General features: G+C 43.0%; 3 protein-coding genes and 1 pseudogene across 4 annotated transcripts; 2 read left to right on the top strand and 2 right to left on the bottom strand.

Annotated features, from left to right (window-relative positions):
* Positions 1-27435: 27435 nt before the first annotated feature.
* LOC129078399 (40S ribosomal protein S7-like) lies at positions 27436-28002 on the top strand (annotated as a pseudogene).
* A 21318-nt stretch (positions 28003-49320) lies between these two features.
* On the top strand, positions 49321-227378 carry DAPK1 (death associated protein kinase 1). Of its 2 annotated transcripts, none has more exons than XM_054582936.1 (26): positions 49321-49410; positions 50709-50878; positions 145765-145986; positions 172849-172987; positions 174733-174862; positions 175032-175080; positions 175168-175194; positions 175682-175834; positions 176196-176241; positions 178495-178584; positions 179075-179167; positions 180654-180773; positions 181229-181327; positions 182173-182271; positions 183575-183673; positions 184646-184843; positions 186104-186301; positions 190386-190484; positions 197974-198051; positions 208604-208826; positions 213199-213387; positions 214791-214988; positions 216066-216204; positions 217558-217678; positions 219973-220161; positions 225817-227378. In XM_054582936.1, exons 2-26 carry the CDS (start codon positions 50817-50819, stop codon positions 227047-227049), a joined length of 4293 nt encoding a protein of 1430 aa, XP_054438911.1. In that variant the 5' UTR covers positions 49321-49410; positions 50709-50816; the 3' UTR covers positions 227050-227378. The 2 variants fall into 2 exon arrangements, with proteins under 2 accessions (XP_054438911.1, XP_054438909.1); XM_054582934.1 differs by lacking the exon at positions 49321-49410 and adding an exon at positions 49567-49865.
* Positions 227379-232161: 4783 nt separating this feature from the next.
* On the bottom strand, positions 232162-234735 carry CTSL (cathepsin L). The gene is given in 10 exon segments (XM_054583301.1): positions 232162-232262; positions 232265-232309; positions 232947-233039; positions 233042-233108; positions 233545-233569; positions 233571-233627; positions 233629-233756; positions 233944-234090; positions 234185-234330; positions 234630-234735. Coding segments are annotated over 10 exon segments (915 nt in total).
* A 6063-nt stretch (positions 234736-240798) lies between these two features.
* Positions 240799-283207, bottom strand: RIGI (RNA sensor RIG-I). The gene is made up of 18 exons (XM_054582933.1): positions 283084-283207; positions 277647-277781; positions 274254-274435; positions 271808-271955; positions 270879-270998; positions 269320-269421; positions 267649-267802; positions 266866-267124; positions 265049-265211; positions 263373-263492; positions 258346-258503; positions 257332-257467; positions 256422-256570; positions 253931-254021; positions 251730-251900; positions 250436-250587; positions 244183-244326; positions 240799-241540 (listed from the first exon to the last, which is right to left on the bottom strand). Exons 1-18 carry the CDS (start codon positions 283187-283189, stop codon positions 241202-241204), a joined length of 2829 nt encoding a protein of 942 aa, XP_054438908.1. The 5' UTR covers positions 283190-283207; the 3' UTR covers positions 240799-241201.
* Between the last annotated feature and the right edge of the window lie 5151 nt (positions 283208-288358).

Here is a 288358-nt window from a genome sequence, read left to right as displayed (position 1 = left end):
CTTACATCACACAGACCACAGCTTTTTCCTCTCACCCCAGGAGTATTTTAAGTCAAAATCTTTGACGCTGTATCTCTTTTCTTAGATCAAAGTTGGCCACAAGATAAATCTACTTTGCTTAGGGGTTTTTCTCTGCAGTACATTTGTCATTAGCATCCACTTGGGCTGCTTTTGCTTAAATTTGCTGATACTGGCCTTCTCCTGGATCCAGGAACAGCCTCCGTCACTGAAATCACAAGTGTAACACCCTCTGACCTTGTGGTGAAATCTTGCCAGAGGCAAGAGTCCTCTTCCTGATGGGCCCTCTCTGCAGGGTTGGCTTCTTGGGAAACTGGAAGTTCAAGTACCTGTTGCCAAGAAAGAAATCCAAATCATGGAGCTCTCAAATGTGAGACAATAGAGGACCAACCACTCAGCAACTGAAATTTGGAAGGCCAAAAATACACTGAGCTGTCCGGGCTTCTTCCGTGAAGTCAGATTCAGCAACTGGGTGTTTTCCTGTACCTTCCCCAGTCTTATGATTCCCCTGCACTGGGAGAAAAGAGTCGAGTGGATTGGCCTAGAGGAGAAAGAGAGATGAATTAGAAACTATGTTATTTTCCACAAGCACTTACTTCGGGAACAGTCAATCAAGGCATATCAAACATTAATAAACATCACGTTAAGCATCCTTTGGCTCGAAGACATCAGCTTTCTAAAATGAGGGCTATTAAGGCAAGTGGCTGCGTAGAGCTCATAAATTATGAATTTACAAGTCATAGATGAATACAGATAACCCTGCAATCAGGAAACAGCTGATAATTAGAAGCAACTCTTCTTTTGATTCAATGAACCACCTGAAAAAAATGGGGTTTTGACTTGGATTTGTGTTTGAACACGATGGCCCTCCTTGAAACAAAGAAAAAGAATATTACATAGTATATGTTGACAGTGGAGGCACTTTCGTGACTATGGTTAAACATCAATGCATTAAGAAAAAAATTACCCACCATGTATTATTGTTGTGAATAGTTGCCATTGATCAGGTCAGTTGAGAGGGTGGGACAAAATATCTTCCATTTCTGAAATCTGATCATCCCCACAGTTGAAGTCAGCCTCCTGCACTAACCGGTTTGACGAAATGGGAAACTATAAGGTCAGAGGCTTCCTAGTGATTGCCTGGAGAGTAGGCTGCAGGCCCAGGGTTTGAAACGCCGAGCTCCTCATTTTCCAGTCTATTGCTTGCTGCCTACGGCACATGACCCTTGCAGAGAAGGAAATATATGCACACTTCTGTAGTAGAACCTGTGGTCTCCTGTGCTTCCTACCCTATAAGTGTGTTAGACAGAAACAGAATGTTTTTCTTAACCTTCAGCCTCTCAAGTCAGGTGCTTTAATAAACTCTAAAAAATGTGTTCAGCTTACTGCTTTCAGATTCATCAATGATTATTTTATAAGTAATTCATCTTTTTTCATTGAGTAATATTGTCTTTGGATATACTGCTATTTGTTTATTCATTCCTTTGTTTATGGACATGAGTTATTTCTACCTGTGTTTCTCTTAACTTTAGAGAACACTGTCTGAGTTACAGAGTAGGTCTATATTTAAATTTTGAAAAAACTTAAAAATTATTATCTAAACTGACTGTACCTTTTTCCTTCTTACCAGCAGTGTAGGAGGGTTCCATTACCTTCACATTGTAGCAAATTCTTGATTTGTTTTTAATTTTAGCTCTTCTAATAAGTTTGTCCTGCTATCTCTCTGTTGTTTTAGTTGCATTTCCCTAAGGATTCATGACAGACACTTTTGCAGATGTGTATTTCTACTGATAAGTTTTTACTAAAAGGTGTGCTTATTGAAAAAAAATGTGGTCAGCATCTCAGAAGAGAGGTGTTGGCTGGCAGTAGTGACCTTTAAAGAAAGGTCAAATAGATTTTTCCTAAAGGTTTTTCAGGATATTTGCAGCCAAGTTTCCTGATGATTTATCTAAATATAGGACTGAGAATTTACCACCTGCATTATTAGAAAGAGCCTTTCAATATTCAGGCTCCACAAATAACTATAAATAATGGGCATCATTCACTCGGTGCATTGTTTCACTAAGTATGGTACAGTACCTGTTCGGATACCACATATGCAAAGTGATTTTAAGTCCTATCGGATGAATATTTGATATTTTAAAGATTATGTATTTGTTTAAGTGAATATTTGAAAACATAATCAGCTCACTAACTTAATGCTTTAATGACTATGGTTGCTTGGGATGAAGCTAAATTTTAAAAATGACTTAAATGAAGCCAATTAAAATATTTAAGTAAATAATTGTACAGTTAGTACTCAAATATGGCTGACATTTTGCAAGTAACAATTTCATCTTTACTATATTTCAGACATTTTGCTAAAAGATTGTGATTTCTCCTCCATCCCATGTTTCATGTTCAAGTTAGTCATATCTGTGAGTTCGTGGAACTGAATCTATTTGGGTTCTGTTCTGTTTTATGAACACTTTACCCTTTGAACTATATCCTCTTGGGGTTTGGATTTTGCAGGATTATTGGCAGATGCCTGAAATTCTCCTGCTTTAATCAGTAGCTTTGGAAGTCTTTCAGGATGCAATTGAGTGGCTCATACCAGCTCACGTGAACTGTCGATGTGCATCCCTTCCCAACTCTGCATTCAGGAACAGTACCCTGGGATCCTCAATTGCCCGTAGTGAGAGTATGTACACTGCAGATACTGGTAACGGCTATAAATTAGAGTTTGGACTTGGCTTTTGCTGGGAAACCATACAGAGTGCAGCATGGAATGCAGGTGGGAGTTTCAGATATTTTCTTTTATTAAACTTTCTTTCCACAAAAAAATAATAAATTTACCAAAAAAAACCCTTTTCCAATAAATGCAAGTTTGATTATATTTTTAAAAAAGCTCCTCTTCCAATCAAAACATCTATTTCTGTTAAACAGACAAAAGTGGGTCGATTAACTTTTTAAAGCATTACCTGAATTCATATTTTCCAAATGACACTAGTAAATCAACCAGCTTTCTGCCCTTTTATGCTGCACACCATTCCTAAAATATTGTATCTAGGTGATACCTACTTCGTAACAAACTAATATCAAAAGAGGAAAAATTGAGAATGCCACAAGAAGGCAATAAGCAAGATGGTGTGAAAGGAGAGGAAAATAATGTTGCTAGATGACTATCTCAATAGTAAATTTATATATATATATATATATATATATATACACACACACACATATATATCTCATATATATATATATATATATATATATATATATGACCCTCAAGTTTTTCTCAGCCTCACTTGATCCTCCTCTTTCTATCTAACCTCCTTTGATGTTCCTGCAGCCTGGCAGAAAGTCAAGGCCCTCAAAGCTCCGAGTTCAGGACCCCATTGCCCACCTGATTGGCTATCTCCTACGGAGATTAAAACTTCAGAACAGATGTAAGCATTCTGCTCCCCTCTTCGGTTTATATTTGCTGCTTCCCACTTGACAAACACTACAATCTCATGAGTATAACGCTCATTAGAGCAGGGCTGACCAATTCCCAGGTGGGCATTTCATCACTGATTTCAAGTACATACCGTTGGCTCTGGACTACACCTTGATTGAGGGGGAGCGGATCAGATATCATTGACCTCAAGCCAAGAAAGTCATCATTCCTGCTAGACTCTGCCGCTGAAGGAAGCCAGCCACAGAAGGCCCTCTACATGGCACTCCACTTTATGTCGTCATCTGTATGACGGTGACTCTTGGAACTGTACATCGCACACAAATTTTCAAACCTTTCACAGATGAAGAGAGCAAGGCCCTTAGAGAAGATGACTTCTCCTGGTTGTTTTGCTAATAGCAGAACCGGGATTACATCCCAGGTCTCTGGATCATAATCTTCCCGAAGCACTAAACTGCCTCCCATACTTTACTAATAATAACAACAGAAAATTATGATACTATCTTTCTATATTGAACATTTACTTTGTGCCAGGCTCTGTATATTGAATGATTAACATACATTTTCTCATTCATAAACATGATGAATGGAATAAGTTATGGGTCCTGAGAGGGTCTGGATCTATAACATGTTGGCCAAGTCGTAAGGAAGGATTTTTGGAGTTTTATAAAGCTCAGTGTGAATGCAGCAGGACTCAATGCTTCTCCCTGCTTCAAAGCACAAACAGGCTTCTCTCACCCATTCTGCCCCTGAGGAGTTACGGCGACTTCACTGATCACTAATACTGGGCATATTTACTTCAGCCTACTATGTCTTCATGCTTTTTTTTTTTTTTAAGATTTCATTTATTTATTTTTAAAGAGAAGAGAAGGGAGGAAGAGAGGGAGAAAAACATCAATATGTGATTGCCTCTCACACACCCCTCCACTGGGGACCTGGCCCACTAAGCCAGGCATGTGTCCTGACTGGGAATTAAACCGGAGACCCTTTGGTTCACACTAGCCAGGTTGCTTCTCCATGCTTTAAATCTTACTTGGACAAGATTATCATGTAGGCAGAGCCCAGAATGTAGAGGAACATAGATAAACCTGACTTGGGGTTCCTTGCTGCTAAAAGGCCCTGATACCATTTAATCATTTGTTGTACTGATTGCATAAAAATAAGCGCATACCTTCCCAAGCAATTACAAATGGTACCCCTTCCTCTATGCCCCAATATCACTTTCTCATCTTGTCCCATGTGCAACAATGAAGGAAAACTGGTTTAACATTTGGAGACTAGGTTCCAGGCCTTTAAGACCCTCTCCACGTGTCTATCTTCACCCACAGAGATTGTTCAGATAAAGTTGCATTCAGCTTCACGGACCAGAAACCCAGCTATTGTGCCTTTAACAAGTATGTTGTTGTTGTTGCTTTTTATAAAACAAAAAGTTCAGATGTGGGATGTCCAGAGCTGATGCAGTGGATTGGAAATCCTCAAAGAGCTAGGATCCCCCTAACTTTCTTCTCCTTTCATTTTTTGCATGAAATATGCATTCTGTGGTTTCACAGTGGCGTCATGATTATGTGCAGGCAGGAAAAAGGGGGACAGCCAATGGACAAAACGTGCGTGAGTCTTTCTTTTTATCAGGAAAATAACAGCTTTCTGACAAGCCTTACCAGTGCACTTTCAGATTCACGTCGCGTGGCATGACTACCGCTAGGGAGCCCGAGAAATCAAGTGATTCAAGGCAGGGGCATATGTCATCCTGAACAAAAGCGGGGTTATGCCACGAAGAGAGAAGAAAATGGATACTGGATGGTGTCAGTCCTAAAACTGGAATCACTCCCTGAAACTCGGACCTTCAGGCCTGACCGTCACTGAGTCCCTCTACAGCTGGAATCCTAGTTATTAAATAACCCCTTCTCTGATTCTCGTATTTGATTTGGGACGCCTTCAGACAAATAAACCCACCGTGTCTTACCTTTCTCTTAAACAGCCCTGGTCAAAACCCAGGATGTATGTCCCTTGCTAAGCCTAGAGTCCCTCATACTGTATTGTGCTCTACCAGTGAAAACTATTGCTCTTTTTCTTCCTCACAAAACTTCAGCAGCTCCTTATATTCATAACATCGCACTGAGTATTTCCTCTACCTCCATGCCCTTCCCCGGAGATTAGGGCTTTCCATGGCCTTCCCAAGTGAAGGTGCTCTTTATCCTCTATGCAGGGAAGCTGAGGGCACTTCCAGACAAGTTCTCTCCCCCTATTCACATGACACAAGGATTCTCACACCTCTGGCCCACTCTGAGAGGGCCAAGACTTCTTGTCTACGTCTTGTAATCTTGCTCTGTCCAAAGCCTTGATCATATGGCCAGAAACATCATCCAGAAATTGTAATAGATCCTTATCACTTAGATAATCTCCCCTTTCAGGAAAGTGGATAAAGAGATATACCATTCAAAATCCTGCCCACCGGGGAGAGGCTCCTTCCTCATTACCCTCATTTTAAAATGCTCTAGTTGCCCACTTCTGGTGAAGGCTGACAATTCTAAAATGAGTATCTGTGAACAGGATCAAGTTAGGATTTTTTTTTAACTCTCCAGTCATAGGGAGCTCTCCCCATGGTCACAAGTGTGAACCATGTGGCCATGTAACCTATTTGTGTTTTCAGAGCCTACCCTGGCCTATTTCTGCAAGTGCTTCTTATGCTTGAGGGCTGAAGGCCTGACTTTGTGGTGGGGCGGAGGATCAGATAGTATCCAATTCACGACCATGCATTTAGACGAAGTCCAGCAGCAAGTCAGAAGCTGTTTCTCAAAGAACAATCGGTACTTGCTTGAGTGAGCATGATACTGGTCCATAATCCTTGGGATCTTTGTTATGATTCTTTTGTCAGGACGTGCCACAAGCTTTACATATATTCTGATTGCCACAGATTTTCCAGGAACCATAGAATATTCTGAGTCAAAAGAGAAAAATAAATAGAAGCACGTCCATTGGAAAGTCTATCTTATTCTGGGCTCCATACAAAGCTAAAAGCTTTGGGGACCATCTAGTAAATTAGTCCAAAGAGAACACCTGATATCCAAAGACGTTTGTTATGTACAATACTTCTTTCTAAGTGGTAGGAGACATAATATTAAGCAACATGTACTTCCTCTTGAAAAAGATAATAACGTAATATTCCTCAGACCACTGGATCTCCAGAAACTTTACAGCAGCTATTTTGCAATATGTTTGATACACATATCTTACCATGCTAACTAGAGAAACTGCTACTTCCTATTCTCCAGGGTCTGTCAATATAATGTTATAAGTGTAAGCATTAGTGGTATATACCATGGAATGATGATTTGGTTAGAATCTTTATGGACTATATTATGTCACAGAATCAGAGAGTTGATAAATCCCTGAGGCAAGTTGGCAACGGTATATCGCTGACGTTGTCAGGTGAAAGCAAAGTATTTCTGGTGTTCTCATTTATGGAAACAGATAAAAACACACCAACTGAATAGCTACCCATCAAGTACAAGAGCTTTATAAATTTGCTCCAGTAATAAAACTTTATATGGATGGGCATCCATAATAAAAATGCCACCCAATTAAATTTATAATTCACCAGTGCTATACAGATGAGTAGGGTTTGGAGTTTGTTTGTTTTTGCATTTGCCAAACTGGGAAACATATTAGAATGCAATAGACAGCCACTACACATCCACATTCAAATAATTTTTAATTGTAAAATAATGTCTGAAATTCCCCAGAAAGAGAATTTTGCTTTCCATTTACTATTCAGTGAATTTGGCCAATTACTCTAATAAACAAATTCTAATGACATTCTATATCACCAAGAATTCATTTAATCTTGGTATATAATATTTTCCCTAATAAAATAGCCACAGTTATTTGAGGGGAGACCAGAAGGAATTTATTAAACGTAAATAGTAACACAGCACAGACGCCATTCCACAGAGGTAATCAGCTTCACATTCATTTAAAAGGCTCTAGATTTTTCAGCTGACTCATATTATGGAATTAAGTAATAGGTCTTATTTCCTAATGTGATAGCTTGAGCCATATATCTTTCCTTCCATCCACAGGAGGCCTGTTGGTTTCATTCCTGAGAACCCTATAATTTAAAAACCACAGCCAGAGTTTATGCATGTTGGGTAATCGCTCAGATTATGCACCCCGTGCTTGCCTGCTGCATGATGAAATGACCATGGCCACTTGGTTTCCACTGTCCTCTGGGCTCAGGCACGCTGGGCTTCTTTCAGCCACCCCGAGATCAGGGAGAGAATTTCAACGGCAGCATTTTTTCATCAGCATTTTTGGCCTCTCAAGAATAGATTGTAAGTTCTTTTAAAATATCGTTATGCTTCTCTTATCAATGTAGCATTCACAGCAAGGGAAAAGGGAGTCTCCTTGGCCCTCTCTGGAGATATAATAGGGGCAGGCCAGGCGAACAAGACAGCGCCAGTTCAGCACTGCTACACCAGTTCTCGAAGTTACTACTCCTGCATTATGACAAGACCCTCATTAGTCTTTCTGTGTTGTGTAGTGTGAGCCAGCGTTTAATCCAAAATTATGGAAGTTAACCCAGGAAACTGGTAGAACCTCAGCTTCTTAGCTCAACTTAGCCTACTTTATGCTGAATCTCTAATAAGTACATGCATATAAACAGTTAGATTCCCATCCCTGTTGAAACATCCTCAAAACCCACTTTAAAAAAATATGTCTAGTCTTTTAATGATATAAATTTACTAATCCTTTCAGGTTGTCCTGGACATGGCATCTGAATTTTGCCCTTCATCCTCTTGATTGCATTGTGTTTAAATCATGGTTATCTTCAGAGCAGCGGTAAGAGATGGAGCACGCAGAAAATTATTATCATTTTTCTACATAGGAGATGCAGCTTCCTCAAAGAAAATGCTGCAGACAACATTTAGAAAGTTAGCCCTTGAAAAAAGCCCTTGAAATTTTGCCATATATCCTATCCCAGTGAATGGGGTCCCTGGTCAAAGCCCTAATTCTTAGCGAGAGACTTAGTCAGATTGTGAATTAAACAGAAACATAAATTAGCAACCTGCAGAGTCAATATGTAAATTTTGTTTTTAGCTATTTTAGTCCCACATCTACAAGCCAAAAACAAGCTATAAGTATTCAGTGTTTTTCAAGCATTTTTTGCCATAATCTGCATTATAAAATAAATTTCATATCACAAATAAGTTCACATATACATACAATTGAATCACAAATTACATGAAACATTTCTTATCCCTACTACATATGATGTGCTTTGATATTTTCTCGACTATTATATATTATTTTTAAACTCATGGCCATGACTATGTAATAATGGATTTCAACTACAATCTCATAAAGATTCTGAGTTTTATTTCATGTCTTGAGTCAAGAATTTCAGAGTTTGATATAGGCATTTAAATATGCAATGATTTTATAACAAACCGTCCTGCCCTTTTGCTCTCAGCATTTCTCATTCTCTTAACTTGATTCGTAACCACAGCTACTTAGTTCTTAAGAGCTTCCCCTTCAGTGATACATTGTGTACTACCTGACCTCAGGTGACAATTAGGTTAGTAGTTTTGTGGGGCCATAATCTACCTCTACATATTTCGGTACATAAATGGTCATTTTATCATATTTTCCCGATTTATGTTTAATAACTAATTCTAATAGACCACATTTCCTTGAGGATCAATAGTCTGCAACCCATTTACTCTCAACAATTTTTATAGGATTTAGGGTTCTTTAAATGTAAATAACAAAAACTAATTCTGACTAACTCAAGGGAAAAAGAAGGAGTTATTGGGAGCATACTTTATAACATAAAATCAAAAATATAAAAAACTTCCTAATAACCAAACTTTGGAAAAAGGAGAAACCAGATTAGTTTCAGGAATGTGTAGAAGGTTCTCTCCAATCACATTTATTAACAATTCAAATGTGTGAAAAAGAGAGTCTGATTGACCCAGCCTGATGCAGTGCTTTGACACCTGGCAGGCATGGTAACAGTCTTCCAATGGGCAGTCCTATCAGAACCACGTGGATCAGGATGAGAAATAGGCCCCAAAGGAAGAGATGTCTCCAGACACACATAGCAGATGTTCACTATAGTAAATTGTAAACTCAAGATATTCACCTAATTTAGGGTTCAAGAAAAACTCCAGCCCTGGCAGGTGTGGCTTGGTTGGAGTGTTGTCTTGTAACCAAAGAGTTGCAGGTTCGATTCCCGGTCAGGGCACATACCTAGGTTGTGGTCGTCCCTGATCCAGATGCTTACTATGCCCTAGTCAGGATGCATGCAATCCCACCTGGGAGAGTGCAATCCCCCATCCAGGCGCATACAGGAGGCAGCCAATCAATGCTTCTCTCTCTCCCTCTCCCTTCTTCTGTCCCTTCCCTGTCCCTTCCCCTCTCACTAGAAAGCAATGAAAAAATGTCCTTGGGTGAGGATAAAAAAAAATGAAAAATAAAAAATACAAGAAAAAGTCTACTTCGGCAAAATAAAGAATCCTTCTCCAGTGATTCAGACTGTTGTCCCCATTCTCAGAGCAGGTGACAGAGCTCTGCAATTCAGGCACTGATGGAAATTTTTAGGTTCCGCAGGCTCTGTTTCCCTGGTGGGGCTAATGGGAGTTGGGGTGGGCAGCCTTGTCAATGCTAAGTCCGCCTTGGCTATTTTTGAGATGAGGCTGAAGCATTTCAAAAAATTCCCACGTTAGCAAGAAATGTCTAAAAAAACAGTAGTTCTCAACAGTAAATGCCCACCAGTATGAACTGGGATGCTTTATCAAAATACACGTGGTCATAATACAACCTCAGAGATTGTGATGGAGCCCCAATGCATATATTTTGAACAGAAGTATTTTGATTCTCAGGTACCAATAAGGTTACAACACACGGACTTGGGAATTCAGAGCAGCCTAAAACCTGGAAGGAACAAGGCATTGTGGGATCCAGCTCTGAAAATCACAGAAAGTGAGAAGGGAGGCAAGCGAGTCCTGAGACGTGGGGAGGCGGTGACATCAGTGCGGTTTTCTATGTGCCACGTATATTTGACTAATATTTTCTCTTTTCCTTCTCTCTTATCTTCGGATTGCCACAATTACCTGAAATTCTTCCATTAACAGTTATCCCTGAAATAACCCTTTCAGATTAAGCCCTCCCAGCCACTAATGTTAGAGGGGGAAAAAACGTCTAGGAAAAGAGCTGGGAATCAGAGACAGGCCGGGAAAGTTTTTATTATGAAGAGAGGCATGAATGAAAGACTCTAACGGGAGTGGGTGGTGTGTGGCCGGGACCACCAGCTGCGCCTGCAACGTCCATTTTCCCCTCTGTCTCACTGATAGAGCTGAATTGTAGCCTCGTTAGAAGACTACATTTCCCAGCCTTCATTGCCACAGGGGGGACCAATGAGATGTAAACAGAAGGTGTCAAATGCTACTTTCATGCTCCTTCATAAAGGGGGCTGACTCCACGGAGAGGTATACCCCTCCATTCTTCCCCTTTCCCTCCTCAATTCCACTCTGAAACTCAGACTCAGCAGCCGAAGCTCCAGGTGCCATCTTAAATTCCAAGGCCATCTAAGTATGGAAAGATGTTTGCTGAAATGGGGCAAAGAAATGAGAGCATGCTCCCTGATGACACGGACTCCAACTACCTGACCTCGGCCTTATTTGCCTACCTCCAGAACCTTCTTCCGTTAGGGAGAAACAAACCGCTAGTTTGTTACATTGCATACTGGGTGTTCAGTTATATGCAGCCCAACTGAATTCGAGAGGAAAACCGTAGTATAACCCTATACCCAAGGAGGACATTTTCAGGAGAGGCTCACAAAAGGAAGGCTCTGAAATGCATTCATCTATAACAATTTTTTTTTAACTCGCCCATCGCCTCTATTTTGTGACATATCCAACCTGCAGCCTAGGACAGGCACCCATACTTCATGTCCATTCATAGCCAATCCTGCAAGCTTCACCTCAGCAGGCCTCCCCCGCCTTGCCACTGTGACTAGGCCTCTCCGCCCTTTTCCTGCCCCTCAGACCTGAAGCTACTGTGGTCTTCCAGGATGTTCTTCTCCACCCCAGCTCCTCTGCTAATGCTGCTTTGTGTGAATGCCTCACTGAGAGAGGTGCCGGCCACCTGTGCATTGCGCAGAACTGGGACAATACCAGACAAGGAGAAGAGAGTGTTATAATGGATGGAGAGCCACAGATCAGAGCTGACTTATTCTTTTAAAAGGCTCGGAGCTGGAATTAATTAAACTCTATAAATGAAGATCTTGAAGTAAACATCTGAGTATATTGGAGGTTGTGTTTAGTTGTTTTATATGTTTTATCTTTCCTAAGATCATATCGTATAAGGGAAGTTGGAAAAATGCCTGAGATCGTTAAGGCTCGGGTACGATATAGTTGAAAGTTCCTGATGACCGCCCTGGCTGGTGTGGCTCAGTTGTTTGGGTGCTGTCCTGCAAAACGAAAGGTCACCAGTTCAATTTCCGGTCAGGGCACATGCCTAGGTTGCAGGTTCCCTCCCCAGTCGCGGCACATGCAAGAAGCAACCAGTTAATGTTTCTCTCTCACATCAGTGTTTCTCTCCCTCTCTCTCTCCCTCCCTTCCCCTTTCTTAAAAATAAAAAGTTATTGATGACTGATAAATTGAGTTACTAATAGCTGTAAGTCCCAGTCTTTTCACAAGTACGCATAGGGAGCGCCCAGCTCCCTGCAGCCTGTCCTGATGTTCCCCTGACCTAGTAGCCAGAGGGGCCCAGAAATAGTTCTTTCCAGGTCATCGGGGCTACACCAGGAACAAATGCTCCTGCCAAGGGGCTGGTGGCAGCTGGTGGCAGCCACGGCCATGTGGTGTCTCAGACGGCTAAGAGTGCGTGCTTTTCATCTTCCCCCTGTCCCCGTCTCTGGCACCCTGAAGAGCCTCTTTCTGATGTGTCTGAGAATCCTCTCTTCATGGCCGGCCCTATTTACACTCTTCGTTGTCCCTGAGATATAGTCACACGGGGCTCTCTGCGTGTCCAAATTGTTCCATTGTCTTCTCTTTATGCCTCAGCAGCCACAATCCCTAATTGGCGTCACACACAAACTCACTTCCACCACCAGACACAAATGCATACCTCTCTGCTCTGTCTCTCAAAGCCTGTCTGAATCTAGCTTTATTTTTCTGCATCCCCATTTCATAGCTCTACCTCTGCTCACACATACACCACATCTGACACATTTTGATCACATCGACCAGTATTGACTTGGACATTGTTAACTAGAGGACCTTGGATGAATCCCTCAGTCCCTCACATCTCAGTTTCTTCATCAGAGAATAATGGGTTGAATGGTGAACTTAAGGATCCTTTGAATTCTGAAAGGTTGTCATATTTTGTGTATAGATTCTATCCCGTCCATGCCAAAATCTTTCCTGATTGGTAATATAGAGAATAATGGTGATAGCTGACACTTACAGAGCACCTACTATGTGCCAGGCATCGTGCAAGTGGCTTGACATGCATTATGTTATTGGACCCTCCCAAATAATCTATAAAAGGTGAATACAATTACTCTCCTTTTCCATCAAAGAAAACCCAGAGTGTTAGAACAATATGTCCAAGGTACTAAAGATTACAGTCAGTGCCCTGGCTGGTGTGGCTCAGTGGATAGAGCACCGGCCTGCAAACCAAAGGGTCACCTGTTCAATTCCCAGTGCGGGGCACATGCCTGGGTTGCAGGCTAGGTCCCCAGTAGGTGGCGCATGAGATGCAACCACACATTGATATTTCTCTCTCTCTCTTTCTCCCTTCCTTCCCTTCCCTAAAAATAAATAAACAAAATCTTTTTTAAAAATTATGTTTAACATTTGAGGAAATAAAACAATAATTAAAAAAAAAGATTACAGCCAGGACTGGACATTGAGACTGAACCCAGAGCAGATGCTCATGACCCCTGTGCTATTCTAAGGTAGTGTCATGAGCCTGATGGATACATAGAGTCCTAGATTCAAATTCTGATACCTCCACTCCCAAGTAAAGTTTTGCAAACAGTGTCAGCATTTAGTTAATGACCAATTATTATCAGCCATTACTCTTGTCACTCCCTAAGTTTTTCCATTACTGTTTCCTCTTAGGAGCAACAGATTCCTCTTGGCTGCAATATGCACACATTACCTCTTGGAAACAATCAAATTAATGAAACCACAGAAAAGAGAATTCCAAGAGAAAAATAAATTAAACCCTTGGGAAAGAATTTATTTTTTCAAACATTGACATAATTCAACCTCCATAAAGTATGGTTGTTTCAGAGGATTTTTTTTTTCTTTTGGTCAATATATGGAATTCAAAGAACTGATTTAGCAAGAATTTGAGTTCCACTTAAAAACTCCACTGGTAATAGCATGTTCTGCAGATATGCTATTAGGTAAAGAAGCACCACTGTTCCTAGGCAACAGACCAGAGCAACAGAGGCAAACTAAGCAAACAACTGAAGCTCAAGGGCCATGAATTCCATGTCCCACTTTGCTTCTATGACCTTGAGCAAGTCAACTGTTCCATGCACATTTTGTGCCTTGTTCTGTTAAATGGGGATAACAAATTTAGCCCTGTATTTAAAAAGCGATTTCTAAAAGTGACCTGCCAATAAAGTGCATAATTAAAATGTGTAATAGAGCGTTATTTATCCATTAACATAATTGTCTATCCATTAATATACATGTGTGGTCTTGGTTTTCACACATTAATTATTAAGAATTCTTCAATCAGAGTCTTCCTGAATATAAACTAGGGCCAAATTTATGTTCTATATTAAGATTGGAAAATATGTTAATCTCAAGGGAGCCCAGGTCTTAGAGCTACAATTTATACAAGGACACAAATACCTTTGATATAATTGTTCCGCTGCCCATAGTTATTTCTGGCTAAATTAGCTTTAATTTAGAAAAATCCTGAAAGCTATTTAGCATCTCAGTAAAGACCCAAGATGCCTTAAGCTTCATCTATCACTCCTGTATACTAATTATTATCATCATCCTTATTATCAACCATAAAAGAATGAAGACTCAAGTAATTACTTAATAGAGCAGTTGAGTATCAGTAAACATTGGAAAACCCTTCCATTTTCCTTGAGTTATTATTTATTTCAGCAGTGAACATGAAGTTCAACCTCACAGTACATCCGCTTTCATTTTGGTGGAGATAAAAGAGAAATAATTCAGCCAAAATTAGAGATAAGACATGTGGACATCTTGCCCTTTTCTTCTGAGGGATAGCTGTTTGTAAAGCCTGCAGAGAGTCTGACCTGCTTATTTCTGTGTTTGAGAAATTGGAGAGAAGAGAGATACTGAAAATGACCAGAAATTATTTTATTACTGACTAGCTTATCTATTTTCCCTAGTCAGGGTAGTAACACAGAATTTCCCTCACATGTTTGTATTTTCCTTGATTCTTCCTTTTCAAAGGCATATGTAGCACTTATGAGCACCTTTGGAAAGACTCTCAGTCAGAATGTTCACCTCAAAAAAGACTGAATGGGATCATTTCCCAATAACGATTGAGAACAGTGTGCCAAGACTTCCTCATTTCTTGCATTGGGTCTTTTTTTGTTGTTGTTCATTTGTTTTACTTTTTTCTTTTTTTAAACTTTTTTTAAAAAACAAAATGAAACCATACTGATTTGGAAAGCATCCAATAAACAGCATCTTATTTGGAGATTTCCCTTTCCTCACTTTAAAGACATTTCCAGTGAACAGAGAACCCTGTTTCAACAAAGCAGGGAGGGAATTGTTTACTATTATTAATAGAATTCTCCCTTCAGTTATCCAAATATAATTTGTAATAGCTACTCGAAGCTGATGTCCTCCTGCTAAGAGTTAGTAATATTCATGCTGGAGGTACCAGGTTAAACAGAGAAGTCAATATTTGTCTTAGTTTACATATCAAACTAGAAAATCAAACAAACAACTCTTATTAAAACAAATGAATTGGTCACGGTAATTTTGTCATGCTATTTTGATAACAAGGTCAGCAGGGCCCCAAAAGCTATTTACCAAGGAAGTCATACACAGACAGAGGTTAACACTTCCGTAAGACCACAAAAGTTATGAATATGTGATACAAATCATCTACAATCCAAACATCCCATTCTTCAGGTGTTGACAGAAAAAGTCAACCAGTTTATCTAAGGCCTGAGGTCACTGCCTGTTTATTTTTTTATAACCTGTACACAGGTGGAAGCAGATGTTCCTTGGTAGCAACATCTGTCTGTGAGCGGGGGAGTTGAGTTACCTCACTGGAAGCCTCCACCTTGCTTCCCACCTTCCAAGTACATACCCACCTCACAAGATTACCAACTCTTCCATTAACATCTTTTCAGAGTAAAGGATCTTGAAAAAGTTCACTTTTCAAATAACCAACTTTTTTCCCTAACATAACAAATTTTTTAAATTCCAAAATTAGCTGAATAACAATAGGGTTGCTCAACATTGTGACTCAGGTGAAGCCATACTAGTGAGTTTACCCAGAGACACGCATGTGGGGTGATTTAGGAGCAGGTTCCACATTTGTGTAACCCTGAATGTTTTGCTTTCCCTAGATACGTTGGGCCAGAAGTGTAAAGCAATGTCTCCTAACACTCTTCCACCTCTAGTCCAGGTATTTTGTCCCTGTGCTTTTATTTAGTCTCCATTTTGCCCCCCAAAAAGGTTTTTCTGAGCTATAACCTTGTTTTCCTGTGTGGTTATAGTGCAAGATAATCATGGACCCCCAAAAGGCTGAGAAGCTGAGGAAGGAAATGACGCAGAAAGAAGAAGGTGTGTTCCAAAGAGAACTTCCTGGCACCTTTCCTCCATCAACCACCATGAGCCATCACTCTCTCCTCCTCCTTGGGGACCATAAACCTTTAGCACACCATGTACAAATTCTATTTACTAACCTTCGAATTATTCTTTAGAGCTTATATAAAACATTATTGTTTAATTGATGTGTTTTTCTTTCTGTGCACATTGTTTGAGCATGTTGGTACTGGTTGGGAACACATTCTAAATGTTTCCTGTTAAAATTAATGGAAATTTCTCTTCACTCAATGACTTTTCACTTAACATCAGGATTTGCAGGAATGAATACCACTTGCTAAGGGAAGGATAGGTGTCATCTATTTTGAATCTGACCTATACAAATGCATTCCTGCACGTCCTCAGTGGAATCTGTCCTCTCTCATCTCTAAATTTGTACTTTTACTGGGCCTTAGAAGTGGCTCTGTTTTCCTTGCCTCTTTCCTTTTGGTGGGTTTTTCCTGTTCCCTGGAATTCTCTCTCCTTGCAAATCACCCAATTCAAATCATGCACATGCTTTATTGTCCTACTTTAGTGCCTCTGCTGTCCACTCCTTTCTCCGGCATCCTGATTGTCTTAATCACTGCACCATTCATTTTTTTCATGTAAGCACATGTTGCTTGAACGTTAACTATAAAGCTAGTGCACAAAGCCAAGTTCTTCCCCCTGTTAAACTGCAAATTCTATTGTTTCCTCTACCCACCACCACCAATCCATCCTCATAGCACATAGCAGGAAGCTGGACAAGGTGTACATACTCAATAAATATTTATTGAATTGCAACTTGAGAGAATAATTGTTTTCTAGCCTCGCATGCAATGGAGGCCAAATCTATGCATACACAAATTCTAGAGGCATGCTCTTTTGTATTTTTTCTATTTCTTCCATTCTGAAACGGGCAAAAACATTTTGTCCTATAGACACTGACGGGGAATAATAATAATACAGGGCTTAAGTAATTGGCTTTGGAGGCAGCTCTGAGTGGGAAACCAGGCTCTCCTACTTACTGGCTGTGGGATGTTGAGCTAGTTTCTTAATCTGTCTAAGCCTCGGATTCTTAATTAGCAAAAGACACCTCCTTTCCTGTTATTGTAAGGCTTAAATGAAGGTTTTACCTTCTTCTGTCTCTTTTGATTTTAGGCATACTTGTTTTATAGTCATTTTCAGATTGCTCCATTATTTTCATTTCCTTAGGATTAAATTCCTCACTTAACTGCTGAGCTTATTCTTTGTCTTTATTAGCATCAGCTTTCTTCATGTGTTTGAACTGGGAGTCTGTGAGCATCTCATGAGTAGGAGTCAGGTTGTACCTCTGTTTCCTTCTCTGCAGTGTTGGCCTCTTGTGTTGGCCTCTCCTTCTGGGAGCTTTGCTGTTTCCTCTGCATGCATCCTCTGTGCTTCCAGAGAGAGCCAGATCATGCATGACAATCTCAGGGCTGCTACATTAGGATGAGATACATGATATCGCAGAGGCATTGCCCCCCAACAGTTGGACTCCTTAGACTGAGGCTGAATTTGCTCCCTCCTGACACAAGGACACATAACTTTATAAACACTGCCCTCCAGAATGTATTGGCACTTCTGTCAACCTCTCTTTGTAGGCCAGGGATTTAATGGGATTCCCCAGTGTTAAGCAGTGTGCCTGATTCACCTTTCATAGGGTATTTTGGTTCCAATTATCCCATAGAGGTTGAACTATTCTCTCACACTCAGGGACCAGCTGGCCTGTGGTTTCAGTCCTGATCACTGCTTTGCGTTTCTGTCTTGCGTTCAGGTCTAGAGAGATCTTTGTCTTGTTTGAGGGGAGAGGCATGCCTTTATTATTTATTTATGTATTTAATATTTTGATATTTTCATGTATTGCTTATGTGAGTCTGGAACTACAGATTGAAAGAAATGGGGTGGGGAGGGGAAGTGGCAGGTGTTTGAAATCACAGTGTCATCTTAACCTGCAAGGGGCACCAGGGAAAGCATACTGAGGGAGGCCCATTTTAACTGGACATAGACTGTGGATTGCAGGAGATAAAGGACTGGAGGCCAACCTTGCCGAGGGGCATGTGCTCCTATTTGGAGGAAGAAACATGTAAGCCATATGTCAGAGAGGGCAAAGAGATTGATTTCAGTTGACACACTCTGTGTGTGTGTGTGTGTGTGTGTGTGTGTGTGTGTGTTGGTAGTAGGAGTTTGGGCTGCAAAGGAGACTAGAGCAAAAATCAAAACCCAGCCCTGGCTGGTGTGGCTCAGTGGATTGAACACCAGCCTGCAAACCAAAGGGTCACCAGTTCGATTCCCAGTCAGGGCACATGCTTGGGTTGCAGGCCCGGTCCCTAGTAGGGGGCACTTGAGAGGTAACCACACATTGATGTTTCTCTCCCTCTTTCTTCCTCCCTTCCCCTCTCTAAAAATAAATAAATAAAATCTTTAAAAAAAAATCAAAACTCAAAGAGTTTAAATGACCTACCCAAGGTCTTTGGGCTCCGTCACCCTCAAGGCCCTCAATTGGAATAAAACCACAGCAAAACAATAGTAGAAAGCAGACAGCTATTCAAACAGAAAGGAGAAGGAAGAAAAGAGGGGGAAACAGAGGAGGAGGATGTGGAAGGCAAAAGCAGAATAAGAAGGAGAAATATAAGGAAGAGGAGGGAGAAAGAAAGGAGAACTGGGAAAAGAAAGAGGCAGTACTTTTTCCACAAGGGTTTACCCTTCAGTTCTGGATGGACAGCATTCATAAATGTCACAATATACAGATTTGATTCTCAAGATCTTCTACAAAGCAACATATGATAATAAGCAAGGATGAGATAAACCATGGAGGAAAATATACTGGAGAAATGAGATAGAAAAGAAGGATGACTGGATATCACCGAAGAGCATCTACTCCAGCCTCCTTATGTTACAGATGAGGAAATTCAGATCCAGAGAGACTCAGTGACTTGCTTGAGTCATGTGAATGCGGACGCAAGACTAGCAACCCAGGTTCTAACATTTGTGCCATTTTCTTCTCCTTTTGTTACCAGGGAGAAGAGAGGTTAATTAAGAAATACTCACTAGAGCAGATACATTTTGAGCCAAATAAAAGAAAGCGACATTTATAATTTTGGTTCTTGTAAATGCAAATTTTGTAGGATACTATGCTGGTGGGTCTGATGATTTGAAAATGTAATTGAAATGTCTTTTGAGCAAATAAAATGCACTTTGTAGGAATATGACATCATTGACAGAAGAAAGGAGAAGTCTTCATGGGATAGAAATGAGGTGGCAAGGAGCCATCCCTGGTCACAGGGAATGACTGTCGTAATGAGTGATGACAGAACAGTAAGGCCGTCTAAGGGGTTCCTCAACCACTGGACGCTGACATGCCCAGTCTGGCTATTAACCTCTGCTCAAACGGTTTTCCTGAAGAAGGGGATTAACTTCAAAACCTGATCACGTTTTTCTCTCAAACATAAACATCATGAGTAGATATGGCATCCTTTTTTTTCCTAATCAAAAGCTGACCTTCTCTACACAGTCTCTAGTATTGAATTTTGACATTTTATTATACTCTAGCTTGGTTTCTAAAGCAAAATTGAACAACTTAATAACTGGTCCAGGAGACACTAATAAAATAAAGGAATTTACTGTCCTTTCCTATCATGCTGTATTTCTAGATATAGCGTATGATCTTTTCACTGGAAACACTGTGATCTTCATCATTTTTAAAGTTCTTATTTTTAAAAAAAGTCTAGATATTTTAAGCTAGTCATTCCATTTCTAAGAAGCAGTTCTAAGGAAACAATCCTTAGGGGGAAGGCAGAGACAAATGTATTTGAAAAAAGAAAGAAAAAGAAAGAAAGAACGAACGAACGAACGAACGAAAGAAAGAATGAATGAAAGAAAGAAAGAAAGAAAGAAAGAAAGAAAAATAAAGAAAGAAAGAAAGAAAGGAAGGAAGAAAGAAAGAAATGGAATAAATGTAATAAAAAATTTTAAAAATTAAAAAAATAAAATATATATATATAGATAGATAGATAGATAGATCTGGATCACAATCATCTACCATCAAAAAATAAACATCAATTAAAAGTCAAGCAATACTTGAAGTCTATACAATCTTATTAAACAATGTCACCCCAATAAATTTAATTTTAAAAAAGGAAAAAAAGTCAAACAATAGTAGGATAATAAAATTATGATGTATGTATACATTGGAATATTAGGTACTACTGAATTCATATTTGAAAGAACATTTAAGGACATGAGAGAATATCTCCTATGGAATGTAAGCTCTGTGAGACTAGAGGCCAGATCTGAGTTTGCTTTACACGGTTTTCTCAATTTCTAGAACAATGGCTCCATAAATATTTGTTTGATTAATGAATGGGTGGATAAACTATTAAGTTAAAAAAGAAAGAATTCAAAATTATGTATATATTGTAAATTATACTATTTCTTCTCAAGTACAAGACTCCAAAGAGATACTGTTCCTATTATTACAAAGAAAAGCAGTATCACCAAAAGCATTTCTTTCTTGTGGCTTTATATCATGTAAGCATAATTAAAATGTGTTTGCTTTGGAAAGCAGAAATGTGTTTCTTGGGTGCTCATGTAGGTTTTGGTACATATAATAAACAAGTGAGAATAAAACAAAGGATAAACAGTTTCTATTCTAATCAATTTTTCTCCCCTAATTCTATTATATTGAACATTATTCTTCAAAATTTGTTCTTTGTTGCCATAGTGATCAGCTTCCAATGTGAAATTATATCACACTGGCTTTCTTTCAAGTTTCAATAATGTACCATCACCACCCACTTCTCTTTCAAAATGTTCAAATCCTCTAATCACTCAGCACCTTAATAGCCTCACTTTTGGGGAGCTGAAGTAGGAACTAGGGGGTTAGGAAAGGGTTATATGTAGAAAGTGGGAGTGAAATAAAAAGAGAAAAAGAGTAAAATTTGAAAATAAATTAATTTACTATGTAAAATAAGGTGTCACCTCCACATAGAAATCTATTCTTCCCAACATACCTTAAGTGATAAACAATATGCTAATGGGTGAATTGAACCTTAACTGAAAATGAGAGTAATTTGAGGATAAACATATGTGGTCTAGATTAGAATTTACAGATTATTCTTAATAAAGAAAGAGTCTTTACCAAGCAATAAGGAAGTTTTTAGCCCTGGCTGGTGTGGCTCAGTGGATTGAGTCCCAGCTTGCTAACCAAAGGATCGCCAGTTCAATTCCCATTCAGGCCACATGCCTGGGTTGTGGGCCAGGTCCCCAGTAGGGGGCATGTGAGAGGCAACCACACATTGATGTTTCTCTCCCTCTCTTTCTCCCTCCCTTCTCCTCTTTCTAAAAATAAATAAATAAAATATTTTTTAAAAATAAAGAAATTTTTTAAAATGGAAGGAAATTATATAGGCACTTTACAAAAGAAAATAATAAAATGGCCAATAAATAGAAAAAAGATGTTCGACCTTGCTAGTAGTTAAAGAAATAATAATAAAACAAAATATCACCTTTTTTCTGGTAAGTGGTAAAGATTTAAGATGACAATGCCAATATAATTAAAGTTTAGAGAAATGGACATTCTTATACACAGGGGTAAGAATGTAACTTGGTACAACCTCTCTGAACATCTTTTGAATTCAAATTCCACTTCTAGGAATTTATCCAAAGAGAATAAAATAGACAAATGGGGATATATATTCACAAAAATGAACATGCAATGATATTCATCTTAGCTTTAATTTCATACAATAAATGAAATGAAGCTCAATGTCCATCAATAAGGAATAGTTATATAAATTATGATTTAATCATGTAATAGAGTGCTCTGAAGTCATTGAAAATGATTATCTAAATCTACACTTTTTATAAGAAGAGTTCTTATACTGATATGGAAAGATATCCACATAGCATGTGGTAAAACACACCACACACACACACAAGGATTTGAAAGTCTTCTGAAAATATCCTAGAAAAAATAAACATGTATGAGTCTCCACAGAAACAGGTCTAGATCCTGCTGCACCAAAATATGGACTGTGATTATTGCTGAGAGAGATATTTTCAAGTGATTTTTTTTAGTTTATAAATGTTTCTATTATATGAATATTTATAATTGGCAAGTTGAAATAAGGATAAACAATACAGATATTTCCATTTTTGTTACACACTAAGTTCCTTACAGAATTTGAAATATAACTTCACAGACCCATAAAACCATTAGGACTGAAGTGGACCTTGGAAGTCCGATAGCCCTTCAAAGAGCGTTGCCTAAGGAAGTGCACGTATCTGTTACTCAGCAAGTAGCTATTGAATAAGAACCTGGATTTAGCCCCCTCAATTTACAGGGCAGGAAGCCCAGGCTCAGAGGATGAAGGTGATTGCTCAAGGTCACACCCGAATGAGGGAGGAATTAAGGTTTTTGACCCTGGATATCTGTCTTGGTTTTCCCACCAGAACACGCCATCGCCAATGTGCAAGCTGACTCCATCACTTGCAGGTGACTGACTGCCTATGTTGGGAAGTCAAGGCGTTTTTGTTGTTGTTTTTAATGGATGACAAATCTTGAGCAAGAAAGAAACAGAGCGAGGCTCAATGAGCTGAGTTTACATAGAAATTATAGGCTGTGCTGCTGTTTGGTAAGAGTGTGGAACTAATTACAAGGTATTCCCCAAACAACACCTCTTTGGGTGTGATGTGCATTTCTGAAGATTTCCTGCCAATGACTCCTGGCCAAAGGCATTTCCTCTGGGAAAATCCAAACACTACTTGTTTATTCTTGTGCTCCAGTGTAAGCTTTCTAGAAATCTTTCTAGGAACCAAAGACTTAAATGGATGTGTTTTCTCTTACCACTCTCCTGCCCACTTAGTGATCTATCCTGTTAATGCAGCATTTCTGTTGCAAATGTAAATCATGATTCCCAAGTCTAAGTGATCCCAGCCTTTCTAGTTAATAGTCAAATGTCTGCTGGCATATTACACAGGAGGGGAGTATAAATGGCAACATATTAATGAGAAAAGCATATATTCTCTGAGTCTTGACCTGACCTGTTCTAGAACACTGGAAAGTGTTGCAAGTGATGTGTGGGTGTCCCTGCCTAGTGTCTCATCGGGGATCCCAAACCTGGACCTCAGCTACATCCCTCAAGGAGTGCTGGGTGGACACCCTCACTTCCTCCTCTCTGCCTGGTCTCTTCTTTGATGCTCATTGCCCTAAGAGATGCTCACTGTGCCACCGGTACCCACCAGAGCAACATCAGAGTCCATTCTTTGGCTCTCTCTGGATGCTCCTGAGCGTGCCAAGCCTTAGTGATGTCTCTGAAAACTGGGGAGAAAACATCACTGACTTGAAGCCATATTTTGTCACCAGTTGCTGCAGGAAGCTGAGTCTCTCACCAAGGACTCCACCAGCACCAGAAAGGTGGGGGCTGGACAGGCACCAGAAACCCTCCTCACTCCCCTATGTCCCCCCAGGCATCCTCCTCACCTCTTCTGTAACAAAAAACAGGCTAAATATAGGTCAGCTCATGAAAATCACTTCTTAACCACCCACCCCTAGCTCTTTATCCAGGTCTGAATCTTGAAACGGGGCTCAAGCAAGGATCTTGGCCACACCCACTTTCCTTGTCATTTTATATTCCAGCGGAAAAGCCTGTTTTGAAAGAATGAAACCATTTTGCATGGTGCTAAAAGAAATTTAGCATCTGACTTCTCTAAAAAATGGCCTATCGATTCAGGTCAGATCACTGGGGAAAAAAATGCAAAGCAAAACCCCTAAACATGGATGTGAAAATCAAGGAAGATGCAAAAAGCAAACAATGAAAATGTTGCTTTTTCTTTGGCTTGAATTTGTCATTTCTGTCATATCAGATAAAAAAAATCATTATTTAGACAGCCTTTTAAAAATTAGCAACAGTTCAAGCTTAATTTTATTTCAACTTTCAAAGTGAACTTAAAAAATGCCTATGTGACTTCCATGAATAGACTGAAACACTAAACACATTATGCAGTGGCTGAAAGAGAAGATCAGGCTTCATCTCGATAATATATGGCTAGGTCTGCAGGGACGTGCTCAGATCCATCTCAAACATCAGAGATTACCTGCACAAACACACGAAATTTAGCACCACCGAATTTGACCACTCAGATGTAAATGCAACTGTTCTCAGAAAAGATCGATGTTTATAACCTTAAATTCATTCAATATTTAATTTAAATGCAAGCTGGTTTATGCCTGAAGCCAAGGCCTGACATTTCAGGATCTTTTTTTTTTCTTTGACAACCCAACCCAGCAAAAAGCATACAAATTCTCAGGTGCCAAGAAGGTTTCCAGGCTGTAACCACAAAGACCACTCAACCAAGGGTCCAGGAATAAGGTAGGAAGGCAGGCTCACATACCTGACCTGGTCCTGGGAAACCTGCTTGCTGGCAACATCAGCGTCCTAAGTGGTTTCTCTGCCTCTCCTTAAGCCTCTGTGGGTCTCTGTGGGACCGCTAGGGCCATCCTTCCAGGGGGCAAAGACAGGAAACACTCAACTCATGATCCCATTCAGGGCCAAAATAAACACTTAGGAAAACATTGTCAAAGAGCAGAGCAGATATAATGGGTTGAAAATTAGAAGCAGAACTCAAACAAAAACTCCAAATAACTCTAGATCCAACTCTTGTATTGTTTCTTTAATTGGGCTTTGATTTATTAGCCTGCATTTTAAATGTCACACACACTTAGCACAGAATATAGAGGGAAGCAAAAGGAACATCTTTCTATATAGACTTGCATCTCCTGGAATAGCATATTTCTACCTGTCCTTCAAGGCTCTTTTTCCTGGAGGGCACACATACATATAGATAATATTTTTACAAACCTGGACACCTGACGTTTGTGCTGTTTTGTTACCCACCATAGCTTAGGTCAGCTGTTCTCAAACCTGGTTGCATATTATAATCACTTGGGGAGATTATTAATACCTTGGTAGACAGGCCTCATTCCTTATGACTAAATTGGAATTTCTGGAATGAGAACAAGACATCAGTATTTTTTAAAACTTCCTAATGTATCCAAGTTAAAAACAAGTTTGAGGACAACAGTCTTATGAAAGGTGGCCAATTATGCCACTCCAAGATACACGTACACATCTTTGACATAAGGATTATTTTGAGAAAATGCAAACACAGAGGAAGCTCTGAAAACAGAGTAGCATTTACCAGTTAACTAAGGAACATTTGCATTTTTAAGGGAAATCTCCATTTGTAGGAGACTCTGGGCTGTCAACAGTGGGGGAAAATGCCTCTCCATACCAGAAAGAGTAGGGCAACTCCAAAGCTCCAAAAACTCTTATTGGTGGAGAAGGCACCATTTAAATCTGCATCAACTTTAACCTTGTTGGCTGTGCTTTGCCTGGTAACCTCCAATAATTGGCCTCCCCACCCCAATATTTTTCTTTTGACTTTTGCTAAAGATAGTATTTAAGTTGATGGCTTGAGCCTTTTCAGGGAGAATTACTTAAGTTTTCCTGGGTATTTCCCATGAACCCAGGATGTACATGTTACTTATGTTTACTTTTCTCCTCTTAATCTCTTTTGTTACAGGGGGACTCAGTGAAGAACCGAGAAAGGTGATGGGAAGATTATTTTATTCTCCCCTGCACTTCCCTAAAGAATTGAGAGTGAGAAGATTAGGTTTGGGGTGAGGGAGAATAGTGGCTGTCAAACTTGGCTGGGTATCAGGATCACCTGGGGAACTTGGTGAAGGCACACATACGTAGTCCCAGGTTCTCTCTCCTACTTCCATGGGCCCTGGATTCTGTGTTCTTTATTAGTTCTCTAGGCAATGCACATGCACATCAAGTTGGAGGACCACCAGTGCAAGTGACCAGCCTCCTATTGTGTGATTGCCTCAAAGGTGATCTGCTCCTTTCTCACGCCCGCTAGGCTAAGCTTCAGGGGCTGGGCTGTTCTGTAGCTACATGGAGCTATTGAGCACTTGAACTGTGGCTAGTTCAAACTGGGAGGTGCTGCAAATGTAAAATGAACATGAGATTTCAAAGATTTAGTGCACATTTAAACCATAGTATTTCAGCTATCTTGGGTCCCTTTCTTTTCGTTTTTGTTTTTTTTTCCCCCATTGTGGCTACTAGGAAATTTAAATTACACATTTGGCTCACTTTATATTTCTATGGGACAGACTGCTCTAGGGAACAGGACCTATGTTTGTACACTACTGTCTTTTCAGCACCTAGCTCAGAGATTTGGCATCAAAAGACACTCCATCAATATTTTTTTAAAAAATGAATCAATGAATTAATGAATGAACACAGATATGGCTCCCAGGCATTCACAGTATTATTCTACAGACAAAAGAGAGAGAGAGAGAGTGAGAGAGAGAGAGAGAAACGTTTGGAAAATAGATGGTATTCGGATTTGAATTCCCCCTAAGTTGTCCCTGAGACAAGGGTTCAAGTGCGAGCAATCTAGTAGGGAAGGGATCCCAAAAACACTAGTCAGAGAGTAGAGAAGTGAAGCTGGGAAGAGAAGGGGGCCAATAAAGGCTGTTTTCTCAAGCCAGCTACCACGATGGGCAACTGGAGCTTGATTCCGCTGAGGAATTTTAAGGGACAGGACAGAACTTGTGCCTGAGTTATCTTCTTCCACTGGGGTGAGGGAGCCAGGGTATTTACACGCCATTTCCCATGAGGGTTTCTGGGAGGGCTGCATGTGTTAATCCCAGGCTTTCTGTCCTGCTGGGCAGAGCACACAGAAAAAGCATGCAGGCAGAGCTATCCGTACAAGAAGACAGCATGTGTTAAAATGGCACGGGTGAGAGAACAGGAATATAGCCCGTGACAACTAACTGTAGTTTCTTTTTAAACAAGCCTATTAATCTTATTACCTAATAATTAAAACTGGAACCACCATTGCATAGCTCTACACATCTCCCAAGATGGTCAGTAAAGCCCCCTTGTGGTTCTTTGCCAGCTCCTTCCTTGTTGACCCAATTTCTTCCTCTTCCATCCTATCCTAGAGGGCCAAACAGATGTGGCAAAGAGGCTCCCGGTAATAAGCCCATGGTGCCTTGATTAAGAGTTGCTCAACTTGAGTGATTTGACAGGCTCTGGCAAGACCTAGGCCTCTTCCAAGGCCCAGTGCTCACCAAGGAGAAGGTCATGTTCAGTTCGAGCACCAATGGTGAGAAGCAGGACAAGTTCAAGTCCAGCATCTCCCAGCAGATGAACTCGGACCTCAAGGCACAGTTACGGGAGCTGAATATCACAGCAGCTAAGGAAATTGAAGTTGGTAGCAGTAGAAAAGCCATTATTATCTTTGTTCCTGTTCCCCAACTGAAGTCTTTCCAGAAAATCCAAGTCCAGCTAATATGTGAGTTGAGAAAAAGTTCAGCGGGAAGCACATTGCTTTTGTTGCTCAGAGGAGAACTCTTGCTAAGCCAACTCAAAGAAGCCATACAAAGAATAACAAAAGTATCTCAGGAGCCGCACTATGACAGCTGTGCACGATGTGGCCCTGGAGGATGTGGTTTTCTGGAGTGAATTTGTGGGCAAGAGAATCCCTGTGAAACTGGATGGCAGCGGCTCATAAAGATCCATTTGGACAAAAGGCAGCAAAACAACATGGAGCACAAGGTCAAAACCTTTCTAGTGTCTATTGATAAGAAGCTCAGGATTAATATCACAGGCAAGGATATTAATTTTGAATTCCCAGAGTTTCAGTTGTAAACAAAAATGACTAAATTAAATATTGTTCTTCAAAAAAAAAAAAAAGGTTGCCCAAGTCGTTTAAAGACAGTCCCAGCTCCTCTGTCACTGAGTCCTCAGCTCTACCCTCCCTCTCCTGTTAGCACACTCTCTACAGATGTTGGTAGGCAGTTTTCTTTGTTCTGTTCATGATGACGAGGACGACGATGATGACGCAAGCTCACGCTTGTCTTTAAATTGCCCATAATACATGCACATGGGTCTGAAATGGCAGCAGCTGAGCTTTTTTATACAGAGTCTCAAATTTCTGGTTTCAGAAAATATAACTTCACTCGGTATTAAATCATTTCACAGAAACCAGACTATAGTGGTTCTGTTTTGGGAGGTTATTTCAGTCTAGTTCTAATTTGAAATGAATCCAGAGAAGCTTCAGAATAATTTCCTTAAGCACAGTGGAGCAAGGCAAATAAGACAGAAGTTGAAAACAAATTGAAAATGAGAAATAGCTGTTTTAAAGGGAATTGAACTGAAAGTACTCCCAATTTTTTTTTTCGGTAACTTTAAATCTACTTGATACCAAAGATACCAAAAAATGTATCTGTTTTCCACGAACAGTTCATTTCAGTCAAGGGCTTGGTTTCATTCAGAAGACTTGGGCCAAACTTCTGTCGCAGCCTGCCATTGCTGGAAGGGTACACATAATGCCCTGTCCCCACTCTAACATTCTGGCATTCATTTTCTCCCTCCGGAATTCAGGTGGTATAAAAATTTAGGTTATTTAATTAAAATTGTGTTATAAATAATGATATTCTTTAAATAGACGATAACCTTATGAATCCTGCAAATAGTTGAGACTCCACAATTTTAAAAATTAAACTGGATATTCAAATAAAAATCATACAAATTTAAAGACACTACTGTCTTTTCAGCACCTAGCTCAGAGATTTGGCATCAAAAGGCACTCCATCAATATTTTTTTAAAAAATGAGTCAATGAATTAATGAATGAACACAGATATGGCTCCCAGGCATTCACAGTATTATTCTATAGACAAAAAAAAAAAGAGAGAGAGAGAGAGAGAGAGAGAGAGAGAAACCTTTGGAAACCTCCCCAATTCATTCCTCCTTCTTTACTTAACAAGCACATATGAAACATCAGGGGTTGGCGAACACAGATGTCTGCAGTCAGGCATATTGGGTAGCAGCCCTGTCTGGGCAAATGGCCCCCATGAAACTCTGCCCACTTGTTGTCATAAACGAATATGAGCTTTGTGTTTTCAAATCTGCTGATTTTACAAGAGAAGCCAAATCCCAAATTTTTATGAGAAATATTCTTTTTCTTTAACACTGGCAACTAATTTTTAAAGATTTTTTACAAATACTGTACAGACACAAATGGAAAGAGCTGAGCAGGGAGCAGGCAAGTTGTTGGGACTAGGATCTACCAGGGAGCAGATACGGTCCTGGGCACTAATGGGGCCGTTACAGAGATCCACACCACCCTTCCTGCCCCCCGGCAGCATGCTATCCAGGAATTCAGATGATACAGACAACTAAAGTTCCCGTACAAAGGGAAAAAAAAGGCAGGCTTGGGGTAGGATGTGTTTGTCAAGGTTCTCCAGAGAAACAGAACCAAAAGGTTCTCCTCTTATTGGTTCTGTATATACATGAGAGAGACAGAGAGATGTCTGATTTATTTTAAGTATGTGGCATGTGGCCTGACAAGTCTGTGAACAGGGCAGGCTGGCAGGTTGGAAACTCAAGCAGAAGTTGATGCTGTCGTCTTGTGGCAGAACTTTTTCTTTTCCAAAAAACCCCAATTTTTTTCTCGTAAGGCCTTCAACTGACTGGGTAAGGTCCACCCACATTCCCAAGGTAATACCCTTCACCTAAAGTCAACCGATCACAGATGTTAGCCACATCTACAAATACCTTCTACAACATGTAGATTTGTTTGACTGATTAACTGGCTACCGTAGCCCAGCCAAGTCGACACAGAAAATGAACTACGCCATGAGATAAGTGCTGTAAGAGAGGTACAAAACATTACTACATGAGCTCAGAAAAATGAAAAGTTAATAAGCATTAAAGGGTTAAAAAATAACCCTCCTGATAAAAGACTATTTTCTCAATAGAAAAAAACAAATAGAAATACTACTTATCAATAGTGTCCAAGCACATGTTAGTTGTTATTATGTAATATTTCATTTAATCTTCTCAACTCACCCTAATGGGATATCAACTATCATTATCCCCATAAAAATGTACATATACATTATATACATGGAACCACTTTAAAACTTGGACTGGGAGCTGCCATTCCAGAGGAGCTGCCTTGCATGTCTTATGCCTCAAATCTTTGGAATGTTAGAACAGAATAAAATAACCTTGGACTGGGCCTAAAGCAATATTATGTTCCAAAAACTGTTTGCAAAGACGGTAGAAAAACAGATATTATGACTATCAGACTGAAATTTTAAAACATTCCTTAGAATTAGTGTCACTGTGTTAGCTTCTCTGCACAACAGAAATGCCTTCCTTCTATTGATGTAAGTGTTCCCCTTCCCTGTCTCATAAATCGCCTTGCCTTTGTCTCCTAATTGGAATACCATTTGGGTTTCTGCCTGAGTCAGTGCTTCCCAAATAACTATTCTTTTTTGATCCCAAATAAATACCTAACTTTGGTCTCCCATTTTATAGATGAAACCTCCCAACCCCAGTGTCTTTAATATCATTTAAGTATGAAGTGATGGAGAGGGTACTCAGATTTGGGCAGCTAAAATCTTCAGAGCCTTACCCACTACTTATACCACTTCTCTGATGAACACATACCACATACGTGGCTTCATTAATTCTCACAATAGCCCCATGAGATAGGTATTATTATTATTATTCCTATTTGACGAAGGAAGAAACTGAGTCTTGGGGTACAAGGTGTTAGATCCTTATGTATCTGATTCTGAACATGTGCTCTGACCATCCCTCACACACACACATACTGCACACCTCCCACCTCAGCTCTAATTGTACAAGGGTGAATGTGTCAAGCGGTCTGGTTTCTATTCAAACATGACCGACAAGAGGAGTGGGGAAAGGTGTTGGTAGAACATTGGAAGTAACTTCATGACTGCCCATCACTAAATACACACCCCAATTGGAGAAAGAATCATTTCTCTTTGGAGATCCTGCTGTTTTCAACATTAATCTCCCTGACTACCAGAGATAAGGTTATAATCATTTAATGGAAATTTGTATTGAGACTCTGAATTTTGGTTATTGATTGGCAAGAATAACCACACAGCACTTGCCACCCACACAGAAATCAACAGCAAAGTTGGCTTCTCTTTCATGAAAATATTTCCTTGGCTTTCTCTTAGCTACATATTTTTTTAGCAAAAATTAGACATACACTGCAAACCATGTCTTCGTTTCTTGGGTACAGAATAGACTAATTTCAAGAGAACTTCAAAGGAGCAACCAGGAAACTTTTCTTTCCTAGGCCACTTTGAGACACTCCTACACTATTTTATCCTTTTCCCTCTCGGAGTTATTTTTTCCCTCCTCAGAATGTAGAGTATGTGAGAAATCTGTACTATTCTATTTTTGCTGAGGACCGAATTTTGAACTCATAAATTGTTATCTCTTCAGTTGTTATCCTTTCTCTAGACCTTTATATTAATCAATGCCAGGTCTTCCTTCCCCCTATGATTATAATACTAACATGAGATACAGGGTAATGATTAGCTCTTGTCTAAGACTAAATAATGCCCTTTAAGTCTAAGTATTATTTTCATTGTAATTATATCTCTGTAATAGTAATCATCCAGCCTCTCATAATTTTCTTTGACAGTCATATCACAGATCAAATAATAAAAATAAAATCTATATTCATTGATCCCTACTATGTGACAGGCATCAGGATATATGCACATTTCAAACTCATATCAGCCCTGTGAGGTAGATACTAATTGTTGTTCCCATTTTTCTTTTTTTCTTTTTAAAAAAAAATTCTTCTTATTTTTCAATTACAATTGACTTTCAATCACAATTGACATTCAATATATGTCCCCCTTTTTCTAAAGAGAAAACTGAGGTATAGAGTATATCAGTAACTGGCCTGTGTTTATACTGGGATGGAGCTGAGCTCTAAAATAAAGCATCTAACTGCAAAAACCATCTGTGGTTGTAACGTGAACAACTCCCACTAAAATATAGTGAGGTTTTATTTTCTTGTTTTACTCTTCCTTCTTGGGAGTTCAAAACAACATTCTATGGCAGACCAAATAAACACAAGCATTCCAAGGGGAAACGCTGTGAATAGCTGGTGGCCTGATCCATCATTCAGGGGAGGTGCTGGCAAAGAGGTGAGCCATGAATGTGCTCCTAAGAATAAGCTATCACTCGGAAGGTAAGGATTTGGGAAGGCTTGCAGCCAAACCACCTGACCTTAAGGACCCTAATAGGATTTCTCTGATGTTACAAACTTTATGAAAAATGATAGACATGGAGCCTGACACCTGTCTCAGTCTGTTCAGGCTTCTGTAACAAGATGCCATAGGCTGAGTGGCTTATAAACAACAGATATTTATTACTCACAGTTGTGGGGGCTGGAAGCCCAAGATCAGGCTGCCAGTAGGGTAGAGTTCTGATGGAAGCCATCCCATGTTGCAGAATGCAGCTTTTTACTGTGTCCTCACATCATGGAAGGAAAGGAAGCTCTCCCAGATCTCTCCTATCAGGACACTAATCTTGTTCATGAGGGTTCCAGCCTCATGACCTAATCACCTCCCAAAGGCCCCTCCCAGTATCATCGCATTCAACCCATAAATTGGTGGGAGGTGGGAAGGGTACAAATACTCAGTCCGTAGCAGAACTCAACCCAACTTTCTGTTTTTACCAAAGTGACAACAGAGGTCTAAAGTGGCAAGTGGCATATCCAGATCTACAAAGTTTTGGGTAAAACTAGAACATTTATTCAATTAACCAATTTCTCTGCACTTCGTGGTCCAAGTTAAACAAAGAGTCAAGAATATCAGCATAGCAGATCTTCCCTTTCTATGTGGCCTTGGAGAAGGTTTTAGTGACCTTCCAAATTCCTGTTAACTGGAACTTATATAAAAGATGCTCATAACTGTGGTCAGTGCAGTTTTGCTGTTACATAATCTACTTCATTCCATCTCTCCATATGGTATTTTATTTGATATCTCCTAACCTTGAGAATGCTTGTTAACCAGAGTAGCCAGGCTAAAGCAGGAGCAGTTAAAAGTCAACAGAAGTGAATCATCTTGTCCCCCCAGAATGGGTTCTAGTATAACTGGAAGAAAGCTGGCCCAAAATAACAACAGAGAAAATAGCTATAATGCAGCATCAAGGTCTCTCAGGCAGAGAAACATAATTTCTGGTTTCAGGCAGAGGGAAACCTTCCTTAAGCTTATATATAAAACCTTAATAAGTGTATCTTCTTCCCCATATTTAAAGGAGCAAAACTCAGTCTCATTTCAATAAATACTTGGAAAGAGGGTGCCAGAGCCCCTCAAGAGAATCCAGGTGACTCTGAACACATAAAACCAGAGAAGCAGAGGTTGTCCTCTCCGAAGCTCCGGAAGCCCAGGTTCAGATGTGTGGGGCAGGCTGGAGTCCCTGGGTCTCTGAGCTGAGGAGAGAGTCCAGCAGGAGGTCAGTTGGTTTTGAGATCAACACCCCAGGTAGGGCCAGGGGTCCCCCCGGGGCTGGCAGCTAAGGGCCGTCTGTCAGGAGCACTCCCAGCAGCTGGAATCATTGTCCGTCATTCCAAAACGGGGACGGGGAGACACATCACAGCAGCACTGCAGGGCCGTGAACATGCTCCCCTCCTGGGAACAGGGCCTTGCAAGACGAGGTGTCAGGGCTGCCATCCCAGGAGAGGGGCCAGGGCATGACTGAAAAGCAAGGGACAGGGGAGGTTCTGTGCTTCACAACAGAGAACCAACTAGATTAAAGGCCCGGCCGTTGACAGGCTCAACTCAGACAGAAGGTGCCAACATGGGGGCTATGCAAGGACTAGAGGTGCAACATGAGCCCCGTGCCCCGCTGCCCTGTCTCCTAGGTCTGCTTAGTAATAAGGAATCACATAGAAGCCCCTAGACACACACGGGACTGTCTGGGCCACAGACTCAGTTTGAGGGGTGCAGCTAAACGGAGAGTTGCTGGGAGAGTGAAAATAGATCACAGACACTGGCTGAGGAGAGGGGCGAGGCTGGCAGAGCTGGGGCTGTGAATGGGGAGGGGAGGGGGACTATCTCAGCCTCCCCAGCTTTAAGGAGATTAGGAAGGCAAGAGAAATATGGGTGGGGGTTAAGTAATTAATAATGCTTTAATTTACATATGCAAACTTTTATATTTTACTAAACTCTGTGTGTGTGTGTGTGTGTGTGTGTGTGTGTGTGTGTGAGAGAGAGAGAGAGAGAGAGAGTCCCCCTTTCACTAGTTTTGCCCCTAGAATATTTTTATAAAAAATGTTATCCGTGAATGCATGTGGTAAATCCTCGTAACACAGCTGATCAAAACCAGCCCCTCTTTCTTTCTCTCTCTCTCTTTCTCCCCGCCCCTCCAATCTCCCCCCAACCCCAGCCCCCTCGCAAGCTTCTTGAGTTATGAGCAGCACTCTGCACTGAGCGTCTGAGTGTGTGGTTTTCAGGCTGAGCCACTGCAGATTTCCTTGGCCAAGTGACCCTTCTTGTCCAGGAAGATGCCTCTAATAGCCCCTTCATCTCTTTACTCCTTCCTCGCTTTGGTCACAATGTTAAATGACATCACTATTTCTTTGGAGACTCACTTAAACTGTAAAGGTGGCAAGGTCACATCACTGCTTTGATAACGACATTGCTTTAATGTTTAACCAAACCAGCCACAGCATTGTCAGCAACAACCTCGGCTCCTAGGAAATCACTCCTCATGTCTGGTCCGTGGGATTGAAGTACACGTTTTGTGCAAGAAAACATGTAGTAACAAAGGATAAGATCTCAGCAGTCATAACTGCCAATCAAACATAAATCTGCAGGAGGTGATATTAGTAAAGAAACTGGATGTCTACCCACTAACCACGTCCTCTTGTTGTGGGATCCGAGCATGAACTAAAATAAAAGGTAACTCATAGGATTGCCTACTAAAGTGAAGGCTTGACCACATCTCCATCGCAACAGATTGGATTGAGTGCCTTGCAGAGAAGGCAGGACAGTGGAAATCACATACACACAACCTGAGGGGCTGATCAAAACTTCCATTGCCAGCTGCTCGCAAGTGGTTCTTTGAAGTCAAATCCTTGTAATCATAACAGGTGAAACATAGTCCTTCAATGTCAATTAACAAATGCTTTATTCAGGTACTTGCATGCTCCTAGGAGGAGGGATGTCCTTGCACAAGGCAGCATCTTGCTGTTGAGTTTCAGTACAGTGCCTAATTAATAGCCTTGCTCCAGGACAAACACATCATGTTTTCAATAAAATAATGAAAAGCTTTTGGGAAAAAAAATGTATCTTGCACATCACTACACTTGAAATTGTCCTTCAACACAAAATTGTGAGCAATTATTTTAAACAGAACTATGGCAGTAACACCTGATAAGAGCATTAATTCTGTAGTTTCTCTGACAACTATTTCAGCCATATGTCAGAATTTTTAAAGGAAATGCTTATACTATAAATTAAATGTAATATATAGTGGGTTCTGTCACATCAGAGCAGTACTCACCCTCAAGAATTTCAAAATCAGCCCTAGCTGGCGTGGCTCAGTGGATTGAGTACCGGCATGCAAACCAAAGTGTCGCTGGTTCAATTCCCAGTATAGGGCACATGCCTGGGTTGCAGGCCAGGTCTGCAGCAGGAGGTGTGTGAAATACAACCACACATTGATGTTTCTCTCCCTCTCTTTCTCCCTTCCTTCCCCTCTCTAAAAATAAATAAATAAAATATTTTTTAAAAAAGGAATTTCAAAAACACCATCTATTCCACTCTGGATAAAATTCTGCAATTCTTTTTTTTTAAAACAGCTTTTATGACATTTACTTTTAAAAATTTTTTCATTTATTTATTTTTAGAGAGGGAAAGGGAAGGAGAAAGAGAGGGAGAGAAACATCAATGTGAGAGACAAACATCAATTGGCTGCCTCTGGTATATGCCCCAACTGGGAACGGAACCCCCAACCCAGGCATGTGCCCTGACAGGGAATTGAACCAACTTTTAGCTTTGTGGGATCACATCCAACCCACAGAGCCACACTAGTCAGGGCAAGAAATTCATTTGCCTTAACTGTTCAGTTTAATGATGTTCACTACATTTTGCAATTTCTTTTAAAAGTGATTACCCCTGGTAAAAGCATGTATTGAGTTTTTCCCAATCATGTGCATCATTTCCAATTCAGGTACTTTAATTGTTCCTGTATCTAGGTAACTCATTTGTGCAGAACTCCCAGTTCTTGCTAGCTAGATAATTGAAAGCCCTGGGTTTCCCCCATGACAGATTTTAACAAATATTTGGTTGCCTCTGCATTGTAATCAGAATACTGAGAAATCCTCCTGGCTAATCCTATTTAACACCACAAAACCCTCCAAGGACAGGCTGTGATATGTTAAATATTTGCCTCGCTGTTTGTAAGTCTGTCTTGTTACAATCATATTTTTAAATGGTTTATTTCACTGTCAAAATACAATGCATTTAGTCATCATTAAATACACTTTGCTCTGCTTTTTGGCAGATGTACAACCTATGAGTCTTTGGAAAGGTTGCCACAAAGCATATTTAAAGGTGCTGTAAAGTTTTCACTTATGAACACCTGTGCAATAGCTCACAGTGCATATTAGAAGAAGCCAGCTGATCTAACTTAGCACTACTGTGATCCACATGGAAAATATATAGAACTGCTAAGTTTTCAATTAACGTATATTTAATCAAAAGGAAAGAAGGAAAAGTGGGAAGGAGAGAGGGGAAAAGAATGAAGGATGGGAGAGAGGGAGAGAAGGAGGGAGGGAGGGAGGGAGGGAGGCAGGCAGGCAGGCAGGCAGGCTAGGAAAAAAAATATTAATATTTGACAGTTTTAATTAAAAGTCCTGTGTAGGACACGCAAATACAAGGCACATTCCTAAAGAAGCAAACTCTGTATTGAAAGACGAGATCGTCAGACATGGAATAATAAAGACTATACAAGGTAACACATACATGGGAATAAACTGCATAGAAAGAGCTAAAGGGTCAAAGCAGTTTACAAGAGATCAATGTAGATCATAAATATTAGAAAAATTTTCACGGAGGAAATAGGACAACAGCTGGACTTAAGGAATGGTTAATATTCTTAACAGAAAGATTCCAAATTTGGGGATACTCTGGTTCATACAGGCATAATTTTGAAAGAGTGGTATAACCTATATTTATATCCACCTAAATTCACTTAGAAATAGCACATAAATAGAAATGTATCCATATGGTTATATGCAGAACAATGGAACTGAAAGATGCAAAAAGTAGTTTGCCTGTATCTAGTGTTCCTAGCTGTTCTCTTGTACCTGGGAAAACATGGAGGTCCAATAATCTGACTTGCCAAATTCCTGACTCAGAGCACCACCCCACACATTAGGATATTAAAGGCCTGAGAAATTGTGCTAAAGGGAAGCCATTTAGCTCCGCTTACTTTTCCATTCCCCAAGGCCATCTGACCATAGAACATTTTCCCACAGAATACATCTGTTACACACAATGCACATGTCAAGGAACCGAATTCATTGGAAAACAGACAGGAAAGTAGTAACCCACAACAATTTAAAAACAAGCAAACAACCAAACAAGCAATCAGATTTTTAAAAATGGACCACAGACCTTAACAGACACCTCACCATAGAAGGTATACAGATGACAAATAAGCATATAAAAAGATGTCTACATCATATGTCATCAGGGAAATGCAGATTGAAGCAACAATGAGGTAGAACTACACACCTATTTGAATGGCCAAAACACTGCCCACACCAAATGCTGACAGGATGTGGAGCGTCAGGAACTCATCTGTTGCTGCTGCAAATGCAAAATGGTAACGCCCTTTAGGAATACAGTTTGGAAGCTTCTTACAAAACTAAACAGGAGCTAGCAACCGTGACCCTTGGTATTTACACAAAGGAAGTAAAAATTTCTGTTCACACAACCACCTGCCCATGGATGTTTGTGGCAACTTTATTCATAATTGCCAAAATTTTGGAAGCATCCACAATGATCCTCCGTGGGCGAATAGATAAATACACTGTGGTACGTTCAGACAATAAAATATTATTCAGTGCTAAGTAGATACATGCTATCAAGCCATGAAAGGATATGGAGGAAAGTTAAAGACATATCACTAAGTGAGAGAAGCCGACCTGAAAAGTCTAGATACTGTATGATTCCAATTATCTGCCATTCTGGAAAAGGCAAAACTATAGAGACAATAAAAAATCAGTGGTTGCCAGGGGTTAGTGGGGAGGGAGGGATGACCAGGCAGAGAACAGAGAATTTTTGGGACAGTGAGACTACTCTGTATGATACTACAGTAGTGGGCACATGTCATTATGGATTTGCCCAAACCCCTAGAATGTACAACACCAAGAGTGAACCTTAATGTAAACTGTGGACTTTGGGTGATTAATGATGTGTCAACATAGGTTTATCACTTTAACAAATGTTCCGCTCTGGTTCAGAACAGTGATGGTGTTGATAGCAGGGGAGGCGGTCTGGGCGTGGGGCAGGGCTATACAGGAAATCCCTGTAACTTCCCCTCCATTTTGCTGTGAACCTTAAACTGCTGTAAAAAAAAAAAAAAAAAAAAGTTTGTTTTTTAAAAAAGTAATCCAGTCAGGTGGGCATTACACACAGTGGAAACACACATATTTTGTTTACTACTTTACCTACTTACATTACCTGTCTGGCACTAAGCTTCATTTTTTAAAAAAAGGAAAAAGAATTGGTATCTAGAGGTACAACACAGCTCTGTTAATGGCACAGTGAATAATAGGACCCAGGTCTTCTCAACTCTAGTCTTGTATTTGGTCTACAAAGCTCTACCTTACCTTCCTTACCTATACCCTGAAACCCTCAGAAAGACAGGGGAACAGATTGGAGCAATGTCACAACTGATCCAGAGAGGGGGAAAAAAGGAGCCTGAAGTATAGATTACTCCAATGTGGCCAAATGTAAATAAATTTTTTAAGTGATGAAAGAAAAATGAGTATGGTTTTAAAAATGTCCAAATTGTTCAAATGCACAGAGATGGTCCCATAAGAATTTGCAATCACTGGTCTTTTCCAAAAGGATTCCTGCTCTACTTTTTAACCACACCAACACATTATTTCTCCTTAAGAACAGAAACATTTCCACCCCATCCTTACCTTAAAATAAAAAGAATCCTGACTGAATGCAGTATATGGAGAAGAATCTCATTGAGTCAAACATGCGTAAGAACTACAGCTCCCACTTTTCCTCTTTTTGTGTTGAAGTCCCTGAATTCCATACCTCCTGACAGTCACCCCAAAACACTTTCCAATGTGTGTCCTTTAATAATTTTAACTTTGATTCCTTCTTTAGTGTCTTTAGTCATTTTAAACATTCTTATTTTATAGTCTCTGTCCAACTGCCCTGCTATCTGAAGTTCTCGGGAGAGATCTCCCTGCTCTTTATTAAGTCTGATGAGTCCTCATTATGCTGGATTGCTTTCTTGCAGGCTCTGTAATTTTGACTGCGAGCTCATTGTCAGGGGGTTGGGGGTCCTCCCTGGTGTGGAGCAAGGACAGATCATCCCAGAGGAGCTATGAGTACAGAACCACTGTCTTGGCCCAGGTGATCCTGGAGCAACATAAAACAGAAATTTTAGATTCAGTTCCTTGTGAGGAAGAGGGCTGAGGTTACAGATGCTCACCGAATTTAGAGCAGATCAGCTTTTTGTCATTGGCCTGTGCAAGTGGGCGGATTTTTATCCAGTCCACCTCTTGCTGTCCAGGAGACTCCCGGAGAAACTCTTGGAGAGTGTCTATTTTGTCCAAAACTGACAAAATGTCACCTCTTTTCACTTAGGTATTAAATAGCCAACACCTCATATTCCTGAGACTGACACCCTTCTGCACTGCTGTCAGAATCCACTTATATCTTCTTCTTCTTTTTTTTTTTTTGAAGGAGGGGAATATTAAATGAGCTCTTATTTTATATTTTATTTTTAAATTACAGCTTACATTTGATATTATTTTGTATTAGTTTCAGGTGTACAGCATAGCGGTCCAACCATGATATACTTTACAAAGTGTTCCCAGATATTTCCAGTTCCCACCTGACACCATCAAGTTTACTACTGTATTGTTGATTATATTCCCTATGCAGATGCTACGTCCCCAGGACTATTCTGTAACTACCAATTTGTACTTCTTAATCCCTTCACCTTTTTCACCCAGTCCCCCAACACCCTCCCCTCTGTACTTATATTTTCTTTATTTGTTCCTTTGGTTGTATGTTTCTTACTCCCTCTGGTTTCTTTAAATGATGATTTAAATGATGCTTGTTATGTGTTATTTGTGTGTCTCGTCTTATGACGACAGGTTTGGGGTTTCTTATTCACCATATTGCCAGATTCAAAATGCCCTCTAGCCTGTGCTGAGCAGCCTCTACTAGAGACAGAGGGGAAAGAAAACTCAGGTGGGTTGGATTTTGTTATGTACCTCACTCTGCAACTCTCTGAGAATACATTAAACTATTCTAAGCTCAAGGTTTTCCAGTGAACTGGAAATGGCTGTTGTGTTTTCTTTCTGGGAGCTTTTCTTATATTTCATAATAAGCAGCATCTGTAAGTAAATTGAAGAGTAGCAAACAGTGAAGGGGAGACACTTTCGGTCAAATGTGAGATCCTTAAAAAATACATCTCTGTGCAGCAACCGTTAATGCCAATAAGTTACACGCGCTGAGTACCCCATACAACCTTTGAAGCAGCACTGATGAATTGCAAAACCTCTTGCTGCTTTAAGGAACTTTTCTAAGGGAAAAAGAAGGATCATTTCATACCTTCTTGGACAGATATTAGAAATCTGGCCCAAACAATTATCCCGTAAAAGTCTTTCCAAACTCTAAGATGACAAGAACAATTATTATGGACTGTCTTAATTTTTTTCCTCAGCATTCTGTTTTAACTAGAATTTATGATACTATTATGATGTATTTTATGAGATGTTGTGTGTGTGTGTGTGTGTGTGTGTGTGTAACAGTAGAGTGCTGTGGTGGATGGGACAGTGCATTTATGCCCGATTTCTTAGGGTTGGAGCATAATTTTACTGTTTTGTATTTTCACAGAGTTATAGTTGCTGAGCCTTGGCTTTCATGACATAGTTTTGTTTACTGCCCCAATTTATGTCATGCCAAATCCTTGGTCAGGAGTACAACCTCCAGTTACCGCTGTCTGCCTGTGGAAATGCACTGTTTTGACAAAGGCTGCATGCACGACGCTCTAGTTTCCTGGAATGCATTTGGATTAAAAACGAAGACTGTATATCAGAACATTGCTGTAGCTAGTTAATTACACTAAAAGGTAATCCAGGAGAATGTATCCACTGTATACAACCATGTGCCTAGGACTGTGCTTTTTTAGTACCATTAGCTTTTTGAGATATTCTAAAAAATGTAAAACATAGACTTCTAACACTGAAGGAGCCTATAAGGATTGATATGTTAAAAATGCGTAATGTAGCTTATAATCAAATACCTAACTGAATAACTCCAAAAGCAAAAACAAAAGTTTAAAAACATATTTAAATCATTTAAGACATATTCAACTCAATTAAAATGCAATTTTAATATGTGAAAGAACCTGTTCAGTTAATATTTGAAAAAGTAAACACCTATGCCAAAAGTTAGACTAGGACCAGGGGATCTGTTCTGTTAAACCTGAAGATAGTGCGGTAGCCTGTGGGGTGGGGAGCAGAGTGGAGGTATGCAGGAGAGGTGAGCAACGCATTTTCAGTTATTACGCCTTTTTTCAGTAACCTTGATTAGGAGCCACTTTTATTGGTTGTGCTTGAATAGCTCCATTTGGGGGGACTTCTTCTGGGAAACTTAAACAGGAAATTTCAGAGAACCAAGTAGATCCTTTATTTAAAAGGAATTTAAAGAAATGCAAAACGTGGCTACTTCTAAATCATAAACTCCCTGGGTCTGTCTTATTCACCATGTGCTTATCACTCAATAAATAATTAAATGAATGGTGAACATTAACCCATCAGATGTAATTCTGGATTTCTAAGATGATATAAACCCCGTATAAGTGTTCCATTTTAAAATTTTATCTATTGGGGTAACATCGGTTAATAACAGTATGTTCTTCTTAGGTGTACAACACTATAATTTGACAACTATGTACTCAAACACCAATTTTATAGATGTATAAATTTATGAGAATACGGCATTGACAGAGTCAAAGGTTATTGCTCTATTTGCAAATCTTCAAACTGACAAAACCTTCTGGAAGAATTTATGACAAGTCTGTTTTTTTAAAAAGCAATGTTTCTATAAATCCTACCAAATACAAAACTGCTATGAATGAGGCTGTAAATCACTTCACTGGCTTGAGTAATTGGACTTGTATTTGCACAAAACCCTGCCAAGAAACTTAGAGGCTTTCACTGATATTGAATCTTCTATAAAGTTTAATACCTATCTGCCCCACAAAAGATGAATTTTGATATCAGCCAAAAATATTTTTACCATGATTTTTGCTCAAAGGAAAATTAATAGAAATCAATGGTATTAAGTATGATGGTTCTAAAAAGGTTCATTACCATCAGAGAAAAAAAAAGTTAGAAGCAACAGAAAATAAATACAACTTCATTCACTCAATCAATGTGGCTGTTAGTTCATATTTTATCTGTAATTATGATTTTTGCATCCAGTTCTAATGGATGAATAATGTTGAGTGCTTCTTCCTTGATGACTTTTTTCCATCTTGCTTTATACAGGGACCGACACAAGTAACATCCCTTTTTTATTACAAAATTATAAGCATGTAATTCTGTAACATAACAATAACACACTCAAGCACACCATATGATATTTTAGGTGAAATGTTCAAATTAAACTATAAATTATTACACCCATATTCTTACCTTATCAACCACACTCAAGCAGAGGTTGCTTGTGCTGGATTCTGTATTTTCATAGGGAAACATAAAATCTAGTGGCTAACTGCACTTAACAGCCGATAGTGAGGAACTCCTGTTGGGAAATAAGGGTACATACATGTTATATGAGTGCTACATTAACATTTATTGGGTTGGCCAAAAAGTTTGATTGTTTTTTTCCATAAGAAGGCTCTAGTAGCATTTAGTTGTTTTGAACTTCATTCGAAACTATTTTGTTAGATTGTACTGTGACAGCTGACATATCAGCGTGCATTTTTTAAAAAACTTATCAAAACTGGTGAATTTTTGTGTAGCCATTTTAATATTGAAGACAGAAGAAAATTAGCAGAATTTTCAGCATATTATGCTTTATTATTTCAAAAAAGGTAAAAACACAACTGAAACGCACAAAAAGATTTGTGTAGTGTATGGAGGTGTTGTGATTGATTGAATGTGTCAAAAGTGGTTTGTGAAATTTTGTGCTGGAGATTTCTTGCTGGATGATGCACGACGGTCGGGTAGGCCGATTGAAGTTGATAGCGATCAAATCGAGACATTAATTGAGAATAATCAAGGTTATAACACGTGGGAGATAGCTGACATACTCAAAATATCCAAATCAATAAAGTTATTGGTGAAAGTTGAAAATGCATCTTTTACTTTACAGGAAAAAAAAAACAACGGACTCTTTGGCCAACCCAACACTAATAAAATGAGTGAAGTCTATGTTGCTTATAGGCAGCTCTGTGTACCTTTAGTTTTAGTTACCCAGATAGCGTTATGGGCCATGAGTTTTGTAAGAGCTGTTAAGGGTTAGCAATCTTGTGCTTCAGGTAGTTTAAGAACCTAGAAGAAATTGAGTTGGGCATTAAAAGAAATCAGACTAAGGGCAAAAGTAAATCTGTAACTCCAGGGGTTTATATTCTCCTCTGGCCTTACAAATACTGGTCAGTAGTTTATATGTCTTTCTATATACCCTGCTTGTTTTTACAAAGGATTTAGTGAGGTTTAGAGATGCATTCAATATCATGAGGCACAATAAATGAAAACTGTAAAGAAACTGAGTCAGACAGAAAGTAGGGGTAGAGAAGTAATCAAGCTCCATGCCATGGTCTTAAACCTGAGGTCACACCTCCTAGTTCAGAGGGCCATGCAGTCAATGTGAAACACTAATATTTATACCGATGTGCTACAAAAAGGCTGTGTTTTTGGAGCATTAGCGGTAAAAGAGGTCAGGGAGGTGCTTCAAGTAACTAACTAGCAGCTCAAAAGAAGGTGGGTAATGTGCATTTGCTATTTTGTTTGTGAATATTAAATTCTGCTATAGGAAAAAAGAAAACGAATGGGATGGATGAAACTCACAAGATGTGTTAAGCATAGATAAGGAAGTTAATTATCTATTAATAACCTAATTAATAACCTTTTTAGCCAAAAAGACAACAATATTCATGATGTAATGTATACACAGGAGGCATATGAGGCACTCAACATTCATGAGGTTTTCACTCACCACCCATTAGTGGTGCCCATTCTGGCCCCAAGGAATGCAAGTAAAACCATAGTTGCTCATGAGACTAATTGGTAATCGAAGTGACTGGCCTGGCATACTTTCCCTTCTGTATTTTCTTGGGTTAATATGCTTCTTTTCCCAAGAGTTCTGCCCCTGGTGCTCTTCGTTTTAGTCCTGCCTCCTGTTCTTAGGTGACCTCATCTACTTCCATGCTCGAGGGTACCCTGGTGGACGCCAGGGTCACCCTCTCTATCCCATACATACCCATCTCCACTTAAACACCATCTAGATGTCCCACAGGCACCTCAAACCTCATGTCTCCAAGACATTTTCTCTCTCCCCAGACAGCTTGTCCACCTGTGTTTCAGCCTATGTGGCAGCAATATCTATACAATCACTCACCCAAAACTTTGGATGTTTCCCCACCTCTGTCCTTTTTCTTAAATAACAAGTTCTGTGATTTCTATCTCCTTAAAGTATCTTATTGTTTCTCTCCACCCATCATCTCCCAGAATGCGCCAAGTTAGCATTAATCAACCCTGGTTATCAAAGAGTCTTCAGAGTGAAGACCCGGGTGGGGAGCATAATGAACGAGACTGTCAAGCTCTACCTTGGTTTGCCTCTCCAGTCTTATCCAGGTCCTGGGTATGGTGGAGAAGACCCATCCTGTCTCTAGTCTCACCTGCCATTTCACTGTGTGAGCTCTTACTACTTACAGATGCTGAATGAGCCATTATCTTTCTCACGTCTGCTGTTTTAGCTTCACTGTCTTCCTCTACCTAGATGCCCTCATCTCCCAACCTTACCATCTCATCATCCACCATTTTTTTCCTGCTCTTACTCCTCTTTCACATTTTTAATTAGGATGTCAGCTCCTCTAGGGAACTGTCCTGAAACCCGAGACTCACCCCTATCATCATCCTCCATCCCTAACCTTTACCTGAGTTAAGTGCCCACCCCTCACGTTTCCATAGCAGTCCGAGCTTCCTCTCTCATTACACTACCAACCAGGTTCCCAGAGGAAAGAGATGGCACACCCAAGGGAGGATCATTCCAGGAGGTGCAGAGAAACCATAGGAGATGGGGCAAGAACCCCAGGTTAGGAACAGGGGAGCTGGCACCAATTCTAGGTCCAAAGAGACAAAGACAGAGCGTGGTTGCCAAAGCCTGGACAGAGAAAGTTACGTAGAAGAGGTTACCTGGGGAGCAGAAGTGCCTTTGGCTTGACGGTGATTGAGTCAACCTTGTAGAGAGAAAAGCAGGAGAATCATTATCCTGGCCTCAATCTCCTCCCTTCTACTTGACCTCATGCCAGAATCCCCTACTGGCTGAACTGATCAGGAGCCAGAGGACAAGGAAATGAGTTAAAATAATCGTATAGCTCAGCCTGCTGACTTGTCAGAGAGGAGAGGGGTGGTTAGTAATCTAGAGAAGCAAATGGATTATATCTGGCACAATCACCCTTTAATGGAACTGTCTCTTTGTTCATTGGTCTTCCTCATTAGACTTAGTTACTCGAGGACAGAGAATGTTCCTTTTTTCTCTGCACCCTTGGCACCTAATATATATTAGAAAATTGATTGATTTAGAGGACATGGTGAATTGGATGTTGCTTGAAGGACTATACTTTCTGAGCTTGGACTTTCTGGAATCCAGGGGGAAATGGAGAGCAGAGTGAGCTCTATAATTTTCATTGTTTGACAAAAAAAGAAACATCATTTGGTTAGGAGAGGCAAGTTCTCTTAGCACTCAGTGCTGGGAGGAATTGAAATCAGTCATGGGATTGCCTATACAGGAGCTACTCAGGCTCATAATGGGCATTATCTTGAACAGGAAAACCACAGGTGCAGAAACTTTCTCATGGAGCCATTTAAAAATATTAATCCTTAATAAAAGCCAAAGGTATGTTATTAAAAAGTAACCCAAAGGTGACCTGGGCTAATGTGGTTCACTTTGATTGCTCTTAGAACACCTCGTCTCCTGCAAATGTTTAAGCCTTAGACTTCTAACCTGACCTCTGGAGCAGCTTGGATTCTCTCTTCTCTCACCAGCCAATACATGAAAACGACCAACTGAGAAACTCAGATGTAATGAGGGTCCATGGATCCATTACAGGGCAAAACCAAGGTCCCTGAATACTATGGAGAGTGGAGCCCTCTCTCTATCCCCTGCAAACATCTGTGCTGAGAGCAAGAGATAATCCTTGAATGTGTCAAACTCCTGATATTGTTGGGTTTTACAGCAGTAGGTGTCTTACCCTGACTAATAACAGATATAAAATAATGTTCTAAAATCTATGTTTGAGTCTCTTTTAAATACTATCACCATGATAACCATAATATATCACCCGCATCTTCTGTTATTTTCATGGAAATCCTTTACAGCTTGAATCTCATGATTTCAGGGCTATTGCATTATTGTCTTCAATCTGAGAGTTGTCCCTTAGAGCCTTTCTTGCTTGGAACATGATGGAAAATGGAATCCCAACATTCTGTGTATTTTATAACGTACAAAGTCTTGTTTCATGCATTATCTCTTTAGATTCTTCCATCAACTCTGAGGAATATGCAAGGGTCTATTATTGTTGCCATTTTGCAGGTCATGTAACTGAGACTAAGAAGTTTAAGTAGAAAGTGGAAAAACAACTCATTTATAGAGTTATCTGATGATTAAGTGAGAGAAAAATTTAGTTGGCCTGGAGCCTGATACATGTTACAAGTTAGGTTTTCTTATTTTCTTATAAGTTATCTACTGGTGTGTAACAAACCACCCAAAAATAATGAAGTAAAACAATAACAATCATTTATTCTGCTCACAGAACTTGGGCTGTAATGGCATAAATAGCTGAGGTTGGGGGTAGGGCTGGAACAGCTGGCTTCTTTCTCTCTTCCTGTGATCTCTCCACTCAGGAGCTCCTGGGTAAACATGGCAGCTGAAGACTTCCAGGGTGAGCGGAGAGAGCAAGAAATTATATGTTCAAAAGCGAGAGAAAGAGACAGGCAGACAGGCAGACAGATAGAAACTCTAACACCTATGACCTAGCCTTGAAGGACATTATATTGTGTCGCTTCTACCACATTTTCTTAGAAGCAAGCCAGTAAGGCCAACTCTTATTCATGGGAAGGGGAAGTAGAATCTACTTCTTGACTGAGTTTTTGGGTATGTTTTTCAATTACCACATTTTCCTTGTCTAAAATGCTTTCCTAAATTAGCACAGACATGAAGCTCAGAAGTAAGTAAGGTGACAAAACCAAGGTCATTCAGCTGTGAAATGGTTCCACCAATATTAGATCCAATTTTGTGATTCCCAAGTCCAAGCTCTTTTTCACAAGCCCAGAAAATCTCCTATGATCAGCATGCCAAATAGGGTAGGGAAAACATGCTAGTGCCCAAACGGAGCCACTACTTTTCATTGCCTTGAAAAACACACACACACGTTTATTGTGCAGGAAAAAAATATCCATAAAGCAGCGATCCATAAGCACTTTCCAAGTTTCTCACAAGCATCTGTGTTTTCATTTCCCCCCAAACAGATGTATTCATTTACATTTCCCCCAGATGAATCACTTTTTTTGTTATTTTTGACTATTTCTCACCTTCCTATGTCCTTTTGTATTAATTCTTAAACCCAGCACTTAGATACATACAACCTCCCAATTTAGAACCTTCCCTAGATTCTGTCTCATGAACATGTGCTCTTCTTGTGAGCCATGAAATGAACAATTCTCTAAGAGAAGGGTGTGACAAAGTGTGGGGGGCTTTTTTTTATTCCCCCAAGAGATCAAAATCTCTAAGGTTGAACATTTCTGTTGAATCGAAGAGAGTTTAAATCATTCCATTTTAGAAAATCCGGGAATGTAAACAATGCTGTGAATCTGAAATCTCAGAGATCTCACAGGTCAGTTTTTGTTATTCTAGGCAGAATGGTAAATGTCCCTATGGGGGCTTTTCTCTGGGGATCCCTAGCAGTCCCTGTGGGGGAACCATCCTTTCTGCTTCCCCCATCCAAAGGCCTGGTGGAAACATGGGGTAAGAAGTCCAGAGAATGGATAAGGGGTCTCCACTAGATATGGGTTCTGTGTGTAGGCTAGCTCAGCTCAATGAAATATAACACCAGCCACACTGGTGCTTTTATATTTTCTAATAGCCATATTTAAAAAAAAATTTAATTAATTTTAACAATATCATTTATTTAACCCAATATATCTGAAATACTATCATTTGAACTTATAGTTAATATAAAAGTATTTATGAGATTTTTTTTTTATTCTTATTTCCATACTGTCATGGAATCCAGCGTGTACTTCACACTGCGCACCTTATTTGGGACTCACCACATTTCAACTCATCAATAGCCAATATTGCACACATACACCCTTGGTTTCTGTTGCTTCATTGGGCCTCAGACCTCGACCTATTTTTTTCTGGTTGCACACCTTCTTATAGTTGGTATCAGCTCAAAGCACCTATTCCGGAGAGGAGCTCCATCTAATGCAGCCCATTCCCCGCCATTCTCTATCCCATTATCATGTTGTATTGCCTTAATAGCAATGATATCTTGAAAACAGATCTTATTTATTTGCTTACATCTTCTCCACAAGAATGTAAATTTCACGGGGGCAGGATTTTTTAAATGTATTTTTTTGGTCTTGGTGATTTTCTCTTGGCGAGCACCGTTCTTGGCACACAGCCGGCGATCAAGCACTTTTGTGGGACGCAGGGATCTCGTTTCTCTGGAACCCAGCGGAAGGGGGCAGGGTAGCGACGTGTCACAGGTGGGGCGCCCACGTTGCGCGCGGCTGCGCTCAGTCCCCTCACGGCGTGGGTGTGGGGTGAGTGGGTGTGTGCAGGGTGTGCGCGGTAGAGCGCGCCAGCGAGTCCGAAGCACTGAGCAGAGAGGAGTCGGGAGCGCCGCTCACAAACCGCAGCGCTGGCCGGGCCAGAGAGCTTGGAGGTGGGTGGGCCGAGCCGCTAGCCCGCCCGCGGGGTCCCCATTGGTCGTTTGCGGGCCGCCCTCCGCCCGGAAGCCGGCGAGGAGCCGAAGGGCTGCTCCGGAGCCGGAGTGGGAGAGCCCGGTTGAGCAGACGCCGGGGCGGACGCACGAGATCCGCGCTCCCGACTCGCTCCCTCCCTGCGCTCCTGCCGCCGCCCGGCTCGTATCCGGCGCTGGCGCCTGCGGTCGGCCTCCAGCAGCGCTACGGAGGGACCCGGGCAGCTCCCGGGCGCCCGGGTAAGTGACCGCGCGCAGTCCCCCGGGTCTTCCAGGGCCCCGACGCCTGCTCTTGCTTTCGCGGCCGCAGCGCGGCGAGGTTTGCCGGGGCAGCGCCCCGGGCCACCGAGAAGGCCAAGGCGGGGAAACTTGGCTGCGGGGAGAAGTGGGATCGCAGCCAGGAGGAGCCCCCAGTCCCGCGGGCTGGGTGGGAACAGGTGGCGCGGGCCGGGCCGAGCGCTTTGTGTCAGGGCGCGGAGACCAGTAAGCGGGCGGCCGCGCCTCCCTCGGCCGCTCCCTTCCCTCCCCTGCTCCCCCGGGCGGCCGCACGCCGGGTCGGCGGGGTAACGCAGCGGGAATCGCCAGGAATGTGCCTCTAGGGACTGCCTGGCTGGAAGGAGGAAAGGGGGTAGCCGCGGAGGTGCGGGAGACGGGAGGTGGCGCGGGGGCAGCACCGCTGCTGCATGTTGGAGAGTGATGCTTCCAGCCAGGCGCGTTCAGCCCGGGCTAGGGCTTCATTCTTCTGCGGCGCCCCTGGAGGTGGTTGGGGAGCTGGGTGGGCGTGTGTGCAGAGAAAAGGGGAGGCCAGTCACTTCCGGAGCTGGTTCTTATTAGTGCAGAGCCCCCTGCTTTCGGGGACGCGGACCTTGGGGTGCGTTTGTGCCCAGCCCCAAGCGCGCTGGCGATGGGGGCATAGGGGTGTCCCTGGCCCTGTTTTAACAAAGGGTGCTCCTGCCTGCCTGGTGGGAGGGGCAGCTCCGGAGAAGTGGTCTTCAGCGGGCAGGTCTTAGACCAGGGTAGGTTTACTTCCTTTTTAGGCTGTCATTTTATTAGTCTTAATTGCCTCTCCCCCTCCCCCCAAAGGACTGGAAACTGATGCATGAGGAGCCCATGGAGGCGCAGGAGCGGTGGTGATGGTTTGGGAAGCGGAGCTGAAGTGCGCTGGGCTTTGGTGAGGCGTGACAGTTTATCATGACCGTGTTCAGGCAGGAAAACGTGGATGATTACTACGACACCGGCGAGGAACTTGGCAGGTACAGGGGGTTCTTAGAGGCGCTCGCTACTGGATTGTGGGAATGCATACTGTTGGGGGCAGTGGGCGGTGAACAAATTCAGTTTGAATCAGGCGTCTCCCTCATCCGTGCAGGAGATTTCGCAAATTGTAGAGAAACGAGTTACCCAGTGAGGGCTGGGGACCAGAAATAAACCACAAACTCCAAGGATCTGGGGGTGGAGAGGCAGTTCCAGCGTTAGATGATGATGCAAAGTATTGATCAAGACCCCTGGACAAGAACAGATTGAATTGTCTGCAGTACTCTATTCAGCTTTTGCCTTATGAAAGGAGGAGGCAAACGCTAAGATATAATTGCAACTGGAGTTAGCTCTTCTGCGTGATTTAAACAGAGAATACAAAGTTAGTAATAGGCTTTTTAAGTCTTCATTCTTTCCTTCTGAATTTTCAGAGTAACATGCCCAAGTATTATGCCGTATATTGGAGACTTGCCAGATGTTGATGTCAGGCTTAGATTTTGAAACTGACTCAAACCAGGAATTTAATTACGCAGTGGGTGTTAGTGGTGGCTTTGGTTTCATTCCTAATGTTAAATTTTTAACAAATCAATGAGTGAGAGTCTAATATGGCTCTCTGGCTTCAGAGCCTATCCTATTGCTATGAGAGTTGTGATTCTGAGCGTAAAGTCTTTCAGTTCCTAGGTGGACAAAGAATGATTTCTTTGGGGTCATCCAAAGCCTGGATTGTTTTCCCCTTGACTGAGTTTTTGACAGAATGTGTTGAGCCCTGTCTAACTTAAGCAGAAACCCCCTGTTTTGACACCTGAATTTAAATTCTACATAAGAAATTTGACTACAGTGTATTTGTATTATGAGTAAAGTAGGCAAAGGGATCTTTAAACAAACAAACAAAAAAAGTATGTATTAACTTAGATTTGTTATCAAAATATGTATTTTTCTACATACACCTGATGTCCTGATGCCTTGGTTCCCTTTCGTGAAAAGGAAATTTACTGACACCACACCCTAGATTACCGAATGAGAATTATGAAGTTAAGTTTAATTAAATTTTTATCGAGTTCAAAAAATAGTGCAGAATGCAAGCAACTTTTTAAAAGTTGTGGTAACAGCATCTCTCTGTTTATGTTTGGTATTGACTGAGGACATCACTGGCTTTGGAGTTGCATACTCTTGTATTGGAGATTTACTGAGTCGGGAAATCAGAAGGAAAGCTCTCAGAAATCATGTTTCATGGATATGTTTAAAGTTTACGAGTATGTGGTCAAAATACTTGGTTTCCCTAGAAATAAATTACTTTATCCCTGTGGTTTTCAGCAAGATGAATGACATATGGAGTTTTCCTTTGGATATAGAGGGACAGTGGGAAAATAGGTATATTAATTCTGTTTGTGCAGTGTGGCCTGATTATATAAATTCTCTTATAAAGAGAGGATTAAAATTCGGTGAGATGATGGCTTTATAGATTGCGTACATTGACCTTATTTTCATTAAGATCTTTTGGTAGAGTTATGTATAATGAGAACGAAGAAAAAAAAGAGGCCTCCCTGTGGCTGGCACGGGGAGTTTGTGATCTTTATCTTGGGGCTGTGATGACAAGCCCTTTGCACCTGCACTGGAGAATGGTGTGTGGATCTGTCACTAGCATTTCCCTTTGGTTTCAGCTCTGTTTACATTTCTGTGTATGCCTTTCTCCCCACTGTCCAAGAGTAATTGACAATTTTTTTCTTGAATCATTTAATTTCTGTGACCTGCGACTTTGAAAGAAGTGCTCTGAAAAACTGAGAGTTGGGTGGTGTTTTTTTAAGGAAAGTATACGTGCCCATGTAGCTGCTATTTCTTTTGATTTTGCCTAAAAATGGGTTAAATGGTTGGTTCTTTGAAGTTTTTTTCAAGTCCAATGGTTTTTATGTCTGCCTTGCAAATAGCCACTTACTGAAAATAAGTCCTGACGTATGGGAGCCAAGGAGGAAAGGTGCTGCCTCCTGTGTCTCTGAGAGAAGATTGGAAGTGGAGGCAGGAGTTTCGTGGCAGAAAATTGAAATGAGCAGATATTTAACACAAGAGCAAGATTGTCCTAAGCAGTGAATTACAGACAGACCAACATCTAGGATTTAAGACCGTACATACTATAATTCTCAGTCATCTAAATAATAGCTACTCACTTACCTTATAAATGTACTAAGAGAAGGTCCACAGCTAGAGGAGAAAAGATAGGTTTTTTAAAAAAAGTAGAATATTATTATTGTTATTTTACTTTTAGAGAAGCAGAGGGTATGTATGTAGGAGGATGAGTGTGTGGGTGTGTCTGTGTGTCAGTGTCTCTCTGTCTGTCTGTCTATGTATGTTAGTGTGTGTCTGCTTGTACTGCCCCAGACTGCTGTAAAAGCTTGCTTTGAACTCTAAAGAACTTTATAAAGTATGATTGTGGCTGTAGTGATACAGCAGACAGACCACTGGACAGATATCCTGCTCCAAAATCAGCTCTGCAGCTTGCTAGCTTTATAACCTTGAACAGGTCACCCTCTCTTGACCCTCAGCATCTTCATCTGAAAAATTTGAGGCCTAGTGATTATTTCATGGCTGTTATGAAAGTCAAGTCATCTAACACATGTAAAAGTATTTTATCAGCAGTAAAGAGTTAAACAAATATAGATATCGTCTGCAGGACTGGCCAAGACAGGTGGGCGTTCCAAGCAGGCTAATAACTTGGCCTGCAATTCAATATTCTTTTAGGATCTGCTGACCAATTTGGGGAACGGGGGCCCTGTGGGAAAAGAGGCATGGGGAGGCCCATCGCACCCAGCACCGGGCCTCTCCACTCTGATTCTCAGTAATGCACCTCTCTCTGGCCTCGCACTTGCACGCCTTCAGAGTAGAAACAAGTCCATTTTGTGAACGGACATCATCTTTAGAGGACTATTCAGGGACCATCTGTATTGACTCCAGCAGGCCCTTTGGGGTCTCCCCCTCTATCCCAGGAGGCGGAACAAAGAACTGCTTCCATCACATGTAGTGGTCAATGGGAGGAGGTTTTATAAAAGCAGATTTCTCCATCTGCTGTTATACTTGAGTTGTTTCACAGCCCCAGGTTGCCTTAGCGTCTCTTATCAGTTGGCACTTGGGGCAACTGCAGGCTGGCTTACCCCACCACTGGGCTCCGGTTACACACTTGGCTGTGGTTCAGCCTAACCTGTGAGCTTTCTGGGCACCTCTCTGAAGACTGCTTTCCTGAGGGCCTGGACTTCTTCCCTGTTGTGCTCCCTGACCTTACATGATCTTAAGACCTGGGTCCCACCTCCTGAATAAATGCCTCCGCGATGCTTTCTCCCTTTTAGGAGCCAAATGACACTGTCTGAAGTACTCCGCTGGTCCATGACCACAGACTTCCCTGGGTCATGCCCCACCCTTGCTTTGTGTCATTAGTGTCCTTGTAGCTAGCTTCAAAGTTCTTTCGGGTGGTCTTTTCTCCCCAGGGTGTGCAGTGTGCTGCATGATACCAGGCAAAATTTGATTGATGTCTGAATGAGTTAAGCAGATTGGCAGGTGCAATGTTGAGACCAGGATGAGGATTTAAGATGCAATGGTGACGCAGATGCTGACGCCAGTAGAGAGGCAGTGTGCATTATGGTTCAGCTACAGCACACTCATTTGGAAAGTGGGGAGACACCTACTTCTGCAGGATGTTGTTAGAATTAGAGACAGTGGCTACGAACATCTGACACAGAGTCACTGCCTACGATTATTTTTAATAACCTGTTTTTCCTATCACAGTATTTACCACATTGCATAATCATTGGTTATTTGATTATCTGCTTTCCCCACAGGTTGTCACAGAGTTGTGACCTTGGACTTGCATATCATTTTTATCTCTAATGCCTAATTAAATGTGTGACAGTAGGTGCTCAATAAATGCTTGCTGATTAAATGAATGGATTAATATGTGTAAAGCACACACATCTCAATAAATGATGACTCTGGTGGAGATGAACTTAGGCATGAAAGGCTGCAGCTCATAGAAATAAAAGCTTCTTTGCTTTTGCTTTCTCTGGGACTGGACACTACTGTGCACAGCAGCCAAAATTTCCAGACAGAAGATCAGTTTAAACAAACTAAGATGGAGCATTAAATATTTTACGTTGGTTTGGAGGGTTGCTAGAAGCTAGTAATTCAAATTTAAAACATTTTCATGTTGGCATAAAAATCCATAGGCATTGTAATTGAAGCCAAGAATGGCTAAGAAGCCCTGACAGTCCGAGTACACCTTTCCGCTGGGTTACTGTGAACTGCAGGAGTGAGCCCCAAGAACGCGGGCATCCCTGTGCGGATGGACAGAGAGACTTCCCCGTGTGGGAAACGCAGGCCCACGAGGCCGACCAGTGAGAGGATCCTGGGCAACTGGGCTGGATGTGATTTCTCTCTTTGCCTTTCTGCTCCCGTGGGCCGTCAGAACTTTCCTCTGATTAGAAAGGCTGCCAGGTTTTAGAAAGATAAAGTTCGAATATGTGTATTAGAGGTAACAGCGATTGTTAAATTCTCCGCATTTTAGGAAGGTCTAATAATGGTCGTCTAGGGTGTGAAGGGAGGGCATGGTAATGGCAGCGGGTGACACTTTGGCTGAATGCTTGCTTGCTAGCACTGTGGATGTGTCTCTGGACCACTCATGGGCAGAATATAGGTTCCATGAGGCTAGGACTCTAAGGGGTCAAGAGTCTCATTGACGGAGAAACCAAAGAACATTGAGGCTGACTTCTCAGTCTCTCCGTGTTCTTTATCTTAAGCTTGTCTCTTACTCAGCCCCTTAGCTACCTAAAGGCCTGATAACACCGTCACACCCCTGCAAAATTGTGAAAAACCCACAAGAAGCTTACGCAGATGGATGCTCAAATGAATTTCGGTAATTACATACAGGGATTGTGTCTGGAGAGGTGACATTGTCAGACTTGTCGTCTGGTCTCCAACAAAGTTGTAAGTCCTTAAAGGCAGAGACCCTTTCCTTCCCAGTGGGGTGAGGGGAAGGAAGCCACTTGGGGGGTGAGGCACAAATGTGTGGTGTTGGTTTCCTTGGGAGATGGTGTGGTCTAAGCCATTTGAGTCACAGGATCAAGATTACTTTGTCTGCCCTGGTTTCCTGCTGGGGTATGTGTTATGAACATTAGAAACGTTCACCCTTAATTCTAGTCAACTGCTATGTGTACCTGATCTAACCAGGCATGTTGATCTTACTGGTCAACTCGTGGGTCTGTGCTCCCCAATTTCAAAGAGAAAATACCAGGAAGTCTCTCCTTAGTAGAAATTTATTTCTCACCAAAAAAATAAAAAGCCTTCTACTAGTGGCGGGGGATGGGGAGGGGGTTTGGCACAAGGAGCTTCTGTTGGCGAAAGCCACCCAGAGACCCCTAGGCATCTAGGCCTAGAAGAAGCTGGTGTGATCAGCATATTTCCTTCTCCTTTCATCCAATGGACGCTTAGACAGGTCAGGTGTCTTTCTCAAGGCAGCTGCTTAGCGGGTACCAAGAAATGGACTCAGAACCAACCCTAGGCAGGCCATTTCATTTTGTTCTCTGCACTACTTATGATTTGGCAATTTTTCTTTTTGGAATCCAAATAAAGTTGCTCTTAAAGAGAGGCGATTTGGGCAGCCATTTTAACATCTGCATTGTAGAGGATGATTACAAATAACTCATACCATTTCACAGAAAGTTTTCATTTTTACCCCAGCTGAGGCTGACCCTTTGACCTCTGAACTCACACGGCCACTTTACTACACATGGGATCTTCTTTCTTTTTCCAAATGGCTTGTGTCCCAGTTATGAATGGTATTAGTGTGTGGCATAATTTTACCCAGGTCCCAGAGTTAATAGTTTAGCTTTTCAGAAAGTCCACAGGACACTTTTATTATTATTTAACCTTTAAGTGATGTAATGTGTAAGAGTCTTGGCCCCGCCTCGTAGGCCACCCCCTAAGGAACAGTTTCTCCTTCCATTAAGCGGCACTAGTTGTCTGGTGTAAGGCAGGTGTGTGATTCTTAGAGACTCTGTGAGAGGTTAATACTTAATTGTTTTGCTTTGGTTTGTTGTGGTAGATTATTAAAACAGAATGCATTGTCTCTCAGCCTTGAAGGAGATTACCTGGCACTATAATTATTTATAATTCAATTTATCACTTTGTCCACATTCTAAGTGAGTCCCTTTAAATATGCAGTGGGGTGGGGGAAAGATTAATATTTGGTTTTTCTACATCATCTAACGAGGAGGGGTTTAAAATAGCTTTGCCTAACTGGTAAATTTTCCTTAGGTAAAACAAGAAGTATGGTTGTACCCCAGTTCTAGGTTTAATGTGCTAGGAGGGTTTTTATAATGAAGAAGTCTAAAACATAACAGTTTGTGTCTTTTTCAGTCCCAGTCCAAAACAAAACGGTCATGTGCTAGTAACTAATCTCTGGTGATAGCTGACAAGCGTGATCTTTAGTGACTCTTGTTTATCACTTCTGTCTTTTTCTGGTGACGTTGAGAGCTAGTGTGCCTTACAGATTACACTGTGGTCATTTAAGTATAATGTTGCTGTCCTCTGAGAAATGACTGTGGGGTTTTCCCCTTATGTTCTACTTGTCCACATTTCTATTGTGAACTTGAGAAATTTTATTCAGTAACTTAAAGTATGTTCAGAGACTTCAGAATGGGGAGGGGAAAGGGAGAATGTTGTTGATTTTTTTTTTCTTTATGACACATTCAACTCTGGATGAAAAACATAACGTTTGAACAAATGAATGCTATCAACTTCTGATCGCTGGTGTTTAAAAAGTTTATATCGATAGTGCTTATAGTCATAAGCCTGGTGGTTTTTGGCTGGGAAATTGGGCTCTGAATATGGACTCTTTTGGGACACAGTGTTTTGTTTTTGTTTTGTTTTTGTTTTTTTGCTGTCATAACTGTCCGATTATTCTTATTAAGCTGTAATGTGATGAAGGGGCTGGTTTTTAAATATCTCAAGTACAGTTGATACAGTAAGTTTTCACCTTCAAGGAAGGAGCTGATTTCCATTTTTCCCCGTATTTGAATAGTTCTTTCTACAATCCATTGTTAGAAAATGGTACTTTTGAAACTATGTAAACTTTCCCTTTTTAACTTAAAAAGAATGGCAGGATTTTTAAGCCTTTACTTTAATCTTTCATGCTCTTGTTCCTGGCCCCCCAGGATAGAATTTTCTAGTTGGAAAAGCAATATAGGGAAATAATCAATGCCCTGCCCCCTGTTGGTCCCTTAATCAAAAGGATTAGATTTTCCTGAGTTTCCTATCTCTGTGTCTGCCTGGCAAATCATACGTCTGTTTGTGACCAGGCTGCATATGCAGGAAGGTAGCTGTGACTTAGGTGATGCAGGAAAAAGTGACAGAGGGGTATGCTGGGACAAAGAGGGTGGCTTGGGCGAGAAGAGGTCAGTACTTGGTGCTGATTTCAGTTCTGATGTTCCTGTTCTCCTCTGAGAAGTTCTTCTAAATCTGTGTAGAGCTCAGTATTTTTTTCTTTTTTCTTTTGCCATCTGTGGTTTATGGGTAAGCAGCGGAAATGTGTATCTCTGGGAAAGTGATGAAAGGCTGCAACCTTTGGAGTGTAATATTTAATAGGCTGGGAGTTACAAGCTGCTTTGCTTTACAAAAACAAAGCAAGGCACTGTGGATATATGGATGCTATAGAGAACAGACTTTTAACAGCTCACTGCTGAAGTTTGAGACATCAAATTGCACATGGTATGCAGGGGAGCTGTCCTTAGAAATTTGGCAAGCCAAAAAGCTCAAAGAGGTTGTTTGCTACCTTACAAATACTCTTTTATTGGTATATAAATCAGTATAATTGAAAGCAGAGCCTGCCAGGAATCTCAACTGTACACCTGGCACGTGAATATAGAAAGTTGTCTTTCTAAGTGTTATCTTTGCCACTCGAGGTTTCCAGGATCAGCATGTGAACCGCTGTTAGTGAAGCCGGAAACTTGCACCAAGTTGGTCCTCAGCACCTCCTCTGGCTTCAAATAATCAGGGGTTTGTTTCCTCCCCCCCCGCCCCCCCACAGTTTAGAGTAGCCCATTTCCTGGCTGGTTACTCTGCTCTGCAGACAAGTGCTGCTTCTACACCAGCGTGCGCAGGCCCAGGCCTGGCTGACTTAAGGTATTGCTGCTCTTTTTTTCTCCCTGATGTCACTTTTTCCACATTGTGCAATTGGAATGAAGTGGAATCCTCAGCTGTCATCCCACTTGGTGGTGAACCTATAAGATGACTAGTAGGGGCTATGATCTTGGTATTCCTTTGTACTGTAATTCAAACATGCTTCAGGATAGATGGGAGTTATTAACAGTCTTTCCATTGAAAGTTGGGAGGGGTTTGCTCCAAGCACCATCCTGTATTCCCCCTCACGTAGAGCTTCAGGCAGTGACTCAGTTTTTGGGAGAGGAAGTGAATTAGTACAAGTGGAATCTTTTCCAGGATAAAGTGTTATCAGTATGTGCTTTCCTCCCCAGCCCTCCTTTGGCACAGAGAGATAGGTATGCACGCAAACATAGCCATGGACAGGCGCGGTAAGCCCAGCAGTGGTGCGGAAGTCCCTCAGTTTTGCTAAATGTGATTCGGGCACTGAATGAATATATCCTGTTTTACGACTATTACTAACTAATGTGGACCAGCCTTTGCAGGCCTCATTTGCAGAAGCAACATTCTCTTTAATGCAGATAATTTTGAAAAATTATCTTCGTTAGAGAGAAATTTTAACGGGGAGAAATAAGCAAATACAATGACTCGGCCAATTTCAACAATTTCAACCCCCAGCCGCCTCCCGGGCATGTGCGTCAGAAAGGCTCTTCTCTTAGCTCCTTCTTTCCTTAACAATTTGGATTAAGTAACTGGCCACTTTGTATTCTTTTACAATTGGGTTTTGCCTGTGATTCTTGGCTCTCCCTAGGGATTGCAAGTTTTCTGCAAGTAAGAGAACATGGCTTTTTGTGTCTCTTACGTTTGGGTGGGAGTAATGGAAGCACACAGTACTAGGCCTTGTTTATTTGCCTTATGAAGATTACTATCCAGAGGTGAGAGTATGTTGAGAGTTTGAACTTAAACTCCTGACTCCACAATGCACCTTCTGTTACTTTGGCAAAGTCACTTGACTTCTGTGAGACTCACTTTTCTCATCTGCAAAATGGGGATAATGATTATACCCACCTCAAGGTTGAGAGGATGTGTGTAATGAAGCGCTTGGCCGGATACCAGGCACACAGTAAGTGTTCAGGGAGTGGTGGCTGTTAAACACAACAGACAGATGCCTGAGAGCAAGAGGTCGAGACTGTACAACAGGATTCTGTGTCACTGGGGTCCTGCCTCTTCTCCATTCACTCCTTATTTCTCTGCCCAAGTTCTGGCCCGGGAGCCCAGGGACGGCGTGAGGACTCACTTCTCCTCAGTTCCATCCTTTCTCTCTTTCTTCTCCCTCTCTCCCCATCTCGGGCTCCACCTGCAGGTTGGGCTCATTCTGCCAAATTTGACTTTGTTTACCCTATCTGCCCTTCAAGGAGTCCCTGCCCCATTCTGGCATAAACCCAGGACTCGGTTTGACTTATGTGCTGGGCTCCCTCAGCCGGCCCCCTGATAGTGTGGTAAATGATTCTTAGAGTTCCTGAGAAACAGATTAGCTAGGAATTTAGTTGTGCATTGAAAGCTGCTGGAGACAGGGTTTCAGGAAATGCCATTTTCAAAGCCCACCTGGATGCCACGGGAAGAGTGCAGGAGAAGCTTATGTTAAAGAGTTTCCATCAAGATGGAAAGAGATGCATTCAGGGAAGCCAGAGCAAGTCAAAGCTGCCCGGCAGACAGCCAGGAGTTCGCTGCTCAGTGAGAGAGCTGCTCATAAATGCTCTGAGAGTTGGTCTTCCTGGAGTTCTTAGGAGCCTGAGATATGTCAAAATGCAAATTTATGTTTTAATATGGTGTACTGTAAGTTTATGAAAAGTTGGTTTTGTTTTTCCAGCTCCTTTAAAATTATTTTTCTATTTATTGATTATGAAAGAGAGACATCAGTTTGTTGTTCCACTTATTGATGCATTCATCTGTTGTTCCCTGTATGTGCCTCGATTGGGGCTTGAACCTGCAACCTTGGCATATCAGGACGACAGTCTAACCAATTGAACTACCTGGCCAGGGCCTTTGTAACTGCTTTCTAAGTTAAAAAAACATCTTAGGCAGCCCAGTAAGGCCCTAGGGATTTGATCAGAGAGACAAATCACTGATTTTTGTAATGGACCTTTATGGAGAAAGGAGCTGAAAGGAGTGTGTGGACTCCTGAGGTCCTGACAAAGATGAGCCTGCTGCAGAATGCAAGACATACGGCGGGTCTGAGCCTCCATTCATTTCTGACACATGCTGATTTAAGATGTGAAAATGAGTGTTTGGCCAAGCCAGAATTGCCCGTGCCAAGAAAAGCCTATTAGGTTGGTGGCTGAAAGGCTGAATTGTTAGGATTTACTTAACGGCGAGGCTCTGCCAGCTGCTGTGAGTAAGTGCCCACTTACACGTTGAGTGCCCGTCCTTGTTCCCCTGGACTGGGGTCTCGTTTGTTCAACGAACATGGCTGCCACATGAGAGGCCACTTTGAAAAGGATGTTTCCTTATTCTTTGAGCCCAGTAAGTAGATATCTTTAGTTTATAAAAGTAACATGAGGTGTTCACAAATTTGAAAAGGAAGATGCCTGGAAATTGGGTCAGTAGGGTAAGTTCAGGTGAAATATCTGGGAGTGACAATGTTAAACTATAGTCAGCATAAATAGACTGTTAAACAAAACTGTCATGGGACCCATAATACTTGCCTGTCATTTAGTCATTCATCCAGCATTGGTTGGTCATCTGATGATGTTGGGCAGGATTCCCGCATCTCAACAAGTTTCTAATCCAGCAGGGGAGACAGACTTTACACACCCAGAGGTAATGGAAAGCCTAAGTAAGAAGTGAGAAAAACCAAACTGGGCAAGGAGAGGTCATTCTGACGTGGAAGGTCTGTTCGTGTGTTTACTCATTCATTCAGACTTTTGTAGTGTAGGAGCACGTATGTATGTGTCTCTACTCAGATATTTCCTGGAAGAGACTGGAAATCAGGCATGAAGAAGGAGACAAGGAAACTAATATTTACTAGGAGCCTCCTCCTAGACCAGGGGCTGGAGGTGGGTATTGTAATATACCTTTTACAGATGAGAAAACTGAGGTTCAGAAAGACATTGGCTTTAGATAATATTTTTAAAGCAGTGCAGTTAACCATTGGACACTCCAAAATGCTAAGCCGTGTCTGGAAACTGGGTGATAGGTTGTGCAGTTCACTTTGTGTCCTGTCGCTCTGCCATTGTCTCAGAAGGGAAGTTTAAAGAACCTTAAAACATATAGCACAGTCCTTGGCTCATACAATGTATTCACTACATGTTTCCTTCCTCCTGTAAGCCAGGGATTCTCAACCTCGGCCCTAGTGACAGTTTAGTCAGATGTGCTGTGCGTTGTAAGATGTTTCGAGGAATCTCTGGCCCATGCCCATTGGATGCCAGTAACGCCCCTCCCGGTTTTGACAGCCAAAATGTTTCCAGACATTGTGAAAAGTCTGTAGAGGGGCACCTCTGACCCATTGAGAAACACTGGGCTACAGAATCGAGACAGCTGGTAGTAGGCAAGCAAGAAGGATCCTGTACTCAGTGGGAAAGAAAATGCCCTTGAAAGAAGGTACAGTATTGATCTTGGGTGTCCAGAGCTGGGGAAGGAAGAGAGCGAGTATGAGTGAGAGGTCTGGGGCAGTGGCTGTGTTAGTCTAGATTTTATGTGCTGTCCCAGGAAGGGACAGGTCTGCTGTGTCCCAGAGGATCACATTGGGACAGAGGGTCACACACTGGGGTGGGGCTGACAATGAGTAAGACCTAGAGAGGTTTCCGGTCAGACTTCCAGATGTCACTCAGCCAGTGTGAGAGCCACCCATGACTAACGCCAGTTTCCACTGTGCCCCTCCTTGCTGAGCAGGCTGCTGTGAGTCATGGCTCAGAGCCATCACTGCTTCACCTCGGCCCACCTCCCTCCTTCCCGAGGCTGGCACGTTGCTGCCATCCTGACAACCCTGTTTTTAACCTGCTTTAATAGCTGTGCTTTTTTTTCATGCCGATTCCTAATTTTCAGTCAAAGCTAGATAACGCCTTACTTTTTATTCTCTTTTATTGTCTTAGGCCCGCAGTTCCTGCCTCTTCAGCAGGCTGGATGGTACAGCATGCTGTGTGACTGTGACAGTCTGCGTAGCTTCGTTATTGCTTTAAATGTCCCTCCTGGTAGCAGGGCTTTTGAAGGTAAAAGGTCAGGTCTAGGGACCCCTGGCAGGTGGTGGGAAGAATGCTTTCTGCTCTTTCTCCCAGCTCCCTGGGGGGGACACTTGTGTGCAAGCCAACTGGGGAAGCTTGTCAGTGGGGGGCGGGCATGAAAGGACAGGAGCTTATTTGGGGGGGCATGGAAAAGGAGATGTTGTCGGTCAGAGTGCCGGCTGGAAAGAGGCTACTCCTGATGGTCCAGGTGAAAGTTATGAGATGGCTAAGTGTGCACCGCCTGGGGATTCCATACTATGCCTAGGGCTGAGCTGAAGCCGCTGAGGAGGGCCACCTGCACCTGCCACTTCAGGGAAGAAACACCCACCTCTCTCTCCTCCTGCCCTCCAACTTCCTGCCAGTGCCTCCCATTAACCACCTGCAGGGAGCCAGGATGATGCAGTGTTCAAGGACAGCCTCCTGGCTGGGCCGAGAGGGGTGAAGAACAGATTGCTGGGGGGTGGAGGGGGGCAGTGGCTGTTGACCGACAGAGGAGGTGGAGAATAACCAGGGAAGGGACATCCAGTAGTGACAGTAGTGAAATGATTCTGGGTGTGCTATGTGACTGCTCCCCTCTTGGTGCACATGATCCAAATTTGCACTATCCATATACAGAAAACCTCCTCCCCACTCAGAATACTGGGATTATATTCCATTCTCCCCAGGAAGACATTCCTGACCATCCCCTTCAAAGCAATGCCCTCCTCTTGCAAATTCCTGGGGCATTAGGAATGACTCTGTGGCACAGTCATCTAGCGGTAGACTCCCCACATCTGTTGCTGGCTGTGTGTATCTTCCCTAGGTTGCCCCGTAAGGTGTTATAATTCTTTTTTTCCCAGCATCTTACAAAGAGAATATATTCCAGAAATATCTATTGTTTGATGATCAATTGCCTTAACTAGTCATAATCACAAAATCCTGAAATGAAAGAGTGTAGTAATCATTCCTATGTGTTTTAAAAGTGAACAGGTAACTCACTAAAAAGTTCCTTAAGATGCATAGTATGTTTTCATCCTCGGAATAGTCCTGAGAAGCCACAACCCCACAAAAGTACGAAGTGGGTCCCAGTATCAGTCTGCTGGCTGGACAGAAGGATATGGACAAGTAGGATATTGGCAAAATGGTTATGTTGTCCCCACTGTAGCATACTCATGGTTTCCCCAAAATCTGTTGGTACTTTTTACCATGTTACCTATTCTCAGTATCATATATATTTTTAAATTTTCAAGTATGGGAGGAAAGGTGAGTCTAGTGGGAATAAAATGTGGTTCACCCCATTTCATTTACTGGAGGGGAAATAGGTACCAGAAATAATGGGCACCAGGCACTGATCTGCCCCATGTCAGCCAGGGGGGTTCTTGGAGAAAGCAAGCATCCATCTCTGCCTAGGCTGTGAACACAACCTCTCTATAGCACAACAGTGTGCCCTGGCATACTGGCAATTTAAAAGTGAAAACTGAAGGGACTTGATGTTCAACCTTTTTGGAACTGGCAACCTCACTGCTGTCAGTCAGGGCCTCTCAAATTTGTTCTCTTTTTATAATGATTGGAAATTGAGGCTTCACCCTCTCAGAAACAGTTGGGTCAGCGGCCAGACTAAGACTGTCAGCAAGCAAGCAAGCAGAGGCAGGTGGAGGCAGGTCCTTCGGTGCCTTCAGATGTTTGCTGACCCACCCCTGGGCTCTGTGCTGATAAAAGCCAGCTTCGCATCACAGCAAGGTCCATCCAGGGTCCAGCCAGGCCCAGAGGAGACAGCCCCACAAACTGTGAATCACTTGTAGCTTCAAACAAGCTGCCAAGTGCTGGATGTGGACAGCATCTGACATCGGTTTACAGCAGCTTCAGACAATATCAGAGCCATATCCAAAGGGAGAGCCCAACAGGCAAGCACTAAACTCTGCTGAGACGAATTCCACTTTGTTCTTTTTCATTATTTTTGTAATTCTTCTTTTGCATAGCCTTTTAATTAGTTTTCTTTTTTTCAATTTTCTCTCTTTTTCCATTTCTTTCATATCTCTTATTTTACTCTTGCCTTTTCTTACTCCATTTTTTCTTCTTCAGTCCTTTTAATATGTTCTTAATCTTTCCCTTTCTTTGTTCTTTTTTTCCCCCTCATTTCCTCTTTCAGTTCCTTACTCTTGTTGTTTCTCTTCCTTCTCTCCTCTCAGTCATTTTTCTTTCCTTTGGTCTTCTCATATTATTTTTTATTTTATTTTGTTTTTTTTACTATTCTATTTCTCTTTCCACTTTTTTTATTCTTTGCTCTTTTGTTGTTGATTTTGCTGTTGGTGGGGGGCTTTTTGCTTATTTTAGTTCTGTTTTTTGTGTTGTGTTGTTTTGTTCTATCAGCACCTATACAACAATGTACAAGACATGGGGGATTGAGTCTTACAGTCAGCCAGCCAGTGGGAAGATCCCACCACTAAATGGGTGAACAACAATCAAGACCCAAATACAACAGGATAACCCACATAACCCACACAAGGCACATTCCTAGAGCATCCAGCTCAGGATCAAGGGGATTGCACCACTGGGTCCCGCAGGACTCCAACCCATATAAGACCACTCCATGAACACAGGGAGTCAAAGCAGATCTATCTAATACATGGAAACAAACAGGAAGAGTCAGTTAAAATGGGAAGACAAAGAAACAACCCTAAAATGAAAAAAAGGAGGAATCCCTAGTAAAAGAGCTACAGAAATTGAGGCAAGCAATCTATCAGACATAGAGTTCAAAGTAATGGTTATAAGGATGCTTAAGGAACTTAACAGTTATAAGGATGCTCAAGAACTTAGTGAGAACTACAAGGAGCTCGGAACTACATCAGCATGAAAAAGGATATAGAAACTATGAATAAGAAAGAATTGGAAATGAAGAATGCAATATCTGAAACTAAGAATACACTAGAAGGAAATAAAAGCAGGCTTAAGAAAGCAGAGGATTGAATCAGCAACTTGGAATTCAAAGCAGGAAAAAACACCAAACTGGAGCAACAAAAAGAAAAAAAGACTTAAAAAGAATGAGGGTGGTTTAAGGGAACTTTGAGACAACATGAAATATTCACATGATAGGGATACCAGAAGGAGAAGAAAGTGAGCAAGGGATAGAAAACCTGTTTGAAGAAATAATAACAGAAACCTTCCCAATCCTGGTGAAGGAAAAAGTCACACAAGTTCAGGCAGCACAGAGAATCCCAATCAAGTTGGACCCAAACAGCCCCATACCAAAACATATCATAAGTAAAGATACGTGAGAATCTTAAAGGCAGCGAGAGAGAAACAGTCAGTTCCTCTGCCCTAAAAGGCAGTTCCACTAAGACTGTCACCTGATTTCTCAGCAGAAATACTTCAGGCCAGAAGGAATTGGCATGAAGTTTTCAAAGTAATGAAAAGCAAGGACCTACAACCAAACTACTCTATCCAGCAAGGCTATCACTTAAAATTGAAGGTGGAATAAAGAGCAAATTTCCCAGACCAAAATGTATTTTTTAAAAAGGCTAAAGGAGTTCATAAACACCAAACCATCATTACAAGAGATGTGAAAATGACTGCTTTTAGAAGAAGAAGAGAGAGAGAGAAGAACATAGGTATAAAGGAATAAAATGGCAATGAATAATTACCTATCAATAATAACTTCAAATGTAAATGGATTAAATGCTCCAATCAAAAGACATGGGGTAGCTGAATGGATAAGAAAACATGAACCATAAATATGTTGTCTACAGTAAACCCACCTCAGAACAAAAGATTTACACAGACTGAAAGTGAAGGGATGGAAGAAAAAATATTTCATGCAAATGGAGATGAAAAGAAAACTTGGGTAGCAATACTTATATCTGACAAAATAGACTTCAAAACAAAGGCCATAGCAAGAGACAAAGAAAGTCATTACATAATACTAAAGGGATCAGTACAACAGGAGGATGTAACCCTTGTAATCATCTGTAGCTAATATAAGAACACCTAAATATATAAAGAAAATCTTGAAGGACTTTAAGGAAGAGATCAACAGGAATACAGTCATTATGGGGGATTTTAACACTCACTGTCACCAATGCATAGATCTTCCAGACCAAAAAATCAACAAGGAAACAGCAACCTTAAACAACACACTAGATTGAATGGATTTAATTGATATTTACAGAACACTTCATCCCAAAGCAGCAGAATACACATTCTTCTTAAGTGCAAATGGATCATTCTCAAAGCTAGACCACATGATAGGACACAAAATAAGTCTTAACAAATGAAGAAAATTGAAATCACATCAAACATTTTCTCTGACCAAAACAGCATGATACTAGAAATCAACCTCAACAGAAAAAAACTCAAAAACATTCAAATACATGGAGGCTAAATATCATGTTATGAAATAATGAATGGCTCACCAATGAGATCAAGGAAGAAATAAAATAGTACCTGGAAACAAGTGAAAATAAACATACAACAACCCAAAAACCTATGGGACACAGTGAAAGCAGCCCTGAGGGGGAAGATCATAACATTACAGGCCTCCCTCAAAAAGATAGACATACCTCAAATAAACAGTGTAACACTACCTACAAGACTAGAAAAATAACAACAAAGCCCAGAGTAAGTAGAAGAAAGGAAATAGTAAAGATCAGAGCAATAAGTGACACAGAGAATTTAAAAAAAAAAGTTCAAAAAATTAATGAATCCAGGAGCTTGTTCTTTGAAAAGATAAAGAAAATTGATGAATCTTTAACCAGACAAGAGAGGGTCCCCTCTCTTTTTTTTCCTTGATGAAAAAAAAAGAGAGGGGACCCAAATTAATAAAATCAGAAATGAAAAAGAAGTAACAACTGATACCACAGAAAGACAAAGGGATGTAAGAAAATACTACGAACAAGTATATGTCAAGAAATTGGACAACGCTGGCAAAATGGATAAATTTCTAGAAACATACTGTCTTTCAAAACTGAATCAGGAAGAAGCAGAAAACCTGAATAGACGGGTAACAACTAATGAAATTGAAGAAGTCATCGAAAAAACTCCCAGCAAACAAAACTCCTGGACCAGATGACTTCACAGGTGAATTTTACTAATCATTCAAAGAAGGACTAACACCTAAACTTCTCGAACTATTCCAACAAATTCAGAAGAGGGAAGATTTCCAAGCTCTTTTTATGAGGCCAGTAATATCCTAATTTAAAAATCAGGTAAAGATACAGCAAATAAAGAAAACTGTAGGCAAATATCCCTGATGAACATAGATGCTAAACTCTTCAACAAAATAATAGCAAACCAGATCCAGCTATACATCAAAAAGATCATATACCATGATCAAGTGGGATTTATCCCAGGGACACAAAGTTGGTACAATATTTGCAATCAAGAATGTGATATATCACACAAACAAAATAAAATATAAAAATCGTGATCATATCATAGATGAAGAAAAAGCATTTGGTAAAATCCAGTACCCATTTATGATTTAAAAACTCTCAACAAAGTGGGAATAGAGGGATTATTCCTCAACATAATAAAGGCCATATATGAAAAATCTACAACCAACATCATACTCAATGGGCAAAAACTACAAGTGGTTCCCTTAAAATCAGGAACAAGACAGGAATGTCCATTTTCACCTCTCTTACTCAACATAGTACTGGAAGTACTATGAACACAGTGAACAGACAAGAAGAAATAAAAAGCGTCCAAATTGGAAAGGAGGAAGCAAAACTGTCATTATTTGCAGACAACATGATATGTACATAGAAAACCCTACAGTCTCCACAAAAAACTACTAGACCTAATAAATGAATTTGGCAAAGTAACAGGATACAGAAATCAATGTGCAGAAGTCAGTGGCATTTTTATACACCAATAATGAACTATCAGAGAAGCTTATAAAAAATTCCATTTATTAATTCCAAAAATGAAAATAAGGTACTTAGGAATAAATTTTAACCAACAAGGTAAAATACCTGTACTCAGAAAACTAAAGGACACTGAAGAAAAAAAAATGAGGAAGATACAAATAAATTCAAGCATATATCATGTTTATGGATTTGAAGAATTAACATCATTAAAATGTCGAGACTACCCAAAGCAACCTATAGATTCAATGCAATTCCTATTAAAATACCAATGACATATTTCACAGATCTAGAACAAATATTCCAAAAATTTATATGGAACCAAAAAAGATCCAGAATAACCTTAGCAGTCTTGAGAAAGAAGAATGAAGTTGGAGGAATCACAATACCTGATATCAATCTATATTATAAAGCCACTGTAATCAGAACAGTCTGGTACTGGCATAAGAACAGACACATAGAACAATGAAACAGAATAGAGAGCCCAGAAATAAACCCATGTGTTTATGGTCAATTAATATTTGACAAAGGGGTACAAGCATACAATGGAGTAAAGACAGTCTCTTCAATAAATGATGTCGGGGGAACTGGACTGGAACATGCAAAAAAATGAAACTAGACCACCAACTTACAATGAACTCAAAAAGACTTAAATATAAGTCAGGATACCATAAAAATCCTAGTGGAAAACATAGGCAGTAAAATTTCAGATAATCTCATGTAGCAGTATTTTTGCCAATATATCTCCTAGGGCAAGAGAAATAAAGGAAAAAAATAAACAGATGGGACTACATCACAAAAAAAAAAAAGCTTCTACACAGCAAAAGAAACCATCAATAAAACGAAAAGGACACCAACTGTATGAGAAAACATACTTGCCAATGATACACCAGACAAGTATTTAATCTCCAAAATGTATAAAGAATTTACACAACACAACACCAGGGAGACAAACAGTCCAATTGAAAAATGGGCAGAGGGCCTGAATAGACATTTCACCAAGGACACACAGATGGCCCATAGACATGAAAAAATGCTCAACAGCACTAGCCATCAGAGAGATGCAAATAAAACCACAATGAGATATCACCTCACACCTGTCAGGATGGCTAGCATCAATAAATCAACAAACAGCAAGTGCTGGCAAGGATGTGGAGAAAGTGGAACCCTCATGCACTGTTGGTCAGAATGCAAATTGGTGCATCCACTGTAGAAAACAGTATGGAGTTTCCTTAAAAAATTAAAAATGGATCTGCGTTTTTTGACTTAGTGATTCCACTTCTGGGAATATATCCTAACAGTCCAATTCAAAGGAACACCAATTCAAAAGAATATATGCCCCACTATGTTCATAGTAGAGTTATGTACAATAGTTTGTACTATTTTCATATGAACATACATACACACCTAAGATTTGGAAACAGCCTAAGTGCCCATCAGTAGATGAGTATATAAAAAAAGCTCTGGTACATTTACATAACAATACTATATAGCAGTAGAAAAGAAGGAATGCTTACCTTTTGCGGCAGCATGGGTGGAACTGGAGACTATTATGCTAAGTGAGATAAGCCAGTCAGAGAAAGACAAATACCATATGATCTCACTTTTAAGTTGAATCTAAGGAACAAAATAAACTGGTGAGCAAAATAGGGTGAGTCACAGAAACAAGGAACAGACAGACAGTTGTAAGAGGGGAGAGAGGACGTGGGGACTGGTTGAAAGGTGAGGGGGTTAGTCAAAGAACATATATATGCATGGCCCACGGACAAGAACAATGGTGTGAAGATTGACTGTGGGCAGTGGGTGACTTGGGGGCGGGGGTGATGGGGGAAAAATGGGAACCACCGTAGTAGCATAAATGATAAAATACTGTTTTAAAAAAAAAGAAAATTGGTACTTTAAAAAGGAAAAAGGGAGTTTTAAGATAGAATTGACTTTTTCCCCAGTAAATTTTTTGAATTGATTCTAGGACCTGTAGAGAGGTGTATCACGTGTTCTAAAAAGATAGGATTTAATTAGGGTTTAAAATTAGTTCTATAGGAAGTGCTTGGAGTTGTATCTAGAGAACAGTGTTCCAGTGGAATTGTATAAACGGGCTGATGGGAAAAGAGGCTTCTAATGCTGAGAGTTTGGAAACATTGCCAGCCTTACAGCAAGGTGTCAATTAGCCACGCTGTTCTCAGGGAACAAGTGGAGGGACTGTCAGGTGTGAGGATATGAAAGGACCAGGGAGAGCTTACTTCTGAGCAGACAGGGGCAGCTGGACACAGCAGTTTTCAACACGGTATCGCTCTTGTTCCTTGGGTTGCACTTCTTCCTGTGACCAGAAAGAAGTTAAAGGCAAGAAGATAGTTGCCTGAGAGCCAAACAATGAGAGGAAGGTTGTTGGGAGCAGGCAGGTAAAAATGAGCCACTGTGAGGTGGGAAGAATGAGGATATTGGTGAACTAGAATTCTGCTTGAGAGCTCACAGTTTCTCATTGACCCTGGGAGGTAGGTGGAAAGTGAATTTTTATGCTTCCCTTACAGATTGGGAAACCAGAACTCAGAGAAGTTAAGGCTGAGGTGGCAGGGTTTAACTCCACGTGAATTGAAATGTGTGTATGTATGTTTGTACGGAAACAACACAAAATAAATAAAAATACAAGAATAAGTTGTGTTTTATGTTCTCACAACTGTGAACATATTTTGCCCCACTCTGTAAGAGTGTGTGTGTGTGTGTGTGTGTGTAATATATAGTTGACTGTTGAACAATGGAGGGATTAGAAATTCCCACCCCCATGCAGTCGAAAATCCACATATAACTTTTGATTCCCTAAAAACTTAACTACTTAACTCATAAAGCCTACTGTTAACAAGGAGCCTTACCAATAACATAGTCAATCAACATATGTTTTGCATGGTACATATATTTTATATACTGTATTGTTACAATAAAGTAAGCTAGAGGAAAGAAAATGTTACTAAGAAAATCATGAGAAAGAGAACATACATTTACAGTATTGTATGTATTTATTGAAAAACATCTGGGTACAAGGCCTGTCCGGAAGATATCCAGCCATGTAGTATAAAATATAGAGATATTTATTGACGAAGATACAAGATACAAGAAACGTTGTACATAGGACAATGATGCCTCAGTTCCCTTCAAAGTGAGCACCTTGGGACCTCACTCAGTTATCCCAATTGCAAACAGCTGCCCTGTTGTATTTTCCTGAAGCTCTTCGATAGTCTGGAATCTCTTCCCTTTGAAAGGTGATTTTAGTTTTGGGAAAAGCCAGAGGTTGCAGGGCACCAAATCTGGACTGTAGTGGGGCTGAGTCACCTGGGTGATTTGACGTTCCCCAAAAAACTCTGCACAAGGTATGATGCATGAGCAGCACACCATCGTCATGAAGCTGCCAGTCACCAGTTGCCCATAGCTGTGTCCTTCTGAATCATCCAAATAGTTTCCACAGAGGAATGTTCAAGCTTAATGCAAAATTTGATGCAGATTTGTTGCTCTACTTGCTCAGTCATTTTGAATGTGACAGCCACAAGGTACACATGTTCACTCAACTGATATCACCCCTACTGACTAGTACAGTGAAGTCATCATTGTTCATGCATGTGCATTCCAGTCCACTCTCCTTGGCTGCCAGGTTACATTGATGTTGCCCAAACTGTTCTTGTTGTATTAACAATGACTGGACTTTTTTCAGACAGACCTCACATAAGTGGACCCCCACAGTTCAAACCTGTGTTGTTCTAAGGTCAACTCCCACACATATACATTTATTATAAATTTTGCTGATATAAATGATGTATAATACAATTTATAAATAACAGCAAAATATGCATATTCTTTATTGGAAATTCCGTATAACCAATTAAGTCTCACAGAATGCTTTTGTTGATTTTTGCCATGGCCGACCTGTGGTTGATGATGTTTTGACAAATGGAGTTACATCTCTGGTCTGCTAATTCTTTACCCAATAAGTTTATTGCCATTAAATCTGACATGTGACCTACTTTTAGACTATTTCTCACACTTGTACAAATTATATTCATTAAACCGAACCTTCTTTCAACTTCAGCACTGCTGATTGCCATAGTGCTATCTTTTTAGATTTTGCTGTCATTGCAAGGGTTGGGACAGTGTTTGATTCTATATTAAACACAGTGACTGTGTTTAACAACCAGCTCACAAAATTGCGGCAAAGCGAACAGTGGGTTCTTGTGAGCCAGCGTGGGCATGCTGGAGCCCTTCCCCAGCTCCACTGTTAAGGTTAGAAAAGGCAGGTGCTCATCTGTCTTATACACTGTTGAGCCCCAGTCCAAAGAATGCTGCTGATTGTATGGCTGGAGACTCAGTAATATTGGCATGGATGGGTGAAGTTTCAAAGCTGAGACCAGGAGCCAGTTCATGGGACTCCATCTGTACCCCTTGAGGACAAGGTCCTTGGTTGGCAATGAGGAAACTTGGGAAAGAAGGGGCACCGGAGACCATCTGTGTCGTTGGAACCAGCTGACAGAGCCCGGCCTTGTGGTGGGGTGTTAGCCCTCAGGGCAGTGTGACACAAATAAGAGGAGAGAGGACAACACCCTCTTTGGTGGCCCTTCTAGCTTTATTTATTTGGACCTTTTCTTCTTCATCTTCTAAGTAAGGCAAGGCCTTCTTGTCTAGCAGTGTGGTGACTTCCGGTAATCATCATACCCAGTGGGGGAGCAGGTATGGGGAACAAGAGTTATATCCCATTATGCCTTCTGCAGTTAAACAGGTCATACATTTACGTGGCACAAAGTAAAGAGGATGTGCAGGAAAAGGTACAATTGTGATCCTCCTTCTGTCTCCCAATCATCTGCTGCTCAGCTTCTTGGGGATCCTACCAGATTCAGTCTATGCATAAAGTCAATAAACTTCTATTTCTATGTTTTTCTACACATTGTTCTGTACTTTTTTTCCCTCCTCATAACATACCTTGAAAATCATTTCATTACTCTATAAAAAGAAATGTCTCTTTATAAATTAGTCTTATCCTAATTTACTTAACTCTCCCTCTGTGAACTTTTAGAGTTCTTTTCTGTTTTTTTTTTTTTTTTTATTACAAATAATTCTTCAGTGGGTACCTTTCTATAAAATGTTGAAATTATCTGTAAGGTCAATTTCCTGAACTGGAATTGCTGGGTCAACGGGCATAAGCATGTGTCATTCTGGTAGGTATTTCTGAGATGCTCTTCATGTAAGATAAATCAGTTTGCAGCCCAACTACCCACAATTGAGAGAGCCAGTTTCCCTATCCTCTCCCACAACTACTTAGTTCTTGCCACTTTGATAAGTGTGGTTTCATTAATTTTTAAATGTGAATGAATATAAGCATCTTTTCATGTAGTTAAGAACTATTTGTCTTTGCTGTGAACTTTCAGTTCATACTATTTGCTCATTTTTCAACAGCTTTCTTCCTTAAGTCCTTGGTTATAAGGCTTCTCTCCAGCTAATGTTCAGTTGGTTATTCAGGATGATTTTTTTATAATTTAGTCGTAATTCCAGTTTGGTCCTGGGAGGAGGTTAGTGTAGCTTCCACCTACTCCACCGCCATCTTGGATCTCTCAATAGCTTTCTAGACCTCTATAACTTGTAGCAGCTCTTTATATGTGAAAAATATCTTTATGTCTATGGCATGATGTGCACATCTTTTTTTCTAGGTTATCATTTGTCTTTTTGCTTTGTTTTTGGCATCCCCATCCCCTCATGGATACTTTTTTATATTGTGATCAAATATACATAACATAAACTTACCATCTTAACCATTTTTAAGTGTACACTTCAGAGACATTAAGTACCTTCATGCTGGTTGTGCAGCCTTCCTGCTGTCCACCTCCAGAACTTTTTCATCATCTCAAACCGGTCAAATTTATCAATTTTTTTCATCTTCGTAGGTTTTACGTCACAGCTAAAAAAAGTCTTTTCCCACTTTGAGTTTATTACAAAATGTTTTCTATGGTATCTTCTGGTAACCATCTGGATTTCATTTCAGTGGAAAGTGTGAGGTGTGGCTCCAACTGTATTTTTCCCTGATAGTGAGCCTTTGCCATTTGGTCGTCAGGCGGGGTTTGAGCACTAGCTGGATTCATCTAGGGAAGTTTCTGGCACTCGTGGTAGCTATAGGGAAACGGCAAAGAAGCCATTTTGACCAACCCATGTGAGCTTCTGAAGTCCCCATGCGGTGTCAAGCACGGACTTGACACCTTTAACTTGCTTCTTTCTCAAAAGCCTGAAGGTGAAGCTGAGGTGGGTTCCCTGCCAGAACCACCTCCTTACAGGATTCCAGAGGGCACCAGTCACAGTCCACTCACATCCAAAACAGCATGAACCGTGCGCCCTGCAGTCTCAGGGGTCCTGTTTTCCCCTGTGGAAGCCTGTGGGTGGCCCTATGGAAGGAATGGGGGTGCAGGAATGTGCTTTCCTGCCTGTGGGAGTGAGTTCCAGGCCTTTCTACAACTCTCTTTTTCACTGTGCTTAGCTCAGAATGAATTGAATTAATGAATGATACAGTGTTAAGTTCCAAAAATAACCCAAGGTAGCCTCAGAGCAGCTATGGCTGTGTTGGGGACTTCTGGTCCCCCTCCTCCCTATGTTTCCATCTCTTCCCCCTGTGGGCTCCCCAAAGCCTGGCACTGTGGCTTCTCCCTGGTTGGCCAGCGCCTCTCACTATGCCTAGAATGCACTGGATGCTTCATGTTTGAGAAGCTTAATTACCTGTCCCTGTCGCGCTCTCACTATGGGGTAAGAAGTCAGTTGTTCTTAAGGACACAACCAGTCAATTGAACCACAGATGTACGTTTGTTTTTAAATATTAAAATGAAATTTACCTAGAAACTGTAAATATTTAAATTCCTTTTAGATTTTGCTCTTTTTCCCGATCACCACTAGCTTTTTTCAGGTATAATTTGCAAACAGTAACATCGCACTTTTTATTGTACAGTTCTGAGTTTTAACAAATTCATATTATCATGTAGCAACCACCGCAATCAAGATATACAGTAGTTCCATAATTCCCCCCAATTCCCTTGTGCCCCTTGCAGTCAGCACTCTCATCACCCCCAGCATCTGGCAACCCCTGATCAGTTTTCTGTTTTGTAGACTCTCCTATTTGAGAATGGCATAGAAATGGAATCTTAGCACGTACCTTTTAAGTCTGGCTAGCATAGTGCATTTGAGATTCATCTATGTTGTTGCTGTATCAGTTTTTCCCTTTTTATTGCTGAGTAGTGTTCTTCTTAAAAATTTTTTATTGATTGATTTTAAAGAGAGAGAAGAAGGGGGTGGAGGGAGAGAGAGAGAGAAAGAAAAAGAAACATTGATTTGTTGTTCCACTTATTTATGCATTCATTAGTTGCTTCTTGCATGTGCCCTGACCGGGGACTGAACGCACAACCTTGGCATATCAGGACAACGCTCTAACCAGCTGAGCTACCTGGCCAGAGCTGAGTAGTATTCTATTATATGAATATGCCACAGTTTATCTATTCAACAACTAAAGGATATTCAGGGTTTTCTAGTATATTTTTAGTATTTTGACTATTTCTATCCACCGGTGGGTAGGAAGATTTCTTGAGAATCATTGTGGTACTAACCAAGTATGCTTGGTGTCTGTTTTTAGGGCAAAGCTTTTTGGGCAGCGTCCTTCAAGACACTCTGTATAATTGTGCACCAAATGGCCCTTTAAGATGATGGCAGTAGTTGTGGAGTCACTTCCCAAAACTGGTTGACATCTCACCACTCAGCCATCCTTAATTATTCTCTGCTGCTCTCTCCTGTGAGTGATATGCCTTCTTTGATGTCGAGGCCAATTAGAAATGTTATAAAAGTATTTCTCTGAAAACTCAGAACCCAAACTAAACCATCTCCATATGCCGTTTTCTACTTCAAAGACAGTTGGAGGATAGTGCAGCACAATTTCTTCCCATTAGAACAGGGGGAGACTCTTAGTAGTGGGGCCAAGGAGGCGGGGCCAAAAGCACCAGCTGAACACACCAGTTTCAGGCAGGCTGTCAAAGTGGACACCTGGAGATCAGAGGGCCAAAGGCATTGTTAGTTGTTTGTAATTATTTAGCTGATGGAAACAGAGTTACATAAACGTTCCGTGAGAGCAAGCCTGGTATACACCTTCACACGCCAGTGAGAACTGTTGTCTGCATACTTCATTGACAGTTTGTGTCATTTTGGGCTACCCTCTGCCTCTTTAGGTGTTGGCTCCCAAAGGCTGAAAAAAATCCAAGAGTGGCATTGAGGAAACTCAGCTTTTGACTTTGACTTGTGTGCTCTCAAGCATTGTGTGTCTTTGGGGAGACCCTTGCCTTCCAGTTCCTCTCTGCTAAGATACAGGGTGTGGAGGGGATGGGCTTCTTGGGTCTCTGACCTGATCTTACCCTCTCAGAACCCTAGCATGTAATTGCTCTTTGTATCTGCTGGGTCTCTAAGTCCAGAAATGACAATTCAGTACCACAGATACTTCCACTGTCGTCATAGCCTACCTAGCTTCAGCGGTCACTATGCTCTGTTGTGGGACAAGCCTAGGCTGGCCAAGCCCACCTGCTAGCAGAGTGCAGACGGAGCCTACTCCTGCTGAGGTGAGCTTCTGGGAAAAATTGCCAATGCTTCTGAATCCAGGCCTGTAAGGGAAGTGATCTAGCAAAAGGTCCCCAAAGTTTTTCAAAGTCCCTTATATAAATGCGCATGCCATACTGTCTTCCAATTAGCCAAGACATCACACACAAATCTAATTTTGTCTTGGACAATTTCCAAAACTGAGCTTCTTTTTGAGCTGTGACTTGATGAATTATTGGGACTTCCTGTAGGTGGTTATTTCACATCCTCCTTTTCTTGTGAGTGACATTTGAAATTCTTCTCCTTTGAAGCACGCATGTGAAACCAGGAGAAAATTCTAAGACATGAAGGAATCTTTTGGCTAAGGGCTTATCTGCAGGTGATCATTTGCTGACTGGAACGTGGAAATCACTAAATGCCGTTTGCTGCTGTGTCCTAGTGACTTTGAAAGGGAAAGTTCAACTTGAGAGGCATCCCTACTGCACATATGCCTCTCACATTATTTCATACACCTGTAGACATAAGTAGTTTGAATTTCATGCATTGATATAGCACGCCACGCGTGTATAGAACATGCTGGTGATGCTAATATTAATTACAGTGTAAGTCTAATATCTATACTTTGAACACTCACCTACATTAATCAGACTTGCGAGAAGTTCAGTATGCCTTGAGTGTGTTGATGCTATGCCCATTTGGAAGTATATTGTCTATTTTCTCTTCTTGGTGTGCTCTTCCCCCAGGATGCTACACGTTAACCTTCACCTCCTTCAGCGTTTGCTCAAATGAAGCCAAACTTTAGTGCCCTATGAAAATCACCTCTCACCCTGCACTGTACCCCATTTTCTGCCCTACTTTTCTCCCAGTCCTTAGCACTTTCTAAAGGACTTCTAACATAACCTTACTACCTCATCTTTTTTCAAACAAAGGGAATTATTTATTGCGACTCTTTGGGCAGAGATCTTTGTTTCATCCCAGGCATCCAGAGCAGCGCCTGACACATAGTAGGTGCTCAAGAAAAAGTGATGGATGAATGCCTGCACGAGTGAGCGGATGCTTAGCATCGTCTTTTCTTTGTTTGTTTTTGGGGGTGTTTTGTTATTAGCTTGTTTTCATTTCTTGACTGCAAAGCTGGAGGGAAGGCCCAGGTTCCGCTGGAGGAGACCGAGCTTTAAGTGCACCTGGACTGCAGCCCACATTCCTTTTCCTGCGCAGTGGCTGATGGACTGAGGCTGCCTAGGGGAAAGAAGCCACCCGCCCCCGCGGCTTGTCCCCTCAGGCTGGCCCAGGGAGCCCAGGAAGGAGTCCTGGTCACCTGCCCCTTAGTGCGGGTCAGAAACCCTCTGCTGTCCTGGGATCTGGTCTCCTGCTGCAAACCTCCTCCTTGTCGCCTCTGGCTCTTTGATTTGGGCTTTCATGAGAATTCTTGGTGTGGGAGAGTGTATGCGATGCCTCCCTAACTTCTCAGAACCCCTGATTCCCGATCTGCAAAATGAGGTCATGAGGTCTGCCTTAGAGTCTGCGCCCATTAAATGAAAGAATGTGCGTAACTTCTTATTGCAGTGCTATTATTGTTTTAAAGCTTCCCCGCACTGCTCCTCCCCACCTAGTATTTAGAAGTAAAAAGCACAGCCTATTCTTGTCCCCCTCTTTTTCCCAACAAGAATGTATATGGTTCCTCTTGTACTCTGTTACTATTCTGTTCGCCATAACTTACATCATAGCAGCGTAGTGTATCTTTCAGAATACGAGAAATAAGCTGAACCTTTAGACTGTCACTTTCATGCTGTTGTTAGAGGTCCAGAAGCAGCTGAGAGCACTTGTACCTTTTAACATTGGCCTTCAAGATGCTATATTACCAACGCAGGTTGTATCATAAGTTCATGTATTTAGTCCTTTGTAGGGTAGCTTGACTTTAAATTTGCAAATCAATTTCAAGTTTGTTTTCTATGCGCGATTTATTTTAAGCACCATTAACAATACCAGTCTCCCTGAGGGTCAAATAATATGTCTGCTTTTCTGGATCCATTTTGAAATTGGAAGAGAATGCTAATACGCAGTTGCATGCACCATTTAGTTTTAATAATGGATGAAAAGTTCTCTCATTCACTGTACTTCAAAAATTCCAGAATTATTTTCCTCTGTTTGAGGAATATTAGCTTGCCTCCTTCAAAAGAGAAAAATGTTATTTAATTTTTAAACTCCACCTTTGTATGGAATTCTGACATTTTGCAACTGCCTGAAGGAGGTGATTTTCCTTTATGTGGGCCGGGTATGGGTGTCACCCCTGAGAAGGATGCGCAGAGGGGAGCCCTCTGTGGCAGGTGGGAACAAATACCCAAGGAAATCCCTAAGGGGCCCATTTAAAGGTTAGCCTTCCTGGAACAAAGGTAGTCACTGGGGCCAGACCAGTGACCTCTCCATATGTGTGCAGCACGCCCTTTCAAAGGAAATTTTTAAGTAATTTTCTTCCCTGTGGGGATGGAGCAGCTGTGAGCCAAGGATTAGCATTAGGCCTTTTAAAAATAGAGACTGATGAATTTCAGAAGTGCTTACCCTTTGGAAAGTCAGGTAGAGGCATGGAAATATTTTGGAGTATCAATCTATCTAACCCTGTCTCTCAAAGGAGAAGGAGAGGGAGGGAGGAGAGTCAAAGAGAGCAAAAGCTAAGAAAGCTGAGAGAGGGAGAGAGAAGGGAACCCTCCAGCTATATTTATGGGAGGGAGGAGGGACGGGAGAGTGAGAGAAAAGAGTCAGAGAGACCTTTGTCAAAAAAACATTATTTAAGGAAAAAGTGGTCTAATCTTTTTGTGTTGCATGCAGTGGATACTTCTCATTTCCACCTACCAAGGATCATAGCTTGTCACAAGCACCCCTCTTGTGCATGTCCCCTCTGAGTAGAGGGCTGTGCCCCTATGCCCACTGCCGGAAACTGGCTGGAGTTCATTACTGGTGCCACCAGCCTCCGACCTGGTTATTCAAAAGAGAGGAGAACACATGTGAAAGTTGGCCTGATCTTTTTCCTTGGGGCTTTCCCGTGTTTTCTTCATTGAGCACGTATGACTTTGTAATTGGGAAAACCAGAATCAATAGCAAAAGGAAGAGTCATGAGGTTAGACTCTCTGGATGCTTTGTAAGTGGTGAGAGGAAAGGCAAGGTGTGAGAGCCCATTTGCAGGGCAGCGAAGGTTCAGACCAATGCAAACCTCCGCTAGAATGGTGACCCGGGATGAGTAGAGAGGCAGAAAAAAGTAGCCATTTCAGGTGAATGCTAAGTAAAACAATCCCCTCCCCAGCAGAGGACATGGAATCCCTCAGGACTTCATACAGAGACTGTATGTACAGTTGACCTTGAACAATGCAAGGGTTAGGGCTGCTCAACCCCGCAGTTGAAAATCCATATATAACTTTTGACTCCCCTAAAACTTAACTACTTAAAGCCTACCGTTGGCCAGGAGCCTTACTGATAACCTAAACATTTGATTAACATATATTTTCTCTGTTATATATATACTATATTCTTCTGAGAGAGAAGAAAATGTTATTAAGAAAATCATAAGGTTTGTGAGCTTTTCCAGTTGTCACAAACCTCCAAAACTTTTTCAATATGTTAATTGAAAAAAAAAATCACCATAGACGTGGCCCTGTGTCGTTCAAACCCATGTTGTTCAAGGGTCAACTGTATTATACGTAGTTTAAAAGGCTAGTTGCCTGAAAGTTGAAGTATTATCTTGTTTGCATGGCATGTGAGCTCATCCACAGAATATAGCATTGGAATGCAGAAGAGACAAGTATCGGAGAGACGGGCAGCAGTTCAGATGAATTGCCAGGAGCTTTCTGGGCATATTTTCCATGACGTGTTACAGGTCATGCTGAGAGTGGTCAGGCTGGCTCTCGACTTTCCTTTGCCAGGTACCATCACCATTTACAATGCATTCCTCAGTGCTGAGATAGGCCTGCTGTCTTTCTGGGCAAATTGGGATTAATGACACCCTTGGATCTTCTATTGGTAAGCACATATGCCATTACTAACTGGTACCAGATGTGGTCAGGGGCCCATGGTTTACACCAGGGGGTCACAAAGTACAACTTTAAGGCCGTGTCTGGCCCACTACCGTTTTTTTGGTACAGCCCACATGCTAGGAATGAATGGTTTTTCACAGTTTTTTAAATGATTGAAAAAAATCTAAAAATAAATAATATTTTGTGACATGTCACAAAATATATGAGATTCAAATGTCAGTATTCATAAATAAAGTTTTATTGGAACATGACCACATCCATTTCCTGACGTTTGGTCTGTGGCTGCTTTCCTGCTACAGCAGCAGGGCTGAGTAGTTGTGACAGAGATCTGTAGCCCTCGAGCTGAAAACTCTTTCTGTCCAGGCCTTTACAGAAGTGCCAGTCTTTGCTTTGTATCACTGGGCGAGGCACATTGTACCAATATCCTATGTTGTTTAAACTCTGAGATCTGAAATGCATTAAATTAATTTCATTTATATTTTAATGTAACAATTTTTACTTTGATAACTTTGATGACACTATAAAAATCTGAAAATACTAGACAAAAAAAATGTTTAAACTGTTGAATACACAGAGCCTAATGTCCATGACAGCCTCCTGATGCTTCCTGAGAAGAAAAAACCTCATCCTTCCTCCTCTATCCTCTCTTTTCTTCTAACATGTTATTATGAACATTTTCAACTATACAGAGAACTATACAGTGAACATCAGTATGTCCACCACCTAGATTCTACAATTGCTAACACTTTGTTTTCTCTCATGCATCTATCACCTGTCCATTTATCATTCTACCTCATTTTTGATGCATTTGAAAATAATTTGCAGATGTTACTACATTCCGCTATAGGTTACTTTTATTTCTACTGTTTATTAACCATAGTGTGAAGGAATCTTTTTATTCCCTAAATATTTCTATTCCCTAAATGGAATAAAACAAGTGTTAAAAGCAGTTGGGAGCAAACAGGAAGCTATGGTGCATGTTGTTGGGAAGAGGAAAATATCCCTCTATCCCTCTTATTTCTTTTGGCTGGTCTAATAATAAAATGGACACAAAACAGGTTGACAGGAGAAAAAAAAACAAATTTTTATTTTGGACCTACAAAGGTCTCATAGATGGCAGGAGCAAAAGAAATGACCAAAGCAGGCAACTTTTATACTTTTCAGACAAAGAAATAATAAATTAGTGAGGAATTAATAGGACAAAGAAAGTTAGCTTGTATCCTTAATTTTTGAGGAATCCAAGTAGATTCTGAGCTTGGGGCAGTAAATCAGTAAAGAGATAACAAGGTTTGTTTATACAGGATTTTCGGCCCTGAATTCCCCATCCGTGGTGACCAGGGTGTTCCTCTGTTTCCTGGTGCAAGGAGGGCGCCTTTTACAGGGGAAGTTACCTCCTGCTGTCAGGGGGCTAGAGAAGGAGGGTCAGAGTGTCCTCTTCACCAGCTGTTTCTAACATAACTTTAATTTAAAGTAATCAGCATGCTGTTATGGAATATTTTGGGGTGTCTTGCCCTGAGCCCCAACAATATATATGCACATGCATCGTAAAATTTTGTATATATGTGTGTTTGTGTGTATACATATATTAACTTTGTATATGTGTGTGTATATATGTATGTGTATCTATATCTACATATACCCCTATTTTATACCATACACAAAAATGAAATAAAGGAAAAAAGTTGTCTGTGAAGCAGTGAAGTGTTTGGGAAGCAGGCTCAGAGGCACTGCTGGGAGAGAGCTGTACCTAACAGTGCTCAGACACCGGGACAGTGCTGTGAAATTAAAGATGCCAGGGTCATGTCCATGATGAGTGTCTAGATTGTGAGGATAAGTTTTTCAACACCAAGGAGACACACGTCTGTCTACCCGGCAGTGCCATTTCTAGCCGGACCATGCGGTGGTGGCTTCGCAGAGCAGCCTCAACTTTCCTGCCCTTTGCTGGGGAATCCTCGAGAAGCCTGAGGCTTGTGTTGTAGTTCTGTCAGGACCTGTTTGGCCACACTGCAGAGGAGCATCCAGGGAGTGGGGAGTGGCAGAAAACGTGGCGTCTGAGTGTTCCAGACAGCTTCAGACGAGTGGAGAGCGGCCCTGCAAGACCAGAGGCTGGGCCAGCCCGGAGTGTGCCTGTGCACCGAAGTGCATGCATGAGGCAGCCTGCTACGTGAAGGACCAGTGAGGAAACCTTTGATGATCAAAGAATCCTTTTCTTAATTGACCCGTTGTGTTCATTCATTTTCTTACCACAGTTCTCAAGTCCCTGTGTAAGGCCTATTGAAATGGACATTTACCTGGTGCTTTACAATTTTTAAAGCACTTTTTGTGGGTAGTATTGGCCTTCACTGTGATCTTGTGGGAGTTATTATTTCAATGCCTTAGGAGAATTTTTTTTCTAATTTTGAATTTTGCTGCTTTGAATTTTGGGAGAAGGATGTGTAATAAACTCTAGTGCCTATTTATTAGTAAATGTCTGCTGTGCTGTGTGCCATGTATATGGCTAAAATGCAGATGGCTTATTTTGGCAATAGTTTTTGGTTTTTGTTTTAATGCTGCAAAATTATTCCAACCAGTTTGGCTTGAAAGTTTTTAAGTTGATAGCTTTTGTTCCTCCCAATCTCTGCTTCTGAGGACAGGGTTACCATGTTGGACAGTTCATTGGGTCTTGTAAGGCGCCAAACCCAATGCTGATCCCCATGCAGATACTCAATAAATGCCTACTTTCCATTGAGAGTATTTTGAGTTATCAGTAGGACACCTTAGCTTTGATTCCATTTTTGACACAAGAATTAGCAAAAACAACTTGAAGCATACTCACTGTTCTTGTGGGCTTAGATATTGTAATAGACCAGTAAAATACTTTACTGTTGGGTAACCTTCTTTTAAAAATGTGTGGCTTTCTTCCTTGATTTGTTTTCTGTAATCCATTTGATTCATGCAAATGTACTTCTTAATATGAAGAACAGTTTTTTTAGAAGGCATGTTATTCAAAAGATTAAAAAACAAATAAAATTACTTTGTGATTCCAAACTGTACTACAAAGCTATAGTAATCAGAACAGGATGGTAATGACATAAAAACAGACACATAGATCAATAGATCACAATAAAAAGCCCAGAAATAAACCCACACATATATGGTCAATTTTCAACAAAGGAGCCAAGAATATACAACGGGGAAAGGACAGTCTCTTTAATAAATGAATTGGGAAAACTGGACAGCCACATGCAAAAGAATGAAATTATACCCCTATTTTATACCATACACAAAAATCAACTCCAAGTGGGTTAAAGACTTGAATGTAAGATCTGAAACTATCAAACTCCTAGAAGAAAACATACGGAATGAGGTCCTTGACATCAGCCTTGGCCATGATTTTTTTGAGCTTGACACCCAAAGCAAGAGTAAACAAGTGGGATTACATCAAACTAAAAAGCTTCTAACCATCAACGAAATTAAAAGGCACCCTACCAAATGGGAGAAAATACTTGTGAATTATATGTCTGATAAGTGGTTAATCTCCAAAATATATAAAGAACTTTTACAACTCAATACCAGACAAAAAAATCCAATTAAAAAAATGGGCAGAGGACCCGACTAGACAATTTTCTGTAGAAGGCATAAATGGCCAACTAGTACAACAGAAGGTTCTCAACATAACTAATCATCAGGAAGATGCAAATTAAAACCACAATGAGATATCACATCACACATATTAGGATTGCTATCATCAAAAAAATAAAAGATAAGGGTCAGTAAGGATATGGAGAATGGAAACCTTGTGATGAGGAAGTAAATTGGTACAGCCACTGTGGAAAACAACATAGAGGGTCCTCAAAAATTAAAACTAAGGCCAATACATAATTCAGCAATTCCATTCTGGGTATTCATACAAAGGAAATAAAAAGAGGACCTTGAAGAGATATGAACACCCCATATATTACATTATTCACAATAGCCAAGGTATGGAAGCAGCCTAAGTGTTCATCAATGGATGAATGGATGATGTCAAATATAATGTTCTTTCAACATAATACTGTCTGTAAATATGATTTTTTTTTTTTTACCCTTGAGAATGAAGGAAATCTTGCCATTTGCAACAACCTGGATGAGCCTGGATATCGTATGCTAAGTGAAATAAATCAGATACAGGAAGACAAACACTACATGGTATCATTTATACGTGGAATTAAAAAAAGTCAAACTCATAGAAACAGTAGAAAATGATTGTCGAGGGGTGGTATGGGGGAATAGGGAAAAGTTGGTAAAAGGGTACGGACTTTCAGCTAGAAGATGAATTAGGTTTAAGGAGCTAATGTAAAACATGGTGACTACAGTTGATAACACTGTGTTATATAATTGAAATTTACTAAGAGAGTAGAACTTAAATGTTCTCACTTTTAAAAAAAGGGAAAACAGCAAATAAAAACTCTTCATCAGCTATTAACTTCAGGAAATCACATGATATAAATGTATGAACATGTGACACACAGACCTTCCATTTTTTCCCATGTTCTCTCTGTGGCTCTAGCCCCTGGCAAATCCTGCCTCGCATTCTGCCATTGTAATGGTCCCCGGGGTCATGAACTGCATTTCCATGAGCCTCCTTTTTCTGGGTTTACTCATCCCTGGATTATTGTTCCCTCAGCAGCTTCAAGCAGAAAATCAACACAGAGACGCTTGTGAACATGTTGTATCACCAATGTTTGTAGATTTAGTTTAGTTTTCAATTCTAGCATTTTACACAAAAGTGATCTGTGTTTGTTATTGAATTACATAAAAATTATAAGCCAAAGTTGAGTGTGGTTTTTTAAAAAAAACCTGTGTATGTTAGAAATTTAGAATGAGCATTTTTATATTATAGACACTCAGAATAATTTACAGAGTTTAGTTAATCCTAACTTGGAGTTCTCACACGTGAAGGTCTCCTTTGATGTCAAATATAATGTTCTTTTAATGTAATACTGCCTATAAATACTATTTTTTACTTCCAAGAAAGGCTGTAGTCCCTGCCCCAGTTAATTGAAATATATAGTCTTTCAGAGTTTTATTTCCCTTTATATCATAAGAACATAATTCTAACTATCTTAGAAAGAGATATCCAGATCCTTGAACTTTCTTCCACAATTCTGTACAAAATTTTTAGATAAAATATATATTATTTTTAATAATACAGATGATGGTATAATAAATACAAATTCAATGGTGGGAAACTATTAATTAACCTAATCATTTCATATCTTTTATAATAAAAGAACAGTGTTTGTTTCATCACCTGTCAATAATAGTTGTTTTAAATTAAACTTTACTTTGATGAACTTGATAATTGGTACGGTGAGGGCTGGATGTGTTTTGGAAGCCTTATTTAAGTGGTGCATCAGTGTCTGCTGTTCTGCGGCACACTGTCTTAGCTCACTGTGCTGGGCAGGCTGGTGTCCAGGCAGATGTTTCTGGGTGTGTGTGGTACAGTGTTTGTGTATGTGGTATATGGGATGTATGTGGGATGTGTGTGTGTGTGTGTAGAATGTGATGTATATAGGGAGCACTGATATATATGTGGGGTGTGTGTTTAGAATGTGTGATATGTGTAGGCTATGTGTGGCATGTGTAAATACAGTATGTAATATGGTGGGTGCTGTTTGCATGTGGAATGTTGTGCATATGTATGTAGAGTGGAGTGGGATCTGTGTGTATGTGTATGTAGAGTGTGTGTGTGATCTGTGGTATGTGTGTAGTATATGGTGTATGTGTATGTTACGTTTTCAGAAGGAGCACTGGAAAACGCCATAAAGGATACATTTCTCACCCTGTGCTTTTCCTGGAGAAGGTTTTCTGGAAGCAGCAGATGGTATGAAATATGCAGCTATAAGGTTAGAAGAAAATCTTGGTGAGGATTGTATCAGTTTGGAGGCCAAAGAAGGAGCAGCCTCATAAAATCAACTTCTTAAAACCATAAACCTCAAGATGATAGAGCCAAGGCCACCCAGGGGGTTGAGAGGAGCTGAAATGTGCTTCATTCACAAAAGTAGTGGCTGCCAGCTTTTACCCACAATCCCAGAAGAATTACAGTTGTGTTATTGGTCCAGAATGCTTTGTAATTCAGCAGATGGCTTGAAGAATTCAATGTCTTCCCACTTTTACTTTAAGGTAAAAGGGATTCTAAAAAGCTAAAGCCACGTACAATCTCTGTGTCGTTGTGTAAATGAATTTACCAAGACTATAGTTGTAGAATCTTTTTGGAGGCAATTTAAGGTGTTAATTGCCCACAGAGGTACAGTATGCTAATAGTTGAGCCAAATAATTGTATAAAAGAATGATTTGGGGATCTGCCTTCTTGGAGTACATGTTTTTCCTAATTATTAAAAGTAATACACAGTCATTGAGGAAGAAGGAATGAAGGAAGGAAAGAAGGGGAAGGAAAGAATCCCACCACCCAGAAGAATTATTATAAACATCCAGTCATTTCTCCATCATGTTTATAGATGTCTGAGTGTGTTTAGGTATGTGTATGTTGGTTTAGCTTGCATACCTGCAATTTATGTTGTATGTATAAAGGCTAAGATGTTTCCAATCACCTTAAGATTCTGTTATTTTCTCCCTTTAGAAGGCCTTTAACTGAAGAATACTGAAATTCTCAATATGTCACAGTTCATGTGCCTGGGAGATCATTTGTTAGATCAAAAATGTGAATAGAATTTTAAAAAATACTAAAATAAGTGTGAGCCAGTATTTGAGGAAGAGTGACTTTCTGCTCAGCTGTTTTCTTGCTGGCTAATTCTACAGAAATTGCTGACATAATTAAAAAGAAATTGAGGGATTTAAAAAAAAAACTCCATCTGATTAAAAATTTAAAAGTTAAATTAAGTCTTATAAAAGTAATAAGACTTATGAAGAGTTACTGATGTTTAAGATGTATAGATTCTGTATAGATTTAAGATGTACAGATGTATAATTAAAGATATATAGATTATATATACTAATGCAAGCTAAGTATAACCTTTTCCTGACTGCTATTAAATCAGTTTAATAAGACAAATAATTGTAGTTGATAATAGGAATATCAGTGTAACTTCAGTAAATGATTCTATACTTATATACATTATACCATCATCAAAAGTTTGCTGCCACCAATCCAATACGAACATGAGTCCCCAGTATAGGATGAGGTAAAAGGAAACATTTTATTCAGATGCTCAGTTTGCAAAACTTGGGGAGATGCAGCCTCCACTGGAAACTGAAAGTGTGCTCTATAAAAACAGAAGGGAGGCCACTTTTTATAAAGCCTCTGCCCCAGTCCTAATTGGTCTATTTTTATGCAGATGAGGAATCCAAATTTGCACAGTCTGATTGGTCCAAATAACACTGTCCTGATTGGTCAATATTGGGTGTTCTTACTTGTTATGGAGATACTCTGGTCAGTAAAGATGCAAAGAGGATATAGTTGCACAGGGCAGGTTTCTACCCATTGATCAAAATATGACACCAGAAACTCCTTTATAAGGGTATGCTCAGGCATCTGGAGCACAGCGAAAGGGGGCTGTCAGCTCAGCCTGTGGCTCTTCCCTGAAAAGCTGTGTGTGTGAGAGGCCTCTGTTAGCGACCACTGCTGGGTTCTGGTTATGATTCTGGCTCCAACTAACCATAAGGAGTCCTTGGCAGGTATATTCCTTATCAGGGTCAACAATACCAAAATGTAGTTGCTCACTTATCTTTTTCTCTCTTACTTATCTTCCTTTTTCCCTTAGGAGAATCTCTGTCTTAGTCATTTTTTAATCCCAAGGGCTGCCATGTCCTTGAGATATAAAAAAGTGTTGAATTAATGAAAGGCCCTCTCGCTGTGCTGTTTCCTCTTTAGCCAGATTCACTTGGACTGTGACATACATACCACAGAAATCTGTTTCAATTTTTCACCCCAACCTCAACTTCACCCAGAAGTGAAAGTAATTTGATAGACTTTCCAGCTGCATCATCATACTTTACCACATTTTAATTAAAATATTTCAAGTTTTCAAAATGCAATGATATTTATTATGTATAAATTATCAAAACTATTTTTAGTAAAGACAAGATCAAGATATTCAAATAGAACACCTTTTTACTAAACATTGGATATTGGTAACTGCTCTTATTCCTTGACCAGCCACTTTTGGTAAGGGCTTATATATCCCTGTGTAGTTCGTGCCCAGCTCAAGTATAAGCAGTTCTTCTTCCAACACTTAAAGAATAATGGAGAAAGGCCACATGAGACAGTAGAGCAGACTGCATCCCGCTAGAAGAAACATACGACTTTTAAGAGTTCCTCAAAACACTCTGGTTAACCGTTAAAGAAATGTGGAAGAGAAAATGTGAGATTTATTTTCAAACTGAAGAGAGAAGAGTTAGAATCTCTTAAGGATATATTTACACAAACTCCTAATATGTAGTGCATGTCAACAAATATTATTGTGACCTGTATGGCTATTACTGTTACTAATGTGATTGACTTATTCTTCTGTTAATTTATCTATCATCTATCTGTGTAGTCTACATACAATTGTGCTTTTCCTGTTTGTCACAATTAGATTTTGTTGTTTTTGGCTGTTGCTTGTGTCTCAGGTCAGGGAGTTCTTTACTCATCTGTAAAATGGTGTATTGTCCCTGATTGGTGTGGCTCAGTGGATTGGGTGCCAGCCTGCGAACAGTAAGGCTGCTGGTTTGATTCCTGGCAAGGGCACGGGCCTGGGTCACAGGCCAGGTCCCTAGTTGGGGGCGTGTGAGAGGCAACTGCTCAGTGTATCTCTCACACATCGATGTTTCTTTCTGTCTCTTTCTACCTCTCTTCCCCTCTCTCTAAAAGTAAATAAATAAAATAGTTTTAAAATAAAATGATGTGTTGATATCAATATCAAAAAGAATGGATTATTTGAAGAAATGGAAATCAGCAGGTTGTTTTAGATCCCAGAGTTAAAGGACAACAGCAGCAATTAGAAGCCCTCAGCTCTGATAAGAGTCAGGGACTCAGTTAAAGAAAAATAACTTACAGGGTTTGTCAGCAAAGCTTCATGCTAATTTGTACCTGTAGAACTTCATGATGATTTAGCTCACTTTCACCCCAGATTAACACTAAAAGATTAAGACTGTGTTTTCTAAGGCATAAAAAGTCCCTATTAATAATAGGTAACATTTCCTGAACACTGAGGATGCGTCAGACAGTATTCATGTTTAGCAGTGCTTTCTATGGGTTAACCCACCAATCATCACAATAATCCTAAGAGGTCAGGGCTATTATGCCCACTTTACAGATTTGAAAACTGAGTCTGGATGAGGGTAAAGGGATTTTGTCCATGATTACACAGAGAGTGGGAGATAAAGCCAGGACATGAGCCCGGGTGCGTCAGACATCCTGGTCCCTGACCCTGTGCTCCACTCACTTTTGCTAACTTTGTCACTTTTGCTAACTTAGTCAACAATCCAGTATGAAGCTGCAAACAGGCTGCACGTAGTCACTTTACCAGAGCCACTCTGTGCTTGGTTTTCCTATGCATGTTAATTCTCTACTTTGTAAGAGAAGTGAATATCAAGCACCTACCTACTGTGCTGGCTGACTTACATTCAGTGACTTATTGAAACCTCACCAAACCCTTAGGGACAAGAAGGATCTTTCCCTTTCACGGATGAACAAACCGTGGCTATATCGCCTAACGATAGACGGCCACCAGTAAGTGAAACCCAAGTCTGTCTGATGCCTACAGGATCACCCTTGTCATCGCCCAGGGCTGTCTGGCTTCAAAGTTAACTTACAACCACTCCTCCAGGCCTCCAGATGATTTGATGCAGGTACACGCTCTTCCTAGCTCTCACCGCCACAGAGTTCCCTAAAGTACATGAACTGTCAGCATGATGATGAACAGATGTTCAGGTAACGTGACTCATTGTTAGCATCTGTTATAATTAAATATCTTGATGTGACTATACTGGTGACAAATTAGAAAATACATTTTTATTGATTCTACAGTGAAACATGTAGACATTATATAATTATTTAAAATATAGCATATATTGTATAGAACAAGTTAGAGAATGTTAACATGAAAGGTTTTAAAAGTACTATTTAAGGGTTCACATTTATGTGCAAAATATATCGTCTTTGACTGTGATAGTTCGGCTTGCCTAAAACAAATGATCAGATAAGGCACATACTTTATCCCTGAAAAGGAAGGAGAGGGAGCCTTTACGAAAAAAAAAAAATCATGGTGACCTTTTTAATGGGCATGTGGTTGAGTGCTCATCCCTTACAAATCATTTTTCAAATAGACAATTTCCACTGCTCACCAATTAAGTATAACTATTAATCATTTCAGATTCAATTTCTTTAAAACACACAGTTACTAATAAAAGTTTCCTGGCATAAATAAGTGGACTCTGACATAGTTAATCAAAACAACACAATCAGCCAAAATGCTCCTAATGGTTATCTTTTCATTTCATGGGGCTTTCTGCAAATTCATTGTTTGTCCTTATCTGGGGTTTTTCTGCATTTGCTTTAGTAAGCTTTGCATTGTTTGGTAGATGGATTGTGAGCTGGATACAGTGATATGAACTTGGCAAAAATGTAAAAGCCTCATTTTTTTGAATGTCCAGATTAAATATGGTATAGTCTAGTTTTATGTGTTTGGATTTTGTTTTAACATTATGCTGTAGGTTTAAGAATTTAGGATTTAGAAGATTCCATGTGGCCTTAATTAGCAATCAGTCATATTTTTAAGAAAAATTTGTGTTGTGATAATAAAAGTAGACTTGTAAATATATAATCTCTTGAAAGGCAGGGTTTATCCATGGAATTATTTCAGATAAAGTTTCAGAAGAGTCATATATTTAAATAAATATATGAATATATTAGCTTTAACTTAAAAAATTACACAAGTATTATAATTCATTATCTAAAATTCCCCCAAAATGGGGAAAATCGTCCGTAACCCCTATCTCAATAAAATCTTTGTCATGATTTTGAATTATTAAATGGTTTTTAACAATAAAGATAAACCAGCAAGCTCATCGATTTTTCATTTTTAAATATTTCATGCATGAGCAGGGGAAAATGTCATAAGTGTCATACTCAAGGATATACAGTACTTGAGAATATATGTGTGTACATGAATACATACGTATACATGTATAGGTGTGTATATACACACATTTATGCATACACACATATCAGAAAATGTATCTGACATTCCTCCCAAAACACAATCTGCAACCTTTCTGAAAAGTAAGTATTTTTGCAATGCATTTTGTGACTGTAGCATCATTTTTAAGATGTGGGTATTCCCTACAGATAGTGCTGTCCTCCAAGCTCTCACTGGTGAGATGGATTATAAGGCGGGAAGCTGGATAATGGTCAATTTTAAATGCGAGTTTAAAATTGACATAAGGCTAATTTCCAGACCAGGATCCAAAATGCAGGAAGAAAGGCCTTTTTCTATACGATGAACCTTGGAAAATGAAGATTTTAATCCCACTCCCACGCCCGCCACCATGCAGCTCTGCCTCCTTACAGGTAAAAGGGTTTTTGCACCTTTGCAGCCCAGCCTCACCTCCCTCAGCGCCAGCACCACCATGTCACTGCGCTGTGGGTGTTTGCTTTTCAGATTTGCCTTCCTGTCTTAAAGATTGTCAGCAGCCCCTGACTTTTCATGCAAGGACAGAACTCCTGAAGAGCAGAGGCGACCAGACCAGCTGCTGACGTGCTGCACGCCTCTTACTCAGAATATCAGAGGCCTCCAGTCGCCTGGTCTCTTGTTTCTCCCAGGTCAGGCTCCCTCGTGACGTGTTAGGAAGTGCCTAGCTTTAGAAATGGTTCCTGGACCATTAATTATTATTAATAAAACCATTATTATTAGTAAGCTCAACTCCAGCAGTTACTCAGAGTGAAGAGATCTTAATGGCTGTTTTAATTAAAATATACAAAATATTGGAGGTTTAGCAGAGCACAAGGAAGAGTCTCAGTCATTTATTAGTTTCTTTCCATTTTAGGTGAATGTAGAACGGTCTGAAAAAAATATGGTGGACAGGCTTCAGTCAGAATGTTTGGGTTCAAATCCTAGCTTTCAAATCCCTGCTGGTGGCCTTGGGCAAGAGGTTTCATCTGTAAAATAGGGTTTTACCTAATCCTCCGATAGCTAAGTTTGAGCCATGGTCCTGTAAGTAGGACTCTTTTGCTGCATCCCCCGAAAGTGTAAAAGAACAGGTGGATTTTCTTTTTAACATATCCTCAGAAATTCCCACAGTACGGTTTGAATAACACACTACTATTCATTGGCTTAAAAAATTGATTTTCAGTTAAATAAACTGTGGTTTTCCTGTGGTGAGACTGGGTGTGATGGAGTGAAAGTAGTTTAAAATACAAATTTTATTATTATTCAAATACGGTGAGGCCTACAGTTCGGCAGACCCCTGCCATGGAAAGGTGGTTATTCACAGTTCCCATGAGGAAGGGAAACACCATTTCCCTGGGGAAGGGCGCGTGGGGCGCACCTGGGAGGGTCAGGGGGCAGAGGGAGTGAGGAGAGAACTTCATTGTGGTTTCGCAGGAAAGAATGGGTGAGTCAGGGTACGCAGGTTTAGGATTGGATTAAAAGTTTTAGGGAGCTGTGGAGCTCCGGCTGTCTGATACCTGCCCCAGGGGTAATTTAGACAGGGACACTAGCAAGTGAGTTATTTACTGTCTCCAGGGACTGGCTGTCCCAGGGCGGACAGTCCCTCCAGGGTGAGCAAGGCCCAGGTGTCAAAGCATCAGAAGGCAGAAAATAAAAAGGCGTGATTAATGCAGACAGTGTGTTGGCTTTGGAGGATAAGATGAAGGCCCTTTTCTTTCTTCCCCCACTATTCCCCTGGGCACCTCGCTTCCTCTCTCTGTCCTGCTCTCTCTCCCTTCCTCCTCATCTCTTTTTACTTTCCTCACCCTTTTCTTTCAATGGACGACACAGATCGAGTCAGAAAAAGGCTGCGTTGACTAGAGCCGTTTGCATTCCATGTTACTGTTTTAAGTAGAAAATTCACAGGGAGCATTTAAAAACTTATAATAATAATGATGCTGCTGCTGCTGATGATGATGCCAAGAGCCACACTACCGTGTTAGCCAACCTTTTACTTATGAGCCACTGGCTTCCCCGGGGAGAGGTTCATTCATTTCCTTCTCTAGCTGAGCACGGTGCAGTAGGGCTTTCTGTGATGATGGAAATATTCTGTATCGGCACTGTGCCGTATAGCCACACTAGCCACGTGTGGCTATTGAGCATTTGAAAAGTAGGTTTGAGAGACTGAGGAACTAAATTTTTCATTTTATAGTTAAATAGCCTCCGCTGGCTAGTGGCTGTAGTGCTGGACAGCGCCAGTCTGGGGGCCCCTGCCTGTAGCGTGCCAGGCACGATCCCAAGCACTTTACTTGGGGCTTCATCAGGTAAGTGCTGTTATACAGACTATAAAAATCTTAATGAAACAAGAAGAGAGTAAGACACCTGCGCAAGGTCACACAGCTAGTACATCAGGATCCACACCCAGGCAACTTGGCCATGGAGTTTGAGTTTACCATCCCCTCTGCTGAGAGGCTTCCTCAGCTTCGACAGGTCAATTTATTTCCTAAACACCAACCTTTCTTCCCACGGGGGGCTGAGGTCAGAAGGCCTAGGTTAAAACCCTGGTTCTGCCCCTTAAATAGCTGTGTGATACATCAGTCAATGAATCTCTCTGGACCTTGGTAGCATCATCTGCAATATGGGAACGATAATTCTCTCCCCATTGATTTTTGGGGAGAAAAGTGTTCCTGACATTTGGTTTTCTTTTTCTCTCTCACCTTTTTGTGGACTCCATGTTTCCTATTCCTATGTCTATTCTGCAAAATATAAACAAGTTTGATAACATTATGAATAAAAGACATTTGGTTATTGAAAAGCTGAATTGATTTACATTCTTATTTCTTTAATACTAAATGCTGGAATTTTTCTTTGATTCTACAACTAAATTTATGTATTCAGAGACACCTGGTTCCTCACAGAGGAAGGCATGGCTTTGGCCTTACTTGTGTACAGTTTTTCTTTTGGGAAGCTGCTGTGAGCCGGCATTCCCGGGATTTGGCCGTCAGCGGGGGGAGCGTGGCGTGGTTTTCCTCCTGAGGCTCACGCTCTTCCCCTGTGTGTTTCAGTGTTTGGTTCTGCTCCTAAGGGCTGCTGTCAATGCCGACCCTCCGTGCAAGGTTGTGAAAAATGTTCCTTTTGGGAACTCCCCACAGAACGTCAATTTAATTTTATATAGTCGGCTGGTTTGGGCTGTCCTCAGGGTATTTGAGAACAGACATTTCTGAAATGAAGAAAAAGTTCTTGATCCTACCCATACTCTATTCTGTTTTTAAACAGGCATTTCACACAACTTAAATTAGTTTTACAAATAGGTTAGGGTGGGGAAACGCGTTTCTTATCATAAACGGAACATATTTCAATGTAATGTTCCTTGTTCTCTCAGAGTTAAGTTTTCTTTTACAATACCTTTCATTAAGTTGGCTTTTAGATCCTTAGTAACAATGCCACGCAGTTGTACCCACTGACAGTGGAGCCCTGAAAGGGATCAGACTGTGGGCATAGGGACGGTTTTCCACATTTGATTTTGAAAATTTTCAGCGACATGGAAAAATTGAAAAAGGTGTATTGTGTGTACCCATGGGTACATGACCTAGATTCCACAATTAATGTTTTGTCGTCTTTGCTTTATCGCCTTTCCATGCATACCTCCTCATGCCTCTAGCCTCCTGTCAAACCAACTTTATTTTTCTTACGCACTTCAGAGTAAGCTGTGGATACCAGCAGCTCGCCCCTTAAACACTTCAGTGTGCATATTATCCCCTAGAGTTCATGGTTCTTTTACGAGTGGTGAATTTTACATAGAATGAAATACGCAAAGCCTAACTGTACCTTTTGATGAGCTTTGACAAGTGCATACCCCTGTGTAATCCAAACTGCTGTCAAGATAATTATAGAACGTTAACATCCCTCACGACCCTTCTTAGTCATTCCTGCGCCCACCCCTCCAAAGGCTGTTCTGATTTTTTTTCACTATTGTTTGTTCAGCTCAGTACAGATGAAATCATGTGGTATATACTTTGTTATTAGACTTCTGTCGCCAACTGTGTTAGTTTGTTAGGGCTGCTGTAACAAAGCACCACAGAGCCGAAGGCTTAAACTACAGAAATGTGTTATCTCACAGTTCTACAGGGTAGAAGCTCAAGATGAAGATGTAGGCAGGGCCACATTTCCTCTGAAATCATTAGGGAAGGGTGTATTCCAGACCTCTCCACTGCCTTCTGGTCGTTCCATGTTTTGTGACAGCATAACTCCACTCTTCATACGGTGTTCTCGCGTACACGTGTCTTCAATGTCTAAATCTTCCCTCTTTAAAAGGACAGCAGTTGTGTTGGAATAGAAGTCCACCCTCCTCCAGTATGACCTCATCCTAACTAATTACGTCTGCAATGACCCTATTTTCAAATGAGGTCACATGCTGAAGTTTTGCTGGTTAGGACTTCAACATAGAAATTGGGACGTGGCAGGGACAAAATTCAACCCAGAGCACCAATAAATGATTTTAAGATTTGCCTAGGTTGTTGCCTGTGTAGTTTTCCTTGTTGCTGAGCAGTTTTCCACTGTGGAAATATAGTTTGTTTAGCTATTATCCTGTCGGGGGACACAAGTGTTGGTGATTGAGAATAAAGCTTCTAGAAACATTCTTGAATGAGTCTTTTGTGGACATGTGCTTTTGCTTCACGCGTACCTAGGTGTGGAATGCTGGCTCATCTCCTTGCAGCTCTACTCTACTGAGATTCAGTGGTAAATTTCTGCCCTTCTGTTTCCATGGGTGTGGAATGAAGAGTATGAGACTAAACAGATAATCTCTAGGAAAATAAATCAAAAGTTCTACATTTTCCTAGAATTATAATATATCTATAATTATAACCACAAGATGGAGAATTCCCAGCATGTCAGATTCTATCAACTGGTCACCTTCATTGTAGCCCTTGGAATCAGGGAAAAATAGAAGAACAAGTCAATTTCATCTTTGTCGAAAAATGGCTCCTGTGGAATGACTGACATTTGGGCCACAAATATTTCTTTAGCACATAGAAGATAGTCCATAAAATAATGAGAAAGTCCATTTCTACTTGATTACTAGTGAAGGAAGTTCAACAAACATGGTAGACCTGTGGATGATATGTAGTATTTCATGAGGGTTAATTTTGCCAGGCAGATAAAGCATCTGGAAGCATCAGGCAGGTGTGCTAAAATGACCCCTGTTGCTCTTTCCATTAAATAACTTAAATGCAGTCAAGTCTCTTTGGGATTGAAGCAACACTACCTTTAGGACTAAACAGAGGTTCTTTCTGAGGAGTGTGGGGTAGGATGCGGGGTGACAGCTTATGTTAGAAACCGGAATGGCAGGGGACATTGAGCCTTGAACCGTAGTACTGTCTCTCCCTCTTTCTTGCCTCTGAATGAAGCTCTCTCTTGAATCTCAAACAGAAATTCAGGGGAGGGGGAGGGCTCCTTGGGCCAAGGGAAGACTAGAGGGGCAAAATGGGCACGGTAGGGTGGTGGGGAGGGACTCCTCGGCCCGGCTGTGAAGTCAGCACAGAACCCCAGGAGGGCAAAGGCTTAGTGATGAGTGGAGACTCATGGAGGGCCCCGGGAACCATACAACGTGAGTGGGAGGGCCAGGTGAGAGGGCTGGCCTCTCACCTGGCCAGGGGATCCAGATTTCCAGACGAGCAGAGCATACTCGGAAGCCCTGTATCACCTCAGGAACCTGGGACCAAAAACAGGAGGGAGTTGTCCCAGCATCCAGAAGCATCAATATTCAGGAGGACAAAGACAAAAAAAAAAAAAAAAAAAATACAGGGTTGGGGACTTATCTTGGGGTTGATGTTGAAGCATGTTCCTCTCTACATGAGACAACCCCAGCCAGTGGGTACCCCCATTTCCCGTGGGGTGTTGCTGGGACAAAGTCCAAGTAGGAGGCAGTAATTACAAACCACAGATCTTCTTTCTTAAAAGTGGGCAATGTCTTCATGTCCTTTTATTTAGATGCTAAGCCAGGGTCTGTTGGTCTCCTTCTAAGGTAAGTGATGAAATCCTTAAAAGACCCAATGGCTGAGGACCTGTTATCTGAGACAGCAAAGCAAAGGGGAGCGAGGGAGATAGCTCTAGTCCTCAGGCCTGTGTCAGCTGCTGAAGAAGAATAGAGAAGCAAGTGAAATCCCCCAGAGCTGCAGAGAAGATGGGGGCAAGGTCCCCTGCATCCTATAGAATGATTGATATTAGGCTACAAATATTTCTTTAGAACGTAGAAGATATTCCACAAAATAATGAGAAAGTCCATTTCTACTTGATTACTCGTGAAGGAAGTTCAACTTGGTAGACCTGTGGATAATATGTAGTATTTCATGAGGGTTAATTTTGCCCAGCATATAAAGCATCTGGAAGAGTCGGCAGGTGTGCCAAAATGACCCCCTTTGCCCTCTCCATTACATAACTTCAATGCATGCAAGTCTCTTTGAGATTGAAGCAATGCTTCCTTTAGGACTAAGCAGAGGTTCTTAGGACAACCCCCCAGAGCAACCTCCGCATCCCACCAGGGGAATATGATCAGCACCAGAAGAAACTTTCAGGGCAGCTCAGGTCCTGCTCTATCAGTACAAGGAGGCTGTAACAAAACCAGAGGTGTAGCTGCAGAACCCCGGAGGAGAATCTTGAAGATAAGCATCATTGAAGCGCCGTCATCTCCCTGGAGCGAGCGCTGCCGATAGACACGCGAGCCTGAAGCAGATGCAAAGTTTCAGATCCCTCTGTAGGATGGCGATCGGCAGGTGAATCTAGATGAAGAACTGCACCCGGATAATCTCAGCTGCCAGTAAGCCCGGGTTTCGTGGGCGTGGAGTCTGTGATAACCAAGATCAAGTTCTGAGGTGACCAGGAGGCCCGTGTAACTCTCCTGTCCAAGCTCCCCCACCTGGGTGGCTCACTTTTCAGGCTGCTAGTCAGGGAAATGTGACACTGTCTGGGGCCCACACTCTCCAGGACACAGCAGGGAGCAGGCAAGAGAGGCGGGTGCAGATGGCCGCTGCCCACTGTGGGGACGTGGTTAGATGAGGCTGTCCCGCAGACAGCAGCTCTACTCAGGGCCTCTCAGGCCTTCCTGCCCAGCCCTGCTGACTGTCCCAGACAGGAACGCCGCTGTCTGGAAAAGAGCCTGTACCCTAGGGCTTAGGAAACTCTCCGCTCAGCAGACTCTGTTTCTCTAGCACCTGGCAGAGACGGACTCTCAGAACGTCCCTTTTTGCCAGACATACTGAAAAATAGAGACTACTGTTCTTAAGTGTGGTAAAATGTACACTCCATATATAATTTACCACTTTAGCCATTTTGTATGGTTCATTGCCATGAAATCCAGTCACATTGTGCAACCATCGCCACCATCCATCTCCAGAACATCTTCATTTCGTCTTCCCCAACTGAAACTCTACTCACAAAACACTAAGGGCCCCTTCCCAACCCTCCTCCCAGCCCCTGGTAACCGCCATTCTAGTTTCTGTCTGTGAATTTAAGACCTTTGAGAAAATTCGTTTCATCCTTGACACTGTCATTTAAGTTCCAGCCAGCCAGCTCAGCAAACAACCAAGCAAAACGCCATTCATCAGACTCTTCATATATCTTCTGCCTTGCATTTTTGTTTGTGACGTAGGGTGGGGTCGAATTTTAGGGAATGCATCAACGTGCTTCTCAGTAATTATTACACACATCAGATTATCCATTTGTGCATCCTTTTCTATGAGCCCCTTAAAACACGGACCCTGTCTAATTTATCTTCATATTCCCAAAACTGGGCACTATGCCTGGCGTGTACGGTGCTCAATATTAATTTTTTAAAAAATGTGTTCCCAAGATAAGGGTGATGAGGAGAGGAAGAGAAAGAGAGAGCATGAGACGTGGCCCATGGACAGAAGGCGAGGCAGGAGAGCACCCCTAATACATGCCTTCAGAGAGCTTTGACATGTTCAACGGGATAAAAGGAACTGGATTGGGAAACTGTGCTATAAATTAAGTAAACTCTAAAATTAACCTTTTAGGGGCTCCCTTTGAGAACTGTTGAGAGCTACGTCTCCCTCTCAGAAAAATGCCGTCAAATACGCAGTCCCATAGCCCGCAGTCTCAGCCGACTCACAGACCCCCCGGTCAGAAATCCTGTCCCAAGATGTAAACAACAGAATTTTTATATTCCTCTAAGTAGCTTAGTTGAAAAAGAACTGCCGATTCATTAAAATGTTGCACTTGGTTTTGCCATCAGTCATCTTTTCAAAAAGCACAAGGAAGTCAAAGGAGGTTATTGTTGAATGCAATTACGCCGATGCTTTTAAAGACTCTTGTTGCTGACTACCGTTTTTAAAATTATCATCCCCATCGTCTGCTCAAGGTGTTTTTTAGCTCACTAGCAGTCGTTAATTTAAATAATTGTGAAATACTGAAAGAAGCAGTAAAAATGAAATGCAATACCAAAAGAAAAGTCATCTTCCCTTTATATAGAAAATTCAGTTTAAAGGGGGAAAAAACCCTTTCCCTCTAGAAGGTGACTGAGCTGGAGTGCTCCCTCTAATTCTGCAGGAAGATAGGGGGCCTGATCCACCAACCCTGTGGGCAGAGCGCCCCACTTCCATGTGACTTACAGGGTCTCACTTAGCTCCCTTGTCAAGACGGTTCCATGTGGTCCTGTAAGTGGGGGCATCCAGGGAGCCCGCAGGTCGCCTTGGCAACCTGAACCCATCAGCTGTTCTGGGCCTGCTGATTACTCTGGGAGGGATGGAGGAAGCCATCCCCCAGCCCCCAGCCCCACCCCCACCCCGACTTCTTGTGCCACTTCCCATAGTAACACGGGAGCTCGGGGCTTCTGCTCTTGGCCTCAGCTGTTTCTCCAGGAGGTTTTTATAGAGAAACCCAGCTGGTGACAAGTTCTCTGCCACACCCTGCAGTGAGATTGTAGTGATGGCTGTATAAATGGTTCAGCAGGTGCAATGACATGCTAGGACCAAGCAGTGACAAGGAGGCTCAGTGACAAGGAGGAAATATGGACCGGCCTCACAGAGCCCGCAGCAGGGCGAATGGGGCCTCAGTGAAGCTTTACTCACCATTATGACTTTTAGGATGTGGGAGTTTCCATAACATCCCTTTTTCTCAGCAAAGTAAGTTCCTTATTTCTGACACTTATGCTCCCAGAAGACCCAGTTCCTGACCTAGCTGTCCCACTGGCGCCTTCCGTAATACAGCACATTCTCAAGCAGGCGTCACATCAGGAACCAGGTCAGAACTGAGCCTGGTCTTAACCTTTTAAAGCAGTGCATCTGTTCTTCCTTTTGTCCTCTGTTTTCTGTCTCTCAGACACAGGGTGAAGACGACCCAGGGATCACCTGGTACTCTTCCTTGGGAAGTATTAGTAAATGAACAAGAAAAACCAAAAAAGTAAATTTTTTAAAAAGTTAAACACCAAATTTTAAAAACTAAGCACCAAAACCACCTTAAAACTTACGTTTAAGCACAAATAATGTCATCATGCCAGAGCACACTATTAAGAAATCATTGGCTAGAAAAAAAAATGAGTCCCTTATCAATATGATTAAACAATGCATGGGAAAATTATATTGAAAGGAATGGAGGTAGTCACATGCTGCCACTGTGCGAGATACGGTTTTATTCCTAAAAAGACAAATGAGAAAATTAGATATTATAAAGGAAGAAGCAAGAGTGAATGTGATCATCATAATTACTGCTGAGGAGCAGATGAGGAGCATTGATTTGCATTTTAATCTTGGCCACTGGGACTCATCCGTGATGCAGGACCCAAAACAGGAGATGGCGATTTGAGATGGACATTTCATTAACCATAATTGGTGTAGCCAAGCACATGTGTGAGCTGGACATGGTGCTAAGTGCTTTTTCATGATTCATTTAATAGTTACGACGGCCCTTGAGGTAAATCCAAGTATTATGTTCATTTTATGGGTGAGGAAACTGAGGCACGGAGAGGTGGAGTGCCTTGCCAAACTGCCCCAGTCAAGGGCTGCAGGGCTGGATAAAGTGTCCACGTGTGGGCTCACACGCACCTTGCGTGCAGCCTCTCATGCGGCTGGGAGTGGGCTTCCGTTTGCTCTTCGGCCCATTGGTTTTTTCACCATATATTGATGGAAAAGATTCCCTATGTTGGTCAGTATTCTGGCTCCTGGGTGTACAGCAGTGGATAGAGCAAAATGTATTGGGTTTTCAAAAATACCTAACCCTTTAGGCAAGTGTGTCTCTTAACTAAGTCCTCAGTCCTTTGGGCGTCTTCCTTATTTCACTTACCCAGCCATGATCTTTTTTAATTTTAATGATCAGAATCATCAGGAAGAGCTCAATGTGGTAACTGGTAGCTCAATGTGGTAACTCATGGAGCTCATGTCTGTTGGGGCAGAGCCGATTAGCAGGAGGTGGGGCAGGAAGGGCTGTGGCATTGTCCTGCCCAAACCCCATGAAGTGGCCTCAAAGACCCTTTCGGGGAGGGGAGCTTTGGTCTCCATGAGGTGAAGCCATTTCCCCAAGGCCACGGCCCGTAGAACATGGGAGCGGGGTTTTCAGCCCAGGCCTGTGTAGCTCCCTCAGCCCATCACTGCAGGAGGAAGAATTGCCTTCTCAAGTTTTTACTTAAAGTGTTGGCAGAGTTGCTTTTCCTCACCCTTGCTCCCTATAAGGGGCCAAGAATGAGAATGACTTGCCCCTGCCTGGCTGAAATGGGATTGAGTCACAAAGGTAGGGCCTGTGGGCCTCCTCCTTTTTTTTTCCTTTTGTTAGGGTGACATTGGTTAATAAAGTTATACAGGTGTCAGATGCACAATTCCACAGCTCATCATCTGTATACTGTGTGTTCACCACCCTGAGGCCAGTCTCCTTCTATCACCATTTATCCCCCTTTTTCCCTCCTCCGCCTCCCCCCCTCCCGCTTTTCCCTCAGGAGTTGGTATTAGTAAAGGGCCAGCTCCGTGGTTGTGAGGCAGGGTGCAGAGCTTCTCTGAGCCTGGTCAAGGATGATCTTAGGTTGTTCCTCTCTGGCCCCCAGTGCCCACATCTCCTAAGGGGCAGGAAAGGGGAAGGTGAAAGCCTCGTCTCCTGTGTCTTCTCTGCAGGAAGGAGAAGGCAGTATCTCCCTCAACAAGGCGGCTCCTCTAGGTCAGCGGCCGGCAGTGGTTTTCAAACCCACTTTGGTCTCAGAACTCTTTGTTCAAAACAAGTATTTTCTGGGAGAAAAATGTATTGGGTTTTCAAAAATACCCAGCCCTTTAGGCAAGTGTGTCTCTTAACTAAGTCCGCAGTCCTTTGGGCGTCTTCCTTATTTCACTTACCCAGCCATGATCTTTTTTAATTTTAATGATCAGAATCATAAGGAAGAGCTCAATGTGGTAACTGGTAGTTAGCTCATCACGTATCTGCTTATTTCCCCCTTCCCTTGGAAGCCAGGTGCAGGAGGCAGGCGATCTGTCTGGTTTCGTATCTCGGTCACAGACTCTTCTGGTGGCTGGTGTCTTATCTGCACAGCAGGTCCGTTGGCCTGTCAGTACCCTCCCTGAAGCATCCTAGGAAGATACTAAACAAAGTGGGCCATGTCCTTTTTTCAGAGCAACCCACTGGGCAGCATTATAAAACCCAAAGATGAACCCAAAGACCTAGGAGAGAAAATAAAGCAAGCGTGAAAAAGAAATGAAGAGATATATTCTAATAGCCTTTAACTAAAAATCTGAAATGAATAAAGGATCTTGGAGTCACTTGACAATATACTCCACACATAAATATACATGTGTATATGCCCACACACAAAGAAACCCATGCATGTGGCCACACACATAAACATTTGTATGTTCATGCAGATATACATGCATGTGTGTACATGTGTACACATGCATATGCATTTCCACAAATACATGTATATGCCCACGCATACCTGAACACATAAATACACACAGGTGTGTATGTCTATACACAAAACACATGTTTGTGTCCAGACAAGTGCACATGTGTATGTCTGCACACATAGATATGTACACATGTAGCCATATATGCATGTGCAAGGTGCAGAGAGTCATTGCATGTAAATGTGCCTTTTGAGAGAACTGAACCATTCCCAGGAACTAGCTGGTCTCTGGTCTTCTGATGTCTGTTAGTCCATTACTGCAGGGAAAGGCTCTGATGGAAGGGGTTTCTGTTGGCACGGGCAGCAGTTTCCTTCTGTGGATCCTTCACGGGCTTCATTGAACAGCCTGTGGGGCCAGTGAGGGCTCAGTCAGAGCCTGTTCTGAGCTGCACCCATTCATGTGGGCTCCTATGCATGGTCCCCACTCCCATGGTCCCTGTGGGTGGACTCCTGAGAGGTGGGTGGGAGAAGGTACTCCACACCACGCCTAACCTGGTCACAGTGCCTGGTACCTGGGAGGCCACCTGGAGGTGCAATCCATTTCATTCGTTTAATCAGATCTTCTACCCTTTCCCAGGGGTGGGGAGGGTGGATGGTAGTGGGGAGGAAAGCAATTCATAGTCTCCCTCTGCAAAGAGTCACAAATGTGCGTGTGTTTGTGTGCATGCATGTTCCAGGTGCACCGTCTTCCTCCCTACCCCCCAAAAATAGCTAGCATTCATTGAGCCCTCACTGTGTACCAAGCACGTGTGCTTTACATGGATGGTGTCATTGAACCCACTTACCAACCCTAGAAGTTAGTGTTAATACCAACTTCATTTTACAAATGAGGGAACTGAGGCAGAATGAAGTTGTGTGTCGTCAGTAGTACTCCCCAAGTTCGCAATGTCTGAGGAAGGCTTCTTTTCATCGCAGTATAGTATCAGGTGTAGAGTCAGTCCCATTGCCATGCAACGGAACATTCTGCAATGATGGAAATGTTCTGTGCTCTCCAAGGTGGAGACCACCAGCCACATGGCTGTTGAGCACGTGAAATGTGACAAGTGCTTCTGAGGAACAGGTTAATATTCATTCATTTTTCTTAATTTAAAGTTAAATTTTAGTAGCCACCTGTGGCAAGTGGCTGTATCACTGGACTGTGCTGTGCGTGTGGGCCCACTCCAGGCCCTGTCTAAAGCAGGAGATAGGAGGCCACTGCCTTTGGTAGCCTTCAACTTGATTAGTGCTAATCATTGATTGATTTATAAGGTCTTTTCTGAGCCCCTCTGGCGTACCAGGCAGTTCTTGTGGTGTGAAAATACTCAGAATCTCTATCCATGGAGAGCACACTCCATGTTTCTTTTAGAATCGAGACCAAGAAACAGCTGAATGTAACAGTCATGGTGTTTAAAAGGACTCTGACATGGGCTTTAAAAGCCTGTAATCCCAGCGAGTCACCTAGTATGACCAGACTTTTCAGAGAACCCCCCTTCTCGGTCCCCCACTTGGCGTGAGACATCTCCACTCTCTTATCTTTAAATCTGTACATTATTTTTCATTGTGGTTATAATCACACAGCACTCAATTTAGCATCTCAAACATTTTTAAGTGTACAGCTCAGTAGTGTTAGGTATATTCACATTGCCATGCAGTAGATCTCCAGAACTTTTTCCAATTGCAAAACTGAAACTTTGTGCACAGGAAACACTAATTTCTCCTCCCACCAGCGCTTGGCAACCATTTTTTGATTCTGACTACTTTAGGTACCTCACATGGGTGGAATCATACAGCATTTGGCCTTTCGTATCTGACTTGTTTCACATGGCCTAATGACTTTGAGGTTTATCCATGTTGTAGCACGTGATAAAGTTTCCTTCTTCCATTGTGTGGATACACCACATTTTCTTAATCTATTCATCCTTTGATGGAGATTTGGGATCCCTTCTATCTTATCTTTTCTCCCTCTCCCTCCCATTTTCCCCCAAATATAGTACGTAATTAAAGTATCTAGACAGCTATTGTATGAGATGAGGAGCAGTTTGTGCTTCTTTCATATTTTAAGCAACAAGAGATATTCTCCCCCGTTATCACCCCAAGTGTGCCACGTGTGTTTATCCAGACCAGGTTTTTAGTCTAATGCGCGTGTGTTTGTGTGCATGCACAAACTTTAGACTTTCATTGATTTTAATTTCTCTAGGTCATTGGGTCATAAACTTTCCAAAGACAGAAGCAGTCCCTAGCCCTGCCTTGGGGATGACCGTGTGCAGATGGTAGGTTGGACCTGCATTGCTTTTGGGTAATCTTTGGATATGCTGGGTGACCGTAATTTAGACAAGTTAAGGGTTTATTTTTCTGTCCCACAAAAGTGGCAAGGTAGGTGGCCTAGTGTGACATGGCAACCTCTCAATGCCATTGGAGACTCAGGCCCCTCCTAGGCTTCATCCTTAGAGGATGCTGTCATCTGCGACATTCCATGGTGGCCACCAGAACTCCATCCACCATGCCCATGGTTTGGCAAAAGGAAGGGAAGCATAAAGGGCAAAGGAGGTGTGTGTTTGCTCCATTGGCCCCCTTAACAGGCTTCCCCAAAAGTGCTCCCTGGGGCTCTGTTCACTTCTCATCAGCCAGGGCATGGGAAATGAGGCACACTGCTGTCCTGAATAAAATTTGGTTCCGATGGGAAGGCAGGAGGGGACATCCGGCAGGCAGCCGGCAGCTGCTCGTTCACTTGGTGGTCTTCGGCACCCACCCTTGTGGGGTTCAGGCCACAGTACCAAGAATTGAGGGCACAGGCTCCTTTCAAATGGCCTGCCCTTGATACTAGAGGCATGCGGCTGCTTTTTTTCTTTTTTTTGCTGCTAGGGCATGCCAATTTCCTTTTGTGGGTGCGGACTCTAAATTCTTCCAAAAATAGAGGAAAGGTTGTACATATCTCTGTCTAGTCTCAGTTTCTTTGTGTGTCTGGTCATGGAGAAGTGTGGGATAAAGTGGCTGCCTGTCAGGACTCCTGGATGGGTCTGTTTTTAAAATTCTTTTATTTAAATGGGTTTTAAAATGTGAAAGGGAAATAAAGGGGTTGGCCCCTTAAAGAACTCTCTTTCAGATGATAGTTCATCAAACTGCAGTTTAATAAAGACACTCATTCATAGTGATTAGGCCTTCATTAAAAAGGATGGGGAGAGTCACTGAAGCTTGTTTGCAGAGACTGCGATGGCACAGATACCCTCGTGGCTTGAGCAGAGGTGTAACTTAATCTTCCTCCACGCTGCACTGTGGGTCTGTTGGGGGTGGGGGGTGCAGGGAGTCCAGGAATGCAGTAAATCCTGGCTCCCAAAAGGTGAAAAGCAGGAACTGGGTGGTCTGGCTGAAACCTACTTCTGAGGGCTCAGTGGGAGTGCCAGAGAATCTAGTCATGGTTTCATTGCTGAGTTTCTGTAAGCAGAAGTTAAAGGCTTTGGCAGCCTGGAGCTGGCCTTTGGGGTGATGCAGCTTTAGGGTCAGGGAAAAGAAACCTCATGGGGGAAACAGAAGAGACCCAGGCCTGGAAGCCTTCAGACCAGCTGCACAGGGATGGAAATGTCAAGTTCAGTTTGCAGGGGAGGGAGAAGGTAGGCAGGAACGGGGTTCCACGCAGTGCGTGCCCTCGCATTGGAGGACAGTTCTGGATGCAGGACTTGGGCCAGGAATGAGCCCACAAAAGTAGCCTGGGTTTTAGACCTGGGTTTGCTTCTTACTCTAGGCAAATGGCTCACTCTTTGCCTGTCAGGGTCCGGACTGTGAATGAGTTGGCCTCTGGCCCCATGATCTGGACTTGGGGATGGACTTGGCTATTAAAGGAGTGAAAGCAAAGGTCCTGTGGCAGGTACGGGACTTGATATGCTCCAGGCTCTCCCTCTGCACCCAGTAGTTTCTTTGGGTTTCCTGTGAAGAAAGGAAATAAAACAGTTTCCTAAACTCAAGGGAAACAAGAAGAGAAGAGTGGGAGCAATTAGCTAGAGGGAAGTGGGGAGCACCATAGTTCCTAGCATTTAAATTGCTCTAAAACCAGGAACCCTCGTGTTTAAAATGGGCTATCACTTTCTTCAACATAGCAGTTAAAGATAAGTATATGTTTGTTGTAATTATATTGTTAGGATGGGCAAAGTTTTGCCACTGTAACGAACACCAATGGCTAATGTGAGTTAGCTGGAGGTTCTGTCTCACACGTCCTGACCCTGGGACCAAAGCCAAGGAAGCTTCTATCATCTAGAAAACTGCAGTCACATTGGCGAAGGAAGAGGATATGGCAAATTAAGGAATGGCTCCTGAAGCTCTCATCGGGAACCAACACAAGCGCTTCTGCTCCTACTTCATTGACTCAAAGAAGTCACATGGCCACACCTACCTTGAAGAGCATGGGGGAGTGGCTTCCCAGCCTGTGCCGAAAGGGCCCTGGAACAATGATGAATAGCGCTGCCACCATAGTTATTTTAATAAAGAATTATATTTCTGCAGAAAAGGGATCAGGAACCCGGCCGTTTGCAAACCCCAAATCCCTGCATTATTTACACCCGAAGAAAGTTGAGATTGCCCATATAACTGCTGACCATACTGCTTCTCTGAATCTCAGGCACAAGGTCCAGAAGGAAATAAATCTTTCCAAGTCTAACTCATAAAGCGATAGCTTGTCAGCTACCCAAATTAGGAAGACAGATTGGAACAGCAGTCTGCTGCTATTGCAGAGCAAAGACAATGTGCTCTGTATTAAACTTAAAGAGTGATTTAAAGAGAATTCTGCCCAGACAGGATGACTTGTTCTTTTTTTATGGAATCTAAAGCAAGTGCTCACCTCTTATGCTTTTTTACGTCCTTCCTGACAAATGATGGGATTTGGAGTGAAGGTTGGAAAATGGAAGGAGAACGGCAAGCCGCCTGCAGATGTTACTGGTGAATTTCAGGGCAGATATTCTTTGTGAAATAATCATGTTCTTATTCTGTCTTCTGGAAGTTTCTTGTGAGCAAAAAAAGGCTTTTTATTCTTTATTAACTGTACCTTCAGGCATTCTCTCTTAGTGAACTCTGATTCCTAAGTTCATAAATATGTGCATTTGTGAGAACTTAGTTAATCCATGCAAATTTATTATTAAACACCCACTGCACAGAAAGAACTATGGGGGTTGCACCTGGGGTTGCAAGGGTAAATAGGATTTTAAGCTCCTTGAATGCTTTTGAATTTAAGGGGCTCACAGATAAAGTATGACCACATGCACTAATAATATCTCTTTCTACTCAGGAGTGAACTATAGTATTCATGGTTCCCCAAGAACCTTCCTGTGCCACACTGGCGGTTTGGCTTTGCTCCTTTTCCTACCCCTTGAACTGGGGCTGACCTTTGGCTTGCTCTGACCAGCAGAGTCCTGCAGAAAGGATGCTGTGTGACTTCTAAGAATAGGCCTTGCTCTCTTGGGGCATTTCACTGTCATGCAAAGAAGCACTGGGTAGCTTCCCAGAGGACGAGAGACACGCGGAGGGAGAGGCCTAGCTGATGGCCAGCACACACCACCAGACGTGTGAGCACGGCCGTCAGACCCAGGAAGCTGCAGCTAAATCCTGCTGGACTGCAGCTAAATCCTGCTGGACTGCAGCTAAGTCCTACTGGACTGCAAACACATGAATGAGCCCGGACAACAACACGAAGAGCAGTCCACCTGCCCAGATGAGCCCAGCCAATATTGCAACCCTCGGAACTGTGAGCAAGACAGTGGTTGTTATTTGGGTGTGGTTTTTGTGCTCAGTGATTGATCATCGCCCACCCCTTGCACTTCCCTTCTGTGACAGCCACACAGGCCTTCTTGCCATTCCCCAGTGTAATGTGATTTTTGGCACCTTATTGGACATGTCCCTTTAGTCTAGAGTGCCTTCCTCCCCTTTCCCTCCTTGGAGCTTCCTTGTCCTTGCTTCAAGACCCAGGTGCCTGTCCTGATCCCCCGGAGTCCTCTATACACATCGCTGTTATTGGCACATCCTCCATTGCCCTGTGGTTGTTTACAGGTTATTGTCTCCCACTGGATGCTGAACTCCTAGGGGAAGAGGCTGTTTCCTCTCCTTCACTGACTCTTGGGCTTCTACTCAGATCCTGGCACGCAGTGGGCAATGTGGTCAACTGAGTGACATGTCATGGAGAAAAACTGCTATGTGAGGGTGAGCGCCACACTGGGAGTCAGTGCTGTCGAGACCTGGATATAACGGGATACCATACAAACAGTGCTTCTCAGACTTTAATAATGTGCACGTGAATCAGCTGGTGTCTTGTTCAAATGCAGTTCTGATTCAGTAGATCTGGAGAGGGGCCTGAGGGTCTGCCTTCTAACAAGTTCCCACAGTTTACACTTTGAGTAGCAAGGCCACAGAAAGCCTGTGCCCAAAAGAGATGGTCAGTAGTGAAATAGGTCCCCAGTGGTTCTTGGAAATAAATAACAGTAGTGCCCATGGCCACAGAGTGTAGAATATGACTAACAAAGAGAAGCTAAACATTTTTAGGATGCTTCAATTGAAGAGAAATGGTAAAAGGAGAATATTTATTGGGAAAGGAATGTTCCAGATAAGCTCAGATTTTTAAAGGATCTACCAAAAATAAGGAGTGGAAATCAATTGTTGTAAGTCCTGCTGACTACAGAACCTGGCTGATTGTGACAAATACTAAATACAGAAGCAAACAAAAAAACCATTTTAGTCCTGTGTTCTGAACAAGAACAGGGGTGGGATGGATACATTGGTTGGGTTCTTAGAATGAAAGAAAGCTGTGAGTGCTAGGGAGCTGTTCATAGCAGGCTCATCTTGTGTTCTTATTTGAAAAGATCACTGGACTGCTGAAACAGAGATAGGTAGTCATGGCATACAGAGCTTTTCAGTAGGGTGTTTGACAGTGTCCTTCCTGGGACAGACCCTGTGGTCAATATGGAGAGAGCATGTACATTTGGAAAGATACCTGTACATTTCAGTGACTGGTTGGAAGGCAAAATAGTAAGAAAGCTGATTGATGAAGGTTTACCAATGCAAAGGGAAATGCCCTGGAATTCACATTGGTAGTTCGTCTGAAAATATAGATGGGCTAGTTAGGAAATCTAGAGTTTCTTTCCAAACAAACTATTATGAGATTAAAATACACTCTTACTATTGGCAAAGCAAATGAAGGGAAAGTCGAGGGGACATGGCGGACTTCAGAAATGCTTGGCGTCTCCTCCCATGTTTGCCGGTGCCAAGTCAATCTGTAGCTGATTATTGTCTTGAATATGTACTCAAATTAGCTGTGTAGCAGGCCATCTGCCGTCTCCTCCAGACGTGGTTGACAAGCCCTGGAAAAGGGAAATCCTGCCAAAATACAAATAACCTACTAGACTGATAATAAAGGGAAAGATAAGGGCTGTGAGGGGCTGGGGAAGGAGTAAGTGACTGTCTTCCCAGCCCCCTGTGTCTTTCCTGCCTCCTGTGTTTCTTTCTGTTGGAGGAACACCAGGTGTGGACCAGGAGGCCCCAGACTCAATCAGAGAAGCTGGGTCAGACTGGAATGAGGGAATGAGGAGGCTCAGTTGTGGGAATGCATTTCTCAGTCTCCCAAACTAGTCTCTTCATTGGAACTCAAGAACTTGCATCCTCTTGGGTTTACTGGCAGGCTCACCGTGGAAGCCATCAGCAGATTTGTGCTCTTGCGGATGCTGTCATTGGAGTCTCTGCCCTCGTAAGGAGACCACCTGGGTCGCCTTCTCATTAATCCATGAGCCCTGACCTTTACCCACCTTTACCACGCTCTGTAAGCATGACTTAAGTTTTTCTCGTAACTGTCCTGAACTGATTGAACAACCATCATTTACACATGCACACTGCTTTGTAGTTTCCAAACACTTTCATATACACATTCACTTCCCTTTAATACTCGTAGACACCCCAAGAAGTCATCACTATGCCATCAGAGATACGATTGCCAAAGTAACTAAGGTTCCACCAAGGAGGAGATAGGGACCATCCAGGATCTCATGACTAGTGAGTAGAAGACCAAAAATGTGATTACACATCCTATCACCAATTCTGCCCTGTTAGAGTGAGGCCCTGATTAAAGAAGAATGTACAAACTCCGATGCCTGCAGGGGCTCTGCAGGGGGCAGCCGTGAGTGAGGCAGACCAAGCATCAAGCAGTACGGAGTGGCGAGGCCTGTGTCCAGCTGGAGAGCCCCACCCAGCGCCATCCGAAGGGGCGGCCATTATTCTGTGTGATTGTTGGATGTGGGGATATGGGCCAGCGCTGCCAGCTCTTCTAGACAATGCTGAGAATTAAGCTTAAAATACAGACCATGGATTCAGTTCTTTTCGAAACACTGTGGCTCCAACAGAAATCATGTGTACAACCCTCCAGTTTTGATCAATGGATTAAAGCCTTCAACTGGTGTGCCGCAGGAATTTTTAAAATACGTAATACCTGACTATTTAGTCAGGGGCACTGACCTCTTTTCCCTTAGATTGTCAAGTTAAAAAAAAAAAAAAAGACAACAGCCAACACCGTAGCTGTCTGGTATGAATGAATTGAAATTAGATCAATTTTTTTGTCAGATTGGCAAAAAAATGTAACACATTTGAGTGTGCTGCAGATTAGTTGACGTGTGCCATGAGATGAAAGAGGTTGAAAATCCATAGATTACAGTAACATTCTCTGGCGAATGAGGCTTCGCTTCTCTGGAGAGTACTTGTATTTTAAAAGTTTGTTAAAGTATTTAGTTTCTAATGATTGCAGCCTATGGGGGACATTTTTTTTTTCCTCCGTGGCACCTTCTTCTGCCTGCTCTGGGTCCCCAGCTTCCGCAAACCTTGGCTAAAGAGGAGAGGAAACCGAGACGCGTGTGCATGGTGTTGCTTGACAGCTGAAGTGGCAGAGGGGCCTGAACCCCGCCAAGTGGCAGCCCCTCAGGATGTTGAAGGGGACGCTGTCTCAACATACCATGGGAGATGCACAGAAGCCATGAAAAAGGCATTTTCTTTTTTTTTTTTCAATTCAATCTTTATTGTATTTTTTTCCTTTACCATTTAGTCCCCTTATACCCCTCCCCTCTTGCAAAAGGGGGAAAGGGCTGTCCGAGGCTTAGTTTCTCCTTTTGGGGTTGTTGCAGAGCAGGTCCACTTTGAGGTTGCACCTGTTAATCGTCTCTGCCCGTGTGTGAAGGGGGAGCTCTCCACAGGGAAGGGCTCAGTTTCATCCTGGGCCATTTGGTGGTCTGATGACAGCAGCCTTAATACTGAGAAAAGAGCTTTAGGGGAACATAGGATCGGCTTCTGAAATGAAGGGTCCACCTAGCTGGAGTGATTAAAGAAATTCTTGCGGGTAAGAAAAAAAAAAGGGACAACTGTAATAGCATAATCGAGAAAATACATTTAAAAATAATAAAATAAAAAATACTTGGGGAAGAGGGGGTCCTCTTGATAAGAGGAAATGTGTTAGAGCCTCAGGGGTTCTCAGCACTGACACCTCAGGGAATCTCCCAGGAGCTTTAAAAGCCACCACTACCGGTGCCCAGGCTCAGGGAGTAGGATTTGATTGGCCCAGGGCCTGCCTAGGCCCCTGCATTTTCCACAGCTCCCAGCAGTCTGGCTGAGAACCGCTACCCCCTGCCTGAAGTTCCTGGCTTCCCTGCATCAGATCACCTGGGGAGCTTATTAAAATGCCCACTGCGGGGTCCCACCCCTGGAATCCATATTTTTAAAGGCCCCGCCTCCAGCCTTGCCCGAGGTGATCTTTGGCTTAGGGTGTGACCAGCTATTTTTTTTTTGTCCCAGAGTAAGCACCCACATGCAGATACACACACACAGACACAATATTTGCAACTAACAAATAGAAACACTTGAGTGGCCTACTTTGGGCAAGCACTTGAGGGGAACATGATAGATTTCCTGAAACAATCGTCAGCTAAGTTGCAAAGGCTGTGCCTGCCTGATTCTTCACTGCGGGGGTGTGGAATGGGCTCAGCAGGCCATGTTTTGCGGAGGGGGCAGGCGAGGACTGGGCCAGGCCAGTGGGTAGCAGTGGCTTTCTGGCTAAACTTGGGCTTTCCCAACGAGAGGTCTTCCAGTCCATTGATCTTGTGTCCTCGCCTCTTGCCTGGAATGGTGGCTCATAGAAATGGTGCCAGACCACCGCCAGGGCAAGACTGAGAGCTATTCTATTTGTCTCCTTGCTTGGTGCTTTTAACGAACCCAGAAAACAGCTTTGCCCAGTATGGTAAATTAAGTTTTACTTATTCTCTTTTGACTAAAAAAATCACTGTAAAATGACAACCTCAAGACCTCTGAATGTCATGATTTTATTTCTGGCAATATAATACTTGTGTATCTAGGTCTTAACAGGAGATTCTTATGTGCCTTTATCTCGAAGCTTGCTTTGCACTTTCAGTGTTGGGCTTTGCATTACTGAGTCACTTGCTAATATTTTTGTTGTTTTGTTGTTGTTTTTACTTTGTGATAAGAGAAGAATTTATGTGAGCTACAATAGGAAAGAGAAGACACAAATACTGCTGATCAAATACCACCTCAGCCTGTATGGACTCCTGACCTCATTTTCCCTCCTTGTATTTACAGGAGACACATTTTGTTCTGACTGTCTAGGCCAATGTCTATCAGAAACTTCCCTTCTCATTCCAACCGTGTCTAATTATTAACACAAAAAGGTACTACAAGTTGTCAGTTGGGGAAAAAAACGGACGTTAGGGAACTGATTTTATTGCATCTCCAAATGGCTTTGATGTAAATCTACCGTAACTGTTTTTTTATATATTGTCAAACACTTTTCTTTAACTCCAAAAATATTATCCTCCTGTTGGGCCATGCTCTTTTCCAATTTTTCTTTGTTATTTTGTTATGCAAATAGCCAATTGCATATCGCATAAATATACACAGGCTTTACACTGCAGAGCTATGTACTTTATGTGACACCTCTAGACAGAGAACTCTTGTGCAAGGAATAAAAACCCCATTGAACATGTCCACATCCCATGCATTTCTTGATAGAAGAGGGACATCATTTATGGCAGCCATTTAGGAGATTTTATTCCAAAGACTTAATTTTCTGTTTCTATATCCAAAATGCCAGATTCCCCGGATTTCGGGGCAGGAAGGAGAGAGGAACCATTCAGGAATACATAGGGTGTTGGGTATGAGTCTCAGTGATTTTTTTTTCATCCAAAGTCTCATAAGCTCAATTTGTTTTCCTTGCTTACATGTGGAACTGACCCCTAAACGTGCTGATAAGAGAAGAATAAGTAAGCAAATGCTCCCAGGGTTTGAGGCTGATATAAAAGTCACTTGGTTTCAGTGAACCATACTGGAACACGAGCCTTTTGTTTGCTGTTGAAAGTTTAGCACTTGAATTTCGGGTTGGGCTGTTCAGTTCATTAAGGAAAATGTGGACACCTCATGCCAACGCCTGTTTTCTTTAGTCCCTGAGAATGGAAGGCATTGTGTGTCCGGTATACACACCAGAAAAGCAAACAGTGACTTAATTGTGCCCTGGGAACAAAAGCTCTTACCTGGGGGCAAGATGGGGAGACCCCAGGCTTCTGCTAGTCCTGCTTCGGGCTTTGCAAAGTCAGTGTTGCTGGGAACCCAGAGCAAATGTCTGGCTTGTTGCTGGTGTTTGAGTATGAAGTTAATGCATGGATTGCTTTCCCCTGGAGCTTACAAATGAGAGGAACATGGCAAATTTGGAAGAGACCAAGAGTCTAGGTCCTAGGCTTCCAGACATGATGCAGGAGGAGGAGACTGAAGAGGGAACAGAGAGAGTTTGGTTCCCCCCACTCCTTCTGCCTCTGTGCAAACACCTCAGTGACACAAATTCTGGTTTTATCACATGACTGCCTGTCTGCTTGCCAGCAGTTCAGCTTTGGTTAAATCTGTTTTGAAGGAGTTACCCACTACTCAGTTGTCTGCAGCAGTGGGTGCATGAGAGAGTGAGAACTTGGGGACAGTCGGCATTGCAAGTGCACAAGGACAGCCCCTTGATTCCTTTGTCACATGAATGTGGTATCACTGAATCTCCTTGAATGGCGACAAAGTGGATAGAAGGCTCTTTTTGCTTGAGAGTCACCAGGAGTCAGCTTTGCTGTGTGGGCTTTGACCCGGAGTCTCAGGTCATCATACTTCTTTTTGCCTTTGGAGCGCCAGTCAAGCCCAGGATGTTGAGTCTTCTTTGTTTGCTGGAGAGAATGTTAGCTTTCCAGGGGTTGGGAGCAGTGTTGCAAGTAAAAAGAGTTGCTTCAGAATTTGAAATTCCTGTTCCCCCAGCAGTTCTCTCTAGTTTTGGTAAATCCAGACCAAAGAATATAGCAGCTAATAATAATAGTGGTAGCAAAGACAAAGCAGGCATTTACTGACCTTTCACATTGCACCAAACCCTTTGTAAGCATTATCACTTAGAATCCTCACAGTAAGTGAGGATTTTAAAAATTAAGCAAAATGAAAAGCAAGTATTTGGATTGGGTCCCAAGACAATGGCTAAATATATCATGTTCTCCTTGAAGTCATGACATCATAGATCTAAGCCAGCATTTCCCCAGCTTCAGAGTGCACATGAGTCCCCTGGGATGTTACCATGCAGATTCTGACTCGGTAAATGGGAGTGTGCAGGTCCACAGAATATACTGGGGAGCGAGTTTCTAAGTCAGGTGTTGCCAAGCCTGGCCCATGGTGGGAACCGCTGGGAGAGATTCTAAACACACAGCTTCCCACCCACCTCCAAGGTGCTGATTCAGAGAGCAACAGCCTTGCTTTTACAGACTAGAGCACACCGGGGCCCTGAGAGCATCTGTGATCTGCACAAGGTCACACAGTGAGAACCCAGCCTCTGGGGGCCCAGGTTGCGCTCCTTCCTCATACTACCTGAGACTCAGCATTGACTGGTACCATCTGCTGAAAGGTGCGCTCACATGCATCCGCCCTGGTGGGCTCTTCGTGCACTGCACATTTCTCCCAGGCAGCACTATAGCGAAGGCTGTCTCTCCGGATGGAAGCGCTGCTCCCCTAAGAACCAGTGACACTCGAGTTTTGTCCTTTGAGCACAGCTATTTTTTAATGCAACATCTGGTTGACAAGAGGAGAAAGAGGAGAAGGGGCGGGGGTGGGGGTAGGGATGTGTGTTTCTGGAAGAGGCCTGGTGTGTTTGTGAAGGTGGGCAGCGCAGATGGGGACATCCCCTGACACAGCTGCCCTGCTGTGGCCTGTGTCCCTGACTAGGAAGGCTCAGACTTCAGAAAGTGCTCCCAACCCCAGCTGAGCACTCTCAGGTACTCAACAAGCCGTAGAAAACGGTCCTGCAGGGTTCATGCCCCTGATCTCTAGGATTCTAACCCAAGCTTACCCTTGATCATTTGGGGTCTTGGAAGTTTCTTTAGAATGTTTTCATTATTGAATATTTGTTAGGATTACTTTTGGCTACTTGTGCCAGAAATCCAAAATCATCACGGCTTAAAGAAAACAGGAGTTTATTTCTGTCTCATGTAGAAGGAGCCCAGAGCCGATGCGGCAGCGCTGTGGTACCAAGGACTTTGCCTCCTTTTATGGTGTAACTCTGCCACCCTATGTACGTGACTTTCATTTTAGGGTCCAATATGGTTACGTGTGCTCCAGCCATCAGGTCTTCATTCCATCTAGCAAGAAGGAAGGGATGAGGAAGAAGGGCACGCCCTTTTTCATGAAGGATGTTTCTTGACTGTTGCACACAGTACTTCAATGTATTATATCCTCCTGGCCAACACATAGTTACCTGGCCACAGCTAGGTAGTTACATGGCCATAAAAAAGACTAGAAAATGTGGTCTTTATATCAAGTGTCCGGATTTCCAGCTAAAAATGGGCAATTCTAAGACTTAAGACAAACGAAAGATCAAATATTGGGATAAACAACTGCCCTGCCTCCCCTGTGTCTTAGGGTCATTTCCAAAGCCAGGTAGTGTTTGGATTAGGTCCACAGGTTTTAAATCGTTGCTTCTGAGCCTCTTTCCGTACACAGGAGGTTGGGGGTCATGCTAAAGCTCTTAAACATTCCTCCAAGAGAGCCAGAGCTACCCATTTTGGATCTTATTCATTTAATTATGATTTAATAATTTAATTAGGGCTGATGTGGAATGAAGATACAAGGAGAAAGTTGCTGACAATAATCAAAGCCTGAAGGTAGAAGGTCAGACTCGTAGATTCATAATGGGTCCCCTGGGGCCACCTTCAGCTTGCAGGGGATGTTTGCACGGGTTTGGAGCCCTAATGAGATTAACAACAGTAACCACAGCAATTGCAGAAAAATGGACCAAGCCTCACACCAGAAGGGATGTTTGGTTCTGAGTCAGCATTGGGTGCTCTCTGGGACAGGATGCAGCCTCTGGATCTGAAGCTGTGTTTGGGTCCTGAGATCCTTATTTTGTAAAAAGAAGGCCTAGAGCTGGACGTACCTGTCCTGTAAGTCTTCATGGAGGTTTCAAAGGAGCAATGTGAGGAGTGACATCCATATGATTTGAACATAGATAATTAAATAGATTTCTAGAGCTAGTTAGTTATCGGGCTGAGTGGGTCAATCTATGTACTTTCTAGAATGTCCCACCTCATTCCTAGCGGGTAACAACAACTATACAGCTAAAGACTCTCACAAGTGGGATGAAAGTTATCCACTCCCCCCCTTTTTTTTTTTGCCTAACAGTAAACATAACATTATAAGAATGTGTGAAGAGAGGTAGAAGAATAATAGTGATTTTCTCCTACCTAATCATCCTAAACTTGAACACAACAGCCTTTACATTCACAGGAGTTAAGGAGCTCCCCTGGCAGGTGAAATCTAGGGCAGAACAGAAGGTGTGGGCAGGATGTGCGCCGCATGGCCAGGAGGCAGACCCAGCCAACCTCGGGGGGCCTGGACTCGTACAGTGAAAGCCTGAAACCAGAAGTTGCCAAATCTGACATGTTTCCTAGGAACTTTCCATGGTTCGATGTTTTACTTTTTCTAACTACTGCAGGATGTCTGTTTTAGCGTCATCCTCTTTAATGTCAGCACATTCCAACTTTGAGTGGAGTTTGATGGGCTCATTCTTCACACTCATGCACATACACACAGGCCAGAGTCAATGAAATAATGTTTGAATTTGTGCTAAAGGCAGACTAAGCAAATACGTTTTCCTGTTCTGACTGCATTGCTTTTTTATGTGGACTCATAGTTGTAAGAATTTTTAAAAAATGAAGCATAATGAACTCATATATTTGCTCTTATGTTTTTCCCATAGTATCAAAGTCATGTCTCTTTAAGCAGCATGATGTTTGCGCACATAGGAAAGGTTTTGTCTTAAGTGCCTGTCTGTTCTCAGAGGGAGAGAAGTCAAGACAGGCGTCTGACAATCCTTGGTTACATCTCGGCGTGCCCCCTCATTAGCTGCCTGTCCCTGGCAAATTAGGTATTTCCCTAGATCTCAGTGTTCATGCTCCTACGATAGAAATGACTGAGCCCTCCTCACAGGAGGATGACATGAAGCCCTCGAGGACATGAGGGGCCCAGTGCACTGCTTGGCTGCCTGCAGCTGCTCAGTGAATGGACATTTCCTTTGTCTTGCTTCCTCCCTTTGCTTTTATTAAAGAAAAAAAACCCTGCCAGTCAGTGGTTAGGGAAAGAAATTATTAATCTGATTTGTCACTAAAATTTTTATGAGAACCTGCTTCGGGACTCAAGGTCAATGGGGGCAAATCTAAGCCGTTTCTTCTACATCTGTGATTCTCAGAGTGTGGTCTACAGCACCAGCAGCATCTAGGAACTTGTTAGAAATGCAGGCTCTCAGCCCTGCCCCAGGCTTATCAGTTGAAAACTCTGGGGTTGGAGCCCTGCAATCTCTGGGTGATTTGAATGCATCCTAGCATTTGGGAACCTCTAGTCTCTACATCTTGGTTCCCAGACCTTGCTGGACCTTAGAATTTCCTGGGGAGCATTTTAGAATACCCACACTAGAGATTCTGATTCAGTGAGTCTGGGATAGGGCCCAGGCATGGGAATTCTTTAAAAAGCCTCCACAGGTGATTCCAGGGTGCACCCAGGATTAAAAAATTCTGCTCTGAAGAGTTCTGTCTTGTCCTCTTTCTTTCTCCTTCTCTCTTTTCCTTCCTTCCCATTCCTTCATGGAGTCTTTGGGTTGGGAAGTTGGAATTAGGGGGAGAATTCTCTCCTAACAGCATCTCAGAGGAACTCATGGGGACCGAGTAAGCTGTTGCCCACAGAACACAGAAAATTCCCATTGTCTTTGCCTCAGTCCTACAGTGTTCTATTATCTTTTGATGGCAGTCCTCTGGTTTTAAATGTAGCCCTTGCTCATGTAGAAAGTTCGAAAAAAACCTAGGAAACTTTGAAGGGGAAAACAGTAACCTCTCATTATCTTGTTTCTCCAGAGATCCTGTTAGATATTAACACCTTGCTGTGTTAGCCTTTAGTCTTGCATGTAGACGCCATTTTTAAATATAAATTTAGGATCATGCCATGTATATAGTTGCAGATCTTGATCTTTTTTTCCTGATATCATAGTACGATAATTTTGCATGATATTCTTTGAATTCTTTTTCAAAACCAACATCAGATTGCATCCTATAGATTTGTTACAATTGGCTCAGCCATTTCCCTCCGGTTAATTCCTTTTTTCCCCCATGGTAGGTTCCAATATCCTTGTAAATAAATCTTTGATTGTTTTTCTGATTGTTTCCTTAGGATAGATTCCTAGAAGTAGAATCACTGAGCCAAAAGTTATAAACACTTTAAAGGCTCTTGGTACATCGTGCTAAATTTGTTTCCAGAAGGGCCCTGCAATTTCACTCCCACTCCCCGACTCTCCCAGAGCATGCCTGCTTCCTTGTACTTTTGCTAACATTGGTTATCTTACCAAACAAACAGACATACAAACAAGATGTGTCATTTTGCTGAGCCAATGGTCATGCCCTTGTTCTTTAGAAGCTCTCTGTGGATGTGGCCACAGACTTCTAAACCTATGTGTCTTTATCTTTCTTTCATTCACCTTTCGGAATCATGTTTACGTTTTCATGTCTGACAGCTCTAGTTTGGGGATTTTCATCTTATCTTGGGGATTGGAGACCATCTGGAATTCTCAGCTCTGCTCTCTGTAGCTCTATCTTCATTGCATCTGGGCTTCATCTTTAATGCCTTTGTGCCTTTTAACCCATTCCTTCCATGCCCACCAGTGCTTATCAGGAGGACACTTAGCATAACACCCGCAAGAGACCCTTAATCAATGCTGTGGAATCTTGCAGCAAAAGGGCATACACAGCATTACAGTCAAAGGTAAATTATTCTGGACCATGAGGTGTACGTCATCTAGTACAGAAGTGACACTGTACCCCCACCACACACACACGCACGCATGCACGCATGCTCAAGTCCACTTCTTCATTGCATTATGCAGGGAAGTCTTAGGGCTAGCAACCAAAATAAACAGAGAATCCATTTTTCTTGTCCTTCCTTGACAAATGATGTTTAACTGACACACTGAACAACTTTGCAGTTGTAGACTCATTTTTCAAATGAACATGCCTTATTTAGTAGAAGAAGAGGTCAAGAACATTTCCAGTGTCCACATGTCACACCTTGCAGCCATCTCAGCTTGTCACAATGGCTAGGCCATAGAGATCAAGCCAAGATGGCCTGCCTTGAGGTTTGGGACTCTCCTCGGGAAGCGTCCTCGGTGGGAGGACAGTGGAGAAGTAGTGGGTCATCATTGTTCTAGTCCATGAGGCTTCTCCAGGCACCTTTGTATCCTAGGTGCTCCATTTCTGCAAGTGTGAACATCTACCTGCCAGCTTGAGTTCAAGCTTAGAGCCTCAGGAGGCCTGTGAAGAAAAACAGCAGAGACTCAGCTGTTGGTTAATTCCAAGAATTTCACATTATTTGGGAGGTGGGGAAGCTCAGGAGGGACAACACAGGAGGGACAACTCAGGGTCAAGGCCACAGATTTACACATTCTCTTCTATTTGTTTGCAAGGTGAGTTCTCCTTTTCGTCTTAGGGAAATTGGATACTAATGCTGCAGGAAGGAACTGATGTCTTACCTTTATCCCAAAGGCTGCTGGATGTGTTCTGTCCCATCCATCCATCCTTTCGATAATATTTATTGAAAACCTACTATTAGAAAGCAGCCACTCATATGCGGTTCATGGTTCTCTAAAGCACAAAAATAATGTGCAACATAAGAGTGTGTGCAAAGTAGCCAGAGGCCCCGTGGTGTAGATTCACTTGTATATGCAGGGTTTTTTTGTTAAGACAAACGAATTTAAATTAGCCAATAATAAGTCCTTATCCGTTCAGAGACAGTGCTTACAGCAGGCAAACAGCAACTGAGGAGGCAGGCAGGGGTAACCTCCAACTATGGGTGAGAACATCATGGTTATAGCTAGAACTGCCCAGTTGGCTCCTCCTTCCAGACAGTTCTTTTTCGTTCCTAATTTCAAGATAAGTAAATAAGGAGGTCTGTATTTTGGGGGTGTGGTGGGCTTGGATAATGTCCCCCCAGTGATGTTCTCCTAATTGCTGGGACCTGCATATAGTTACCTTACATGGTATAAGGGACTTTGCAGAGACGACAGTAGGAGAGGTGGGTGTCCCAGGTGTTCCAGATGTTCCAGTACAGAAGTGATGTCAGATATTTTGTCCTCATAAATATAATTTGTAGATCACACGTCCTAGTTTTGGTTTGGAAAATACAATCTCCACAGCAGATTCTATCCTTTATCGCTTTATCTTTGGAGGAATCGATTCCTCCAAAGTTTAGTTGATCAAATGTTATTGAGCACCTTCTGTATACAAAGCTAGCACAGGAATGACTACGCAGATTGATACCTACCACTGCTTTGCTTAACCTCACCGCCTGCCCTAAGACTTCCTTCACTTCTGCCCTCTGTGGTATTCCAGTTGTGACTAAGTTGTCCCTATAAAGGTGGCACATACGTGGATCTGCCAGGCACGACTGAGATGTTAAACTTATAAAGAAGTTTTCTGAAGGTTTAAGGAGGAGCAATGCTCAAGAGTGTGGTTCTGACAGCACACAAGGACGTTTAATATGAACACTTGATCATTATGTTACAACTCTGTGTAGACTCTACAGTAAAATGCTGATGACCCAGACCTCTGTGGGACCACTGTACCCACCTCCCCTAACTAGAGTCAGCGCAGAGCGAACGCGTGCCCCAGGTAGATGAAACCAGGTAACTGAGCCGAATTGTTTCTCTCCATCTGCTTTCAGTCCCCTTAACCACTTCCAAGCTCACGGTCTAACACTGGGATGCTGGCTGTTTCTCTCTGCTGTTCAGACCAGCATCCAAAAGCAAAATAGCTTTTGGAGATGCATGGGTGTATTTATTATTCCTTGGACACACACTGTATTGCTCAAATTGCACAGTTTCTTTGTGCTTTTGTTTTCATTTTTTCTTCCGAGGGGAGGAAGGAAAATAGCAGAGTCGGGGCTGGAAATAGCAGCAGAGTGGGGTTCTGGCTGGGAGAGCCCTTCCTGATTAGCATCAATGAGCTCCTCTGTCTGAAGGCAGGTAGCCTCAGATTTGCCTGAGTGCAAGCCGTGGTGGTGCCACCAAGCTGTGACTTTTTGAAAAACTTAGTTAATTTTACTAACAACAATATCCTGAAGTCAAAATGGAATTAAAACTGCATATTATCATTATCAATAACAGAGAAAGCTGATTCCAGAGCCTGTGTTTTCAGAGGTATTTAAACCTATTTCGGTTTCAAGATCCGCATGTTCTGCATGTATTTGCAGCTAGGTTGGGCTGTGACCTAGAACTGACTCTGTTGCCTCACGACCCCAATTCCCTGTTGGCCACAGGGAACATAGCTGTGGTGGGACAAAAGCAATGTGCTCCCACGACCAGCCTACAAAACGGAGCCAGCCTTAAAACCTGCCTGACCGAACCGGCTTGGAGAAACTTCACCTCGCGAGCCGAGGGTGCCTGGTCAGGCAACAAACCGACAGTTCATCATGCCCTTCGCCTGGAGTAGGTCACAAACACAGAGGTCATATGTTTTTACACTTTCATTCCTTCTCATTTTCTTTAATTTGAAACTCTCAGGTTTAATATAATAAGAAATTTTAACTGAAATTTAACTTGAAGTGGGCTTCACATCCAGAGTTTGGTACTCTACACAAAATTAACTAAACTCTAAAAGAAAACAACCCTAGACGGCCTTCAAAGCTATACTATTTAAAATAACCAACTTTATGTTTTCAACAAAGATGGGTTTTGTGCTCTGCAGGATTCTGGCTCCCTACCAGGTGGGTCCTTCACCTCTACCTCCTTTCTTAGTGCTGAAGTAATCTAGTGAGGTCTGAATTAAGTGTACATAAATTACTGCATTTTGCCATGTGTAATACATACTTTTTGCTCAAATTATTGAGGGAAAAATAAGGATGTGCATTATACATGGGTAGTACCCGAAATACCTTGTATCCATTTTTGGGTTTTGTAATTATTTGTTACATACAATTTTTTGTACCACTATGTTCAAAAATAAATGCTAAAATTCCTTTATAATGCAAAAAACAGGTATCTAAATATGAATAAATAAAAAATTGAACTAAAAAATTAAACAAAAGGTTTTTCTCCTGAAAGGTTGGGCCAAAAACGTGGGTGTGCATTACACACGGCAAAGAACAGCAATATTGAAAGAATTGCTAGAATCTCGGCAGCTCTTCTGATTGTACCAAATGATTTAAAGCGAAGTGAAATTGGAGATGTATATTAGTCATATCACGGACTGGGTGGCTTAAACCACAGAAGGTAATTTTCTCACGGTTCTGGAGGCTAGAAGTCCGAGAGCAGGGTGCAGCGTGGTTGGCTTCTGGTGAGAACCCTCTTCCTTGGCTTGCAGACGGCAGCCTTCTCACTGTGTCCTCACTTTACTGAGAGAGCAAACTCTGGTCTCTTCTACTAAGAGTGCTAATCCCATCAGAAGGGCTCTTCTCTTGTGGCCTAACTGGAATCACTTCCCAAAGTCCCCACCCTCAGAGGCCAGCACAGTGGCAGTGGGGCTTCAACATATGATGGGGGGGCGCGCGTGGGAAAAGGGGCACACATTTAGTCCATAACAAGGTGAAGTGAGTTAAAAGGTTGGATATGTCACCAAAAAGCCCACAGAGAAACAGCCATCATTAGACTCTTGGGGCGCATTTGGTGACAATCTTTACTGCGCTTCAGTTGAATGGACAAGTCCTAAAAAATGTGGTCGGGAGTGGCTAGCAAGTTTTTTGAGACTGACACCTCCTTCAGTGGCTTCCGCCATGGTTCTCCGTGACCCTGAAGATTTTCTCCCTTCCAAGGTCACACTGTGTCAACAGCGCCCACTTCTAATGGGGTCTCTGTGCCACAAGGGCCCCTGAGATATTGGTGATAGAACCACAGCGGCACCAGCAGCAGTATAGTGTGTTCATGTTCTGTCAAGAAGTAGCTGCGGGGACCTGGGACCTTTTTTCTCTATGATAGGTGGATACAGTTGGCCACTTTTAAAGTGGCATGATGTTTACCTTTCTTGTTTTTAATAGGGAGAAGGAAGGAAGCTAAGGAATGGTAAACAGAGAGAAAGCCTCCTAGATATTGTAATTCTCATCCAGGAAAAGGAAGAGTGGCGTTTTATTGTTACAGATTCCCCTTTTGGGAGATATATTAGTGGGATAAAAAGTATCGTACTATGCCTGACACAGAAACAGTGCTCAAAAACTGTTCGTTAAAAAAAAAAAATTATTGAGTGAGTGAATGAATGAATGAATCAATGCAAACAGCAATCACCTGGAATTCAGGTAGAGAGGCCCCCGTGGTTCCACATGTTTAAACTTGCCATTTGGCAGGAGCACTGAGCACTCTGTGTGAAAATGCCTGGGGCAGATGTAGTGAGTCCCTCATGACAGGCTTGTTAATTCCTGTGACTTTCACGAGCTAGGAGAAATAATACATACCAGTGCTGGGATCGCTCACAGCGAAGAAGTGAATCAGCCCTGTGTTTACGTAGAGAGGGCAGATGTCCCTGAGCAGTGAAAATCTGGGCCCACAAACTTCCCACTCACCCCTCCCCGGCCAGCCTGTCAGCCACTTTAACCTCCTCATTTCCAGTAACCTTTTCCTCTGCACCACAGCATCACCAGAAAGGCGAACCGAGTCTGCATCCCTAGGCGCCGTTCTCACGGCACCTCCCCCCACTGGCTTGCCCAGCTCTCCCTCCGCACCACTGTTGGCCTCATTGGAAACTTCCAGTCCATCCACCACTTTTTCACTATCCATCACCATTCTCCCTCCTCTATTTTAGTCTTTGGGCAGAAGGAGGGATTAACTATGAAATAAATAAGGTTATATAAAAATCAATATACCGTAAAGGAAATAGCTGAATCATAATCTCCATTTGTATATCTCACTGGGCCAGTTATCTTTTTAGAGCCTCATGTAGTATGCTGTGTAGAAATCTTGATGTTTGCCTTTTGGGAGCCATAAGCTCATCTACATGAACCACATGAACAGGAATTTGCTAGAGAAGACTGAGACTCAGTAAATGACTTGAAGTGCATAAGTGTTTGTTAGAACATGTTGGGGGTCCAATTGGACTTCTGTAGTCTAAAGAGCAGAGTATGTTTAAAAAGAAAAACATCCTAGTGCAATTAAAGGAAGAGGTGAAAATGTGTTCATATATTTTTAAAAGAAATACACAAAGTACATAGCCTCGGCTTCCAACAGAATTTTGGGTTTCTATTAGTCTTCTAATAAGGTCAGCTGTAGTATCTTTTATCTTCCAAAGATTAATGTGCTCAAGTAGCAGCGGTTCACCTCCCAGTGACTTTACAAGTATCCTTTTCTCCTTCTATAAATAAAATAATCAAGCTACGCCCCAGTTTCATATTATAACTATAAGGTTAACTAGAGTACTTGAAGTGTGGATAGTCTCGACTGAAGTGTACCATGGGAGTGTGGCATACACTGGGGTTCGAGCGGCAAAAAAAAAGGTATAATACGTCACAATTTTTAATTCTTGATATGTTGAAATTAGAATATTTGGATATGTTGGGATATGTAAAATATGCTATTAAAGTTCATTTTACCTGTCTCTTTGTAGTTTTTTCAGTGTGGCTACCCACAAACTTTAAATTGCTTGTGGAGTTTGCATTTGTGGCTTATATCTCTTATGAAAAGCTCTATCCTAAAGAAGTCAATTTCTTAACGTACATATATTTATTGCTTAAAACTTAAGTTTAAGTGAATGCCCTAATTATGAGTAATTCACTTCTTAGAGTAAAAATTATTAGACACATCTTCTGAACAAATACCAGTACTAGTACTTAGATTAATATAAATTAAACCAACCTCAGTGTAGTCAGATTGTAAGCTTTCAAAACTTTTGTGAAATTTTATTCTGTTGAAGCACCTATGTTTGAGGAAAGTTAGAATTTTGGGACCAGTGCAATGTCAATTCTGTTTGCTTTACCCCAAATCACTAAAATTAACTCTTCTGAACCAGTCATATACCCAGCATTTCAAAATTAATTTAGCATCCTAACAGTCACCTTCTTCAGCTTCTTTATATGTCTTTTTGATATTCTGTGAACCTAGTAATGTAAAACAATTAATTCTGTTTAATGATTGGACCAATGAGTCAAAAATTAACAAGAGAAACTTGGAATTTCAAGGCCTAAGGCTGAACAAATCAATTCATCCACCCATTCAACATTTGCTGTGAGAGGAAAAGGGAGGTAAAGTGTGAGTCCTAGTATGGTCAGAACTGTCTCCTGTTCCTCCTCTGGAAGTTCCATGAATTTCTAGACACAGGTTGCCTTGTTTGTCACTCTTGGGCACAAAGCTTTCCTCCATACTCCTTGCCTTTATACCAGGTACATGATAGTATTTCACATTTATGTTAATAATAGTGGAAGAAAAAACAAGACCAGATCTTTCTCTACTCTCTTCACCTATTTAAATGTTTCTTTTAGCACTTTGTTTTTCTACACGAAGCATTTCTGTGCCTCAGGTGAATGCTAAGCTTATTTTCCTTATGCATGATAAATGTTGGCCTTGCGTGATCAATATCACAAGGTTAGCTCGAGATATTTGAGGCTTTTTTGAACATGTGCAAACTTAAGTTAGAAACCCCTCGTACACCCTCAAACTGGAGTCTTTTCCTTCATGGCTGTCCAAGAGATGGGTCAACGGTGTACAATTGCCTCAGGGTAAGGTCACCCCACAGAATTTGACCTTTCATGCACTGCTGAGGTGGTGAGACCAGGAAGATGTCAGAATAATATTAACCAAGGGCTTAAGACCTGGAAATCAACCATTTTTATACTCACGCTTTCCTTGTCTTCACCCTGAACATTTCAGTATTTCCTAAGTCCAGGCAGTTTGGTACCATCCTCATGTGCCAAGGTGTTGTGAAGACAGCAGCCTTCATAGAGATCCACTCAGCAGCCCCTGCTCAAGAGGCTTCTCTGCAACAGGGCAGAGAACTTGCACAGATTTTTAATTCTTGTATCTCCTCTGATAGGACAATGTATGAGCTATGGCATGTGCTTAAGAGATACAGATGGTTTTAAGCAACCATGTACAGTAATAGTAATTCTAATTACAATAGCAAGCATATGGCTCATATTATGCCTCAGGCACTGTTGAAGGAGCTTTACACATGTAACTCATTTAATCCTTACAATCTGATCAGTAATTTAATGTAGATATGGTTATTATACTTGATTTGCTGATGAGGAACCTGAGAAACAGAGAGGTTGAGTACCTTGCCCAAGATCACACAGCTAGTAAGTGGCAAAGCCGGGATTTGAAACCAAGCCCTCTGCCTGCAAATGTCAAGTCATAATGTCATGCAGAAGATTAATTTTATCTGGCTAGGCATTTATTTTAAGTTTTACTTTTGGAAAATTTGAATTTGCTGTTTCTAAATCCTACTTAAAAGAATCCTTTATCTTTCTTCATCATCCCCTATCAGATAGTGACCTGAACCTATTCATGTCTTGGGAAATAGACACAGGGGTTTTATTGCCAGCTGTGATATCACCTAAGTATAATGTTAACATTATATTTGTGTGATAGTATAGAGTATATAAAACACAAGCACATCTTTCTACCTCTTTTGAGTCTTACAGCAGTCCTGTAAGCTAAGCATGATTGATCTCAGTTGTGGTTTTTTAATTTCCCAAATGACCATGCTGGGGCTCAGAAAAAGTACCGAAAGCCAGCGCTCCCGCTGATGGTAGATGGGAGAGAGCGGTCAGCATCCAGTACTGCTGTCTTTCAGCCTAGAACACTCCCCTCCCCACTATGCATTTCCAAATAGGGCCTAGAGAAGTTGATGGCAATATGGGTTTTATTTTGAGTTTCAATCTGGGAAGATGATTAAGATAACAGAAATTCAGAAAATGCATGAGGAAGAAATTCTGTTGTAGGATTTCAACTGCACATACTTGACAATATGTTTTCTTTTAGTTAAGTGCGGAGTACAGTAAGCCAGAGTCTGGGTTTCTGCAGCCCCTCGAAGCAAAGCATCTCACAGTAGGAAGGAATCTAAGAGACTCTTGTCCAACCTCCCACTTATTTCTGGTGGTGCCTAATTCCTCTTGACAACCTTTCAGATAGCAACAGTTCTCATCACGAGAGGCAAAACCTCCTCATTGTCTTCTCCTCCCCCGACTGCCTCCTACTCTGTCAGCATCTTTCCTACCAAGCATAAGTGCCCAGCATGGGGCCCAGCTCTTACTAAGCACTATGGTAACAGGGTGGTGACACTGTACTTGGGTCCTTTGTAGTCAGCTAGAACCATCAAGTATTTTCTATATGAACTACTGTCATGCTAGGTTAATTTCTTTGGACCTAACTATAGGCATTTCTGTTTATTTCTCTTGGGTGTTTTATTATTGAGCCTGTGCGATAACTTAGATTCTAGGTTCTGTCAGTAAATTCAGCCATTCCTTTTAGACTGGTTATTTTAAAGTGTGGTAAGTATGCTTTCATCTGATGTACTGAAGGATGTCTTGTCTAGGACACTGCTACACTCAAGAGCCTGCTGGCCCGCCAAATCTGCCACATCCGCCACATGGTGAGATTCACCATGTCATCTACAGAAATATCATGAAAAACCGTGTCACAGGCCTTGCTGAAATAAAAACATTTCCTTTCTTGTCTGTATAATTTCCCATTTCTGCTTGTCTAATACTCCAGTCAGGGGTAGGCGAAAGTTCTTGCTGTTATGCCACCTATTGATCACCTGCTGTTTTTAGTTCATCTGACCAGTAATTGATTCTCAATTTTTGCTGGCAACTAATAACAAGCTAATTCATCTTACAGAGGGATCCAGTTGGGTTCTCTTTTCAACATCAATACAGCATCACTTCTTAACATTTGTCCAGGGTTATCAGCAATGATTTGAGGTTGCTTCTGCCACATGGAGGTTTAACTTTCTTAGACCTGAAGATACGTATTTCTTTAAACTACCTAGTCAGACAATCTTTTATTATCTCTTTCTAAACTCAAGCTTCATTTCCACATTAACAGTGTTTTCCCAACTTTCCCCTAAGCGAAGATCACTGTTGGCCTTCACACACACACACACACACACACACACACACACACACACACACACACACACACACACACACACACACGGAATTAAAGAGTTAGTTTTGTTTCCTACACCATTGACTCTGACCAGCCATTTTTAGTCCTTTACTACGCATCGTCTTGCTCAGAAGTGAACTTAAGTTTGGGTTGTCTTCCTTTTCCAAATCTTAATTTATTTAAGTTTTTTGAATAATTTGTGCTATTTTGTTGTATTTATACAAGATCATGAATGAGTCCTGCCTTCCAATTTTCCATTCTTCAGAAATCTGACCTCAAGGAGTTTGTAACTTGCCTTGGCTTCTCAAGGACCCATAGCAAATTGCTTAACGACTATGAGAGACTCTTATTTAAAAATATTTAGCTTGTGCTCCAGTTAGGGAATTTACCCAGCTACCTGACGTTATGGCCAAGGCAACTGTTTACGCAAAGTACTTGGCCCCAGGGAGACTGGGAGAATTCCCCTGAAGCGCTGATAGCCTGTAAGAGGACTGTAATAATCTTAGCTTTTCAAGTGAATGTAAGAGATCAAATACACTGGTTGTCCCCTTGACAAGCTTCTAAGGCAGGTGGGCAGCTCCCTGGGGACCAGGTGAGGTTAGCACAGGGGTAGAGCCCGTGAGTGCTTGAGAAAAATAAGTGCACACGAACTGCCCAGGGCCAGGATGATCTTGAAGCAAATGATGAGACATCTTGTGTGATATTTTTAAATCCTGGAACAACCACTTTTCCATGTCCAGAAAGTTCAGTGGAAACAACTTAAATAGATACGTAGCCAGCATATAAATTTAGCGTGACTCATAAGGTGATTGAGTTGAACATGTATTAATTCTAAAATGTTATCGAATACAACATGACGGACTCTTGGGATTCAATACTGGTGTTAATTTTCAGAAAGAATCCTATATATCAGTGTGATCTAAACAATTTTTTAAAAAGCAAATATATTGGTAGATCACGATGAAGGGACTTAAAAGTCAAACTCAATAAACTGATTGTTTTAGTGTTATTCCTTGTGGTTCTAAATGTAGTAATGGCGACATGTGTCTCATAAATGCCTAACAAATCACAGAGGAGCTGGAAAATGGATTTGATTTTTGTGCCATTCACTTGCCTGTCAGCGGAAGGTAAGCTCTAAATCCAGTGCATTGGGCCGCTGCATCTCCTTAGGCAGCACCTCCCTCTGAGTTCGCTTTCCTCATGAAGCCACCTGCCCTCCCTTCTAGAGTTGATCTGGAACCCCCAGAAGTCGACATCCTAAAGTGAAGGCCTGAATTAGTGACTTGGAGGGGCGTGTGGAACCTTGAGTGTACCTGCTTAGGGCACTGCGAGTGCATGTTTCTTCCTGTTAGATTGTCCCCTCTTCCAGGGCTATTGTCACCCATTCCTTTCGGCCTCCTTCCCTGCCTCAAAGTCGAGGTGGCTCTTTCCCCCTGGTAGGCTGCCTGGTCCAGGTGTTTCCATGTGACTTGATCCAAGTGACAACATAGTGTAGACCCTCAGGGAAGGCGGTCTGGCAGAGTCAAAGGTGCCATCAGTATGGGAACAGCTGTGGAGACCCTCAGCCCTCAACGCTGCAGATGAGGAAGTGGGAGCTTGCAGGCAGAATGGGGGCCCGCGCCCCCTCCTACCCCTACCTGACAGAAAGTTATGTTTCCATCAGACAAAGCTTCTGAAGCCCCCTGTGGACGATCACTCCAAATGTCCTTGAGTTCAGACTCTACATTTCCTGAGGAAACTATGCCCCATGAAAAAGTCATTGGATTTGCCATCCCAGCTTCAAGAGGTATCTATTTCATATCTCATACATACGAGTTATTTTTCATTTGCTTGGGCATTTGACCTGTGACCTGATAGATGGGGACATCTGCTCCTCAGAAGCCTCCCTTCCTAAGAGAAGTGCCATCATCCGCGTATTCAGTCTCCTGGATGGGGTATTCGCAGCCCTCCCCTGCCTCTGACAGTAAGCTTCATGCTTGCTTGGTCTGGTCGCAGGGGTGAGGTCAGCCCACATGGCAGGCTTCCAGGGAGCTCTGCTTCCACTGAGGGAATACTCAGACTTCCCTGGAGCTCTGGTTTCTCTCTAACTTATCATCTTTCAGTATTATCTGCGTGGCTTTCTCTTCAGGTAACTCCAGCAGTGAATTTCCCTGCCAGCCTCGCCTTGCCTGGCCTGAAGTGACCCCCCCCCTCAGTCCTCCGCCTGTTCTCTCCTCTCCTTAGACTTCCTCTGTGAGGTGAATCCCCACCTGATTCATAGCCAAGGTGACAGATCTGTAGACATCATGGGAAAGGGCTTGGCCAAGAGCACTGCAAAAAGGATTCCTCCCAGCTGGGCTGACAGCCAGAGAGCCACTAGCTGTCTCATTTTGAGACCTGGGCCTGTGACTCTTGAAACCACAGAGAAGGAAAGCCCAGAGGAACCTGCTACCCTCTGTTGGATTCAGTCTCCAGACCCAGACAGTCCCCTGCACAGCATCTCCGATGCGCATCAGTCATATGGCTGCGCTAAAAGCCACGTAGCACCAAGCATATTTGCATTTCTTCAAGTCACTCACGTCCAAACTCTTCACCAGTACAGACCTGACTTCTTTGGAGGTAATTCTTCCGAAGAAAAAGCATGACAGAGGGTCTCAAACCTGCCCGTGAAAACACACAGGCAAATAGTATTTCTGCCTAAGCTGGGAGGGAAGACATGAAAATATTCATACATCTTTATGCGGTGCCTATCATGCTGCGGAACTGGGCAGAGGACCTGTCGGGGAGCATTGCCCCACAGTCCCTATAAGCTGCCTTGCTCTGTACAGTTCAGTGTAGGATTTGCACAGTTGCAGCCTATGCCCATCAGACTGACCGACTTTTCCTTTCTCCTTATCTTCAGCTTGAATCTTAGCATCTTGGATGAATCTTTCTTTTGGGGGGCTCTGGAGTAAGGAACTTCACCTCAACACCTTGTCTGTCTTGCTCTTTCCCCATGAAGTTAATATGAACTTCCTGCTTCCTTTTTCAGCTTTTTTCCCCTGAGAGCAGCTTGCTGAGTTGAATACAGACCGTACCTTAGGGCCCGGTTAACTTTAGCCCAATAGCTGAAAGGGGATTACGTGACAAAGTCAGGATGATCGAAGAATAGGATTGGCTCAAGAGATAGCCTGCTGAAGTCAGAATTAAGTTAGAATGATCAAGCACAGGACTGACCCCTCTGAGCCTTAGCTGGGGCAGCTGGAGGGCTCGCCTGCAGCTTGAGCATAGTCTTGAAACAGGAAGCCTTGACCCCAGTCATCTGATGTGGTCACCACTGGTTAAACGGGAGAGCTGATCCCTGTGTGACACCCTTTCTTTATAAGGTCATTTTACTGTCATCATACTGGACTCCCAGGGTAATCCTGATTCCAATGAGAGGCTTGTATATTCGGAGAAAATATTTGGAGCATTGATGTTTGTTTTACTTGCCTGGTCCCTTGGAAGTCCTGTTTAGAATGTATCAAATGACAATTATCCAAGATTTGTTGTCATCTTTCCTTTCTCCTTGGCTTTAAAAACAAAAACAAACAAACAGCTCTCAAGTGCTAACCAAGCCCGTGTTCTGGGTCCAGCCCTGTGTGCCTCAGCCGGAGCGGGACCCCCGCCCTCCCCACTCACTCTGCACACCTTCATGTAGCACTGGCTTCTCTGGTATATGGCAATGTCTTATTAATTCCTGCTGGTCGGAAATTCCTGAAGTCACAGTCCAGATCTGAATCAGGCAAGATCAGGTATGGCAATGAGTGGCAGAAGCCAAAGGAACTGCACCCAGAACAAGATGGCAGTGTTATCTCCAGGCTTCTGTATCAAATGCCCAGGAGGCCTGTCAGGATGCATTCAGGCTCCTTCCCGTCCCCACTGCTCTCTCCTTGGGTTGAGTCACATGGTCCAGGGTGGCAGTGAGGGCTCGAGACTTCACCTGTAAGCCCACCAGCAGGTATCACCGCACTCTGCCTCGGAGCCTCCACTCTCCACACCTACTCTGCCTGCTCTTCAGGCCACTGAAGATATCCAAGCACAACCGACTCTCTGAAGGAAAAAAAACTTCGAAATTCCCTGCTAGTCTCAAGTGGTACCAGGCTCCCAGCAGGACTGAGACCATCGTGCATTTTCATGTCTCCTCTGCGCAGCCCTTGGCCAGCAGCCAGGAGGCAGGGACGAGGGGCGGCCTCCTCTCTGCGGCCTGACTTAGCTGCTCCCCATCCTTCTCAATAGGCCACCACCCCAAAACAGTCTGAACCTTGTGGGCATTTCCCACCCAGCTCTCGGCTCAGCTCCACCTAGGCCCAAAGGAATAACCTCAAAATGCAGCTCTGTGCTGAGGATGAAAAGGAAACAGCGCATAGAGAGCCCAGTCCCAGCTCTTAGAAGCCAGCCATTTAATGGGACAGAGGACCAAAGGAAACTTTCCTAAGAAAACTGGGTTTCAAAATGCTCTGTGACAAAACAAACAAACAAAACAAAACCATGTTGAACAACCTGAAGCCCCCTGAAACACTGAATGCCATAGCCCTTCTTGGAGAGCTCAGTGTCTGCTGAGTCCTGCGTACAGAGACCTGTTGTGACTCTGTTTACCCCTTTCCCCTAACCTTGCTTGGCCGTGAAATCCACTGTCGCAGTAGCGGGTCTTTGTATGGGACTTGCTGCTCCAGACGGATCTCAGATGTTCGCCCTCTCAGAGGCCCCATAGAGGCAGGCAGCATAAACAAAGGTGCTCACTGCCGTCTTTCAGATTTCTTATTTCCGAGTCCTCACCTGCTCTGCTTTGCTAATTTCTTAATCATAATGAGGCTGCTCTAGGCACCTGATACTCTGTATATTTGGTTTCCTTGATCCGCTGGCAGCACCACACTTGTGCAAAAATTCGACGGTTGCCCACTCTTGCTTTGGGTCCCTGGCTTTGCCCCGTTCTGCTCGGCAGACTTCCCTGCGCGGCCCTGACCTCCCGGGAGGATGCTCTCCCCAAGGGCCCCACCTCTGTGCCCAGCACTCCTCTGCCCGGTGTGCTACTCCAGCCCGCCCGTAGGCTGCGCTCCTCCTTCTGCATCTCGCTCCTGGGTCGCATGTGCTGTCAGTCCCTTGGGTGACCGGCTGCTGTTTATCCCCTTTCCCTGTCAGCACCCTGGCAACCTGTGCTGCTTTTCTCGTTGGTGGGGGAGCTCCTGTTCTCCACGCCATTGCCATTTTGACGGAGCCCTGGTAGCAATTCATATTAATTTTTGGAGTGTTTAAAATAATACTAATAACAACAACAACTCACCAGCTTTGCTTTATTAATTTATTTTGGTAAAAAGTGGGTTGTCTTCCTGTCACACATAGCTTCTCAAAAGCCAGAAAAAGGAAAGTTGCTAATGTGGGCTGCACCATGGGAACATTCCAAGGGAACTGAACTTGGTGCTGAAGTGCCAGTTGCAGTCGGGAGTTAGCCTTCCCCCTCAGCTGAGGTCTGTGCAGCTGGTGAATTAGGACAGAAGGGGGAGATTTCCACTGAACAAGGATAAAGCACTTCATCTTCCCATGTGTCCTCTAAAAGTGGTGTCACTCTGGGAATGTCACTGGCATTTAGACCAGTCAGCATAAAGGTTAGGTAGCGGTATGTTTACTGGGTCCTGTGGGAGCTGTTGGTTTTGGTATGGTTCCCGGGGGGGAGGAACCTGCTTCCCCACAGAGACGGTGAAAGGTAAACCAGAGATAAGCACAGCTCAGCCAGAATTCTGTGAAGACACTTCAGTGAGAGACTTTGGGGTTTGTTGTTGTTGGGTTTTCGTCTTGGCACAGAGGTCCCTCCTGAATGATGCAGCACTTTCCTGGAAAGACAGGGGATGGCTGCCAAGCTGAGAAGTGAAGAACCTGAAAAGTGAGCCCACACACGCTGATGTAAACGGAGGGCTTTTTCATGTGAGCCCAGCATGGGCACCTGTGCTCAAGGTGCTCAGGGCACTCTCGTTCCTTCCCACGCTCCTCCCTCAGTTCGGTCCATGACATTGGTTGCCTACTGGCCCAGCTTCCTGGGCCCTCTGTTAAACCCACCCTCCAAAATATTTCAGTGGCTGTTCTTCCCATCCATTGCTGTGTAACAAACCACCCCAAAACATGGTAGCTTCAAACAACTTACGATCTCTTGTGCTTCTGTGGGTTGCCTGGGCATTCTTGCTCAGGTATCTCATGTGGTTGCACTAAGATGTTGGCTGGGACTGGAGCCACCTGAAGACTGGATAGGCCAGACATCCAAGATGGCCAGTCACCTGGCCAATTTTTTTAAAGTTGCTTTCAACTCGACAGGAGCTGTTGATGGAAGCATCTCCATGTGGTCTCTCCACGTAGCCTCTCCCAGCATGGTGACTGAGCTCCAAGATGGAGCTCCCAATAATGTATGTTCTGAGAAACCCAGGCAAACCCCCAGAATCACTTCTGCCACATTCTGTTGGTAAAGCAAGGAGCAGATTCCAGGGGACCAGGCTGAGAGTCCACCTCGTGGTGGGAGAGGCGAGGTTACCCTGCAGAAGAGCGTGTGAGAGGGAAAATATGACTGAGACCATCTTTGCACATGGCAGTCAGCTTCACCTACCCACGGGCTAAAATTTCAGCATCCAAGCAAAGCTACAAGGAAGGTCTTTTGGGGACCAAGGGGAACAAATCAAACAGGTCTCTATCCAGTGTTAGTCCGAATGGGGGAAAAATAGAGACTTAACACATAGATTTCAAAATTGTTGGGTAGACATGCCAAGAACAAATTGGTGCTGCTTTTCAGCTGCTGAAACATTGCCCTCTGGGCTCCCTTGAGAAGCGTGAAGCTGAGACAGCTTGCTAATTTTCATCCTTTACATGGGCTTGAGGTGCTTAGAGAATCCAACTTACACTCATATGCAGGGCCCCATTTCATGTTGTTATTGCCTTTGCCTGAATGGGGAAATTGAGGCTCAGAGTCCCTGCTTTCTCACATTGTTGGCAGAGTTGGGGCCGGCCTTGCTTCGTTCTGGGCAGGATTCTGATTGTGCAGCTGCCCTTAGTCTCCCCCACCACCGCCTCTTTTCTCAGAAATATTCAGCAGGCTCTTCCGTGCTCCCTGCCCTGGCTCATCTTTGCCTCCTCTCGGAACTCGCCCCACCCTTCAACACACACACTCCTTCTCCATCTCCTGGCTCACACGCACCCTTCAAGACACACCCTGGCTCTCCTGAGGTCACTCCCCGCCCACCCCCCCAGTAGCCCAGAGTGGCCAAGTCATTTTTATGACCCTTTCCACATTATGGTGTTACATGCTTGTCTCTCTCATTAATCTATAAACTCTTCAGGGTCTTTCCCTCTGCCATAAATGTGAATTATTATCAAATGTTAACTCAGCCTTGAAAAATCATTTCTGTCACCTCGCCTTTATTTAAGACCTGTAATTCCAGTATTCTAGCAGGATGCAAGCTGCTACTGCTCTCTCAACATAGCTCTTCAAGAAAAATAGTTGGCTCATAAGGCAGCACTAAAATTGTGCCAGTGGGTTTGATATATGAGGTCTGTCCGGAAAAAGTCTAGCCATTGTTAATATAACAAGGACAGTTTGCATGACATTGATGTAACCTGGCAGCCAAGGAGAGTGGACTGGAATGTGCATGCATGAGCAATGATGACTTCACTGCACTAGGCAGTGGGGGTGGTAGACACCAGTTGAGTGAGCTTGTGTACTGTGTGGTTGTCACATTCAAAACAACTGAGCGAGTAGAGCAACAAATCTGCCTCAGATTTTGTGTTAAGCTTGAACATTCCTCTGGGGAAACTATTTCAATGATTCAGAAGGCTGCAGCTATGAGCAACTGGTGATCAACAGATTCATCATGACAACGTGCCCGCTCATGCATCATATCATGTGCAGAGGTTTTTGGCAAAACATCAAATCACCCAGGTGACTCAGCCCCTCTACTGCCCAGATTTGACACCCTGTGACTTCTGGCTTTTCCCAAAACTAAAATCATCTTTGAAAGGAAAGAGATTTCAGATCTTCAGTGAGATTCAGGAAAATATTACAGGGCAGTTGATGGCAAATGGGAAAACTGTGTGAGATCCCAAGATGCCTACTTAAAAGGGGACTGAGGCATCACTATCCTATATACAATGTTTCTTGTATCTTGATTCTTCAGCAGTAAATGTCTCTTTTATACTACATGGCTGGGTACTTTCTGGACAGACCTTGTATGAATTCAAAAGTAAAAATTATTGTGTTGATAAATAATTTTTTAGCAGTCATATGTGATGGGTAGATACATACTTAAAAATCAAAGAAAAATTATATGCTGTTTTAGTCACTTTTTTTGAATCTGTACTTCCTTGATGGGAACTTGTTCCAATGTGGTGTCAGATCATGGTCAGCAATGAAAATGTTAGAGCCAAGGTTAGGTGCCAACCCATAAGGGAGAAGAAATAGTCACTTCGAGCTAACTTGCTCGTCCTGCATTCTGAATGCAACGTCTTTGACATGGCATGTCCACCCTGTCTTTCCCAAGCTCCCCCAAAGAAATGAATTTGAAAATAATGCTGAATGGATGAAACGAAGTTCGACAGGCTTATTTTAATGCACTATGAAATACATAAGACCTACAAAAATACAGATGCTTCACAAATTGCTTGTCATCCTTGTGCACTGACCTTTGAAGTTCTTCTGTAGTTCTGTATCTAATTGTTAGTATCTGTGCTTCCTAATCACAGATGTAAACATGGTTTATATTTTATTGCAGAGCATCTTCAAGGCTATTAAAGCAATGGCTTTCATTAATTAAAGCACTTGATGAGTTTTCAGTGGGGAGGAGAAGGCTACATTGCCCAAAACCTATTTAACCACAATCCCCTTCTCTTTGCCTTCCCTGCAGAAAGCTTTTTCCTAGGATGATGCTCTGCAGCCTCGGGCCAGGGGAGGCTTGTATCGCAAACAAAATGGACACAAAAGCCCAGCATAGCAGTGAATAGAGCTTTGGAGCAAATACACATGGGTTCAGAGTCATTACTCAGTTATGCAAACTTACCTACTGGAGGACTTAGGGCACTTTTTAAAACATCTCTCTGAGGCTTGGTTTTCTCATTGATGGAAGAAGTGACTATGTGCGTCTTACAGAGTTGTGATAATTAGTAAGTGAATATGTGTAAAGAGCCTTGCATAGAATCGTAGTCATAGTTCACTGAGTGACTAGAGGTGTACTAATCAAATTAGATGTGTTAGTAAGACAGACAAAGAAATTAAAATGACTGGTTGTTCTTTTTGAAGCCTTTCTCCCTTTGTCTCAAGTTTTTATCTTTATAATAAATTTTGTGATTATGGTTGAATTAATATTTTTAGTATAAAACTGTTTAAAACAGGGATATGTCTCATTGTCTTTGTATGTTATCTGACCACGAGTAGTTAGTAAATGTTTATTACAATTAACTGAAAGTTTTTATGTCAAAATAAATTTGGCTGTCTGTACTTAGTGCGACAAACTGTTCTGTCAGTTGTTAAGAGAACAGAGTGTAGTGCATTTTTAAAAAACAACATACAACTGATTCTCATTATTCATGGTAGTCATATTCTATAAATTCACCACAAACACAGAATTAGCAAACACTGAGCCACTGGTCTCGGAGAAAATACAGGGTTTAGGTTCCTACAGGCGTCTGATCCCAATCTTTTTGACAGTAGATCTATACATAACCCAGTGTTATGTGTTTCTGTTTAAAGGCTCCGTATTTAATATATATTGTTAATTCATTAACATTGAACTCACAGCCCACAGCACTGCTAGTCACACCAGAATGAAGCTCATCTAACACACATACGTTATTTTCTCTGAAGTTACAACACAGCCTCTGTACTTAGGAACACTGGACAGCACTTTAGCAGTGTGCTTCGGGGCAATTATAAATAGCACAAAATGCAAAAAAAAAAAAAAAAGAGGCACTAAACAGACCACAGAAAGGACACTTGTTTACAGTATGGTAGCTGAAACAAGAAGGCAGAGTGTTGCCTTGACCGACTCCTTCGGGCAGCTCAGATCTGCAGATGACCGTGAAAGCACTCCAAGGGCTGACTGTAAAGTTTACAAATAAATTTTGGGGAGTAGGTGAATTTGCAAATAGGGATCCTGCAGAAAATGAGGATCACCTTTACCCTTGTTTCGTCAATTCAATTATAGTATACAGTGAGTTTCTATTTTTCAGGAAGGAAGCTACATTCCCCCACCCACTAAACCAGTGCTGCAGCTGGGTGTCAGTCACTGAGGAGCCACAAGTGTTTGTAACAAGAGAGGGGGCCCGGGGTGACAGGCAGTCCCCAAGTGAACTGCATAGATGGCCTTGTTTCTCTGTGTGCACTTTCTCGTCCCTGCTCACAGCTCACCCTGGAAGCGATGTCATGTTGTTGCTCTGGGAACTCATGATGTAGAAGCCTTTGCCAAAAAAAAAAAAAAAAATGAACAAATCTTTTTTTTCAGTTGTCAGTGGTCAGGGGGAGGGGGATGGGCCAGCTGCCCAGGAAGGAAAGGATGGCAGCAGCAATTAGCCAACAGTCCAACTCAAATTAGGCCTCTCAAAGAAAATTACTGTTCTTAGAGACAAGTTTCTTCTCCAAGGCGCCTGTCCTCAGTTTGCTGGCTGCCTGTGGAGGTTGCACTGGGAACATTCGCCCCCATGGGCCATACGTGGGTGTCCTGCCAGCCCGTGGGCTCGCAGTGACTGCGTTCCCAGGTGAGAGCCCAAAGGCCCCAGCTGCAGTGAGCGCCAGTCCGCCTCAGGACTCCCTCTGAGTGGGGCCAAGAGAACGAAGGGGCCGATAATGGGTTTGACGGTGGAAGCCAGTGGCCAACTTTAGCAAAAGTTCTACACACTTCAGCTGTGTAGCTTTCTTTGTTTTTCCTTTTAGGGTTTTTTCCCTAGGCAGTCATGAGAGGTGATATTTGGGGGGTTATACTGCAACACTTGGGGATTGAAGCAACCACGAGCTGCTAATGACAATAACTCTAGTTGTCGAAGGTTCCTCAAAGCTAACCGTTATGGAAGACTTACAGCCAGTCACTGTTCTAACCACTGTATGCACTGTAGCTCATTTAAACCTTTCCCTTCTACTCCAGCTGCCCCCCCAGGCTGGCACTATCACTATGCCTACTTTGCAGATAAGGAAACTGAGGCACCAAGCATTAAATAGTAAGCCCACAGTCACATGGCTAATAGGTGGTGGAACCAAGGCTCCAACACAGGCAGTCTGTACCCTGAGCTCCACAGTTATTGAATTACAATGAAGCATCTTCAACTACACCTGGTTTTTAGGATTATAGATTCAGAATAGAAGGGCAGCAAGTCAGCACTTGTATGAGCTCCTGGAGGAGCCCTACGCCCAGTGCCCCTGGGGATAGAAAGATGCCCCTGGCAGCCCTTGGTCGACAAGGAATTAGTCTTGGGAGGGACGGAAATGGCCAAGAAACAGACAGAAAACAGCAAGTACCCAGAAGGGTCTGGGATGCTCTGTGGGTTTGGGCATGGGAAAGAGTGCTGGTTGGAGCAAGGAGACGGGGGCAGGTTGTTGGGGAGTCAGAGATAAATAAGGAAAGGTGTCGTTAAAGAGATGGCATTGAGATGGGCCTAGAAAGTGTCCCTCATAATCATTCCAGACGCCCTGGAGCCAGAGTTAGCCTGGACAAAGTCTTATAGTTATTCAGCATTAGAATCCCACTTCTGGGTGGGGTCTGTCCCATCTGCTGACCCCTTAGCCCTTCTTCTCTTGCTAGTTCCCCCCTCAGGGGAACCGCAAAGTGTGAGTAAGAAAATGGCGTTCCAGATGTTTCGCTGCAAACCTGGGCTGCATAGTGCGCCTTGACCTGTGCACACACTGCTGGCCTCAACACACACGTTTGGAACTCACCATAACTCGGCCATTGGGGTTGTTGGGCCTTAATGTCCTCACCTTCCCTTAATTAAAAGGGGGAAACAGTCAACAGTGGAACATTTGGCCGAAAACACACTCAGATAGTCTTTACATTTAGGCTTGCATGTATATTCTTTGTGGTTTGCCTGCAGACTTTTTTTTGGCACTTTGGTTTTGTGTTGGTTTTTTTTTTAAGCAAAGTCATTCAAACCACAGAGTCTGCCTTGAGTGTTTACAGCACCTGAAGCAAGTCATTGGGACTGTGGCCTGTGAGAGGCATCTTGGCCTGACCCCTGGAAGCACAGTCATGTGTGGTGTGAAGGTCCCACCCTGCACGGGGCACACTGCCTCCTCCCTGTCCTGGGGCCCCTTGAGGGCCCTCAGTGGGGACATGATACCATCTTTGTGAGGAGTGGGACTGTGTTCCTTCTTTTCTCTAGGAAGCCCATCTCTGCTGCCCACTCCCTACCCTCAACAGACAGAAAACCCAGGTCTTCCCCTCCCCAGAGAAATTAGCAAATGGTTGGAATAACGTCGTAGTAGATCCCATGGCCCTTTAAGGTCGTGAGTTTACAGGCAATGCGTGCTAGCATTCCAGTGTGATTTATACTCCGACTTCTCTGCTATCCTGCTGCAGGGGGAAAGAGGGTATTAATAACCTGTCATGCAAAAAATTTGACACTCCTATAAAAATAATCCTTCACTATGGTTTTTTTTCTTCACTGGCCTCCTGCTGCTAAAGTAAATGACTAACATTTTAAAGTATCCATTCTTTAGCATCAAAATATTACCCTTAATTTGGTTTTCTCTCCCCGCTTTTGTCTGCATGTGAGGAGAATAAAACTAGCTAAAAATAACCGTGATAATGCTCTACATAGCAGTTCTCCAGCAGGTGCCAAGAAATGTACCGATCCTGTGATAACGGGTGGATCAACCCTGCCTTGGGCACTAGGCGAGAAATAAGGGTCGATAGAGGAAGCATCTTGCTGTTGTGTTTCACTTACATTCAGATAGCCGACTTTTTTCTCTATACCTCACCCACTTATCCCACTTGTTTACTTATATCCACGTTTTGTTTTATTTTATCAACTTATCTTATTATATTCTTTTATATATGCACAGGAGGCTCTGGTTGTTTGCTAAGGTATAGGATAGATAGGATGCTTTTCTCTGCAAGAAATAGAAAACACAGATCAAACTGAAAAACCCAAAGGTAGTTGGCTTCAGGCTAGGGTTGGCCTACACCCCTCCACAGTGCTACCACACACCTAGTTTTCTTCCTTCGGTGGGCTGTTTCTGCTGTAGTGATTGGCTTTAAACCAAGAGTGACTCCCGACATGGTCCCAAGGTGTCTGGTAGCAGCTTTGAGGGGATCAACGAGTCTCAGAAAAAATCTTTGTCTAAACATTCTCTGGAAGTTCTTACTTAGGTCAGGTGCCTATCACTGGAGCCAGGAAGATAAAGTGCATTGATTGGCTTAGCTTAGGTCACGTGATCTTTTATCTATAGTTGTAGGTGGAGTCAGTATTGGAAAAGGAAGAAGAGGAGGGTGGGTGGTGATGTTGGAGAAGCAACCAGCCGTTGTCTAGTACATAGGGCTTCTCAGTTCCCAAAGTGTGAAAAAAATATACAGCTTTTTTTGTTGTCGTTCAGTTTTTTAGGGGGGGTGTTTCAATTGATAAATACTGACTGGTGCTAGGAATATGTCATCAGAATCAGGGCTCTATATATTTTTCTACCAATTCCTTGGTCTCTACCTCTTGTTTTCCTAAACATATAAGAAAAGAGTGTGTTGGAAGTGAGGTCCGATCCAGGAACTCCCTCCCACTGTCCCCCGAATCTGGAATGGGAGGGAAGGAGGCCAGCACAGAGGTGGAAGCATTAATACCCATTCAACAAAACATAACTCAAGAAAATAATTTTTATCCCTCGCAACAGTGTTCATAAAGAAACTGATTAGAAAGAAAGAACTCCTACGTTTTGTGACAGCATGGATGGAACTGGAGAGTATTATGCTAAGTGAAGTAAACCAGGCAGCGAAAGGCAAATGATCTCACCTATAATAGGAACCTAATGAACAAAACAAACAAATGAGCAAAGTAGAACCAGAGGCTTGGAAACAAGGGGCAGACTGACAGCGACCAGGGTGGGGGGAGGGGTGCAGGTAATAAAGGAGGAAAGAAGGGGAAGGGCCTAGTTAAAGAACAAGTATAACTGACCCATGAAGTATAAGTGACCCATGACATGGACAGCAGGGTGGGGACTGGCTGGGGGTGGTGCATGGGCAGGGCAGGGGAGAGCAACCGGGGAAAATTGGGACAACTGTAATAAAACCACAATAAAAAAATAAAAATTGCAAAATGTTTTTAAAAATGGCATTAATGAAACTGAACTGTAATAAGAAATATCCCTACTTACTGGGTTAATTGTCCATAATTTGAACTTTTCTACTCACAATTCCACTGCTCCCCCTCCCCGCTTGGCACATCCTTGCTCAAATCTTGTTTTTTAGTGAACAAAAAAGAATGTATCAATGACCCGTGCCCTTCCTTCTTCAGCGGGCAGTTTGCAGTGGTGAAGAAATGCCGCGAGAAGAGCACCGGTCTGCAGTATGCCGCCAAATTCATCAAGAAAAGGAGGACAAAATCCAGCCGCCGGGGCGTGAGCCGCGAGGACATCGAGCGGGAGGTCAGCATCCTGAAGGAGATACAGCACCCCAACGTCATTACCCTGCACGAGGTGTACGAGAACAAGACGGACGTCATCCTGATTTTGGAACTGTGAGTGCTGTCTGCAGGGCTGTGGAGGGCCTGGGGGGCTGGGGGAGGGAGGGGGCAGAGTGAAGGCGGGTTAGCGAGAGGCCAGGCCCGGAGCCTGGTCAGGAACTGACTCTGCTTTGCCAAGTCCGAGAACTAGGATGTGTTGCCTGCCCAGAGGCCTAGGTGCAGTTATCTGGAGTAATTTCGAAGACCATCTGATTTGCAGGAGGGTCCCTCAGCCTTAGAGTTCTTCTTTTATTTTGAAGTCATTTGTTTTCTGAGTTTAATGCTAAGCTTTTAAGTGTCTGTCCTTCTCTACTTCTTTCTTTATTCTCTTTCTTCCTCTCTTCTCCTGTCCTCCCTCCTCCCTCTATCTTACACAAACACCATCCCCCACCCCCACTACCCACCCCCCCACCCCCGCGCCCACCTTTTCAACTGTTGGAACGGTCAGTACTCATTATGTGAAAGGGTCAAATTGAACCAGAATCACTCAGAGGTGATTATGAAACTTGTTTTTAAAAAGGTTTGCTTAGTGTCTGAGACACACCCTGCCCATCGGATGTTATTGTAGGAAACTGATTGCAGCATGTTGTTCTGTGACTGTCTCCCTGACCCCAGCTGCTATCTGCGTGCTCCACTCTTGGTGACCTGTCCAGCAGCACAGGCTGGCGGGAGAGGAGAGGAAGCGGTCCTAGAGCGCCGGGCTGGGAATGTCTCTGGGCCCTTTGGAGGGAGGAGAGACATTGGTGCCGTTAGGGTGGGGGCATGGGTGATGCAAAAGGGGGCTGGTCACAAACCAGGCCTGGGGAGTTCTCAGTGATAGAGAACCTCCCCCACTCGTTTCCTGAGAACCTCTAGAATTCAGATTTTCTCTTCTGCCAGCCCCACAGCTCCCCTTGTTTGCACATCCCTTAGGGCTAAGAGGTGAGTTTTGAGACTAGAGGAGATGGAAGTGAGGGAGGTTAACAGAGGGTCCAGCGGATCCCGCGACACCACATTGCAGGACTTCTGGGCCCTCACAGCTTCTTGTCTCATCGCTGGGGTTCAGGCACATTGCTTTATGCGTCTGAACAACAACCTTCTTAACTGTAAATTGGGGTTAATAGTACCTATCTCAAAAGAGTCTTGAGGAGATTAGAATTTAAAAATACCTAGTACAGCATCTGGCTCATGGATATGTTTAATACATATTTCCTTCCTTCATTCCTTTGAACCAGGAAGTTCTCAACCCCTGCACTGGTGACTTTTGGGGCTGGATAAATTCTTTTTCAGGGAGCCACCCTGTACACTGTAGGATGTTTAGCAGCATCTCTGGAAGCATTTTCCCCTCCAGCTGTGACAACCAAAAATGCCTCCAGACACTGCCACCTGTCTCTTGAGGGCAAAATTCCCCAATTACTGCTTTAAAGGACAAGCAAGACTTTAAGAGCACAGAGGATTAAGGGGCCTGCTCAAGCTACAGCAGAGAAATAAGAGGAATCAGTGTGTAATCCACACTGCGGTTTTATGTGGCTAGTGGGGAACCGGGAAGAACCAACGTGAAAATTGGGGTAAATCCTTTACCATCTCTAAGCCTAAATTTCCTCCCTCAGGGCTGTTGTACAAGACCACAAAGGCAAAGTTCCTGGTAAGGAAACATTACAGATCACAACTATTATGCCATTTCAGAGAATTACCTCAAGAATGCCACTCACCCCCTTTACATACCTAACGGTACACACGATGCCCATGAGCTACTGCCCTCCTCGTTCCCACACGTGGGTGTATATTCTGGATTCAGCTCCTGTGGACTGACTCCATTCCAGAGATATTTCCCATTAGGCACATGTATCCTACGCTTAAAGTGGCGACATACAATTACGTTTCCGATTAGATTTTTTAAAATTTTAAGTGATCATGTAGTAAACCTGATGTCAGAGGAGAGATCTACAAGTCTATGGAAGTTAGCACACAGATGCGTGGAGCCACCCCCCAAATCAGGGTTCAGAGCAGTCCTGTCACTCCCTAAGTCCCTTGTAGTAGCCCCTTTATGGTCGCACCCACCCTCCACCTCCAGCCCCACCTCCAGGCAACCACTGAGCTATTCTCCATCCATTTGTCCTTTTGAAAATGTCACATAAGTCGACTCATGCAGAATATAGTCTTTTGAGACTGGCTTTGTTCACTCAGCATAATGCTTTTGAGATTTGTACCTGAGTTCTGTGCTCCTTTTTATTGCTGAATAGTACTTCACTGCATGATTTTTGTTTATCCATTCACCTATTGAAGGACATTTGGGTTGTTTCTAGTATTTGGCGACCATTAATACAGCTGCAGTAAACAATCACACAGACGTATGCGTGAACCTAAGTTTTCGTTGCCTTGGGGTAAATGCCTATGAGTGGGATTGCTAGGTTGTGTGGTAAGTGTATGTATAACTTTATAAGACACAGTCAAACTGTGTTCTAAAGTGGCTGGCCATTTTTCAGCCCCTCCAGCCAAGGATGAGAGTTCCAGCTCCTCCACTAGCACTCAGTGTTAATCAGTATTTGTTTTTTAGTTGTAACCATTCTAGTATGTGCATACTGGCTCACATTACATAGGTCAATGTGTGGTGACCTTGAATAAAAGTTGAGCAAACTTACCAAAAGCAGCTATTAGAAGCAGCAAGAGAGGCCTCAGGAGATGGCCCCTCCCCCACGGGAAGATTATGTGCTGTGTTGAAGGTGGTTATGCTTATTTCAAAGGTGTGTTAACCTAGATGCATAAAAGCAACAGACAGGACTTGCTTAAGGCAACGATAAACCTTTTACTAAAGATGTTATGGGTCTGCCATGACCAGTGTAGCTCAGTTGATTGGGCATTGCCCCGCAAAGGGAAAGGTCGTCAGTTTAATTCCTAGTCAGGGCACATGCCTGAGTTGCGGGCCAGGTCCCTGGTCGGGGTGCATTCAAGAAGCAATCAATTAATGTTTCTCTCCCTTTCTTTCTCCCTCCCTTCCCCTGTCTCTAAGAATAAATAAATAAAATCTTAAAAGAAGAAGTTATGGGTCTGGGGCATGAGTACCCACCATAACCTGCCTCATTAGGAATTGTCAGATCACTCTGTGATGTTTACTTGCCATAGAACCCCATTTCCACCTACAGGTCTAAATTCTAACAGCTTTAAAGGACGATTTCGTCATCAATGCATATTTTATCTCCTCTGTTCTTTCTTAAGAATGCCGAGGTACAGCTGTGGTTAAGGAGAGAATAAAATTTAGGAACTTGTCATAAAATAACCCTATGATGTTACAGTGGTCATTCATCCGATTTCTTGTTCTGATTTACTGCCTGTGGAAGAACTCCATGGTGAGTGTAGCTTCCCAGTGCCCACTAATGAAGCTGGTGCCCTCGCTGGAGACTTGTGCCCGTCTCTGCTATTCTCGCCTCCGAACTCCAGGCCCATCCTCACCGCTGAGATAAAGAGACCCCAAATCGCCAGTCCACTCCCTTTTTCATGAACTGCCCCCAGTGTCCTGGGTGAGGTACGGAAATGGTATCTTTTCTGTCCTTTGTACAAAAGCCATTTGAGACAAAGGCATTTTCCACGCTTAAGGCAGACAAATGGCATCTGCCTTAAAGACAGTTGTCAAACCTAGTTCCAGATCTGTCCTTTAAAATTTGTGTAAATCCTGAAAGTAGTTTTAAAGAATGACTTTCCCCCCAACTTGCTTCCCTGGGCAATAATGTTTTCACAGCAGGTCTGCTGTCAGAGCTCAGCAGAGCCTATACATGAAGGAGGCACACGTGACAGCTCAAAATCACGACCTCATGTCCTCCACACCTCATTGTTCCTGAAGTCGTGCAGATACAAAATCTCCCTTTGCCATGTTACAGCTCACCCACATGTGGTTGCACAGCAAGGCACTATAAAACTTTGATCTTCCGTGCTGTAGTCATTTCATAACTTGCCTTGTTACCTGATGAAAAGTGAAACAAAATTCCCAGAACTCAACGTTGGTGCTAATCAGAGACACTGGCTTCTGAAATTCCGTTTCTAAACTTGCTGCCCAGCAACAATGAAGTATTTCAGGCTGTGGGTAAGGGTGCATTTTTTTATCTAGCTTCCCTCTCTCCAGCGTGGTTTAGATCTAAATGTTTTTAGGAGCCATGTAGACTATGTAAATGTGCGAGGTTGTCCTGCATAAAGCCCCCAGGTCAGGGAGGCATTAGGGAATGGTGCGGCCTGTGGCTACTTGGAACCCCACTTCAAAGAGGCAGCCACCAATCAGCTGATTGTTGCAGTGTGGGATTTTCCATACGGTGATTGCCAGATCTTGCCTTTTCTTTTTTTCAGGAAAACTCTGTAATCTAGGTTTTTAATGTTGGCAATTAGTTCACAGTGTTCATGGACAGATAAAACCTATCTAAAGGCCATGTGTGGACTGTATAGACCTCCAGATTCTAGCCTACTAAAGAAATATGTATTTATCTATTTGTTTGTTTGTTTGTGTAAGCAGGAAGTATTAGTTGCTCACGACTGTGGGAGAAACAAGCATAGGATGAATACAGTCAGAGATTAAGGTTAAGGGCAAGATATGCACTTAGCATTCCAAAATGATTTTTCAAATACACAGTATGCTTTAAAATAGTGGTTCTCAAACTTCAGCATGTATCAGAATCACTTGAAAGGCTTGTTAAAATATACATTATCAATTGCCCGCACTTCCAGAGTTTCTGATTCAGTGGGTCTAGAGTGGTACCCACAAATTTGCATTTTAAAGAAATTCCCAACTAATGTTGCTGATCTCCCCACATCCCACAAAAATGCTATATTGAAGTCCTAACTCCATTTACCTCAAAATAAGGCCTTATTTGGAAATAGGGTCATTGCAGATGTCGTTTGTTAAGATGAGGTCGTCCGGAGGAAGGAGGGCCCCTAATCCCATCTGACTGCTGCCTTTGTAAGGAAGAGGAAGGCCGCGTGAAGGCAGAGACGCGGGGAGAATGCCACTCGAAGGTGGAGGGTTGGAGTGATCTTTCCTCTGAGCCGTGAGGAGAAACTAAGACCGCCAGCACCTTGATTTTGGACTTCTGGCCTCTAGAACGATAAGAAAATAAATTCCTGTTGTCACAGCAGCCCTAGCGAACTAATACAGAAACACTAGTTGAGTCTGAAATTCTGTCACCTAGTTTAAAATAAAACACATAATCATGGCTGTTCCACCAGGCCACTGAGAAACGAAGTGATGTGTGAATCTTGCTCCCTGCAGAAGGCCTAGGCAGGGGAGGACTAGCCGGGGTGGGTGGTTCTGGGCCTGCCTTAAGGCAGGAGTAGGCGTCACCCCAACTTGGCCTGCTCCAAGGTAGCTTTGCGTCACCCATCTGAAAGGTTACCCTGTTAAGATTTAAAGTAAAAACCCTCGAATTGCCGTGTAAGTATAGGCTTGGTGGATTGTTTCAAAGAAATCAAGCCAGTTTGAGATCTCCAACCATAAATTTTTTCCTTTATTTGTTCTGCTTGGAATTTAAAGCAGATCCTTAATTAACCCTTTTTAGCAAGCGTGCATATGTTCTCTCTCTGTCTCCAGGAATTTCAGTTTAATTAGTGGACTATGCTGTGGTTGTAGCCAAGTGCAAGGGCATGGAATGAATAATGCATTCTTTTCTTTTACTTAGAGTGTAAATGTTTTATCGTGGTAAAAATCACCACATAAAGTTGACCATCCTAACCATTTTTAAGTGTACAGTACAGGAGTGTTAGTTACAGGCACCTTGTTGTGCGACAGATCTCCAGAACTTCTTCCAACTTGCAAAACTGAAATTCTATGCCTATGGAACAACTGCTCCCGCTTTGAGCTCCCTTTTTGACTTAGGCTGAGTTAGTAATTTGTGGACTTCAGTTTGTTCATGGCAAACAACTGTGGAGTTACACTGAAACATTAGTGCAACATTAGGCCACTTTATGCATGATCATTAAGTTGACTTACTCTCTTTCATGACCAAACCAAGATGCAAACTAGTAAGAATATGAATGCTTTCATTCTCTATCAGCACAGTAGATATATGTGGATGAATTCATGCTGCACCGGCAGCAAATCCAGAATTGCAAGAGCCTTTCAGGAAGCAAACACAGTGATCGAAGTGACAGTTTGTAAGTGACAGAGTGGTACTAAGCTGAATGTAGTCACGGGGACCGAAGTGATGCTGGTAAATGAGGTGAACCTGAGGCCTGAGGCCTTTTGGTCTCCCTCCGCCACCTTTCTCTGCTCCTCTCCTGGTCCTCCAAGGCACAAAAGCACACTCAGATTTCTCAAATGGCTTTTTTTTTTTTTTCTTGCTGCTACATTTGTTCTCTCTTCCCTGAGCTCCAGCCAGCTCTTTTGACTTTTTGAACTTTTGTTTTTATTCACTAAGGTAATTTCAAGAACTGTTCTGGGTTTCACTTTTGGCATCTGGCCCCTCAGATAGCTGCGATTAGTCAAGAACAGAGATCTGAGAGTACATTTGGCAAGAGTCTCAACCTTTCACAACAGAGCTAAATCACAAAATAGGTGATTTTCCATCCAGGCATTCTCTTGAGAAACAGAACCCTCTGTGTACGCCTTCCCTCACAGGCCTAAGTTCTCACCAGTTCACTTGTAAAGTGTTTCCTTAATGTTTATTGAATGGGCATTTTTGCTCATTTAGGTGGATTATTCGATTTCCGGATGATCTTAGAAGAATTGGGATAATGCACATCATAAAAGCAAACCACATGTGGCGTCTGAGCTCACAGATCTGTAGTTTTCATTATATACTCATAATTTAATGCCTTGCTTGATGTTCTCTGTGCTATATGCATAGGTTATAAATAGAAGGTATTTTTATTTGTTTCCAAGAAAGCTCTGTAATCGTTAAGGTTTGGCCAACTGGGGCACCATGACTGCCTGCCGGCCAGCCTTAGGGACTTCCATAGCTCCCGTCATGGCTATTCTTGGGTCCCGCCCCAGGGGCCACAGACTCTATCATATGACCCTCTGGGGTTGCCGAAATCCCTAAGAACTGTTCACACTTCCTCTTGGAAACTCACCGCCACTTCACAAATCTTAAGGCTTTTCCTGTCTTGGTCAATCACTCCCCGAACCAATGCTTTGAGATGTCCCAGGAGGGAATTTGGTGGAATTGTGGCTCCAACTGACCCCTCCGACACTCTAGTTTCCCCTCTTGCTTTGTTCCCTCTCCTTGCTGGCCCCGGTCTCTCCTCTGCGCGGCGGAGACTGTCCCAGTCACAGGCTCCCTGCCCCACTCGGCTGCTTCTCCACACCCAGAGCCCAGACCGTGCCCCCCGGCTTAGCCCACCTGCTGGCCACATGGTGCCCACATCTGGGCCCTGCTGCATTCAGAATTCTGGAGCTGAGGTCATCTTTGGATATAGGAAGCTGGGGGACGTCACTCCCTGCTGGTGCTCCAGAAGAGAGGCCAGAACACAGGCCATGGGTAGGATTCCCTCACCAGGCCAGTGCCCAGGGCAGGTCCTTAACCGTCTCTCCTGACCATCCTTGAGCCCCTCAAAGCTTCCCTTCTGCCTCGCATCATTGCAATGCATCGCTGAAAAAGCAAATGGAAATACTTCCAAAAAACAACCTTATATTGCTTTTTTTTTCTCTTTACTTGTATTTCCAAGTAACTGAATAGTACCTCACCATCTTAGTTTCAGCCACTTTTTTTCATGTGTATAAGTTATTTTCATTGTAGCCAAAGTTACTACAATGCCACTCAGTGGGGACAACACCAAGTACACACTTGTTCTGTCCTGAAATGTGAGTCTCCTTTCCGGACGCTACACGAATGCAGTTCCTAGGCCTGACTACAGTGCAGCGTTAATGCTGCTGTCTCAATGAAATTAGGTATAAGGGAAACATAGGCTAAGGGACCTGGTCTTCCCTAGGTGACAGAGTGTCAGTAACTTCTTTCCCCTGATATTGTGACAGGGAAATTCAAGTAGAGTTGATCATTTCAGAAACATGGGGTAGAATGTTCCCTTCTTTTCAGGCATCTTGGTTTGGTGTGAGTCTTTGCAGACAGCCTTGAGAGAGAGCCTGTAGATAAAGGACCAGAGAGGCTTTCCTTGGAGGAGAAGGGGAGCTGCACTTCCTTTGGCTCTTCAGGTCAACGCTGCGGGGCCCCCCCTCACATTACCTCATTTAATCCTTGGGTACAACGATCTGGACTCAGAAGGTTCTGCCCATCTTATCCGGCTTCCCATACTAATCCTCAGGCAATAGTCTCTTGGGGAGGAAATTTTGTTGTTGTTTGAATCCTAAAATTCTGCTGAGCCCATATAGGACCCATTGTCCTTCTTTTCTAAGCTGTCAACTTTCCCGGGGAATAGGAGGAGTGAGTTCAATATAAATTAAAAAAGACCACCTTGAGGCAGGGAGGGCCTTCGTTAGCCTGCCTCGCTCACTCCCTTCCTCATCTAGGGCTGCCAGTCACCTCGACCTCCCCCTCCTGGGCAGGGCTTCTCATGTTCCCTTGGTTCTTGAGCTGCATTTGCCCTCCTCAGTTTCCAAGCAGTGACGCAGTAGCCTTTGAAAGCCACGCTGGCCTTTGAGGACCTTTCTGATTCTCTCTCCAGCGCAGCTTCTGCGGCAGCCATGTTGTTCTTGCCCCTGATTTCTTAGCATTTCCATGATGCTGGGAGGGGGCAGAGAATGTCCTGGTGTCCTGTGGGAATGAAGTCCAGGATGGCTGGGTGAGGGCTCTGGTTGTAGCTGCATGGGCATATTTGTCCCCTTAGTAGGCTTCTTTGAGGGCAAGACTGTGTCCTACTTGGCACCCACAGCACTTCAGACTGTGCTTGGCCCAGTGAATGTGTGAACAGTCCAAACGGAGCAAGAACAAGACAGAAGGAGGAAAGTGTCTCATGTGACCAAAGAGGCAGTAAGTTCTTTGTGAGATGCTGATGTACCTCCCAGGGCTTTAGACAACTCTTGACTAAGTGTCCTAGAGGGTAAGGAATGAAACCTAGAACACTGAGGGAAGAAAACAAGTGATAGGACAGCGCCCTAGGAGCAGTGATAGCAAGGCGCTGCCACCACCCTTAGACCTGTAGGGTAGGAAGGGGAGTGGCTCGGGAACCTGGAAAGGATAACTTCATGGGGAGAACCGCCTCACCTGAGCTGAGCCCTCAGCAGGGGGACTGGGCCAGCTCAAAGCAACCTGGCAGCAGGAGGTGGGGCTGGCCTCCGTCTCCTTCCTTGTTGGTGCTACCTGTTGGCCAGACCAAGCTGGAAGCCAACTGACAAGGGAACCTATTTATTCACCCTCTGTGAGTAGCCTCCCTGGACCCAGAACTGGATGGAGAAGGGTGGGACATGGATCTGGAGAGGTAAATAGAAAATACCACTTCCTGACCAGTGTGGCTCAGTTGATTAGGTGTCGTCCTGCCAAGTGAAAGGTCACCAGTTTGATTCCTGGTCAGGGCATTTGCCTAGGGTGTGGTTTCAGTCCCCAGAGGCAACCGATCAATGTGTCTTTCTCCCTCACTACCACCTCTCTAAAAGTAAACAAATTATTTTTTAAAAAATACCTCTAGCCTCTAGTCCTTTTGACATTCAACCCAGATGCTGTGGCTAAGTAGTTGCAATCCAAACTTCCTGGTGTCCTGCAATGAATTCTTTCCAGGACTGAAGAATATATAGTTTGTCACTAGATGGTTAGGCTCTATTTTATCTCATGCTCTTTTTTTTCTCAAAGGCCGTATGCCCATCATAGATTCTTAAAAAGGAAGTACATTTTTTGAAGCATCACCCTTTTGTTTTCCTCATTTCTCAGTTTTTAAAAAATATTATTGGAATGAGGAAGTAGAGACACTGTCTGAGGCTAGAAGCCTTGGTTCTTTTGCAGGTGGTAGCTCTCTCCTGCCTGGGCAACCTGCCCAGTAGGAAAGCTGTGTTCATCTTCCTCTTCTACCATTGGGGCGCTGCGTCCCTCTCTGAAGGGGTGGGAGTTGTCTCGCCACTCCTGGGCATCCATGTGTCTAATGGGTGCTATAGGAATAATTTCCATGGAAATAGGAATCAGCCTTTGCCCTCTGCTCTTCCTTGACTTTCATTCCATCTTCAGATCACTTTAACCTTCTTAGTCTACTTTTAGTCTACTTTTTAACCTTCTGCTTGCTACTGAAAGGATTCTGCTGAAGCTTCCTAATTTGCAAAATTCCTTAATATATGCACAACTCGTAACACTCAACTAACGGTCGCCTCCCGAAGTATTGGTATCCTGACAGCTGTATCTCTAGGTCTTTCTCTGGAGCCCCACAACTGCTTCTCCACTTGCCTGTTCAACATCTCCACCCACATGGACCTCCCCCCGGTACCTCAAACTTATTATGTCCTGAGCTGAACTACCAGTCTCCCCTCCCCCGCCTGCTTCTCCCCTCTCCTTCTCTAGCTTGGTTTGTGGCATCACCATCTTCTTGGTGGCCCAGGCTGGAAGGCAGCGCCACCCTTGCCTTTTCCTTCTCCCCTGACTCCCCGCTTTGCCACAACCAATCTTTCATTAGGTCCTATGGGTTCTGCCTCTGAAGGAACTCCTGAATCTCCCTCCTTATTACCAATCTCATATTTTCCCCTGGTCCAGGATCTCATTAACTCCTCCCTGAATGATTACAGCATCCTCTAGTTTCTCTCTGGTCCAACTCAGCCCCAGATTTATTACAAAACGACTACTTCTCTTGCTGAAATATCTCTGATGCGCGATCATGTGAAAAGATTCTCAATATCACTCATCATTAGCTATCTCTACATATCCAAGCCACAATGAGATCACTTCACATCCACTAGGATGGCCGTAATAAAGAAGGAGGCAGAATATTAAGTTTCGGTGGGGATTTTGGAGAAATTGGAACATTGCTCCAGAACATTACACTGCAATGTAATTACTGTAATGTAATATAATATAAAATGGAAGAGCTGCTTTGGAAAACTTTTTGGCCTTAAAGTATTCAGCGTAGAGTTTACCATATGACTCAGCATTTCCACTCATCAGACTATACCCAAAAGAAATGGAAATATATGGTCACACAAAAACTTATCCATGAAGTTTATATCAGCATTTTTCACACTAGCCAAAAAGTGGAAACAACCCAAATGTCCATCAGCAAAATGTCATAGAGCCATGCAGCAGACTGTTACTGGCAACAAGAACGAATGAAGCGTTAACACACACTTCAACGTGGATGAACATTAAAAACATTGTGCTAAGTGAAAGAAGCCAGTCTCAAAAGACCACATATCACATGATTTGGTTTATATAAAATGTCCAGAATAGGCAAATCCAGAGAGACAGAAAGTCGATTAGTGGTCCTGGGGCAGGCGGGGTAGTGCCGGTGAAGAATGGGGAGCGGCTACTAATAGGCACGAGGTTTCCTTTGGGGATGATGAAAATATTCTAAACTTAGATTGTGGTGATAGTTGCACAACTCTGTAAATATACTAAAAACCATTGAGTCGTACACTTTAAAAGAGTCGATTATGTGGTGTGTGAGTTATATCTTAATAAAGCTTTAGGAAACATTTCTGATAGCCCTCCTGCCTACAGAATGAGGCCCATGATCCATGGATTGGTGAGGATCCTCACACCAACATCTAGCTCCTTCCTTATATTCAACCGCTTCTCCTCCACCCCGTTTGTCTCTGCCCCTCAAACTCCACCCACAGTCATCGTTAGCAGAATTCGTCATGTTCCTAGGCGCTCCTGTTGTTTATGCTGCACACTCTGCCTGACATGCCATACCTTGTCTACCTAGAGAATTGCTACTCGTCTGTCATATCCCAGATCACGCAGGTTTAATTGCTTTCTTATGTGTATTTTTGTCACCTTTTAGAAGTTTGTTCATGATAGCACGTTTCTCTCTCTCATTGATGTTTCTCTCCCTCTCTTTCGCCCTCCCTTCCCCTCTCTCTAAAAATAAATAAATAAAATCTTTTTTAAAAAACCCAGTCTCATCTCCATCTTTTTTAGAGGTCTTTGGTGGGGGTGGCTCTCTACTCTTCGCCTCCTTTTCCAGTTTCAGGGTGTCTTCCCCCTCCTTTTCCCTTCACCGTAGAAAGTGCTTGGCTCCGTGGCCCCTCTCTGCCCTATACCACATCTTCTGCCAGTGGCCAGAGGGGAAACTGAGGTGCCGCCAGAGCTTCCCCACCTGCTGAGTGAATGTCTACTCTCTCACCTTTCCATCTCTTTCTTCCTCCTCCAACCTTTCTTCTCAAATTCATCCCAAACTCAAGGGAAAGACCACTCTGCTCTATGCCTCTTTTAAAGTACAGCTTTCCATGGCTCGGGGGTGGCTGAAGAACGGGCGACACCATCCTTCAGGTTGGCTGGTGCCCCTATGTGATGGGCCAGGGGTCTTTCATCCAGGATTTCCAGGTTCTGAGTAACAACCAGCAGCCTTTATCTGAGCCCTTTGAGTGTGGGAGAATAAAGCCGGTCAGCAGTGGGAGGGGTGGGTCCTGTGCTTCCCCAGATAATAGCCTCCCCTTGTTTTCACCTAGATGAGGCAGATTGAGTTTGGAATAAACCTGCATCTTTGGCTGTCCCAGCTTGGTTTACTTCCCATGGCCTTTGTTCTAGCACCAGGTATAATGACCCAGGCTGAAGAGATGTCTGGCTGCCCTGGCTTTTCCTTGTGCCCCACTTTTGATTGGCCTAATTATTTCTGTGGGTCTCCAAAGCTTGAACTGAAGCAATAAAAGTAAAAAGAAGCTTGGTGTAGGCTGTGCCCAGTCTTGCTGTTAAGTTTCTTATTTCCCTCTACTGGAGGACCTTCTTTCGTTCCTGGACTCCGCGTGGCCAATTGGAAGGCGGAACGACAGTTTGTCTCTCAGCCCCTTCTCTGCCTACACGTACTCCCCCACGTCTTGCCTCTAGCAATGTTGTCTTCCCCTTTGTCACATCACGCCAGTGCGCAGTGCACATGGTCGTTTGTTCAGAGCACTGGAGTAAGTGGGTGAGGCCATTGGGGACTGGAGGTGACCGCCTTCAAGGTCCAGCCAGGCACCTCCGAGCCCCCTACACACACTTGAGGGCTGGGGCTCCTGTACTTCCGCACACCTGTACCCCTCCTTTGGTGACCCCGTTGGCAGGTTCACCCTCTGAACTCTAGGACACCATACCCGGAAGGCCACCTGCAGTCTTTCTAGTGGGCTTGCTGTCTGAACCAGCTCGGCCAAGGATTCCTTCGTTCCTGGGGCCACTTGCGCCCAGCATTCCTGCATCTCCTGGCCTCCCAAAACCTCCCAGAAAGGGGACAGTCTTTACAGTTGGCCTTGTGTATCACCCTCCTACTAAGCGTGGCATTTCTTGAATATTCTCCAGACTCCACATCTTTGTTAAAATAAGGGCCCAAGCCTGACTGTAGTCCTCAGGATGCTGACCAGTGCGGGACCCACCCGCCTCGTGCCTCGGGTGTTAAATCCACCTGCATTCCGAGCACAGGTAGCTGAGGATCCGCTCTGCCCTGGGTCCCTTTCTGGCATACTACACCTGCATTTTTCTCATCTGAATTAGTTTATAATTTCTTCAGGACTGGACATTTTTGGCTCTTCCTCCCTACCCTCCCTTTCCTTTCCCCACCACCCCCATTATAACCAAGGCCTGGGTGGCTCCAGATCCCTGCTTCTCAGCATGCTGACCCAGAAAGCCGAGGTTCTCCAAGCATCCATGGTTGGCTGCCAATACCCTCTCTTGCACCCGATCGCGTCCTTCTAAGGGCAGCCTTTTGTCTCATGGAATTATGTGGGAAACATTGAGCCATTGCTCTACAAAGGTTATCATTCTTACTGTCTTATACTTTTCTCCTATTTTCCTTCCTGAATTGATGGGCTCCATTACTTTTGTTTCTGGAAGCTTTTTTTTTTTTTTTTTTTTTTTTAAAAGAGGGAGCGTGGAAGGGAGGGAGAAAGAGAGGGAGAGAAGCATCAATGTGAGAAACATTAACTGGCCACCTTTCACATGCGCCCCAATTAGGAACTGAACCTGCAACCCAGGCTTGTGCCCCGACCGGCACTCAAACCAGCGACCCCTGGCTTTGTGGAAAAACACCAACCAACTGAGCCACAGCGGCCACTGGAAGCCTTAAACTGATTTTATCCAATGGAATGTTTTTCTGTTACCTCCCCCCTCCATTTCTCTTCCCATGTCCCCTCTCTTTCTATCCAATATGGAAACAGAAATGCAAGTGGAGAATCAGAAAGTGAGCAAGTGCTCAGAGGTGGGGGCAGGAGGCTGTGGCTCACATTAAGCCATCGTAGGTGTGATGACCACCTACGTAAGACATCCTGTGGGCGGTACATGTCACCCAACTGCCTGAGCTGCAGGTCTTGATCACCGCCCCCCCCCAAAAAACCATCAAGGTTTTCTTCTCCAGAGAGCTGGCTCTGACAAACCATGGCTCTGAACTAGTAGCATATTTTCCAGAGCTCCAATCATTTTGATCTAGTCAGTGGGTAGAGGGCAGATAGAGTCTGTTCCCTGAAAGAAGAAAAAGGAAACGAAACTGGTTTTGATTTGTTGGCTTGTTGCATAAATGCCTCATTATATTCCACATAAAGCTTCTTCAATTTAAAAAAATAAGGGATATTTATTTCTTTATGGCCAGCTGAGAACTGCAGCCTCCTGTTTGAAAATCTGCCTCAGCAAACCACAGCTCCATCATTTGGCCTTGAATTTAAGCGTGCAGTCATTCAGTGAGGGGTTTTGACAATCTTATCAGGGGGACCACTTGGACTGGAACACTGTCATTTATTATGCTTTGTCCACATCTACTTCCTCCTTCCTAACACTTGAGCTATGTGGCCTGGTCCCACGTCATGCCATGCCTGCTGGTATTGACAAGTCGTGACACATTTTCCGTTTACCAATCCAGCATTCTGTTTCCATCTCAAAGAAAGTCGTGATTCTGCTGTTTCACTGTGAATGAAAGTGATTGCTTTAAAAGCTTCATTTTTTTTCCAGGGAGACTGTACTTTATTCCAGCTGCACAGATTAGTCAGTTCAGTCCTTCATGACCGTAGGAGACCAGGTTTTTGAGGCAAGGGACCTTTGGGGATCCCAGCTTATTTCCAAATGTGGGTCAATTCACAAGATTGGAGTCTTTCTTTTCCTGTCATAGCTGGCATTCCTAATGGGTTTGGTCCCTCATGCACAAAGCATACAACTCTAAAATCATACAGACCGAGTCTCCATTTGTCCAGTTTTCTTGTCAGTCAGTCTGTCCCCCTTGAATCCTGGAGGCCCCATGTCTACCTGGATGCCAAGGAACTGAAATAAAATTGTTAGTTCTTGGAGAGTGTAAGGGTCAGGCAGAACTGTCAGCTATAGTGTTTGCATGGTAGGCTGGAAGTTTCTGGGCAGCACAGCAGAAAGATTTCTGACATTTCCTGAGCAACTACTATATGCCATGCTCTATGCTCGGTGCTTTTCATTTTATCCCATTTAATATAAAGAAGCCACAAAAAAACATCAGACTCTTTAGAAAGAAACCTTGACCTGAGGACCAAACTCCCTAAGATAAGGAGGTAAAACATTCCTCCTCACCTCTGGAAGGGAATTCACGCAGATGTATATTTTCTGAATAATAATTACCATTCATTGAGGACTTTTTATGTGCCAAGCCTTGAGCTAAGCAGGTTATAGACATTTAATCTTTGCAAAGCCCAAGGAAGTAGGGTTCTGATCCCGATCTCATTACCTTTTGCTGCATAACAACTTCACAGCTCAGTGACTTAAGATGGCAACAGTCATTTGTTTTGATCGTGGATCTGCAATGTGGGCAGGGCTCTCCCGTGCTGGCTCGTCTCTGTTTCCGGTAGCATCAGCCAGGCAACTGTTGGGGCCCCGGATCACATAGCTGGGATGTGCACAGGTCCCCTGTGCTCTGCTGCTTCTAGATGCTGTGACATTCGAGTTGACCAGAGCACCTGACCCACCTCAGCCCAGGTTTCCATACCTGTTCCTGCCTTCCCCGGGCCTGGAACATCAGTGCCCACCACAGCTACCGACGCCCAGTGAGGCAGAGTCTAGAAACCTTCCTAAATCACTTCACCTGTATTTGGCATTGACTTTTAAGAGCAACCCTGGCAGAATCCTAGGCTTGAGAAGAAAAGACCCAGGAGTATGTGAGAACCATCTTCAGAGACAGGGAGGGTGACTGCGTAGGCCACAGAGTGGCCCGTACTCTGTGACCCACGATGTTTGTGAGCAGGGCTTGGCAAACTACAGCCAGTGGGCCGGAGCCTGCTGCCTGTTTACGCATAGATTTCGAGGAAAATCAGTATAACATTTTTAAAGGGCTGAAGAAAAAAACAAGAATATGTAGCAGAGTCAAAAAGTTGCAACAGAGACTGTATGGCCCACAAATGCTGTTAAAGAAAAAGTTTGTTCTAAAAGGCAGAACTAGAGCTAGATTTCAAGTCTACACAGAAAGAATTTTCTCACTAGAGTTGTCCGTGAGTAGGAACAGCAGCCTCAGCTGAAAGTTATGCAGGCAGTTGCCTGTGCCTGGGATACTATAAGTCAGTGGTGTGCTAGTAAATGTGTAACAAAGGGTTATCCAGGCAAGAAAAGCCATGAGTTGGCCCTGAATTGGTGTACATCAGGTGGTTGGGTGTCGTCCTGCAAAGCGAAAGGTTGCCAGTTTGATTCCTGGTCAGGGCACACGCCTGGGTTACAGGTTTGGGCCCTGGTCAGGGCACATACAAGAGGCAACCAATCACTGTTTCTCTCCCTCTCTCTTTCCTTCTCCTCGCTCTAAAAAAATAAATAAATAAAATGTTTTTTTTTTTTTAAAGAAAAGAAAAGCCCTAATATGTAATGTTTGTCTATTCCTATGATACAAATCCCTCCACGGCCTATTTCCAGTTCTGACGTGATGTCACTGGAGGTGGAGTTGGGAAAAGATGCATGGAGTTGGCTCTGCAGTAGGCTCAGGGGGTCACCGGTACATCATGCTGCCACAGGCGGCTCCCAATCTAGAGATGTGCAGGGATATGGGAAGGAACAGCAGTGCTGGAAAAAATTCCAGTTTGAAATTCCATTTGCCTTCCGGGCTCCCATCACAAGCAGCCATCACTAATATCTACGAGCGCAGAAAGATTATGTACTTCGCTATGGATCACAGAGCTGTTAATTTCCACCTGCTATTTCATTGTCTTCACATCTGGTTTAGGAAAACCTTGATTTCTACATAGATTGATAAGTTTGACTGCATCCAAGTTTAGAAGCTCTGTTCAACAAAACATCACTTTAAGCAAAGTTAAAAAGACTAGTGACAGATTGGGAAAAACATTTGGAATATAGAAGAAATCAAAGCTTAGTATCAAGAGGGGGTAATGGACATCTATCAATCAATTAAAATTAAAAACAGCGACAGTCCAATAGAAAAATGGACAAAGGGTGTGGACAGACAGTGTATACCCACTCAAATACAAATGGCCTATGAAACAGTATCAGTCTCGCTATCAAGCAGGGAAATGTAGGATAAAACAGTAACTCACTAATTTTACCCTTCAGAGTAGCCCAAAACAATAATACCAAGCAGGAGGCTCTGGAGATGCAGCACACTCCTTAAATTCATAAAAGCCAGCCTAACCTTCAACCCAGAGATTCTCTATTGGACCATATATCCTCAGGCTAAGAAAAAAATCTCACACCCTCAGAGGAAGCAGGTACAGCAAAAAATCATTGCCTCATTGTTTGTGATAGTGAAAAATTGAAAACACGTAAATGGCTAGATAAACTCTGACCTGGACATCCCCATAAATGTAAGGCAGCAGCAAAAAGTAGAATGCAAGAACTCTATACCATTGCTGAGGTGAAAGAGCAAATTGCAGAATAGCACATATAGTCCGATGCCATTTATGTTCTTAAAACATCCATAAATTGATGCTGTGTAGTTCACGGAACATGCATACAACGTTCTGAAGGGTGTACACCATATTCATAATAGGCTCTGCTTTGGGGAAGCTAGGGAGGGAGAGGGCCAGGGCTGGGGAGGAGGGGAGCTAGTCAGATGGACCTTAGTTTTACATATAAATGTTTTTGTTTTTCTTAGGGAGAATATATGTATGTAATGCTTGTGTAATATTTTTAAGAGACAAAATTAGAGTTCTGCTCTCCCCCGCCAGAACGGCGTGGGCGAATGTGCCATTGCCCTTGGGAGGCCCAGATCCTCCGGGTTGGCCTGCGGGGGCCACATGTGGGGAAGGAGCGTCTGGGTGTGCTGGTCATTTGGCCCATGAGATGGAATGTCTCTTGAGGATTCTCTCTAATCCCCTCCATACTGGCCTCAGTCTTCCCTTAACAGTTGCCTAAGCAAGAAACTGCTTTTTCTTTAATTTCCCGTTACAAAATGGAGACTGGACACAAACAGGCTAAATACATCTTTATGTAACAGGAGGGAAGGAGAGTCGCATTAAATGGGAGCTGTTGGGTTGGGGCGGCTGGCACTTCCTTTGCCTGAGCCGCAGCTGCCTCCCTCCTGCCCCTTCGGGCGACCTTTCTCCCAACCCTCCCCGGCTGCTCTGAAGCACTTCTAAATTCTTCTCTGTCCAGACTCAAGGGAGGGTTCAGAGACAGGTGTTCTCTTGCCCACAGAGCCACAGCCCAGCTTCCAAGTTACCTGTTACTTGTCCAAGTACCCACCTCTTCCCCAGATTTTTGGCCCCAGGAATGTTCACCCATTTCAGGAAAACCCTACTATTTGTTAACTGCTGTCGGTGGACGCGGGCCCTTGCAGCGTCCGAAGAAAAAGAATTTCTTGAGACCCTCATGGGAGGACGGGGCTCTGTGGTACGGGTTTATCGATGATGTAGAATTAAGGGAGTTCTGGCTTCCCAAGATCCCACCTCCGTCTGTCTCACCATGGAAAAAGTCCAACCTGTCTGATAGGGCCAGGAGGAAGGCCAGTGCCCAGAGTTTAGGCTCCACATTAAAGTCAGTCCACTTCAGTGTCCAGCAGGCTCAGCGTGTGTTTCCAGCTGTAGTCGATTGCTGTGCTGTGGTATCCGGGCTCCCTCCTAGGGGCCATGGGCCACACGCCCATGGAGAGAACAGGTGCGTGCACCATGGCAGTTCAGGTCACAAGCAAGAGAGAACGAGCTTTGTTCCTCTGGGGTTATAACCAGGACCTTGGGATTGTGACAGACCAGGTGCTTTCTCAAAATGACCAACCGACCTCCCAAATATTTGCAGGCTTTGGATGGGTTCATCCCCCCTAGTTAGACTGACAGGCCTCTAGTGAGCATCGAGCTGCACCTTCCTCTGTGCACTGCAACAATCCCCAAGGAAAGGTAGTGAGGGAAGGTGGAAGGGAAGGAGGGAGGGAGGGACCAAAGGAGGGAGGGAGGGAGGGAGGGAGGGGCCTTAATCCCCTTGGGGAAGCAATCCTCTAATCCCCTGGGGTGTGAAGCTGTAGCTTTCTGGCTAGCAAGCAGGTTTATTATGCGCCTCAGTTTATTAAACTCAATATGTAGTTCCCTTTGCTCCTCTGTTCTAGTTACACTGATAACATACCCACAGGCATGCGTAGCCTCATTCCATTGTTAGTGTGATGGCCGCATCAGAATCTCACACCATGGTTAGCATCTGCACAAGAGATAAACACAGAGAGTAGCTTCAAAGGTTTTTCTCACCCTGTTGCCCGTGGTGAAGGGAAGTGAAGGCACTACCTTGTGCCAGACATTCATGCCCTTATCCCACCCCCACCCCCCAGCAGTAATAATGAACAGTAAGTGTTAATATCCCCATAGGCAAAGCAGCTGTGCCTCAGAAAGTAATTTAGCCTATGAGTCCCAGAGTCCAGATTGAAACCCAGAATGCCTGCCTCCAACGCCTTTTAACCTTTGAGCAATATTTGTCCCTTAGGGATTTCATCCTAGAAACCTTCAGAAGGCTCCTGCCTGCTTTTTGCACAACCTCCCTGGGTAAAATGAAAACGAAAGGTCAGTTTCTCCATGAATTTTGAGAGCCAGTATTTCTTTTCTGTGAGAATCCCCAGAACTCATTTCAAGTTGTTACTTGAATTTTAGATGAAACAGATAGAAAATGTATTTTCAGAGACATCTTACATTTTGGATTCAAAGGAGTGTGGAGGTTAGGAATTCCTTTGATATTTTTTGTGTAATGTGGGGACAACACAGTATATAAGCAGAGACCCATGTTCCCAGCCTATTTCTGGACCTTGAAGTCACATATATTTCACAAATGCGAAATGGAGGGAGTTAGCCCTCATCTTTCCCTGTAGATTCCTCAGCTTCAGTTTTACATTCCCCCAAGTCCTCAGTTACCTAAGGAATTTAAATTAGAATGGGAGAAGTAAAAATGTGAAAACCCTCCAGGACTTCCCCAAAGTCAACAAGATAAAACGGTCAACACACAATGCGGACAATGAGTTTCACTCAATGGAGCGCTGAGTTTCAAGTTTTGCTTTATTGAGAGGCAGAGCCAAGAAGCTGTGGGTACTTCCTTCCACTCACACCTTCATGTCCCAGCCAGCAGGACAGTTATGTTTAAAAGAAGAAACGTTGCCCTGGCGGGAGTGGTTTAGTTGCGTGCAGCGTCTTCCCAAAACCAAAAGGTTGTGGGTTTTACTCCCAGCCAAGGCACATGTGTAGGTGCAGGTTCGATTCCCCAGACCAGGTGAGTAAGATACCCAGTCCAGGTACGTGCAGTTCTCAGGCAGACACGTATGGGAGACAAGCAATGGAAGCTTCTCTCTCACATCGGTGTTTCTCTTTCTCCCTTCCTCTCTCTCTAAAAATGATGACAAAATGTCCCCAGGTGAGGATTAAAAATAAGTAAATAAAACAAGAATCATCTCAAAGGGTTGAGGGAATCGCTTCAGGACTAGAGCAGATATACATTTGTCACCCACATTTTTATGACCTGAATTTAAAAAATTTTTAACAGTGCATGAATGAACCCTTCCTTCACAGGAGAACCTGAAAGCAAGACTAACAAAAAACACTATCAGATGGTAATTATCCTTCCCCTTCCTTGTGTCCTTCTGAGTTGCTTTATCTATCCTGTAACATTTTGTTTGCAGCCTATGAGCAGTTACTCCCTGTTGTGGGTTGAATTATGCACCCCCACCCTGCAAAAAAAAAAAAAAAAAAAAGATAAGTTTGAAGCCCTAACCTCAGTACATCAGTATGTGACCTTATTTGAAAACAGAGTCTTACCAGATGTAATCAGGTTAAAAGGAGGCCGCTAGGGTGGGTCCTAATTCAATCTGACTGGTGTCCTTATAAAAAGGGGAAATTAGCACAGACACAGACATGCACAGAGGGAAGACCCTGCAGAGAGACACGGGGATGAGTCTACGTGAAGGCGGGGATTGGAGCAATGCGTCTGCATCCAAGGAACGCCGGAGGTTGCCGGCAGCTGCCAAAGGTTGGAAGAAGCGAGAAGACCCCCCTGCAGGTTTCAGAGGGAGTGTGACCCTGCTGACACCTGGATTGCAGACGTCCAGGACTGAGTCGCAATGAATTTCTATTGTCTGAAGCCACCCAGTTTGTTAGTGCTGCTCTAGCAAACTAATATAACTGCCTGCACCTGACCCTTACAAAATACACATCTAGGATAAAGTGAGATGGAGAATTTCAGTTCATCTGTCATAGGTAGAATGACATATTTTCCAAAGATGGTTGCAGCACCATCTCCCAGCCTTCCTGTGTATCTAGACCCTGGAAATCCCCCCATCAAGAGATGGAGTCTAAATCCCCTTTCGTTGAATCTGAATGGGTTTAGGACTCACTTTTGATGCTGTATGACTTCTGAGGCAGCTTCAGCCCTGCTTTCTGGAACACTTGCCTTGGAGCTGTGGACTGCCGTGCAAATAGTCCACTTGTCTTGAGTCTGCCGTGCTGTGAGGAAGCCCGGCTGGGCCAAATGGAGACCTGAGACCACCTGGAGAGAGATGCCCAGGCCGCTTCTAGATGCTCCAACAATTCTACAGGTTCAGATTCAGCCACCGTCTGATGGTACCCCCATGACAGACCCTGAGCCAGAGCTGCCCAGCCAACCCTTCCTGGATTCCTGATCCACAGAAACCTTAAGAGGTTAAAAAACAATTGTCATGTTTAAAGCCACTAAATCTGTTACACAACAATAGAAAACTAAAACAGTGTACTCTGTGCTTTGCATTGGTTGCTTTTCTTTAATTATAATTTTAAAAATGTATTATTTTATTACATCCAATTAAATAAATTTGTATATAGAGCAGAGGGAACACAACCACAAAATCTCAGTGGCTTAACATGATAGGATTTATTTCTCACTTGCTCAGAGTCCAGTGTGGATGTTACAGGTGGGGTGGCTCATCCCTCCGGCAGTGACTCGGGGATCCATATTCTCTGCTGTCTAATATCTCTGCTGTCCCCTGGTCTCCCTTTGGGGCCTCTGCTGGGTCACCTGTATTCAGGTGGCCAAAGAGAGAAGAGGGAGAGAGTGCAGGATTGTGCAGGATGTGTCAGGAGCCGGTCCTGAAGGTGACACACGTCATTTTGGTTCACGTTCCATTGGCTCGAACTACTCCTGGAATCCAGGGGACTGGGGAGTGCAGATTCGCTCTGCATCTAGGAGGCAAAGGTAAGTTTGGTGGGAGCATAGCAACAGATCCGCCACACCCACTCACGGGCCTGTGAACCTGAAATAGTCACACCTGAGAGATCAGCGTCTCTCGGTGTGGTCCGTCAGCATCAGAATCACCCAAGTGATTGTTACAGTGCAGGTCCTGTGGCCCCACCTGCCGAGTCCGAACCTCAGTAAGTGGGTTCTAAAAAATTGCATTTTTAGCGAATTCTCCCAATTATTTTTATGTACACTAAGGTTATTTAAAAAGTCACTTTACCCAGTTGTCCAACCCTTTTATTATACCAATAGCAAAGTTGAGGTCCAGAGAAGGGACGCGACTTCCGTAATTTCTTTTCAGCCCGAGGCCAGGGCTGGAGGCGGGGGCCTGTGTGCTGAGGCCCCGCCAGTCCTCCTGCCAGCCTGCCTCCCAGGGTTCAGTGCCTTAGCAGCCAGGGCGCGCATGAGGGTGTGCCCCGGCAGAGCATACTTGCTTCCTGACTTGTCCCAGGGGCCCCCAGTTTACCAACCACACATACGTGCCCCGGGACACCGAGTGGGGAAATTGAGCCCAACACTAAAGAATCACGTTTGCCTTGAAATGGCTCCTCTTGTAGCCAAGAGTCTCCTAAAGTTTCCGTTATGACCAGACCCAGTCCAGAATCAAGTCCTGTTATGTTTTGCACAATTCCTAGCAAGGCTTAGGAACCCCAAATAGTGTTTTATTTTAGAAATTGGAGTCCTGTGATAATTCCTCTTATGTCACTCTGAAGGCCCACTTTGTTTTTAAAGCTGTAATGTGCCCTAATTACACTCTGTTACGGCTAGCTCTTGGGGAGGCAGCGGTGGGAGGGAGAGGAACGGGAGGAGAGGGAAACTTCCTATTTTCCAGCTCTCTTGGCAAAAACAGCCAATGCTTATTAGCATTCATTTCACATAATTTCCATGATAATGCTATAATTTAAAACACTCTGACTCAAAGACCTAATAAAGGAGGTTAGACTTACTTTCTAAATTTGCTGCACAGATTGCTCATCTCTCTCCCACTCCATCAATCTTCCTTCTCTTAAACAAAATGTAAAATTTGGAACAAAGAGTGAAAGAAAGTGCCAAGGGTTGCCCGATCACCGTGTTAACATTATTTGGCTCTTCAGCAACAACGTTGTAAGCATTTGCGTTCTGGTTCCGAGCATGTATGTGAAAGGACCTACGTGAAAAAAACCTTCAGGTCACTTTCTACCTTCTGAGATTGAGGGGAGGGGCTGTGCTAAACAGGGGGTAAATTGTCAAAGATGCTTGTCATGCTCCCCAAACCCTGGTTAAAATCACTCACTTTTTTTTTAAGAGTGTCTTTATTTATTTTTAGAGAGGGGAAGGGAGAGAGAAAAGAGAGGGAGAGAAACATCAATGTGTGGTTGCCTCTCATGCGCCCTCTACTGGGAACCTGACTGGCAACCCAGGCAGATGCCCTGACTGGGAATCAACCCGTGACCCTTTGGTTCACAGGCTGGCAGTCAATCCACTGAGCCACACCAGCCAGAGCCCACTTACTTTGATTGTTAACTAAAGATTTTATAAGCAGAGGTTCACAGCTGAAACATCTGCCTTCCCATATTGGTGTGAAGGAGGATGCGTATGTGTGTAGGGTGTTCTCCAAGACCAGTGAGATGAGGGCTCCCCTAACCCTCCTGAGGTCTAGCTGGATGATTTGGCCTCCTGGACAAGAGATGATGGGGACCTCATCATGAACAACATGAGACCCGAACAGGACCTGCGAGCAGGGTTGATGGAGAAAACTAAAGATGCCCCGCGCCTCCTTTCTGTCAGTTTTGATCAGGCACTGACCCCTCACAGGCTGGCCCCTCACTTGGGGGCCCCAGGGTTGTTCCTGGTTCTCACTTACGTGGTCAGGAAGCTCTGCTGGAGTTGCTCAGCACAAGAAGACTGAATAGGGGGACAAGAGGTGGCCATGTCGGCCACAAAAGAGAGCAAAGGCCTGGCCTGGGGCAGCTGTGGGGTTCCTAGGAAGGACTTGGGCCTCCACACTGAACCAAGCTGTTTGGATGCTCTCAGATTCTCCCCAACTCCAGGCAGCCAGCCCCGGTTGTTTCTTCGGGTCAGGAAACCAGCAGCCTGTGGGAGCGAGGGTGCGTGTTCAAGGCCCTGGAGGGGAGGGGGATGGGGAGCGGAGAAGCTGGGACGGGGCACCAGTCACAGGAGAAGCCCCTCCCGGACTGCAGGGTCTGGCCACCCCAATGGACAGGAGCCAGGGGAGAGGGAAGAAGCGGGACTGGGTTTCACATTGGAGCCTGCGGGGCGGGTGGGGGGTGGGGGGGGCACTCTGCAGGAAGGAGCTTCCTTCCTTTATTATAGCACCAGTCCCACCGCTGGGCCACAGCCTCCTGCCAGACCTGTCTGCCAGTTGTTTTATGAATATTATCTTTAAACCTCAAAACCCTGAAACAAATAGCTCCTATTATTCCCATGTGGTGAGAAAAATGAGGCTCAGAGGGAAGGACTGACCTTCTGGCTGCAAAATTAAGATTTGAGCCGATGGGCCAGTGGGGGGCCCACAGTGCTGTGGTCACCTTAAGTGCTGGCCGCCGGCGCCAGGGGGCACAGAAGCAAACATGCTGCAGCATCTGTCTCAGCATTGGTCGGGTGACAATTTCCCATGTTTCCTCCATTTTGTTTCTTATGGTTGAAGGATTTGCTCTTTGTTATTGTTGGTTGTAAGAGAAGGAAGAACATAGAAAAGTGAGAAGCAGAGGGTTCACGGGATTGCGTGGGAGCCAGCGCTGGGCACGTGCACTGTGGAGAGGGGAGAGGGGAGGGCAGCGAGACCCAGAGGCTGCAGACACCCCAGGAGTGTCGCCAACTCCAGGCCTGTGCCACGGCGGGCTCCTGGCCTCCCTGGCTGGCTCTGGCTGGGACACGCGCAGACCTGCCAGAACCCTCTGCCTGGGCCCCAGGGTGGAGGAGTCACATAGACCTCTGAATAAATATCCCAGAGTTAAATATCAGAGGGAGGCCTTGCCACAGAGGCAGGCAATTACGACTTTGAAAAAGGGTCCTCAGTTTTTAGTGTGCAAACAGTCACCTGAGGTGCTTGCTTAAAAATGCTGCGTTTCCTCATCCCCACCCAGAAATTCTCAGGCCGCAGTTTGGAAATAAGGCGCCAAGTCTGCGTTGTTGAAACACCCCAAGCAAGTCTGATCCCACGGACCCTGGACCAGGCTAAGAACAATACTGACTTGGAGGGTAAAGGGGAGGACTCTGAAACTTTTCTTTAAAAAAACAGCTTTTTTTTTTTCTGTTGTCATTGTTTAATCTCATAGCACCCATTGTAGATGTAGGTATAATGTTTATGGAGCTGTCTTGCCGAAAGAAAGATACTGAACACAGCGGTTATGTGCATAATTGCAGTTAATTATTATGTTGTGGATGTATGGTTAAACAATAAACATTAACTTATAAAAAGTCTTATTAAAAGTTCCCTGTTATTTGCGATTAATCAAGGGAGTTCGTTCATTTATCCTCTTGATAACAATGTCGTGCGCTCTCGCGCTGTGGCTGGGTGGCTGGCACTGTGTGGGGAGCGGGGCCGGGGGCGGGGCAGGGGGGTGCGGGGGGCGGTACCGCCGGGGTCGGCCTCCGCCCTCGCGGCACCTGCAGTCCGGCCGGCCGGGGGCTGGAGGACATCTTCAACAACCGAGTGCATTTCAATTTTGTGTAAGTTTTTTCTTACTAGTTCAGGTATTTGTTAAATTCATTACTAAATACGGTTTTTATAAATATATAGGGATTTACATATAAACAAATACAAAAGAAAAAATTCTTATCAGGCTATATATTGTGATTTGAGGTTTTAAAAAATTGGTTAACATACAGATATGAACTTTCCAGGTACTCGCTGAGTGAGCTAGGAAGATGTATTTTTAATAAATTCTATACGAGGTTGGCTCATTTTGTTTCTTAGTCAGTGACTTAAGACTTTACCTCCAACTATGTTTAATTAAAATGTTTTAAGGTTACATTGATTTTTCCCCCCATCATGTCTCTGCATCTTCCCCTCATTTGTGAACATAGCACTATTAGGAAAATGGTACCCAAGTGCTTCCACACAAATGTACCTGAATGCAGATTTCTCATCCAGTGATTGGGAGCATGGAGAATTCTGATTCTGTGCTTAGCACATCCTTATGCTCTTCTCTTGCCTGAAATTTGAGTGCACCAATAGTCTATGAGAGAGTAGCTCAACATGAAACAGAATTGTCATCAATAACCTCTGCTTCTTGGTTTCCAGTGTTGCAGGCGGGGAGCTGTTTGACTTCTTAGCGGAAAAGGAATCTTTGACTGAAGAGGAAGCAACCGAATTTCTCAAACAAATTCTTAATGGTGTTTACTACCTGCACTCCCTTCAGATTGCCCACTTTGATCTCAAGGTATGTTGCTGAGTGTTAGCTAGATAGAAGCTGATGGAAACCACAGCATTGGCTTCCATTGGCTGCATTGGCTGTTTGTTTGCTAAGAAAGTTTGAGACATTTGTAAGAGATAACTTGTGTCGTTCCTGTGGGTTTAGCAAATGGAATTATCCCTGTAGATTAGCAAGTGTATAATGCATGCCTCCTGCAGAAACTGCAAGCTTTCTATGGAATAGAGGCTTAAGATTGATGATTACATTCTAGAATCCCTAAGGAAACTCGAGGGTCTTACCAGCCAGGTCTTTAAGCAAGGGAGCTGCGGTTGGTGATGGGACATTGTCAGCCTGGAGTGCCCTCTGTCTTCCTGGTCACTATCCCCCTGTGGCTGCAGGGCATGTAAGATAAAAGGTGCCTTGATCTCTACTCTTCCTCTTGATGCAAAGGCTATGGGCCTGACTCTTGTCACCAGCTATCAATCAAGCCAAACTCTGAGACCGGCTAAGTGGGATCATGCCTGGCTGGAGGCAGGGCATTATGGGAGAAAATGACATACTCCCAACCATCACAGAGGTTCTGGTATCTGGGAAGGTAAGGCACCCATGAGCAGCAACAGGGAGTGACAATGTTAAGATTCAAGATACAATCCAAGGCAGTGAAAAGACTGTCACAGAGCAGCGTGTAAGCAGTTGCCAAGTGAATGATTCAAATCATTGGAGCTAGGATAGAACTTTAGAGGACGAAGAATTTCATTCGTACTTATTCTAGTGAAGCTGTTAAAGCCCCATCTGGATCCCCCCAGCACTCATTAACACATACCCCAAAGACTGCTGTTGCAAATACCCACGGCCCTCTGCCCTGGGAGCTGGAAACGTCAAAGAGTAAATGCCCACAGAAGCAGCTCCTAGCAATGAAGGATGGAGAGGCGGTTGACAAACACCCTAACTCCCTCCTGCGTCCTGAAAGTTCCTGAAAGGAATGGCACTCCAGTCATCCCACCTTGATAAGACACCTTGCATCAGCTTCCTTCCATTTCTTGCCTCTCCATTTCTCTGCCAAGCGGCCCCCACATAAGCCACTTGCACCTGAATCCCTGTCACAGGTGTACTCCTGGGAGAACCTAAACCAAAACATTTCCTTTTCCTGGTGTTTTCTTGCATGTATTCTTTGTACCAATTTTTCAGTTGTTTTTTCAAGGGAGAGGAAGGACTATTCAGCCACCTTGTCCTCAGCACAGCATATCATGGCTGCTAGTTTTTTTAATTATAGTAAAATGAAGATAATGTATAATTTACCATTCTAACCATCTTCAAGTATGCAGTTCCATGGCATTAGCGTATTCACTTTGTTGTGCAACCATTACCACCATCCATTTCTAGAACTTACTGATCTTCCCACACTAAAATATGTGTCCAATGAACAGGAACTCCCCATCCTTCCCCAGCCCCATCTTCTCTAGCCACCATTTTACTTTTTGTCTCTGTGAATTTGCCCATTCCAAGCACTTCATACAAGTGAAATCATAGAATATTTATCCGTTTTTATCTGGCTTATTTCAGTTAGCATAATGTCTTTAAGGTTCTGCCACGTTGTGTCGTGTTTCAGAATTTACTTCCTTTCTAAGGCTGAGTAATATTCCTTTATATGTATCTACCACATTTTGTTTATCCACTCCTCTGTTGATAGACACCGGGTTTTTTCAACTTTTCCATTATTATGCGTATCGCTGCAATGAACATTGCTGCACTAATTTCTCTTTTTCTTTAAGCCCGAAAACATAATGCTTTTGGATAGAAATGTTCCCAAACCTCGGATCAAGATCATCGACTTCGGGTTGGCCCATAAAATTGACTTTGGAAATGAATTCAAAAACATATTTGGGACACCAGAATTTGTTGGTAAGTCTCTTTGCTCCTTTGGTCATTTATTTCTCATAAACATTATGTTGGTAAAATCTTCCCCTGCTGTAGCATCATTTCTCTGGTACGTGTTTCTGGTTTATACGTGTAGATGCTATCTGTTGGTGTGCTTCCTTCAAAAACTAAATGTGCATTTATTTCCTCTTAGCTCCTGAGATAGTCAACTATGAGCCTCTTGGTCTTGAGGCAGACATGTGGTAAGTAATGCGCCCTTGATGTTGTCATTTTTCTGATTTAATATATTGTTCTTCTGACATTTGTTTTTGTTTCTGTTTTGGGTCTAGGAGTATTGGGGTAATCACCTATATTCTGTAAGTACCAAAATCCACAACTTTTATTCTTTCCCTCTTCCTTTGAGACCATATGTTTTACTAATCAGTCATGTTGATCTCCTCAGATTATGCATGCTTTTTATGTAAACATTCATTTTACACCCCCAGAGCACGTTTAGTTTATACTAATCAAACATTTTCTCCTAATTCAAAATGAGCCATCAGAAACTGCAGCATAATCACTGGAAGAAAGCATGTCTGTCCATCCCTGAGAAAATCGGGGAGGGTTTTCTTTTTACGAACTAGACGCTGTTCCAAATTAACTTTTTAAATGCATCCTTTGCATTCAGCTGAAGCTTTTGTGCATGACAATTAAAATGCCCTATAGAGTATAATGGAATTCTAAAGAGATTGTCCAAGCACCAGATTATCATCTTATTCCTCACTCCCCTTATCCGATATTATGGGAATGAAATGACAACACCAGGGGTAATTGTTCCTGTTCTGTGCTCCACTTTATTAACAGCTTAAGTGGGGCCTCGCCATTTCTCGGAGACACTAAGCAAGAAACATTAGCAAATGTATCCGCTGTCAACTATGAATTTGAGGAAGAATACTTCAGTAATACCAGTGCCCTAGCCAAAGATTTCATAAGAAGACTGCTTGTCAAGGATCCAAAGTGAGTGTCTATTTTACTCGAAAGGTGCTCAGCCGTGGCCTCAGCCAGACGAGGGTTAGTCCCTGGCCTGTGCACAGGGCCATGTCTACAGGAACCTGGCTGTTCACTCCTGGCAAAGGGAAGTGCCGTGAGAAGTGCCTCAGACAACGCAGGCAGGGTCCTTTGTACCTGCGTAGTCAGTCCTGCAAGCAGAGTGAAGTAACTATACAAAGACTGACGTTTTCAGCTCGCTTCCATGAAGCAGGCCCCAACTGCATTTTCTAGAAGTTCTGTTTTATAGGCCCAGCCAGCATGGAAACAACATTAGTGTTTGCTTCTATGGTCACAGTGTTTTTTTTTTCTTTCCCCTCTCCTTACAAAGGAAGAGAATGACAATTCAAGATAGTTTGCAGCACCCCTGGATCAAGGTAAGTTGCATATTGTGACTGGCTTGGGTATTAGAGGGCATCCTGAAAGCCGTTTGTTCTAGGTTATTACTAGTAACTGTGGGTCCTAACCACAGGCCACCTCTGGAGTACTGTGTGTGCTACTGGTGCCCTATTTTAACACAACTAACAGATGGAAGTATGCTAATGATAACGGAGGTGGAGAGGAGAGACAGTTATCATATTTCGGGGTGACTATACACAGGGAGCTGAAGATCAAGCCTATTCAATACTTGTTTTGGCCTGTGGGGTGTTAGCTCCAACAATATTTTTAAATGTTTTTAAAATTAATTTCCAGCGTTTAAATATATCAAACCTGGATTTCCAACTTCTTTTGAAAAATTGGAAGAGCTTCCAAAACTGAGCCCTCATCCCACAAGGCCACCAGAAACTTGGCGCAGCTGCCTTTGTGCCAGGGCCTGCGGCCACCCCCTTGCATACCACACCGTTACATTACCTCCCTGTTGGCATTTAGATTAAAGAACCGAGGTCACCATGGATGAAGAAAAGGGAGCCCACAGAAAGTAACCTCACTGGGCGATCTGATCCCCAGTTCTTAACTGAGCAGGCCATAGTGGGTAGTCATGCCACAGGCATATAACTTTATTTTTTTAAGTTATTGCTTAATAAATGGATTAGCATGGCTAATTCTTGGAAGATATGCAATAACAAAATTTGAAAGTATTTATACATTACTTCTTTGAGTTAACCTGGCCATTTTATTAGCCAACAGTAGTCCTTCAATTTTCTGACTAATCAAATATTATATATTGTAAATTATAGCTTTAACAGGTACATAGGAGCAGAATAAAAGAACCAACATGTTAGAAAGCAAAGTTGCCTCTAGATGTTTTTAAACAGAGAGCAAAGAAATACTTCTATAGGACTGCATCTATTGTAATAAGATGCAGAATCAGTGTATCTGGTGAATCTAAAGTAGTTATCCCAGGCTGTGGAGAGAGGTTTATCCTAGAAACATTGTTACCAGACAGGGCCTGGCCTGGAGCTGGTCTGCCTAGGGCCAGCACATCGTGTGTGGGTCCTAGACTTCATGTAGGAGAGATTTCCCAGCGCGAGGTCAGTGGACTGTGAGGATGCATTTATTAAAGCTGGGGACAGTAAAACAAGGAGAGGCTTAGCATAGAAGAAACAACAGGAGAGCCTAGGCTGGCCTGCCTTAGCTGTCCGGGAAATCAGAGAAAAGGGCCTTGGGGACAGCTTCAGGGGATTGGCCTGGGACAAGCTGCCAGCTGCCCATTGCCAAGCATATCACCTTTTTTATTACAAGGTTTATCTTTACCTTAAGCAAGCCCTGTCCATTGTTGCTGTGCATCTGTGTTAACACATCTTTGAAATAAGGGGGCACCATCTTCAGGAGAGCCCACATCTTCTCTCTTCTAGCTATCGTGTAATTTAATCCCCACCTTGCTTTTGCCCATCATCACGTAATCGTCCTTAATTTTTTCATCAAAGAAACTGAATTGGTCATTCTCCAGAGCATTTGAAATCTTTCTCCCCAGCATCAGTTTAGTTCAAATAAACTTTTATAAAAAATTAAAAAAAAAAAAAAAGACCTGAAGTTCCTACAGCTAGAACAGAAGGGCCTAAGAGTGGGGGAATGTGGCAGTTACAGAATAAAATCATGGAACCAGTAAGCAGACAGGGGTGCGACGACCTGCAGTACAGAAGTCGGTTTGGGGCGGCTGGAGAACTCTGCCTGTTCAAGGTCCTGGCAGTTCTCTCATCTCCACGAGAAGTCGATGGTGTCTGTTCCTCTCAGAGGCAGAGCTACGTGGCTTCCTGAAAAAGATGCGGTAGAAGGCGTTCTGATGCCATCAGACAGGCTGAATTCACTGACCTCCGAGGTCCCTCCCAGCTCTAAATTACTTGATGATATTCAAGTTCGAATGTCTCATAACATGGCCTCACTGTGCATCTTGCCATTCCCAAACTCTCTTATGGAAAGTTGTGATTCAGGTTGGTCCAAGCTCAACTTTTCAGCTTTTCCCCAAGATCCAATCTGTACAGATCATACCAAACCCTCAGCCAGAGGTGTCAGCCTCTACAGCCCTAGGTGCCTAGATCTTGCATATTATCTCAATTTATTTTGATATTTGAGCAAGGTCAATGTGTGAGCAAGGATCCCAACTAATGAAAGGTCTCAAAAAGTTGTCATGTAAGACATTTCTGTAATTTGAGAGGTCTAATTTTTTTTTTCTTGGACTTTCATTTTAGCCGAAAGATACCCAACAAGCACTTAGTAGAAAAGCATCAGCAGTAAACATGGAGAAATTCAAGAAGTTTGCAGCCCGGAAAAAATGGAAAGTAAGATTATGATATGGAGGGATTTACAAGTTTATTTCCTGTTCATTTCAAACAATTGTATGAGCTTTAATAGTCACATTATCTACCATTACCAGCTTGCCTGGGACCAAGGACACAGGGCGAGACCATTGCATACCCTGCTTCTCAGAGGAGGGTCATGCCACGGTTTTGCTAGAGTAAGATCTAATTCCTCAAAGAATAAAGAACAAAATATCGAGAGGGAATGGATATCGGAAATCCAGTTCTGTAGTTTAATAATGAAAAGCAGACAGAGACGTTCTCTTTCTTCTGTTGTCTTGATTTGTAAGGCCTGTAGAATTATTCTTTAAGCAAGCATGATCCATCATGCCTGCCCCTGAAGAATACATGCTACCAGCAGTGAATGCCATCTCAAAGGCTGTCATTTGCACCAGTTTGAGTATTGTTATCATAAGCTCTCTCTCCTCCTCTCCCCCTGCCTTTATTTATCCTCTTTTTTCTTTCTTTAAAGCAATCCGTTCGCTTGATATCACTGTGCCAAAGATTATCCAGGTCGTTCTTGTCCAGAAGTAACATGAGTGTTGCCAGGAGCGATGACACTCTGGTAAGCAAATGTGTTTGCCTTGGTGAGGTTCTGTCTTAGCACTGTAGACTCAGAATGTCTAGGTTGTTTGATGTGTTCAACAACTCAGAAAACCTGAAGTCTGTAAATGTGAGGCCTACCCTTCCTCTACTCAGGATTGGAAGTTGAAGTGGCAGGTTTGATGTACTCTAGTGCTTCTTTCACCCTTTTTCTTTGTGTTTGGATTGGCATTATACCTACTCCCACCTTACTTCTTCTAACACTACCATTTACCTCCTCCCACACACACAGTTTGATAGAAGTGAGGCTGGCCAGTAGAAGAAGGAAGGGCTCTCATTTTAATTTTTATGAACTAAAATGAGTGCCTTCTATCCCTGGACGGTGTGGCTCAGTGGATTGAGTGCCGGCCTGCAACTGAAAGGTTGCCAGTTCAATTCCCAGTCAGTGCACTTGCCTGGGTTGCAGACCAGGTCCCAACTGACTGATGTATCTGTCACACATCGATGTTTCTCTCCCTCTCTTTCTCCCTCCCTGCCCCTGTCTCTAAATATAAATAAATAACATATAATATGAGAGTCTTCTGTTGCCACTGACCTAGGAGACTTCTGGATTGTAATAGTATAAAAGGGTCAGACAGTCCTCCCACTCAACATACATACACACCAGAAAATTAAGGAAAATGCAGTAGGGCTTGCTGGTATAGTTGGTAGTAAACCAGAAGGCTAAACCTACCTGTTTTGTTGTCATTGTTGACTGTCCAAAGCCCTTGAAAACAACTCTATAATTTTTTTTCCCTTAATCCAAACTGAAACCTAATCACAGATTAACTCTTCAGATATGACCAGACATATTTGAATTCAACAAGACTTTCCCCAGACAATTAGACAACGGGGCTTTGTTAACACTGGAGGTAAAGGGGACTCCAGGAAAAGCAGAAAGGGTGATTCTGTGGGAACCAGGCTACTCCTGTAACTGAATAGTCAGCATTTCCTGAGTGGAACCCAGGGATTCCAAGGGTAAAATCACGTATCAGCAGACACCGGCTCTTTCTTTTCCCCCTGAAGTCAGTAGTTTCCCTGAGGCTTGAGCTCCAGACTTGTAGAATAAGAAGAGACAGGAAATGTTAAAAAGAAGAAGAAGAAGAAGAAGGAGAAGGAGAAGAAGAAGTGGGAGAGAAAGAAGCAAGTTAGATGAAGGGAGAGGAAGAGGAGGAAGGCTGGATTTGGGAATTGCGTGAGGTTGAGAGCGGGACCAAAGAAAAGATAAAAACTATTCATCTAAGTAAGATGATGAGAATGAATAAATATTGTCCATTAAAATCTTCCTGAATAATCAGTTGGGAGAAATTACATTTACTACAAGAAAAGTTTAAGGTAGAAGAGGAACCCAGGGTGGTATAGGAGCTGCAGGTGGGAAGACTTCCTCCCAGACCTTGGTTCTCATTCATCTCCATATCCTGCCGATCATGAGGACGTGTTATAACAATCTTTTTGCTGTCTCTCTCAAGGACGAGGAAGACTCCTTTGTGATGAAAGCCATCATCCATGCCATCAATGATGACAACGTCCCAGGCCTGCAGCATCTCCTGGGCTCATTGTCCAACTACGATGTTAACCAACCCAACAAGGTCTGATGCTCTTCTGTCAGGGATAGTGGAGGGTGGCCGTGCTGGCTGTGCACCTTCAGGTCCATAGTGGAGAGACCCCAACTGCTTCTTCATTCTCCCTTCTACGTGCAAACTCCATACTGTGAAAAAACTTCTATTTTAGAGAGTGAAGTGACTTATAAGTAAGGTCTTTTTGCTTTCAGGGCCTTTTTTCATGCAAGGCTATCCCTCAGGTACCAATTACACTTCTAACCACAAAATTTTAAATCTACTCATCCTGCAAATGAAAATGTCACCTTTGATAGTGACTCCAAAAGAGGAAAGGCGCTGCGTTCTGACTGTCTTCCATTCCTGTTATGCGGCAGTCTTTAGGCACCTATTGAGACACAGGAAGGTGTGTGGGACAGCAATGATAGTTTTGGCTTTTTCTTTCCTACCAAACCTGAAAAATTATATTTTTTTCTTGCCTATTCCAGCATGGGACACCTCCGCTACTTATTGCTGCGGGCTGTGGAAATATTCAGATGCTGCAGTTGCTTATTAAAAGAGGCTCAAGAATTGATGTCCAGGATAAGGTCATAATTCTGTTTTATTGCAAATAAGTTAATTTTTTAAGCATTCCCAAATGTTTCTAATCCTAGAGGTAACAGAAAATAATATATATATTCCACTTCAGTTTCCTATAAAGGAAGATGAACTGCTTAAATAGCCTGGTCCAATCTAACATATGTTATAAAGAGGAAAATATCAGTCTTTTTCTGGGCTCTGTTTTTGAATATTAGCCTCTGTATGTACACTATCCCAGATTCTTCTCCTCACTGATCTCATTTACTGAACAGTGTTATAAGATGTCACATCTGGAAAGATTTTAACTGTCTAATTAATCTCAACAGAAATGTATTTGCCTGCTTGTTTATTAGGAACACAGAGAAGGATGATGTGCTTTGAGATATAAATCACATTGAAAGTATAGACATATTGATTGACAGCTGATAATCATTACAATGGCTCTGTCATCAGCTTCCATGGACTTTCAACAGAACCGTCAAAGGACTAGATCTAGCCCTTGACAATATACGGAATTCTAACCAGAAGTTCAGATAAAGGTTTTAAGAAAAAAACAACAACTCGTCATTTTGAAATAATTTAAGGTTTACCCACCCCCGCCCCGCAACATGCAAAGATAATACACAGAGCTCCTTTATCCCCTTCCTCCAGCTCCCTGGAACATTAACAGCTTACATCACCTCGGTCCCTATGCAAAAATAAAAAAATAAAATGGAAAATAAAAACTTTCACTCATGGAAGTTGCTTCTTGGGAGTTTGCCATCACATGGGAAGGGAAATCGGGTGTGTCTGAGGGACGTGCATTCAGATCCATCAGCTTTCTGGAAATGTGCCTCCATGTTTTTTCATACAGGGTGGATCAAATGCCATCTACTGGGCCTCTCGGCATGGCCACGTAGATACCTTGAAATTTCTCCATGAGAACAAATGCCCTTTGGATGTTAAAGACAAGGTAAGGCCACTTCTCTTCTTAGGAACAGGGGAAAGTAATAAAAGGCTTCATTTGAGCATCAGCCTGCCACGCACATCAGGACCCAATGAACAAGGATTTGGGACTAAAATCTTCCTATGGAGAATTTAATGTAGAAATTTGTTTTTCCTGGTGGCTTGCTCTAATATTGAAATCTGCTTTTAGCTGAAATCTGCCAGCTAGTTGCCACGACATGGAAGCAGTAAATTGCCTTGCATGAATAACATGAAAACTCAAAGTTCTAGTGGAAAGACAACCAGAAAGAGACCCCAGTCCTGATCCTCGCATTGACTCACCATGTGCATGTCTCTTTACCATACTCTGCATCTTTGAAGTGGCCGACAGTGCTGACCTTACAATCACTGGCACGAGAAGGATTAATGAGACAATGCGTGTAAAATAAGGCTTTGAGGGGCGAAGGTGTTATAAAAATTATTGACTTAGCAAGATACCTTACCTTCACATTTATGTTTCATTCACTCCATACCCCAGTCCTGCACCTGTTCCGGGGATTCTCATCCTTCTCGTCCATTATGGATTCTACTGTGCAGCCCTTCTCTGCTCCTAACACCTGCCGAATAATTTGTCATGTTTGTCAGAGCTGTCACATGCAGTTGTATGGATTGTGCACTGCACCATAGCTAAGAATGACATATCAAAGACACGCGAATTTATGATGGCAGTTTTCTGTCAGGTGGCAATATTTCGTTTTGCTTTGTTTTAATCGGTCTATTCTGGTAATTTTTTGGCAGATATAAGGAAAATACCTGAAGAAAGTTGCTTCCTTAAAATTACTGAAAATTACTTCCTTCACTGAAAATTATTATATGGGCTAAATAGTGATGAGAATATAAGAAATGAGATTCTAAACATAGGCAGTGAAATCTGAAACGTGTTAATAAATAAAACTATACATTTAAATATCTGCTGTATGATGAACCTTTTGTTAAAAGAGGGAGTTGTGTGTTTAAAGAAATCACATAGAGCATCAGTAGACAAAGAAATTTGAAAACAGCCATCGCAGACCAGGGAACGCATTCTCTCCTGGGGGGTTTATGACAAACAGGAGGAGCCAGGTGTTCGGGTTTACCACTAGCTATGGGCACTCCGCCCCGGGGTTCCTGGCCCCATCACCAGAGAGGCATCTGGATGGAGAAGGGTGGGCACCCCCCGTGGGGAGGATATGGAGCCAGGTGTGTGTGGAGTGGGCCTCTGGTCCTGTGCGTTCTAATCCCCACGGCCTGCTCCCAGGGGCGCTCTGAATCTTGGGCTGTTTCTTTTGCAGTCTGGGGAGACAGCCCTTCACGTGGCAGCTCGCTACGGCCATGCCGACGTGGTTCAGTTACTGTGCAACTTTGGCTCCAATCCCAATTTCCAGGACAAGGTGGGTCATGGTGGCTGGTGCCTTCTCTTCCTTCTGCTGTCTCCATGGATACACAGGCAGATAGCAATATGGCTCAGTCCTCTGAGTTTTGTCCAAGTTTCTGCTTAGATTCCATAGGGCAGAGCCTCACATAGAAGCATTATGTATATATGTATGTATGTATGTATGTATGTATGTATGTATTTAATTTATTCATTCATTTATTTAATCCCCTGGACAACCTGTGAGGTGGATTACTATTACTATCATTCTCATTTTACAGAAGAGGAAACTGAGGCAGGGAAATGTTCAGTATCTTGGCCCGAGTTCATACAGTTCATAAGTGGTGAAGCTGGGGTTTGGGATTTGAAACGACACAGTCTGGTTCCAGAGTCCCTGTCAGTAACCACAACACCAGAATGGTCTTTCACAGATGGACATGTGTGTCTAATGATGTCGACTATGAATACATAGCCTTACAACCCTATAGCCCTTATGGCAAACCCTTTCCTTGACTTACTAAAGTATGGTTATTCTATTTGCCACAGCAATAATACATCTATGTGACTCATCTTTGTTATATGCATGACAGAAATGTGAGGCATCAAGATTGTTAGAAGAATTCTTGTTCAAAGAAGTGCTCTCCTGTTAGTAATCTCAGATGAAGTAAACGAAGGCACTTTTATAAGAAAGATGCTAAAAATTCACCTACACTAGGGCTGTATCGTTCAAAAGAGCTGAGCTGTTGGTTTCAGTGGGTTCCCAAAAGTCAGTTACCACTCATATGCTGAGAATGCCAGATTCACCCAACGCACAAGTACTGAGAAAGAAAACTAATGAAGCGGAGGCCCATCTCTATTACTTCAGATAAATATTTCACCCCAATAGCCATTAGCTCATTCTCTCCGTTGCCTTGACTTTGCTGCCAAATTCAGCAGGAGTCTGATGACGTTACTGCAATCTCCTCCTCTACGCACTTGTCTCCTCGACCAGGAAGAAGAAACCCCCCTGCACTGCGCTGCCTGGCATGGCTATTACTCTGTGGCCAAAGCCCTTTGTGAAGCTGGCTGCAACGTGAACGTTAAGAACCGAGAAGGGGAGACGCCCCTCCTGACAGCCTCTGCCAGGGGCTACCACGACATCGTAGAGTGTCTGGCTGAACACGGAGCCGACCTTAATGCCTCTGACAAGGTACTTTGTCGGTGAATGTATCAAACGCACTGAGAAGAGACCTGGGGGGCTAGAGGGACTGAACTTTTCTAGATTCTGTTTAATAATTAATATTTATTCGTGGCATGTAGCAGAATTTATGAATTGACCACATTACTCAGGTCTCTTTTATTTTTACCCTTTTTAACTTGGAGCAGGTACAACGATGATGGCTGAGCCCAAGACAATACTCATTTAGGACTAAAATTGGCAACACACTATTAATTTGTAGATAAACAAAAGAAATAGGTGGTTTATTTATTTCCGTCACCTATTTTCTAGAAAGACAATAAACCACTCTTATTTCTCTATTCTAGACCAGGTATTCCTTTTTTAATTGAGCAAGTTCAACATAATCTGTTTTTATTGTTAACTTGTACTTAAAATGAGGCTGTGATGTTGACATATACAGTCAGATTTGGACACTGTAGTTAACTTAGTAACTGCCATTTGTGAGCATTTTCATGGTACAGAGAAGTGGTTCTTAACTAGGGGTGATCTTGCCCCCAGGGGACATTTGGTAACAGGTAGAGACGTTTGTTGGTTGTCACACCATGGGCGGGCATTACTATTGGCATCTAGTAGATATAGACCAGTGGTGCTGCTTATATCCTACAAACCCTCAGGACAGCACCAAACTGTCAATATGCTGAGATTAAGAAACTCAACAACAGATAAGTTACAGAAATGTTTCCAAACCCTCTACCCAGCTCCTGAAACTCAAGCCATCTGTTCACGGGGGATTCTATAATAGGTAGGAGGAATTCTCAGACTGGCCTTTAGTGAGATACAGAGGTTAAGAATGTTATATTTGCTTTTCATAGCCCTCGAGCAAATTACTTCACGTCGCTTTCTCAGTTGCTCCTGGTGTAAAGATTGCTGAGCAAATGTTTTTGAAAAGTATTTTCCACCTACTGAATAAAACAGACCATTGGAGTATCAACAATTCCTTAAGCCTATATATTCAGAGACAAAAAGAAGTGTCAAGTCTTTCTGCCCAATGTCCAATAAGAATGGCCAAGCGTAGATTAATCATGCTGATGGTGAGCATAGTCTGATTATTCATAGTGGAATGTATGGAGCCTCTCCCCACTCCAGAAGTAAAGTTTGTGGTTTCTTAATCCTCCTTCAGTCTTTGCAGCAGGGATCCTGTTGCCAGTTAAACCTGGTCCAATGGCAGCTGGAGAGTTGAGGCCAGGTACCTAAAGTGAAAGTGCTCACGGCCCCGGGTGTCTGTTTCAGGATGGACACATCGCGCTTCATCTTGCCGTAAGACGATGTCAGATGGAGGTCATCCAGACTCTCATCAGCCAGGGGTGTTTCGTCGATTTCCAAGACAGGCACGGCAATACCCCGCTCCATGTAGCCTGCAAAGATGGCAATGTGCCTATTGTGGTGGCCCTCTGTGAAGCCAAGTGCAATTTGGATATCTCAAACAAGGTAAAGCTGGAGGGAAAGATCCCTGAAGGGCCAATGTCTGTTGACCTGCTTCTGATTCTGTCCAAGTTTCTCTTTGCATCTCTCCATGGTTCATATGGAGAACAGGTATTCATATGCACCTGTTCTTTTTTATAGGACTCTCTACTTTAGGTCATATCTTACATGTGACTTTTGAATAATTTTGTAACAGAAGATGATTACATTAATAAGTACTTCCTTCCTAGCCTGGTTTACTACTTATGGATATTGAGAGGCAGCCAGACAGACAGACAGACACTGCCCACCTGTAGAGGAATCAGAGAATTGTACAAATTGGGGCCTCTTTTTGGAGCTCTAAGTCTTCAGGAAACACCTAATGAGTTATGATTTGATTGAAATTCCTAGGACCAGACTTCTCTTCTTAGCTTTCCCCCTTTGAGAGTTTGATGGTCAAAAGTTTATTACACCTTTTTTGTGCTAAATAAACTTTGTAAGAACAAAGAGAATACTATTATTTGGTGAATAAAAAAGAAATGAAAATAAATAATTCCATGTTCTTTTTACATCTCATCATGTTGACTTCTAGAAGGTAGCTAACACCTTCCCTTTCCCTAAATACCATCTAGATTTTCATTACCGGATAAGGTAAAAGTTGACTATTCATGTGGTTTTGACTCTGTAACTGTATGAAAGGCAATCACTACTCTATAACCATTATGTTAAAACAAAGTCCAGCTAACATTATTTTTAGTAATTGTGGGAAATGTTTTTAATAAATGGCAGGCATGTTACCAGCAAAATTTTATGATGATTTGTTTGAAGTAAAAGAATTGATATCTGAAACAGCTGGAAAATTTTACTTCTACCAAAAAATTATTCCTGTTGCACATTATGCGATTAATTCTAATGGAAATCGAAATTGGTAATCTTCACATTCTAGAAAAATGAATAGCCAATATCCTTGGTCTTAGCCATTAGCTGCTGGTTGCTCTCTTAGTTTATCCCATTCTAATCTTGCCAAATCAGTTATGTAAGTGGCTTAAGGGGAAAGCCAAATGTAATATTAAGAATCATCAAGAGCTTGGCTTTCCTTCTAGGAGTCTTTAAATGAATAAGAAACTGCTTCAAGGAACGTTGTAGCCCTCATTTGAATATTTAGATTTGGCCATTGCGTGCTCTGCTGAGGTGAGAAGAAGCACCGTGTCTCATGCTGTTTTGCACTAACCTAAACAAGGGACTGGGTGTTCCCCTCATGCCTAGATGCAAACAAAATGCACTTGTTAAATATGCTCCCTAAAATATCCCGCAACGTAGTCCTAGACTTTCATGTTGAAAAACAACAGGCTCATTTAATGGGAACTTTTTTTTTAATTGAACTTATTAGGAAGCCTCTACATTTTTGATACTGTAGATGACCATGGTAGTTCATATACACCAACATAGAATGCATCCAATAGATAATTTTGTCATTGAATTGAGCTCAGCTGGAGGAAAACTCATTAGTTTCACAATTTCAGCCTCTTAGAATCAGCAGCAAAGTTGAGACCATTCTTCAGAACCTGCCAGTTCAGCAGGCAGCTACTGAGCAGCTCCGGGTTCTTGGCCCTGCAGACAACCCCTCCCTCCGGCTGCCTCCCAGTGCTCAGAGGCTCAGCCCACAGCGACTCTGGGTCTCTCACCTTCTTTGGAAGGGTTGGTGTCAGCTTTTTTCTTGTTGTTGTTAGGAAAGATAATAGGGGTCTAGAGGAACTTCAAAGATGTGCAGAAAAGTAAAGAGGGAGACATTATTTCCCCAGAAAGCACAGCTGGGTTTACATGGACTCCCCCGAGTAACTGGCTGTCAGATGGACCCAGCACAGGGACAGCCCACGCCCCACAGGCAGACTGTCCCTCCTTCCCATGCTGTGCTTTTTGCTTTTTCCTTACCTGGATTCAGTGCCCCCAGAGATAAACATAGCCATTCAGATCCTGTCCCTATCACCAGGATGTGACACGAACTTGCCACTCTTCGACACTCATTGCAGTGTAACAGACCTTGCTCAGTCTTCCCTTGTCTCATGTGAAAATCAAGAGAGTGACTATTGAACTTGGCCATGTTAGAGAACACATGAGAGGAGAAGAAATAGATGACATGGAGCACACAGCCCTTAACGCATTGTTCCTTTTGTGTTGACTCTTCTCATCAGCAAAGATAGAGAAAGAGTGTTATACCCAAGCACGTGTACACCCAGATGCACACACGTGTACATCCAGGAGCAAGAGAGAGAATTCCGTGCCCTGCCTGACAGCACTGTGCCAACCAAGCACATGGGAAGGAGCTTGTGGACAGCAGGGTGGGTGGTTCTTGCCCTCAGGCTGCGTCTCAATACAATAGCATCTCATGTGGTGAACACAGCTGTGACAGATGCACAGGTGCTATGGAAACACTGACATCTGGACATTAAAGAAACTAGGGAAAGCTTTTCAGAGGCAACCATTTAAAATAATTGGGACTTGGACAGATGAAGAAGACAGGAAACTATTGCAAACCAAGGGAAACGTGTGTATGTTTGGAGGCTGTCTGAATGCCCCTATAGCTGACAAATGCTGTAGGGCATTTGAAAGCTTAATATCTGCCTTCTAAGTCACTCCAGAAGATAACAGACAAAACATAAATCTGTACACACCTTGCAGAATTATTTATAATGACAGGGAATGGAACCACCTTAAGTGGCCACCCTCAGCAGACTGGCTGAAAACTAGGACATATCCATATAATGGATATCATTTGGTTATCTGAAAAAATGTAGTCAATTTAGTTACAGACATGGAGAAGTATTCGCAATCTATTGTTAGGTGAGTGAAACAAGTGACAGCATAGGATTGGAGTATGATTACATCTTGATTTTTCAAATTATCTCCTTTTATGGATTCACAGATAAAAGCTTGGAAGGAAATGCCCCAAAGTGTTAAGTAGGGCTATCTCTGAGGGGGGAACCTGTGTGGAGGGGGAAGGCAGCGGAGGAGGATTTCTATTTTCTACCATTTATCTTTCTCTGAGCCTGTGTTAACTTCATAACAAAAACCTGTATTTGCACATAAACAGCATAAAACAGATACTCAAACTGTCTTGGTTCCCAGCATCTGTAGTGTCTCAGTAATTTTTTCAAGGTTCCCCCAGGGCGACAGAAATAACTAACGGTTCTGTTTTTAAGTAGCTCAGCCTAAGCAACTTAGTGAGAATTTATAACCTAACAAATTAGTAGCTGTTGCAATAAATGATCCACATAAATTAGAAGAAAATTAATATTTTAATTTCATTCTTACATAACCACAATTAGGTAGTAATGGGATGTGTGTGCTCATTGGCACCTCACTGCTCCTCAGACCTTGGACTCAGCTTGAACGCCGCAACCCTTGCTGCTTGTTCTCCATTAATTTTCTCAAGATACTTTCTTCTTATCACAGCAACAGCCAAACCCCCGCTGTGCAGGCATGCCATCATCGAAGGGAAGATAGCGCAATCTAATGTCGATACTCTGAACTACCTGGAGCTAGTAGTTTACCTGGTATCCGAACCTGCCAGTTTCATCAAGAATTTAAAATACTTATCATGCCCCTGTGAATTTACTGCAGTGCCCTGAGGTGCCTTGGCACACAGTTTGGGAACCATAGGCCTAAAAAAAAGTGGTGGGCATGGCCTTGGAGTTTCACTTCATTAGAATGTCTTCAATGGCTGTCCTTCCATCCCTTCTTCCCATTGCTGTGTCTAAATTTGAAGTGTGATGCAGATCTTTCTGGAACCTTGGGGCCAGCCCTAAAGCCCTGACTCAAATCTTCTTTATGCCATCACAGCAAGAGACTTAATTACCTTATCATAAGCCTCCCACTCTCATCTTCTGAAGTTTTATTTTGAAGTTACTCTTTTAACTGAAAAATACTTGAAAAGATTCTGCTTGGTTTGCCTCCCTCAGGAGACAGTGAGTTCCTAGAGAAGGCAGACCACACCTCCTCTTTCTTTCCCAGATTCCCCACACAATGCTGGCCCTATAGGGTAGACTCCATAAATATTATCCTCAGGCACGATGGTGAGAAGCACTCTCTTGGGTCTTTTTGTCTCTTCCAGTATGGACGAACACCTCTGCACCTTGCAGCCAACAACGGGATTCTTGACGTGGTCCGCTACCTCTGCCTGACAGGCGCCAACGTGGAGGCGCTGACCTCGGTGAGTAGCCTCCTCGCAGGAGAGAGCGATTGAAAACGTCATAGGCCTACGGGGAAAGGTATTGTTGGCAGCTGCGTTCCAAAGCCCCTCCGCTGCACTGCCACGAACATTTGCCCACACAAACCCAGGGCGCTATCTAATTACTGCTTCATCCTCCTCCTCTCCAGACCCGCGCTGCCGGGGAATGCCTGCTGTTCCCACTGGCCTTTTGTTCCCCATGTTACACAACTGTGCCTTTGCCTGTTTTATTAGATGTGTGTGTTCTCCTTTCCTAAATGCTCCCTGTTGGTGCAGGGTGCTGGAGGCGCCATGGGCTTCAGGGGAGGAGGAGGAGGAGGAGGAGGAGGAGGAGCAAGTTGGGGGGGCCTGAGTGTGTGGGGAACAGTTCATAAGAGCTTCTGTCTCTTGTTTGAAAGTCTGGCTTTGCTGTTAGGCCTGTAGGTTATTTTTAAGTGAGATTTCTTCAGTTGCCTTTACTCCCTACTCCTCATTCTGGGCCTGGTACCTCCCTGCAGTAGAAGCCCTTTGATTCACATTTCATGAAATACCAAAGCAGAAAACAGGGCAGTTAATGAGATAGGGTTACCGTCGTCCACTGCAGTGTATTATCATTTGAGTTGCTTCTGGCCCGACAGTGGGTTGATCCTGTACCCGCCCCTCCTTCTCTCATGTGGGAGATTCCTGAAACTCACTAGTGCTTTGCTGACATAAAGTGTTTTTCTAAGGAGATCCATTGGAGTTTTAAAATACGGTGACTAACCTGGAGGGAATCAGGGTGCTGAGGCTGGAAGCAGTTTCTTGGAATCATAAAGAGGCTGACAAACTTGGGTTCACGGGCCAAATCCAGCTGCTGCCCGGTTTTGTAAATGAGGTTTTACTGGGACACAGCCATGCTTGCTGTTTTTGTACTGCCTGTGGCTGCTTTCACACTACAAGGGCAGGGGTGAGAGGTTGTGACAGAGACCCTATGACCCACAGAGTCCAAAATATCTACTCCCTGGTCCTTTACATAAAGTGTTCGCTGACCCCTGGTCTAGGTTACAGGCATGCCTTGGAGATGTTGCAGGTTCAGTTCCAGACCACGGCAATAAAGCAAATACTAAAGCAAGTCCCACAAATTTTTTGGCTTCCCAGCACATATAAAAATTGTTTGTACTACACTGTAGTCTATTAAGAGTGCAATGGAATTATGTCTACAAAAAACACTGTATGTACCTTAATTAAAAATTATTTATTGCTAAAACGTGCTCACCATTACCTGAGCTTTCAGAGTGTTGGTAAACTTTTTGCTGGTGGAGGGTCTTGCCTCGAGGTTGACAGCTGCTGACCCCTCAGGGAGGTGGCTGCTAAAGGTTGGGGTGGCTGTGGCAATTTCTTAAAATGAGACAACCTTGAGGTTTGCTGCATGGATTGGCTCTTCCTTTCACTATTTCTGTGTAGCATGTGATACCGTCTGATAGCATTTTACCCACAATAGAACTTCTTTCAAAATGGGAGTCAATCCTCCTAAACCCTGCCACTGTTTTATCACCTAAGTTTATGCAATATTCTAAATCCTTTGTTGTCATTTCAACAATCTTCACAGCATCTTCAGGAGTAGATTTCCCTCTCAAGGAACCAGTTTCTTTGACCATCCATAAGAAGCAACTCCTCATCCATTCATTGTGTCATGAGATGGCAGCAATTCAGTCACATCTTCAGGCTCCACTTCTAATTCTGGTTCTCTTGCTTACTTACTCCACTGAAGTCTTGAACCCCTCAAATCATCCATGAGGGTTGAGTTGAAATCGGCTTCCAAACTCCTGTTGATGCTGATATTTTGACCTCTTCCCATGAATTACAACTATACTTAGTGGCATCTTGCATGGTGAATCCTTTCCAGAAGGTTTTCAACTTACCTTGCCCAGATCCATCAGAAGAATCACTATCTATGGCAGCCATATACCCTTTTAAAATGTGTTTCTTAAATAATAAGACTTAAGTATTAAAATTACTCCTGGATCCATGGGCTGCAGAATGAATGCTGTGTTAGCAAGCATGAAAACGTGAGTCTTGTACATCTCCATCAGAACTCTTGGGACACCAACCAGGTGCATCATTAATGAGCAGTAATATTTTGAAAGGAATCTTTTTTTCTCAGCAAAAGGTCTCAACGGTGGGCTTAAAACTGTGTTGTAAAGAGATGTGCTGTCACCCGGGCTCTGTTGTTCTGTTTATAGAGGACAAGCAGAGTAGATTTACCATATTTCTTAAGAGCCCTAGGGTTTTTGAAATGTATGAGCACTGGCCTCCACTTAAAGTCACCAGCTGCATTAACCCCCAACAAAGGAATCAGCCTGTTCTGTGAAGCTTTGAAGCCAGGCATTGACTTCTCTCTGGCTAGGAAAGCTCTAGGTGACATCTTCTTCCAATAGAAGCTTGTTTCATCTGCATTGAAAATCTATTGTTTAGCGTAGCCACCTTCACTCATTATCCTAGCTAGATCTTCTGGAGAACTTGCTACAGCTTTTCTTTTTTTTTAATCCTCCTTCAAGGATATGTTTTTATTGCTTAGAGAGAGAGAGGGAGGGAGAAACATTGATATAAGAGAGGAACATCAATCTTTGCCTCCCCTCCAACCAAGGAGGGAACCCACAACCTCAGTATGTGCCCTAACTGGGAATCGAACCCTCAACTTTTTGGTGTACGGAACAACACTCCAAGCAACTGAACCACCCAGTCAGGGCACTTGCAACAGCATCTAACACTTGCTGCTTCACCAGGGTTTCGAGTAGGGGGGCAGTGTGATCCTTGAGACTCCATGCTCCCTGCTGAAGACATCTCCAGTGGAACAGTAATACATACCACATATGTCATTCTCGCTAGTCTAGTAGCCACATCTAAAAAGGAAAAGAAATTAATTTTAGTAATATATTTTATTTAGCACAAGATATGCAAAATATTATCATTTAAACCTGTAATTAGTATTTTCAAATTACTGAGATATTTCTCATTCTTTGGTTTATACAGTCTTCAAAATCCAGCATGTGCCCTGGCTGGGTAGCTCAGTTGGTGAGAGTATCAACCCGATAAGCCAGAGTTGGGGGTTTGATCCCCAGTCAGGGCACATACAAGAATCAACCAATGAATGCATAGATAAGTAGGACAACAAATCAGTGTTTCTCTCTCTCACTCTCTCCCCCCTCTTCCTCTCTCTCTAAAATCAGTTTTTTTAAAAAAAATTAAGATAAAAAGATAAAATTCTGTGTGTGTTTTACACCCAGAGCACATCTTACATCAGCCACAAGTCCGGCACTGAGTAGCCTCGTGTGGGGACAGCACAGAGCAAACTGTTTCCTCTGCAGGCTCCTCTCCTAGATGCCTGAGCAGGAGCCATTCTTCCCAGCCTTCCCCAGAGCCCTTGACCTTGCAGCGCCCTCTAGTGTTATCTTTTGCCTCCCATTCTGTTCCCAGCCAGGATAACTTGAAAAAGTCCTCTGAAGGTCCTGTCCTCTCCTTGTTCTTGTCTTCTGCCCCTCGTCCACCATCCAGTCTCTCAACTTCTTGTGGCTCTCAGCAGGGTCCCCAGTCACCTCCTGGTAGCTCTCTTCTTTAAAACGTCTTCCGTAAAACATAAGTTTTAAGAAAGCATATGAACAAAAAAAAAAGTGAAGCTTGATGATTAAGACAAACACCTTTGTAACACCGCTCAATCAAAAAATAGAACTTCTGAGGCCTTTCGCTACGGACCCCTCTCCCGGCCCCCAGAGTAGCCCCCACCCTGCCTTTTGTAGTAATCACCTCCTTGCCTTCCGTTATTGTCTTTCTCACCCAAGTGCCAACAGCTCCTGTAAATCTTCTTTCACTAGTTACCTCCCCAGGACTTCACACTTTCTTGAGACTCCCCTGCCTTGGATGAGAAAACCCTACCTGCTCAGCTTCTCCTGCCTCCCTTCGCCCCCTCCAGCTCCACGCCCTCTTGCAGCTGTCCCATCCTGGCTGGCCAGCTGCCTCCCGTTCTCTGTCCCTTGAGCCTCTCACCAGCCCCAGGGCTGCACCTGAACTAGCCTCACCTGCCCCCCAAGTGCCACACTCCGACACAGCCTCCGTGTACTGTCCTCTCCCTCCGGGTTGCTCTCTTCTCCCCCAGTGTCGGACCTTTGCCACGGGCTTCAGCGTGCGTCCAGGTGCCTGTCCAGAAGCGTGGAAGCCCCTTTCCCGGCATTGTACCAGTGACCATGACCCGGAATCTTCTGGAACTCCCAGCTCTCCATCCCTTGCCTCCACCTGGTTAAGGACCTCGTTGTGTGTTCCCCCGAGGACCAACTCACCCTCAGAACTGGTCCTCTGACTGTAGCCTCGTGGCTACAATGACAGTTACATTCTGCCACCATATATATTGTTCTGAGAAAGATAATCTGCAATGTGCTCTGATTTTATGTCATTCTGGGGATGGTCTTCAGAATGTGACCCCCAAGGCCAGCCCCCTGCCCGCTGCCCAGCTTCACCCTTCACCCCTGTACCTCCTCAAGAATGGAGCTATTTGCAGGCCCTTGGTCCTGGGAAGCCCCTCGCTTGCTCCCAGCTTATCAAATTGTCACATGCTGTTCATTCCCTCTGAACGGCCTATTTCCACCCCCTCCATCCCCGGCAAATAAGGCCCTCCCGTGCGCATGCACACAGACCGTGAGGCAGCATGATGTGCCGCAGCCTTTAAAGTGGGAGACTTTTAATGCTGAACAACAGGTGCCTAAGCACACAGTAGTGGATGATACTAGTGGCCGGAAGATTTCAGGACACAAATGCCTCTCGTCTTCCTGTATTCCACCGGAGCCCAGGAAGCCGCCTCTTTTTTCAGCCCCTGTCAGTGGGTGTGATTTGCCCATGTTTCTTGCTCTGATGGAATTGACTGTTGAGTCTCCCTCAAGACTGTGAGCCCTTGGCCGTGATCACTGTACTTTGTCCTGGTCTCCCTCCTTCCACCCTCACCTATCCGTGGTCTGTCCCTCACACAGCAGGCTGTGTGACCTTATTCAAACCTAAGTCAGACCGTGTCCTGCCTCTCTGACCCTCCCTCAGGGCACAACACCTGACGACTGCCGGGGGTCCTCCCTGATCCCGTTTCTTGCTCCTCCTCCCCTTGTTCCTTCTGCACCAGCCACAACTTCAAACATGCCAGTTATTCACACAGCAAGTGCAGGGCGTCCTCCAGGCTTGCAAATGGCTTGGTCTCTCACCTCCTTGTTCAGATTTTGACTCAAATATCACCTTCCCAGGGACTCTTCCCGGACCACTGTGTGTAACAGCGAGGGCAGTGAGGGTTGGGATCGCTCAAGGGCCAGGCGGCCCCGGGAGTTAGCACCTTGCTCAGGGGGACATGACAGAGATCCATTTCCTGCCTCTTTCCCTCTTGGGCAGAAACCAGGGAATTTAGAAGAATTCCCAACTCTTTTATTAATAATCACCACGGCTTGCTTTGCCTCTGCCTGGTACTTTGTTGGCTCTTCCCATTTGGTTTTCTCTGATCTGCTCCAAACCCTGTGCAGTGTGGGCATCTGTCCCCATCTTGCCGATAAAGAAACCCAGACTCCGGGGACCCGAGTGACTGACCACATAGCTGGTGAGGTGCAGTCAGGACTTAAACCCGGGTCCTCCTAACTCCAAGGATTATACTTATCATGTGGCTTTGGCAGTCATTTCTCTTGGAAGCCTGAAGAATGTCCTTTAGAGTAGTGTGTTTTGCAAAGCGTAAAGCTCAGTGCAAATGTAAGGACTGTTGTTGGTGATTGTTTTTCTGTCAGTTGAGAGGCTTAATGGTGGAGAGTAAGGTTTGTCACTGAACATCCTCAGCCTGTTTTGCTGGTAGATCCAGGAAGATGCACATTCATGATTTAGAAACAGAAATGAATTTGTTTAGTATGAAACTGCAACCCTATGAAGATTTTATCTTTTTATTTAGAGAGAGAGGAAGGGAGGGAGAAAGAAAGAAAGAGAAACACCGATGTGTGAGAGCTACATTGATAGGATGCTTCTTGCACGCCCCCAACTGGGCATGTGCCCCAACTGGGAATTGAACCAGCGACCTTTTGGTTTGCAGGCCAGCACTAAATCCACTGAGCCACACCAGCCAGGCCTGAAATTTTCTAACTAAAAAGAAACAACAAAGTGCCATGGACCCTGTTTCCTTGTTGACATAAGAAACCTCCAAACCCTTAAGAATTTTAATGAGTTTGTTTGAGCCAAACTTGATGATAGTTGCCAGGAAGCAAAATCTCAACCGACTGAGAAAAACGCTCTGGAGAATGGCAGTTTTGCACCTTATTGTATACATTAGAATCAAAAGGGAAATATAAGAGGGTTACGTGAAATCCGCTGGTGATAGATTAAGGAGGCAGGGGAAAGCAAAGTGGGGAAACCTCTGAGATTGGATAAAAAGTAAAATGGATAGACACGGACTTCTCATACATTGGCAGGTATAGGATAGTTAACAGTTAACAATTAACATGATAACAGTAACAATAATGAGTTCTAGGGTCTGTGCTCTGGGGCCTGGAAAAAGGGAATTACTCTGACATTCAGAAGGTACGTTATCACAGAGGAAGACAATAGACAGGCTCAGTTAAGAGAAAGTTGACCTTTGTCATAATGCTGGCCTAGGCCATGACTACCCACCATGACTCACCTTTAGTTAGGAGGCTTTAATTTCAGACCATTCTATGTGGTTACTTTAGGTCTCTGAGTTTGTAAGGCCTCCCCTGAGCTTGTCAGGTTTAGTATGTGGCCCTTTTTTTATCCACATCCTCCGTTTATGTTCACTGAAATTCTTTAGATCAAATTGTCTGCTAAACTAAGCCTTTCTTTCCTTTGAATGCACAGTAATTGCTAGTATCTAGCATGGTATCATTGCTGAGGTTTGTCTCTGGAAGTATTTTAAGATATTAGCTGGCACTAACTAGAATTTGGCATCTAATGACAGTCTTTATTGTCTGCTTAATTGGAGAACGGTTCAGTTCACTGAGTAATCTGACCACTAATGAAGCGCTGTGTTTGATTAAAGCCTGGGGGCCTGAGACATTGGACCCCAAAACACCAAAACAAGGCCCTGGCCAGGTAGCTCAGTTGGTTAGAACATCGTCCGGATACACCAAGGTTGCAGGTTTAGTCCCTAGTCAGGGAACATACAAGAATCAACCAATGAGTGCATTAATAAGTGGAACAACAAATTGATGTTCCTCTCTCTCCCTGCCACCACCTCTAAAATCAATCAATAAATTAAAATGTTTTAAAACACCAATGCACAATTTTTTCCTGCTTCTTGTCCTCCTTTCCTGGATAATCAAATGATATAAGGATTCCACAGAAAGGGAAATAAGCCAGGATATGCTCTTTCTTGTCCTCCTTCTCTGCTTCTGACTCCTGTTCTTGTTTCTGCCTCCCACGACTGAACTGGTATATGAAACACATAGCTCTCTGTTGCAAAGGAAAGAAACTAATCTTTTTTCTCCAACAGGATGGAAAGACAGCGGAAGATCTTGCTAGATCGGAACAGCATGAACATGTAGCAGGTCTCCTTGCAAGACTTCGAAAGGTGAGAAATTCAGTTTATCGGTCTGAAATTCTGTTTTCACATGAAAATGTGTCTTTTCCCCTGTATACTCTGAGAATGAGGCTTTGGACTCACAGGCAGTATGGAAAGGCAGCTGTCCCTCCCCTGTGGTTTGCGTATCAATGTGCATAAATGTATCAGCTACCTGTCCTGTTTCTTTTGTATTTGGACTTGGAGACCATTTGGCCTCTTTGCAGTTACTGTGCCTGGTTTCCCTCCTCCCACCCTCTCTGTAACAGCTACTCCCTATAAAGTGGAGGGAAACTAAGAGAGCTGACTCTGCTCCTTTCCTTCTTAATGCCTTGAGCTTCAAGATGCCATGTGTTCTCTGGTTTATTTAACATCGTTGCTCTGAGGTTTCAGGAAACATGACAAAAATAAGTACAGGCAGGTGGGACTTTCTAGCACACATAGCAATGTGTGTTAAGAGACTTAAAAACAGTCAGACCCTTTAAGCTGGGAACTCTATGTCTGGGACTCTATCCTAAAGAAATGAAAGAAGCACAGGGAAAAAAAAAAAATAACAAAGAACAACCTTCTGCACCAAGATGTCAATTGTGTTGTAGGTGGAAATCAAGCTCTTCCGCAGGATCTCGAGGAAAGCAATCCAAGGACCCACGCACGGGAGATTGTGATGTGGCAATATGGTTTATTTGTGTGGAAATAGAAGCTGCCCCCTGGTTTCCAGTGTCCCATCTCCCTCTGTCCCGCCATGGAAAAAGTCTAACCTTGTCCTCAGCAAGGCCAAGACAACAGCCAGTGGCCAGAAGCTTTGTTTCACATTAAAGCTTAGTCCTTTGGAGCCCGCAGGAGCAGCCAAGCATTCTCAGTCCCTGCCCCACTAGTTTAGCGTGTGTTTCCAGCTGTAGCTCCCTGCTGTGCTGCGCCCGCTGTGTGCTGCAGCGTTCAGCCTCCCTCCCGGAGCCTGCGTGTGGAGTCCGCGCAGCCACGGGCCGCGTGGCGGCTAGGGCTACGTGGCGATGGAGAGGATGTGAGTGTGGGGCGCAAGGGCTGCAGGCCTTGAGCAAGAGAGAGAGAGAGAGTTTCTTTGTTCCCCTGAGATTATGTCTCTCAGGCTTTGAAAAGACCAGAACCTTTTCCAAAAGGACCAATGAATTTCCCAGTCTTTCATGGGCTTTGGATAGGTTTACACCCCCCAGCTAGACTGACAGGCCTCTAGGGTCAAGCACCTCCCCCTGTGCCCCCTAAGAATTTGGTACCAGAGTGAGGAAGGGCGGGGAGGAGTGTTAATCCCCTTGGCGGAGCAATGGTGAAAAGCTGTCTCTCCCTGGCTAAGCAAGCAGGCTCATGCTCCCCATTTTGTTAAGCTCAATGTCTCATTCCCTTTGCTCCCCTTTTATAGCTAAATATTGACAGTAACAATTGCAGTGTCGTTTATTATAGAGTAGTGAAAACTAGAAACATCAGGTGACCAACAATAACGGATAGCAAATTGTCATACAGCTATAGGATAGAATGGTTTTCAGCCATTAAAATATTTTGAAAGAAGTTTTTAGTAACAGGAGTTTAATGCTTAGGATGTTCCTGGGCTTCAAATCAAAGGATGAATTACATGCACATTATAATCCCACCGATGTTTTTCTAAAATGCCTGGAAAGAAAATGATAACAGTGGTGTTTCTGGATTTTGCTAGTGTAATTAACATTTTCTTCTTTAAACATTATTTTGTATTTCCAAATCTCCTGTGATAATTTTTCAAAAAACAAACTTTGTAGAAAGGAAATAATAATTTATTCAATTTAAGCACTCATTGAAAAGGCATTGCCCACAAGCTTGGGTATCCCACAGCGCTCCTGCCATATACACTGAAAAGTGTCTGCGGGAGGAGTGAAAATGTCTTAACTCTCTCGGCAACCAAAAGTTGCATTTTCATAGTGGTCCCCGGTAAGGGGCCGGGGAGGCAAGGGGACACACAGATGAGAATATTTTTTTCCCCAGTGCTTGGAGCTGGCCTTAGGGTGTGGGGGAGAGAATAATAATCTATTTTCATACCTTTGTGCTTCGGAGTCTGAACTGTTCACAAAGGCCTTGGGCAGGCAACCAGTGAACACTGAGCTTTCCCAGGCGGCTGCTGCAGGAAGTCTATCTGTCCGTTGTCCTGGAAATTCCAGAAAGAGATCAGCCTATACAAACTTTCCTCACCTTACTCACTTGTTCTCACAGGAAACCAGACTCAAGTTGGTGAAGCAACATGCTACCAAGTGCAGAGCGCAGACTCAGACCTGACATAGAAATGTCTGCAGTCGGTGTCCCACGGTGGGCCCCTCCCCCCGGGGTGGTCCTACTCTGCACTGGGCCCACCCGCTGTGGGGCAGCAAGGATCACCTTCCTCGGGATAACCCTGGGCCCATTCCCCGCAGACTGTTCCAGACTCCATGCCCTAGGAGGCCTACATGCTTGTTTACCATAGCCATTCCCTCAAAGGGCTCTGGACCTCAGCTTCCTGAGGAGCCAGAAAGGGAGGCATTGGCTGCCAAGCATTTCTGACCACACTCTAGTGTGGGCTTCCTGTCCTTGCAGTATTTGAAGATCCAGATTCTCCTGTGACAACTTCCCTCCTCCAGTCGTTGTAGAAATAAAAATAATAAATGCCTCCACACATTCTCTGACACCCCCTGGGTGGTGCCACCCTCTGAAGACTTACCCCTTGAAGCTAAACACATTCCCAGGGAGAAATCTGAATCTGGGACACCAGGGGCGTGGCCTTAAGAGGCTCTGTCATTCTATTTGGTTTGCAAATGAGCCAAATTAGTGAAAGAGAAGCTCCCTGTGTTCTCACCTCCAATCAGTTGACAGGCCTAGAAATGTATTCTTAAACAGCGCTGGCTGGGGAAGCCGTGGAGCTTTCTGTTCCTGAAGTAGAACCAAAGTCCTCTGGTTGACCTGCCTGGCGCAGCAGAGAACAGGCAGAGGAGAGGGAGGATGTTTCCATGCTTAACAGCGCAGGGGGCCGATCCCCCGGGAGAGGGAAGCTTTCAGCCTGTGCATCTGAGTGGGGCAGGCGAGGCTGAGGCTGGGTGGGGAGGGGGAAGGAGGAACACAGCTCAGACCTGAGCTGGATGGGCTCCGCCCTGACCTAGTCCAACATGAAGCGATTTGTGGGCGGTGGGCTGCCAGAGCCTCTCGAAGGCCCACCATCCGCTTCTCCTCCCAATTCACATGTTCGGTGCCGCTACACTGGAGGCTTGACCTTAGCCCCAGGGGCAGCGTTTACACCAGGGGAGTAGAAACACTACAGATCAAGTCCCATTCTTACCTGATTTTAAAATACTAGTTTCAGGAGGTTTGGGAAGTTGGATGATTTTTTATTTGTTTGTCCTTCTAATCAGATTTCCACAAACTGAGGTTAAAAGTAGTTGTTTTTCCTAAGCCCAAAGACTAGACCATGAGAAAGGTGCCCGGGAATATTTTGGAAAAGAGGACCAAGTTGGGAACTTGCCCAGAATTTAGAACTCACAAGGAAGCTGCATTTGCATAATTAAGAGTTGCTGCTCCATCAGTGCTGGGTTTAATTGCATCCTGCCACTTGCGGAAAGCCGGGGCACAGGCTCTTATCTGGCTTTCCCAGATTGCAGGAGGCCCTTCCCTGTCAATCAGAGGACGTGTAGTCATCTTTTCTGAGGAGAAGGAGAGAGCTACATTCCCAGGGGGAAAGTTGCTCAAAGAAAAGACACTGGAAACCAAGATTCACCAGGGCTTCAAAGAGCAAAGCGGTTACCAAATAATGTGCATTTAAAAGATATTCAGTGTCTACTATATACCAAAAGTTGTTCAAGGCACCAGAGGGATCACAGTGAACAAAAGAGGCAAGACGCAGCCAATAAACAAATAAGAAAAATGCAAAGTAGGATGAATTAGGGGTTGGCAAGCAATGGCCTATGAGCCAAAGCTGGCCCACCACCTGTTTTTGTAAATAAAGTTTTATTGAAACACAGCCATACCCCTTCACTGATGACTGTTTACGACTGGTATCTGCATACATGGGAGTCCCAGCAGAGACCACCAGGCCCTTTACAGAAGGGTGTGCTGTCCCCTGGTATAAGTGCAGGGGATTCAAATAGGGAGAAAGGAAAGAAAGTAGGGGGTGGGGGTGGTGGCTGCTTTCCGCTGCCTGGTCAGGGAATGCCTTTCTGATGGTGACATTTAAGCCAATACCCGAAGGACAAGAAAGTGGAGGCAGCCCAAAAGGGGTGGTGAAAGACAGAGGGAATATCAACTGCAAAAGGCCTCAGGCAGGAAAGAGTTGGGTGTGTCCCAGGAACCGGACCCAAGAGGAGGGTTGAGGGGGCAGGCTAGAGAGCTTGACCCCAGAGGTCTGGGCGGAGGATGATGCCCGAGACTTTCTGATCAGAGAGAGGTAGGTCAGGCTTTACAGAGGTAGGTCAGGCTTTAAGACTTGGATAAAGAGATTGGGGCTTGGTTCGGGTGTAGTCAGTCAGTGGGGGCAAGTTCTGACTTAGGTTTTAGGAATTTACCTCCCACTGCTCCCACAGAGGGACCAGGCAGAAGGTGCTCCAGGTGGCTGTCACATGTTCCAGCCTCCGCCTTTTACAGCACACCTTAAAGACCACCGGGAGGGCCGTTCTGGTTCCGAATTCTGATTCCTCGGCGGCCCTGCGCGCAAAAGGCCCACAGCCACAGACCCTCCACGCCTCATGCCTGCCTGCCAGCCACTCCCACCAGCCCAAGTGACGCAGCTGGGGACGCAAACAGAAAACATTTCAAGTCATGAGCCAGAATTGAGCGAGTAGGACAGTCCCAACTCTCCACTCCTCTGAGGGTGTCACAGCAGTGAGGGCCTCACCAGGCCGGGCTTCCTGGCCAGCCCGGGCACAGGGAAGTTTTCCAGCTCCTGTTAAATATAGACCATGGATGGAATTCCCAAAGAAATCAACATTCCTTCATTTCAGAGCCTCTCTGCATCGAAACCTTAGCCCGCACTGGAGAGAGCACATGCTCCCGGTTGACAGCAGCTGCCTTGCTGGGGAGACTGGGCAGGACTGGTCCCTGCTGTACCATCTAGTGGTGAAAAGTGGCAATGCAGCGCCCACCACGTTGGGAGAGATTTCAGAAACTTCTGTCCGTCTTGCACACCTTTACCAAATTCGGTTGTGTTCAGCTTTCCCAAGACTTTAGTGAGCAGGAGGAGGGGTCATCCTGCAGGATGAGGTTTGATTTCATTAGAAAGGACAACACTCGAGTCTTGTTTTCCCTGGCCTTTCAAGATTACGACCGATTCTGTCAGTCCTGATAGAGAGCAGTTTCCTGACTTATCTCGCCAAAGACATGGTGGAGTGTGGGTCAGTCCCAGCCAAGGCCATCGCTCTTGGTGGGAGGGAAAGGGCGGGGCCCGGGAGATGTGCCAAGGTCCCGGGCAGAGGACGGGAGATTGGGTCAGAGCCTGTGGGCCTTTTACCCCTTTTGGCTGCAAAATCCTTTTCTCACTGCCATTCTCGCCCGCACTCAAATGGAGAGAATGTGTGTGGGTTGGTGTGATCATCTAGAATCAAGAACATCATAAATGCTGAGCTGGAAGTCCAGCCAAGCAGTCTTTTCTTGGGAAAAAGATTTCTTGAGGACAGTTATTAATTGGGAAACAGCATGTAAGCTTTTAAACTGAGCCTGAGATGAGCGCAGCCCCTCTAGACAGAGACTCACAGTTTCGGATCATTACAGCCTCCCTTACCCCATCCCCATCCCCACAGCTCCCCAGGACCCTGGAGATGCTAACCTGGGCCAGGAGCCCAAGTCATCTGCTTAGGAAAAGAGGAGCTAAAATGAGATGTGCCCTTTGTGAAAATCCACAGCAGGATCTCGTTCTCTTTGCCTTTTGTAGCAATGACTCATAAATCCTACTTTACAAGGAAATGCCCCCCAGGTAACAGTGCACTAACCCGGAAGTGTCTTCCAAGTGTAACAAACTAGAAATGGCCCTCCTCAAATAGTTGTCAGTGCGTACAACTCAGTCCAGCACACCCTGCTTTGAGATTCTGTGCTCAACTTGAAAATCTTTGTTTATCCCTTTGTTCCCCTGCCTCTGAGAACCCCTCCCCCATCCCTGAGCAGCAGCAGGGGTAGAAAGAAGACCGGGTGGTGAGTTCTGTCTTTGCCTTGGGGAAGTGCCCTGGCCTCTCTGAGCCTCAGTTTTCTTATCTGAAAGGGAGTGACACATTAACCACAAAGGTGTCATTGAGATGTAAATAAGGCGTGCAAGTGACTGCACAAGTAAGCTGGAAGATGTCCTACACATGGACGTTACTGCTGCAAACCGGAAATTCATTGGTCTCCGCTCCTCCAGGTTCTAAACGAAAAGTAATCTGTGGCCCTTATTAAGACAAAAAGGCAGATTGTATTCAGGGAGCACTGCAGTGGGAGTTTAATAGCAGAGGAAAGAGATCAGCTCAGCTGTGACTCCAACCAGGACGCATGGAGATTTATAGCCAAGGAGCAGGGTGGGGTCTGTGGACAGAAAATTGCTGAGAGGAAACAGACTAGGGGGCTTCTTGCTAGACTGACTGCTTTGGATTCTGCCCTTGAGATAGTCAGCCAGGTGCAGCTACAACAGGAGGCAGAGGAGAGACGCAGGGAAAAACAAAGTTTCTTATACTCATGAGTCCCAGACAGATGGGGCCAAGAGGAGAGACACAGGGCACAGGGTCCACCAAGTGGGAGACGCAGAGGAGACCTGTGGCAAGGACCTTTATTGGGGATCAGGAAAGGGTACACACAAGAGGCATGGGCGATGTCACCGGTGTGTTTGAATGTCACTGGGTCACAGTGGGGAGGTTGGAAGGGGAACTTGTGGTGTGAATCACCTTATAGGGATGTTAAGGCAGCAGGAAAATAGGAGGTTTTAAAGACTCAGCGGGGTTCTTGCTGAGGGCAGGCCAGGGTGATCAGGTAACAAAGCTGGGGTTTAATGGTAATGGAAAAAATATATAATAAAGGTTAAATTTTAAAAATAAAAAAAGGCAAGGGTGAGCATTTTGATCAGATATCAGCGGGGAAGGAGGGATTGTCACTAAACTAATCCAACAGGATTTTTGCTTAAATTGGACTGACCAGGCCAAGGACACATCCCAAGATCAAGACCTTGAGGACTCAGAGGGCCTCCTAGAATCAGGACAGATAGAGACCCTTGGTCACTGGCTGCCTCTTCTTTCTTGCCTCCAAGTCTACAGCTGGCCCAGAAAACAGGCAAACAGATGGCCAGCTGCTTCCGGCCACCACCGCCCCGGGTGCAATTAAAAAAAGTTGAGAGCTCCATCGCAGGCAGCGCTGAGCAAGGCACAGACAGGACTTCGCTCAGCTGCACAGGTGCAAGCCTGCCCTGGTTCCGAGAGGCTTCCGGAAGCGCGCCAGGGCAGCATTGTCCAATGGGTACCACGGTTCAGGTCTTGTCCGAGTGAAAGGGCCCGTAAAACTGATGCAGAGGAGAACAAGCCCTCCTCCCTTCCCGCAGGACAGACATGCCGGCCAAAGTGTCGGGATCGATGGGCAAGAAACAGACAAAAAAGAACCTCGGTGCACCCAGGACCCGGTGACTGGCTTGAGGCCTGAGCAGGTTTCCTGTCTTCGCCCTGTCTCAGGAGTAGCAGACACTGGCTTCACACAGAGGGCCTGTGTGCATTAGGAAGCTCTGTGTCATGACACAGGTGCAGAACTGTTTTTAGTCTACTCAGTGAGATACTCAAAATAGGAGGTGACGCTCCTGGTCACTGACTGCAGTTCAGGTTGCTCCCATAGGGGGAAGGTATGAGCAGGGCAGGCTGCTTTAAAGGGAAGATAAAGGACTGGTTTTGCAGGTTAAATTAGAATGAGGAAAGGTGGATTTGCTTCAGGGCCCCACGGGCTTATCTGCAACAGGAGACAGCATGGAGGAGATAGATATCCGGCACCCCATTTCTTCCAACCGGGTGGGCACCACCCCGATAAGTTACCATCAGAAAAGAACCGTTGCAGCTTATGTGCTGACTTGCATAAAAGTCAAGGAAATTGCTGCAGGCAAAATACCCCGGCTGCCCTCTGCGGCACTTTGCCTGTGAGGTTAGACGAAGAAATCAGCCAGAACAACCTCCTGTCCCACGATCACTGTCCAAGCCGTGGGTTCCAGCCCCAGCCAACCCGACACTGTATCGCGTGCATTTAGTGATGCTTCTTTACCCCCCTTTACACAGATAACAATGTACCTACTCAGGTAATTTTAAAAGATTAATAGAATGCCCTAACTATAATATAACAACGAGATTGAAGAAAAATCCTTACGGTAAAATATAGTGTGTCAGTATGTTAATGCTGGGCACAGGGCATGCGGGGGTGTAGTGAGATCGGCAGATACTCTGACCCACTCACAGAAGCCCTGAACACAATGCCCACAGACGCCCGTGGACATCAGAGGGCGGGGGTGGCACCTCACACACGCAGCGACTGCTGACATGATGTTCGTAAAGATCAAAATTTTACATATATACATACACACATATAACATTTCTACATATGTGTGTGTATATATATAAATTTTTTAAAATAGTTGCATTCTTGGAAAACTCAGTATGTATGAAACGATGCCCTCTCTCCCAACCCTGTAAAAAAGCCCTCTGGGTCATATGTAAAGTGACACAGTTAAGTCCTAAGCTCAGATATTACAAACAAGTGTATTTCCTATATCCATGCTCAGCACACACAAGTCAGCCCAGGAGAATTCTTACTGCTCAGGACATTGTGTGTACACGTCTGAGCATCTCAGACCCACCTCCAGTGGCATCCCTCAAGGGTGGGAACTAAAAATGTCCGAGCAGATGCCTTACACGTCCAGTAGGGGGGCAGTGTTGCCCTGTTGAGAAAGTGGAGTCACAATTTACCAACAGAAAATAGAGGTAGGAACTTTGGAGCCTTCAGGAGAGTTGTGAGTTTGTCACAGGAGCTGACTCGGTCACTAGGGGAGAGTAACAGTGGCTCAGCCGTCAATCGGCGCCTCTCAGGGTTTAGAACTGGATGCTGTGGTCTGGCCAGGTCTGAGATCACACCGGGACAGAGAGGAAGGTGCCTCCCTCTGAAACGCTCTTGCCTGGGCCACCCCTTAGTCAAGTCACTTATGCCGCACCTCTTTGTTGAACATCCTGCTTGAGCCAGGTGCTGGGGTTACCATCTTTCCTGTCAGGCTAGCTTCTAGTCTAGAGGGAGAGAGCTTAACGCAGTTACCCTGCGGTCTGGCGGGATCATGATGGAGAACCAGGCACATGTGGGCCTGAGCCTGCCAGGGAGGAAAAGTCCAGGAGAGAACACAGCAAGACAGGTCTCATGGGATGCATGGAAGTTGCCAAGCTAGAGCAGAGGGGACCATCCTGGGGGGAGAGGAGGAATCCACCTCAGGCTGATGTCACAGCTGCAACAGGTGCTTGTCACAGAGCCAGATGCCAGGCTGGGTGGTGGAAATGAGGACGGGAGGGAGCCAGGGTGGCATGATTGACGTGCCACTATGTAGACCTTGAGGTTTTTCCTCTGGGTGCACAGAACACCTTGCCCACACCTTCCCATCAGAAGCACTCATCTTATATTTGATGTCAGAGTGTTCGCAAGTCTGTGTCTCTCCAAGACCATAGATCTGGGACAGGTCTAGACCTTCGCATTCCCAGCACTGTGCTTAGCACACAGGAGGTCCTCCATAAATGTTTATGGATGGATGGACGGATGGATGGGTGAGTGAATTATCCAGTGTTTGGGAGACTCTTGCTTCTCCCTGTAGGATGGAGAAGGAAGAAAGTGGAAGGGTGCCCGGGTCTCTGGGCTGCTTCCCACGATTTAGCTTTCTGCCTCCTGAAGCCCTTCTTCTCTTCATCTTGTACCATCACAGTGTCAGAGCGGAACCAGACCCCTCCACACGGAGAGGAACAGAGGAGCAGGTGCCCCGACCCCTGTCACAGGGCTGACCCTGTTTCACCGGATGCGCCACCCATTCGTTATGCATCAAAATACAAATCAACAAATCCGTAGAGACAGAGAGCAGATTGGCGGTGGCTGGTGGCTGCCCGGAGAGGGGAGTGGGAAATGAGCGCTAATGGGCACTGGGTCTTTTTCTGGGCTGATGACAATGCTCTGGAACCAGATGGCAGTGGTGGTTGTACAACATTGTAAATGCACTAAAAGCCTCTGGATGGTACAGTTTAAAATGGTTAAAGTGGTGAATTATATGTTATGTGCATTTTATTTTTTCTGTTTTTTGAAAGGACTCAACTAAATGAAGTCTTTAATAACTTAGACACTGGGACTGTAAAGTAAAACATGATGTCTATAGTTAATACTGCTGTATGGTACATTTGGAAGTTCCTGAGAGTGTTACGTGCATTTTACACGAATTTTTTTTTTTAACGTATAACGGAGATAGAACAAAATGGGTAAAAATCACAGAGCAGGAAGGATGCAGCCCAGGGGTTCCGAGCCCTGATAGTCAGCACGGCCACCTGCTCAGGGCCTTCTCTCTGTGACTAACAGGCCCTCTTTCATCTGTGCTCAGGATACGCACCGAGGACTTTTCATCCAGCAACTGCGCCCCACACAGAACCTGCAGCCGAGGATCAAACTGAAGCTGTTCGGCCATTCGGGCTCTGGGAAAACCACCCTGGTGGAGTCTCTCAAGTGTGGGCTGCTGAGGAGCTTCTTCCGACGACGCCGGCCCAGACTCTCCTCCACCAACTCCACCAGGTTTCCGCCTTCACCCCTGGCTTCCAAGCCGGCAGGTAGGTACCTCCAGGCCAGCCCCTGTCCCTCCAGTAGTTGCTTGCTTTTGCCCTCCCTCGGGTCAGGGTCTAAAATGAGTGGTGGCTTTGTTATGGTCAGCTGATCCCAGGCTGACTAGATCCCACCACCTGGGTGGCTTTCAGGTGGGGCCTAGCCCTCCTGTTGCCCGGGGGTTTTTAAGGACAAAAAGGCAGATTGTATTCAGGGAGCACTGCAGTGGGAGTTTGTAGCAGAGGAAAGAGATCAGCTCAGCTGTGACTCCAACCAGGACGCATGGAGATTTAGAGCCAAGGAGCAGGGTGGGGCCTCACTGAATTCACAGTCACAGACACAAAGTTCACAATTACAGATGTGCAAATAGCAGAATTGTGTTGAGTTCCACTCAGGGCCTCTGCTCTTAAAGACACAGGGAGCTAGGCTGACACTGTTCCAGATCGCACAGATCGAGTATTGGCCCCCGGATGGGTCCTCACCCCATGCTTTCTTCTTGGAAGGCTGCGGAAACACCTAGAAATTTAAGGATGTAGAGCAACAAAATTGGATTCAAGTAGGATCACCAGCCGGCACATTCAAAACGGGTCAATAGTTTTGAAAGGCTCCCTAACAGTTTTCACGGTAGGTCCCTCCACTCACATGGACCCTTATTGGGAAGCAGGCTTTGCTGCCTTCCTCTACCTTCCTGAGACACGATTATTAGTGGATTCACACCCAGAACTTTAAGATTACCTGTCCTTCCCCAGAGAGAAATATCGCAGTGAACAAGAGGAAAGTGTGCAAACTGGGTGTTATTTCTCCTGAACCCCACTTTAGAGTGAAGGACTGAACTTTTGCTAAGGAAGAATAGAGACCGTCAAAGATTTTCCTAAATAACGTCAGTTTTGAAGCCTTGTGCCTCAAATTAATTTTCTGTACCTCATATCACAAAGGTGTCATGTCTGTTCCCTCAGTTGAAAACAAATGTTTCATAGTTTGTGGTTCTGTGTAATGCTTCTCTCTTCAAGGAAGGGGGTCTGGGAAGCATTAGTGTAGGGGCACAGTTGGCTGAGATTTGTACGCCCCTTTCCACTTGTTGTCACAAGCAGACACTTGGAGGAAAAAAAAATGGATTCTTAATTAGAATGACTATAAAGTTGCTAACTCATATTGCTGATACTTACCAAGCACTCACTGTGTGTCAGAAACTGGGCAAAATGTGGACATGTGACAACTCATTTCATCTGTGAAGCAGGATTATGGGGTATTTTTACCACTGTTTTCCAGAAGCTGTGAGGGGTCAAGTAGGCTGCCCAGGGTCACAGAGCTGGCAGTTCATGAAATGTCTGGCTCCTGAACCAGTGCTTGTTAGTGGCAAGCTTCTCAGTAACGGTGTTTGTGTGCCCACCTTTTCCGTTGCCACTGTAACTTTGCCAGCATTCCTAGTCCAAGGTCAGCCTCTCTGGCAGTTACGGTGTCGCCCTAGAGGGAGCCAGCTCTCTCCTGTGAAGAATTAAGGTCACTCCAATCTGAGCCACTGTTTGGGGGTGGGAAGGGTAGAGATCGTGTGTGTGTGTGTATGTGTGTGTGTAAGAGAGACACAAAACAAAGAGATCTATGTGGATCTGTGGTCTGAAATTTTTAATAAGTCCTCATTGGGTATAAAGATGATGGCCCAGGTCCCATGAGCTAAACTGAACCAGCCACACATCAAGTGGTATGTGGCTTCCTCTCCAGGAATAGATTTCACCTGCTGCTCAACCCTACACCCAAAAGTAATGTCTCTATTCATCTTTCTTGCGGTCCATCTCCCACATCTGAAAGAATCTGGAAGTAGATTCCTGATAAAAATTCAACTCAGGATGACCAGATTATCAATAAGTTGGAACATGCACAACGTCCTCAGCCAGTGCTTAGAGAGACGGGGGTCACGGGGCTCAGTGACAGAAGATTCCCTCAACCAAACGAGCCACCCCCGCCGCAATCAGCGCGCACACAGCGGCCTCATGGGGAGGCTGCTCCTCTTGTTCTCTCAGCTCCCTTGGTTCAGAGCTGCCTTCTTGGGCCGAACCCTCAAATGTCCATGTCAAGGTCCCTCCTCAGCGAGGGCCGGGCTTCTTCGAAAGGACTGCTGGGAGGTAGACACTGCTCTTCCTTACAGCCCATGGGCCTCAGTTCTTCAGCATCTCCCTGGTGTCCTGTCATCTCGGAGGATGCTGGGTTCCCACCAGCATGGGGAAAATCTCCAAACCGTGTTCCCTTCCCCTGGGAGCTGACGTCCCCGCTCTCTCAGGAAGCACAGCTCTGGTGTCTGTGGTCCCGCGACTGAAACAAAGTCCACTCTAGGACTTGCAAGACTCAAGAAGGTAACAAATGCCAGAAACCTAGGAGAGAAGGCAAAGAGGATGCCCAATGACTGATGGCCCAGCTAACAAAGTTGCTGCTTCTTGGGGAGACAACAGCAAAACCTAGGGGGGAGCTAGACAGCGTGGAACGGCGCGTGGGTGATGCCCGTAGTTTGTGCTGACCTCTGTTCCAGCTGCTGTGCACCTCGTCTCATCATATTCTCTTAATTTTGTACAATTGGGTCATAAACCCATTTCAGAGAAAAGGAACTCAAGGCTTATAGACATGAGGTGTCTCTGCCTACGCAGAGGCTGAAACCCAGCCACCTGGCAGCTGCAGTATGGGGGAGTGGAAAGAGAAAAATGGAATTAGCTGCCAATTTTGAAAAAGGTGAAGGGATTAAGAAAAAAAAACCCTCATAGTCACAGACAATAGGGGAGCAGGGCAGGTAGAAGAGGATAAAAGAGATAAACGGTGATGGGAGGAGACTGGACTTGGGATGTGAACACACAATACAATATACAGATGATGTATTATAGAACTGTACACCTGAAACCCATATAATTTTATTAATTGTCAGCACAATAAATTCAATAAAAATTAAAATAAATTTTAAATAAATATTAAAAAAGAAAAAAATCAAAAGATTTCACCTAAAAAGCTAAATACTTTGCTTCTTGTGGCAGAGTGGAAGCTTTGGCCACACGGGATCACATTCCCACCTGGTGCCAATTAGTGGGCAGGAGGGCGGCTGCACCATATAGGGGGACACATTCTCTGCATTTGGCCCCATCTCCACCCAGCCCCCAAACTCGAAGAGTCCCATAGACCAGGAGTGAGAGCTCAGAAGCAGACACCCCCACCCCATGCATGAAATTTTGCCTTTTATAGAAATGACATTTCAGGAATGCATTGGCGTGTGTGACGCTTGGGCCAAGGTCACCCCTAGGCAATGTCAGAGGGGTAATTCAGTCCCAGATCTGTCTGGCCAAAGCCAGGTGGCCTCCTGGAGGGCCTCGGCAGGTACAGAAGAGATGCAGAACCCACGGAGGTCTGTGTTGCTTGGTACCCAGGTGGGCGGTCTGCTCTAAGGGGTGGGTAAAGTTTCTATCCAAAAAGTCTCCGGAAGATGCAAAAGTCATCTTTAGTTAAATCTAGACCTGCCTGAGGGCTGAAAATAGCCAGGAGCCCACCTGCAGGCCCTGGAGCAGGCCCTCCTGCTGCCCAGGGCCGAGCAAGCACGGCCTGGGCCGCGGGAGCCACCGGCAGGAGGCAGCCACGCGCAAGGCCCGGGCACCCACCAGCCCTCGTCGGGCAGCTCACCAGTCACTGCCTGGCCATTACAAAACAGCATTCACGATGTCTTTGGGAAAGCAGAGCGTGGCACAAGTATGAGATGGCATGAGGGCCAGCTGGAGGAGACGGGGTTGGGGAAGGGGCAGGCTACACTGGGTGGCTGTGGCCTCCAGGGAAGGAAGCCTGTTTCCGAACACAACAGCATTGTCACTTCTGAGTGGCTCTGCTGGTTAGTGTCTGGGGGCCATGCTCTGCCATCTCCCAGACCAGCGCTCTGGACACCCATGACCGCGTTAGAATGGTCAGGCCTGTCTCCTTTTCTGGGAGAGGTACCTGCCTTTACATCACTCAGACAGCCCGAAGCTTGTTTGCCATGAGAAAGCTGGCCCTTTGTGTTATCCCGGGAAAACGCTGGAGGCCAAAGGCTGAGCCACCAACAGGAGGCAGCCTTTCTCTCCTCCCAGCCTCTCCAGTGCCTCCCATTGGCCAACCGGAACCAGCAGCAAATGGCCGTCAAGCCTGGGAGACTAGTCCCTGGGGTCAGCCTCTCGGGACTCGGGAGGTGGTGCACACAGGAAGAATCAGCCCAACGTTTCTGGGAGGGGTTGCTCCGCAGCACACCCAAGGGACGGAAGCAGGAGTGGGGTGGGGACAGGGAGTGTCCCGGGAAAGGGCAATGGAGGAGCAACGGCCGGGAGCGAGAGCAAGCATGCGCGCTGCCCTGTGCTGTCTCACCGGCTTCCTCTCTGCCCGCAGTCTCCGTGAGCATCAACAACCTGTACCCGGGCTGCGAGAATGTGAGCGTGAGGAGCCGCAGCATGATGTTCGAGCCGGGCCTCACCAAGGGGATGCTGGAGGTGTTCGTGGCTCCGTCCCACCACCCGCACTGCTCCGCTGATGACCAGTCCACTAAGGCCATCGACATCCAGAACGCCTACTTGAATGGTAGGTCCCGCCCACCGCCAAGGGGAAGGACTTCAGCATTCCCTTGCCAGGGCTTTAGGGGATCCCGCTGAGGGAGCCTGACCCGGTGGGCAGCATCACAGCCCCACCGCGGACGGAGGAGGAGCCAGTGCAGTGACGTTGGCAGTGACCCAGGGCTGACGCAGGGCTGGCTGATGTCCTCCGCAGCTAGCAGAGCACCGGGCGCACAGTAGGTGCTTAATGAATCGCTTTACTATTGAGTAAATTAGTAACATTTTTTTAAAGTAGAGCTAAACATCCACTTGGATGGGAAATCTCCTAAGATACAATCCCTCTAGCAGTTTGATTCACCCGGTATAGAAGAAGAGTTATTTTTAAATACATTTACCCTCATGGCTAATGCATTGATATAGACATAGGCAATTTTTTTTGATAGGCCAAATTTCAAGTGTGTTCTTTGCTCTCAAACATTTGCAAGCGGGTGAAGCTTTAAATGTTTCCAGGGATGGTTTACTTCCTCCGGTAACCACTGCATCTTCCTGGCAGCAGCCTCGGGGCTCCCGGCCCCCAGCTGGGCCCACGTCACTTGAACAACAAGGCCCTGCCTTCTTGAGACTCAGTTTAGAAAAAGAAAAAGCAATTCCTCCAAGACTCAGTTCCCTCATCCATAAGGATTTTATGAGCTGATATTTTTAAAAGGCTTGGTACAGCCTCTGGCAAAGGGAGGCAGGTGGGGGCATCTTCATGAAGGCTACTCCATGTGTGTGACCTGAAGCGGAGGTTCTTAAACCCCACCTTGCACCAAATCCCCGGAGGACGCCTGGCAACAGACTACCCCCCCTCCCCCAGAGCTTCTGGTTCAGCAGGCCTGGGGGTTCCTAGGTGATGCTGCTGCTGCTGGTCCAAGAACCCCGAACCATAAGCCCCAGTAGAACAGAATTAAGGGTCATGCACATTTTGCTGTCTTTTAAAAGTTGAACATTCTCCAAGCAAGCTGGCCCTGTGGCATAAAGAAAGGAGAAACGTGTCCTCAGCACCCGCCATGTCTGCCCCTTGTCCCCCACAGGCCTCCTCCCCATCCCGAGCCCGGCTGCCAGTTCTCCCAGTGCTGAGAGAGCCTCTGTCTGTGTTACAGAACTTTTCACTCGAAGGTCTTAGCTGCCAGACGTTGAGGGTCGTGAGCCCCAGGAGAGCCTGTGCTCCAGGAGGAGGCTCTAGACTAGCCCTGGGGACCTTCCACAATGGCCCAGGCATTCATCATAAAGATATTACAAAGATAGCCCTATGCTTACGTAGGTGCGGAGAAACGGATAAATGCTCTGGATGACACCATCCCTACTGGTAACCTCTAAAGTGCTAAGGAAAACTGTGAATGAAATTTGGGGGTGGCATTTCACAATAGTAAGCTTCATTTTTCTCTGTAGGAGTTGGCGAGTTCAGTGTGTGGGAGTTCTCTGGAAATCCTGTGTACTTCTGCTCTTATGACTATTTTGCTGCAAATGACCCCACATCAATCCATGTCATCGTTTTTAGTCTAGAAGAGCCCTATGAGATCCAGCTGAATCAAGTGATTTTCTGGCTCAGTTTCCTGAAGTCTCTGGTGCCAGTTGAAGAGCCCATAGGTAAGCTGAGGCACCCCTGGGGGAGTGAGCATCCTTCCCACTGGCCTGCCCACCCCCGCCAGGCTGGGCCCCTACAGCCTGTGGCCGACAGCTGTGGACACCTGCGTTCCTCCCTCCTACGGGGAGATTTCCACTCTGGAAGTTCCCTGCGGCTCAGCTGTTGTTTTTGTTCTACAGGGAGTTGTTTCATGATCACATGTTTCGCCAGGAAGACCTGATTCTGAGCTACTACTCCTTGAGGGCCATTTCTCACTTTCTTCCTATATTTTAGAGCTGTGGTCACTTTTGTCGGGTGCAAAGTGGGACACTTCCTTTGATAGCTACTGTACCTTTCCCTCTCGGGTACATAATTCTTAAGCAGAATGAGCTCTCCTCATTCCGGGGAAGAAAAAGGACCATATTGACTAAATGCATTGTCTTAACTTTATCCTAGAGGAGAAAATAGCGTTGTTCTTTTCCTACAACAAAAGCAGCAGCCTTCTCTTGTGAAACACAAAACTCAGCAGTCGATTTTTTCTTTGAAAAGCATGTACGTAATTAAATAAATGGAGCTTAATCCCCCACAGGGTACCATCACTTTATCTCGCTTTCTCTCTCTCCTTTCTCTCCTTTTTTTTTAACGGTCTCATCTTAAACACTCCCAGAAGCGAGAGGTTGTCTGTGTGAATTGCAGGAGTTTCCCTTTGGAGTCATTTCTGTGGTGTCGCTGCATTCAGAGGGCTTTCTTTAGGCTCGTAAAGGGCCAGCCCCTAGTCAGAGGTCGGATCTCCCCACACCCTGCAAGCGGGGCCCATTTGGAGGTAGATTTGAGAAGCTGCCTTGTGTCCTGCGGTCAGTTCCATCCATTTCTGAACAGCTTTTCCCGAGACCCAGAAAACGGGCTCATTCTGTTATTGGCAGGGCCTGGGGCCCAGGGGTCGTGGTGCGCAGCCTGCGCTGGGCCGCGAGTCTTCAGGCAGGTTGCGCATCCACCTGGACAGGTAGCCGGGCCTGAGGCCAGCTCAGCCCACCTCCCCTGGGGAGGAAGGTGACCAGGAAAGAGGACCCCTGAACCCCCAGTCCTCTCTCTGCTCCCAGCCTTCGGCGGCAAGCTGAAGAACCCGCTCCGAGTCGTGCTGGTGGCCACCCACGCCGACATCATGAACGTTCCCCGTCCGGCTGGAGGCGAGTTTGGATATGACAAAGACACGACATTGTTGAAGGAGATCAGAAACAGGTGAGGGGCGGCCGCTGGGTCTTCAGGGGTAACACCCCCAAGTCCTGTGAACTACAGAAAGGACTTAGAGAAATGAAAGGCCTCTTTTCATTGGTCTATCAAAGCAATGAATATACATGATAACAAATCAAACAGAAGTAAATAGCACAGGATAAAAAGAAACAGTCTTCTAACTTTTCTCACCACCTCCTGGTACCACTGCCTAGAGATAACTTCTTTTAGTTGCTTTATGTTTTGTTTTGTTTTGTTTTCAGTTTATTGTGGTATCATTGACAAATACAATCGTAAGATATTTAAAATATACATTGTGGTGATTTGATATGTGTTACCACGTGAAAGGATTCGCACCATCTGGGTAATTAAAACACCCATCATTCACATTTATTTCTTTCTCTCGTGAGAATACTGAAATTCTCCTCTCAGGGAGTAAAATGCAGCATTAGCAACTGCGGTCACCATGGGATACATTAGATGCATAGTTCTTTTTGTTATTTTAGCTTTCGGGGTTTTTTTCATGATTATCCTGGTACGACTAATCAACTTTTCTCAAAATACTGGGTTATGAAATTCATTTAGAGGGTCCTGACCAACTCTGTGAAGTGGGTGGAGAGGACCGGGATACAGTGGAGAATATCAGGGTGCATTTCACATGAAGTAGCTCTGCAAAACTTGTGTTTCACTTATAAATATGGATGTGGACACAGTCACCCTGTAAAAAGTACATCGAGGGTGGGGCAAATGTACGTTTACAGTTGTTCATATGAAAAATAATACAATAATTAATAAATAATAAGAAAAACTCATTTCGTGAACTCACAACTGTAAACCTACATTTGCCCCACCCTCCAATCCTACTTGGTGTCTATCAACAGAAAGTTTAAACCTGCAGCTCTGGAAATGTGCTAATAACTTCAATTCTCTTCAACTGAAGATGCTAATCTACTATCTTCCTGCTGTGAAAAATAGGGCGCTACTCATATTTTTAGATCTCAGCTGTAACTTTCATACTCATCCCTCTATTCTTATTCTATCAACTGCGGCAGCATCTCTTCTCTTAACTTGTAAGGTGAGCACGTTAGGCCTCACCTTGCCTGAGTCGGGGCAGCTGCTCTCTTTCCACACCGTGCCCCTGCCGTTTTATGGGCCCCGAGGTGCTTGTCTGCATGACTGGAAGCACGTGGGGATCTCCAGCCTCTGCCCCAGTGTCACATCACAGAGCCCAGCGCACTGCAGGGAGGGGGACCTCTGCAAGGTCGCCAGAACGCCCTGGCCTCCTCCCAGCCTTTCACGCCCTGCCGTGGAAACACCTGGTGAAACTGTGTCTCTCTGATGAAGCTACCGCTCTTCCCTTAGGTTTGGGAATGATCTGCACATTTCCAATAAGCTGTTTGTTCTGGATGCTGGGGCTTCTGGGTCTAAGGACATGAAAGTACTTCGAAATCACCTGCAAGAAATACGGAGCCAGATTGTTTCAGTGAGTATACCTGGGAAGGGCAGGAACCCTCCCTCTGCCCAGCCCATCCAGGAACCCCGTGAGCTGGGTGTCTTTGTCCTGCCCTCTAGGTTTGGTTCAGTTTTCAGGGGACCCATTGAGAAGCAGCTGCATGGACGTGCTCTTATCCTAAGAAAGAGCAGAGAGCGAAGGAGATGGCTGTGAGGCGAAGGGAGTGTTATGGACACAGTGGACCACTTTAGAGTGTAGGAAATGATGACAGTTTTAGTGGATTGTTTAAAAGTAAAATTGCTTTTGACAAATTACAAAAGCAGTTCAAAAGTGACTTGTGAAGAACTGTATGATTTCACCTATATATAGGATAAAAAAACAGAAAGCAGCAAATGAACAAACAAACAGAATCAGACACAGCAGAAGTCATTACCGAAGGACAAGGGAGTTGGGGGAGATGAAGAGGGTACACGGGGTCAAACTTATGGTAACGGAGAAGACTAGACTTTGAGTGGTGAGCACACAATGCAATAAACAGATGATATGTTATAGAATTGAACACTTGATACTTATATAATGTTATTAACCATTGTCACCCCAATAAACATAATACATTTTTAAAAAATTTAATGATACAGCCCTGGCTGATGTGGCTCAGTGGGTTGAGTGCTGGCCTAGGAACCAAAAGGTCGCTGGTTCAATTCCCAGCAGTGGCACATGCCTGCAATTCGGGCCAATTTCCCAGTTGGCAACCAATGCGAGAGGCAACCAATAGATGTTTCTTTCACTGTCTTCCTCCCTCCCTTCCCCTCTCTCTAAAATATAAATAAAGTCTTTATTTTTTAAAAAAAATCCAAAAAAGCAACTTATGAAATATTTAGAAAATGCAGAAAAGTATAAAGAAAGTCACCACCATTTATTGAAAGCGCCGAATCGTAACCACTAGACCACCAGGGAACTTGAACCACCATTTATTGAAAGGCATAAAATAACAGATGAACAAAATGGAATAAGACTGTTTTCTTGGATAGCAAGATCTTAGAAAATGTTTCACTTTCCCAAATTATATAAATTAATACAGTTCCAGGTAGCATCTGAATGGGATTGAGAGGACCGTGTTTTTAATCTTAAAATTAATGAAGGAGCTATCACAACTGGCTATATGCTTAGAAAGACATATGGTTGAATACCTAATCACTGCATAGCCCAAAAATAAATTCTAGACAGATTAAAGCTTTTAAATGTAAAACAAAGCACCATCTTTAATGGAAATGTGAGAGAATGGAATTTAAAATAACTTGGGACTGCTTTGGTAAACCTTTCAAAAGAAGATAGAAAACCGCAGAAGTTGTCAAAGAAAAATAGGCCTATATGACAACATCAAAGTTAAATTTTTCTTTTCTGGCAAACAAATTCTATAAACAAAGTTAAAAGACAAGATAGACTGGGGGATTATATTCTCGGGTGTTACACATCCAAGGCTATTATCCATCATATTCAACAAGCATCTGAGATTGGTGTGAAAGGGGCAAAGCCGCCCCTGGAGCGCTTCCGCTGCCCACGGCTGTGTATACAACGCGCACATGCCTCTGCCACACCAGCCAGACTGTGGCCTCCTGCCCTGGGAGCTCACTGCTTCCCTGATGGGACTTGACGCTCTCCCAGCACCGGGCTCCACCGTCACACACGCTTTTGCAATTTTCCAGACTCCTCCCCTCACACGAAGCCCCGCCCCAGCTTTCTGATAGGGCCCCACCAAGGCACAGCCAGCAGGTGGGGAGTAGTCTGGCCGGGCCTCGGAGGAACCTGGTCACAGAAGCCACTGGGCAACGTCGGGAACAGTGGTTGGTGAAAGGGGTCCCGTGCCTCCCCGCCAGGTGGGAATAGCGCCTGTGCTCACCAGGCTGCAGGGCTTCCCGGACCTGGGATGTGCCATGAGGTCTGCTTCACACACACCCTGGACTCCTAGGTCAGGCAGACGGAACAGCCCTTATCCTGGGAATTTCGTTTATTTTTGTTGCTGCTTGTCTTTTGAATAGGGAGTGGAATTTTGCTGACCTAAAAGCTGTGGTCCACGAGTGGACTGCCTCATGAATGATGCAGTGCAGTGTGGTTTTTAATTAGGACCCCGTGGTTGAGTCAATGAGTCTGTAATGGAGACTAATTTTCTTAACCAAGTTAAAAGATTAAAAACCCATTTTACGCCAATTACCAAGAATTCATCTAAATGGGAGTGATATTTCAGCAACAGTCCCTATGAAAGTCCGGTCTCCCCCTGAGTCCCCGCAGCTCTAAATTGACCTGTCCCGTCCTGCATGTTCTAGGTCTGCCCTCCGATGACTCACCTGTGTGAGAAAATCATCTCCACGCTGCCTTCCTGGAGGAAGCTCAACGGGCCCAACCAGCTAATGTCGTTGCAGCAGTTTGTGTATGACGTGCAGGACCAGCTGAACCCCCTGGCCAGTGAGGAGGACCTCAGGTGCATAGCCCAGCAGCTACACAGCGCCGGCGAGGTAAGGGCCGTGCGAGCCCAGGCTGGGGTCCGGGGGACACCAGGGTGGCGCTGGCCTCACAGAATGAGTTTGGGAGCTTTCCCTCTTCAACTTTATGGATTAGTATAAGAAGGATAGGTATTCATTTTTCTTTGAATCCTTGGTAGAATTCACCTGTGAAGAATTCACTTGGTAGGCTTTATTGTTGGGAGCTTTTTAGATTATTGATTGAATCAAGAAGCAGAAAATCTGAACAGACTGAATACTAGAAACAAAATTCAATCTTGGAAGATTATGTTTCTAGAAATGTATCCATTTCTTCTGGTTGTCAAATTGGTTGGTGTATAATTGCTCATACTGTTCTCTTACAATCCTTTTTATTTCTGTTGTGCAAGTTGTCTCTTTTCTTTCTGATTTTATTTATTTGAGCTCTTTCTTTTGTTTTTGCTCTTTCTCTTGCTTTTCTTGATGAATATGGCTAAAAGGTTTATTCCGTTTATCTGTTCAAAGAACCAGCTCTTCATTTCATTGATCTTTTCTTTTTAAATTTGGTCTCTATTTCATTACTTCTGCTCTGATCTTTATTATTTCCTGCCTTCTACCCACTTTGGGCTTCGTTTGTTTATTTGTTTCTAGTTTCTTTAGGTGTAAGTTCAGATTGTTTATTTGAGATTTTTTTTGTTTCTGGAGGTAGGCTTATATCACTATGAATTTCCCTCTTAGAACTACTTTTGCTGTGTCCCAGATTTTAGATTGTTGTTTCCATTTTCATTTGTTTCAATACATTTTTTATTTCCTCTTTGGTTTCTTCATTAACCCATTGATTGTCTAGTATAGTATGTTGTCTCTCCTCCACATGTTTGTATTTTATTCTAGTTTTCTTCTTGTAATTGATTTTTAGTTTCATACAATTGTAATCAGAAAATATGCTTGATGTGATTTCAGTCTTAAGTTTACCAAGACTTGTTTTGTGACCCAACCTGTGGTCTATCCTGGAAAATGTTCCATGTGCACTTGAAAAGAATGTGTATTCAACTGATTTTGAGTGGAATGTTCTGTAAATATCTGTTAATCTATATGATCTAATGCATCATTTAAGACCACTCTTTATTGATTTTCTTTCTGGATTGGGTTTCTCCATTGATATAAGTGGGTTGTTACAGTTCCCCTGCTATTATTGTAACACTACTGATCTCTCCCTTTATGGCTGTTCATATTTGTTTTATGTATTTAGGCTCTCCTATGTTTAGTGCATAGATGTTTACAAGTGTTACATCCTCTTACTGGATTGATCCATTTATTATTACGTAATGCCCATTTTTGTCTCTTGTCACAGTCTTTGTTTTAAAGCCTATTTTGTTTGATATAAATATTGCTATCCCAGCTTTTTTTTTTTCTCATTTCCACTTGTATGGAATACCTCTTTCCATCTATTCATTTTCGGTCTCTTTGTGTCTTTTGATCTGAAGTCAATCTCTTGTAGGCAGAATATGCACGAGTCTTGTTTTTTATCTATTCAGTCACCCTATGTCTTTTGATTAGAGCATTTAATGCATTTACATTTAAAGTAATTTTGGATAGGTATGCATTTGTTGATATTTTATTCATTGTTTTGGTTGTTTTTGGAGTTCTCTGTTTCTTCTTCTCCTCCTCTTTTCTTTTTTGTCTTTTTTTTTAATTTATTTAGAGAGAGGGGAAGGGAAGGAGAAAGAAGGAGAGAAACATTGAAGTGCTAGAGATACATCGATCAGTTGCCTCCTACACACCCCCAATCAGGGACCTGGCCCACAATCCAGGCATGTGCCCCCACCAGAATCAAACTAACAACCCTTCGGTTTGCAGGCCAGTGCTCAACCCCGGAGCCACACCATCACCCAGGGCGCTCTCTTTTAAGTTGATGGTCATTTAAGTTTGAACACATTCTAAAAGCATTCCATTTTTTACTCACCCACCCCAGTTATGTTTTTCACATATTTTTACATCTTTTGTGTGCATATGTGTGTGCCCCTTAATTCATTACTATAGTTACACATGATCTTACTACTTTTTCTTTTGCACTTTATACTAGCTTTCTAATTAGGTGACCCACTACCTTTACTAAATATTTGCCTTAATCGGTGAGATTGTTTTTCTTTCCTGTATTTTCTTATTTGTAGTTTTGGCCGTTTTCCTCTTAGAGAAGTCCTTTTAAATTTCTTTTAATGCCAATTTAATGGTGATGAACCCCTTTAACTTTTGTTTCTCTGGGAAACTCTTGATTTGTCCTTCAGTTCTAAATGTTAACTTCGCTGGCTGGAGTATTCTTCACTGTAGGCTATCCCTTTTATCACGTTGAATATATCATGTCAGTCCCTTCTAGCCTGCAGAGTTGCTGATGAAAAATTGTTTGACAGTCTTGTGGAAGATCATTTGTGCATTACTAGCAGCTTTTAAGATTCTCTCTTTATCTTTAACTTTTGGCATTTTTATTATGATGTGTCTTGGCATGGGCCTCTTAGGGTTCATCTTGTTGGGACTCTCTGGTGTCAAGTTTTCAGCCATACTTTATCTTTTTGGGGGGTGGGGTTTGTTTTTTTTTAATCGATCAGCCATTATTTCTTTAAAGAGATTTTCTGTCCCTTTCTGTCTCTCTTCTTCTGGGACCCATATGATTCAAATTTGGTATACTTGACATTGTCCCAGAGGTCCCTTAAACTATCCTCCCTTTTTTTTTTCCTTTTGGCTGCTCCAGTTGGGTGATTTGCACTATCCTGTCTTTCTGCTTGCTGACTCATCCTTCTGCATCAACTAGTCTGTTGTTGATTCTCTCTAGTGTAATATTTTTTTCATTTCACTGTATTCTTTATTTCTGATTATTTCCTTTTTTATATTTTCTATCACTTTGTTGAAGTTCTCACTGAATTCACCTCCCAAGTTCACTGAGCAGCCTTGTAACCAACGTTTTGAACTCTTTATCTGGTAGATTGCTTATCTCCCTTTCATTCCATTCTTGTCCTGGCTTTTGTTTGGAACATATTTTTCTATCTCCTCATTTTAGCAATCTGTCTGTGTTTGTTTCTGTGAATTAGGTGAAAAAGCAACATTTCCCAGTCTTGAAGGAGTGGCCTTATTAGGAGCTTCCCCTTTGTAGACTGTGTATGCCAAGTGTTTGTGGCAGGCCAGCTGGACCTGGAGCCGGAGCAGGCGTGAGCCCAGGCAACCTGGGGCAGGTCACACTAAGGCCCCCTGGGCAGGCTGATTGGAACAGGAGTGGGAGGAAACCCTGTGGAGTCCTGCGCGCAGCACTTACTGTGGCTTCCTTGGTGGGGCTGCGGAGGTTTTAGTTGAAGCCATCTTAGGCTGAGGGTAGTCCTGGGATAAGCGTAGCTGAGCTTGGAGCTGAAGCTGGAGTGGGCTTGGGTCACAAGGAGTCCAGGGGTCAAGCCAAGCCAGAGCCCAGAGCTTTAGCGGAGCAGGTGCAAGGTAAGGGGAGTTCTCAGGGGAAGCTGCACTGGGGCCCCCTTGGCAGGCCAGTTGGAGCTATACCTAGAACAGGTGTGGTCTACAGGAAGTCCCTGGGGTAAGCCACGCTGGGTTCAAGAGTTGTAGAAAATTCATTTACTAACCCTAGAGCATCGGCCAGAGTGGAGGGAAACTATGGGTTAGTAAATGAATTCTCGTCCCAAAGTCTAGGTGCCCTTTAGGCCACTGTTCTCTCATGTGCCCATGTTCCATGCACAGGCCGTTCAGGGGTCCCTTCCTGCAGCAGGTCAGTGCTCTGGGGTTGGGTTTCTCGCAGTACCATTTCTCTGTCTCTCCTACCTGTTCCTCTGTGGTTTCTCCCTCGTTTGTTGTTCAGGAGCTATTCCGGCAGCCCTCAGTTCTTCTTCAGGGGGAATTGCTCTGTAGGTATAAATTTTATGTGTTCTTGGGATGGATGAGTTCAGGGTCTTCCTATGCCACCATCTTGGACTGAGGGTCTCTACTCTCCAGGAATTTTCAGTCTGAAGCTCAATTGTAAACAGAATTGTGTACAGAAGGCATCTCAAAGATTTAAACCAGACTATGGGCAGAAAGGTACGCCTGGTGCAAACAGGTGCAGACTCTCAGCCTCTAGATGAGAACAGAGTCCACCTGGAATCACCATTATTCATAGAACTAGCCCAGAACAGGGAGGGTAGAGAGGAAGGGTAGGTGTTCTATAACAGGGAAAGTTGCCTCTGTTTTTTGTCACATTTTTTAAAGTATATTTTATTGATTATACTATTACAGTTGTCCCATTTTTTTTCTCCCCTTTATTCCCCTCCAGCCTGCACCCCCTCCCTCCAGCAATCTCTCCCACCCCTTAGTTCATGTCCATGGTTCTTACATATAAGTTCTTTGGCTTTTTCATTTCCTATACTATTCTTAACCTCCCCCTGTCTATTTTATACCTACCTCTTATGCTTCTTGTTTCTGTACCTTTTCCCCCATTCTCCCTCTGCCCCCTCCCCACTGATAAACCTCCGTGTGATCTCCAACTTTTTTTCTTTCCAACGTTCACTTTTTAAAGAAACAAATGTGACTAGTAAAGCTAAGATCCTCTCTGACCATCACCTCTAGTCTCATTCCTCTCCCCAGCTCTCCAGGGCTAATCACTGTCATGGTGCCATGTCTTCCCAGAACTTTTTATGCATGTATATTAAAAATGTACAATATAATATAACACTCTAAATCTTTTTTGAAAACTTACAAGCCTTTAGAGAAGTAGCAACAACAGTACAACAAATCCTCATATACTGTACACCTAAATTAAACAATTGTCTACATTTTGCTACATTTTCTTTTATCCCTCTCTTCTATTTATTTTCTTATTTACTTTGCAAACATCATTATATTTCACCCCTAAATAACTTAGCCTGAATTGCCTAAAGGGTGGACATTTTCCCATGTAACCTCAATATGATTATCACATTCTGGGCACATAATATTGATATAATACAATTATTGAATATATAGTCCTTACTCAAATGTTTGCCACTTATGCCAATAATTTCTTTTATAGCTGTTTTTACTTATTTATGTATTTATTTTGGGATAGAATCCAGTCAAAAATCAGTCATTCCATTTAGCCGTCTCACCTTTTTTTTTGTTTTGTTTTTCATTACACTACTTTTTTTTTTCCTTACTTTATTCCAGTAGAACCTCACGGAGTCCTTTTTTTTTTTTTTTTTTAATTTTTTTGACCTGCTTCTTCTGAGCTGGAGAGGGGCTTTTTTTAAAAAAGTTTTTTGTTTGTTTTGATTGATTTTGGAGAGAAAGGGGAAGAGAGTAAGAGAGCGCGCGTGAAGCATCGATCCGCCATTTCACCCACCCATGCATTCATTGGTTGATTCCTGTACTGTGCCCTGACTGGGGATCGAACCCTAACCCTGGTGCATCAGAATGACACTCCAACCACCTGAGCTAACTGGCCAGGGCTACACTGACCATTTTTAAGAGTCCATGGTCTTCTCAAAATTTCCCTTATGACCTTCTCAAATTGGTTTTTTGGCTTAGTGATTGATTTTTGAGATCCAGCAACATGGACACTCTGAGTCATTCTTTGCTACATCTGCTCAGATTTTGTCACTGCGCAGGCATTTTTGTTCTCTGAGCAGCTGGTGCCTCTGTTCGTTTAGGTTCCTAGGTGTGACCTCTCGTTGTCCCTTCTGGCAGATCAACATCATGCAGAGTGAAACAGTCCAGGACGTGCTGCTCCTGGACCCCCGCTGGCTCTGTACCAACGTCCTTGGGAAGCTGCTGTCCGTGGAGACCCCACGGGCCCTGCACCACTACCGGGGCCGCTATACCGTGGAGGACGTCCAGCGCCTAGTGCCCGACAGTGATGTGGAAGAGCTGCTGCAGATTCTAGATGCCATGGACATCTGCGCCCGGGACCTGAGCAGTGGGACCATGGTGGACATCCCCGCCCTGATCAAGACAGACAACCTCCACCGCTCCTGGACAGACGAGGAGGATGAGGTGATGGTCTACGGCGGTGTACGCATTGTCCCCGTGGAGCACCTCACCCCCTTCCCGTGTGGCATCTTTCACAAGGTCCAGGTGAACCTATGCCGGTGGATCCACCAACAGAGCGCCGAGGGCGATGCAGACATTCGCCTGTGGGTGAGCGGCTGCAAGATAGCCAATCGCGGGGCCGAGGTTCTGGTGCTCCTGGTCAACCACGGCCAGGGCATCGAGGTCCAGGTACGCGGGCTGGAGACAGAAAAGATCAAGTGCTGCCTCCTGCTGGACTCGGTGTGCAGCACCATCGAGAATGTCATGGCCACCACACTGCCAGGACTGTTGACTGTGAAGCATTACCTGAGCCCCCAGCAGCTGAGGGAGCACCATGAGCCTGTCATGATCTACCAGCCACGGGACTTCTTCCGGGCACAGACCCTGAAGGAGACCTCTCTGACTAACACCATGGGCGGGTACAAGGAAAGCTTCAGCAGCATCATGTGTTTTGGGTGTCACGACATCTACTCACAGGCCAGCCTGGGGATGGACATCCATGCATCAGATCTGAACCTCCTGACCCGGAGGAAACTTAGTCGCCTGCTGGACCCGCCCGATCCTATGGGGAAGGACTGGTGCCTTCTCGCCATGAACTTGGGCCTTCCTGATCTTGTGGCAAAGTACAACACCAATAATGGGGCTCCCAAGGAGTTCCTCCCAAGCCCAGTCTATGCCCTGCTCCGGGAATGGACCTCCTATCCCGAGAGCACAGTTGGCATCCTTATGTCCAAACTGCGGGAGCTGGGGCGCCGGGATGCGGCAGACTTCCTACTGAAGGCGTCCTCTGTGTTCAAAATCAACCTCGATGGCAATGGCCAGGAGGCCTATGCCTCAAGCTGCAACAGTGGCACATCTTATAATTCCATTAGCTCGGTCGTGTCCAGGTGAGGGCAGCTTTGGCTTGGGCAGGGTGTCTTCAAACTGCAGAAGCAAGGGGGATGTAGCCCATCTTTCCCATCAGAGATTATTCCGGGTGTATCCCTTCCTATACCCACGTTCCGAAGGACAACACCCTCCCTCCCACCTCACCTATTTCTCTGCTACTCCCTCCCTCCCTCTCACACATCCCATTGTGAGCGAATGGTCTTTCTAGTTTAAGAGCTGACCATATCCTTTCCTGTGGCCATTCGAAAAGCTAATGTCTCTCCTCTCCATGTTCTGGACTCCATCTGTCAGCCTCTAGTACCTTGCTTCTTACTGATAATTTTACTGGAACTCCTAACTTTTCAATGAAAAATTTTTAACTATTATATTGATTGTCCTTTAAATAAAAAGTGCACATTTATCCAAAATGTGCATTTCTTAAACTCTTTTCTTTGGTTATATATCATGTCCTCAGCTTATCTTTTTTATATTTATAGGAAAATCCCTCATGTATGGACTCCCACTGTATGATTTATAAATAGACAATATGTGAGTGCCTTTTGCAGACGAGGGTGTGTTTGAGATCATCCAAGTCAGCCAGGAGCTGTCACGAAGGAAACGCTCCCTCTCTGTCCCTTGCTGTATGCTGATCATCGCCAGAGGTGCTTCACCCTGAGGGGTCCCCCCACCCCGCCGGCAATTTTGTGTTTTATTTGGCAAGGAAAGGGGAGAAAGGAATCCTCCTCGAGAGTGATTTCATGGCCAGTGTTGTTGCTACGATAAGACATGTGTTCATTAGCCTTTGTTTAAACATCAATGTGAACGTCCACATGGAGATGACAAACCGTCGCGCGTTCTCATTCCCTCTCATCTCAGGTAGAAGATTGACACAGCTGTAGGGCTATGAAGATCTGTATGAGAATTCAAAACCCGTGACTCATGATTCGTGGCCGTCCGTTGTCATTTGTGCATAGCAGATGGTTTCCCACAGAGATCCTGTTTGATAACTTCCTGTACTTGAAGTCTAAAAAAGAAAATAAAGGAAGCAAGTTTTCTTGCAGTGATTTTAAATTGTGATAGTTTTAAATTCATATGAGGGAACATGTCCTAATTCTTCTGTCCTGAGAAGCATGTAATTTTAATGTTATATCATATGTATATATATATATGCAGTATGTATATACATATATATTAATACAAGTATTTTTACTTAATCTATAAAATGTAGTTAAAAAGTCATTTGTTTTTCTTTTCTTTTGTTGTTTTTTTTCTTTTTTAAAAAAATAAATAAACTATATTGCTTGTTGCATTAGTTTGTTGGTCTTTAATTCAAAAGGAATTCTTTTTTTCCTCCTTTGTCTCTCCTCACCAGTAGCACACTACACATGGTGGGACAGACCCATCTGAAATCCAGAAACTCATTAAACTCAAATTCCCAGGTATGAAAAACAACCCAGTTCATTTAGGTGCTTAATTATGAGTAAAACTGGGAATGGTTTGGGGAAGAAAAAAAAGCCCAGATGAATTTCACATTAGTTCTCACTGTAATGAAAAGAGGTTCCTTCAATTTTCTTTGGATGAGCCAAAATAACAAGTGGAGTCATATAGCCTCAGCAATGGGGAGACATAGGAAGCTTTCTGTTTCTATACAAAAGTGGAGGGAATGGCGCCCTGGAGGAGCAAGAGCAAACCTGCTGCCAAAGATACCTAACTTCCTGCCCTTTTTTAAATACAGACCAACTAGAAACTCTGCTTTTGACTTGCATGGTAGCTGTAGGACACAAAAGCTCTAAGTGACAAAACCTATATTTAGTAAAATCTCATGACTGCTTTAAAAGAAGTGGTCAAAGAAAAAAGATTGGAAGGAAGATGACTAGGCCCGCAATGCAAAAGGTCTCCGGTTCAAGTCCCAGTAAGGGCACATGCCTGGATGGCAGGTTCCGTCACCAGTCAGGACATGCAGGAAAGGCAACCGATCAATATTTCTCTCACACATCGATGTTTCCTTTCCCTCTTTTTCTCCTTTCCTTCCCCTCTCTCTCAAAATAAATAAAATCTTTTTAAAAAGTTGGAAGAAGACTAAAATGGTTAACAAGGATTTTCTCTGTGTTGATAGGAATGTAGTTCATTTCTGTTTTGCCCAAATTGCCCACAATAAACACAATTTACTTTTATAATGAAAAAAGGAAGATTGATTAAATTAAACTAAATGCTACACATAGACATACCTAGAGAGGAGACAAACTGAAACTGAACAAATTTAAAATCAGTGTGGAATGTTGGGGTGTGGAACCTCCTTTTCTTGCGTCAACTCCCTCCTGAAAGCCAACTCTACTCCCTCTTCAAGGGCACTGTACATCTCAGGGATACAGCATCAAGCAGCTAGACACCAGAGGCAAGGCGTTTGCTTCTGGTAGGACCTGTATGTGAAACCCCAGAGGATTCTGACTGGTCCAGCTTGGTTCACTGGGCCATCCCTCTGCAAAACACAGTGGCTGGGGGACACAGAGTTCCCTGATTGGCCTGGCCCCAGGGACCCTGGGGGGATGCTGGGAAAAGACCGTTTTTCCCCAATGAAAGGGGGTGCATTAACAGGAGAAAGGGGCAAAGGGAAAATGCTGGGCAAATGATTGCAAACAACTGTACTAGTCTTCCTACTTTTGTTTGATGCAGGTGCGGGGCCGGGCACCTGTTTATAAGATTATAGGTCCACCTGGGCCCTGTTGAAGCCATCTTAGAAATCATTTCAACCCAAATTAGAAGAGGTTAAGGAACACCGAGTTCACTGTCCCATCCTGGGAAAAGCCATGTGGGAGGCGTTTTAGGAGGCCATGGAGTCTGGTGAGACTGAAACTGGCAAAGCTTCCTGAAGGAGGGAGGATGCTAGACCCCATCTTCAGGCCGTGAGGCAGGAGATAGCATAAGAACTCTGAGGCCGCGGTGCTGTTGCTGGCCCACGTCTAGCGTCCTGGTTGCCAGGCAACGCCTTTTAGCACTTAGGTAGGGTAGGATAGATAGTAAACCCAGACAGAGAAGAGGAGGGAGACTTGTCTCACCCACTGACCCAGCAGTCTTGAGCCTGGTCCCATTAAGGTTGCCAGGTATTCCAAACAACACAAGCAAAACTGATAGTACAGGAGGATGGGAGAGTCCTTGTGATTGGGCTTCTGTAACAATCTTACTAAGACTGCCGGGTGCTCTGAACATCCCAAGGCCTAGAAGGCAGGAGGGGAGTCCTTGAACTTCTAAGTACCATTTCCACTATCTGGGAAAGAACCCCCACACATACCTACGTTTGGGTAGTCACATCTCCCCGGGGTTAGCTGGCACCAGCTTTACCGGCCAATCAATATGTAACTCCCTCACCTCCATCCCGCCAACCGTGTAAACCCTCAGGACAAAAGACCTGATGCCTCTGGCCAACTGGGCCTCTGGCCACCCTTGCTTTTGCCACCCCTGCTCTTGCCTTTCCCTGTACCTTGGCAAGGCCCGTTCTCTTCCGTTAGAATGTATCACTAATAACCCTGTGTGCATGCTGATAGACTTGCTGATTTGTAATTCATTACCGCTTCAGCAAGAACCAGGTTTCTCCCCTTAACAGCCACAGGAGAAGCAAAAAGTGTAAGTTCTTAGGGGCCAGAAATAAAAGCCTTTCAGGGGACCCTTTTTCTTATAGTTGCTGTGAGATGTGCTTGGCTAACATGTTTCTCATCCTCTCTGGGCTGTGGCTGCCCCTTGGTTCAGAGTCCCACCTTGGGCTGCCCTGGGTACCTGAGGTTCCCGTGTGGATAACAGCACCCCAGGGACCCAGAGCCTCTATGGCGTGCGCTGGAGGGCATTTCTGGGAGTTCTGATTGGTTACACAATCTGAATTCCACACCTTCATAGATGAATCAGAACTCTGGGAATTCTGGCGGTCTTGGAGAAAGGGGCTTACAATTACAACTACAGGATTTCCTGAAATGATATAACTACATTTGTCCCATCAATGTTCAGAGAACACATGGGTCTGTGGACAAAAAAGGGGTTCTACAGAAAGTAACCTCACAGGGTGAACTAGCATAAATTCCTAAATGGACAGGTCATGGTGAGTAATCACACCCCAGGCCTCTGACTTCTTTAGTACAAGGTTTTTAAGGCAGCCCTGTCCATTGTTCTTGCACGACTAGGTTAACACACTTTGAAATGCCAGAGTGACCTCTTTCTTAAAGGATTTTGTTAACCATCCCGTATTCCAATCCCCACCTTGCTTTCTCCTACTTTAATCTTCCTTAAGTTCCCTTCCTAATTCAAACACATAAGAAAAACTATCATAGGAAGCATTTTTCTCAGTCTATTGAGATCATTCTCTGCAGGTTTTCAGACATCTCATATCTGCCCTGCATTTGTTACTTTCTTGAGTCTTGCAAGTCCCAGAGTGGACTTTGTTTCAGTCGCGGGACCACAGACACCAGAGCTGTGCTTCCTGAGAGAGCGGGGACGTCAGCTCCCAGGGGAAGGGAACACGGTTTGGAGATTTTCCCCATGCTGGTGGGAACCCAGCATCCTCCGAGATGACAGGACACCAGGGAGATGCTGAAGAACTGAGGCCCGTGGGCTGTAAGGAAGAGCAGTGTCTACCTCCCAGCAGTCCTTTCGAAGAAGCCCGGCCCTCGCTGAGGAGGGACCTTGACATGGACATTTGAGGGTTCGGCCCAAGAAGGCAGCTCTGAACCAAGGGAGCCGAGAGAACAAGAGGAGCAGCCTCCCCATGAGGCCGCTGTGTGCGCGCTGATTGCGGCGGGGGTGGCTCGTTTGGTTGAGAGAATCTTCTGCCACTGACCCCTGTGACCCCCGTCTCTCTAAGCACTGGCTGAGGATGTTGTTGCACATGGTAATATTTCCTAATAAGCCAGCCATCCTCAGCTGCATTTTATCACAAATCTACTCCTAGATTCTTCCACATGTGGAAAACTGACCAGTAGAAAGATGAATGGAGACAGTACTTCTGAGTGTAGGGTTGAGAAACAGATAAAATCTCTTCCTTGAGAGGAGCCCATGTACCACTTGATCGTTTCAGTTTAGCTCAAAGGCTCCTGGGGCATAATCTTCATACCCAATGAAATACTGATTCCAAAAGTGATTCCCTTTTCAATTTCAAATGTAAGTATTTTTCAGCAGTTTATACCTGTTTCTAACAAGCCAATATTTATTGTTACTCGATTCTGCTCCTTCAGAGCCATAGCCACCCACCAAATGCCACAGCCTAGGTTTCCGCTGCTGCCGTGTAGGTCATAATAAACACCTGGGAAAGTAAAATCCCATGTTGGGTTGAGGACCTCCAAGTGATGTGTGACAGTAACCCAGCATGTCAACCACAGTTAGGGAGGCACCTCAAAATTCAGTTAAATGATATAAAACTGAGAAATATTTGAAAATAAGATCTTTTTTAAATCTAGATTAGGGATTTAGGCCCTCATCTCATACTAGCAAAAATACGAACCGACACAATCTCTTCTGTAAACAATGTGTTGAGAGGCATAAAGACACTTCCGGAAGCCTTGTCATTCTGCTTTTAGAATGTCAGTCTAAGGCAATAGCGCAGTACACAAAACTACTTGAGCCAAAGGGTCTTTACAGTTTTAATTACAATAGAGAAATTCTTTGGAAAAATGGAAAGGTCTAACAATTGGAAAAAACATATTAAGCTAAACCAATTGAATTATGTAGCCATTTAAATATATTTATGAAGTGCTTAAAATCATGGAGCTATGGTTCAAGTAATGTCAAATGGAAACATCAGGGAAAAATATTATGTGTGCACAATGAACAATGTTAAATCCACACACCCACAAACTATTCAAACCAAAAAGTCAGCCTTGCTGCGTGTCATGGTGGTTTTCCAATTCCTCTGCCTGAATTTCTACATAGACAATGCTTACCTTCTTTACAGAAATAGAAGCTAAAATGGTTTGCATCTATAGCAACAGAGATGGGCCCCACAGTTACCGCTGCCTTCGTAGGGGACCCCTCTGCTGATGGATGTCCGTGAAGCCAGTGTCATTGGCAACAGAATACTCAGACTTGTATTTGCAGGATCCAACCTTGTAAAGGGAAAGGAAAGATGTTTGCTTACTACCATTGACCTCCTGGTGAACATGAGTTTAAGACAGTTTGCAGCTTAATGTTTTCCAAGTTAAGTTTGTGAAATGCTATTTGTTGTCCTGAAATTGAAAACGAGCTGGTTCTATTCAACGAGACACTCTCGGTCTACCTGTCCATAATAAATGTTTCACTCTGGAGAACAGTGTACTATATATAGAATGGTATGCATATCTCTGTGTAACATATTAGTAAGAACTGCTATACAATAACCATCTAAACAGAGAACTGTTCGAGGCCAATATATTTTAATGAAAGTTCTGACAGTTTGCATCTACAGGTTCTATGATCTACAATTTGAATTCTAAATATGGTATCTGTTCTCTCAAAGGTGTTCAACTTTCAAAGGAATGATATAAGATACGGAACTTTGTTTACCTTTGGACGATATGGGTAGGATTCCTGAGTCCAGGCCTCCATTGGACTTAACACACTGGAATGCATTATCCATTAGGCCACCTATTGCCTTGAGGCTGAGAGCAGTCCACAAGGTTCTGCTCACTCAGTGAATTAAGTCTGCCGGTTTTCCAGAACATCTGTCTCTCAAAGGCACCAGTTGCACTAAAAGCCCAGCAAGAACCACAGTGACACTTAAAATTTAAAAGCTCTCCGTCTACAAAAAAAAGAAAAAAAGCAAGACTTTGACAACTTTGCTGATAAATCTGAAAACTCTTAAACATTAGCAAACTGCACATTGCTCTACTGTCTACCACAGCAATGACACCAGCTCCTTTATGGCTTTACTCTTCGAGAGAGACCTGCTGAATATTGTCATACCTGATCCTTGGCAGGAGTTATATAGCCTGCTTCTCTCCAATCCACAGTTGGGGGGATTTCAGCCGGGAGAGGTTCCTGGAACACTTTCCTTTACTTGTGCTTCTGGTTTTGAAAGTCATTCATCACCTGCCTGAATTCTTCATTGGTCTTCAAGGAAAAGGAAAGAGAATGTTGACAAGCAAAAGACGACTTGGGTGTAGCACTGAGGAGAGGAAGCACAGAGAAGCCTCCCGAGCCACACTCACATGTCACCAAAGGCATCCATTGTCATGGTGAGGCTCTGTTTCCCTCGGTTGTATTCCTGGTTGTGCAGGTCAATCATTTTCATAGTCTTCTCCCACAATCCTCTATCCTTCTTCATTCTGAAGCAAACATATAACCTATCCTCTTTATTTCTATGTAAAACCAAATCACCTTCCCAAGTGGATTTGCAGACAGGAGGGAAGAGAAATCATCGCCAGGAAATGATTTATACTTCAGGGAGCTGTTCTCCAGCACTCACGCAGCAGGGATGTTTGCCCAAATTGTGCTCAGTAATGGGCGTCATGAAGTTATTGCCTTGGGAAGAGCTGGCCCCTAGAAGCTACTTTCTGCTATCAACTCTCAAGAGCCTAGACCATTCTCTGAGGGGGTCCCTCTGGGCAGTTTCAGATGTTACCAACCAAACCATACATACAGTTACATGCGCGAGGCCTTTCACTGGTTCCATTGTGCATCTAAACTTCCATTAAATTTTAGAGCAGCTGAAGTTATTCCTAAGTAAAAGGCAGTCAGGACGAGTGAAAGATACATGTTTCAAAAACCTAGAAAGGGAAAAGAAATGAGTAGTATCTGATTAAACCAATCCTTCTAAAAAGCCATCCTATTTTCTTGAGATGTTTGTTACAGCCACCGTCGTGGAGTAAAAACCATGAATTTATTCTCCCAAATATTTACACAAAGACTGTAGAGGGAAGCTACACATGTGGGTAGAGAAAAACAGCCCAGACAGAAACCGCATTCCTGCAATCGGGACAGGGCCAGCCTCTACTGAAGCATGTAGCACCTCTGGGACCGGACTACACGGCAAGCAGACTGGGTCGGGCCTGGGGAGAGCCGCCTACTCCCCGCCCCCCGCACCTGCCACCGCTCCCAGGAGGGCAGGGAGGGGTCGCCCCGCAGCCCAGAGGGCGGAAGTCAGACCGCCCTGTCCGCCAGGCCAGGGACCAGGGACCGTGCCTCCTTGAAACCCTCGCACCCTCCATCCGCAAGGCTGGTTCCCCGGGCGCTCACCTGCGGCGGGCGGAGTCAGCACAGGCAGGTCCAGGGGTTTTTGAGGCTGGGCTGTGACGCCGAAGTCCCGGGAATTTCAGGAATTTAAGGCCCGGGGAGTTCGGCCTTTCTGGCCCCGCCCCCACATGGACTGCCAGCGCCGCGATTGGCTGATCCGACCTATTGGCGGGGCCTTCGAGCGCTGGGGTTCCAGGAGCCTGACTAGACTCCCTGCAATTTGGTCCCAGCCTTAGATGAGGGGGTAGGGGTGGGCGGAGGCCCGCTTATGACCCGGGGACAACGCTGAGGAGTGCGGCGTTTCTCTGGAATCCAGATCAGCTCCAAGTGGATTTTCACCTTAACCTTGCCTGTCCTTTAGTCCCAGAGTTTTTGGTTAAAATCTCCCCGAGGGCTGAGCACAGTGTAAGCTGGCCGAGTGGTTTCTGTTTACATGACAGGTCTGCCGGGATGGAAGAATGCAGAGCCCAGGGGCAGATGGCTTATCTTGTTTCAGGATGGGTGAGGCTAGGTTTTGGAAGAACCTGAAATGGAATGGCAATACCCAAAACACTGGCCTAAATCCTTGGAAGGAAAGAGGAGGGAGAGAGGGAGTAGGTGGGTTCTCCAGTGAAAGCATAGCATTTTGGGTCTTTTATAAAAATATATTTTATTTATTTATTTTTAGAGAGAGGGGAAGGGAAGAAAAAAGAGGGAGGAATATCCATCCGTTGGTTGCTTTTCCCACTTACATCCAAGCAGGGGCCTGGCCTGCAACCCAGGCCTGTGCCCTGACCGAGAATGGAACCAGCGACTTCCACCTTTCCACAGGACACCCAACCTACCGAGTCACACGGATCACTGCAGGCACGGCCTTTTGTAATAATCTTTTCCTGCCTTCCCAAACCAGGATCCTTCTTCCTTCTCAAGCCTTGTTCAAACTGACAGAAGAATTTGGTTTAATGAAAGGAGGAGGAAAGGCAGAAAGTAGAAACTGCTTTTACCTCCCTACTCTAGCTTGTGGCTTATTGTCTTCCTTAACGTACTTTTCTTGATATTTCATTTAAAAATTTTCCTTTAATGACTTTTACTTCAATGATTTTTACTTTAATTTACATTTAATGTCAGGATTTAAGTGACAGCTTGTGAAAACGTTTTAAATGGAGAAAATATATTAAATATTAATGTACATAATTAAAAATTCCCCAGAAAGCTTGTATGGTTTTCTTTTTCATGACATAAAAAGAATCATTGTTGAACATACCATTCAGGGGGAAAAAAATACCATTACCTCATGTTCCTTCCCACATCATCTTTTTCTAAGTGTAGTTTGAATTCTTTTGATAAAAATGGAGTCAAGGTTCATGAGAACTTGTAGTTTCTAGAGGATTAAATTGATAAACCCAGAAGCACAATCAGAAGTATAATAATTTTTACTGTGATAATATGTATGCAACATAGAAAGGTCTACTTTAACCATTTTTACATGTCCAGTTCAGTGGCATTAAATTCATTCACATTGTGCAACCGTCACCGCTGTCCATGTCCAGAACTTGTCACCTTCCCAAACTGAAAGCCTGCACTCCGTACTCATCCAACGGTGACTCTCCATTCCCCTCTCTCTCCTGCCCCCTGCAACCCACATTCTACTTCTTGTCTCTATAAATTTGACTATTCTGGTGTTGACAAAAGAAACATCCAAACCTGTAGAGAATTTTTATAAGTTTATTTGAGCCAAACTGGCGGCATATGCCAGGGAGCAAGATCTCAAATGCTCTAGAGAATAACAGTAAATATATTGGGAGTTTCCTAGTCACTTAAAAGAAGAACCTTATTTTGCCACAGTTTCCTTTTCAGGATTACGTTAGGACAGTGTGGGTACCCTGCAGGGCTATGTAGGAGCAACGCAGAGTTAACTTCTTGAGAATAATAACTAAGGTTCACTAGCTGCCTTCTTAAGAAGTTGTTAAACATCATGGTTACAAACAGAATTTAATACCCAACTTGTTTTTGTTCACTCAGGCAGTGAAACCATCCTGAACAAGGATTATATCATTATACCTGATTTTTTAACAGTTTTAATAATTTGATCCCATGACCTGAGGCCTACATATTAAACACAGATTTGTTGAAGTGAGATGTATAGTTTTGTTACATACTATAATAAAAGAGTGACTAGTACAATCCTGAAATCAATGCTCCAGTCTGGTTCTGGTTGTCTAGTCAGCATCAGGGCTGATACCTCTACTGTGGTTTCATAAAATGCTAACACTGTCCCATGAATAAGAGGGTTCCACCGTCAGTGTATTTGGGAACCGCTGGGTGAAATGGGTCTCGTTACCGCAGAACTGGCACAATGACATACAATGACAGTGCATGCTGTCCATCACCCAGGGAGAGGTGGCAGCATACAAATAGAAACTTATCTGATGAAGGAACACTTTTGTTAGAGCACCTCACAGCACCTGTGCTCCACAGGACAGTTAAGGAAATGCTGACGGTTTGTTTGATTTTTAAATTCAAATGATACCAGTTGTAAAGGCAAGAATCAGAGTTCACTGACCTTGTTGTACAAGCAGCCATTTGCTTGAGGGCAGCTTTTCATTTCAGGTGAAAATATCACGTCAGCACTGGCAGGGGCCACAGAGATAACAAGATCTGTGGTTGTATCACAGATTCTACAATAAACCACCTGAGGATTCTAATATAATTTTGCGACCTAACAGCTAGGTCCTTTTGCAGTCTGTCTCTGACCTTGCTTGAGTAACTAGGCCATTTTTCGGTTTAGACATGAACTCTGTCCGCCTGACCAGCTGCATTCCCTGCATTGTCCATTTCACCACAAGACTCGTTTTACCAGTTATTTCATGGACTCCAAGGGAAACTGAGGCATTGGTCCCTGCCTTGGGACCCCTCCCCCATTTGCCATGTCTTATGACTGACTCCTGCTGTTGACCATCTCCCGGAGCTCTATCTGCTGACCATGAGCCAAGTGAAACTGCCCATCGTGCTCATTTCACAAGCCCACTTGCTGACACTGCTGAGTCAGCAGACCTCGCGGAGTCCCGCTGCCCCGCCAATCAGAAAATGAATGACACAAGTTTATGGACTTGTTTACCTAGCAACCCATCCCGTTGACTCTCCCTTTTAAAACACTTGCCTTATTCTTTGCACCTTAAAGCGTGTCTTTGGTTTATGCTGAAGGCTATGTTCTGTCAATGTAAGAAACGTTCAAACCTGTAAGAATTATGAGTTTATGTGAGCCAAACTGACGACACTGCCTGGAAGCAAAACCTCAATGCATTGAGAAAAGGCTCTGGAAAAATGGCAGTTCTGCACCTTATTTTATATATTAGAATCAAGAAGACAAAAGTGGGTTACAGGAAACCCACTGGTGATAGATGAGGGAGGTGGAGGAGAGCAAAGTGCGAGAAGCCTCAGGTTGGATAAAAAGTAAAATAACAGACACATCTTTTACATAGGTGGGTAGAAGATAGTTACTGTCAACAATTAACACGATAACAATAACAATGAGGAGATTTGTGGTCTCCCCCTGGTGTGGAGCGTGTGCTTTGAGGGATCTGGAAAAAGGAAATTTGCCACTCCAAAGGTATGTTATCATAGAGGCAGAGAGACAATAGGCAGGGTCAGTTAAGGTAAAGATTGACTTTTGTCAGGGAAGACTCTAGCCTAGGACACAAACACCCATGAACTGCTTTCAGTAAGAGCGTTTTAATTTCAGACCACCCTGTGTGGTTACTTCAGGTGTCCTAGGTTGTAAGGCTGCCATGCTGGTCTCCCCTGAGCTTGCCAGGCTTCGTTATGTGGCCCCTTTTCACCCACAGATCTGATTTGCAAATCATTCAAAATAAAACTCTCTCTAGTTCCTCAGAAGAGTCCTGTGGACTTTCACTTACACACCTGAGAAACTTCAAAAAATACACGTGGCTGGACAGCCTGTCAGGATGTTTTAATGGGGGCTGGGCACAGGCCCATGAAAAAGACTCCCAGGTTGGTTCTGAAATGCAGCCTCTGATCCAGATAGCCAATGACCAGCACTAGGACGTCAGTCAGAAGTTTTCATTTCTTCATATCCTACTTACTGGTTTATTTTCATCAATGGGTATGAACCAGATGCCTTCTCTGTTCCGGGCTGTATGCCTGGCAACAGCTTGACTCCATGTTAAAATCAAACAAGGGAAGTCTTGTTTCAGCTTCAGTCTGAAGAAAGACTTCACCTTCATCTGAACTGGACCATTTAGAACCTTGAGAAAACTTTTCTCAAATAGATTTCCAGTAGAAGTTTTATATATCCTATTGAAGTTTTTAAACGACAGCAAAAAAAAAAAAAGGCGGGGGGGGAAGGTAGACATTCAATATAAAAAGAGATACTTGTGAGATTGTGATTTATAATCATGTATATTTGGTCTTCATCTCCACCCCCCTTGGAATGTCCTAGGTGATGAAAGCAACAAAGATGCCCTTCCTCTGTTAATGAAGTGACTATTGAACCACCACCATGAATTACAAACAACTAATCTAAACCTGTTTTAGAGAACTGTTTAAATTACTGTAGAGCCTACCCTGAATTCAACACAAAATACTGTGGCCTGGAGAGAAAGAGCAAAGCTCAGGCAGCTGTCTCCATGTCTGGAAAACCCCAAACTAAGCTCTGGAGCCCCAGCAAGCCTAGTTGAATGACACAGGAGTGTCATTTGGATATGCACTCTGATTGTTTAAAGAACAATCAATCCCCAAATAATTTAACAATTAATCAATCAATTGATTTAAATTGTTAAATCAATCTTTAACAATTAAAGATCGTTAAATAGAAAGGACAACCAAATTAAACTACCTTATCAGTATCATCCAAGGGAGCTGAGAACAGTCCAAGTGTTGACCATTAAGTATTATTGGGAAATGGCTTGGGATGACCATTCAAAGAGAACAATGGCACAGGTTATGAAAACAATAGGAAAAAATGCACAATAAACTAAAAGAACAGAAGTCAACTTCTCAAGAAGTACTGTATCATGTATATGCTCCATTACTAAAAGTTCTCCACTACAGAATTTTAATATTATATGCCACACATAATGCTACATAGAAAACATGAGTGCATGTAACCATTACATTGATGTATATGTATATATATTGAACCCTTGGAATTATCAAATTTAAGGGATCAGCAAAGAGGAACCAACAGAACAGACTGAAATAGAGCTAGAAAAGACAGAAGACAAGAACGGGTTCCCATAAAGGAGCACTCAATATGGCCCAAGGCAGCAAAGAGCTCAGAGAAGACTAAGTGCCCAATGAATTTGGCAACCAGTCACTGGCGACCTTGACAAGAACAACTTCAGTAGATTGTTAAAGGCGAAAGCTGGTTTACAGTAGGTTAAGTAAAGAAAGGGAAGTATGAAAAATCTTTAAAAAAAAATAACTTTTCTGTTAGTTTATTAAATTGGGGGGCATAAGCACCATTCTTTTTTTTTTTTTTAATTGATTTTGAGAGAGAGATGGGAAGAAGGGAAAGAGAAAGAAACATCAATTTTGTTGTTCCACTTACTTATGCATTCATTGGTTGATTTTCATGTCTGCCCTGACTGGGGATTGAACCCACAACTTAGCACATTCTAACCAACTGAGCTACTCAGCCAGGATATTGAAAAACCTTCAACATTCCATTCATTCATTCACTTATTCTCATGTGTACTGGGTGGCTATTGGGTATAAACTGGGGATTGGTTCCAAAGGGAAGAATGGAAAGAGAAGCTGAGGCTTTAAAATTTTTCCCAAGTACGTAGAGCCCTATTGGCCTATGAGGCATTCAGTGTTCTGACTCACTCATGTGTGCTTTATGTGTATGATACAATACAAACTGTTAAAAACAATGAACAAAAGATGAGTTAAGTAATAAACATTCATTGCAGTACCAGCCTTAGGTAAATGTCTTTACAGTGGTACAATGGTGTCACGATTTACCCACTGGGGGTACTTTTTTCTTCACTCAAGACCACCCACTCTCTGTAGCTGAAGACTGGAGTCCTGAAGCCATCTGGACATCTGCAGGATGAAATGGCAGCTTCTCAAAATGAAAGTCCCTCCACTTTGAATACAGTGTCTGAGATCCAGTTGCAATATCCTCCACCACAAAACTTTCAATTTTTATAACTGGGATCTCAAATGCCCTGTACTTCACATAGATTCCCCAGTCGTGGCTGCAGTCCTGTCTGCCACAGAATATTTTTGCTTTCTTCTCAAAAATCCCCACATTCTTTGGTCTGGGGTGTGATTTAGTCACAAAGCGCTCCCTGAAAGCATCTCCAACCACAGTGTAATGGCAATCCTATAGAGGAAGGGACAGAACATACAAAACAGAATGTTACAACCAGTTCACAACTGTGATTAACCTGAGATAAAGAGCAGGTGGGATCCCACTTATTGTACAGATGGGGAAAGAAGGAAATATGGATTCAGTGAAGGCCAGTGTGGAATCCACGCAGCATGATGCACAATTACATGGGTAGAAGTGAGGACTGGGAGTGGAGGGGCAAGTGAGTTGAGAGGGGACATCTCATGAAGAGGAGGACCAGGAAGTTTCCAGGCAACCTAGTTTCTTGAAGTAGATACTTTATTAGTTTAAAAAACAAAAAGGGTATTTATCACAGATCTTTGAAGCCTGCATTCACCAGTGGCCCAACAGGCATAATCCAAAAGATACAGGGAAGAACAGCAAAGGGTCAATGTCGATCTGAACAGGGTGAGGTACTAATGTGTCCACAGGCCCCACGTACGGTTCACTTTAGAGCAAAGCTAAAAAAAAGCCACACTGCACAGAACAAATGCAGATCCAACTTCCCAGTCCTTCAGGAAAACATACAGCCTAAAAGGGCCATTTTCAATAGAAAAATCACCCAGCTGAAAGGATCTCTTACAGTTAAGCAAACTCGGAACTTGCCAATATCGCCCCTAATATGCTTCCTGCTCAAACAGTGGGACTGATTAGAGACTTCAGCTTCCTGAAGACCAAACAGGACCCCAAAGTAATAATCTCTCATCACCTGAACCAGCGCAGGCACCGCACCCAACCCTCCATTGCAGCAGTTACATTATATCCAATTGCTGTCTTTTGAGATTTTTCTAAGCTTTTATCTAAAAGTTTATAGATATAGATATATAGATATCGCTAACCTGCAGATACTGTGTTTAAAAATAAGGAGATATTTTGTTAAAAGTGATTTGCATCAAAAAAGAAAGTTTGGAAAACATAAAATAGTACAGAGAGAAATAAATCATGGAACCTCACAGCAAAATAGTAATACATGTTAGAATATTTCCTATAGTCTTTTTTCTGCACAGTTTTTTCATATTTTTATAGTGATAGTGGTATTACTGCTATTATTTCACAGAGCTATAATCATAGGATATTTATAATTTTGTATCCTGGTTATTTTTCCACTTTACCATTAGTTTGTAAGGAGTTTTTCATTATACTATATAAACTTCATAATCATTTTGTTTAATAAACCTTACTTCAGAATACTTTTAGATGTACAGGTAAGTTACAAGTGTAGTCCAGAGAATTCCTGTATACCCTTCACCTGCCCCTTCCTGAATGCTAACATCTTACATACCATAGTACATTTCTCCAAACTAAGTTAATATCAGCACATTACTATAAACTACAGATTTTGCCTCTTTTCCTCATAATGTGATGGGTACAGAGAGCGTGGGTCCCCGAAAATAGCAGAGTATATACCCCACAAACCTTGACTGGGGGAAGGGGGAGCAGATGACACAGTCTAGGATACTTTGCGTAACAATGGCAAGTTAATAGCTGTGCTGCTGCCCTAGGCAAAGGGGTACTGCACTCTGTGGCTCCTGACATAGCCAGGGGAGGCAGGTGTCCCTTTGTGACAGGGAACTCTTGCCCTGACTAACGATGGCAGCCAAAAGAAGGTAAAAGATCAGGGGAACTAGCAGAAGCAGCCCATCATAGGAGGGGCCGGATATGAGGTCGCATAGGAAGTTCTGGTCTGGGCATTTAAAATAAGGGCAGGCTGAGAGAGAAGGGGATTCCACCTGAGGTCTGAAAGAGAGGAGGCAGGAAGAAAGGGTGTAAGGGGAGAGCTGATGGAGCTGTGCAGCAACCCGCCTAACCAAGCAGGATTCATGGGAGATGCTTGGAGCTGAACTGAGCTGTGACCAGGAATGCTCAGCCACAGACCTCAGCTCCTCTAAACGACATACAGAGAAGTCATTTTCTTGGAATGTGTGCCCTCCTGGATTTCACCATGATCCAGGGCAACATGGGCTATGTTTTCCTGAACCACTACATAGAGGCTGAGGTCGACATCCCCCAGACCCTGAAAGACAGAGCTGCTGTAGAGGATGGAGACTCTGAAACACACAAGCGCGTTTCCAGAGGGGATGGAGCCTTGTTTGTGTAGCTGGCTTAAAAAGAGACAAGGCTATGGGGAACTTCTGGGCATGGTTCTGGCTTACAGCCTTTTGGGGAGCAAAGGAAAACAGGGCTCTGAGCAGGAGCGCTCTCAGCGCCCCCCTCCAAGGTTGGAATCCTGTAAAAACTTGTTTCCTTCAACTAATTGTTTCCAAGTAATTGTTGGGTCATGCATCGAGGCACCACGTGGACGAGCCCCAGGTTGCTTGGTTACAATAATACCCTTTTATCTGCTCTAAAATCTAATCCAAGAAACCACATTGTATTTAACAGAACCACTATTTTTAATAGCTACATAATTTTTAATTAAGTGGCTATGCAGCGATTTTTAAAACTATTTCTTTTTTGTTGAAATTACAGGTTTCTTTTTAACTTCTTAGCTTTTATAAAAATCCATGGACCATGACACAATAAAGTTTTAAGGAAATAATAGTAATCTTATTATAAATATCTCACCGTTAGTTAGTTAGCTTTATTAGTGCTGAAAAATGACCCAGTGTTCTTTGTGAATAAGGCTGTTTACTTACCTCTATCACTCTTATATCAGCTGTATAACATGCAAAGGCTTTGCACTTTTTGCAGAGTAGTTTTTTATTTTCCTTATCAAGTACAGGTTCTACTTTTCCTTGACTATCCCTGATGAATTTTTCATCAATCTGTATCTTTTGAATCTACATGGGGGAAAAAAAAAGCTTCATAAATGTAGTTTAATTACAACTAGGATACATGCAACACACACATGTATATCATTTATTCTGCATTCACATATACTTCCATGAACATGTCATACAGCTGACATGTCACGTCAGCTTTGTAGACAATTTTATTGGTTCTCCTAACTTTCCGTTAGTCAATGTTTATCTGTGGCCTCCAATTAGTCTTTTAATTTCCTCATCAAAGTTGCCTATAAAAACACTAAAAACGTCCATAAAGTAGTCATGTGAACCATGCTTTCTATTTTAGTAGCTGTCAAAACTTAAAATGTCCTTCACAAATAGACATATGATATGCATTAACTATTTCAGACATAATTACACCCACTTCCAGGGCATAAACCCACTGAATGGAACAGCAGGCAGAAGAGCCCTCACCATCTAAAATGTTTTTATCTTCCACCTCTTCCGACCACAGAGAGTACTGACTGCATCCTATTTCAAAATTTAGGCCTTGGTCAGTGCAACTTATATTTATTTAAAATAAACATAAGAAGATGCTAAAGGGTGCAGAGAGGAAGGCACACCAACTAGGAACCTTGGAACCCTAGGAACAACCTGGCTGTAAGTGCCCTGGGTTTTCTCTTCACCTCATACATCCCCAACTGGAGCTGAAGAAGATGGCAGCCAGAAATGTCTACGGGCACAGATAAAGTCTCAACAAAAACCTACTCCCTCCAGCCAAAGGGCCAGGAAAAGAGCAGCCTAGAAAGATAGAAAACTTTTAGCCAGTAACTATTTGACTCTAGCCAAACACCAAAGAATAAAACAAAACAAAACAAAACAAAACAAAAAACTGTGACCAAACCTCCACCCATGCCAGCACAGGCATGGGGAAAATCTGAGTGGGGAACCCAGATTTTCACTTTGTATGGCTGTAACAAAGCACCCCAACACTCCCATCTGTTGGTGTCAGAGACAGCCAAGTAGTGAGCAGGATTTTCATCCCTGCTTAACAGTACCTCTCCTTGCCGATGGTGTCCGTAGAGACCATATGGGGAGCCAGAACTTCCACTTCCATCCAGCAGTAACAAGGAGTCTCCCCCTCTTTGGTATCAAGAGAAGCTAAATGGGGAGCTTAGACTTGTACCCCCACCCAGCAGTGATAAGGCCCGTCCCCCAGCCTGCTATGCCAGAAGAGTGTCAGAAAAAGCCAGCTAACACAGACGGATATTATTTAACCCTCATAATATAATATTAAAATGTCCAGGTTTTAATTAAAAAAATCACTTTTCATATCAAAAACAGATCTCAAACTGAACGAAAAAAAAAAAAAGACAATAGATGCCACCACTGAGAAGACAGAGATGTTATAATTCTCAGAGAAAGATTTTTAAAGCAGCCACGATAAAAATGCTTTAATGAGCCCTGGCTGATGTGGTTCAGTGGATTGAGTGCCAGCCTGAGAACCAAAAAGGTCACCAGCTCGATTCCCAGCCAGAGACGTCCGTGGGTTGTGGACCAGGTCCCCAGTTGGGGGCATGCAAGAGGCAATTGATTGATGTATGTCTCACACATCCCTGCTTCTCTCTCTTTCTCCCTTCCCCTCTCTCTAAAAATAAATAAATAAATAAATAAAATCTTTTTAAAAAAGCTTCAGTGAGTATTCATAAACACTCTTGAAACATGAAAAACTATAAAGACTCAACAGAGATATGGAGGCTATGGAAAAGGGCCAAATGGAAATTTTAGAATTAAAAGACGTAATAACAAAAATAAAAAGCTCAGTGGATGGGCTCAACAGCAAAATGGAGGGGACAAAGGAAAGAATCAGTGAACTGGAACATAGAATGATAGAAATTACCCAAATGGAGTGACAGAAAGCATATAAGGTGAAAAAAAAAAAATGAACAGAGCCTCAGGGACCTTTAGGACTATCTAAAAAGATCTAACATTCATGACACTGGAGTCTTGGGCGGAGAGAAGAAAGAGCAGGACTTAAAAAGTACTAGAAGGAATAAAGGCTGAACATTTCCTAAATTGAACATAATGTAATATAAACTTACAGGTTCAAAAACCTGAACAAATATCAAACAGGACAAATCCAAAGAAATCCTCACTAAGAGGCTGAAGACTAAAAACACAAGAAAAAATGGCAGCTTACACATGGAGGAAAAACAACCTGAATCACAGCAGACTGTTCATCAGAGACTATGAAGGCCAGAAGAAAGTGAGACAATATTTTTCAAAGGTTGAAAGAAAAAACTGTTAACCTGGACACCCATACCCAGCAATATAGCTTTCAAAAATAAAGGAGAAATCAAGACAATCTAAGATGAGGAGGAACTAAGAGAATTTGTTCACCAGCAGAACTTCCCTAAAAGGATGTCAAAAGGAAGTTCTCTAAACAGAAATAAATGATAAAAGAAGGCATCTTAAAACATAAATGAAGAAAGAACATGGTGATTTCCACATTTTCAACTGTGAAATGATCTGCCCTGTCTCACTGGTTTGTGGTGTTGACTCCTTTTTATCAGATATTTTCAAGTGTTCCAGGTGGAACCAGACAGCCTGGGTACAAATCCTGTTCCTACCACTTACCAGCTGTGTGACTTGGAGCAAGTGCCTCAGTTTCCTCAAATACAAAATGGAAACAATTATAGCATCTATTTCATGGGCTGTTGGGAGGTAATATACATGAAGGACCGCCTGGCACAAGCTAAATGCTTGTCAGTGTTATCCCCAGTCTATTAGGCTAGTCATGTGCTAAAAACCATGAAAATGTTAATGACAGCAGTTTGTACTTTAATACTGGGTTAGGGCAATCTTCATTCATAAGTTTTCTTTTCAGAAATATCATAGCTATTTTTATGTATTTTCTATATAAACTCAGAAACCATTTTATCAGGTTGAAAATATACTTTGATTCTGGGTTGCTATAAGCATCTAGTGAATTTGGAGTGAACGCACAACTTTAAAATACTCAGCCACTCCATTCAAAAGCAGAGCATTTCTTTCCTTTTTGTCTTAATTTACCTCATACATCTCAGTAAAGTTTAATAGTCATCATTATTTATGCTTCGAACATTTCTGATTAGGCCAGTAGGTGTAGTAGTTAAACAGATGGGCTTTGCCAGCTCTACCCCTAACTGTGTGATCTACTGCTACTGAAGCTCTTCATGCCTCAGTTTCCCTCCTATAAGATGACATAATAAGAGACTCTACTGGATTATGGTGGATAATCCATGTTCTGTACGTGTGCATTACAATTATTATTGTGACTATGAGTGCAAATCTTCCTCTCCCTATTATCATCTAACTAGTTACTCAACATTGATAGAAAACCCATCGATCTCTAAAGCACGTCAAATTCAAATAAAATTTGACTTATATAAATAAATTTAGCGCTGTAATGTAGAAAAACAATCAAAATGTGATTTCCCGAACCCTATTCCCAACCCTATTTCACCTGAAACTATCTTTACTAGTTGTGTAAAGAGAACGTTTATGCCTCATACTTTCTTATTTTTTAAAAGATTTTATTTATTTATTTTTAGAGAGAGGGGAAGTGAGGAAGAAGGAGGAGGGAGAAGAACATCGATGTGAGAACAAAACATCAAATGGTTGCCTCTTGTCCTCTCATGTGCCTCCAGCGGGGGGCCCAGCCTGCAACCCAGGCATGTGCCCTGCACTGGCAACCTGTGGGTTTGCAGGACAACACCCGCCCCACTGAGCCACACCGGCCAGGGCTATGCCTCCTATTTTCAACTCAATTTTTCACTGTCGTAAAACTGTTACATTAAGTGTACTTATTTCCATTTCCATCACCATTAGTTCCTTCGGAAAAATTTCTAGAAGTGAAATTCCTGGGTTACATAGTACACATTTCCCTTTGAACCATTTTAATTTCCTTTTCTCAGATATGGCTCTAATCACCACTTGACACAGACTGAGGGTAGGGAGAATGTGATAGGAATGAGGTTAAAAATATAAACTCTCCTCTTTGGGCATCCAATTTTTAAAAATTAACTTATATCTAATGATATTAAATTATATATTAAAATTCAATTAAATACTAATAATCTCAGATATTTTATTTTAAAATCTTTATTGTATTTTATAATCCCAAATATTTTAAGTATTATTACAGGTAATAAATCCCAGTAAGTTAAAACTATTACTGCTATACTTAAAACTAACCCAATAACTGGGTAAAGAGGCTCAACCAACATCATAAATTAATATGTATAGCACACTGCCTCTTCCCTCCACCTGTGGTTGGAGAAGTAGGCTAATTCCATGCATTAAGGTAGAAAAATACAAAACTATGAAACGCGGATTGTGCGCTGTCATGGGTATAAATCATGCTGAAAGTTCTTTCGTTAAAATGAACTTCCTTTTGGCATCATTTTCTCTCTCTGTGGGTGTTAGGGGAATCCCAAATTCTATTCAATTGCCTAATTCAACAGATACATAACCCATTTTCTCCCCACTCCACTCCTTGACCTGGTACTCTGGCTACAGAAGAATGTCTATGCCTGGCCCAGCCTTCATCTTCCTCAGTTGACTTTTACTTTATTCTGCCACATATGAGTCTAAGCAGGTTGTCAATCCGTGGAGGGGAAAAATATTATTCCACGGGTACTAAAGCTAATACGGATTTAAGGCCTTTATTGGCAACATCCCTGTGTCCTACTTAGGTGGCTCAGTGAAAAACCCCTATCCCTCAGTAAAATTGAGGAAAATTACGAGGAACTAAAGAACTTCCTTGCAATTCTTCTCACTGAAAATATGGAAGAGGTGTTTTTACATATCTTGGTCTCTAAACTTTAGGAAGAATCATTTTTTTAAGAAGGTTTTATTTATTTATTTATTTATTTATGTTTAGAGAGGGGAAGGGAGGGAGAAAGAGAAGGAGAGAAATAACAATGTGTGGCTGCCTCTTGAGCACCTCGCCACTGGGGACCTGGCCCACAACACAGGCATGTGCCCTGACTGGGAATCGAACCTGCCACCCTTTGGTTCGCAAGCCAGCACTCAACCCACTGAGGCACATCAGTCAGGGCAGAAGAAATATTTTTCAACATTTGTAAACACTGACATAAAGTTGTATTTTTCTCCTAAAATAATGGTTAATTTCCTTTATATCACTGTTTCTCAGGACTTTTTGAGCATAGAGATTATGACTTAAAATTGTGGGCACTGTGGAGTCGCTCTGCTCACTGTAAGGTTCATCCTCATCTTCAAGAAGTTAAGGTGTGCCTCACTCCTGTGTCCAATAACAACTCACTTTTTGAGTACTTATGCTATATCAAGCACTGTGCTAAGCAATCCATATGTCTCATTTTATCCTCCAAATTCCCCTGTGAGTTTAATACTGTTATTTCCCCAGCTTTACAAAGGAGTAAACTGATGATTTAATACGAAGTAACAACCCGAGGTCACTCATAAGTGGCAGAACTGGATTTGGAACCACTGATTGTTAAAGCTGCCCTCCCGCCCTGTAATATTCAACGCTTCCAGAGATTCTGAGATGAAAATCTCTGCTGAGCCTGGAGAGTTTGGGTGGGCATGCATGTATGCATGTGTGCATGCACATGTCTTGATTTTCCCTTATCTGGTTCTATGTTTCAAAGTTACAAAGAAAATTACATTAAAATGAAAGATCCCACCCAGAGGATGAACTGAACAGGTGTGCCACTCCAAAGCACACATTATTATCCATACCTACAATTAGGCATTCCAACACCTCTACAATGCAACGGGAGCTTATCTCTGAGGACTCTGGATGTTAGAAAGAGAGAGATCTGAGGAAAAGACCAAGAAGGGCTGTGTCTTGCAGTATTCAGGTGTTGTCCTCAAGATAAACTGTCAACTTAAGAGCAATTCTAGCTCAGTTTGCCTTTTAGATGAAAAATACAACTTTAGGTATTAGCATTAATAAAATATATTTTAATCTCATTGATACTTAAAAACAGAGTGGATTTGATGCTCACTGCAGGACAAATTTTTAAGCTTAAACTTACTGTTCTAAAGCAACACTCAGCCATCTAATGCAACATGCTCACATTCCCTATTTGCTACTGATGGTCAGATTCTGAAAGAGTAGCACAGATGGAAAACTTACCTTTTCTTTAAATACTGCTTCATCCCATGTCTGAAGGCTTAAAATGGAGTCATTCATCATTTTTTCTTTGTATATGTTTATTTTTTCTTTTTCAATTACATCAGCATTACTGGTCAGAAGGAAGCACTTGCTACCTCTTGCTCTTCCTCTGCCTGTCAGAAAAGAAGTATTTCATTTGGTGTCTTTAACTTAAAACTCTGATAAATCCATGAATTGGCAAGCAAAGAGAAAGGGATATTCCTAAAATTCAGCTCTGGGTCACTGCATCCCACTTTGCAGGGAAGCTGAGCTGTTAGTGCGCAGGCTCAGGTGCAAGTGGGCACCCGCACACAGAACATGCACTTAAACGAGGAGCCCTCCTCAGACTGGCTTCACGCTGCGCTGTGGTCAGAGAGCCACCTCACCAGAAACACTGCTTCAAAGGCAATCCACCAGGAACCCCCAGGATGACACTGCGAGGGCTCTAAGATGGATAACAGAGATCCTCCCTCAGGAGCCTTCTAGGAAATGGGGAAATAAGCTATATTCACACCCACCAGAATTAGGGGGAAAACGGTAAGTGCTGAAAGATAGACATAAAAGGCTATAGATGTTCAAAAGAGAGATGACTGACAGCTGGGGGAACTAGGGACAGGTTACAAGGAGGTAGAGGGAGAGGTAAAACGAAGGTCATCAGTAGCAGTACATGAGCAATTCCTTCAACAAGGGGAAAATAATGAAGTCAGGTTGGGAAACAAGGCGGGAAAGATAAGTGGGTGCTAGATCTGAAAGCTGTAACATCAAGAAAATCGGGGAACCCGTGGAGATTCTATACAGGGAAGTGACATGCTCAGAGCTGTTTTCCAGGAAAAGTAATGTGGCGACTGTTGTTACAGAAACTGAAAAAAGGAAGACTAGTCAGGAGACTATCTAGGTCAAGCGGGACGGAAGAGCTTCTTGAACACAGAGGGCCCAGGGGCACCACAAGCACAACCAGGAGAGGTCCACACATTGACTGTCAAAGCCTCAATCCAAGTGAGAATTATCCTTCCATAAATATGTCAATGTTGGTCAAATATACAGGTGTTTTTTATTGGGTTTTTTTTGTGAACAAGAATTAAAATAGTGGACAAAACTGTAGCCACCCAATCCTAACCAAATAAGCTACCTTTATGGCAGTGATACCACAGTCTGCTGTGCCATTGGCCACATACACACGTATGACTTGGTAAAGGAGAAAGGCCAGGGTGACAGATAGACTCACATATCAGACAGATTGGCAGACATTTAATAATGGCATTAAAGCTTCTCTCACCTCTGGTTTGGATCATTTTGATGACATTGCCCACATACTCATACAGGATGACCAGGTTACACTGAGCAATGTCAAGGCCTTCGTCAGCCACTGAGGTGGCGATCAGGATCTTGTTATCTCCATGCGTTCTGAATGCATCCAGTACACACCTCTGTGCTGGGAGGGTCATCCCTGTGTCAGAGTCAGAGGGCATGACATAACTCACCAAAGAGGGAATTTCACCCTTGAAAAAAGAGCTATTTATAACGGAATACTTATTGCATGCCAGGTACTGTGATAAGCGCTTTTTATTCATGATCTCCCAACAACCCCAGGCAGTAGGGCCTATTCCAATCCTTGTTTTAGAGAGGACCTTTAGTGTGGTGACAACTTGGACTCTGCCCCAAGACTGCCTGAGTTCAAATCCCAGCCTCAGCACTTACTAGCTGTGTGGCTTTAGTAATGTTGTCTCAAAAAAAATACTGATTTTTTTTCTGCAAAAATATTAACAAATAGTAGTGCCTCTGCCTATGTATAGGAGTTTCCAGCTAACAAAACACTTTTATCTACTTACTCAATGGAACTTCACAAAGCCCTCTTAAGTTTTGTGGCAAGTGTTATGATTCCCCTTTACAGATGAAGACCTTGAGTTTTTAGAAGTTATGGTAAACTGACAGCCTAGCTCACAGCAGAGCCAGGCCTTGAATTTTTAAGTCTAGGGTCCTAATAGTGTGCAGTTCTCAGCCACTGATATACTGAGAGGAGAAAGAACTTCAGTAATCATCATCACAGAGTTAATGGAATTTATAAAAGTTCCATTTTTTCCTAGTATATTGGCAGTCAAAATCTTGAGATGTATTTTGTGAAGGCCAAAACAACTTTTCACTATCTACTGAACAGCGAGCATGCCCAAGACAGGCACCGTATTTCATTAATTTCTGAACTTCTTCATCCATTTTTTCATCATTTATTTAGTACTATGGTTTGTCAAATAAGGACACAATGGTTAAAGGTCTGCTTTTACCTACAAGGAGCTCACAGTTAGAGGAAGAAGGATGTAACAGGAAGCTACAGTTCCGTGTGACAGGCCGCGATACGGGCGCGGGACAGGATGCAGTGGGAATGCGGAGGGGATCAGAGTGGGCGCTTGGCAGAGGGACAATGACTGGCACAGTAAATTCTAAATAAATGTGGATGGGTAGGTGAATAATGAGGAAACAAATAAGAAAATGTTTTCTAAGTGCTTATTTGTGGGGAAATAACAATGCTGGAAAATCAAATTGGAGTCATGTTGGAGTTAGATGGCAGAGAACTTTGAATTCCAACAACAATGTGGTGTTGGGCCTCATTTGGTAAGCCAAAGTTTCAAAATATGAATTTTCTCTTTAGATTCATGGAATTTAAAATTTGTATAATGTAAATTTGTAGAAGGGGGAAGTGCAAATGATGACTGAGGACTGACAAGATGGGAACTGCTCATATACAAAGCACTAAATAGGAGGAACAGAGTGAGGACCTCGAGCGTGGGGAGCGCAGCTGTGCGGCTGCTCCTGAGGGCTGGCCACCGAGGCTCCCCGGGGGACAACAGAGGCAGCCTCTCGTCCTCTGGCCGCCCTCGCTAGATTTCAGGATTGTCTGCTTGGACTGCTTTTCAAATTATAAAGTGTATAGCATACACAAAAGCAACTACAGTTTAAAGAACAATAAAATAGAAGGAGAACATTTCTATTTCCAGTTAATCTACTGGTTGAGCAGGAGAGTGACCTGCTCAAACAGTGTGTAAAAAAGAAAATTTCGGTTTCATCTGTAGGACATATGGGAGGAGATGTAATGAAAGTTCTTAATCAGTTGACATAAGTTAAACATGGATTTCACCCAAGGTGGGCCTAACCTAATCAAGTAAGCCCTTTAAAAGAAGGCTTAGGAGTTTCCTGAGCTCAGAGACTCCAAACAGCTCCCACCTATGGGATTCCAACCTGCTCCTGACCACCTACCGTTTGAACTTAAAATTTGCTTTGCCAGTACAATTGTATATCCCAATTCGTTGTAATAAATCCCTGTGTGTGTATATACACATATGTATGTATGTATATATGCATATATGTATGTATATATAATCTTCTACTAGTTTTGCTTTAGTTGCACCCTGATATAAGCATTAATAAAAAAAATTGAATAGATTATATATATATTTTTATATATAGTGTACCATATATAAATACCTATGTTCTGATTTGTTTTGCCACGTCCAGTCAATATGCCAGGTTTTAAAAAGCTGAGTGTAGAATTTTCCTCAATCCATTTCTTTAAAGCCTGAAAATGAAAAGAAATTATCAGTTGGGCACTATTTGTATACGTTCTGCATTAATTCAACATTGAAATATATGCAAGAAGAAAAAAAACTTTCAGTTAGTATATAGACAGTTCTCAGACTGATAAGCCTAAGAAAAAAAGCTTCTTGGAATTGAATTATTTATATGCAATAATTGACCATAAAGGTATAGACCTGTGTGATCTGATATGTTTTAATCTCTAAGATACTTTTAAGTGCTAAAAGCAAAATTCAGGATAGTGCATATGTAGAACTAAAAAGTGAGTATAGCAAGATCTCCGGACACAAGATCAATATACAGAAATCAGTTGTATTTCTAAATATCAGCAAAAAAAATTCAAAGTACCATTTACAATAGCACTAAAAAGCAGTTTGTTAGGTACAAATCTAACAAAATATGTGCAGAATCTATATGTTAAAAAGAACAAAATACTGATGGAAGCAAAGATGTGGTAGGCGGCCTCTAAGGTAGCTCTCACTGATCTGTACCCCCTGATAATCAGATCCTTGCGTCCTTTCTCCTCAAGCATGAACTGAACTTATTGACTTGCTTCTAATTAATAAAATATGAAAGACATGATGCGATACCACTTCCACACTGAAGTTATAAAATGACTGTGAGCCCCGTGTTGGGCACTCTTTCTCAGTCTCCCTTGGATCACTCAGTCTAGGGGAAGCCAGCTGCCGTGCTCTGAGGCAGCTCGGTGGAGAGGCCCAACGAGTGAGCTTAGGAGCACATGTGAGGCCTGCCAGCAGCCACATAAGTGAGGCTGGAAGTCCAGCCTTAGGATGACTGCAGCCATGGCCAACACCTTGGTTACAGACTCATGAGAGACCCGGAGCCAGGAACCCCCGGTTGTTTCTAGCTTCCCGATCCATAGATATTGTAAGATAATAGATGTCTGTTGTTTCCAGTCAATAAGTTTTGGGGCCATTTGTTATCAGTGAGAGATAACTAATACAGAAGGCCTATATAAATGAAGAGATATATTATGGTCAGGGACTGGAAGACTCAGTATTATTAAGACATCATTTCTCCTCAATTTTGTTTATAGATTCAATGCAAGCCCAACAGAAGTCCCAGTAGACTTTTTCATAGATGTGAACAAGCTGATTCTAAAGTATAAATGGAAAGGTAAAGGAAGATAGACAAAACAATGTTGAAGAAAAGAAAAAGTTAGAGAAGTCATACTATTGATATCAAGAGTTACTATAAAGCTATAGTAGTCTAGACAGTGGAGGATGGGTAAAGAATAGATATATAGATTAATGGAACAGAATAAAAAAATCCAGAAAGAGCCACAAAAATACAGTCAATTGATTTTTGAAAAAGTTACAAAGACGATAAAATGGAGAAAGAATAGTCTTCTCAAAGCACAGTGCTGGAACAGCTGGATGTCCAGATACAAAAAAGGGGTGGAAAAGCATCTTAACCAATACTTCAAAATGGATTATACCCCTAACTGTAAATTGTAAAACTATAAAACTTCAAGAAGATAACTCAGAAAAAATCTTTGTGATCTTGGATGAGCAAAGTACTCTTAGATATCAAAAGCACAATCCACAAAAAGGAAAAATTGATTAACTGGACTTCATCAAAAGTTACACTTTCAATCTGTAAAAGATACTGTTAAGAAAATGGGAACACCAGCCCTGACTGGCGTGGCTCAGTGGACTGAGCGCCAGCCTATATAACAAAAGGCTGCCAATCCGCTTTTGGTCAGGGCACATGCCTGGGTTGCAAGCGGGTCCCCAGCTGGGGGCGTGCAAGAGGCAATCAATCTATGTTTCTCTAGCACATCGATGTTTCCCTCGCACATTGATGTCTCTCCCTTTCTTTCTCCCTCCTTTCTCTTCTCTCTAAAAATAAATAAATATTTTTTGAAAGAAAGAGAATGAGAACACCAGAACAAAAAATTTCAAATCACATTCCTGACAGAGGGCTTTTTTGTCAGACTATAAGAATGCTTAAAAATTCAACAATCCATAAATCATACTTTGAAAAAAGTAAAATAAATAAATAAAAACTCAATAATAGCATGATAAACAATCCAACTATACCCAATTTTAAAATGGGCAAAAGATGTGAACAGACACTTCACCAAAGAAGTTATATGGATGGCTAAGTATATGAAAAATGTTAAACAGTATTAGTCATTAGTCAAATGCAAATTAAAACTCTAGTGAGGTATCCCTACGTACCCAGAGAAAGGCTAAAATTTTTTACATTGATATAAAGGATCAAAAATGTATAAAGGTACCAAGACACCATTATATTATTATAAGATAGAGAGATTACAACAGTGAAGTAAAGGAAGAACAATCTTTTCAATGAGATGGTACCGAGTCAATTTGTTATTCACAAGGAGGAAGAAGCTTACATCCACAAGCGCTCTGGTTTTCACAAAGAGAATGGTTCTAGTCTCTGGGTTTAAGTGGTACTCCTCTTGCAAGATGTAGCAGAGGTCTTGGAGTTTAGGGTTCTCGTTGCTGGGATCCATGGCAATGCTCTCTAGTTCTTGTAGCTTTTCTGCAAAAGAAGAATGTTTTTATAAATGACTTATAAATTCTAGAAATGTAGAACATACTGTGACTTTCAGCTATAGTTTAGTTAATCTCTGAATCCTTGACCAGAGTTTTTTGAGTAATAACCACTGGTTTAATGCACGCATTAAATATACCAATGCATCCCTCCCCCCCAACAGCTGGTTAGCAGCCCATCACTGGGTCACACATATGTGTAGTAAATACTTCAGCATAGTCCCCCCAAAACTATTACCTGTAATTACCTTTCTCGGAAAAAATTTGGGGAGAGGGAGAGGGAACACTTATTTTTTATTTAATATCTTCCCATATTTTTCTTAATATGAGGGATGTGGGACTATGGGCCATTTTGTTTTCTTCTTTACATAAAAGTATATATATAAATTACAGTATTTAAAAATATCATTAGAACACTTTTTTGCATTTTGTAAACCTTTACAAAATTTCTAAAAGTAAAATAAAAATATGCTACTATCAATTAACTATTTCTATGGAATGTATTCTTTGCAAACCCTACTATTTTTCCTTCTTCAAAATTGGAAATACGGTAAGCCACAGGTTCTTTCCCTAAGTACCAGACTTCACTGAAGCTTCATAGTCCTGCCATCTATGGTATCTTCTTAAGCCCAGGACAATATAACAAAAGGTCTCTGAGCATCACCATGTACTAAGTATGATACCATACAATTACGCTACCACTGGAGTTACCAGGTCCCACGGCTTCCTCCTCGGGGAAACACCGCCCACCTTCAAATCTCCGAGTGAGATCCTGCTCAATCTCATCAAATCCTGCCGATCGGACATTACGGAAGAAGTCTTTCAAGTAATCCAGAGCATCTTTCGTCCGTGCATGTTCATTGATAATGAGAGCATCATTATATTTCTGTGTAAAATGAAAACTTAGTTTTAATATATTTCCAGTCTTAACACATTCACCGTACTTAAGTTCAATTAGCTATAACTTGGCGTGGAATTAACCCAAAGAATAAACTTCTCTCAAATCTATTCCAACTTAGTTTTTTAAAATGAACAATCCCTCATGGTACTTAATAAAATCATGGAATCACATACTGTTTTAAAAAAAATCTCAATTAGCTAGAATCATTACATAATTAGGATCATTTTGGATTCTAGAGTTCTACCTTGGAAAAGAAAGAGAAAATTACGAGAAAAATGTATGTCAAAGATTAAACACACAAAGAAAGCAAATCAGCTTCCGTATCACTCTGCCTCATAATTCATTCAACTTAATCTCTTCATACATCTAAAGTCATCACTGAATTGCAATTGCATCTGTTTAGAATGATCGCACTGACCACCTACAGTAAACATGCAGTTATATTCATTAAAATTCTATAAATGTATACTAACTGAGTGTATTACAAAATATTTGTATGTTCCTTGTGTGCATGTGGCTTTATCGAAGAGAAAACATCAGGATAGGGTGACAGGAGCCAGTCACATGTCTACAATAATGTCCATCGTCCCCCATTGTTTTCTAATCTGTCAATCATGGGAATGCTGGAGACACAGCATAGAACCTCTCTTTGTTTCTGTCCTGTTGCCTCTAGTGTTAAGTTTCAGAAAGCAAAGAAGATGCTGAATGGAACAACTTTTGGAGTTTGCTTCATAAAAACCTTCTGGGAAATTCCTAAGTGAGCTGTTGGGAACAGGATGAAAAGTTGATGTTCCTTCAGCTGCCACAGCAAAGGTCCCAGGAGGGCTACAGTTAAAACGCGCCCCTCCAAAGAAGTAACGTACCCGCAAATGTGAAGTGTACAGAAACAGTGCTTTACAAATCCTGCTCTCCTGGTCTTTGTCTGGCATCTGCAGCACCATGCACTTTTTCTGAAATCCAACAATCCACTGTTCGTATTTCTGTGTTCCAAAACTCCTGTTTTTAATTTCAGATAAACTTTCTGGAAAGAAAAAAGTTTTTCATTGTGCCATAATGCCAGTTACTTAAGGTTCTAAGAATGCCTTATTTTCTAATTTTCTTTCCTACTCTCTGTACACAGAATGGTCGTCCTGAAACAGCCCGAGATTTCAGCAGTCGGGCTTTCTGCAGGGTGCTGGGGATAAAAGGGTGAGGAAGAAACAGCCCTGTTCTCAGGCGGTTCAGTCTGTGAGTTATCCTTGGAACAGTTTCCCAGGGCTTCTCAGGAAGAGCACACCACAGTAAAATGCACAGGCAAAACCTATATTTCAGGGTTAAATTGCTCCTCTTTTTTAATAAAATGAACAATGGAGGCTGCCCAGACAAGTGGCATTGACATGCTTCTCTTTCCAGCCCCAAATACAAATGAGGTGGCCAGCAATAAACTAAATGAATAGGCAAGTGTTTATTGAACTTGGGCAGGTGTAAAAAATAAAGCTAAGTTGGGGACAGGAGGTATATAGGAAATCTCTGTACATTCTGTTCAGTTTTTCTATAAACCTAAAACTGCTCTAAGAAATAAAGTCCGTTAAAAAAATAAGCCAAGCAATCTGGAAATGAGCAGTTGACTGGTGAAAAGGTGGAGGTAAGGTATTAGACATGGAAGGAGTAAGAAAGTAGAAGTTCATGTCTCTCCACTCTCTGCCACTCCCCTAATTCAGACCATGTTTTAACGTTCCTGGATGATATCATGGTCTCCTAAGTGGCCTCCCAACTTCTTGCTGTACTGCCTCCAATCCATTCCTCACTCAGCAGTGAGAAGGAGTTTCCAAAATGAAGATGAGAAACTGCTATCCCACTGCTTCAGAGCCTTTATCAGATTCCTGTAGACAAACTCCCACCCTGGCCCACAGGGTGCTCAGTGATCCAGCCCAGCCTGATTCTGATACCCATCTCTAGACGGTCTCCTTCCTGCATTTTACAGGACTGATGGGAGTCCCCATACCTTCCCAACTTTCCTGGCCTTTTTTATATGCTGTTCCGTCTGCTGGAAACACACCTATCACCCCCATCCACCCTCCGTTGCTTTATTTTTATTCCTTACTAATTTGGCTTTACTGTTATACTGGAAATGCCATGAGGGCAGGGGCCGTATCTCAAGGTCCACATTGTATTCCCATTACCTAGCACATTGCTAACACTGAATGAATGAACAAGCGAATGAAGATGTTCAAGGAACAGCTAAGTCAAAGGAGTGGAAGGTAAAACTGGAAAGGCAAGTAGAACCAGATTGTGCAGGCCCGGCTCAGACCATCAAGTTAGAGACTAAGGGGGCTTTGCCTGTACTGGCAGAGGGATTTAAGCAGGATACTGACATGCTAATGCTGGTCTTTCAGGAAGACTTATCAGGCAATGGGGAGGGCGGGTTGTGATGGATGGAAAGGAGAGTGAAGGTGGGCAAACCAGCTAGAAAGCTATTAGAATGTCTTAAATCAAGCTGTAAGAAAAGGAAAGGAAAGCAAAATAAGCGTGAGAGAAGGTGAGACACCATGAGATATCTTGCAGACACTAGAAATTCAATATTTCCAAAACGCTCAACTCACCTTGTACTGGCCAAAGCTGCTCTAGTTCTAGAACCAGTACTACCCACTGGCAGGTACACAGCTGCCCAAGCCAGAAGCCGGGGGGAAGTCATCCACTCCCTTTCCTCCCCCACCCCCACCCAAATCCAGTTGGCCATTAAATCTGAACACTTCCTGTTTGCAGGACTTTGCACAAGCCTCCTCCCTGCACAAGAGGGCACAGAGGCTGTTGAGAGGGCCATCTCAACAACCTCTGGCCCTCTTCCTTCACTGGTATCCTTATCATATCGCTAATCAGTTTAAAATCTTCAGTTGCTGCCCACTGCTTTTAGGGTAAAATTTAAACTGTTCGGCCGACCAGGCCCTTCTCCGCGTGACCGCTGCTGCTCCCTTTAGTCTCACTCCTTTCTACCACTCATGTGTTAAATTATCATGAAATGTTTACAGTTCCTAAAAGTTATGGTGCTCTTTCTTCCTGCTATGCCTAACGCCTTTTAGATCTTACTGAATTGTTTCTCTTTCTTAACTTTGCTGACTTCAAAATCTACCCCAGGAAGCCTTCCCTGCAGCCCGGTCCAGTTCCTGTGCGCTCCCACGGTGCCCACTGGGTAACTCTGTTCTGTCCCATGGAAACTACTCACTTCGGACTCTTGTTATTTGACTGTCGCCTCCCTGAGGGCCTTTAGCCTTGCTGTCTCCATCACCTAGCATAACACCTGACATTATAAATCTCTGGTGAATGAATGCATGGATAAAAAGGAGAAGAACAGAATTCGGTGACTCCATGAGAGTCTCAAAAGAGGAAAGATCAAAGATCTCCTCTAGGTTTGAATGAGCCATCATGAGAAATAGTGGTTTCATTCATACAAAAGGGAAGTCAGAACAGAGAGCTAATTTGGAAGGTCAAAAAAAGCAATCAATTGACTTAAATATAGTATTTTTCAGCTATATGTGTCCTACATTTACTTTGGATTTAAAAAGAAAAACAAAAGCAAGAGAAAATAAAGGACTTCGAAGGTTCTTGAATAACCTATAATCAAGAAAGTCAAACTCTGTTTTTTTGTGTTTTTTAATATCAAATTCTGGTCAAGATGGTGGTATAGGCAGACATAGCTCACCTCTTCAAACAACAACATGAAAATTATGACTAAAATACAAAACAACCATCATTCAGAACCATTAGAAATCAAGTTGACTGGAAGTCTGACAACTATGGAATTAAGAAACCACATCAATGCGGATTGAGCCAGCAAGCAGGTGCCATATCTGAGAGTCCATCAACCTGGCTAACACCTTTGGCCCACCTTGGAGACCCCCAGAGATTCTACCCCACCCAACTTACACGCCCACCCAAGCTGCTTTTCCATATGAATTGCTGGCCTTGGCTCATGCTTCACAACTTCCTAAATCCTATTAAACAAGCAACAGCTGGGTTCAGTGAGTCCCAGGCCCAGCACTAGAAGCAGCCAGCTTAGATTCATAGCTTGGAGTTGCCTGGGAAACTCCAAGCCCAGGACAAGTAGCAGCCATCTCACATTGCTTTATTGCTCAGGTAGGGTAGCCCTAGGCAAAATACAGAAGGGGGCTGACCTTGGCCTTTACCACCTGGGAACCCCAGGGCTAGCACACCCAGTAGACAGCTACAGACCATGTCAGAGCACCACCACCCTGCACCTGCACAGATGATACTCCATGGAGGGTGGAAGTTGGTGGTAAGTGGTCATAGCTAATCCTTCCAGCTGACTGGTCTGGGTAAATCCCCCTCATCGATCTGCCAACAACAACCAAGGCTCAACTACAAGAGGAGAGTGTACTCAGACCACATGAAGGGCACACCTCAAGTACCCAGACTGGGTGATGAGGAGGCTGTGCCACTGGACCCTACAGGACACCTACTACATTACATTAGGCCACATTACCCAGACACGGAGTCAATGCAGCTCTACTTAATACATAGAAACAAACACAGGGAGGTTGCCAAAATGAGGAGACAAAAAAACATGGCCCAACTGAAAGAACAGGTCAAAACTCCAGAAAAAGAGCTAAACTAAGTGAAGATAGGCAATCTATCAGATGCAGAGTTCAAAATACAGGTTATAAGGATGCCCAAGGAACTTTGTGAGGACCACAACAGCATAAAAAAGAAATCCAATCAGAAATGAAGGATACACTAACTAAAGTAAAGAATAGTGTACAGGCAAACAACAGAAGAGTAGATGAAGCTGAGATTCACATCAATGAAATGGCATGTTAGGAAGCAAAAAACCACTAATCAAAACAAGAGGAAAAAAAGAGTCCAAAAAAAATGAGGGTAGTATAAGCAGTTTCTGTGACAACTTCAAGAGGTTCAACATTCGCGTCATAATTGTACAAGAAGGAGAAGACAAAGTGCAAGAAATTGGAAATCTATTAAAAAACACAATGAAAGAAAAATTCCTTTATTTGGTGAAGGAAATAGACATGTAAGTCCAGGAAGAACAGGGAGTCCTAAACAAGATGGATGCAAAGAGGCCCACTCCAAAACACATCATAATTAAAATGCCAAAGATTAAATACAAAGAGAGAATCTTAAAAGCATCAAGAGAAAAACAGTTAGTTACCTACAGGGGAGTTCCCATAAGACTGTCAGCTGATTTCTCAAAAGAAAATTTGCAGGCTTGAAGGTATCGGCAAGAAATATTCAGTCATGAAAAGTAGGAACCTACAGCCATGATTGCTCTACCCAGCAAAGCTATCATTTAGAATCAAAGGGCAGATAAACAGCTGCCCAGACAACAAAAATCTAACAGAGTTCTTCACCAAATCATTATAATATGAAATGTTCAATGGACTTATTTAATAAAAAGATCAACACTATGAACAATAAAATGGCAAAAAATACAAGTCTGTGAACAACTGAATCTAAAAACCAAACTAGTCAAACAAGAAGAACAGAGACAGAATCATGGATACAAAGAACATTTTAATGGTTGCCAGATGGGAGGGTAGTGGGGAGAATGGGTGAAGGGGTAAGGGGATTAAGAAGTACAAATAGGTAGTTACAAAATAGCCTTGGGGATGAAAAGTACAAAGAAGTTATATGCATGACCCATGAACACGAACAATGGTGTGGGGACTGCCTGAGGGAGTGAGGGGCGCTGAGTGGAAGGCGGACAGGGGGTGAGAATCAGGACAACTATAATGGCAAAATCAATAAAATATATATATATTTTTAAAGTCAGCCTCTGGATACAGTCTTGAGATTGTCTGAACTAAGAAGAATGCAAATGTTAGTGAATAATACATGGCTCTTCCCAAATTGAGAGGATACAAAACAAGATTTATCTTACCGAGACTTATGGTACCGAGTTCATCCATGACACTCTTTACCAGACTCTCCGTCTCCATCATCAGCTGAGCAATGATACATTCAAATCTGTTGGTAGCCCGCGATTTCACTTTCCTGAACACTAGAGACATCAAAGGAAAGTGAGTATTTTTCAGGAAGCATATGTTAGAGTTTAAAGTAAGCATCTCCAAATCTTTCTCTACCTTTGTTACTTCCTCTGTAACCCTGAGGCCCCAAGTTCACAGGCAGCTCACCTACATGATAAAAAAATGCTCTAAAACCTTGCAACAGCTCTCTCATGGTTAATGCACTTCTTCTCTAATGTATCTACCATGCTCCGAGCCTAATTCAATTTGTCACTCTGGCTTTCCTGTTACTCAACACAGCGCCCCTGCTCTGATGAGGTTGGTATCTGACTTATCTCTGCAAATGCTATACTTTTTGACCCTCTCTCTGTTCCTTGATCCTTTCCCATCCAACCCTCAGGAGTGTTCATACTGTTCCTAACATTCATTTTTGCATTGTTTCAGCTGAAATTTATTAATTGCCCGTCATGTGCCATATTCTGGTGATAGAGGGTTGAAAAGAACACATCCTATGCTCCAGAGAGGTCTGTGTTCTTAGAGGACAGAAAGATACTTAGCCAAATAAACACAGTAGAGCTCTATAAAACAAGTATGTGCACGTGTCATAGAGCACAGGGAAAGGATCCCAAGTTCTTCCAAAGGAGGCAGTGTTGTGGGATAAGCAGGGGAAGAGGAAAGGAAAAAGCAAACACAGTCATGTACAGAGCACAGCATGGACAAAAGTTAAGGAGAGAAAGTATATGACATGTTTGAGCAACCCACAGGAACGCGACATGATTGGGTTTATGGGAGCTGGGAGGAGATGAAGGTCAGGGAGCAGCGGTGACCAGATTATAAATAAATGTGTACTTGATTCTAAAAACGTTTAGATTGTTTACCTTCTCTCAACCCCTTACAGGCAGCTCCCAAAGAGAAATGTAAATGCTCCCTCCATGACTATCTCATGTGTGTTTGTTCTGCTTTATACAGTCATATGCCATTCAGAGAGCAAGGATGAAGTCATGAGGAGATACGCATATCCTCTTTCACACTTGCTGAATTAGTATAGAACTGGTATCCAAGAAACATTTGCTAGTCAATCTTAGTAAAAAAATCATATTCTGATCTTTTGAGATAAGTTATGATGAATTCAGATAATTTCAACTGAAATTATTAGACAAATATTGAAATAATGAATGACCACACAGTATCCTCCTCAAGAATGGAACCCTGGAATGGACTGGGCCTGGCTCTTGGCGGTACGTGCTTAGATTTTCTTGTCACCTCTCTCCCTCTCATTGTTAGTATCTTTAAAAGAGTTTTACAGAACTGAAGAATAAGACTGTTTCCTTTCTACAGGTCACTCCTCAAGCAATGGATGAAGCCAGAAATGCGATTATTTCCTAAGTTTGGGGTTAAAAACTTTCTACTAAACACAGAAGCTCAGATTGAGGAGCGAGGCCAGAAATGTGATTATTTCTTAAGTTTGGGGTTAAAAACTTTCTACTAAACAGAGAAGGGGTAAAAATTTAGTGTTCATCCAAATAGCTCTGAACTAGAAATACTAGGGGATAACAAAGTCCCAAAGGGCTGGTTACAGGATCCCACTTACACTTCTGAGGTTTATAAACAATTTCCTCCAGTTCCTCCAAGTTGTCTTTGACTGTTGCTACCACTGACGTGTCCAGAGAAGCACAGAGCTTGCAGATATACTCCATGGCTTCTGCTACATTTTTGGCATCCCCAACGCCAACTGAGGCAGTCAACCCAATGACCTGTGAAGAACATGCCAGACCATGAGATGTCTGGGAAAAGTATGACATTTCCACAACCCCTCATGTAACTCTCTCCTCCTAAAGTAGGCTTTTCCCCTAACTTCAGATAAAAAAGCAAGGACATTTTTTTTCCTTGAAATTCTCTATAATGTTGCAAATGGAAAGGTTCTCACTAAGCAAAGAACTGAATCAGTGCAGAAGTCACAACTCATCAGCTGAACACAAACCAGCATAGAAACGAAGAGGCAGGACGTCTCTCTGCTTTACCATTGTGTCCCCCATAACATGCAGAAGAACATAACGAAAAGGAAATGGACTGAAATAAGACACACTTCCATTCCAATCTCAGGCATGCCACATGAGATGTAGGTATCTACTACGCTCTTTAAAGCTGGATGAAAATAGCAATTGAAAATGGTAGCTGTGTGAATTTAGTAAGATAACATTTGTAAAGAGTTTAGCTTAATGGTCACCTAATAAGTATTTGTTTTTTCCTCTAATAGCCACTCAATAAGTAACTGAATGACTCATTACCAAGGAATCTAGTTAACTATCAATTTTTTTCCTAGATGAAAAAGCTCTAAGAAATGTGATTGCTACTGAATTCTGTCTATAAGCACCATACTGAATTTCTTCTAACCTGTGTTTCCTGAACAGGTGATTATCAGAGCTAGAGAGTGCCACACAGTGTGAGATTAGTATAGTATAAATTCATGATTTCCAACCTCACTTGAGCCCCCAATATGACAGTCAATTCTGTGTATTAGTTATCTGTCTTCCATTTCAAATATGCTCTATGCACCCTGAGCTCCCTCCCCCATTCCCATCTGATTATACTCAGCGAATGATCCATCTATCTCTCCTACATTCAAGAGGAAAGAGGGGTTATATGCCAGTTTCCCTACCCTTCCTGCTCCCATCTAAGAACTACTCTCTGTCTTGACTCTTCTCATACTCTCCCCTCTGATGACACCAAAAATAGCAAAAATGGTTTTCCACCTGGTCCCCCATACTAATCCATCTACTTGCCTACTTCTTGCAAACCTCTGGTCTCTCCTGGCATCTTGTTCTGTCAACCATTCCCATCCTGCCTCACCTACTGCTATTCACTACTTCACACTGTACACTCAAGTGATATTGAAAAGTTTCAAGATTCGTAAATGCACCATATTCTTTCATAGCTCTGTGCCTTTGGACACACAGTAGCTTTTACTGAAAACCACCCAGCTATCTACCTTGTAAACTCTTTTTAGTTTTTGTCTAACCTAACTTCTGTTAGGTTTTGCCTTACTTTCATAGCACACTTAGGAGCTCTTTTACTTCTGTTCTGATTGCACCATATACTCACCTCCATAGTATGCCATCATGATAGATTATGACATAATGCTTACATATTTGGCTGCCCACGAAGCTTTAGCTGTTTGAGGGCAAGATTTATATCCTTTTATATTTGAATATCCAGTGCTTTGTACACTACATGGAGGAACCTGATACGTAGATGTTGAGTTGATAAATGAATCAAAATTAATCAATGAGTTATACAATATGGACTCAGGACTTGAGAAGGACATTCTCATTATGGCCATAAAAGTAAGTCAAAAGGACTTAGGAAGATCACAGCTCTTTTGAGAAATCCATCTGACTTTGCAAGTACCTGGGGCAGTGGATCAGATGATCCTCCAAGTTTCTGATCAAGATAACTAAACATGATCATGTTGTAAGGATGGCGTTTATTGGTGTTGTGGCATTCATCAAATATCATCAAAGTAAAGACAGAGAGTGATGGGATAGTCCCATTTTTAAGGCTATTCACAAGAATCTGTGGAGTTAAAATGATGATGTCATTGTTCTCAATAATCTGTTCCACTGAGATATTCTCAAATGTTCTTCCAGAAATGCCTGAAACTTTGTACCTGGAAAATGACAGAAATTGCCTATTACCAACCACAATATGAATGATGAACCCCAATGATATGAAACACTAAATCAGAACATTAATTGATTATGTTCTCCTTAAGTGTAAAAGGAGACAAGTGCTTAGCAGTCTTACACACAGTAAGTGATCAATAAACGCATGCTAGTTAAAATTGCTAAGAGTATATATGAATTCTTTCAAGCCACTAAGAAAGAAAATAGTACTCAAAGAATAATAGTAAATAAATTATAAAATCATTAAAAAGTTAAATGTATCATTTAAATGTAAAATTTATCTCTTAAGTCATTTACTTATTCTGCAAGAGCTAACCAAAGGAGTTTAGGATTTCAGGTATAGCTAATTAAACAGATCTGAACCCCTGAAGGAATTACATCTAGACTATATAAAATCTGAATCTACTATACATTTTTGAATCATGGTTTTCCAAAAACAAACAAAGCAGAAAGCACATCAGTTACATAAAGCTAGAGAAAAAGAAGTTGGAACAACTGTTATACCTACCCACGTCTTTCAAAATGATTTAAGAACACAGATTTTTGCTGTTCATACACTGGGAGTTGATTAGCAAAAAACACAACCTTCCCCTTTTGTCCTTGCGGAAATTTTTTAAGATGATGTTCACATATAAGAAGTGCAACAAATGTTTTTCCACAACCTTTTAACATATGAAGAAAAAGAAAACATATAACTAATATCATACTGTAACAAGTTACCGAGAGGTCCTCAAGACCCCCATGGCCCTTGGTTGGGGGATGGAGGAGCAGATGATGCAGCAGTTAAGATACTTTTCATAACAATGGCAAGCTGCTGGCTAGCTAATAGCTGTGCTTATCACCTGGGGCAAAAGATGGGTACATGCCTTTCAGAACCTAAGGTGCCTGGTGACTTGGGGGGCAGAGTTTGTACAGTGCCCGCTGGAGAGGCAGCAAGGCAGTTCCTCCTGTACCACTGAGTCACTCTTGCACTGACTAAAGGTGGCGGCCAAGAGAGTGTACATGATACGGGAAACTGGCAAATGTAGCTCATTATGGGAGGAGCCACATGGGAGGTCAGGTAGGAAGCTCTGCGTCAGGATTTAAACTAAGGGCGGGCAGAAGGAGGTGGGTCTGCCATGAGGGCAGAGAGAGAGATTCCGCTATGCTGCCAGTAGTGAGACAGAAGCCATGCGGGCTGCAGAAGCTGGTCTGCCATAGGAGGAATGATGTAGCAGCCATGTCAGAGGCAGCCAAGAGCAGGCAGCTATGCAGCCTTTAGTTAGGGATTCAGCCACGTGGCCTGGGCTAGTAAGAAAGCAGTTATGCTGCTGCTGTGATCGTGCCCACTCTAGCTGACTCCAAAGCTACCAAGGACCCTGCCTTGCAAGACACTGACTGATGCCGGACTCTATCTGGACTCTCGGGACTTATGCCTTTCCTGGATTCTACCATGATCCAGTGTAACACGGTACATGCTTTCCTGGACTATAACACAGAGGCTGGTCATAATGTACCACAGATCCTGAAGAGAGAGCTGCTGCGAGAGGATGGCGACTTAGAGACCCATGAGTGTTCTTTCCGGAGGAGGTGAGAACTGTGCGCAGCCAACTTAAGATAAGGAGGTGGGGAACTGCTGGACTTGGTTTTGGCTTATAGCCTGGTAGGGAGCAAGGGAAGTGCTGGGTCTCATGGGCGAGCAGGGCTCGGAGCAGAAGTGCCCCCCAAGTTTAAAATATTGTAAAAAAAGATACCCTGTTTCTTCCGATACTAATTGTTGGGTCATACAGCATGGCGCCACGTAAATGGGCCCCTGTTTGCTTGGTTACAATACTAAAATATTTTTGTGGAAAGGTAATAATTTTTGGCTCTCCTAAAACCACTGGGTGGACTAGTAAATTGGTAACGTGGATGGGTTAACAATGGCAAAATTTACACCATGACTAAAAAATATCAAGGTACTTCCTAGGTAATATATACTGTCAGAGCCTGAAGCAAGTTAAAGATAGCATTTTTCTTTTCCTTTGTGTCTTTTAAAATACCTTAAGGCTATATTAATAAGATGGTTTTCTCAAAAGACAAATGGAACAAGGAAAGAACTAAAACTTGCCCATTTCATCCCAGTGTTTAGTAGAAGGAAAAAAAATAAAAGGGAAGCAAACAGAGAAACGGATCATATAACTAATGGCAATCAGCTTACCAGTGGGAGCACATATTATTGTGTTTTTCCCTTTTATAGCAGGAGAAGCCAGCTCTAGTTGGTAATTTCTTGGCTTCAGTGGGCTGTGAGTATGAGACACTTCTGAAACACAAAAGAAACAAAATTACCAAATAGTTACTGCTCTGAGGAATCAAAGCAATAGCTACCTATTGTCAAACAGACAGGAATTCTGACTCCAGCAAGGAAGGCCTCATGTAAAAAAAAATTAGAATCCTTGTTCCTCTTTAACCATTCCAGCTTCTGCACTGATTCTCTTTCAATGACAAAGTAAGTACTGATGGCAGGAAGGCAAGAAAAATAATATTAAATTAAAAAATGAATGGCTTAATTCAGGGCAAGACAGATGGCCTCTAGTTAAAGAAAAGGCTACATGGGACAAAACAGCAACAAATCCCTCCAAGATCTTTGAAAAACACAAACTGTAAATATTGAATTCCCAAAGCAACCTCTTATTGAAGAGCAACCATGCCTTGTAATTCTACAGGCTCTCACATGGTATTTTTCTCTCAACAGAACCAGAAGTTTTAAAAAACAGTCAGAGGCTTTATCTCACTAACAGATTAAGCATATAGAATGTTAAGAGGCATAAATACCTTGAAAATCATCTATTGAATCCAATCTATCCATTTTAAAGAAAAAGAGAATTTCTAAAAGGTTAAGAGAGTTCCGTAAGGACTTTCACATATTGGAAAATTTTAAAGCAACTTACATTCATTGATTTTATTCTGGAATGACTAGGAACTTCTATCACTCAGTTGCAGAAGTAATCTGTAAATTCGCTGCCTGTGGTGTTATCCCCAAATCACATCCTTCTTCTAATACTACTCATTGTAAATCATAATTTCTCCCCTGATGCCCTTTAGTAAATAACTTTTTATTATGGCTTATAATGTAGCTTTTTGGTTTCCTCATGAAAATGTGCTTCTAGAACCATAACATGGGCCGTAACATGTTGGGGCACAGCAAACTCATCCAGGGCCTTTGTATGAATTAGTGAAAGCACCCTTGTGGAGGACACAGCCCCTCAACGCACTGTTTGACAAAACAGCACAGGCTGGATCTCAATCTCCACTCAACCTCTCAGGCAAGTACATATGTGCTGTGCACACACTTCATCCACTTACACTGCAGCCCTGGGACCTTAAATGGATATTGACCAAGTGACTCTCAGATAGAAGTATTTCTTTAGAAAGCGGGCTTATTTTTGAATCCTGTCTGTGAAAGCAGCATTTCATACACACTGAGTTTCTGGGAAGACTTTCTATTTTCAAGGTACACAGGCCTATACTTTCTTAATGATAAAAGAAGACCAACAAAAAGATAAAAGAGGAGTAAGACGCTGACATTAGCTATGGAAGGCAGAGAATGACGTTGCTAATCACAGGAAAGAAGTAATACCGTAATGTAAATTATCTTTTCTTTCTTACTTTCCCTTAAAAGCCTTTCCATAAGGCTGTGACTTCTGGCACTAGAAACATGTCCCCACACAAAATATTTAAAGAGCACCATTGTGGAAGAGAAAAATCAACGCTGGGTACCTGAAGGTGGACATGAATTCTGATTAAGATTCTGGCATTCTGGTTCTTCCTTGTAGAAAATATGTACATCAGAAGTTTCTATTTCCTCATCCTCAAGATCTTTCATATTCTCTGTTGCACCTTTATGAGATCAAACAACATCTCAGAATCTTGATATAATCTGATTCCAGTCCTCATGGTGAAAGCTTTACAATGAACTTGTAATATAAAATTTTAAACTTCCATTATGATTTCTTGCAAATATCCCCCACACCTTTTAAAACAATTAAAAGAATCTTTTTGAGTTTGCTATCTCAATTTGGAGTTTGAACTCCAATGTTATTTTGAACTTTCTTATGCAAAGTGAGGAACGTAGACAATTTCCAGACCCTGTTAAAAACACAGAATCTTGAGCTCAACTGAATTAGAATCTGCACTCAAACAAGATCCCCAGGTGACTCTCAAGCCCACTGAAGAAGGGAAGCACAATTTAGCAAGTATTTATGTCTTCCATTCCTTGTCTGGCCAAAAAAACCCCAGAAATCAGATGTGTATTTATACAGACAATTTCTGGAACAACTTATGATCTAAAGAAGCCTGAGAAAAGCTAAGCCAGACACTCAGAGGGTTTACCAAACTCAGCCTTTAAACCAATGCTCTGAGGTTAGCTTCAGGAAGCCAAATAATGGCTCAGTTACTTAATTCCAATGCATTCTTCTTTTTTCAGTCCCGTTCTGGTTCAGGTCCAGACGGCTTCCAGGCAGAGAACCAAGCAATGTGTATCTTCAGTCTACTGTGGAAACAGGTGAATCCTGCTTTGAACCTTTTTAACTCTAGAATTTGCAAGCTATTTCTCTAATAATCTAAACCCAGACAGAGAGCTCAGAATCTGCCTTCCACAAATCCTATGGACCAGCTGTACTAATTCTGGATGAGAATGGTTTGCCTACCTTTCTCTGTAATCCACAGTTCCTTGAAATTGTTCTCATCTTTCTCCAAAGCAAGTTTCAAAGATTTGGGCCAGTTCTCCTTGTCTGATCTGACAAGGCATTCAACCATTTTCTCTGCACCTGCCATCTGCCCCTTGTTGGAACAAATCTAAGCAAGACAATTGTAGTTGTTTGATCAATTATTTCAAAGGTTTCCTTTTATGAGTTTTTATTGAAGAAATACTTCAAGTGCTATCACTGTACACCACGGTTCAATAGGTCTTATTTGTAACCATTTTTGCCTCATCTAACACTATCTTTTTTTTTTTAAGATTTTATTTATTTATTTTTTAGAGAGAGGGAGAAAAACATCAATGTGAGAGAGAAACACTGTATGCACCCCAACCAGGGACTGAACCTGCAACCCAGGCCTATGCCCTGACCAGAAATCGAACCAGCGAGCCTTCATTTTGCAAAAGGATGCTCAACCAACTGAACCACACCAGTCAGGGCCTTCCAACGCAGTCTTTTGAGGTACCCTTTTCTTTGTACTTTTCCTCTACATATTATACTACTATGTCAAGGCAAGCACTCTTACCTTCTCTGAGATCTTACAGCCAATCATTATCAGCAATATTAGGAAAACAATCCACTTAACAGCCATTCAAAATATGGGTATATTGGCATAGAGATATATTTGGAAGGATAAAACCAAATATTAATTTTTTTATGGCAGTGAGACTTACATGACTATTATAAATCCTAACTAAAAACTGTTGAGCACTTATTATGTGCCAAGCATATGTAAGCATTTTACATATATTATCTCATTTAATTTTCATAAAAATATAGTAATGAGGTACTATGATTATTTCCATATTATATGTGAATGAACAGAGGCTTAGAGAAACTAAGTAACTTTCCTAAGATCACACCACTAATAAGTGGTTGAGCTTCTAACAAAATTTATTTGTGTCCAGAGCCTGAACATTTAACTACTAGAGTATGGTTTTCCTTTTTATTTTCTGAACTGTTTGATTTTATTTAAATTTGCATAAAATATTATTCACAAATAATAAAATTTTAAATAAAAATAGGACAAACTTGAAAAAAAAACTTACGACATAAAAATTACTGTTTGAGGCAGGATAGTGATGGGGGGCTCAAATGTTGGAAAAAAATTTAGTTTCAGATAATAGCTAATAAGCTTAGTAATCAATGAGTGTAAAAAGCCTTTGTCTCAGGAACTGAAGGTGTGACCCACCTTGACCCCCGGAGACCACAGGCAGTTCCGCCTTTGTGTCTCAGGAGGCCTCGGGCAAGCAAGCTGGTATCCGAGCCATTGTGCCCCAGGGGGAGATGCCGGCCTCCCTGGGGCACAGCAAAGACCACCGCCCAGGGCAAGGGTGCTGCTGTTTTTTAATCCAATTAACTTTTCCCTGAATTCCAAACCCTTTACCTACACTTATTTTCCCCTTATAAAAAAGGCCATTTTAAAACGAATTCAAGACAGTCTGGTAGGGTACAAACGCGCTGTCTTCTCAGATCTCCAGCCATCTAAATAAAGCCCCCTAAAGATTCAATCCCTTTCTCTGCTTATTGGGCCTGGTAGGTGACAGGCAGCACAAACACCAGCTTTTCTGGTTTCAATAGTAAGAAATTAGGAAAATTCCTCGGCAAGTGAAATAGGGAAACTGAGACAGAAAATTAAACAAGGCCAAACAGTTGAGCTCAAGGCCCTATCTTCCTAACCAGAGAACACAGAACCTCCTGGTCCAGAAACCAAAGGCTTCTGGGGAAGAAAGGAAGAGGAATTCTAATGCAGAAAGATAACACCTAACAACGGAGCCAGCTCGGGAAGAAGCTCCAGGGCTCCCCTTTCAGCCCCCCCTCCCAAGAGAAACGGCACATTTACACTGCTCCTAGGAATTTCCCCCTCCCAAATTCCTATTTTCCCCTTTATAAACTTGCTTCTGAAAGCTTCAGGTAAGTCACCTTACCTAGATGTTAGGGTTTTAACTGGCTAGCTTCTCAGAATACTGGCCCCTGATATTAATAAAAGCACAACTGCTGTCTCAGCTTTTTAGCTGAGTGGTGACAGGCAGCGCAAGCTCCAGGCTCGGCTGCCCCTGGTTTCAAGTTCACAATTAAAAGTATTATTCCAGCTAATCATACCTTAGATTTGAGGACTTTTGTGGATTTCAGTGATCTTTCTTAGGTCTAAAACAGTATAGAAAACAGAAAATATTTTCCATGTTCAAATTATTTCCCCCAAATTCAAAATTTTATTTTAGTAAACAATAAATGTTTTTATAACAGTTGTCAGCATCTGATAGGAGGTCCACTGGTTTTGGTAAACAATAAATATTTTTATAACAGTTGTCAGCATTTGATAAGAGGTTTACTGGTTTTGGTAAACAATAAACATTTTTATAACAGTTGCAGAATTTTATTTTAATTAAATTACCTGTATAATTTCTTCACATTCCTGATCAATTAAACATTCAGATATTTCAGGAAGAATATCGTTTGGATTAATTCTGGTTTTAAATTCTGGTTCCAGACGCCTTAAAAGCAATCTATACTCCTCCAACTTTTCAATTTTTTGGAAATCCCAACTTTCGATAGCTTCATAAAGTCCGGAATAACCTAAAAAAAAAAAAAAAAAAAGAATTGGTTGTTTTTGTGAGACCAACTTAAAATTGTAGGATCACTACATGGTCCTTCTCCTCTCCGTAACTGATGGCTGGTCAGATGGCCGCTGGCCAGAAGAACTGTGTATTGTTTTGGAAAGAGATTATAACTTCCACTTTGTAACCTTTTGGGAGTGGCGTCCTGTCCTGTGACCGCTTCATGACCTTTTCTTTACTCTGAGGGAATGTAATTTAGCGTCACCTATAGACACGTGCCTCCGACACAGAGGTGTGCAATCTCTCTCACACCCACGGGCGCCATCAGCGCACTCCCCGGTAATGTGAGTAATAGACAGCAGGTATGTCCGAATCTGCTGGTCCACCAGGTGGGGGTTTTTCTGGAAATTCATGAACACTTAAGCAGCTCCCCAGTTTGAAAGTCCTGCATTAACAAAAATACTTTGAGATTATTACTATCATAGGAATCATGTTTGAGTACATAGAGAGAACTCAAAAAATATCTGTAAATACCTTAGTTATTAATGAGTTTTTCGAAAAGAAAACTCAATATTCATTTTAGGCCCTCTAACAATATTTATCATCTCTTAGGAGAAAGTACTAAGGATAAGTGTTAAATCTTCCTTCCAAAGTGCATCCATGGACTTCACTTACAACCCCTGATTTATCTTTCTGTGAGTCAAATCATCATGTTAAGTATCTTGTTAATGCAAAGCAGCAAAGAAGACAAAAAGAAATATAATCTTAATTTCTGCCTCCTCAGAAACTTACCTTCTGTATTATTCCAAGGGAAAAAAAAAAACAAAACTAAATTATGTATAATAGAAATTTGAGATGGAAAAAAGTTTCCAACTGTAATAATTCAAGAATGCTTCACTCTAAGGTTCTCTAATAGAATTACCAGGATTGTCTGACTTTAAGGCCAACACTCTTCATCAGGACATAAATAACAGAACAGCAGTATGAACACATGTGAACCCATTGCATTTCCCAACTTAAGAACTAGAATATTCCAGTACATTTGTGGTTGTGTATCTCCTTATTCCTACCCTTCTATCTCCCTGCAAATATACCCTATCCGGCATTGGACGTATCTATCACTCCCTTGATTTTTTTTGTGTTTTTTTATTTTTTATTTTGTTTTTTATTTAATCTTTATTGTATTTTTTTTACATTACCTTTTAGTCAGTTCCCTTACGCCCCTCACTCTCCGCAATCACCACACTGTTGTCCATGTCTCCCTGGATTTTTTTGAATAGTGGCATAACATGTTTGATTATCTAAACAATATGTTTTGTTTAGTTCGCTTGAAACTTTATATTCTATTAAATGTAATTTTCTCTAACTTTTAAAAAAGTTTAATATTACATTACTAAGCTTTACCTGTGTTGTTGTCTGTAGCTTTGCCCATACCCTTTCATTGCAGTATAATGAACCATTGAGTGAATATTTTAAAATTTATTTATCCATTTTCCTCTTTAAGGATATTGGGTGGCTTAGTTTCGTTTGCATGCCTGTTTTTGTTAATACAATTATACTCTGAACATTCTTGCATGAAGTCTGGAATATATGTGTAAGAATTTTTCAAGGGTACACACTTAAGACTGTTGACTGTTGAATAGAAGGATACATGAGAGGTAAACTGCACAAGATGATGCCAAATTGTTTTTTCAAAATAATTGTATCAAGTTACACTCTGTCAGCTGATACTTAAGAGTACCCATTATTAAATATTCTCTTCAAGCCTTAACACTGTTGGAATTCTTAAGTTTTGCTATCCAGCAGCTATCTCATTGTGTTCCTAATATACAATTACCTAATTGTTATTAGGGCTAAGCATCTTTTCATATATTTATTAGCCTTTCATGCCTCCTATTATTTAAATTGTCAGTTCATATCTCCTGCCCTGTGGATGTTTTCTTTCTTCTTCTAATTGATTTTAAAGCCTTTTTAATATATTCTATATACTAATTCTTTGATCATTATAAATTTTGCAAATATCCTCTCAGTCTTGACTTGTTTTTTTACTTTCTAAATAGTGTGTTTGACAAACAGATTTTCTTAATATTAATGTCATGAAATTTATCAGCCTTTTATGGTTAATGCTTGAATATTGTTTCATAAATCCAGCCATAACCCTAGGTCATAAAAATATAAATCTATATTCTTTTTTAAAATTGTTAAAATTTTACCTTTTAGAATTAAGTATTTAATTCTTCTGAAGTCAGACTGTGTGTATATATATGAGGTAAGGAATGCAAATTTATTTGTATCCACAAGGATGTGAAAGTTGGGTTTTGTTTGGTTTTTAACATTATCCTCTTTAGGTTATCTTGTTTATAATGGCCCAATGCAATTTATCAAAATGCCCCTCCCTTCCTAGTGGTCCTCCTTTCCCAGAGATCTAAAATGTAACAGGTTTCTATAAATACAGAAGCCTAACTAAAGGTTCTCTATTATATTTCATTGGTCAGCTGATCAATTCTAAAACCAAAATTACACTGTCTCAATGTCTATGGCTTTACAATAAATCTGGTATCTAGAAGAGAATACCCCAGCTTACTTAATTCTTCTTTAGGGAATTCCTGACTATTCTTGGGTCTTAATTCTTCCATATACATTTTAGAATCAGCTTGTCAAACTCATGAAAAAAGCATGTAGGATCAATGCTTTTTGAGATTATTACTATCAATGTACAGATCAATGTACGGATCAATGTAGGGAGGGATGACATTTCTGTTATCACGTCTTCCTCCCCATGTGCATGGGTATATATCACCACTTAGATAAGACTTCTTTAATACCCTTCAGTAACATTTTATCATATTCTCCATTCAGACTTTACACATCTTTTGCTAGGTTCATTCCTAAATACGTGCTAACTTTTGTTACTATTATAAATGATATTTCATTTTAGGTTAGATTTTCTATTTGTTTTCAGTGAGTGAAAATGCAAATAACTTTTGTATACTGATTTTATATTCAATAAATTTGCTAACTCTCCCATTAGTTACAACACTCTCTAGATTCCTTTGGCTAGTTCAGGTAGACAATTAAATTATTTGCCTGAAAGTAGTCTTTACCTTGCCTCAGATTAAAAGACATGACCTGTATGTGGATACCTCAAAATTAATAGGATTTCCCTTTTACAGCATTCTGAAACAGTCAGGCAATATCCTCTGATTTCTGAGTAAAAAGAATGAACTAACCTGCATGGTGAAGAGCATCCAGAAAGGCACGGAACCAGCCTTCCTCCTGGAGCTCCAACAGGAGCTTGAGAAAAAGTGAGGCAGCCTCCATCACACCCTTGTTGTTTTTCGCAGCCTGAATATACTGCATCTCACCTGCAAAGAGAAGCAAGAGTGACTCATTAAACTGTAGAACCACTAATTACTGGAAGAAAAACCTGAAAAGGGCTGTCAAGACTTCTCAAATGGGGATGGAAAGTGTAACAGATCACAGCAATAGAAAGAACTACAGGAAGGCAGCAAATTCTCTGCCCAGTCTTCATCAACCCGCCCTCTCATCCTCTCGGAAAATTCTCCTACTTTGGCATGGAAGTCTGGGAGCACACTCGAGGGCAGTCCTAAAGAAAAGATGGTAGGGCAAGTAAACCTGTGCTCGCCTCCTCCCGTGACCACATCAAAATTACAACTAAAATACAGAATAACCAGTACGGAGAATCACCTTTAGTCTAGCTGAAGGAAGTCCTATAACCAAGGATATATAGAAGAAGCCATATTGAAATTGTTGAACAATTGAAAAAATTATTAGGAAGAGAAGTTTCTTAAAGATCTATGAAAAAGTCTCCCACAAGGCAGTAAACATGGTAGCACTGGATTAGATGGAAGAATAAAGGCTTCCTCCAACATTTTAACAGTCTCTTAATTAAGTCTGAATTAACTGCAGGACTACGATCGTGAGGATAGGACCACTCCGTGGTAACAGTAACGATTAGAGTAGCTCAGCAAGCAGAGTTAGAAATAAACAGAGATATTTTCATGGTCCTTTTGCCAGGGTTTTGCTAAGACAGTAGTTAATATGGCAGAAAAAAGAAAGCAAGAGGAGCTAAACAGAAACACAGTGAGGCCAGGTAGCAGAAAACTATTCACCAACCTGCAGGCATCATACTGACTTGGTTCACTAACCCCAAGTCTGAGCTGGTAACCAAACCATTGCCTTCATATGACCTGACATTGGTAATTTTCCACTTTTTTCCCAATGTCAGTGGAATGTAAATCCCAAAGGGGCAACCCAGGTGTCTAGGTGGTTAACCACTGCATTCTCTAAGATTAGAAGAGAACATAGCAGGTAGCAGACCCTCAACAAAGGTATGTTGAATGAAAGGAAGGAGTGCTTTCCTTCTCCATCTTAGCAATGATAAAATTTGCCCTTTTAAAGTGTAAAATTCAATGGTTTTTGAGAGTTGCGAAACTATCACCACTAATTTTAGTCCATTTCCATTACTGTACAAAGAAATTTTGTACTCACTAGCAGTCACTTCCCATTTATTGTCTCCTTAGCCTCAGGCACCCAATAGTCTACTTAGGTCTCTAAGGGTTTGCTTACTTTGGACATTTCACATGAATGGTATCATGCAATATGGAGGCTTTGTGACTGGGTTCTTCCACTGAGCATACTGTTTTCAAGGTTCATCCGTGTACACAGCACATGTGCTACCTTCAGCTTCCCGAAGTAAAATTTCTTGTTCTCTTTTGTGCTTTCTCAGTTTGTTCATATGCCTTTGACAAGAGCGCTGACACTGCAGAGTATTCAGTGATTGTTTGAGGGTCTGTCTTCTCCCGTAGACTATGAGCATGGTAATGTATGAGCATGGGCATGTTGTAATCATCTTTGTCTCTCTCTTTTTTTTTAAAGATTTTATTTAGTTATTTTTAGAGAGAGGAGGAGAGGGAGAAAGAGGGAGAGAAATATCAATGTGTGGTTGCATTTCATGTGCCCCCTGCTGGGGACCTGGCCTGCAACCCAGACATGTGCCCTACACTGGGAATCGAACCAGCAACCCTTTGGTTCACAGGCTGGTGCTCAATCCACTGAGCCACACCAGCCACGGTTCATCCTTGTCTCATCTTTATACTCTAAGCATCAACATGTGCCTGGCTCATGAATGTGTCCAGAAAATGTTACTAAACGAATGGATAAACATTCAGAAGGCTGCTCCCCCAGTGCCCCTCCAGCATATAGGGTTAGCATTTAACTCCAAAGGTATATTGCGAAAAATCTGTAGCCCACACCCAGGTCTACCCTGAAACATCCTGCACAACCTAGGTAAAGCCGTGCAGAACCCCAGTGACTTTGCAAGCTCTCCAGAAGAAATGTGTTCCAATACTCCTTTCCCAATATCCAGACCATGGAGAGAAGAATCATAGTAAAGGACATGCAGGATACTGCTAATGAAATTTAAACACATTGGTATATCTGTGTGTGTGCACACGGGAATGCATGGGCCTAGGATATGGATAAGCTCTCACTGCCTTCTAATGAGGGCGAAAAAAAAGAGTCAGTGTACATGCAGCCATAACACTCATTAGTGTCTCTACTGTCTGACTGAACCCTGATAGAATGTACTTGTCACAATTAAAGTTAACCAACAGAACCCAGAACATCTAAATCAGCCAAGAAAAAAACAAAAAAAAAGGACATAGAGAAACTTTATCAATCTAATAGAAAACAGAAACATGGGGAGAAAGCAAAAAGTTCATGGATTTGTGTGTATGTGATAAAGTATAAAGAAATGAACAGGAATGATAGAAACCAACTAAATGACAAAAGTTGCCTCTGGTGAGGTACCTCTATGGTACCATTAACATTGAAAAAGAAAATAATAATTTTCAAAGATGCAGCCTTGAGAGAGCAAGGTGTTGACTGTATGGACAGAATATGAAACTGAACCCAGGCCAGACAGGAGAACCTTGAGAGTAGAAAATAGTTTGTTCTCTACACTTTCATACAATATTTGGTAAATACCTCAAAGAAGAATTGCTGGGCCACATGACACAAACACACACATCTTTAATGTCTTGTTTCTTAAGTATTAAAATATCAGACAGTACCATGGATGCAGTCAATGGAAAACGTAATGAAAAGAAAGCCTCAAAACCTCTAGCTATAAACATCTGTGGGGGATGTGGCAGTGGGAGAAACTCCCAGCCCCACAGGAGAGTCCACTAGAGAGACCCACCGGGTCCTAGAACGTACACAAACCCATCCACTCGGGAATCAGCACCAGAAGGGCCCACTTTGCTTGTGGGTAGCGGGGGAAGTAACTGAAAGCCAGCCAAGCCAAGCAAGTGGCATTGCTCCTCCCCTGCAGACAGCACCACAACACAGTGACCTGGGTTGCCCCGCCCTGGTGAATACCTAAGATTCTGCCCCTCCCAACCTAACAGGTGAACTGAGACCAAGAAATATGGCTGAAATGAAGGAACAGATCAAAGCTCCAAAACTAGAGCTAAACTATAAGCAGATAGCCAACCTGTCAGATGCACAGTACAAAAACACTGGTAATCAGAATGCTCACAGAAATGGTTGCATATGGTCGCAAAATGGAGGAAAAAGTGAAGGCCATGAAAAGTGAAATAAAGAAAGATATACAGGGAACCAACAGTGAAGGGAACCAACAGTGAAACCAGGACTCAAATCAACGATCTGGAGCAGAAGGAAGAGATAAACATTCAACCAGAACAGAATGAAGAAACAAGAATTCAAAAATATGAGGAAGCTTAGGAACCTCTGGGACAACTTCAAACATTACAACCTCCGAATCATATGGGTACCAGGAGGAGAAGAGGAAGAGCAAGAAAGTGAAATCTTATTTGAAAAAATAATGAAGGAGAACTTCCCCAATCTGGCCAAGGAAACAGACTTTCAGGAGATCCAGGAAGCTCAGACTCCCAAAGAAGTTGGACCCAAGGAAGCACACACCATGGCACATCATACTTACATCACCCAAAATTAAAGATAAGGAGAGAATCTTAGAAGCAGTAAGAGAAAAGGAGACAGTTACCTACAAAGGAATGCCCATACGACTGTCATCTGATTTCTCAAAAGAAACCTTGCAGGGAGAAGGGGCTGGCAAGAAGTTTTCAAAGTTTTTAAAAGCAAGGTTTTATCTGATTAACCTCTTTCCTGAATGCCAAAACCCTTACCTACACTTTTTTCCCTTGAATTCCAGACCCCTCACCTACACTTTTCTTCTCCTTATAAAATGGGTCAGTTTAAAATGGAATTTAAGACAGTTTGTTAGGGTACAAACCCACCGTCTTCACAGATCGCCTGCCATCTGAATAAAGTACCCATGAAGATTCAATCCCTGTCTCTGCTTATTGGGTCTGGTAGGTGACAGGCAGCACAAATGCTGGCTTTTCAGGTTTAATTGCCACACTTTATTATCTATTGTTTATTTAGTTGCCTGCCTTCACACATGCTCTCTAATCTCTGTTAAACCAGGGACCATTTCTATCGTGTTCACCACTAATTCCTCAGTACTAATGTGATGCTTTCTATTAAGTAATATGTGCAGTAACATAGGTAAATTATTTCCAATGTTAGCATAATGCCTGACACATATGAGTTGCTTGTTTATTGAATCAATACATGTGTGTGAAAAAAAAATAGAATTCACACCAGTTTGTTAGTGTTTCACTCATTCCAGAGAAATCTAAAAAGAATATCTTGCTGGGGCTTACAGTCTTTAGGGCCAGAAGCTACTCTGTGGTCATTAGGATGGCATTTTGTTGCTTTACTCCAAGCACAGCTAGAAAGTGGAGGCCTACTGTTGGTGGTGTTCTCACTCATTCCACGGCCTGTGGTTTGGTTTTGCAGAACAATTAGCAGAAAAGTCACTCCATCTGCTTTAATGTGATTTCGAAAAACTGCCTCACATCAGTAAAGATATTTAGGCACTTGGAGTCTGAAAAGGAACTGCCAGACCCACTTTCTCATCTCAATTCCCTCCAGGCACCACCTCCTTTCTCTTTCCCCAAAGCCTCCCCTCACCTCCCACGCACAAAACACTTGAATACAAATGTACAAAATGACCATTATCCATCATCAAGTGTCTCCAAAGCTGGAAACACCTGAATGGAAGCCTAAAGCCATTTAGTCCAAGTCTTGCCCCTCTCAAGTTTCCAGCTTTTTGGAAGTGACAGGAGGGGTAAGCATCAACTTCTTTGTAGCTCTGACAGTGTTTCCTAATCATTTGTGTACTACTGTCCCACCCCCAAAGCCTTGAGCTATAAAGTGTCTTAAAGCAGGACTTGTATCTTATTTCAGAATCTCTGATGTCAGCACAAAACTGAACACCCAGTAAACGTAACTCTTAGTAGAAATCAATGAAATGGCCAGTGACTTGTTTCTTCAGCTTTGAACTAAATAGATGTGCACCCCTAAGAAAGTCATTTCACCTGGGTGGGAGTCGGTTTCCCCACCCCGCGGCCCCAAGGTCACACTCAAAGTCTAACAATCTCCAATCTAAAATGTTGTGGGGGATGTTGCCACACACTCCGCGTTCCCAGCAGGCTGCCTATTGATTAAAAGAAGGGGGGGCGGGGGGAAGCAAAAGAAAAACACCCTCCCGAATTGTTTTCCTACTCCAAGGGGTGGGCGCCGCTGGGGACCACTCACCCTCCTTAAACCAGGGGGCCATGTAGCCCAGGATGTATGTCGGGTCCAGAATCTTCGTGACATAGTTCCCGAAGGCCTGCAGGTTTTTCCGCTCCTCGGCCGTCATGTCGGCAGCTCGGCTCCAGGCGAAGTCCCGCTTCGCCTGAGCTCTGCTCCTTTTAAAGCCGGCAGCGAGCCAGGAGGGAGGCAGAGCTGCCGGGGAAATCCTAATTGTAAACGGAAAATCGAAACTGCAACTAGCTGAGAGGAGGCAGGGCTACTGCAGAACGCAGCCTCCCGGTGCCAACCCTCCCCCGCAGTTTCCTCACTGGCCCCCTGCTTTTCCCACCTGTGGGCGCTCGTGGACCCAGCCCGACCGAAGGGGATCCCTGGGAATTGCTTTTCTGATTTTCAGTTTACCTTATTATTATTTGTTTTGCTGGTATAGCACAGGTGTCCAACCTTTTGGCGTCCCTGCGCCACACTGGAAGAAGAGTTGTCTGGGGCCACACATTAAATACGTTGTGACACGTAGTCACACCACACACACACAAGTCTCATAATGTTTTAAGTAAATTTACCTGTGTTGGGCCGTGGGTTGCACACCTCTGGAAGTGTAGGTTCAATAAAGTGCATAGATTTGAAGTGTTCAGTCCTGAGCTTTGAAAAACTTTTATTGGAACCACCTCCTCTGGGTTGTGTGGGTAAGTGTATGTTTTAACTTTACAGGAAACTGCCACCTGTTTTCCAAAATGGCCTCACCATTTGCATTCCTGCCGGTAATGAAAGAGACCTCCAGTAGATACACATTCAGTAAATACACACACTAGTCAGGTTTTTTTGTTCGTTTGCTATCTTGGTTGGTGTAAAATGGTGTGCTGTGGTTTTAATTTTAATTTCTCAACAATTAATGTGGAGGACATTCGCATGTACTTATTGGTCACATATATCTTTGTGTGTGTGTGTGAAGAATTTGCTCCAGTCTTTTGCCTGAGTGGTTTTCGTTTGTATTAAGGATTTACAAGTTATTTATTTATTCTGGACACAAGTCCGTTTTCAAATACATGTATCCCAAATGTCCTCTCTCAGTCTTTGACTTACCGTTTCATTTTCTTAAAGGTGTTTTGAGCAAGTTAATTTTAGTGAAATCTAATTTATCAGTTGTGTCTTTTGTTTAGTGCTTCTTGTATCCTCAAATAAATCTTGGCCTACTCCTAGGTCTTTAAGGTATTCTTGTTTTCTTTTAGAGTCTTAGAGTCTTAGTGTTTTTACCTTTTACATTTAGGTCTATGATAATCTCAAATTAATTTTGTTGTGGTGTGAGATAGCAGTCAGTGTTTCATTTTTCCCCATACTTCCAATCATTCTAAAGAAGCACAAAGTGTTTCTTTTGTTGAAAATTTTTCCTTCTCCCACTGAATAGCCTTGGCACCTTTGTCAAAAATCAATCGACTGTATGTATGCAGGTCTATTTTTAATTCTACCCAGTTCCATTTATCTATTTGCTGATGCTGCTTTATTATTCTTTGTAAAAATTACATTGGCTATTCCAGAATCTTTGCATTTTGCTATGGTGTAAGAACCAACTCCTCAGTCCCTCCCCATCCCCCGCCCTGTCCTTCCCCAACCCAACACACAGACAGGTAACTGGGATTTTGATCAAGGCTGCACTGAACCTATAGATGAACTTGGGGAGAACTGACATCTTAACAATATTGAATTCTAACCCATGAATTTATTTTTATTTGTTTTAACTTCTCTCAGCATTATTTTGGTTTTGAGTACAGGTCTTATATATGTTATTTTCGTTTTTCCCTAGCCGGTGTGGCTCAGTGGATTGAGTGCCAGCCTGCAAACCAAAGGGTTGCCGGTTTAATTTCCAGTGTAGGACACATGTCTGGGTTGCAGGCCAGGTCCCCAGCAAGAGGTGCACAAGTTGCAATCACACATTGATGTTTCTTTCCCTCTCTTTCTACCTCCCTTCTCCTCTCTAAAAATAAATAAATAAAAATCTTAAAAATTTTTTTTTCTTAACTATTTTAAGTTCTTTGATGCTATTCTAAATGGAATTGTTTCTAAAGTTTCATTTTCAAATTGTTGCTAGAATATAAAAATACAAGGGCTCTTTTTGTTTATTTGTTTTTTAACCTTATGTATGCAACATTACTAAATTAACTTATTGAGTCTAGTAATTGTTCAGTAGATTGCTTAAATTTTGCTAGGTAGATAATCATGTCATTTGTGAAGACATGTTTTTTACTTTTCTTTCCAATCTTTATGCCTTTTATGTATTTTGTTTCCTTATTGCACCACCTATGACTTCCTATAAAAAGTTGAATGAAAGTAGTGAGAGTTGACACACTTACTTTATTACTACCTCAACTGAGAAACCGCTGTTTCACTTTAATTACAATGTTTTCTTAGATGCTCTTTATCAGATTGACATTCTCTTTTATTCCTGGTTTGCTCAGTTGTTATCATGAATGGGTGTTGAATTTTCTCAAGTGTTTTTTCTGCATCAATTGAGGTGATCATGTATTGTTAACAAAATAAATTTTATTGATTTTTTAAAATATTACACCAACCTAGAATTCCTGGGATAAATCCCATTTGGTCATGATATACCATCATTTTTTATATATTTCTGGATTCAATTTGCTAATATTTATATATCTAAGTTCATAAAAGATACTGGCCTGTAAGTTTCTTATAATGTAAGGGTTATGCTGGTCTCATAAAACAAGGGTTTGTGTAAGAAAACAATGCTTTCTTAAATGTTTAACAGAATTCACCAATGAAACCATTGGGTTTGGAGTTTTCTTTGAAGATTATGATTCAGTTTCTTTACTAGATGTAAGGCTATTCTGATTTTTATTTTTTTAAATATTTATTTATTTTTAGATGGGGGGGAAGGGAGGGACAGAGGGAAACATCAGTGTGGGGTTGCCACTGGCACAACCCCTACTGGAGACCTGGCCTGCAACCCAGGCAGGTGCCCTGACTGGTAGTTGAACCAGCAACCCTTTGGTTTGCAGGCCGGTGCTCAATCCACTGAGCCACACCAGCTAGCTCCATTTGTCCCTTTTGTTCTATCAGTTTTTGCATCGTAATTTTGTAGCTCTGTTATTAGATACATACACATTTAGGGTTAAGTTTTCCTGATGAATTATGTCTTTTGTCATAAAATGTCTCTTTTTATCTGTTAATAGTTGTTATATCAAAGTCTGCTTTATGTGATACTACTATACCTATAACAGCTTTCCTTTCTTTTAAAGATTTTATTATTTATTTTTAGAGAGGGGCAGGAAGGGAGAGAGGAAGACATTGTTGTACAAGAGAAACATCAATTGGCTGCCTCCAACCGGGGCACGCCCCCAACTGGGGACCAGCCCACAACCCAGGCATGTGCCTTGTCTGGGAACTGAACCAGCAACCTTTAGGTCCTCAGGCCAGCACTCAACCCACTGAGTCACACCAGCCAGGGTTACTTTGATCTTTTCTTACTATAATTCTTAGCACAGTCATATGCTACTTAACAATGGCAATAAGTTCTGAGAAATGCCTTGTTAGGCAATTTCATCATTGCGTGAACACCACAGAGTGCACTTACACAAACCTTGATGGCATAGCCTACTCTACACCTAGGCTACATGATATAGCCTGTAGTTCCTAGGCTACAAGCCTGTAGAGCGTGTTACTGTACAAAACAACTCGAGAGTAAATCAAGCACAAAAGAAAATGATGCAATAAAGAGACACATGAGCTGTACAAGACTGCTGCTAGTATTCCATGGCATATACTGTTTGCAGCAAACTGTTTTTGTAAGTATAAAGAGTACACTCTGAAATAGCAATAGAAAATATAGTGCAGTAAATGCATAAACCAATGACAATCATTTATTATCATTATCAGGTACTGTATACTGTACATGATAGTATGTTATACTTTTATGTGACTGGCAGTGCAGGTTTGTTTACACCAGCATCACCACAAACATGCGAGTAATGCATTGCACTACAATGTTAAAACAGCTACGACATCCCCAGGCGATTTGAATTTTTCAGCTCTATTATAATTTTATGGAACCACTGTCATACATGCAGTCCATGTATGTTGGTCAAAACACTGTCATGTGGCGCATGACTGTTTTTTAGCTATCTGTATGCCTCTCTCTCATCCTTAACTTATCAGTCTATTTAGAATATTACACCACATCAGGTAAAATATAAGATCCTTGCAACCACATAATTCCACCTACCCCATAATTTTTACTTCTGTGTCATAAACCACATAATACAATGTTGTAAGCTTTACTGCGAAAAGTCAGTTGTCTTTTAAGTAAAATAATTATAGTCTTTTCTAATTTGGTAAGTATACATCTACTTACCATTTCTGGGGCTACTCATTCCCATCTGTAAATACTGGTTTCTATCTAATGGCATTTCCCTTCTGGCTTCTCCTATATATATGCATTTTTAAGTATTTATTGATTATGTTTTTACAGTTGTCCATTTTTTTTCTTCCCATTATCCCCCTCGGCCCTGCACCCCCATGGCTTCTCCAATATATTGTTAAGGCTTCCACTGAATTTCTCACTTCAAATACTGTTTTTAAAAATTCTAAGATTTCCATCGGTTCTTTTTTTCTATTTTCCATTTCTCCACTGAGAGAACCTCTATCTGTCCATTCATTGACTATCTTTTAAGTTCATGTACATATTTCTAATAGTGTCTTTACTAATCCATTGCGTGAATTATCTCAATATGTTTTTATAACTGCTTTTTCTCTTGACTATGGGCACCATCACATGTCTAGTAATTATTAATTTTATACTGGACAGTAGAGATGTACTGTAGAATCTCTGGATCCTATTATTTTACTCTGGGAACTGTTGCTCTTTGTTCAAGTGTGTTAATTTACCAGCTCCTCCTTTTGAATTTACAGAGGCTCTGTGGTTGGTTTGTGCCCTTAATCCGAGATGAATTGCTTAGTCCTTGGTCACAGATGTTTCTGCTAAGGTGTGGTCCTATAGAGTTTTCAATGAAAAGCTGTGTATGTTTCCCCTGCCCTTCTAAGTTGGTGGGACTCAAGACTCGAAATTCTGTCTTCCCTATGGTGGCAACTAAGCTGCCTGTTGACCTCTTGCGGCCTTCCAGTTACATGTGCTCTTTGGAGTTTCCCCTGCAAGTTTGCATTTCAAAGTCAGCTAAGATTTGAGTGCAGGTTATATACAAATTTTAGGGCTTTCCCTGTTTCCTTTTTTCCTGAAATTTCCTCCTCAATATCATCACTCTGG

This window comes from Pteronotus mesoamericanus, unplaced genomic scaffold (assembly GCF_021234165.1).
Source record: "Pteronotus mesoamericanus isolate MK-2021 breed Mesoamerican mustached bat unplaced genomic scaffold, CSHL_Meso_final contig_73, whole genome shotgun sequence".
Classification (NCBI taxonomy): Eukaryota; Metazoa; Chordata; class Mammalia; order Chiroptera; family Mormoopidae; genus Pteronotus; species Pteronotus mesoamericanus.
Note: the sequence above shows the minus strand (reverse complement) of the source record. Positions and strands in the feature narration are given on the sequence as shown.

What these genes read in the sequence shown, in the direction of transcription:
- DAPK1 (XM_054582936.1), top strand. Translation starts at nt 50,817, where the DNA reads ATGACCGTGTTCAGGCAGGAAAACGTGGATGATTACTACGACACCGGC. An exon ending in CCTGGCTTCCAAGCCGGCAG is followed by an intron (nt 208,827 to 213,198) that starts GTAGGTACCTCC and finishes CTCTGCCCGCAG; the next exon opens with TCTCCGTGAGCATCAACAAC. An exon ending in CCAGAACGCCTACTTGAATG is followed by an intron (nt 213,388 to 214,790) that starts GTAGGTCCCGCC and finishes TTTTCTCTGTAG; the next exon opens with GAGTTGGCGAGTTCAGTGTG.
- RIGI (XM_054582933.1), bottom strand. Translation starts at nt 283,189, where the DNA reads ATGACGGCCGAGGAGCGGAAAAACCTGCAGGCCTTCGGGAACTATGTC. An exon ending in ACTCGGTACCATAAGTCTCG is followed by an intron (nt 258,504 to 263,372) that starts GTAAGATAAATC and finishes TTTTCTTTCCAG; the next exon opens with AAAGTTTATCTGAAATTAAA. An exon ending in AAACCAGAGCGCTTGTGGAT is followed by an intron (nt 254,022 to 256,421) that starts GTAAGCTTCTTC and finishes TTTCATTTTCAG; the next exon opens with GCTTTAAAGAAATGGATTGA.